This window comes from Lepus europaeus, chromosome 1 (genome assembly GCF_033115175.1).
Source record: "Lepus europaeus isolate LE1 chromosome 1, mLepTim1.pri, whole genome shotgun sequence".
Classification (NCBI taxonomy): domain Eukaryota; kingdom Metazoa; phylum Chordata; class Mammalia; order Lagomorpha; family Leporidae; genus Lepus; species Lepus europaeus.
The window spans coordinates 22,633,192-22,921,549 of record NC_084827.1 but is presented as its reverse complement, the minus strand read 5'-3'; positions in this window follow the sequence as shown (position 1 = coordinate 22,921,549).

Below are 288,358 nucleotides of genomic sequence, written 5' to 3'. Positions count from 1 at the left end.
AATCTATCTGCTAATTCACTGTGTAGATATCCACAACGGTCAGGGCTGAGCCAAACCAAAGCCAGGAGCCAGGAGTTTCATGCAGGGCTCCCTCATAGGTGAAGGAGACCAAACATGTGGGCCATCTTTCACTGCTTTCCCAGGCACATAAGCAGGGAGATGGATTGGAACTGAACAGTTGGGACACAAACCGGTGACCATATGGAATGCCGGCATTACAGTATGGCAGCTTTACCTACTATATCACAATGCTGCACTCCAATTACTTTTATTTAAAGATTGATTTATTTGAAATGCAGAGCAATAAAGAGAGGTCAAGAGGCAGAGTGATAAAAAGAGCTTTTATCTACTGGTTTGCTCCCCAAATGGCCACAACAGCTAGTGCCGGGCCAGGCTCAAGCCAGGAGTGTAGAACTCTATCTGGGTCTCCCATGTTGGTAGCAGGGTCTCAAGAACTTGGGTCATCTTTTGCTGCTTTCCCAGGTGCATTAGCAGGAAGTTGGATCAGAAGTGGCACATGAATCAAATCGTTGCTCATGTGGAATACTGATTTCACTGGTGACAGCTTAGCTCACTGTGACACAGCATCAGCCCTATAAATGTGAAGATCTTGATGGCGTGTGATTATTTGAGTGTGTGAAATGAGTGAATAGGAAAAAGAATGCTAGGATAATCCCTTCGAATATTTGAGTTAGGGAATGTCTGGAAGAGTTATTTTGGATTCAATTTACATGACATTTTATCTGTTATATCTTGGAGCCCTTTGTAAATATTTAGCAAATAATTAGAAAAACTAGTGAAGAGAGGTATAGGAATGGGTGAGAGTGATATCATGAGTACAGGCATCATGTTGAAGAAGTTTCGAGACTATTGCGAAGAGTGATATAGAAAATATCTGAAAGGAAACAAAAGGTTGGCATAACTTCTTTATGAGATATGGATAAAGGGTGATGTGGGCTGATGATTAAAGATCTGTACATGTTGAAATCACCAGCAGAAAGGAAGGCACGGAAAGTAGGTCAGGTAATCAAGAGGGTCAGTCTTGAGAAAACGGCTAAGTGTGGATTTCACAGCATAACAGCTGGATTGCAGCAGGAAAAGCTCTCCCATTTTAATAAGAAAAGGGTCTAGGGAGTCAACAAAAAGTATGTGTTTACAGTTGGAAAGACAGAGAGTGCAGAGTTTGTTATTGTTTCCTTTTATTTTCCAGCAAAGAAATGATATATAGTTAATTTCTGACAATGCCACATAAATCAGGGAGAGTTTTAAAATAACAGATATTCTGTTTGGTTGCTGTTTTGTTTGAATGGTGTAAAACTGAATTCTTTTTTTTAAATATTTATGCATTTATTTGTAAGGTAGAGTTACAGAGGCAGAGACAGAGAAATAGAGAGAGATCTTCCATCTGTTGGTTCACTCCCCAAATGGCCTCAATGGCTGGAGCTTGGCTGATCTGAATCCAGGAGCCTGGAGCTTCTCCCAGGTCTCCTACATGGGTGCAGGGGACCAAAGACTTGGGTCATCTTCTACTGTTCTCCCAGGCCATAGCAGAAAGCTGTATTGGAAGTGGAGTAGCCAGAACTTGAACAGGTGCCCATATGGGATGCTGGTACTGCAGGTGGCAGCTTTATCTACTACACCACAGTGCCAGTCCCTAAAATTGAATTCTTAACACTGATAGGAGGAAGGTAGAGATGTCTGCACTTAACTATTTCTTTTTTTTATGGTGTATTTATTTACTTGAAAGTCAGAGTTACACAGAGAGGGGGAGAGGCAGAGAGAGTGAGAGAGAAAGAGAGAGGGCGAGCTCTTCCATCTGCTGGTTCACTCCCCAGGTGGCTGCAACAGCCAGAGCTATGCCCCTTGGGCGATCTTCCACTGCTTTCCCAGACTGCAGCAGAGAGCTAGATTGGGAGGAGCAGCCGAGACTAGAGTATCCTTTTAATTTTAAAAGCAAATATTTTTTTAAAAATTAAATAAAAATGAGTGAAAGCACTTGGCATTAAAAATCCTCTAGGAATAAATTTTACAAAACTCTTGTAAAACCACTGTACAGAAACTATAAAACATTTCCTCAGAAAATATTAATATTTATAGCAGAGAGTTTTATCATGTTCCTGGACAGGGAGACTCAGCATTTCTATGTCTGTGTCTTCCAGTTTACTATGGATCCAATGCCTTTCAAATCATAACCACAGAGAGTTTCTTTTTTGGTAGAAATGTACAAATTGATTCTCAAGTATACATGTAATGTGAATCAATAGGCTTTGTATACACAGACAATGCATGGCTGGGAAAGAACTTGTAAGATTAGTTCCATTCACAATAGCTACAAAACAATTAAACACCTTGGAATAAATTTCACCAAGGAGGTGCAAGCTCTCTGCAATGAAAATTTAAAAAATTAAAGAATGAAGTAGAATAAAGCATAAAAAATGAAGAAATCTTCTGAGTTCCTGGACTGGAAAAATTAATATCCAAGTGTCCATACTATCTAAAGCAATTTACAGAGTCAATACAATCCCAAGCAAAATACAAATGACATCCTTCTCAGATCTACAAACAACAATGCTAAAATACAGATACATAAAATACAAACACAAGAGAGCCTAAATAGCTAAAACAATCTTGACAAACAAAAACAAAGCTGGAGGCATCACAAACGCAGATTTCGTGATATATTACACAGCAGTTATAATCAAAACAGCCTGATACTGGCACAAAAATTGACATGTAGATAAATGAAACACAATAGAAACTCCAAGAATTAATGCACACATCTACAACAACTAATCTTTGACAAATGAGCTAAAATCGATCCCTAGAGAAAGGACAGTCTCTCCAACAAATGGTGCTGGAAAATTGGATATCCTCCTGCAGAAGAACCAAACAAGACCCCTACCCTATACCTTAATCAAAAATCAAATCAAAATGGATGAAGGATCTAAAATCTAAGATCTGATACCATCAAATTAATAAAGGAGATCATTGGGGGAACTCTGTAAGACATTGGCATAGGCAAAGACTTTTTGGAAAAGCCCCCAGAAGCACATGCAATCAAAGTCAAAGTAGATAAATGGAATTACACAAAGCTAAGAAGTTTCTGCACTGCAAAGAAAGAATTCAGTAAAGTGAAGAGGTCACTGACAGAATGAAAGAAAGTATTTGCAAACTTTGCAAATGATAAAGAATTAGTATGCAGAATCTATAGAGCTCAAAAAGTTCAACAATAACAAAACAAACAACCCAGTTAAGAAATGGGCAAAAGACTTGAACAGGAATTTTTCAAAAATGGAAATTCAAATGGCCAAAATACAGATGAAAAAACGTTCAGAATTATGTCATCAGGGAAATGCAAAACCATGTTCTGTCCTGACATAGCACTGATTGTTAGCATTTGTGGAATGAAAAAGCAAGTAAAAGATTTTTTTGTTTGTCTCTCTGGCTCTCTGCATTTCAAGTAAAATGGAAACAAATAATTTTTTTAAAAAGCTAAATATAAGCAAAGAAAGGTTTTTTAGATCAGAACAATGCCAAAAATGAAAAACTGGACTTGGGCAATCTGAACATTTGCACTCAGCAAAAGACACTGTATTTGTCAGGGAATGACGAAGAAGAAGCTGTACTCTAAGCTGCCCTGCAAGAGGAAATGGCCTAAACGCAGACCATTGTTAACAACTATGTAATCCTTCTACTAGGACTATGGGGCCTAGGAGGGTTGTGTTGCTATGACTACAAGACCCTGGGAGGGTAGCGCAGGGGAAGGGTTGCCCTTCAAAAACTGTATATAAGTGGACCCTCAGATGCTGTAAAGAAGAGGTTGCTCAGCCTCTCTCCCCGGTCCGTAGTGCATTGTGCCCACAGGAGTTTGGTTGAGCAGTCTCTCCTTGTAGATGCCATAATAAAGGTGTGTACCTGAGTCTTCTCAGTCTCCTTTATTGAATCCGTTGTTGGCTTCCTGGCCAGTTGCTGATGATCGGGAAGCCGACAGTTGGCGCCCGAACATGGACCTGACTGAGGCAGTGGAAGGAGATGTGTCCTTGAGAAGACTACAGAAGGGTGAGTAGCAGTGGTTGAAAAAGACCACAATGGGTGAGACATCCCAGTCTAAAGAGTATAGGAAGGCACTAGAGCATATGGGAAATGTAAAAGTCTTTCCAGGACAGGCCGGCGCCGTGGCTCAACAGGCTAATCCTCTGCCTTGCGGCGCCGGCACACCGGGTTCTAGTCCTGGTTTGGGCACTGGATTCTATCCCGGTTGCCCCTCTTCCAGGCCAGCTCCCTGCTGTGGCCAGGGAAGGCAGTGGAGGATGGCCCAAGTGCTTGGGCCCTGCACCCGCATGGGAGACCAGGAGAAGCACCTGGCTCCTAGCTTCGGATCAGCAAGATGCACCGGCCGCAGCGGCCATTGGAGGGTGAACCAACGGCAAAGGAAGACCTTTCTCTCTGTCTCTCTCCCTCACTATCCACTCTGCCTGTCAAAAAAAAAAAAAAAAAAAAAAAAAAAAAAAAAAGTCTTTCCAGGACAAACACAGAAAGGAAAAAGAGTAAAATGCTATGCATCAGGTAATGTAACATGAGCTTGTAAGCTGGCAGCAGCTTGTACAGAATGTGATCTCTCTAGTCTTAGGACAGTAGAAGACATAGATAAGATGTTAAAGGACTTCCTTCTAAAGGGAGAAGGTAATATTGGAAAGGATTATAAGTGCACAGCTGAGACCCTTAAGGTGCTTGTCTGCTGTGGGAAAGAGCTATGCCCTAGGAACACTGAGGAAGCCTGTAGTCTATATAACATGATTGCAGACTTTCGAGACAGACTTTCGCAGCATGAGCCTTTGCCCACTACGACTGAAGAAAGAATGAAAGAGCAGGTAGCCTATCCTGTAGTAGTGCGAGCTGGAAACATAGAATATGAACCATTGGGCCCTAGCACAATTTCAGCTTGGGTAAAGCAGGTACAGGAACATAGCTTAACAGGAACCCCTACCATTACATATTTTGGGGTAGTCTCAGTAAATCCTACATTGGTAGATAAAAATATGCTTCTAAATGTGATACCAGGGGCAGCATCAGAGAAGCAATTATTTCTAGAAAAAATAAGGGAAAAGGCAGCACAGTGGGATGAACAACACCCACCCCTGCCAGCCGGTGCAGCCGGACCAGCACCATTAACATCTATCCAAATAAGGGGAATAGGCATGACACCACAGGAAGCAGCTGACCCTGTATTTAATAATGCCTGAGCCCTATACAGTCAGTAGATAATGGAGGCAATGCAAGAAACCCAGAGGGTAGTTATTAGGGCTCCAAAAGCAGTTAGCATAAGGCAAGGACCGAAAGAACCTTATTCTGATTTTATTGACAGGCTATATTCCCAAATTGACTTAGAGGTACCTAGAGAAGATTTAAGGGAGTACTTAAAGGGCACCATGAGCATTCAAAATGCCAATGATGAATGCAAGAAACTGCTTAGAAATTTAAGACCGAAGACTCCTTAGAGGATAAATTGTATGCTTGTCAAGAGTTTGGGTCCACAGCCTATAAGATGGCAATGCTGGCAGAAGCAACAAAGGTGGGAAATGAAAAGGGAAGCTCTAATAATTGTGTCAAGATGATACAGGAAGGTACATGGGGGCCCTCCATGAAGAGTCCCTTTGAGGGACTCCAAAAAGAACAAAAGGCGGGAGAATTGCAGGAACAGCTGCAGGAAATAAAAGAGAAACTACCTGAATGGGAGCCAGGTAATGTTTACACAGGTAAGAAAGAATCATGGCCTCTTATAAAATTAAGATTCATACTCTTAATAATGCTAGTGATATTACCAGTAGTGCACTCTCAAATGGTGAGCTTAGTTGAAGTCCCTCCAGCCTATAAGGTTCCTAGCATGAGAGAAGTACCGTGGACTTGTGAGTCGAAGGTACCAAATAGAGGATGTGAACTTCCAGGGACTCTTCCCAATATACGGTACCATAGGAATAAAACCATTCAATGGGCCGCACACGTAATGGAGTTCACCAAATTGTGGGCACAGAAAATAACAGACTTAATTGAAAGTTCATGTAAGACAGAAAAAAATAGGATGTTCAAATTTCACATACAGAAGTAACTCAGATAATATTACTATGACCTGTGATGGTACAATAAAGACATTAAAGGAACCTCTAAATATCCTAGTAAGAGAAACAATTAGCATACAGGCTGATCAGGGATCCCTGGATTGTGAAGAGAGCTCTTGTACAGAAGTAGGTTGTTGTACGGAAGAAACCATCTACCACAAATGTACCCTAGAACCAGCACCTTTAAGGTTGTGTGTGTGACCCCCTAATGCTATTATTAAGTGCTTAAATATAACCTATAAAGATGAAGGCCAGCTATGGAAGGCGGTAAATTGCTCCCAGTGGGAATCAAAGGCTTACATGGATAAATGCCCATCTTAGAACCTACATTAGCTTTCATAAGGACAGACAGATGGCCAGTATTAGATCATTTATGAATAATAAAGACACTAAAAATAACTCTGAATGGCAACAATATGAAGGAGGAGAGCTTTATAACTATGATTGTGGCCCTCAGTTAAACATAAGCAAGGTAGTTGTTAACATTACCTGTAAGTATGATATACCAAAAGAGTTTGGATGAATTTTAATGGATATAATAAACAGTACAATTACACAAGAATCAGTCAGGTAAACTGTACATTTTCAGTCAGAAATAACATTATCATGGGCTGAGGAAGAGGAATGGGGATGGGACTGAAGCAAGAACAAAATTAGCTTTATTTGTATTAATGGTAGCATTAGTAGTTATATAATGTGCCCGATAGGTAACATAAATAATCATACTATACAATGTTATTGGCAAGCAGGATACGAAGTCCTCAGCAAACACTTTATTAAAATTGTAGAATCACTAAACAATACAAAATGGGCTTGTCAGGCCCTAGGGCCTTTTTACATTAGAGAGAAGGAGGCAGTAGATTCAGAAGGGCCTCATGTTGGGGCGAGAGTTTCATATCTATACCCAAAAGGCCAGGAATGACATGGGATTACAGGATAAGAACATTCTTCTTGGAGTATATGGTGGTGCACACCCAGGTTTCTCTTATATGCCAGTCAACACAACTGACCTGGTTCCACTGAGACAAAAACGAGACTTTGGAATCACAGCAGCCATAATAGCAACAGTAGTCGCAGCAGCCGGGGTCCGGGAGCTGTAACAGGAGCGCTGGCTCTTGGCGCCACCCAAATGCAGGGGGCAGCCTTGGAGTCCATTCTGCAGGTAATGCAGGATGAGCAGGCTCAGCTAGAGCTCCATACAGAGTTGCTAAAGGCACATTCTTGAGGGTTCCAAATTCTCGAAGCACGGATACGTCAGATGGAACAACTACTGACAGTGTTAAAATCGGAAAGTGAATTAAAATGCGAAAAGGTGTATCCATGACTGTGCGTCACCAATATTACATGGGTGAATCTCTCAATCCCTAATTCCACGCAACTGGCAGAGATGTTTGCAAACTCCTCCCTGACTTGGCAAGATTGGGTTAGTAAAACCTCTTCCTTAGAATATAATATCATCCAAAATATGATAAATTTAACTGCTGCCATAGCCAGAGCTAAGCTTAATATATATAGGGTATTGGCCGGCGCCGTGGCTTAACAGGCTAATCCTCCGCCTTGCGGCGCCGGCACACCGGGTTCTAGTCCCGGTTGGGGCGCTGGATTCTATCCCGGTTGCCCCTCTTCCAGGCCAGCTCTCTGCTATGTCCCGGGAAGGCAGTGGAGGATGGCCCAAGTGCTTGGTCCCTGCACCCGCATGGGAGACCAGGAGAAGCACCTGGCTCCTGGCTTCGGATCAGCGAGATGCGCCGGCCGCAGTGGCCATTGGAGGGTGAACCAACGGCAAAAAGGAAGACCTTTCTTTCTGTCTCTCTCTCTCACTATCCACTCTGCCTGTCAAAAAAACAAAGAAACAAAACAACAACAACAAAAAAACCCCAAATATATATAGGGTACAAACAGTGGAAAATATGATCACATCAATCACTTAGTAAATGGTTGCCCACATGGTCTTGGATAAGATCAGCTATTATTATCCTGGCAACTATAATATGTTTACCTGTTCTCCAGTGTCTTTTCTCAACTGGAAGGAATTTGGCGAAGGGCTACCTTGTCTTCGAGGAAGCAACAGTCCCAGCAATGGAGGAAGAAAGTGACAGCAGAAACGACGAGGACACAAAGGGACATTTTGGGAGAACATATGAACCTTAGTTAAAGGCATCTGACCCCTTGGTCCAGCAGCTCAGCATGTTCTACAATGTAAACAGCTCTAAAATAAAAAGAAAGGGTGGACTGTCAGGAAATTATGAAGGAGAAGCAGCTGCACTCTAAGCTTCCCTGAAAGAGGAAATGGCCTAACCACAGACCATTGTTAACAACTATGTAACCCTTCTACAAGGACTAGGGGCCCTAGGAGGGTGGCGTTGCTATGACTACAAGACCCTGGGAGTGAGGCCCAGGGGCAGGGTTGCTCTTCAAAAACTGTATATAAGTGGACCCTCAGACACTGTGAAGCAGAGGTTGCTCAACCTCTCTCCCCGGCCCATAGTGCCTTGTGCCAGTGGGGATTCTCCTGGTCTGTAGCGCCTTATGCCCGCAGGAGTTTGGCTGAGCAGTCTCTCCCTCTAGACGCCATAATAAAGTCTTCTCAGTCTCCTTTGTTGAACCTGTCATTGGATTCCTGGCCAGTTGCTGATGATTGGGAAGCCAACAGTGCTGATCAAGTCTTTCCATAAAACAGAAGCTTTGGCACAAACATAGTTACATGTACTTATTTGCATACCTATGTGTAAGCATATACACATATATACTTACAAGGGATTTATTACAATAAATTTGTTTACTGATGTTTGGGGCTGGAAAATTGAAAATCTGTAGAGTTGATGTCCCAGACTGAGTACACAGTCCCTCAGGCAGCCTTCTCTTCCTCTGGGGAGAGTCTGCCATTTTGTTGTATTTAGACCTTCATCTGAATGGATGAGATCTACTCACATTACACTTTACTGCTTAACTCTGTGTACTGATCTAAATTTTATTATGATAAATTACTTCCACAGAAACACCCAAAATAATTTTGGTGCATTGTATGGAACTGGCACACAGTTACAGCAATGCATCTCACAGATGTCTGCTAAGTGGAGAAAGCTAGATTTTATTAGAAAATTAATTAGAATAACATAATGTAACCTTAACAAATAAATAAAAATATTTAGAACATGGTTAACTCAGTAAAAGGGGAATTGAATTAGAGGGATCATGAGGCAAACTTTGGTATGAAATAAATATATTGTCTGTTAGTATAAGTGGAAATAAAATGTGTATCCAGTTATCAAAATTGAATTATTAATTCAATTTTGTCAAATATCTATATCATTATTTGCATAGAAATTTCACTAAAAGAAATGAGAACTGGGGAGCCACTGGGTTGTAAAATTTAAATGCAACAAAATTGGTAGGTGGTTAATATTTATTAAAGGTGAATAACAGGTGCACTGGGCTTCATTATGGTCTGACTTTCAAATAAATAAATAAACTCTGAATTTCAAATAAATAAATACATTTAAAAAATAATATTTAGGAGATCATTTAGGAACACAGGAATATGAAATCCCAAAAGACACGGGCAGGAATCCTAGAGACACAGAGAGGCTGGCTGTCCTTATCACACAGTATTCCTGATCTGCCTACAGAGAAGGTTGGTGAAATGTCACTGAGAAGTTCATCTAAGGCCCATTTCTGTCCACTGATTAAAATCTGATGTATGGGTCATGGCATATGAGCCAGAGAAAGAAAAAAATTAGCCTGCAAGAGACTCATTGACAGAGCAAGCCTACTGGAATATTTGGTCTGTGGTTGCAAATCACCCATTGATGGAGTGAAGATGACTGAGAAATTTGGAAATAAAATGATATTGCTGTAAGAAAGTAAGGTAACAGATTTTATTATCTTGGATAAACAGGTAAACAAGGAATTGAAAAAAAACTAAGGCTTATATCTAACCATAAATACAAAACTGTGTTCCAAATAAAAATACACATGATTTTTAAAAATACCCTATTTTTCAACCATTCCACCATTTGACCACAAACATGAATATGGAGTCATTTAAATATGTTTTAAACAAAATCTAAGGAGGGAAATTCCCATCAGATAGCTACTATCAAAATATATAGCAGTGAAGAAACATTTCTATGGATGATATTACATTGGCAGATCATAAATCATCTGCAAATGTTGCTGTCAGTCTGTGGAAAGTTTAACTTATTTTGCTTTTCAGAGAATAGATGCAATGCGTACAGGATGACAGAATTTGGCCCCCAGTACTATTTAGCCTGTTTCTGTGTGGTCAGTAATTCAGAGCGTCACAATTGAAATAGTCCTGGCAGAGGCAGGAAATCCTATGGTTATGAAAATCAAATGAAACACAAAAATCCCATTTTCCTTGCATTTTAAGGTACTGCAGAAGATGAAATAGAAAATGTTTAACCAGCACTAATTAACTCCAATATGCAGAAGAAAGATTACTAATCCTTATGAAGTGTGTCTGTGTGTAGAAATACCACATGTATTTTCTCATTTAACCCTTAAAATAACCCTGTTAGGTTGTCTTTATCATCCTTACGTTGATGACATGTTTTCAAAGATTCAGAAATCTTAAATGATTTTATAAAGAATAAACTATTAGTAAGTGACAGAACTGGGATATAAATTAAGTTTTTCATATTCCAAAATCCATGCAGGTTGCTTCAGAGGGGATCAGAATGGAAATCCTAAATATTACTGGTGAGAGCAAATTTAAGTGCACTGCTTAGGATGAGAAGAATTCTCGTGGGAATTTAAAAGTTCATTTGAATTTCATAACTTTTACCTTTGCTCCCCTATATGTACTTGTAATTCTAGTCCCATGTATCTCTTATTTCATCTGAAGATTTTCTATAGTCCTTGTGTCTTCAAGTGACTTTTACAGGCCTCTTTTGGTATGAGGAAATGGGAAATCAAAAGTAGATTTACCTTTATCTGATTTGCTTGGTGGTTTGTCCGAAAAATGGAAGACCATGACCTAGAAAGATTGTTGATTACGGTTTGTTTAGGAAACAACACACACAAATTACAGATCAAAGGGCTGGGCATTTTGCGCAGGGGTTAAAGCTTCATTTGGGATGCCCTACATCCTATGTTAGAATGCATAGATTCGAGTCCTGCCTGTACTTTCCATTCTACCTCTCTGCTTATATGCACCTTAATAGGCATTAGTTGATGACTCAAGTATTTGGATACTTGCCACCAATGTGGGAGACCTGGATTGAGTTCCTGGCTCCTGGCCTCAGCCTGGCTCAACTTTGGCTATTTCAAGCATGAGGGAGTGAACCAGCAGATGGGAAATTATCTCTCTCCTCCTCCTGCTCTCTCTCTCTCTTCCTTTCAAATGATAAATAAATGCACACAACAGTTTATACAAAGTGTAATAGCACATAGATCAGAACTAGGAAGAACTTCTGCTGCTTCAGAACCTGTTCTGTCAGTATCTTATGAACACATGTACTTGACTCAGAGTGTAACTGAGACATGATGGGCTGTCCTGTGTAAGAGGGCGCTCACTCTGCTCTTCTTTCAATATAATATGTGGGTTTTCATAAAAGTGGTCTTGCAAAGTAGAGGGGAATTTTAAGTAGTAATGTTGCTTTTCACAGGTGCAACTTGGTACGTCAACTGCAAACCTATAGGTTTCTCTGAAAATCTGACTTCACATAAATCTTTCCACCTCTGGTGGACAGAAAAAATTGAATCCCATTTCTTAATTTCCATGCACCCAGAGAGCCACGGGAGCAATTCACTGGACAATTATACATGTCTCCAAAATGTAAGTAATTTTGCTCTCTCGTTATGTATAATGATGTATACATGTATTTCATTATGTATAATGATGTATACATCTATTATGTATAATGGGTGCTGGGTGTTGAGAAGAATATCTATGAAGATAAGTCATGAATGTGTGCCAAAATTGGAGAGTACTTCAATTCATCTGTAAATTTCAAGAACAGTGCTTGGGTGCCAAGGTCCACCCACAGCTCCAGACCAGTCTCTGTTACTGAAGACATTTGGGGAGTGAACACACAGATGAGAGTTCTTTCTTTGTTTCCCTCTATTAAAAAAAAAAAAAAAAGAAAGAAAAACATCAAAATCCCCCATCTGTAATCCTCTCATTAAATAGACTCCTATTGTTTTAACAGGAGGTATAACATTAAAACATGGTCATAAGCTTATTAAATACACTTAAAGTTAAATATGTTAATGCTTCTATATTCATATATACAAAATCATAAACATAAACATAAATATGACACAACTTTTTATTTATTTATTTATTTATTTTTTATTTTTTTGACAGGCAGAGTGGACAGTGAGAGAGAGAGACAGAGAGAAAGGTCTTCCTTTGCCTTTGGTTCACCCTCCAATGGCCGCCGCGGCTGGCATGCTGCGACCGGCGCACAAGCCAGGTGCTTCTCCTGGTCCCACATGGGGTGCAGGACCCAAGCACTTGGGCCATCCTCCACTGCACTCCCGGGCCACAGCAGAGAGCTGGCGTGGAAGAGGGGCAACTGGGACAGAATCCGGCACCCCGACCGGGACTAGAACCCAGTGTGCCGGCGCCACAAGGCGGAGGATTAGCCTGTTGAGCCGCGGCGCTGGCATACATGTCACAACTTTTAACATTTAATAACTAGTTTAATTGTCTGTTTATCTTACCTAACAATTTTCTCAACATTATTTCTATATTTTAATTAAATAGATATTCTTGTTCATTTATCTAAGTCTTCACTTGTAATTGTTATATAGTTTTTCATTTTCTATAATTTGTCATTCCATTTTGTCATTCCATTTGTCTTTTAATTCAACTTGTTTCTAACTGACATGATTAAAATTGTGGTAGAAGCCTTCCCAAGGCCAGAAGAAAAAGGGAGGCATCTGTCCTGGAAATGAAATGTGATTGTTATCTACTTGCCTATGAATGCCTTTCAACTGTCATTATTATCTGTTTATATGTAATCATTTCAGGTTCTGCTTGCTAGTACAGAGCAATGATGTTAACCATTGCCAGTGTAAGGCTCAGTATGTGGGTATAAAGAAAACATCGTCAATCACTATGTACACACACATGCAGTATTGTATCAATTCTTGTAACTGCCATGCAACATGAGAATATCCAATCAAATGTATGTATGTAGCCACAAAATGGAGATAAAGAGGCTAAAACCACCCCATGAGAGACCAGGAGAAGCACCTGGCTCCTGCCTTGGGAGCAGCGCAGTGCGCCGGCCATAGTGCGCTGGCCATGGCGGCCATTGGAGGGTGAACCAATGGCAAAGGAAGACCTTTCTCTCTGTCTCTGTCTCTCTTACTGTCCACTCTGCCTGTCAAAAATAAAATTAAAAAAAGAGTAAAAAAAAAAACATATATAAGGAAATACCTTCTCTTTGATAGGGGTTTATATTTTTGGATTAAAATATCCCACCTAGGTCTTACACCAGCATAAATAATAAAAGACTACTACCTGTTAAAAGGCCTTGGTGTCATATCTCTGTAGGCAAATCCTATTGCACAATACATAGAATTCTCTTTTCCCTTTGGAGAAAAGTACATCCTTTTTTGGTTGCCACTTCTTTCCACTGGGGTCTCACCTACAGGAATTCTTTATGTAGAAAATTTTTTGCAAAGTGTCTTGGCTTTCCATGCCTGAAATGCTCCCCTGGGCTTTTCAGTGGGAACAGAATGTACTAAGGGCTAATTATGAGGTCAGAGTGCTACTTAAAATGATTGTTATTCTTTGAGTCAGCTGTATTCACTGCTTCCCATGTTGGAGCATTCACTCCTTTTTAATTCTATTATTATTCTGAACACTTATCCCTATTTATATGATCACTTTAACATTTCATTCTATCTATATGGTCATTTTACCACTTAATCCTATCCTTATGATCTATATAACACATAAGCTGCTGTTTTTACCAGTCAGCTTGAGGGAATTTGGTGTCCTATAGCAAGTTTATAAACCTTACCCTTAGAAGTAAATCTGTAGGAATGTATGCAGAACTATACTGTTTTGCAGTTACAAACTTCATACATTTCTCAATTACAACTTTAGGATCTTGGTAATTCTTCCCACCATGCCTGTCACCCCACCTGTACCCCCTCCCCTCTTCTTTTAGAATATCAATTTTATACCTATTGTCCTAGAATCTTGGAAGAAGAAAAAGGTCCCTCGAGAAGTTGTAATGGAGGATTTGGTTTTCTTCTGTGAACTGCTTGCCTATTAGGTTATACATATTTTTCAAATAGATTTGCAAGCATCCTTATTTCTTCCAGAAACAAGTAATTTTTCTATCATATTTATTTCAATAAATTCACTCAGTTTTCTGAAACGATACATTTTCTTTTTTAAAAATTTTATTTAATTAATATAAATTTCCAAAGTACAACTTTTGGATTATAATGGCTTTTCCCCCCATAACCTCCCTCCCTCCTGCAACCATCCCATCTCCTGCTCCCTCTCCCATCCCATTCTTCATCAAGATTCATTTTCAATTATCTTTACATACAGAAGATCAATTTAGTATATACTAAGTAAAGATTTCAACAGTTTGTACCCACATAGGAACACGAAGTATAAAGTACAGTTAGAGTAGTAGTTTTACCATTAATTCACATAGTACAAAACATTAAGGACAGAGGTCCTACATGGGGAGTAAGTACAGACTGACTCCTGTTGTTGATTTAACAATTGACACTCTTATTTATGACGTCAGTAATCACCTGAAGCTTTTGTCATGAGCTGCCAAGGCTATGGAATCCTCTTGAGTTCACCAATTCTGATCTTATTTAGACAAGGCCATGGTGAAAGTGGAAGTTCTCTCCTCCCTTCAGAGTAAGGTACCTCCATCTTTGATGGCCTATTCTTTCCGCTGGGATCTCACTAACAGAGATCTTTGATTTAGGTCATATTTTTTTGCCACAGTATCTTGGCTTCCCATGCCTGAAATACTCTCATGGGCTTTTTAGCCAGATATGAATGCCCTAATGGCTGACTCTGAGGCCTGAGTGCTGTTTAGGACATTTGCCATTCTATGAGTCTGCTGTGTATCCTGCTTCCCATGTGGGATTGTTCTCTCCTTTTTAATTCTATCAGTTAGTATTAGCAGACACTAGACTTGTTTATGTGATCCCCTTGACACTTAATTGTGTGTTGATTAAAGAGTTCAACAAATGGTGTTAAGCAGAACAAAAAAATACTAAAAGGAATAAAATAGTAAGTTGTTCATCAGCAGTCAGGACAAGGGCTGATAAAGTCATTGTTTCTCATAGTCTCCATTACACTTCAACAGGTTTCCTTTTAAGTGCTCAGTTAGTTGTCATTGATCAGGGAGAACATATGATATTTGTCCCTTTGGGACTGGCTTTTTTCACTCAGCATGATGATTTCCAGATTCCTCCATTTTGTTAGAAATGACCAGGTTTCATTTTTTTTTTTTTACTTCTGTATAGTATTCTACAGAGTACATATCCCATAATTTCTTTATCTAGTCTTCTGTTGGTGGGCATTTAGGTAGATTCCAAGTCTTAGCTATTGTGAATTGAGCTGCAATAAACATTGAGGTGCAGACAGCGCTTTTATTTGCCAATTTAATTTCCTTTGGGTAAATTCCAAGGAGTGGTATGTCTGGGTTGTATGGTAGGGTTATATTCAGGTTTCTGAGGAATCTCCAAACTGACTTCCATAGTGGCTTTACCAGTTTGCATTCCCACCAACAGTGGGTTAGTTTCCCTTTTTCACATCTCTGCCAGCATCTGTTGTTGGTAGATTTCTGTATGTAAGCCATTCTAACTGGGGTGAAGTGAAACCTCATTGTGGTTTTGATTTGCATTTCCCTGATGGCTAGTGATCCTGAACAATTTTTCAATTTTTCATGTGTCTTTTTGCCATTTGGATTTCCTCTTTTTTTTTTTTTTTTTGACAGGCAGAGTGGACAATAAGAGAGACAGAGACAGAGAGAAAGGTCTTTCTTTGCCGTTGGTTTACCCTCCAATGGCCGCCGTGGCCAGCGCGCTGTGGCTGGAGCACTGTGCTGATCCCAAGGTGGGAGCCAGGTGCTTCTCCTGGTCTCCCATGCGGGCGCAGGGCATAAGGACTTGGGCCATGCATTTCCTCTTTTGAAAATGTCTATTGAGGTCCTTGGCCTATCTCTTAAGTGGGTTGTTTGTTTTGTTTGGTGGAATTTCCTGATCTCTTTGTAGATTCTGTTTATTAATCAATTAATTGCATAGTTTGCAAATATTTTTTCCCATTCTGTTGGTTTCCTCTTCACTTTTCTGAGTGTTTCTTTTGCAGTACAGAAACTTCTCAATTAGATGCAATCCCAAATGTTAATTTTGGTTTTGACTGCCTGTGCCTCTGTGGTCTTTTCCAAGAAGTCTTTGCTGTGCCTATATCTTGCAGGGTGTCTCCAATGTTCTCTAATAATTTGATGGTGTCAGGTCATAGATTTAGATCTTTAATCCATGTTGAGTGGATTTTTGTGTAAGGTGTAAGGTAGGGGTCTTGCTTCATGCTTCTGCACGTCGAAATCCAGTTTTCCCAGCACGATTTGTTGAATAGAATGTCCTTGCTCCAGGAATTAGTTTTAGATCCTTGATCAATTATAAGTTGGCTGTAGATGTTTGGATTGATTTCTGGTGTTTCTTTTTTTGTTCCATTGGTCTATCCATCGTTTCTGTACCAGTACCATGCTGTTTTGATAACAACTGTCCTGTAGTATGTCCTGAAGTCTTATATTGTGATGCCTCCAGTTTTGTTTTTGTTGTACAAGATTGCTTTAGCTATTCAAGGTCTCCTGTGTCTCCATATGAATTTCAGCATCATTTTTTCCAGATTTGAGAATAATGTCTTTGGTATTTTGATTGGTATCACATTGAATCTATAAACTGCTTTTGGGAGAATGGACATTTTGATAATATTTATTCTTCCAATCCATGAGCATGGAAGATTTTTCCATTTTTTTCCTCTTCTATTTCTTTCTTTAAGCTTTTGTAATTATCACTGTATAGATCTTTAATGTACTTAGTTAAGTTTATTCCAAGGTATTTGATTGATTTGTAGCTATTGTGAATGGAATTGATCTTAGAAGTTCTTTCTCAGCCATGGCATTGCCTGTGTATACAAAGACTGTTGATTTTTGTGCATTGATTTTATAACCTACCACTCTGCCAAACTCTTCTATGAGTTCCAATAGTCTCTTAGTAGAGTTCTTTGGGTCCCCTAAATAAAGAATCATATCATCTGCAAAGAGGGATAGTTTGAGTTCTTCCTTCCCAATTTGTATCCCTTTAATTTCATTTTCTTGCCTAATGGCTCTGGCTAAAACTTCCAGAACTATATTGAATAGCAGTGGTGAGCGTAGGCATCCCTGTCTGGTACCAGATCTCATTGGAAATGTTTCTAAGTTTTCCCCATTCAATAGCATGCTTGCCATGGGTTTTCATAAATTGCTTTGATTGTATTGAGAGGAATGTTCCTTCTATACCAAATTTGCTTAGAGTTATCAAATGCTTTCTCTGCATCTATTGAGATAATCATATGGTTTTTCTTCTGCAGTTTGTTAATGTGATGTGTCACATTGACTGATTTGTGAACGTTGAACCATCCTTGCATACCAGGGATAAATCCCATTTGGTCTGGGTGGATGAGCTTTCTGATGTGTTGTTGCATTCTATTGGCCAGAATTTTATTGAGGATTTTTGCATCTATGTTCATCAGGGAAATTGGTCTGTATTCTCTTTCTCTGCTGCATCTTTTTCAGGCTTAGGGATTAAGGTGATGCTGGCTTCATAGAAAGAATTTGGGATGATTCTCTCTTTTTCAATTGTTCTGAATAGTTTGAGAAGAATTGGAGTTATTTTTTTCTCTCCTCTAGTTAGGCTGGTGTACCTTCCTCCAAGGGGCTTGAAGCCTCATTCCCTCTAGGCTCTTCCTGCTGCTTTTCTGCCATTGTCTCAGGCTACTGCGGTTTCACCTCACCTTTCTTTCCAGCGCTGATGTGGAGGAGAAAATTCTTGGCAGCTGGGCTCCCAAGCCATGTGCGCATATGTCCTCTGCGTAGATCCACCGTGCCCCTCTAATTCCAGAAGAGTTCTCTCTGCAGTTTTTTCCCTAACCTTTCCCTGAGGCTTCATTATCTCCACTTTTATTAAACTATCTTTTCCTGGACTATCAGTGAGCTCCCTCCCTATTCTGCCATCTTGGAGCCCCTAAGAAGATATATTTTCAAAAATGAACCTATAAGTATCAAATTTTTCATTTATGAATTTTTTGAAGATACCATATAATTTTTGTTACTTGAAAGAAATACTTATTTTGAAACAACACATTTTGTTTAATTACTTTGAGTGTTGATACAAGATCACTCTGAAGAAATATTTTTCTATATTTGAGTACTATCTAAATTTCCAGCAAAAATGTTTAAAGCACATAAAATTTATAAAGAATTAACTAATTAATATGAAATTAAGGATGGATTAAAGAAGGGGGTAGATTGCACTAAAATATTTTGCAACTGGAGACTATATTATGAAACATTAGTAAATTAGTGCCAGTTTCATATCCCAGCTGCTTCACTTCCAATATTCCAATCCAGTTCCCTGCTAATATCATAGGAAAAGCAGAAGAATGCCTAAATGTTTCTTTCATGTCACCCACATGAAAGACTTGGATGAAGCTCCCGGCTCCTACTTAAGTCTGGCCTAGCACTGGCTGTTGGGGCTATGTGGGGAGTGAACTAGCAGATGAAGATCTCTATCTCTATTTCTCTCTCATTTCTCTGTAACTCTTTGAAGTACAACAGTTTAAGGAAAAGTTCAATTACTATTTGAGTATTTTCACTAAAGGAGGGATGAATATCGAATAATCCCCACATAATTATGTTTCAAATATATCTTACTTTTTAATTATAAGTTAACAAATTCTAGTTGTATTTCTTTATGGGTATAAAGAGATGTTATTATATATGATCAGGATATGGAATAAACAGATTGAGCTAATTAGCATATCCATTACTTCAAATATTTGTCCCTTTTTCTCAGGAGAACATCAAAATTTATTTATTATCTTACTAATTTTAAATGTAAAATACATTACTATTTACTATATTTTTGGTACAATGTATCTCAAAGAAAAGGAAAACATACTTCTCCTGTCTAACAGAAACTTTGTGGACATATTGAGAATCACAGCTTTCGAAAAATTATGATTGTCTATGCTGGAAGGCATAGGACCTCAAAATTCACAGAATCAGAAGATGGGCAAGTGAGAAAGGAAACCATTCATTGATTCAGTTTGCTCCCAATGCAGTACTAGTTTTTCCAAATATCATATAAACTTTACTTGAGTTGTTTATGAAGTAATTTTTCTTTCTTTCTTTTTTTTTGACAGGCAGAGTTAGACAGTGAGAGAAAGAGACAGAGAGAAAGGTCTTCCTTCTGTTGCTTCACCCCCCAAGTGAACAGGAGCCAGGTGCTTCTCCTGGTCTCCCATGTGGGTGCAGGGACCAAGCACTTTGCCATGCTCCACTGCCTTCCCGGGCTATAGCAGAGAGCTGGAGTGGAAGAGGAGCAACTGGGACAGAATCCGGCGCTCCGACTGGGACTAGAACCCGGGGTGCTGGCGGCGCAGGCAGAGGATTAGCCAAGTGAGCCACGGCACCGGCCCTATGAAGTAATTTTTCTTACAAGAAATTTAAATCTACTTAATTATAATGTACAAATATATCAACAAGAAACATTTATTTAAAAGAACATTTTTTATATATTTGTTGGCCGTTTGTGTATCATTTTTGAGAAATATCTTTTAGGCTTATTGTCCACTATTCAAATTGGATTTTATGTTTTGTTCCTAGAATTGATTTCAATATAAATTTTGAGTATTAATACCCTATCACATTATGATTTGCTAATAATTTTCTTCAAGGTTTTAGATTGTCTCTGCATTCTATTAATAGTTTAGTTCATTGTATGGAGGCTTTTATTTTAATGTGATCCTATTTGCATATTTTTGCTTTTCTAGCATGTGCTTTTAAGGCAGATCTAAAGAATCATTGCCCAGACCAAACTCTTGTATATTTCCTCCTATGTTTTCTTCCTGCAGTTTTATAATTTCAGATCTTATTTTCAAGTCCATAAAATATTTTTGGTAGAGTTCTGTAAGTAGTGAGAACCAAGGTCCAATTTAATTTTTCTCCATATGAAAATACATTTTTCCCAATAGCATTTATTTAAGAGACTGTCCTTTTCCTAATGTGCATACTTGGTTGCTTTTTTTTTTTTAAATCATTCCACCACAAATTCTTGAGTCTATTTCTGGACTCCCTATTGTGTTTGATTTGTGTTTGTTGAACTTCCCTTGCATCTTAGGGATAAATCCCATTTGATCATGGCGAATAATCCTTTTAATGTGTTATTGAATTTAATGTGTTGTCAAATTTGCTAGTATTTTCTTCCTTTAGCACTTTGAATATATCATCTCTCCTGACCTGTGAGGCTTTCAGTGAGAAATACAACAATAATTATAATAGAATCATTTTGCATATAATATGTTTATCTCTGGCTGCTCTCAGAATTTTTGTCCTTGATTTTTGACAGTTGGTTATTATGTGTCTTTATGAATTCGTGTTTGGGTTAAATTTTTCTGGAGAATTCTGTGCTTCCTTTAACTGAAAGTCAGCATACCATAAAGAAAGTTTTCACCTATTGTTTCTTTATGTAGTATTTTAAAATTATTTATTGATTTATTTGAGAGGAAAAGAGAGGAGAAGAGAGAGAGAGAGAGAGAGAAAGAGATTAAAAGATATTGAGAGTTGACAGAGCTCCCACGTGTAAGCCACTCACGAAGCACCCTCTGTGTGCAGTACTGAACCAAACTGAAGCTGAACTGAACTCAGTCCAGATCTCCCACATGAGTGGAAGAAAACAAACCATGTGCTGCCTCCCAAGGAAGCTATAATCAGGAGCTAGTGACAGATATACCACCCAAGTACTCTGATATGGGGTGCCTGCAATCCACAACATTAATTGCCAAGGCAAACACTTGCTTCTAAATATTTTTGTATTGCTTTGTTGAATTGGCATCTTTCTGTGCATACATTAGGTCTCTTAGTATCCTAAAATTCCTAGACACTTTCTGTATTCCCTTTCATTCTTTTATTTCTTTTCTCTCCTCTAATCAAGTAATTTCGTTCTTTGTGCTCATTGATTCTATCATACTCCTAATCAATCTTGCTGTTAAATTTCATCATATTTTTCAGTTCAGTCTTTATATTCTTCATTTTTAAGAATTTAATTTGATTTTTAAGATCATTTCTATTTTCTTCAAACTTTTTGCTTTGTGTACATTTTTTAAAATGCTACTTAACTATTTTATCTTTGTATTCTTAAAGAGAGTATTTCCGAATTCATTGTTATTTCATAAATCTTCCTTTTTTTTTTTAATTTTTGACAGGCAGAGTGGACAGCGAGAGAGAGAAACAGAGAGAAAGGTCTTTCCTTTGCCGTTGGTTCACCCTCCAATGGCCGCCGCGGTAGGCGCGCTGCGGCAGGCACACCGCACTGATCCGATGGCAGGAGCCAGGTGCTTCTCCTGGTCTCCCATGGGGTGCAGGGCCCAAGGACTTGGGCCATCCTCCACTGCACTCCCGGGCCACAGCAGAGAGCTGGCCTGGAAGAGGGGCAACCGGGACAGGATCGGTGCCCCGACCGGGTCTAGTACCCGGTGTGCTGGCGCCGCAAGGCAGAGGATTAGCCTAGTGAGCCGCGGCGCCAGCCCAATCTTCCTTTCTTTCTTTCTTTCTTTTTTTTTTTTTTTTTTTTTTGACAGGCAGAGTGGACAGCGAGAGAGAAAGACAGAGAAAGGTCTTCCCTTTGCCGTTGGTTCACCCTCCAATGGCCGCCGCGGTTGGCACGCTGCGACCGGCACATCACACTGATCCGATGGCAGGAGCCAGGTGACTATCCTGGTCTCCCATGGGGTGCAGGGCCCAAGCACTTGGGCCATCCTCCACTGCACTCCCGGGCCATAGCAGAGAGCTGGACTGGAAGAGGGGCAACCAGGACAGAAACCGGTGCCCCAACCGGGACTAGAACCCAGTGTGCCGGTGCCGCAAGGCGGAGGATTAGCCTAGTGAGCCGCGGTGCCAGCCCAATCTTCCTTTCTTTATGTTAGAGATTTCTTCGTTTCTTTTGGAGGCATCATGGAGTCTGCTTAACCTTTTTATCTTTACAATGTTTTCTGCACATTTCAGGAGATTGATCTTTTCTGGTTTTTACAAGTGTTGTTTGCCAGAAGACTTTAACTATGTAATCTAGTCTGTGATCCTAGATGTACCAGCTGGTAGTCACTGAAAGCAGGTATGTCTTGCTTTCAGGTTCTGTAGATGAGTTGAGTGGTGCCTTTGCTCTAAGTTCAAACAGGAAAGCTGGATAGGTTCTGCTATACTGAAAGATCATGGACTTCTTCAGGCTGAAATAATGGATGGGCAGTGCAATCCCTTCTGACTGGATTGTGCCACAAGGTGTAGTCCCTGGCCAGATGGTACCACCAGTTGGGTCAACATTTGGATAGGGTTATGGGAGAGCCCTGAGGTTAGATGGAGTTACTGATCTGGATGGAGAGATTCTGCAGGTATAATCAGTAAAAATATAGGATTCTGGTTTTTCTCCTTTCCTAGGTGGAGTTTTTGGTGGACAAAAAGGCTAGGTGTGACATAAGTATGTCCTATTTGCTGAGATTCACTGCCATGTTTGCTCATTATCCTCCCTGGGTGAGTTTGCGGGTTGGGCTTTGAGGTCACATGGAGAGTTATTCAATTAGAAATGCCATGCTAGTCCCCATTTCTTGCCAAAATTAACTGCACTAGTCATCTCTATTTCTGGGCAGGGCCACAAAGGAGCATCCAAATGTAGTCCTGGAGACTGGCCACCTATGGATTCAATACAGAACGACTGTCCCTTTGTTGGTTACCAGCTCTGACTTGCAGATGGGCTATGCTGTTAGCTAGTATCTCTGCCCTGGCACCACCACTGGCAGGAACTGAGTTACCGTCAAGGTGTTCTTGATGGTTGTTTTGTGTTCTGCCCCCTACTTTGTTACTACATGACCCTGGGTAGTCCATCCAGGTCGCGTCCTCTTGCATTTTCTTTCAGGTGAGACTGAAGTGGCACTCCTGAGGAAAATCCCAGAATGCTGAGGAAGCTGGATGCCTACCACTGGCTTCTTTTTCTCTGTGTAGAAATTGTCCCTAGGAATCCTCTCTCTGCGTCACTATGCCAGCTTAGAGGAGGGAACAGGCAATGTGATCCAAGTAAGCCCATTTCCTAGTAACTCGGTGAACCACACAGGTGCCTCAGGCTTTCTTTTTAATTTGGGGAATTTTCACCAAAGTGTTCCCTGTGGATGTTTACTAGTTGAATTTCCTGTGGTGAGTAATATAGAGAGAACAGATTTCATGTATTTCATAGGTACAATTCTTTGTTTTTTTTTAAAAAAAATTATTTATTTATTTATCTGAAAGGCATAGTTACAGAGACAGAGGCAGAGAGGTTTTCCATTTGCCAGTTCACTATACAAATAGCTCCAATGGCTGGAGCTGAGCCAGTCTGTGACTAGAAGCCAGGAACTTCATCTGGGTGTCCCACATGGAAGCAGGGTCCTAAGCAATTGTGCCAGCCTCACCTGCATTTCCAGGCACATTAGCAGTCAGCTGTATTGGAAGTGGAGGAGCTGGGGTGCTGGCATTGCAGGTAGCAGCTTTACTCTCTATGCCATAGTACCCCCCCCCCCCCCCCCGCTTAGGTACAATTCTAAGAAGATAATCTTACGTCCCTCCTTTCCTCCTCTCTCCCTCAATCTACCTCCTTCCTTCCTTTCTTTTGTTTCTTTAACTTTTGTAAAAGCATAATTTCAGTCTATGTTATAATCACAGGTTTAATGCACCACTAACCATGATATTCAATATAAACAAGGAGATAAAAACAATTAAATCACAAAATGTCTGATTCATTCCTATGTTTTTTATTTTTTGTATTCTATATTAACTATTACATATAAGAGAAAATACGGCATTTGTCTTTTGGGAACTGGTTTACTTCACTGAGCATAATGATTCCCAGTTGCATCCATTTTGTTGCAAAAGACAGTGTTCATTCTTTTTATGGCTGAGTAGTATTCCACTGTATGCTTATATATGTACATATATACATATATATGCACATTTTCTTTGTCCAGTCATCCTATTCCAGCACCTTACATATAAAAATCCTCTTTCTAATATATTGTGATTATTATTATTATTTACATCAATGTGAACATAGGAAAATAATATCTTAGAGATTTCCTGAAGTGATTAATAGGTTTTCTAAGTGATTAATAGGTTTCCATTTAAGTTTTTATGCCCATTTTTATTTAATTCAGCACTCTCCTATCAATTCTTCAATTTGTCTATGTCCATATTTTAAATTAGCATCCCAAAATGAAGCTTTGCTTCAGTGGTTGGACAATTTCATTTGATTTCCTAAGATTTTCGTATCATTCATAGTTGTCAGTATTTTGGGTATTATCTCAGCTGAACTGGTAACAAATTGAAAAGTTTATTCAAAGCTTCCAATTCTCCTCAGTTGCTTGGACTTTTTATTTGCTGATTATAAGAAAATTTTAAAACATTGCGTGCAGGATGGAATTGGTATGACATGTTTTTGTAATGTCCATTTGAAGCAAGAGAACCAATTTTCAAAATTAGAATGCATTTCTTGAAAATAATGGCAAACTTTGGCATCATTATCAAGTATTAGAACAATTAGTTCTCATGGCTTCTATTATTTTTTCTTGTCAACACTACTGTGGTTTTATGTATTCCAAATGGTACTAAAAACAGGAAATCATTATCAGATACAGATGAAGCATTAACTGTAAAATGATCTGTGCAAATGTGGGCATTGTGATGCATTGCTTTGGGCTTCCTCTTGCAGTGCCCACATCCCATATTAGTGTACCAGTTGGAGTGCAGGTTACTACACTTCTGATCCAGCTCCTTGCTAATGTACCTGAGAAGCAGCTGATGGTGATTCAAGTAATTGATCTCCTGCCAAGTACATGGAGACATGGAGTTCCCAGCTCCTGGGTTTGGCCAGGCCCAGACCTGGCTGTTGTGGCCATTTGGGGAGTCAAGCAGGAAGTAAATGACCTCTCTCAATTTCTCTCTCTCTCTCTCTCTCTCTCTCTCTCTCTCTCTGGATCTCTTGCTCTCTCTCTCTCTCTCTCTCTCGGCATCTCTACCCCCTCTGTTTACAAACAAATTTAAAGAATAATGAACTATTAATGGCACTGCAAAGAATGAGAATAAAAATGTAGAAATTGAGCATTATTTTTAAGTTGGGAATTTTGTATACTGAGGACTGATATAAGCAAGCCCAACTGTAGTAATAAATGAGATCCACTGATTGCCGAAAAAAGGGCTTAGTCTGAGTAACAAAAATCAAACATTGCAAAAGTAAAGCGATTTTCTAAGCTTATTTGAAAATCAAGGTAAATTTTACAAATGGCAGCTAAGATGGATGAATTCTGTTAAAACAAAAAGAAAGACAACACTGAAACAGAGTCACAGAGGAGCATGTCTGATATCTGTTCTATTTTATATATCAAAGAGGTACCCCCATCTCCAAACCACTATTAATCAAAACATTAGAATCAACTTTTTTCATGAAATTGTATAATTGACTCTGTGTAACTGTTAAGCTTTATTTACTACCTACATTTGAGTACAGTGAATAAGTATGTGATAATAGACTCTTCAAATCCTTTTTCTGCATGTGAATTTTGGTAAAAGAATCAGATAAAATCAGAGTAGAACGTTAGATAATTAAGATCAAAATTGTATACAAGAGGGACAGGTTGTCAGATATGCTGAAAGAGAAAACCACAAAAGGATCACAAGAAACATTCAGCTTTTTTATTTATTTGTCTAAGAAAAATGTCTATTCCAAAGTAGTGTGACATTAATACTGAAAGATCATTCTCCTTCTCTCTTCTCCTCTCCCCCTCACTTCTCTTTTCTTCTTCTCTTCCTCTTTCTTCCCCTCCTTTTTTTTTTTTTTTTAACAGGCAGAGTGGACAGTGAGAGAGAGAGAGAGACAGAGAGAAAGGTCTTCCTTTGCCGTTGGTTCACCCTCTAATGGCCGCCGCGGTAGCGCGCTGCGGCCGGCGCATCGCGCTGTTCCGATGGCAGGAGCCAGGTGCTTATCCTGGTCTCCCAAGGGGTGCAGAGCCCAAACACTTGGGCCATCCTCCACTGCACTCCCTGGCCACAGCAGAGAGCTGGCCTGGAAGAGGGGCAACCGGGACAGGATCGGTGCCCCAACCGGGACTAGAACCTGGTGTGCCGGCGCCGCAAGGCGGAGGATTAGCCTGTTGAGCCACGGCGCCGGTCTCCCCTCCTTCTGTTCCTCCTCTTCCTCCTCCTCCTCCTTCTTCTTCTTTCTCTTCCTCTTCTTCATTATCTATCTATCTATCTATCTATGTATCTATCTATCTTCTATCAATCATCTATCTACCTATCTCTCCCTAAAATAGATCATTCAATTGAAAATTGACTAAAATTCTAATCAGAGTGTCCAGCTGAGGAGATTCTGAGAAGTACAGCGATATGAGAGAGGGTGAGATTCAGTCTGTTCCTTTTTTTCTCTAGTGTAAAATAATGAACAATCTACTGATATCACAGTGATATGATGCTATTAACAGATTGTTTCTTTGGGATAATGGGGATGTAAGGCAGTAGTGACATCTATAGCATCAAATAAATGTCCATGTCATCAACAGTGTTTTTAGAGTATTTATTTGAAAGACAGAGTTACAGAGAGCCAGAGAGAGAGAGAGAGAGAGAGAGAGAGACTATTCCATCTGCTGGTTCACTCCTCAAATAGTTACAACAGCCAGCACTGGGCCGATCCGAAGCCAGGAATCTTGAGCTTCTTCCAGGTCTCACATGTTGGGGCATGGGCCCAAGGACTTGCGTCCTCCTCTACAGCTTTCCCAGGCACTTTAGCAGAGAGCTAGATTGGAAGTGGAGCAGGTGAGACATGAACCAGCACTCGTATGGGATGCTGGCCCTGCAGGCAGCAGTTCTACCAGCTATGCCACAATAATGGTCCCCATAAATGGCATTCTGTTAGGATATATTATTTGGTGAATTGGCCACAGACAGCTGATTGGTTAATTTCCCCTATTTTTCATTGTCATCAGAAATAACACAAAGTACTTACATATGATTTCCTTCTTTTGCATTCAAGTGTGTGTGTTGTAGTCATAATATATCTATGAAGTATTTCTAGACTATAAACTCAGCTAGCTGACTGTTCTGAGTTATAATTGCCAGAATCCTGCTCATGTTAATTAAAGCACTACAGCTAATGTATCATATATCAAAATCAGATTAGACTCCATGGTGTAAAATTATGTCAAGATATAAACATAAGGTGTTTTTAAAAGATTTGAGGTTATATTTGGCAGCAACTGTACTGGAGGGAAAAGCAATATCTGCATGGTAAATTGTAGGATAATTTATTAACTGAATGTTGAAATCTGGATCACAGGGAAAGGTCTTAAATCTCCAGAAAGTTTAGGATTACAACCATCAGAACAACATGTGAAAAAATATTTGATTCAAGGTGCATATAATCACTAATTAGCTTTCATGTGCAAATGCAGCACTACAAATTCATAAAACTAATTAGCTACCCCATGATTCAATAATATTTTTGTGTTTATTAAGGCCTTAGGATTCCATTGATTATAAATGAATAGTTATTACTGATTGATGATCATTTTACAGAACAGATTCATACAAGCTCATTTATATTAAACTTGTTAAATCTCAAGCTAAAGTTATCATTGCTAAAATATTTTTATAGAAAACCAAATAGTTCTTATAGTTTTTATGAATTTGGAGGCATTACAACTCAATAGCAATACTTAAATATCTAATTTGCAGAGCATTTAAGAATCAATGTGTTGTGACTGGCACTGTGATGTGGTGGCCTAAGCCTCCTCCTGTGGCAACCACATCCCATATTGGAATGTGTTTGTGCCCTGGATGCTCCTCTTCCAATCCAGCTCTCTGCTATGGCCTGGGAAGGTAGTAGAGGACAGCTCAAGTGCTTGGGCCCCTGCACCCATGAGGGAGACCCTGAAGAAGCTCTCGGCTCCTGGCTTTGGATCAGCTCTGGCCATTGCAGCCATTTGAGGATTGAACCAGTGAATAGAATACCTTTCTCTCTGTATTACCCTCTCTGCCTGTGACTCTACTTTTCAAATAAATAAGTAAAATTAAAAAAAAAATCATTGTGTTGTGGCCAACACTGAGGCACAGTGGGTTAAGCCAAGACCTGCAGTGCCAGCGTCTCATATGGGCACTAGTTCGAATCCCAGCTACTCCACTTCTGATCCAGCTCCCTCCTAATGGACTGGGAAAGCAGTAGAAGGTGGCGCAACTTCTTGGGCCCCTACACCTTGCATGGGAGACTCAGAAAAAGCTCCTGACTCCTGGCTTTGGCTTGTCCCAACCCTGGCCATTGAGGTCATTTGGGGAGTGAACCAGTGGTTGGAAGAACTCTCTCTCTGTCTTTCCTTCTCTTTGTGTGTATAACTCATTTATTTATTTCAAATAAATAAGTACAATTTTTTAGGGTTCATATGTGGAATCAGCAGTGCACTACTTAAAAGCATGTCCATCATGATCTTCCTTTGGTCAAAGCAAGAGAACTGAGTGAAGAGTGGAGGAGTATCTATGAATGCATGCATATGTGATTATCGAATGTGGCATTTGTGAGGATGGAGAAAATGGAAGAGGAGGGAAGAAGGAAACATAAAATAAAAGGACGGGAGCATAGTGTGAAGATGAGCAGAGGAGAGGAGAGGGGAGGGGAGAGGAGGAAAAGGGAGGCGAGAGGAGGGCAGGGGAAGAGAGCGGAGGATGATTAAGAAGACAAGGTGGTTTGGAACAAATTAGTTAATGGTTTGTTTTTCTTGACTTGGATGGGTAAATTAATTTCTAAAGTCTGAATCAATTATGATGCTTTCAACTACAACTAAAAGAAAAAAAAAACTTAACTACAATAGTTAATTGACTTATTTTTTCCTCACAACTAGACTCACAGAGAAAGTATGATACCATGACTAGTTAATTTGATGACTCAATGATGTCCTCAAGGATCCCAGTTCTTCAGTATTTAATGTCTTTTCCTTAGTATGAGGTCATCTTGATTCAGTATAAATGCCACATTCCCAGGCCTCCTTTCCTAATGTAGTCACCTTCACAGAGAAATGAAGTACTCATTACGTTTCTACTTGAAAAGCAAAGACACTCTTTCAGAAGTACTGTAGTAATCTTTCCTTCAAGACTCATTGGCTACAATTATACCACACACATACTCAGACTAATGACAGATAAGGAGAACTGGATTTCCATACAGCTTTCACTAGCCAATACCCAACCATTTGGCAAATGAACAAATGATTGACCAAATGGTCGAAAAGAGGTTGTGTAAAATCTTGAATCATCAAGAAGGGAGAGTGGCTGGATTAACACTCCAATCTGGTGTCAATCCTTTCAAACTTTTAGACTGATATAAAATATATAGAATAATGTAAAATGACATTTTTAGGAAAACCTCATATTTGCTCAGAAAGTTATCGACTATTCATAGCTTGCTAATGTTTCTTCTGTACTTTCTTTTTTTCTAAAACAAATGATTTATTTACTTGAAAGGTAGAGTTAGAGAGAGGGGTGGTGAGGAAGAGATCCTCCATCTGATGGTTCATTCCCTAGATGGGTGCAATGGCTGGGACTGGGCCAGGTCAAAGCCGGGATCCAGAGCTTCATCTGGGGCTCCTATGAGTGTGATGGGGCCCAAGTACTTGAGCTGGATTGGAAGTAGAGCTGCTAGTACATGAACCAGTGCTCATATGGGATGCTAACACTGCAGGCAGCAGCTTAACCCACTATGCCACAAAGCCAGTCCCCAGAACTTTCTTAATTATACTATACAGAGAGATATAGGAAACCAGCTTGTTGTGTGAACTTTGAATACACAATTTCTATGCATCCATCTGTGAGAGTAATCTTTGCAAAAGATCTGCTGCTGATGCTCTGGCAAAACTATAATGATTATGTAGGAAAGAGGAAAAAGTCACACTTTGACAATTTGAGTGTGTAGTGATTGAATATACTGATAGGGTACATGGACAAAAGATGAAATGCCGCCTGCAATGCTGGCATCCCATATGGGCGCTGGTTCAAGTTCCAGCTGCTCCACTTCCGATCCAACTCTCCGCTAAGGCCTGGGAAAACAGTGGAAGATAGCCCAAGTCTTTGGGCCTCTGCACCCACGTGGGAGACCCAGAGGAGGCTCCTGGCTTCAGATGGATCCAGCTCTGGCTGTTGTGGCCATTTGGGGAATGAACAAGTGGATGGAAGACCCTCTCTCTCTCTCTCTCTCTCTCTCTCTCTCTCTCTCTCTCTCTCTCTGCTTCTGCCTCTCAGTAACACTGCCTTTCAAATAAATAAATATTTTTTTAAAAAAATGCTCCATGTACTGTTTATAGTTAAACGATGGTTTGAAAACTCACATACACGTGCACACACACACAGCCTTTATCATCCTGCTCAATAAGTGTTATGCCTGTCTTGTCCCTTTATATCTGGGATGACTTTAGTGATTCATTTGTCACCAAAATAATTCAGAATAATTTATGTCTCATGACTTCCATATCTAGGATATAAAAGGCATTATGACTTTAAGTTTCTGCTAGGATTGTATATGCTTGGAGCTTGGAGCCACCATATAAGTCCAAATATAGAGGCTGCCATGTTGTGAGGAAATCAGGTGTTCCAGTAAAGAGCCCCAGCTGAAATGCCAGCCAGGAGCCAGAATCAACTGTCAGCTGTGTGACTAAGCCAAAGTGGCTATCAACTGGGAATCAATGTGGGACTTCCGATCGGAACAGCTATGTGGCAGTCCATGTGCCCAGTCTCCTCATAGCATAGTAGCCTCAAGATAGTTCACCATATTACCTAGAGCTTCAGTACTTTAAAGAAAATTTTTGCAGTCATGATAGAACATTCAAATGGTTACAATCCCAACTGCAATCTGACTGCAGCCATAGTAAACTCCCTTACGTAGTGATTTTTAGCTGAATCATTTTGAAATTAATGTCTAACCCACAAAATTTGTGGTAGTTTGCTCTTCATCAATTGCAACTGGACTAATGACATTCTCAAATGCATCACCTTGTTTCATTCTAAAAATGAATTTAACAGATACTTAAGAAATATTTTAATTACATTTTATATATCATGTGTTGAGAATCACAGAGTTCAAGAAATTTTCCATCAGTCACACTCCAAGGATGTGAATATGCTCTAGAAACCAGATTTTGTGATATATGTACATATTCGTATTACATTGTATCATATTGTTTCTCTGTGAGACAGACTGAAAATGTTTCAAAGCAGCACTCTTCTATTCAGCAAATATGCCGAGCACTATGATAGGTATTGGCAATATAAAAATGAAATGATTCGATTTTTCTTCCTCCAGGCATTTATAGTCTAATGGGAAGACTGCAATTTAATCCAACATGTACAACACAACTTAATAGTTCTTATGATATTTTGCATAAGACACAAAATAATTATAGGAATAGTATAAAGGTTGGATTAAAAGTAAAATGTGTGTATCGTGCTATCAGAAGAGGTGTTTACCAGTGGTACAAAGAATAGAAAGAAATAATATCCATTGGAACCTAATTAAAATATCTGAATTAAGACATTGGAAGTAGATGTGATGAGAAGTTGAGATATGATAGCTTAAGGCTGATGTGATAATTAACTGAGCATGGTGCATGTTGTAGATTCCACACAAGGAAAAAAAAAAAAAACAAGAACAATTCGAGTAAGTGAAAATCGCCTAATGGCAAAAATATAACAATCTGTGAAAAAAGAAAAATGAATGGAATGTACCTTTATGAAGCACCAAACACAGCATATATACTAGCCTATGCACCTTGGAAAGCTATCATTCAATTCTCACAATAACCCTGAACATTTAGTCTAGTGTTCCTTTACTTGAAGATGATTAAGCTAAAACTGAAAAAAAAAAAAAAAAACTTGAGTTTTCATTTCTAATACTTGAAAGTAGAGTTGAAATAGAGGGAAATTTTATGTGGGATATTGAGTTAAAGAAAATACAGAGAGAAGTGACGGGGACTTTATGCTACGCTTGTTAGAAATAGCCTGGGAGGGGAGGCTTGACCTTGAGTATGAGCACTCAGATTTTATTGGGTAAAAGCAGGGATCCACTATAAAATTCTGGGTCAAGGTATGTGTGAGGGCTGGCACTGTGATGCAGCAGGTTAATGCCCTGGCCTGAAGCGCTGGCATCCCATATGGGCACCAGTTCTAGTCCCAGCTGCTCCTCTTCCAATCCAGCTCTCTGATATGGCCTGGGAAGGCTTGGGAGAAGCTCCTGGCTCCTGGCTTCGGATTGGCGCAACTCTGGCCATTGCGGCCATCTGGGGAGTGAACCATCGGATGGAAGACCTCTCTCTCTCTCTCTCTCTGCCTCTCCTCTCTCTGTGTAACTCTGACTTTCAAATAAATCTTTTAAAAAAAAAAGATATGTGCAAAAGAACATTTCAGAGATAGTGATGTGGGTGGGATGAAGTGGGGCTAGGATAAGACATAAATCACTAAGTAAAAACAAGGAGACAAACAAGAAAAAAACAAGAGGCTATGAAATATGTATAGTCTCAGATAACCTGTTATCTAGCTTCTTTTCAAACATCCCTCCCTTCCTTGGGGCAGATAAATAAATAAATAAATAAATAAATAAATAAATAACAAGGAAGAGGAAAATCTTGAGATATTTCACAGGCTCTCATATAATTGTTAGCAAATAATTTGTGTCAGTTGTCTTCCTATATATGAGTCAACTAAACAGCAAAGGAAATTGAGAAAAACATTTTAACTCCAAATCTATCAGCATAGACTGATATCAAATTCTCTTTGTTAATTTCAGAAGGTAAAAATCTCATAAATTCAAATGCTAAAGAATATAGAACTCCTTCATTGTCTTTAAATCAATTTAATTTAGACTACAAACTGCCAGCATGACGGGCTGATGAAAAGAACACTAGGAATGCAGACTCGCTTAGTGCTTAGAAAAAAATCAGTAATGATATTTAACCTTCAAACCACCGCAATTCCAGCATTTCCACGAAATCCTGCTGCCAGGTCCCAAATGCTGCCAGAAAGTTCTGCATAAACTGAGAACAACACTCATATCTGTCCAATAACACCCTTCCCTCCCTACAGTGGACTTTATCTCTTGGCTATTGTGTTTCCCACCATCTATCAGCTGGGTTCATTTTGCTTCCTTTCTGTCCAGTCTCATAATAACTTCCTCTCACCCAACCCCACCATCCTTCTCGCCCTTCCAGTCAGTCTCTCAGCCCTTTCTATAATGTCTAGCACAAGAGATGACTGGTTCCAGCTTTACTGAGTTGCCCCTAAGATCCTTTCTTGAGATCTGTAACAAAATCTACTCTGAGAGCAAGGAGTGTAGCAGGTTTCTTTCTTTTTCTTTTTGCCAGATTTCTTAAATCAAAGAGTAAAAATTAGCTTAAAAACATTAGAAAATTCACATCTCAATTAAGAAAGAAGGCTATAGACATTTATTTTCATATTATGGAATACTCTTTAAATGCCATGAAGAATTTCTAAACAGGGTCAGTGACATGTGAGCCAGTTACTTCTTGGAATCAAGTTTATCCACTGGAAATAACAATATTTCAGAGGCACATGTGTATAATATGTTATGTTTACACTGACGCCATCATGCTAGCAGGAGCCTTCTCATTTTCACAGGTGTTCACTTTTTAGAAGGTGGCCTGAGTGTCAGATCTACAGTGCCTCTCTGTGGGCCCAGGTTAGACTCCCTATTTCACTGACATAGTTTTTTGCACTGGGAAAAAGCTGAGCTGCAACATATCAGATTTCTGTATAGAATATTTAAGACCCATTTTGTGGTTCTGTTATTTTTCTTTTCCTCCTACTGCAGTCCAATAAAACACTGGCAATGCAAACACCTCATAAAAATAACATTATTTTAATATTAAACAAATGTATCATTCTCAAAGAAGGTGGAATAGTTTCTCTATTGGTGTTTAGGACATGCTAAAAAATAAGTTTGAATATCTCTTTTTCATTCCTACTCTTATGGCGGCCGATGGATTATTGAGGCCCAATGGATTAGAAGGATGGTGACTATCCTGTTTACAAGACATTCAAAGTTATTGTGGCGAAGTCATTCTATTAGAAATAAGGCAGCTAGAGAACTGAGTAGGGATTTTTTTTTTTTAAGGTTTACTTATTTATTTGAAAGGCAGAGTTACAGAGAGGCAAAGGCAGAAGCAGAGAAAGGTCTTCCATCTGCTGGTTCGCTCTCAAATGACTGAAACGGCAGGAGCTGGGCTGATCCGAAGCCAGGAACTTCTCTGGGGTCTCCAGCATGGGTACAGGGGTTCAAGTAATTGAGCCATATGCCACTGCTTTCCCAGACCATAGCAGAGAGCTGGATAGGAAATGGAGCAGCCAAGACTCGAACCTGCACCCAATGGGATGCCGGCACTGCAGGCAGCAGCTTTACCTGCTATGCCAGAGTGCTGGCCCTGGGGATTTATTTTTGAGTGGTGTGTTTACACCAAGCTTGCCAGAGAGACAGCTCCTCACTGGCATGAGTTGGTTGGGAACAGAGCCTGGAATGGAAGGGAGATTAAGTACCAAGGGGAAGCTAGAGTAGCCAGGATCTGTGACCAAGTTCTGCTTCCTCTCATTCCTGATTAAGAAACATCCATCAAGACACCAGAAAGATCAACTGCAAGATAAAAATCAATAGGAACATTTCCCCAAACGGTCTGCTTGAACACTTACACTTCCACCCTCATTTTTAAATGTTTTTCTTTTGCTTTTAGGATTGTCTTATTTGAGAAAGAAGCTAAGAGATGTTGAGAACTGTGATTGTAACAGTATAGGACTGCAGTTAAGGTAATGAACCATGGAAGCTCGCTGTGTATGTTTAAATCCACATCATTATAGAACTTGGAGGTGCTTGGTGACCACTGTACAGTACAGTATCTTCACCTGTCAAAAGATATATTGCCCTTCCAAAGGATTATTCTAAACACTCATATTAAATGAGCCACTGTAATTGAACCGCTTAGGATAGCTCCTGGTATACTGTAAGCATTTAGTGCTATCATTCATTTTTAATTAAAATATAACATGGCCATGATTTAGATGGTGTATATTTTTATAGCTGAGAGAACTGAAAAACAGAACAGTTAGCCAATTTCCTTAGAGTTATTCAATTAATAAAATGTTAATTGCAGGATATAAATGTGCTTTTCTTAAAACACCTAAATGCATATTGAGTGGGAGGGGCAATGGGCGGCTCTTAAATGAAAGGGGAGTAAAGCATTGATAAATGGTGGGATTTATTGAGCTGAGATGAATTTTGGAGTAAATATTTAAGATGACGATTCAAATAATAACAACGAAAATAGTGAGGGAGAGGATCAACAATTTCGGAAAACTGAAACTTTCTCCCCTTCAACACCTAATGGTTTTTATTTGTACATATTTATGGGAAAAACATAATTTTTTTTTTGACAGGCAGAGTTAGACAGTGAGAGAGAGAGAAAGACAAAGAGAAAAGTCTTCTTTCTGTTGGTTCACTCCCCAAATGGCCGCTACGGCCAGCGCGCTGTGTTGATCTGAAAGCTGGAGCCAGGCGCTCCCTCCTGGTTTCCCATGCGGGTGCAGGGCCCAGGCACTTGGGCCATCCTCCACTGCCTTCCCAGGCCACAGCAGAGAGCTGGACTGGAAGAAGAGCAACCGGGACAGAATCTGGAGCCCCAATCGGGACTAGAATCCGGGGTGCCGGCACCGCAGGCGGAGCATTAGCCAAGTGAGCTGTGGCGCAGGCCTGATATTTCAATAAATGTAAACAATGTGTACTACTCAGATCACAATGATAAGTCAGACATAGAGAAATACCACATATTCTAGCTCACATGTGGAAGCTAAAGAAAATTAATTTGAATATAGAATAGTGATTACTAGAGTTCAGGAATGTTTGGGGAGAGGGTATAGAGAAAGATTGGATAACATATACCCAAATCCAGTTAGATATTACAATTGCTTTAAAAAAAAGTCATACTAGTTTATTTAAAAACGTACCCAGTTGTGCTCCCAGAGGGGACCTTCCCACTGGCATTTTTGAACTATGACTCTCAAGAAGCCCCCAATTTTCAAGTCAAGTTTAGCCATTTGTTCCCTGTGTTTTGGTTTGGTGTATGTGATTCAGAACTCTGTTTAGTTTTTTTTTTTTTTTTTCATTCATTGTAAGAGAATATACATGGTATAGAGACTATTAATGGCTGAGCTTCCACAAGTGACCATACATCTCCAGACATAACCTTTCCCAAACTATGACTGTTATCAAATGTGTGTGTGTAGGCAATAGAAAAATACCAAAATAACTAAGTATTTGAAAATAACATGACTATTATCACAAACAATGTTGTGATAATTGATTAAGGTATCCTGCTGAGATGAACAAAAATATTAAAGAGCCACGTTTTATTTTAACTATTGTCTGAGACCTCTGGGAAAGCAACATTTTAGAGGGTTTAATTTTAGTGATCATACAGCCGGGGTTTCATACTTGTGAAAGGGCCAGTTAGCAATGTGCTTACACAGATTATAAAAGGCCTGGAGGAGGAATTCTTCCTCTTCATTGTTCACATTCATTCTCTTATATGCTGGATTTTTTATTAAATCTCTGATGCTGTCACCAGAATTCATTCTAGCACAGTCTTCTCCATCATTAAACACCCAGTAGGTAAAATGTCATTAATGAAAATAACTTCAAGGAAAGACCGTACTTGATGCATCCCAATGGCCTCTGTCTTTGGAATTGCACCCAGCAGTTTCCCTGACAGCTCTCTTACAATTTGCACACTTGGGTTCTTGACAATGCCACAGATTTATTCATGCACATACTGAGGGATGGCTCACATCCCAGCATTTTTTAATTATTTTACTTTACCCCCTGTTTCCTTGGGTCATTTGTGTTGTGTTCTCTCAGTGTGCTCAGGACCCTGAATGCTGCAAATGTAGCCTACTTCTTGTCATTGACTCTTGGAATCTAAGTAGCTGAATGATAACTTGCCAATAGCTAAGGCTCAATAAGAGGCTAGAAGTGACGACAGTTTGGAGGGCAGAAGGGGGATTTTCTTTTCCTCTGGTTTGTGGAATGACTGGGGTCATCCAGCCACATCACATTATGTTGCAGGGTGTCCTCTAGAAAGAAGGTTAGGGGCCGGCAACCTGGCTCACTTGGTTAATCCTCTGCCTGCAGCGCTGGCATCCCCTGTGGGCATCGGTTCTAGTCCCGGCTGCTCCTCTTCTAGTCCAGCTCTCTGCTGTGGCCCAGAAGGGCAGTGGAGGATTGCCCAAGTGCTTGGGCCCCTGCACCCACATAGGAGACCAGGAAGAGGCACCTGGCTCCTGGCTTCGGATCAGTGCAGCTCCGGCCATTGTGGCCATCTGGGGAGTGAACCAACGGAGGGAAGACCTTTCTCTCTGTCTCTCTCTCTCTCACTCTTTGTAACTCTACCTGTCAAATAAATAAATAAAAATAAAAAAAGAAAGAAGGTTAATAAATATGCACTCTCTCTCCCTGAAAAAAAAAAAAAAGAGGCAGTGATTAACTGAGTTAATGATTATGAAGCTCTTTGAGCTGCTTGTAAAAATTCTGGATACAAGTTAAAGATGTACCAGAAGTTTTTGCTTCTACAACTTCCAAAAGAAAGCAGAAGCATCATTAAGACACATTTTCAGTACTTTGTTACACATTTACTCTTTTATGGTGTGTATCTAGAGATAATTATTGTATAATAGTGGATGAAATAGTTCTTCTTATTAGAATATCAAATATTTATGAGTATTTGAGTAAAGATTTTCATCTCAAGGTACTAAACGCATTCTAAACACAATATAAACTTAAGTGATTTGAGGCGGATGTTTCGCTCAGTAGTTAAGGTACATGCATCCTATATTGGAATGCCGCTTGCTCTGCTTCTGATCTAACTTCCCGAGAATTCACGCTCTGGGAGGCAGCAGGTGAAGGTCCAAGTACTGAGGTCTCTGTTACCCATGTGAGAGACCTGAACTGAGTTCCAGACTCCTGGTTTCTGCTTGGTTACAGTATGACTGGGTGGGCATTTAAAGAGTGAAATCCGTGGATGGAAGATTTTTGTCTATTGGTCACTCTGCCTTTCAAATAAATAAAAATAACTTAAATTATATTTTAGTGAAATAATAAGAAAACTTTTTTAAAGATTCATTTATTTATTTGAAAGAGTTACACAGAGAGAAGGAGAAGCAGAGAGAAAGGAGGAGAGGGGTCTTCCATCTGCTGGTTCACTCCCCAGTTGGCCGCAACTGCTGGAGCTAGCCAGGGTCTTCTTCCAAGTCTCCCATGTCAGTGCAGGGGCCCAAGGACTTGGGTCATCTTCTGCTGCTTTCCCAGGCCATAGCAGAGAGCTGAATCAGAAGTGGAGCAGCTGGGACTCGAACCGGCACCCATAAGGGATGCCGGCACCTCAGGCAGCTCTACCCGCTACACCACAGTGAAGGTCCCAGAAAAAATTTTTAAAACTGAGTGATTAAAAGTGAAATCCATTAAATAAAAGCAAGATTTCTATTGTAGCTCAGTTTTTTTTAAACCACTGCTTGCAACATTAGCATCCCACATCCAAATACAAATTTGAATACTGACTGCTCCACTTCTTTTCTAACTTCCTGCTAATATCCCTGGGAAGGCAGCAGATGATGGCCCTACCTGCTTGGGCCCCTGCCACTCAAATGGGAGACCTGAGTGTAGTTTCTAACTCCTGGCTTCAACCTGGCCATAAACTGGATGTTGGGGAGTGGATCAGAGGGTGAATATTGCTCTCTATCTCTTACACTCGCTCTACCTTTCAAATAAGTAACTAGCTAAGTAAATAAATGAACACAAAAATATTTTCTAAAATGTAAATGGAAAGTTTATAGTAGATGAAGTAGAAAATAATAAAGTGCTAATATCTTTTATTTATATTTTAAAAAGTTATAGAAAATCAGGTTAAAATGTAAATGTATGTAAAAATTTTTAAAACATTCAGATATACTAGTAATCAAATAAATGCAAAGAAAATAATAACATCGTGCAATTTTTCAATTTTTCTAGCTGATAAAATGTATTTGAAAAGTTTATTTATTTGTATTACTTGAAAGGCAGAGAGAGAGAGAGAGACAGAGAGATAGTTCATTCCCTAGATGACCACAACACCCAGGGGCTGGTGAGGCAGAAGCCAGGAGCAAGAACTCCATCTGGGTTTCCCACGTGGATGGCAGGGACTCTGGTACTTGAGTCTTCCCCTGATGCATGTGCAGTAGCAGGAAGCTCGATCAGAAGCAAAAATGGGGCTCTAACACAGGCACTCAGGAGATGCAAGTATTCCAAGCTGCAGTTTAACCTGCGGCACAACAATACCTATCCCTGTAAAATTTCAAATGTAGCTAGGGTCTGGCGATGTGGCGATGTGGCGTAGTGCGTTAAGCCACCACCTGCACTGCCGGCATCGCATATGGGTGCTGGTTTAAGACCTGGCTGCTTCACTTCCTGTCTAGCTCTGTGCTATGGCCTGGGAAAGCAGTAGAAGCTGGCCCAAGTGCTAGGGGCCCTGCACCCGCATGGGAGACCCCGAGGGAGCTCCTCCCTCCCGGCTTTGGATCCACGCAGCTCCGGCTGTTGCAGCCAATTGGGAAGTGAACTAACAGATGGAAGACCTCTTTCTCTCTCTGCCTCTCCTTCTCTCTGTGTGTAACTCTGACTTTCAAATTAAAAAAATGGCTAATAGCAAGTATTTTTGCGACTTTAGACAATATGTTGAAAACTCCTTTTGAGTCATTATCAAAACAAAAATAAAAAAAAAAAGGAAACCGAAAAAAAGCAAGGAAAGAAAAAGTCTGTTCAGGAATACTATTTTTGTAATTTTTTTCAAAATAAATATTAAATAAATTCACAAAATGCAGAAACAGGTCATATATTATGTTTACCACATGTCTTTTGTTAAGGAATAATTAAATTAATGTGTACATCTACAAAAATATAGCAGCAACAACTAAATGAAGATAGATGAACCGATAAGTTGATAGCTATAGAAATGTTGAATATTCATGTTGAACTATGTATACACACATACACATACATACACACATGCACATGTACACAACTAATTTGTCTCTAAATAAAGCACATTTCATGTTAAACCAAAAGAGGAAAAATGACCATAGCAGTCAATAAATAAACTTGCAAACATCAACATTAAAATAATAAGAAATACAAGGTACATGTTAACCATTAGGATTTCAAATGTCGGAACAAAGAGTGAGAAAATCTACCCTTCTTACCCTTCTCCAAATCAAAATTATCGTTAAAATAACTTCTAAAAAGAACCTTTCAAAGTCTGTAAGAAGGTAGGCTATAATATAGTTGATAGATGATCTTATGAAATGGATGAAGGAAGATATTGATACAGGTTCACCACAGATACTTTTCTACGTGGGGGTAACACTGGTTCACAATACACTGCAAAGTAGAAAAGTCCACCTTGCCAGCTACAAATCTCTATTCTCATTTCAGTTATTTTTTTTTTAATTTTGAAAAACTCATGAGAAACTCTCTAAGGTCCATTATCAGGAAAATATAAACTGTAATCCAACCCAAGAATGCTTGTAAGTCATCTTTACAAACATTTGCAGCTACACTTTCAGATTCAGGGAACCTGGTGAGAGGTATTCGAAAATCTCTGCCAACACACAGTGAGTTAGCAGCACTCCATGCTGCTGCCCCATGTGAAGTGATTTCTGGGGAAGCTGCCACAGTGTTTGCAGGCCATGAGCCGTGGCTCAGTTCCAAACGATTCCATCCATCCAGGGACAACAGGGATGCAGCCAGCTTACCCTGCCACTCTGGAGTGAGGGCTGTTGTGATGTTGGAGGTTTGCTATGGTTTGTATCCTGCTAATGCTATTCTCCATAGGGGTCTTTTCTCTGACAGATTCTTGCATGTTAGCATTAACAGGGTATGATGTCCATAACTAGGGATGGAGCCTCCATCCCCCTTCTGTGTCAGCTCAGACAGACAGGATGAGTCCACGGACTACAGCTTAGGGACCTTTTAGAGACTTTTTTTTTTTTTTTTTTTTCTGCTCAACCACACACCTGGCAGCATTTCCTGGAATAGGTTGCTTTTTGCAGAAAGAACCACTACATACTTGAGATGGTTATCTCTATATGCTTAGGAGCCCCATGCAATAACCCTGTCATCGTAATTTCCTGATTTGGGGCTATAAAAACAAGAGAGAGCCAAGAATTGCGCTTGACGCTTAGGACAGGAGTCCTGTCAAGTCTGCATGTGTAATAAAATGTGTGCCTTTACTCCCTAAAGTCTCGAGTGCCTCTTGGTTTCTTCGATCTCGGGCCCGTAACAGTAGGAAAATGCTATTTTGTAAAGCTATTTTAACCTACTTTTCCTGCTCTACTTTCAAATCTGCTGGAGTATTTAGAGGTTTTAGTTGTAGATAAAATGCCCTGTAGTCCATCCACTTTGTTCAAGCTTTAGCTTGACATCTATGAAGCTAACATCTATGAAGATCTATGAAGATCTATGTTGCCTCTACTCTTCAAATGATTTACATGTTAATGCATTAAACCTCACAATAGCCCTATGAGGGTGAGGTCACCACTTTCACCCCCATTTTAATTAAGAGAGAGGAAAATGTTCTGGAGGCTTTGTAGTTTCAAGAGGATCAATCCAAGTGGTCTCACCCCACAGCTGGAACTCAGTCCTTTTGTGACCACTGTTAGATTCACTGACATCGAGGATACCCGCAGCCTGGCTGCCCAAGCCTTCCCTGCTTTTCATGAGTATTTCTGCTGCCAAATTTTTTTAAATTTAATTTTAATTAATGTTTAACAGATTCAATGTGATTTGCAGATGCAATTCTAAAAACATAATAATATTTCCTTCCCCCTACTTCCTTCCCTCTTCCCCTACCCCTCGTTCCCTCCCACACACCTTCCTTCTCCCCCTCACTTTTTAGTTATTGGGATAACATATTTTAAATTTATATTATAGGAAAAAAGTCTTAGTACTTTACCAAATGAGAAATTTCACAAGTAAAATTTTAAAAAATCCTACTTTAATGGGAATATAGACAATAATTAGAAATAATCATTGAATGGAAAATTGAGCATTTCGCCCAAGTACAATAAAGTGTAAAATAATCAGAGGTGATTAAAACAATAGTACTATAACATTCTCAACCACTGGTTTCACAAATGTAGGAAACAAAGTTTTACAAAACTGTATTTGCAGCAATACTGATACACACAGATATTTATTTCTTTTTTCTTTCTTCTCTGTTTTTTGTTTGTTTATTTTTTTGAATTTTAGCTCCCATGTTTAAGGATTGAGCTCATTTTTTTTGGAAAACCTAGATTCAAATAAAATAATAAAATGTTCAGATTGCATAAGGAAAAATTAAAACTTCTTCTCACACACCCCCATCCCGCTCCTGTGATGTACACATTAATGAACATCAGCTCTGTTATGCTTGCATGTGGTTCCAAGTTCACATTGCTTCATTCATTTAGGAATCACCATCCAAATTACATAACTGTGCTTTGTTTTTTAAAAAACAAAAATGAAATCTTGTTTTAATGACAAACGTGATTGTAAATGGGACCTCACTATATATTACACTATTATTTGTATTTTTCACTGATAACACCCACACAGTGGATATCTCTGTTATCAGGGAATAAGCCCTACCTGTTCCATATTTATTATGCAAGCAATATAAGCTAATCATTTTCTCCTTTTTGATTTATCTTCATATTTGATCTTTTTAATTATGTTTTCTTTAATTGTTTTTAAGATAATTTCATTTATTTGAAAGCCAGAGTTACAGAAAGAGAGGGGGAGAGAGAGGGAGAGAGCAAGAATGAATCTTCCATCCACTGGTTCACTGTTCACTCCCCAAATGGCTCCAAAGACTGGGTCTGGGTCAGGCTGAAGCCAGGAGCCAGGAGCTTCCTCTGGTTCTCTCAAGTGTATGCAGGGGCTCAGGCCCTTGGCCCATCCTCTGCTGCTTTCCTGGGTGCATTAGCAGGGAGCTGGACTGGAAGTGGAGCAGTTAGAACCCAAAATCAGCTCCAATAGAGGAGGTTGCATGGCAGGCAGCAGCTTTATTTGCTAAGTCACAATGCCAGCCCTTGTTTTCTTTAATCATTTTAATTCTTAATCTCCAACTCATTGCATGTGATTGGATCTCCATTAACAAGTGCTTACTAAGCCTGTTCTGTATACATTTTCAAAGTAGAGGAAGATGTGCATGTGTGTTCCTGCTGCCTGGGAAGTGACATCCCCGGTATTGTCAGGCAAAGCTTCCGCTTGACCTCTCAGGACATTATCTAGATTTTAGCAGTGATATTCTCATTTTGTTTTAACTTGCTGCAAACTGTTCATTTGAAAGTCGTGTTTTATTTTATTTTTTTAAATCAGAACATCTTTGTGCAGTGTAATTTTATGTCACTGGGAGTATTTATTAATTTTTCATAAAAGTTTTTATTTTCTCCCTGCAGGTTATAATTCAAAAAGGAGTCGCTGATTTTTCATATTTTCAGCTGCCTCTTCCTCCCATGGGTTAATACCTCCTGCAATGACTGGATTCAACATAGCTTTTCTTTAATTGCACCGTAACTTGCCTTCTTTTATCGGCTTTCTAAGGCAAGCTTATAGGATCACTTGGGTAAAGGTAAACCGGAGATGAGCTGACACAGGGCAGCACCTGCCGGTGATAAGACCTGTTTCTGAAGTGCTTCTCAGTAGCTGCATTTCCAGCCTACTCATCTTCCTGGAGTGTTCAGGGCACGGAGTGTGACCTTCTCTTCTGATAGTATTTCCCCAGTCCTTGCCAAATGCCACAGGTCGAATTCCTTCACTCACACTCTCCTCTGGAGATTTTGGTTGAAGTTGTGGCTCCTAGTGCGTGCTTCAGTTGTTCTTTGAACCCTGATGAACAGGATGCAAAGAGAGTATTTTCGGCATTTATGAGTTCTGTAACTCCCATATTCCATTGTAAGTCACCGAAATCTCCAATATGTGATATGATTGATATGAATAATTTTCATATAATACATCCACTGGTTATGGTTTAGTGCTTTCCTGAATTATATATAATTCAACGATTTTACTTTAACACTTACAAAAAGCATCACTGAACCAGGCTTCCTGGCTCACACACAGGAGTCATATCTTTAATAACACAATTTTCAAAAATGTACCTCTGAATACTTGTGAAGGCAACCTCGGCCTCGCATGTGTACAGTTAGGGGGAGATGCCAACTGATACTACAAGCACATGTCATTTTAATACAAATACACAGAAATATGTTGGCTTTTTAAATTTATTTTTTGAAGACCTCACACCAGTTAGATAATAAAATGTGCAGAACCCGGTTGGGTTATAGAAACTGAGAGCAAAATGTCATCTCATGATGAATGAGAAAAAATCAGCTGAAACTTCCTTTAGGGTTTTGTTCTGGCAGGAGCGCGTACAACTAAATGTTGTGTGTTCCTAAAAGGGGCATTTTCTTCTATGGTAGATAGCATCATTCTTCTTGTGCTTCTGTATTTTCAGTGACCATTGTATTCCACACTACCTAAAAGTTACAACAAAATACGCTAACATCACAGACCAAAATTTTGTTTTTTTAGCTTTTTTTAATGTTGGAATTTGTAGGCTATTTATTCAGAGAAACAAACTCCTATCATCCAGGGAATCAGAGGTTTACAATTTTATAATTAAATTTATGTCATCAACTTTGAATAAACCTGTTAAGTTAGTATATGAATATGAAACACACGCTAAATTTTACTTTGAGTTTTTTCTTGTCTTAAAAACCACAGTGAGATACCATGGCACCACTGTCAGAACGACGAAAATCCAAAACAGGGAGTAACAAATGCTGGCAAGGCTGTGGAGACAGCAGAACAGTTACATGCTGCTGGTGGGAATATAAATTAGTGTGCCACGTGGAAAAGTGTGGAGATGTCTCAAAAAAACAGAAATAGACTTGCCGTATAATCCAGCAATCTCACTACTGGGTATATACCCAGAACACTTGAACACAGGTGTCGAAGAGATACCTGCAAGACCAGGTTTATAGCCACATTGTTCACAATAGCCAAAATTTGAAATCAACCAAGATGTCCATCATCAGATGGGTGAATAAATAAGTGGTATATATACATAATGGAATATTATTCAGCTATTAAAACAATGGAATTCTTCCATTTGCAGCAAAATGGCCTCAGTGGAAGAACATCATGTTCAGCGAAATAAGCTGAAGCCAGAAAGACAAATGCCACGTGTTCTCCCTAATATGTGGAAATTAGAATTTTAAAAAGAAAAGAGAAATATTTGTGTGTATCATATTACTGCAGATACAATTTTTCAAAATTTTGTTTTATATCTTTGTCATATTCCTTGTTAAGAATGTTATATAGCTATAGTTTTAATGATCTGTGATTACTTTAAAATTTACTGAATATAGATGAATTGGGTATTTTTCCATTCAGTTATTGTTTATTGCTATTGTCTATATTCCCAGCAAACTGTAGTCTTTTTTTCTTTTTTATTTGTTAAACTTCTCATTCAGTGAAGTATCAAGCCTTTTACTGTAATGTAAATTTAAAATATGTTATCTCAAAAACAAAAAAAAAAAAAAGGGAGAAGAAAAGAGAGTAGAAGGGAGAAAAGGGGAGGGAGTGAGTTGCATCATAATCTTTGAGTTGTATCTACAAATCACACTGACTCTCAAAACATGAACTAAAAATTAAAAACAAAAATCAAAAAATTATGATTTTAAAGATTGAAAGAAACAATAAACTTTAAAGAGTAGGTATGCAAAGTAGGTAATGTAATATAGATGATGACAACATGTCAAAAAATTTTGCTTTTGCTTCTACCTGAGTGCATTTGCAAATCAAGAGAGGAAGTCTTGGAGAAATGTATCATGTGTTTGAATCATTTACTTTTGTCAGTCACTTGGAAAAAATTGTTTTTTATGTATATATGGATAAATGGGTGGATTTAATTAACTTGAAAGGCAGAGAGGCAGAGAGATAGACAGAGAAGTTGAGATAGAGACCTCCCATTTCAGAATATAGTCACTGTGTACCCTCTCCAGCAGGCTGAGCTGAAGTCAGGAGTCAGAATATCAGCACAGATGTTCCACATCGGTGGCAGGGACTCAATCCACATCTCCCAAATGGACAGGGTGGACTGAACCACTTGAGCCATTACCTGTTGCCTCCCAGGGTACACGGTAACAGGAAGCTAGAATAGGGAGCAGAGATGGAAACAAAACCCAGGCTCTTGCATAGAGGATGCAGGTGTCCTCAATGTAATTTTCACCACTATATGAAAAGCCCACCCCGGAAGGACTTCTTTCACATGTGGATGTTTACATAACATTTCCAGTTGTTGGTGATTACGGTCCTACTGTGAAGTTTTGTATAACATTCATTCTTCTATTGCAATAGTCTCTTTATTATAAAATACTACAAGCAATCCATTCTAGATTTGGGCTTTTAGCTTGATATGAAATAATACTAAGCCATTATCATGAATAGTGATTATTTTTATTGAGGTATGATTGACATAAAAATTATATATTTAATATCAACAAATTCATGTGTATGAAGGCAAGTATACATTTGTGAAACCATGACTACAATTTATGCAATGAATAAATCCATCACCTCCAGAATTCTACATTTGTTTTATATTGTTTAATACACCAATATTTATATTTTGTACTTGAATATTCAAATAAGCATGAATATGAGCCATTTCACCCCAACAGAATATAAGGAATTACACATTCACATGCAAGCACACATCACAGCAAAACAAAACCAAAACTGTTAAGAGAAATTTGAAATCTAAATCTCACTTTGCTCCATGTTATTTTTCTTCACACTCTTAACTGATGTTTCTGGTTCATCTACCAAATGGAAAATTATTTACATCCTACACATGCTGTAGAAAATACAAACTATTCCACACACCATAAAATATATTTGCAACAAATGCTTTTCACACCCTCCTGAGAGGCTACCTGTCTTTTAACATAGTAATTGAATCACCCTAAACTGAAATGATTATATTTGGACAGTTGAGAATGATTAGCTTGGCCTGAAGCTACCGGTTAACCACAAATCTTTCCTAGCATTTCGCCTTTTGATTTAAAAATTGTGCTCTATCAGTTCTATCAATATTCCTTCATTTTAGAAACCACATAATCATCTGAGTTTATGGCTGTAACTGTTCCCAGCTGTGTTGTAGGAATATGTTAAATGAGAATGTGAAATATAAAAACAAATCTCATCATGTTCAGCGCCATCAAATAAACTAGTACTAAAATAAATTAGATGTGTATCAGATGTGGACAACAAAGAAATGCATGTAGAGAGTGAATGCAAATCATGGCTACCATAATTTCTATTATTTCACTTTAATTGTTATAGGCTGCAGATGAAGACACATTAGATACTTTGGTTAAGGAACTCAAAGTTTTGCCTTGCAAATAGCTAACAGGCATGCTCAGTGAGAGATTTATTCTTCAAAAAGTTTGTGGAACAAAAGGAATTAAAAGAAATTTAATTGGACCCCAAAATTTTGAAATCTATGCAGTGTTTTCATGAAGTGCATTTTCCACAAACTTTTTGAAGGTCCCTCGTATGCATGGGTTTCAAAAACTTTTGCACCAAAAATCTTTTCATTCAGTTTTTCATTAACTGCTTGAAGTATTCTCATATGTCTGTGTGTGTCTGTCTGGAGAGTAACAAGATTTAACATAATATCATAATATGCTATAGTATATTATAGAAATGACTACATTTCAGTGGATAAAAAATAAAGTAAGATTTTTTGAATAGAGAAAACCTTGAACTATTGCTAGTCAGCTCTCTGTAATAAGCAACTTTCCACAAAAATCCAAATGCACAGTGATTTTTTTACTTCCTAGTTGTTGAATTCTTTATTTCATGGAGGTTAAGCATGTGATTATAAAATAAACTGAAAGTATGTATTGTAAAAATTAACAGAAAAAATAAGGAAATAAGGAAAAGGGAGGTTGGAGTGTGGACAGAAGGGAGTGTAGGGTGAGAAGTATCATTGTGCTCTTAAATCTGTATATATGAAATGAGGGGCTGGCCTGAAGCACTGGCATCCCATATGGGCACCAGTTCTGGTCCGGGCTGCTCCTCTTCTGATCCAGCTCTCTGCTATGGCCTGGGAACGTGGTGGAAGATGCCCCAAGTCCTTGGCCCCTGCTCCTGCATGGGAGACCCAGAAGAAGCTCCTGGCTTTGGATTGGCACAGCTCCGGCCATTGCAGCCATCTGGGGAGTGAATGAGTGGATGGAGGACCTCTCTCTGTCTCTACTTCTCTCTATGAGTCTGTGTTTAAAAAAAATGAAATTTTTTGATTTATATAAATAATTTTTTAAATGAAAGTGCAAAATATACAAAATGCTCATGGAAAATGCACATTTTGAGAAATCTGCCCGTGGAATTCAAAAATTTTTGCACCGACATAAATTTATCTTATAACTACATTTTCTGCTAACATTTAGAAGTGTCATCCTATACCTTAAAACTATTACTTCTTGAAGGTCCAACATAATCCTAATAATGATTGAAAGCATCAGGAAAACTTATTTTGAAATCTACATAAATAAGTAAAACATCAATTTGTCATAATACTGTAATATGAAATTATATAGAGAAAAAAATCTACATTTGGATATGGGCATTTTTTAAAGATTTATTTATTTAGTTGAAAGTCAGTTACACAGAGAGAGGAGAGGCAGAGAGAGAGAGAGAGGTCTTCCATCTGATGGTTCACTCCCTAATTGGCCGCGGCAGCGAAAGCTGTGCTGATCAGAAGCTAGGAGCCTCTTCCAGGTCTCCCACATGGGTCCAGGGGCCCAAGCACTCGGGCCATCTTCTACTGCTTTCCCAGGCCATGGCAGAGAGCTGGATTGGAAATGGAGCAGCTGGGCCTTGAACTGGCACCCATATGGGTTGCCGGCACTGCAGGCAGTGGCTTTGCCTGCTATGCCACAGCACCAGCCCCTGGAGATGGGCATTTGGCCTTGCAGTTCAGATGCCAAATAGGATTTCCACATCTCCTAGAGCTCACAGTTCCTGGGTTCAAGCTCCTGCTGTGCTCCTGATTCCAGAATGCACATCCTGTGAGGCAGCAGGCAATGGCTCAGGTGCCTGACTCCCTGCCACCCATGTGAGAGGCCTGGATTGAGTTCCTGGCCCCGGTGTAAGCCTGGCTCAGCTCTGGCTGTTGGGAAGTAAACTAACAGAGGGGAGATATGTCTGTTTCTCTGAATCTCTGTTTATCTATCTGTGTATGTCTCTCTGCCTTTTAAATAGACAAAAAACCATTTAATAAAATCTACATCAGGACCGATATTTCTATGCTCAGCTTATTTTGACACACCTAAACATAACATGTCTCTTTGTTCTTTAGATTTTTATTTATTTATTTGAAAATCAGAGTTACAGAGAGAGTGGGAGGGACAGAGAATCTTTCATCATTCCCCAAATGGCCACAACGGCCAGGGCTGGGCCAGGCCAAAGCCAGATGCCAGGAGCTTCCTCCTGGTTTCCCAAAAGCGCTTGGGCCATCTTCTACTGCTTTCCTAGGCCACAGAAAAGAGCTGGACTGGAAGTGGAGCAATCAGGACTCGCACTGGCGCCCATATGGGATGCCGGCACTGCAGGCACTGGCTTTACTCGCTACGCCACGCTCCATTATTATTTTTAAATAACTTCTAACTAAAAGACCCAGTAACAACTCATTATTGCTTGTTTGCTTTCTTTGCAGAATTCACATAAGCAGACTCATGATTACAGTTAGCAGGGCATAACTTCTCATCAGCAAGCCAGGATGGACTGTCAGTGAAGTGACAAACGGACAGGTCTCTTCCATTTGGACTCTCAGAGTCAGTGCATTTTATGTGCAGACAGATTATCCCCTTCCACTTGAAGAAAACAGCAGCAGGGAGGCAAACCACTCTGAGAACAGTCTAGAGTTAGCATGGCATATAGGGTGGGAAAACCGGCAAAGTCAAATCCCCCTGTTCTGACATACTGAAGAAATTCCCTGAATTCAATCTCTTGTGTTGGTCTCAGAGAGCAGCAGGATCTTCTCACTGCCCTCAGAGAATGGTCCCATTTCTTGAGCCACCATCACCAGGCGAAGCGCCATACAATCCTGCACAGAAGTGGCCCTCTGTTGCAATCTCCTTTGGGTCTACTCAGGGAGTAAAGCAGACCTTAATGTGTCTCCTGCAAATACCCTTCCAATCTGGCCTTTAGCTGTCTTTTCAAGGAATTGAAAAAAGTTAAAATCTTGAGCTAATTTTACTAAACTTTTATTATTCCACAAAAAGAAGTCTAAGAAACATTTTACATAATACGTCCTTGTTTTATGGACTAAACCTACCAAAAGTTATTTTATATTACACCATTGCAAATTCAGAAAGTATTGTGCACATGCATACATACAGAAATAAACCTGTTTTTCTTACAGTTAGGATACACTGTCAAATACTGAAGACTTCAATCAAGACCTTCTAGACCAGGAATTACTGTGTTTATTTAGATATTTTATAGCTTTCAAAGTTAAGTAGATAATTACCATGGCCTTATGGAACATTGAGGGGAGGTAAGAACCCCATTTAGGGCCAGAATTGGGGCACAGCAGGATAATCTACTTCCTGCAACACCAGCATCCCATATGAGTGCCACTTTGAGTCCCAGCTGATTCGCTTCCAATTCACCTCCCTGCCAATGTATCTGGGAAAGCAGCAGAACATGTCCCAACTGCTTTGATGCTTACCACCTGGAGAGACCAGGCTGGACTTCCTGGTATCTGGCATCTTCTTCACCCAGCCCCTACCCACTGGGGAGTGAACCAGCAGATGGAACACCACTTTCCCTTTCACTCTCCCACCCTCTCCACCTCCAGCTCTGTAACAGCTTTTAAAATGAATAAATAAATAAATAGATCTTCCAAAAAATTTTAAAAAGATATCCCATTCAATTTTCTGCTTGCTGACTATGATTTTTCTCCACCCAAAGCTTCCCAACATCTCAGAACCCAGAATTCTTTCTCCATCATCAGGAGCGATGCTTCATGTATCAGCTGCAGCGTCATTTCATGTCTATGCTTAAAGTCTTTAGAAATATAAAAACTATTTCTGGGGCCGCAGCTGTGGCGTAGCAGGTAAAGCTGCCTCCTGCTGTGCCAGCATCTCAGTTCGAGTCCGAGCTGCTCCATTTCTGAACCAGCTCTCTCTCTGCCATGGCCTGGGAAAGCAGTAGAAGATGGCCACGTGGGCAGGCCCCTGCACCTGCACGGAAGACCTGGAAAAAACTCCTGGCTCCCAGCTTCAAATAGACCCACCTCTGGCCTTTGCAGCTATTTGGAGAGTGAACAGTGTATGGAAGAGCTTCCTCTCTGTCTCTCCCTCTCTCTATCTGTAACTCTACCTCACAGATAAATAAATCTTTTAAAAATGAAATAAAAATATTCCTGACATATCTAGAACATTATTTGTGCTGCTCCTGATTCAACTAGAGTCAAAATCCAGGATCAAGTTGAATATAATATAAAAATTGACTTGAGGATGGAATGAAATTCAAAGAAATGTATATAGATAACTTAGAAAAAACAGATCTATAGAAAGAAATATACAGAGAGACAAGATTTCTAATTGGAAACACTGTTAGAGTTACTAATGAAAAAGTTGTTTCTGAAAGAGAGATTACTTGATAAAAAGGAAAGATATGTTAAACTAATTAAGAGAAAATGAGAGACTATCACATTTTAAAATAGTCCCAAACATATGAGATTAAAATGATTTTGAAAAGTGGGGAGAAATTATAATGATTTTTAAATTTTCAAACCAAAGTATAGTTTAATGAGAAAGGAGATCTTACGAAATTGTTTTTATTCAAAGACTAAATCAACTTGCAGATTATTTTCAAAAGTTATGAGAACTTAAAATATTGTTAATCATGTCCTCAACATTGGTGTTATATTGAAGAAATACAATTTGGGGGCCAATGCTGTGGAATAGTAGGTAGGGGCGCTCCCTGCAGTGTCAGCATCCCATATGGGTGCCCGTTAGTGTCCCAGCTGCTCCACTTCTGAGCCAGGTCTCTGCTGTGGCCTGGAAAAGCAGTGGAAAATGGCCCAAATCCTTGGGACCCTGTGTGGGAAGACCTGGCTCCTCACTTCAGATAGGTGCAACTCTGGCAGTTGCATCCAATTGGAGAGTGAATTAGTGGATAGAAGACTTTCTCTCTCTCTCTCTCTCCGTCTCTCTCTCTCTCTCTCTCTCTCTCTCTGCCTCTCCTTCTCTCTCTGTGTAACTCTGACTTTCAAATAAATAAATAAATCTTTTTAAAAAGAAGAAGAAATACAATTCATTAGATGCTTTTTAAATTGTTTATACTTTGATGTCTACAGAGAGGATAACATTTTACTGTTTATTTTTATTTGTTTGAATTGAGAGAGAGAGAGATTCCAACCACAGGTTCACTCCCCAAATGCTTGCAACCACCAATGCTCAGCCATGCAGAAGCCAGGAGTCTGGAAATCCATCAGGGTCTCCTACATGAATTGCATGAACCCAAGTATTTGACCATCATGTGTATCATCTCTGTGCTGTGCATTAGCTGAAAGCTGGGTCAGAAGCAGAGAGGAGTTCCAATCCCAAGCACTCTGATCCTATCCCAAGAAATAATGTAATTTGCTGAGCCATGGCATGCACCCCAGATAATATAATATTTTATTTGAATATTATGGAAATATTACATTTAGTTTTAATTTCAAGATAACTTTGCAAATAAATAATTAAGCATGCATAAACATTCAAAAAGGGAACACACACACATATGGCAATTTTGAGGGACACACAGAGCTGCTGTGGTTCTGCTTAACCACCCTGAAATGATAAAAGCCCTCACGTTTCCCTGGAGTTGTTCCATGCTCCTTCCAACCTGGCCTACTCTGTTTCTCCTTGGCTAAGGCACTCCTGATTGCACTTCCATAATTTGGCTCCTCTTTTCTTTCACATCCACTGAATCTTTTCTCCAGATGTAGAGTTATCCTCTCCAGCTCACATCCTACAATTTGTATGTACTTTAAATTCAATCTAGATTCAGAAAAACAAATTTTCCAGAGAATATGAACTTGGTCCACATAGGGAAGGAAGATATTCAGATTATCATGGTCTTTTGGGCAATCTTTATAACATGAAATCGCTCTCTCTCTCTCTCTGTGTATATATATATATATATATATATATATATATATATATATATGCAAAACAATCTACTTTAGGTGAATCCTCTGATTCTGGATGTTATTGGAACATTACAACATGATTCAAATTCCTAGCTTGGAGTTTAAATGTAGGTGCTAAATTTTCAAAAACAATCCCATGGCACTTTCACAATCAGCAATATTAAGTTGATGTTTATGAAAAGACAGGAGGTTGCTCCAGAGTAAATGAGATTCTTTTTGAAGAGAATTGTCAGACTGATTTATGGATCTCCAGTACCCTTGTGGGAAAGCTAGGTGATGTGTTTCAAGAGAGTAAATGTCCTCAAGTGTGAGAGCCATCTACTTGGAGTGCAGAACATATCAATCCATGAAAAAAGGATTGCTGATCTGTTAAAAAAAAAAAGAAGCAAGATACCATTTTGAAAAGTGATATAACACTATTTAAATTTCTTTCTAATTTTAGCAGACTTAAATTATATATATTTTTGGAGCACTAGTAAGGCTAAACATGTTTATACTTTCAATCATTTAACATTCCTTTATGGTGAAAATATCCAAATTATTATCTTCTATTTTTTTAAATAGAGAAATATGCAGTAAATCAACATTTATCTATAGTAACCAACTTGTGCAACATAATCCCTAAACTTCTTTCTCCTATCTAGTTATACCCCAATACCTGTCAATCAACCTTTCCCTAAACCTCACCTCTCAAGTCCCTACCCAGCCTCTGATAACCACCATTATATTTTTTTCTTCTGTGAAGTTACCTATTTTTTAGACTCCACATACAAGTGAGACAATTTAATATTTGCATTTTTTTTACTTTATTCCTTTTGGTTAAAAAGCTCTCAAAATTACACCAAGTCTCCAGAATTTAGCAGGCACCAAGTTCCCATTTCTGAATCTTATCTGGGAAAATCAATGAGAATTTGGCTAAATCTCTTTGTGATAGCCAAGAAATATCACAGAAGTAATGGAGGCACCCTGGACAAGCAGTGGTAGCGCATAGACATGAGTGAGGGCAAGGTAGTTAGGGCCGCTTTGGGACACCTGTTCTCCCTGTAGTGGAGAGGCTGCGTCAGTGGAAGCCATCACAAATGGAACCACGTGAGCTGGGAGACTCAGCAGAATAAAAGTTCACTAAGACTTCTTTCCTGTGGAGGAATCCATGATCTCCTAGGGAACACAGGGAGGAAAAAACACAAATGAAGATGGAAATGAAATGAACACAGTCTCACCAGTTTCTCAATTGCAGACTCCTCGGACAAGTCTGAGCTAAGTGATGAAGAAGCAGAAACTTTCTGTCCGTGGAAACTTGCAGGGTAGATTTAGATCACTGGGCTGAATACAGGATAAAAGAAGTATTCTAATCCAATTCTTCCTGGACTGTTGGATGAAATTACCCATTAAACATTGGGGACTGTGTCATACCACAGCCCCCTTGAAACAGAACATCCATGTGCTAAACCCAGAAACTTCACATGTTGTTTTTACGGTGCTTCTCTACCAAAATTTGAGAATTGTTATATGAAAGGATGAGGGGAAAAAGGAACATAGAAAAAATGTCAATTTGAGATTTAAAAAAGAGGAAATACTGTTCTAAATTATCTTTAACCATCCCCTTATATCTTTTCCATATATTTCCTTTTATTTCTGTGCTCCACGCAAAACAGTGTCTTAGCAATAATTTTCATACTGAAAAGGAACAGAAAGGTTAATGTCAGGATATTTGGAATTGTTCACTTTCTTTTGTCTACTACCAAATTAAGGCTCTTGTTTTATCTAATCACTAAAAGAGCAGTAATTTGCTTAATTTGCTATCCTTAATTGCATTGAATATTAATAATTTAATTATCAACTAAATTACTTGCAATTTAGGTTGGCAATTTGAAAGACAACTAGTTGTGGCAATGCCACAGTTCAGCAATTTTGGCTCTGCATAATTGAAGTATGTGTCCTATCTTATTTGAAATCACATACTCTAAAATCTTTCACTCTCCAGTGTGGTATGAGCTTAATTATGTTCCCCTAAAAGATGTGTGAAAATCCTAACTCCTAGGACTTCCACATTCCAACAGGATGTGATTTTAATAAAAAAAAAAAAAAAGTTTGCTGCAGATGAGACCATAATGTAGTAGGGTGGCCCAAATTGACTAACATCACGGCAAAAGGGGCAGAAGAGACACAAGGACACAAGGAGAAAACGTGTCCGTATGACAACAGGGGAGTATGTGAGAGGGATGCTTTGGCAGATCACAGATTGCATGGACTTGATAGCAAAAGCCAGAAGCTGGAAGTGGAAAGATTCCCTCCCACAACCTTGAGAGAGAAGGTGACCCTGTCCTCACTTAGCTAGGAATTTCCAACCCCCAACACTGTGAGACAACACATCTCTTTTGTTTTCAACTACTCAGTTTGTGGTACTGTATCATGACAAGGAAAGGAATGTGCCTTACATTATGCCAATAATAATAAAGGACATAACAGGGATATTTCAATAAAAAAAGGAAATTGAAAACCTTAAATATAAAACTTTATTTTCATAAAAGGAAAGTGAATTTTTAATATTTTAATTTACATAAATATTTATCATAGATATTAGCACAGCAAGTAGCAGACAGCTATATATTCTGGAAATTATGGTAAGCTTATTAAATATAAATTTTAACTTTTGTAAGTAAGCTCAGGATAGATAGCTATAGTAGGGAAAAACTATAAAACATTTTGTAAACAATGAGAAGAAAAAAATTCCAACATTGTAATTCAAGTTAATTGAGAGAAGATACATTAAAGTTTTTTTTTTTTTAAAGATTTGTGTATTTTGAAAGAGTCACATAGAGAGAAAAAGAAGAAATCTTCCATCTGCTAGCTCACTTGTCACATGGCTAAAATTGTCAGGACTGGGCCAGGTCAAAGCCAGGAGCCAGGACTGCCATCTGGGTTACAGGGGTCCAATCACCTAGGCTATCTGTCATTGCCTTTCCCAGGCCATTAGCAGGGAGCTGGATTGGAAGTGGAGCACCCAGGATAAGAACTGGCACATCTTTTTTTTTTCTTTTTTTTTTTTTTTCAGGCAGAGTGGACAATGAGAGAGACAGAGAGAAAGGTCTTCATTTGCCATTGGTTCACCCTCCAATGGCTGCCGAGGCCGGCGCGCTGCAGCCGGCACACCACGCTGATCTGAAGTCAGGAGCCAGGTGCTTATCCTAGTCTCCCATGGGGTGCAGGCCCCAAGCACTTGGGCCATCCTCCACTGCACTCCCGGGCCACAGCAGAGAGCTGGCCTGGAAGAGGGGCAACCGGGACAGAATCTGGCGCCCTGACCGGGACTAGAACCCTGTGTGCTGGCGGCACTAGGTGGAGGATTAGCCTGTTGAGCCACGGCACCAGTCATCCATGCAAATCTTAAAATATCTTCTTAACAATGACTTAACTTACCTCTTTATTACAATGCCATAAAAATAGCTCTACACAAAAGGAAGTTCATCCGCGAATCCTTAGAAAATGAACGTTTAGTGTCTGTCCTTCAGGAGGCCATAAAAGTAATGAAATGACTAAACTGATGATAGAGGAATGTGGAATAAAGTGAAGAAAAATAAATTTTTCAAATTTAAACTGCAGCTCACACAAATTAAGGTAAAATTAATGGACCAAAGCAAAAGGGAGTATGAGATCTACAAGAGAAAACAATTTGCATTTTGCTTTTGTGTAATATAAAAAATTTTCAGCTCTGTGACGAAAGTTTAAAATTTTAATCCTATAATACTGTAAAGGTGTTAGCCATGAGTTAGGATCATTAACAACATTTTAGGTATGGGAGATGTTAAATAAACTCCTAATCATGCATTGTGATATAAATACTCCCCATACTTCTGAATTTATTGTAGCAAAAATAAGGAAACAAACAAAACACAAGAAAGAGAAAAAAGTTAAATTCAGTAGAGTTGAACTAATCTGTGATTGAAGCAATAAGAAGACAATGGTTGAAGTGAAATGGACACTTTGAGAAACAGTGAGTTGATCAGCCCTTGTCCTGACTGTTGATGTACAATTTAATACTTTATCTCTTTTAGTATTTTTTTTGTTCTAGTTAATACTATTGGTTGAACTCTGTAATTAACACACAATTATTCTTAGGTGTTTAAATTTAACTGAAAAGTGATCCCTGTTAAATACGAGAGTGGGAATAAGAGAGGGAGGAGATGTACAATTGGGGACATGCTCAATCGGACTTGCCCCAAATGGTGGAGTTAGAAATGTGCCAGGGGATTCCAATTCAATCCCATCAAGGTGGCATGTACCAATGCCATCTCACTAGTCCAAGTGATCAATTTCAGTTCACAATTGATCATAATGATAGGTCTAAGAGTCAAAGGGATCACACAAACAAGACAAGTGTCTGCTAATACTAAATGATAGAATAAAAAAGGGAGAGAAGGATCCAACATGGGAAGTGGGATACACAGCAGACTCATAAAATGGCAGATGTCCCAAACAGCACTCTGGCCTCAGAATCAGCCCTTAAGGCATTCAGATCTGGCTGAAGAGCCCATGAGAGTATTTCAGGCATGGAAAGCCAAGACACTCTGACAAAAAAACAAACAAACAAACAAAAAACCTAAATGAAAGATCTCTGGTAGTGAGTGAGATCCCAGTGGAAAGAACAGGGCCATCAAAGAAGGAGGTACCTTTCTCTGAAGGGAGGAGTGAACTTCCACTTTGACTATGACCTTGTCTGAATAAGATAAAAGTCGGCGAACTCAACAGGCTTCCATAGCCTTGGCAACTCATGACTAGAGCCTAGGGAGATTACTGGCGCCATAAACAAGAGTGTCACATTGTTAAGTCAGCATCAGGAGTCACTGTGTACTTACTCCTCATGTGGGATCTCTGTCCTTAATGTGTTGTTCAGTGTGAAGTAATGCTATAACTAGTACTCAAACAGTATTTTACACTTTATGTTCTGTGTGGGTGCAAACTGATGAAATCTTTACTTAATATATACTAAATCGATCTTCTGTATATATAAAGAAAATTGAAAATGAATCTTGATGTGAATGGAATGGGAAAGGGAGCGGGAGATGGGAGGGGTGTGAATGGGAGGAATGTTATGGCGGGAGAAAAGCCATTGTAATCCATAAAGTGCACTTTGGAAATTTATATTTACTAAATACAAGTTAAAAAAAGAAGACAATGGGTGAAAGTTTCATGTGAGCTATAAAGCAATCTCTCAGAACTAGAATAGCAATTAGTGAGCAGCTAATGCAAATTGAAATACAGAAAATTATGTTCAGCCAATACTGCATTAAGGACTTGGAAGACTTTTATGACAATATTTTTAAACTAAAATTTTTAAACTAAAATGCTTTCTATAAATCCTAAGAAAATTTTCAATCAAAACTAAAAAGTCACAGTAAAAATTAATACAATTTGGAATATTTTATAGTTTGTTAGAAAAAAATCAATCTGGTGTTACTCTCTGAAAAATTCTCTCTAAAACATCACACCTTCAAGGCCGTTATGATTTATATAATGCAACCACATTATTTTGTATTTTTCAGTGGATACAAATTACACAATTCAAAGCAATTAGGATATTTTGGGTTAATATCCTTTAAGATTAAGGATGATTTCTGCAGTGGGCCCATTTTCAATTGTTTCCCTATTTACCAATAGATAGGGAATTCATATGACATAACTAAAAAGCTGAGAAGAAAACTGCAGAGAGGACTTAAAAATACTTCATTAATCTCCCAGGGATAGAGGAAATACAATGTGGAGTTCAGGGATAGCAAGGTAAGTAGGACTTGAGGAATCTGGATTTCTAAAATAAATGAAGCGCAGAGAAATAAACCTCTTACATTGCATGCCTTCTCTGCTTGAGTCATTTACCCAGACATGAATGCTGCTGGATAGAAAGAGACAAAATTGTGCAGAAAGTTTCAGATGAGCAGAGAATGGAATATTGGACTTCCAAGGGTGACGAGGCTTTGTCAGCATCACAACCACTTTACTTGATCTAGGCATGGGTAGAGCCTCGAATTAGGAGCAAATCAGAAATAGGCCTCTTAACACTGCCCCGAATCAGCCCAATTTCTGATTATAATCTGCATCAACATTTTATTTGAAGCTATAAACTGAAATAAATTATTTTCATGTATAGATAAGATTATCTAGACACTTTTGAAAATGTCAAAGTATCTGCTATTCAATGAAAAGTTTCCATGTTTAAAAGAAACAGGGACAAAAATAAAAAGTGGAAAAAGCATATCCAAATACAAACTTTAAAGCAAAATTGTAATTATTAAAACTTTAATATTTTTACACAAAACTCTAATTGATAAAATACACAGTGTTAATTGTAGCAATAAAAATACAGTAGTTTTAAGAGCTCAATAGATGGGTTTAATACCCGAGAGAACAGAGTCAAAGTAAACAGCAAACTTAAAGATGAACCTGTAGGAAGTACCCACTGTATGGCAAGAGAGTTATACAAATGAAAAATACAGAAAGCAGGACAATAGATGGGTGCCATTTAAAATTCTATTATAACTATGGTTTTCTAAGAACCCTAGACAGAACGGGACAGAAGCAATATCGGAAGAGATATTGCAGTAAAATTTACAAAATGTGTTGAAAATACATTGAGGAAGATTAGATCCATGAAAAACTAAAAACTCCCATAGCATAAAAATCAATGAAAACTTGCATTAGGACTTGCAGTTAAGTATATATTATGGTTTCACTAAAGAATAGCATGTTGTGTTTATTCTTTTGTTGTTTTTATTTTGTCATATACAATAACATCCAGGTTTTCTCTTTAAAGTTTCCAAGTTGAGAAAAAATTTCCAGTTAATTGTGTAACTGTCAACCTAATAAAAGCATTGTCTTGACATCTAAAAGAGAGCCCAAATAAAATGTAATTGCATTTTCAAAGGTCTGAAATAAAATAACTGCTAACCTTGACATTTAAACCTATTAACCATGTTCTTCAAAAATGAGGAAAAAGTTAAGATATTTTTAAATAGGTGAAAACTGAAGATATATACAGCCAAAGTGGCTTTTGTACAGATCAAGAGAAAAGAATAGAAAATTCAGATAGAGAATTTCATGTATGTAGGTTTGGTTTACAACCAATGTGTCACTGCAGTCCAGAGAAGAAAAAAGGTGATACTGAATTAATTATCTATCTTTTTTTTTTTTTTGACAGGCAGAGTGGACAGTGAGAGAGAGAGAGAGACAGAGAGAAAGGTCTTCCTTTTGCCGTTGGTTCACCCTCCAATGGCCGCCGCGGTAGTGCGCTGCGGCCGGCGCACCGCGCTGTTCCGATGGCAGGAGCCAGGTGCTTCTCCTGGTCTTCCATGGGGTGCAGGGCCCAAGGACTTGGGCCATCCTCCACTGCACTCCCTGGCCACAGCAGAGAGCTGGCCTGGAAGAGGGGCAACCGGGACAGGATCGGTGCCCCGACTGGGACTAGAACCCGGTGTGCTGGCGCCGCAAGGCAGAGGATTAGCCTGTTGAGCCACGGCACCGGCCTAATTATCTATCTTTTAAAAAATAATCTTGACCTATAATGCTTAAAAATAAAATTTCTAAATTCCAGATGCTTTAAAGATATAAATAATAAAGAAATAAAAACTTATAGACGTCAATGTAGAACAAATTCCTTTGTGATAGGTGTCTTAAAGAAGTTACCAAAGTCATCCACCATTGAGAAAATGTATGAGAAATAGGACTACATTAAGTAGTTCTCTGTTAATTAAAAGACAATCCTAAAAACTGTATTGGCAAATGAAATATGGATGAAGTGTGTGTCACACATGGGTAATAAACAGTATATTTTATATACTAATAAACCTTAGAGATGAATAAGAAAATAAGATGAGATGATAAGAATATGACAAAGCTATTGAATAAGGGTGCCACACAAAAGGAAGGATAACTGATCAAAAAGATGCTCAGTCTCATACTAAACAGAAAATTGAAACAAAGCTCTAATATGCTACTATGCACAAAATGGAATAGATAAAATGAAGAAAATGTACATGACTAGAATAAAGACTGGTAATAGCTAATGTTATGGATGTGAAGCAAGTGCAGTTCTCAGATAAAGATAGATATAGATATAGATATAGATATATAGATATAGATATATGGCTATACTGCTGCCAGGCCGGTATATTAGTCAGCCTTTTGGAACAAAATATCTCAAGCAACCTACATTTATGATGGGAAAATTGTTATTTTGACCCATGCTATTGGAGACTCATAGTCCAAGAGACTGTAGTCTATATTGGATCAGCCTTTTATGTACTTCCTGACAAGGAGTAGAGCACCATAGGGCAAAAGACAAGGAGTGCACCTCTGTGAATGTCTATGTGGTATTTTATAAAGCCTCCTGGCTTTATAAATCCTGGCGTTCCACCCTAATGACCCAACTCAACACCACAGCTGGATGACTTCCTCAGTACTTGGTATCATCAACATGAGACTTTGGGAACCAAAGCCTAGGGTTAAGGGGGACACATATTGAAACCACAGCAGTCATAATTTGTCCTTTTGGAAACTAAAAGTCTAGGCATCCATTAAAATATTGAAATTTAAGTTTAAAAGATTAAAATATTGATAGTTTTGGTTTCTTCTTCTCTCTTTGGCTTGAAGACACATCTGCTCCCTGCATCCTAACATGGTCCATGGTTTGTATCTTAATCTTCTCTATTTGTGAGAGTGCCAGTCATATTAAATTAAGGCCTGTCCTGATGACCACAGTTTAAATCAGTTATTTCTTTAAAGATCCTATCTCCAAATACAATTACGTTTTAAGGCACTGGAGGTTAAAACTCAATATATAAATTGGAAGGGGACATAACTCAGTTCATATTACTATTAATGAAAATTATACTAACACGACAAGAAGCTATTATTCATCATAAAAATAAGAAATATGGGAAAAACAAAAATAGAGGATCCAGCACCGTGGTGTAGCGGGTAAAGCCGCCATCTGTTGTGCCAGTATCCCATATGGGAAGCAGTTTGAGAGCCAGCTGCTCTACTTCCAATCCAGCTCTCTGCTATGACCTGGGAAAGCAGTAGAAGATGGCCCTAGTTCTGGGGCCCCTGCACCAACATGGGAGACCTGGAAGAGGCTTCTGGCTCCTGGCTTCAGATGTGTGCAGCTCCAGCCCTTGCAGTGAAATGGGGAGTGAACCAGAGAATGGAAGACCTCTCTCTCTGCCTCTCCTTCTCTTTCTGTGTGGCTCTTTCAAATAAAAAAAAAAATCTTAAAAGAAAAGAAAAACAAAAATAAGAAATATGCCTTTCACAAGATAAAACCATACATTGACCAATACATAAAATGATAATTTTTTTTCATTGCTACTTTTTAAATATTCATTTATTTGAAAAGCAGAGATACAGAGAGAGCAGGAAAGATTGAGTGATCTATCTGGTGGTTCATTCCCCAAATTGCCATCTGGGTCTTCTACATGTGTGGCAGGTGACCAGGCACTGGGGTCATCTTCCAGCGCTTTCCCAGGCACACTAGCATGGGACTGTACTTGAAGCTAGGGATGCAACCAGCACTCATATGGGATGTTGGCATTGCAGGTGGCTTCTTAATTTGCTGTGCCACAACACTGGCCCCTAAGCCTTATTTTAAAACACAGCATAATTTGGGGGTCATTATCCTCCTCTTTTTCATTCAAATGAGAGAGAGAGGTAGCTTGAGAAGCAGAAAGAGTAAAAAAACTGCTAAAGAGAAGAAAATGAATAAGGCCATTTAAAATAGTTATTTGAGCATGCAGTATGATATGTTCATTACGGAGCACAAATTTCCAACAATTGTGTGTTTGTGTGTACATCTCTACAAACACATACAGTCTGGATGATTATATATGTAAATTGAAAATACAAATGTGTAGATGTGATTTTACACAGATATGTGTATTATGTATCTGAATATAGAATATATATAATAAATGTATGATGTGTTTGAGTACAGGATAACACATAGAATTATATAAACACTTAAGATACATGAATGTTTATTGTAGTATAATTTGAAATTTTTTAAAAATTGATATTTTGCTTCTTTAATTTCTATTTTTATACTTTTCAACCCAGAAGGATATCTTATAATAAGAAACAAAAACTGGCAAAAATATTTACAATACTGTCCTCTCATTCCTTTAGAGATTACTGAAATATAACAAATGATTTTCAATCATGATGGGGATTTAGCAAAGGAATTTACATGCTGATTGAAATGAAATACCACGGATTTCCAGAGAGGAAAACTATGAGACCTTGAAAATTTCCTTGTGCGCATTGCTGGGTGTGATAGCCATAGGTCTTCCGCATTTCTAATAGAAGCTCCAGCACACAGCTGTGGAGCAAATGAGAAGCAGGCCTCCTGGGAAGTTGAGAAAGAAAGCCCCGAGGAATAAAACTCTCAGATGTTCGAGTTGGGCCTTTGGGGCAGAAGAGGAATGATAAATCAACCTAACCAAAAATCATAGAAAATGTGAAAAGTAATATACCCATAATCACTTTTTGTAGAAAGCAATGAGTAGAATTAAAAGAAAAGCATTTGCAAGGAAAAGGAAACAAATAAAAGACAGGTAGATAATACATATTGGAATCTTTAGAACCACTACTTTTGTAGTTACTTTTTCATGAATGATACAGAACCATGTAGTATAAAAACATGTGTTGCACCTAGACCCTCAAAATTAACACATGCTGATAAATTAATGAATATATCTCTAAAATTTATCTCAATGTAAAAATAGAAAACAAAGGTTATTTATATTAACAAGTATTTTGTCACCTTGTATGTGCCAGGCATTGTACCAAATATTTTACATATAGTATTTCTTGTGATCTTTCGAATTACCCTATGTGACTATGTGATTAATACTACTATTCTCCCAGGTTTTTTTTTTTTTTTTGACAGGCAGAGTTAGACAGTGAGAGAGAGAGAGACTAGAGAAAGATCTTCCTCCTGTTGGTTCACCCCCAAAATGGCCACTACGGCCAGCGCACTGCACAGATCCGCAGATCTGAAGCCAAGAGCCGGGTGCTTCCTCCTGGTCTCCTATGCAGGTGCAGGGCCCAAGCACTTGGACCATCCTCCACTGCCTTCCCGGGCCACCACAGAGAGCAGGACTGGAAGAAGAGCAACCAGGACAGAATTTGGTGCCCCAACCGGGACTAGAACCTGGGGTGCCAGCACCGCAGGCAGAGGATTAGCCAAGTGAGCAGCAGCGCCGGCTATTCTCTCAGTTTTATTGATGAATGAACTAAACTGCAGAAAAGTTAGAGAAATTCACTGTATCACACAGTCACAAAGTGGTAGAAAATATTTGAATCTGAGCATCAGGTACCAGATGGTTCTTCCTTAGCTATTAGGGCAGGTAGTTAATTAATTAATTAATTAAACATTAAAAATTGTTATGTGCCAGACACATTTCAACCCTAGGAATACTGCAATGAATAAAACAGGCAGAGTTCTCTATGTTCATGTAATCCATGGATTAGTGGAAAAATAGAAATCATGTTTGACATATATTGGGAAATCTAAAAAAAAAAAGGAATCAAACACTGAAAGGTGAAAGAGACTGTTTCATTCGTATATACATAAAAATAAAATACCCATACAAAATATCACTAAGAAAGTGAAATTGAATAAAGACTTTTATATGAATTTTTTAAAGGGAGGCAGAGTTTTAAATTGAAAGGAGCTCTGGAGCCAGAGGACATCACAATGGGAAATTCTCTGAGTTTGCTCCTAGCATGTTTCCAGGGTGGCGAGATAATCAGTGTGGTTTTGACAGTAAGAATAATAGCAAACAGGCACAGGCATTTAGCACAGCAATTAAGCTATATTTTGGGGTGCACACTTCACATCAGAGAGCCTAGTGAGTCCTGGCTCCACTTCTGACCCAGCTCCCAGCTAATGCTCACCCTGGGAGGCAGCAGGTGATGCCTCAAGTACCTGGGTCTTTCCACCCTTGTGGGAGATCTGTATAAAGTTATAGGCACCTGGCTATGCTCTGGCCCAGACCTAGCTCTTGTGGACATTTGAGGCATGACCTGTAGATGGAAGATCTCTGTCTTCGTCTCTCCTTCTCCTCTTGCTCTCTCTTTTTGTCAGTCTGCCTTTAAAGTAATTAAGAATAATATACTACTGTAATTTCGATGATATGTGGTTATTTTTAAAATTTACTATATGTGAATGAAACTGACATTTTAATTTGATAGTTGTTATAGTCCTTGCTAATATTCCTGCTGAACTATTGTGTTTTTACTTTACTTGTTAAACTCTTTATTCAATGGAGCATTAAGCCTTTGATTACAATGTGAGTTGGAAATATGTTATTTCAAAGAATAAAAATGAGAAAAAGAGAAAGAGAAGTTTCATTTTATTCTCAGAATTGGATCTATGAAGTATATTAAATCTGTTCTCTTGATATTCAAATAAAATACATGGACAAAGAAACATTAATAAATAAATTTTTTTATTTAATAAATAATTTTTTTTAAAAAGAAAAAATGAGGGAAGATAGTATAATATGATGTAAGAATAGATAATGTTTGGTCCTGAGAATTTGGTCTTTACTATGATTAGGATAGGAAGTCATGCTGGAAGATTTTGATTGGAGAAGTGGCACGTTCTAAAATCCATTTTTAATAAGAACATTCTGGTTAACTAATTTTACTGCATTTTTGAAGTCTTCATAGTTATCAATATATTGAGACATTCTCAAATTAATTGAGTGTATATGTTTTTTTTTCGTTTTTGTTTTTGTTTTTTTTTTTTTTTTTTTTTTTTTGACAGGCATAGTGGACAGTGAGAGAGAGAGACAGAGAGAAAGGTCTTCCTTTGCCGTTGGTTCACCCTCCAATGGCCGCCGTGGCTGGCGCACTGTGGCAGGCACATCGCGCTGATCCGATGACAGGAGCCAGGTGCTTCTGGTCTCCCATGGGGTGCAGGGCCCAAGCACTTGGGCCATCCTCCACTGCACTCCCGGGCCATAGCAGAGAGCTGGCCTGGAAGAGGGGCAACCGGGACAGAATCTGGCGCCCAGACCGGGACTAGAACCTGGTGTGCCGGCGCCGCAAGGCGGAGGATTAGCCTATTGAGCCGCGGCGCCGGCCGATATGTTTTTCTTGAAAACCATTCTAAGATAAGAAGAGCATGCATTCTCACTTTCTAGCATATTTAATTGCTCTGTTATCATTGAACATCTTATCTGGTTGTTTATTCAAGATGGGGTATGATGCAGTCAAATATATTCCAGTGACTGTCTTCATTGTATCGTATATTTAATAAAAAATAGCTGAATATCTCAAAATTGTAATATTAATTTATTCTATGACTTAAACTATGAAAAGACTATAATTCTGTCATTTATTTCTCTTTAAGAAAAATCAAAATTTTAAAAGAGCAAAATACATTATATTATTTAGTAGTACATATTCTTGAAGTTTGAACAACATAATGTGCAAGTAAAAAAGTTTAACAATAAAATGTTCAATCATTTTATTTAACATCATGTCTGGAAGCAGGAGACACAATGCTGATAAATGTTGTAAAGCTCTAGGTCAAATTTTGTATTTTTTGACTCTTGTGATTAAAGGAAAAAGGCACAAAAGCTCCTAGAATGCATCATGTATTTGAGTATAACATAGCATACATATCTGATTGGAAAGGTCCTATCTTTAACCTGGGGCAAGTAATTTGTACAGAGGTCTCTCGAAAGGATCCCTGAATGACCTGAAACAAAATCCTCATGAACGCACCTCTAGAACAAATACTGGAATAGGCGGATGGAAGGAAATGAATAAGCTAGACCAAATTTCTCTCTAGGTCAGGAAATCTTAAACTTTCTAAAGAAACCTGCAGCCGATTCCTCAAGTGTGCACCAGGTGAGAGTGAAGTAGGACTGTACGGAGAGGACTGGCCTTTCAATCAGAACTAACACAAACCCAACATTCAGCACAGTCGATGAGTTGAAATTTGACTGGATTTACTCACAATGTGGCCATGTACATTGTGTATATATATATATGTATATATATATGTATATATATATGTATATATATGTGTGTATATATATGTATATATGTATATGTATATATATGTATATGTGTGTATATATATATATATATATATATATAGATTCATTCAGTAACTTGACAGAAAGCCACTTCAGCACCATGACCTGGAAAAAGGCTGTGAAAATGGGGTGAAGTGAAATCCTTCTATTACCTCTTCCTACCAAAACAGTATGATAAGCATTTTCACATAGCAATTCATGTTATGTGTTTGGAGAAAAGCTTTCAAGTGTGCTCCAACATTGTCTTGAGAAGGAAAGTGGGAAATATTTTTTTAGTGTTTAGTGAACTATACTGCTTTATATGTTTGTAGGCATACATAACTAAAATTAATTAAAAATATAACAAAGATAATTGAGATAAAACTAAAACAGTACTCAGAATGATATGTATAGGATTACATGCTTACAATATGAAAGGAAAGGTCTCAAATAAATAGCGTAAATTTGTATTTTACAAAATACAGAAAATTTTAAAAATCTGAATAAACATAAGAAGTATTAGAGATAAACCACAGCATAATGAAATTGAATACAGAGACAATGGAGAAAATAAAATGAAAAACTTCTTGCTTGAAATGAAAAAAACAATTAATGAATCTTTAGCAAAACTACTGAGACAGGAGAGAGGAAACACAAAATAACAACTATCAGAAATAAAAAAAAGACATAATTGTTATTTACAGACATTTAAATAATAAAATGTAAAATTCTAGTTCCAGAAATCTGGTAATATAGATAAAATTAACCTGTTCCTTGAAAGACAAAATCTACCAAAGGTCACAAAATAAAACATATTTATGAGGTGAATTAGCCAACAAATATTAAAGGGATTGAATTCATAAATATCCCTACAAAAAGATTGTGAAACCCATATTGTTTTACTAGTGAATTTTCCCAAACACTTAAAGAAGAAATAATACCAATTGTCTACATCTTTCAGAAAATGAAACACTTTCTAAATCCTTTTGTCAAGCCAAATAACCATGATACCAAATTTGATAAAGACAATATGAGAGAGGAAATTTATAAAACAATATCTTTTATGGACATAGATATAAAAATCTTAAAACAAAATATAAGCAATGCAAGAATACTGTACATCATGATCAGTAGGATTAATTATATTTATGTGAAGAGGTTGGTTCAGCATGTGAAAATTAGTTAAGGGCACAGAGTTTTGTTGTAGTGGGTAAAGCTGCCTATCTAAGATGCTGGCATCCCATATGGCTGCTGGTTCTTGTCCAAGTTGCTCCACTTCTGATCCAGCTCTCTGCTAATGGCCTGGGAAAAGCAATGGAGGATGGCCCAAGTGCTTGGGCCCTGGCTATCTCTGTGGGAGACCTGGAAGAAGCTCCTGGCTCCTGGCTCCTGGCTCCTGGCTTCAGATTGGCCCAACCCTGGCTATTGCGGTGATAGAAGATCTCTGTGTATCCCTTCTCTCTCTGTAACTCTGACTTTCAAATAAATAAATAAATCTTTAAAAAGATAATTAGATAATATAATTCATTGTATCAATGAAATAAATAATGATGAAACTAAAACACCTTCATGATCCAAATCTCTGAGTGACAAAGAACAAAGAATTTTCAAATTGGTAAAAAGATTATGCAAAAACTTGAAGCAAATCCGTGGTTCCATGTTACAAGACTGAATGGCGGCCAGCGCTGTGGCTCACTAGGTTAATCTTCCACATGCGGCGCCAGCACACCGGGTTCCAGTCCCAATAGGGGCGCCGGATTCTGTCCGGTTGCCCCTCTTCCAGGCCAGCTCTCTGCTGTGGCCAGGGAGTGCAGTGGATGATGGCCCAAGTGCTTGGGCCCTGCACCCCATGGGAGATCAGGAGAAGCACCTGGATCCTGCCTTTGGATCAGCATGGTGCACCGGCCACAGCGTGCCAGCCGCGGCGGCCATTGGAGGGTGAACCAACGGCAAAGGAAGACCTTTCTCTCTGTCTCTCTCTCTCACTGTCCACTCTGCCTGTCAAAAAAAAAAAAAAAAAAAAAAAAAAAAAAGACGGAATGGCAAGACAGGAAGAATAAGATGGTTGCTGAGAGAAATACTCGATTGATCATCTCCCCACAGATATGCAATTTAGACAGCCAGTCATTCATCACATCACCCTCACAGAGGTAAGGAAGACAGGTGAGAGACCAGAGTGCCTCGTTTGCACATAATAAGAAAAAAAGCACTGAAGAGAGCAGAAAGAGTTGTCCTTCTCATCCCTTCCTCCACCTGCAAGCAAAATAACTTGGAGAACTCCTTGTCCTCCACATAGAGGAGGGAGAGGGAATCAAATCTAGATCTCAAACTTGAAATCTACTTCCCAGTTCTCCAAAGTGAAATCCAAACCCAAGTACTGCTTCCACCTCCCCTCCCCCAATCTTAGACAGAAAATGGAGTCATCTATTGTAATACAGGAAAATAACCATGGGACTTTGCCTTGGAGGTCAAGGCCATGGCTGCTGCCATGAGACCAGCCCCACATAAAGTGCAGCAGCCTTAAGCCACTAGACCCACCCCAACACCAGGAGGAAATGCATACCCAGTGATCTGAACTCACATTTCAGTCCACATCACATCAGCTGCATGTGGGACTGGATGCAACCCAAAGACTGCAAAGAGTGCCGTGGCTATATGACCCAGGTACAACTGAGCTTACTGTCAGCCTGGATGGCCAGAGGACTGGGTCCACCTGGAAGACAGGATGGAGCGAGACTCCAGAAGCCAGGTGGTAGGGCAGGAAAGTGAGCAAAGGATTGCGTCTTGGAACTCAGTGACAAATTATATTTGATCAAGGATCTAAAACTAATTCCTGGAGCAAGGACAGTCTGTTCAACAAATGGCGCTGAGAAAACTGGTTTCCACATGCAGAAACATGAAGCAAGACCCCCACCTTACACCTAACACAAAAATCCACTCAACATGGATTAAAGATCTAAACCTACGACCCAACACCATCAAATTATTAGAGAACATCAGAGAAACCCTGCAAGATATAGGCACAGCAACGACTTCTTGGAAAAGACCCCCAAGGCACAGGCATCAAAGCCAAAATTAACTATTGGGGTTACATCAAATTGAGAAGTCTCTGTACTGCAAAATAAAAACTCAGGAAAGTGAAGAGGCAACCATAGGAATGGGAAAAATATTTGCAAATTATGCAATAGATAAAGGATTAATAATAAGAATCTACAAAGAGATCAAGAAAATCCACAACAACAAAACAAACAACCCACTTATGATATGGGCCAAGGACCTCATTAGACATTTTTCAAAAGAGGAAATCCAAATGGCCAACAGACACATGGAAAATTGTTCAGGATCACTAGCCATCAGGGAAATGCAAATCAAAACCACAATGAGGTTTCACCTCACCCCGGTTAGAATGGCTCCCATACAGAAATCTACCAACAACAGCAGCTGGCGAGGATGTGGGGGAAAAAGGGGCACTAACCCACTGTTGGTGGGAATGCAAACTGGTAAAGCCACTATGGAAGTCAGTCTGGAGATTCCTCAGAAAACTCAATATAACCCTACCATACAGCCATCCCACTCCTTGGAATTTACCCAAATGAAATTAAATTGGCAAATAAAAGAGCTGTCTGCACCTCATTGTTTATTTCAGCTCAAATCACAATAGCTAAGACTTCGAATCTACCTAAATGCCCATCAACAGAAGACTGGACATATAGTCTATAGAATACTATACAGCAGCAAAAAACAACGAAATCCGGTCATTTGCAACAAAATGGAGGAATCTGGAACACATTATGCTGAGTGAAATAAGCCAGTTCCAAAGGGACAAATATCATATGTTCTCCCTGATCGGCGACAACTAACTGAACACCTTAAAGGAAACCTGTTGAAGTGAAATGGAGACTATGAGAAACAATGACTTGATCAGCCCTTTATCTGACTGCTGAGGAACATCTTACTATTTTATTCCTTTTAGTATTTTTTTTTGTTCTACTTAATACCATTGGTTCAACTCTTTAATTAACACACAATTATTCTTAGGAGTTTAAATTTAACTGAAAAGTGATCCCTGTTAAATATAAGATTGGGAATAAGAGAGGGAGGAGATATACAATTTGGCACATGCTTACTCGGACTTACCCCTAATGGTAGAGTTAGAAACATGCCAGGAGATTCCAATTCAATCCCATCAGGGTAGCATGTACCAATGCCATCTCACTAGTCAAATTGATCAGTTCCAGTTCATAATCGATCATAATGATAGGATTAAATGTCAAAGGGATCACATAAACAAGACTAATGTCTGCTATTAATAACTGATAGAATTAAAAAGGAGAGTATAATCCTACATGCGAAGTGGGATACACAGCAGACTCTTAGAATAGCAGATGTTCTAAATAGCACTCTGGCCTCAGAATCAGCCCTTAAGGCATTCAGATCTGGCTGAAGAGCCCATGAGAGTATTTTAGGCATGGAAAGCCAAGACACTTTGGGGAAAAAAAAAGTGACCTAAATGAAAGATCTCTGTTTGTGAGATCCCAGCAGAAAGTATGGGCCATCAAAGAAGAAGGTACCTTTTTCTAAAGGGAGGAGAGAACTTCCACTTTGACTATGGCCTTGTCTAAATAAGATCGGAATTGTTGAACTCAAGAGGCTTCCATAGTGTTGGCAGCTCATGACAAGATCCTTGGGTGAATACTGATGTCATAAATAAGAGTGTCAATTGTTAAATTAACAACAGGAGTCACTGTGCACTTATTCCCCATGTAGGATCTCTGTCCTTAATGTTTTGTACTATGTGAATTAATGCTAAAACTACTACTGAAAGAGTATTCTATACTTTGTGTGTCTGTGTGGGTGCAAACTGTTGAAATCTTTACTTAGTATATACTAAGTAGATCTTCTGTATGTAAAGATAACTGAAAATCCATCTTGATGAAGAATGGGATGGGAGAATTAGTAGGAGATGAGATGGTTGTGGGTGGGAGGGAGGTTATGGGGGGAAAAAGCCACTATAATCCAAAACTTGTACTATTAAATAAAAGTTAAAAATAAATAAATAAATAAAAATGAAAAAATCTGGTACATACACACAATGGAATACTATTCAGCCACAGTAAAGTATGAAACCCTAACAATTAAAATGACATGGATAGACCTAGAGGTCTTAATGCTAATTGTAAAAGCATAGAAAAACACATACTGCATGATTTTCTTTATATGTGGAATCTAAAAGCAGCTGGTTTCATAAAATTTGAGCCAATATTGGTATTTATTACCACAGGCTGGGGAGAGAGTGGAGGAGAGACAGGAATGGGAAAATTTTTGATGAACAGGTATTATTAAATTGTACTTTGATACAAGAAAGAAATTCTGGGCATCTATCGCATGCTAGGGTGACTACAGATAATAATAATTTACTCTGTATTTATTTTTGAAAAGCTAGAAATGGGATTTTGAATGTCTTCACTATAAAGAAATGGTGAATATTTGAGAAGAGAGGAGTATTTACCCTAATTTGAATATTACATATTATGTACTTGTATCAACATATCACAATGTATCTCATAAATATGTACAATTTTATGAATCAATTAAAACATTTTTTTGACAGGCAGACTGGACAGTGAGAGAGAGACAGAGAGAAAGGTCTTCCTTTGCCATTGGTTCACCCTCCAATGGCAGCCGCGGCCGGCGCACTGTGCTGATCCAAAGCCAGGAGCCAGATGCTTCTTCTGGTCTCCCATGCGGGTGCAGGGCCCAAGCACTTGAGCCATCCTCCACTGCCTTCCTGGGCCACAGCAGAGAGCTGGCCTGGAAGAGGGGCAACTGGGACAGAATCCGGCACTCCCACCGGGACTAGAACCCAATGTGCCGGCACCGCAGGCGGAGGATTAGCCTATTGAGCCAGGGCGCCAGCCCAAAACATTTTAAAACGTAAAAAAGAACTGAATGCTTTAGCTGTGGTATTGAGAACAATCAAGAATATCTGTTATCAGTCTTCATATCCAGCATAGGACTGAATATTCTGCCCAGTACTATAAGACAAGAAGAGAAACAAAAAATAATAAAAGGCGTGTATACCGATTTGAAAGAAAGAAATGAAACTGCTTGTATTTGCAGAAGACAGGGTGGTTTACACACAAAAGAAATCCTAAATAAACAGATAGTATGAATAATATGAATTCTTGAAACAAATGAGTGACTTATGCAAGGTCTAAAGATATAAGACAAGACATAGAAAATCAAATTTATCACTACATACTGTCAGTGAACACTGTGGACATCTTAGTTAAGAGCAACGTACTTGAAACAACTGTTCCAAAACAATTAAATAATCATGTATAAACTTACAAAACATGCAATTAGTATATGTTGAAGACTACTAAATTCTGATGAAAGAAATCAAAGACTGAAGTATGTGGAATGAGGTAATTTCATGAACTAGAAGATTCAATATAGTAAACTGGCATTTCTGTCCAAATTAATCTATAGGTTTAATGCAATGCCTTCAAAATATCAGCATAGTCTTTTGTAGACATTCAAACTTACTCTAAAATTTATAAAGGCCAGAAGCTGGGAAACCCACATCTGTATCAGAGTGTCTGGTTTCCTGTCCCACCTTTGCTTGCTTTCTGTCTTCCTCCTGGTACACACCTGGGAGACAATAGACAATGGAATGGGTATTTCAGTTCATGCCAGTATCTGTTTCTGTTACTCTGCCTTTCAACTAGATGTAAGTAAATGAAATATTAAATATTTTTAAACAAGAAAAAGAATGTCTGAATATGTATGTATATATGTGTGTATTTGGGGGAAATGTTTTGTGTTTTACTTTTAGGGGAAGTGTTTTGTGTTTTCATACTTTATCTTTAGGTCCATCACTGATTTTGATTTAATTTTTGCATTTTTTGTTGTTTCATTATTTATTTATTTATATTTGCTTTCTTATTAGTAGAGGATTAAGCTTGTGATTAGAAAGTACATTAAAATATGTTATCAGAAAAATTAAAAGTAAAAGAAAGGAACAAAGAGAGAAGGAGTGAGAAGGGAGAGGGTGGGGAGAGTTATTATTTTCTTAGAAGTGTGTGAACTACATGAAATCTGTTCTTTTCATATTAACGAAAAATTTACAAAGACATACTAAAATGGATATATAAATTGACCATAGAAATATTGGATATAGACATGGTTGAAAGAAAGGATTTAGCAAATAAATGTCAGTAGATCTGTGTTTAGCAACTGAGTTTATTATGAAATCATCAAGCAAAACCAAAATAAAAATGTGTAGATTTGGACAAAATTAAACTCAGTACGGAACACATTTAGCTCAAGGTACCTAGGTTGCATCCAATTGTAAGTGCTTAATGATAGCTAACATTTATAGAGCATCTGTGTGCTCACCACTGTGCTATTCTCTTCATGGTGGCCTTTATTTCTTGCAGCTTTACTGTGTTTCTCCTGGGCATAGAATACTGTGACATGCTCTTGTGCATGGCTTGGATGGCTGAAAAAGTCAGCACTATCAGTTTCCCTATGGTACAGATGAGCAAATTGAGTCTCAGAAAACTTACGTAAGTAGAAAGTGTCAGAGAAGAAATTCAAACCCAAAGGTGCAAAGCTTCAAATTTCATGCTGTCAACCACTTTCCCTTATTCACGCCTTGAATCAGCACCAAGCAAATTGACAGAAGTCAGGTATGAGAATGACAGGTGTGAGTGAACCACCCCCACTCTGGCCCTGACAGTGTAAGCTACAGAAGGAAGTCCAGGACCGAACCACTGCCAACCCCAGAATGCGCACTGTGGGAAGCAAACGGACTTGTTAAGGAAGCTGAGAAAGAGCTTGAAAGCAGGTATTGTGAGGTCAGGGTCGCTGGGTGGCACCCTATCAGACCCCTGGTGACCCTGGAGTGTTGTCTGCAGTGGCCAGATGGCATGGTGAAGGGGAAACTGAGGACGTGCACTGCTCTTCTAAGAAACTACATTGTGCAGGTGTTCCATATGGGTGCCGGGTTCTGTCTTGGTTGCTCCTCTTCCAGTCCAACTCTCTGCTGTGCAGTGGAGGATGGTCCAAGTGGTTGGGCCCTGCACCCGCATGGGAGACCAGTAGAAGCACTTGGTTCCTGGCTTCGGATCAGTTCAGCTCTGGCTGTGGTGGCCATTTGGGCAGTGAATCAACGGAAGGAAGACCTTTCTCTCTGTCTCTCTCTCACTAACTCTGTCAAAAAAAAAAAAAAAAAGAAGGAAAAAAAAAAGAAAGAAAGAAAGGAAAAAAAAAAGAAAGAAAGAAAGGAAAAAAAAAAAAACTATAGTGTGAGGGAGGGACAGCTAGAATCAAACAAGAAATTCTTACTCAAACTCCTGGTGGCTTCAGCATATTTAAGAGAAAGATGTTGAAATTACAAGAGGGGGCAAAATTTTTGGAGCAAGTCTTCAGAGAAAAGAAGAATGTTATTCTACTGAGTTTATTTTTTAATAAATATTTCTCAGTTCTTTTCAGATTTTGGGGCTAGTATACACTATGAGCTATTTAAGAATAGGACATGTAATTGCCTTACATTGTCACACAACTCCCACAGCTCCAGTGCAGAGTTCCACATATGCTCACTGAGGACACAGCACAATATGTTCTAATTACTATTCATATGATTCTAATTCTGAAAAACTTGGGGAAAAAACCTAAAAAGCAAAAGGATGTTAAAAGTAAAATTTATAGAGAAAAGTATAAAATTACAATATGGATTATGAATAATGACATTTGAATAACAGAAATAAAGTATGAAATAAGAATTTAGGCCAGAGTTGCGGCTCACTAGGCTAATCCTCCACCTTGCAGCGCCGGCACACCAGGTTCTAGTCCCGGTCAGGGCGCCGGATTCTGTCCCGGTTGCCTCTCTTCCAGGCCAGCTCTCTGCTGTGGCCCGGTAAGGCAGTGGAGGATGGCCCAAGTGCTTGGCCCTGCACCCCACGGGAGACGAGGAGAAGCACGTGGCTCCTGCCTTCGGATTAGCGTGGTGTGCCAGCCACAGCGCGCCAGCCAGCAGCCATTGGAAGGTGAACCAACAGCAAAGGAAGACCTTTCTCTCTGTCTCTCTCTCACTATCCACTCTGCCTATCAAAAAATAAAAATAAAAAAAAATAAAAGAAATAAGAATTTCACAAATGAGTAATCACTGTGTCCATGTTAAGTCTGCCATCCTTGTATAGTTAATAGGAACCAAGACATTAGTGCCAGAAGAGAGAGAGATGGATAAATAGAATAAAACAGGAAACCCAGAAATTGATACATCCAAATATGCTGTACTGATTTTTGACAAAAGAGCAAAAACCAATTCAGTTAAGGAATGATTACATGGGATTTTGTCCTAGTGATTACAATTCCAGTTAGATCACCACACACCATAGCAGAGTACTTCCATTCAATACCAAACTCTGGTTCTAAACCTGAGCTTCCTGCTGGGAGAAATCAGTGATAGATCGAGAAACTGGACTCCTGCTAAGCACCATGGGAGACCCGGAACGAGTTTCCAGTTCCTTGTTTCAGTCTAGCCCAAGTCTCACTCTTATGGGCATTTGGGAAGTGAACTCAATGGTTGCAACAATCGGGGGCTGGTCCAGGCCAAATCTAGGAGCCAGGAATTCATCAGGGTCTTCCACACAGGTGGCAGGGGGCCAGGTACTTGGCTCATCTGCTGCTGCTTTCCCAGGAAGCTGGATTGGAAGCACAGCTGCCAGGACTTCAACGTGTACTTCAGTATGGAATTCTGGCTCTGGTGGTGGTAGCTCAACCCAGGCTACCCCAACGCTGCCTCTTCAAGAAACTTTTATATTTTATAAAGATGTGTACTGCTAGGTATTTGATACATCATCAATGTGCAAAACTAAGGTCCTAAATTATCAAATGCCATATTAGATGCTTTAGGAACTTCTTAGAGGTAACACTGGAACTTTAGCTGACTATAAATGAAACAAAAAATATTTTTAGGCACAATAATATTAACAACATGATAATTGATGAGAAATTCTTGAGAGTACTATACGGTGAATAATCCAAAAATATACACAATAAATTAAATAATGTGAATGTGTTAAATGTGTTCTTCACAAAGTAGGACAGAAATGTTAAAGGTGCATAAAAAGAAAGTAAGATTAAATCCAATTTATTTAAAACTAGTTTTTTTTTCAATACTTATAACTGTGTCTTTATGTCAAAAATATACAAGGGATCTTCAAAAACTCATGGAATAGAGGGATTATGAAAAAAAATCATAGCTTTAAGAAGGTTTTTGTATAATAAATTATTTTAGTTCTAACATTCCATGGACATTTTGAAATATCCTCATATACCATGGATATATCCATGCAAATAATTTTTGACAATCATGTATATATCATAAATTTGGCACTCTGTATTTTAACTTCTTTCCTTCTGAATTTTCCTCCTTACTTTGTTGAGAAGGTCAGAACCTCATGCCAACATTATGCCCCTGACAGCCATCGTGGTGTGTAGTGTCAAGTTGTGAAAATAATTGTTCTTGCTGCCTTTCCTATTGGCAGACTCCCTGGAAACCTGTGGTGGCAGACTTTAAATGGCCCTTGGGCCTGTCATGCACTTTATTATTTAGAAGTCTGGATTAAGGGCTGTTCTTTTTTTGTTTCCTTCACTCACTTTCTTTTCACTCATTATTTTGTAAAAAGAAAAAATAATAAAATGAAATTTCTATCCGTAGAGGAACATGCAAATCACTTTCATTGAGAAGGCCTTCCTCACTATGCATATACTTAAATGCCCAAATGCCGTCTACTAACCAAAAGGATCTCAACTTACCTTCCTCAAAGAAATCATCATCCTTTGAGCTGCATTTATAGTGACACAATAATATTTCTTGTAATGTAGTTAGTTTTTACTACTTTCTTGAAATAGTTCAGTGTATTCCTTAATTTGTGCCAATTTATTCCTGTGTGTTCAATCACTATGTTGCTTCAAAGAGGGTGAACATAGAGAAGGCATTTAGCCTAGTAGTTAAAACTCACATTACAGATCGCAGTGCCTGGGTTTGATCCCTAAATCTGGCTCTTAGTTCCAGCTTCCTGTCAATGTCAACACTGGGAGGCATAGTGATGCCCACTCCCATGGCCACTCACATGGGAGACCTGGATTGTGTTCCAGTCCCTTTGCCCCAGCTCCAGACCTGTTGCCACCAGTGTCCAGGAAGTGAACCATTGGATGGGAGCTCTCTCTATGCTTGTCAGTCAGTCTCTCTCTCTCTCTCTCTCTCTCTCTCTCTCTCTCTCTACCCCTCAGGTTAAAACAAACAAACCAATGAAACTAAAAAGAGAATAAATACATTTGAATTATTTTTTAATATTTATTTGAAAGTCAGGGTTACAGAGAGAGGGGAGAGAGAGAAAGAGGGAATTTTCTGTGCACTGGTTCATTCCCAAGGTGGCCCCAATGGTCAGGGCTGAGCCAGGACAAAGCCAGGAGCCAGAAGCTTCATCTGGGTCTCCTACATAGATAGCAGGAGCCCAAGTCCTTGGGCCATCTTCCAGTGGTTTCCCAGGCTATCAGCAGGTGACTAGATCGAAACTGGAGCAGCACGGACATGAACCTGTGCACATATGGACTGCTGGTGTCATAGTGGCAGCTTTATCCACTACACCACAATGCAAGCCCTACATTTGAGTTTTGGATAATCTTTTCATGAGCAATATTATCTAGGGTTAGGTGAAACGGATTAATTATACAAATTATAATAAATACATATCATTTGCTGAAAATTAACTTGCATGAAAGTGGCATAATATGCACTGAAATGGGAATATGTGAAATTTAATATAAGTTTAATCGATGATTCTGAGTGTTAAAGTTTTATTGAATTAGTTTCCATATGCTCAGATACTTATTAAATTATAGAAACTTATTTCACAAGGAGAATATGAAAATGGAAGTACTTCATGGAAATTTAAATAGTTGAGGTAATTTTATTTTAATTTCTTGAATGTGCTTCAACTTTTAATGTTGTCCTGAGTTAGAGATATTTCTTTTCCTTTTTTCTTCACGCCAACAAGCACATATGCTAGAGAAATCCACATAGGTGAATAGAACTGCTGAATATGCATCACCCCTCATTAAAATAATAAAATTATGAGGATGGGAGGAATAAAGAGAGAGAGAGGGAGAGCGAGAGCGAGAGCGAGAGAGAGAGACAGAGAATGTTTCATCTGCTAGTTTACTCTCTAAATGTCTACAATAGCTAGGGCTGGGCCAGGCTGAAGCTTGGAGTCCTGAACTCCATTCAGATCTCCTGTGTGGGTGTCAAAGATCCATCTATTTGGATCATCACCAGCTGCCTCCAGGGTGCACGTGAGTACAGTGCTGGAAATTGGAGCTGAGCTGAGCTCGAATTTTGGCACTCTAATGTAGGATGTGGGCATTCTGAGTACTGTTTTAACCACAGAACCAAACACCCCTATTTCATTAATGTGCAAATAATAATTATGTCTACTTATAGGGTACAATGTGAGGTTTAGGTACATATAGAATGGTCAAGTCTGACTAGCTAACATACCAATCAACTCAAATCCTTGGCATTTATTTGTAGTGGGAACATCAAAAATCCACTTTGAATTTTGAAAAAAAAATAATATATATGTTTAAATATATAATAAAATTATACACACACACACACACACACACACACATATATATATATATATATATATATATATATATATATATATAGCTGGTAAAAGCCACCCTCTGAGACACTGACATTCCATATGGGCATTAGTTCTTTTTTTTTTATTAAACTTTTATTTAATGAATATAAATTTCCAAAGTACAGCTTATGAGTTACAATGGCTTCCCCCTCCCAAAACTTTCCTCCCACCCACAACCCTCCCCCCTCCCGCTCCCTCTCCCCTTCCTATCACATCATGATTCATTTTCAATTCTCTTTGTATACAAAAGATCAGTTTAGTATATATTAGGTAACGATTTCAACAGTTTGCCCCCATATAGCAACACAAAGTGAAAAGAAAAGAAAAAAAATACTGTTGGAGTACTAGTTATAGCATTAAATAAGGGTGTACAGCACATTAAAGACAGAGATCCTACATAATATATTTTTTTAAAATTAATTAATTTTCTATGCCATTTCCAATTTAACACCAGGTTTTTTTTTTTTTTTTTTTTCATTTCATATGGGCATTAGTTCTTGTACTGGCTGCTCCCTTCCCAATACAGCTCCCTGCTAATGACCTGGAAAAAGCACCAGAAGATAGCCCAAATGTTGGGACCCTTGCCACACATATGGGAGTCTCAGAGGAAGTGCCTAGCTCCTGGCCCAGTCCTGGCCTTCGCAGTTATGTGGGAAGTGAGCCAGTAAATGGAAGATCTTTCCTCTTTCTATCTCTAAATAAATAAATAAATACACTCATACATATCTTTTTATTGGTAACTATTTATCGCAGCTTGTCCAGGAAATCTGGATCTCTCACTCAAAACTCAACAATTTTCAGTGCTAAAACTGGAGCAATAGCAAGCATATGTACACCTGCATAACTTTATTTCAATATATGTTTACATTTATATTGGATAAGTATATAGAAATGAAGTGGAAAGGAATTGTGGACAGTATGTGTTCAATACTTTAGGAGATTTTAAACTATTTTCCCAAAGTAGTTGTATGATTGAAAAAGAATATTTTTAATCAAGAGGCACAAAGAAAGTGACAGAGAGTGCTCCTGATGCATATGTACTACCCTATTCTCTGCTTCAGCCAGGCTAAGCTGGCCCAAAGTTGGGAATCCAAACATTCAACCCAGCTTTCCTATGTGGGTGGCAGGGAGTCAATTGCTCGAACTGTCACACCTTGCCTCCAGGATCTGCACTGGTAGGAAGCTGGAATCTGGAGCCAGAGGCAGGGATCAAAGGTAGGCACTCAGAATGCAACATGAATATGTGAAGTACTAGGCCAAACGCCCATTGCCATTGGACCATTAAATTCCTACCATCCACGTATTAGAGTTCTAATGGCATCACATCTGTTAAAAAACTTGAAACTGATACATCTCATAGTTATAGCCTTTCTTTCTATTAAATATGTAATTGTCATCTGGGACACTCACATCCCAGGATTCCTTGGTTTGGCTTCTGGCTGCACCGCTGCCTCCAGCTTCCTGCTCATTAGTGGACTCTGGGAAGTCCTAGGTGATGGCTAAACTACTTGTCCCTGCCAACCACACGTAGGCAGCTCTGAATTCACTTCGAGGCTCCTGGCTATAGCCTGGCCCAGCCCTAGCTATTGCAGATATCTAGAGGGCAAAGCAATGGTTGGGAGATCTCTTACTTTCTCTCTGCCTTTCAAATAAATGTAAAAAATATGTTTAAAGTACCAAGTGGAATGGAATTGTGATTTTGATTTGCATTCTTTTGTGGCAGATCATGTTAAGCAACTTTTCATGTGCTTATTTTCTATACTTGCTATTGTGTATCCAAATATTTATGCTCTTAATAGGCTTTATCCTCTTCATATCTGATTTGCAAGACTACTTTTCTAAATTATATTGATATAAAGAGAACAGATTTCATGTATTTCACAGGAAGAATTTTTTATATATTCTGGTACAATTACTTTTGTCCCATAGATGTATTGAAACTCTATTCTCCTATTTGAAGGTTTGCATTTTTGTTTCCTTTAAAGGTGTATTTTAGGCATAACTTGCTTCTGTTTTGATAGACTCCAATTTATCAATTTGTCTAATATGATTTATATTTTTTGTGTCTTATCTAATAAATCTTTGCCTAATCAAGATAAAAAGATGTTCTTTTATGTTTTCTTCTGGAAGTTTTATAGTTTTAGCTGTTAAGTTTGGACTTATGATCCATTTCAAATTATTTTTGGTGTATGTATTAATTTTTCTCCCAAAAGTAAAACTAAACATAGCATAATTTTTTGTAAAATTTAGCCATTAAATTGCCTAGTCATCTTTGTTGAAAATTATTTGAAGTATATGGATTATTCTGTCTCTGGATCCTATTCTATCCCACTAACCTATCCATCTGTTCTATCATGAGTTGCATACTGCTTTGATGAGTATATCCATCATACTCATACATTTTATACTATACCTTAAAATTGGACAGTGTAAGCAATCAGCAATGTGCTTTTTTTACAAAACCTTTGTGACTCTTTTCAGACATCCTTATTTCCATAAAATTTTAGAATAAGTTTATTTATTTAAAAAAAACAGCTGGAGTAATTCTAATAGCTGTTGCTTTGAATTTGTCAGTTACCCCTACAAGAATGTTGAATATTAAGATGGTTTATTTTTTCTCAAACAATAAATTGCATATGCTCAGTTTTAGCTTTCAATTTAGTTAAGAATGTTCTGTAGTCTTCAGTGAAGTGATTTACAAGGCTTTTTTTAATTTATTTTTAAGTATTTTATTTCTTTTACTGTGAATGTAATTTTAATATTGCATTATTCAGCTTCCTAAGAAATCTATAGTAACTTTTTAAAATATACATATATATAAATATGTGCCGGCGCCGCGGCTCACTAGGCTAATCCTCCGCCTTGCGGCGCCGGCACACCGGGTTCTAATCCCGGTCGGGGCACCGGATCCTATCCCGGTTGCCCCTCTTCCAGGCCAGCTCTCTGCTGTGGCCAGGGAGTGCAGTGGAGGATGGCCCAAGTGCTTGGGCCCTGCACCCCGTGGGAGACCAGGAGAAGCCCCTGGCTTCTGTCATCGGATCGGCGCGGTGCGCCGGCCGCAGCGCGCCAACCGCGGCGGCCATTGGAGGGTGAACCAAGGGCAAAAGGAAGACCTTTCTCTCTGTCTCTCTCTCTCACTGTCCACTCTGCCTGTAAAAAAAATATATATATATATATATACATATATATAAATATGAATTATTTATATTATTTATTTCAAAGGCAGAATGATAGAGATAGATCTTCCATTTGCTGGTTAACACCCTAAATGTCTATAGTAGCCAGTGCTGGGCCAGGCTGAGTCAGGAACTCCATTCAGATCTCCCACATGTGTGGCAAGAATGAAAGTACTTGGGTCCTAATCCACTGATTTTCCAGGAGCATCATCAGGGAGTCAGGATATGAGTTGAGCAGTTAGGAATTGAACTAGCACTCCAATCTGGGATGCAGGCAACCCAGCAGTGGCTTAACCTGCTACTCCACAGTTTCTACCCTTTGACATACTTTTATATTAATTATATAATCTGTGTCTTTTCAGAATTAATTTTGATTTTTATTTTATTAAAATCATAAGTCATCACTTTTTAAAATTTTCTAAAGATTGTTCAAAATTTCTTTTAGAGGCAGAGTTTTGGACAGAGAGAGGGAGAGACATAGAGAAAAGTCTTTCATATGCTGGTTCACTCCCCAAATGGCCACAACTGCCAGAGCTTGGCCAATCCAAAACTAGGAGCCAGGAGCTTCTTCCAGGTCTCCCACATTGGTACAGGGGCCAAAACACTTGGACCTTCTTCCAGTGTTTTCCCAGGCCATAAAGAGAGAGCTGGATTGGGAGAGCAGCTGGCACCCATACGGGTCACCAGCATCACAGGTGGAGGCTTAGTCTACTATGCCACAGAGCCTCAATATAACTTATTTTTTCAAGATTTAATTACACAGCAGACTCATAGAATGGCAGATGTCCTAAACAGCACTCATAGAATGGCAGATGTCCTAAACAGCACTCTGGCCTCAGAATCAGCCCTTAAGGCATTCGGATCCTTCTGAAGAGCCCATGAGAGTATTTCAGGCATGGAAAGCCAAGACACTCTGGCAAAAAAACAAACAAACAAACAAACAAACAAACCTAAATGAAAGATCTCTGCATGTGAGATCCCAGTAGAAAGAACAGGCCATCAAAGAAGGAGGTAACTTTCTCTGAAGGGAGGAGAGAACTTCCAATTTGACTATGACCTTGTCTAAATAAGATCAAAGTCAGCGAACTCAAGAGGCTTCCATAGCCTTGGCAACTCATGACTAGAGTCCAGGAAGATTTCTGACGCCATAAACAAGAATGTCAAATTCTTAAGTCAACAACAGGAGTCACTGTGTACTTACTCCTCATGTGGGATCTCTGTCCTTAATATGTTGTCCAATGTAAATTAATGCTATAATTAGTACTGAAGAAGTATTTTACACTTTGTGTAAACTGATGAAATCTTTACTTAATATATACTAAATCGGTCTTTTGTATATAAACATAATTGAAAATGAATCTTGATATGAATGGAATGGGAAAGGGAGCAGGGGATGGGAGGGATGCAGGTGGGAGGGAAGTTATGGGGGGGGGAAGCCATTGTAGTCCACAAACTGTACTTTGGAAAATTATATTTACTAAATAAAAGTTTAAAAAAATTAAAGAAAGAAAAGTAAAAATGCTGAGGAAGCCCAAGTTTGAGTTGGGAAAACTCATGAAGCTTTAGTGTGACAGTAGTAGTTCTGGAGAAGCCACTGGGAATGAGAAAGGTGCTGAAGATGAATGAATTAATGGGCATGAACCACCAATCCAAAAATCTGTTTAAAATTTGGATTTTAATAGTGACACGTAAAAAGTCCTATTTGTGGGAAAAAGTTGCACTGTATCCCATAAAAAAGTACAAGTGGTACGTGTTAATGAAAATGTTAAAGGTTTAAAAATTAATAAAAAAGATTTATTTATTTGAAAAGTAGAATTATAGAGACAGGAAGAGACATAGAGAGGTTTCCCATCCCATGGTTTTTCCCAAAATGGCCTTGATAACCAAGTGTGAGCAAAACGGAAGCTAGGAGACAGGAACTTCATCTGGGTCTCCTTCAAGGGTAGCAGCATCTCAAGCACTTCGGTATTCATATGCTGCCTTCCCTGAAGCATTAGCAAAGAACTGGGTCAGAAGCAGAGTACCTACGACTCAAACCTGTGCTCCAACATGGGATGCCAGCATCATAAGCTGAGGCTTAAACTTCGGGGCCATGTTCTGTCCCTGACTTGCTTTTTCGCATGCTTGTCACTATATAGTAGTTAAATTGAATTTTCCTTATGGGTACTTGGCATTTCTATATGCTATAAATACTCTCAAGTTTATTTTTCATGTTTTGCTTTTAAGATTTTAGATGAATCAGGGCATTATTTTGTCTACATCTTGTTTGTCCATAGTTCTGAGATAAAACAAAGCCTTCTGAATACTCCAGTCAATATCCCATGAAATAAGATGAACTCCACTTTAGCTATGGGAAAAAGACTTTGTTCTTGGTAATCAATGAATTGATTTTTTTCCCCAGTTAATCCATTTGGGTCATTTTAATTAACCAATTATCTGAAATTATATTTCCATCATAAAGTCGTCTAACAGTTTGGTTGGATGAAACATGGATAAAAAGATGGAAATATCTGAACTCCCTTGAGATTTAAAAGCTTAGAAAGATTGAAAGGCTAGAGTGGACTTGTCATTTAAGTCCTATTCACCCACACTAGGAAATTCCAGAATAAATACCTTTTATGAACACATTACAAAATAAACTTTTGAAGAGAGTTCCAAGATTCTAGAAGAGCTCCATGATGGTTATTTTCTGTATGTGAGACCTCACAGTGGGACAGCCACTCAAATGTATTGAGAATAATTAGATCCCTGGATGCCAGGTACAAGTGGTTGCACTCAAGCACCAAAGGCAAAGTGGACTGGTAGTGGACAACAAAGTTTAAGCAGCAATCAGAACAATTTCACCTGAGCAGGATACTCATGATGGCTAAATAATAAAGATGTTCACAAGAGTGAAAAAGATAGGGAGCCTACTAGATCCTTACAGTAGCTGCAGAAGCAGAAAGTTCCTAGGTCAAATAAACAGATGCCTGAATGGAAATATAAAGAAAAGGAACACAGTCTAGAAATCAATGGGTCAAAATGGGGATGGTACCAGTCACAATTGCCTCTAATGTTCTTCTAGAAGCATGTTTGATTGCTTTTCCAGTGACTTAATGCTCTGGTAGCCTAGAAGTCTTATATTCACAGAGAGAAGGCTTCCATTAGAAGATACACCAATGAATCCCTTGGTAAGGAAGTTAAAAGATTACCACCAGGCACTTTGGGCTACTCATGCATCTGAGTCAACAGGTAAAGAAAGTCTGGCTTGGGTTAGTGATCTGTAATTCCAAGGGGAAATTTCCTCACAGTGAAAGTAAGGTAGACTGTGTCTAGAATATAAGAAATCCTTTAAGGTGCCACTTACTATTTCCATAACCTGTATTTAGAATGCTCCAACATGGAAAACAGTCCACACAGCAGACTCATAGAATGCCAATCATTTTAAGTAGCATTCTGACCTCAGAATCAGCCCTTAAGGCATCCTGGTGTAGCTGAAAAGCCCATGGGAGCATTTAAGGCATGAAAAACCAAGACACTGTGGCAAAAAATGTTCTTGTAAAGGATCTATGTGGGTGACACCCCGCAGAAAGAAGTGGTCATCAAAGAAGGATGTACATTTCTCTGAAGGGAGGAGAGAACTTCTACTTTGCTTAAGGTCTAGTCTAAATACTGACAGAGTTTGTGGATTCAAAAGGCTTCCATAGCCTAGGCAGCTCATGTCAACAGCCTTGGGTGGTCACTGATGTCATATATAAGAGTGTTAATTATTAAATTAGCAACAGGAGTCACTGTACACTAGCTTCACATGTGGGACCTCTATCCTCAAGGAGTAGTATTATGGAAGTTAACTGTAAAACTTGTTCTTTCTGTGTGTATGTGTGTGTGTGTGTGTATGTAAATTGCTAAAATCTTTACTTAGTATAGAGTTGGTCTTCTGTGTATAAAATTAATTGAAAATGAATCTTAATGGAGAATGAGACTGGGAATGGGAGAGGGTGGAGGAGGAGGGGTGGGAGTGTGGGTGGGAGGCCGGGTATGGTGGAAAGAATAACTATATTCTTAAAGTTGTACTTAGGGAATTTGTATTCCTTAAACAAAAGGTTTCTTTGGGAAAAAAATAAGATTAATGGAAAAACACAATTCTGTGCATTCCTTACTCCAGATACCTAGAAAGACATTATTTCTGGAATTGCCAGTGAAGGTGCTTCCAGAATAGGTTAGCATTTGAATCAGTAGACCGAGTAAATGAGTTTGCCTGCACTAATGTGGAAGTGGATCACTAAATCCACTATGAGCCCAGAATGAACAGAAAGGTAGACAAAGGGAAAATTCACTCTCTGTTCTTGAGCTAGATCTATCTTTTCCTACTCTTGGATATTGGCAGTCCTATTTCTTGGGCATTTGGATCTGGTCTAGACTAACGAACATTGTTTCCCAGATCAGATTGTATTATACCAATGGCTTTCCTGATTGTTCAGATTACAGAGAGCAGATGAGAGGTTTCCTTGGCCTCCAAAACTTTATGAACCAATTCCTAAAACTACAGAAAGACACATAGGTATATATACATACATGCTATTCTCTGGGAAATCCTTACTAATCCAGATGAACTAGCAAAATCACGGTACAATATTATATTCAGCTCTTTACTACAAGAATACTGTCAAGCTGTCAAGATACAGAACATTTCTATCTTCACAAGGATTTCTCAGAACTCCCATTTATAGCTACTTCATTTGCCTCCTATTCTCCTCCCTTGCCTTAATTTTTTTTTGCTTGTTTTTGCCTTCATTCTTAACTGCTGACATCCACTCATTTGTTTATATATATGTATGTACATATATACATACATATATATCCTTAATCTCAACAATGATATACAAATGTTCCTTAACTTATGATGGGGGTCCTGTTCTTACAAACTGAAAACATTGTAAGTTGAAAATGCATTTAAAAAAAGTAGTCTACCCAAAATCAAAGACTAGCAACACAATATACTAAAAAGTATCAGTTGTTTAGCTCCAATCATCAAATGGTTGACTGGGAGCTGCAGATAGCTGTGCACATGGGGGTTCCTGAAGTTGATAAACAAGATGAGGTGGAAGATTCATTCTCCTTCTCCTATACCTGACTCTATTTTACATCTTTCTGTTCATCCGTATCCTTTGAAATATCCTTTATTATTAATTGGTAAATGTAAGTAAAGTGTTTCCCTGAGTTCTATGAGTTGCAGTGGCAAATAGATTGAGCATGAGGAGAGGTTTGTGAGAATCCTGGTTTATATTGGGAAGCTCAGAAGAACAGGTCACAACCTAAGACTTGTGACTGGCATCTGAACTGGTGGATTGTCTTGTGTAACTGAGCTCTCAACCTTTGAGACTTGATATAAGCAGGGAGACAGTTTCAGAATTTAAATGAAGTAACATAACATGCTTTTTTTCCTCAAGCACTTAAAAAATAAGACAGGTATCTAACACGTTTTTATGATGAAAGCATTCATTAAAATAGGAATGTGAAGAACTTCTTCAATCTAACAAAGTATATCTTTGAAAACCCCACAGTTAACATCAGACCTGGTGCAGAAGGATAATGCATTCATCCTCAGATCAGGAGGAAGAACCAGATGTCCATTCTTGCCTCTTATAGCAAACATTGTGCTGGAGGTTCTAACCAGGACAACTAGGCAAGATTAAAAAACAATAAAGAATAGAGAGTAGATTGAAAAGGAAGAAGTAAAACTATCCCCATTCACAGATGATATAATTTTTATATAAAAATCCTGAGATCACAAAAATAAAACCATAGAACTTTCTTCTGAAAATTACAAAAATTGTTAAAACTGAAAATATTTAAATTAGTGGGAAGACATTTGATGACTCAATATTGTAAAGATGACAATTCTCCCCAATTTGGTTGACAGATTCAACACAATACCTGCTAAATGACTTTTTTTTTTTTCAGTACTTGCAATCTGGTGTTAAAGTTCTTGTTCAAGGGCCATAAAATTGCCAAAACAATTTGAGGAGCACAAATAAACTAGAGATTGACTGCTAATGGTGATGGGGTCATTTGGGGGGTAATAAAAATGTTATGGAATTAGATGGTGATGATGGCTACACAAAGCTGCAAATATGACCATGCACAGCCTTAGAGAAATCATCAAAGAATTCTGCTGATAGGAAAAAAAAAGTTAATTCCACAAATACACAATGATACTTCCAATTAAATTTTGTTTTCTTTAATAAAATCTTTAGTGAGATATAATTAATTGAGTGTATTTGCCTATTTTAATAGTTATTCCTTGCCTTTGCTGAGCAAATCTTCATGGTATTGAAGTACCTGATTTTTAAATAAATCATCCCTTGAAAAGGAGCATGGGACTAATTTCTACTTTGGGGCTTTTACAAATAAAACTGCTAAGGAAACTTTGTTCAAGTTTTGGAAACACAATTTTGCATATCTCTGGTATAAAATCCTAGAGTTAGAATTACTGGATTACATAGAAATTTCACACTAAATTGTTTAAAAAACTCCCTTCTTCTAAGAAAGGATATGCTATTTTAAAAAAAATTACAACAACAATATATAAGATATCCATTTTATCCACAATATTTGCCATTCTTTTTCCATGGATGGCCTGCATTTGGGTGGCCACTATTTTCTGCTTCATCCATTCTGATAAGTGAGCAGTGACTTACTAATGTGAGTTTAACTGGCATTTTCCTGTTGAGTAAATTGAACTTCTTTCCAATTATATAATATGGTCCATGGTATACACTATTTGAGAAATGTCTGTTTTTGTTTTTGAACATTTTCTAATTGGATTGGTTCACTGTTGACTTTTCAGAGTTATTTATATAGTTATACATATATGGCATATATATATATATATAGTAGTCCTTTGTTAGACATTTTGTTAATAAATATTCTCTAACAATTAATAGCTTATAAAGGGTTTTTTTTTTTTTCAGAGGAAAGAGAATGCATTTGGGAAAAGTTCAACTTTAAATACTTTCTTTCAGGGATTAGGTTTTTATGTTAACTCTAAGACCTCTGCCTAGCTCTATAATTCAAATATTATTTTATAGGATTTTTTTAAATGTGTTATACTTTCATATTTTACATGTAGTTTTGAAAATTTGAGGTTGAGCTTGAAGGTTTGTTTGCTTCTTTGGTTTGATTTATTTTTTAATATCATTAAGTCACTTTTTAAATTGTGTTTTGTTAAAAATTAGTTAAGCATATCTATGTGGATCTGTTTTTAAGTTTTTTTTTTCTTCTACCAACACTGACACCATTTAACTCTTGATTACTGTGGCTATGTAATAAATCATAAAATTAAGTAGAGTGATATTTACAACATTGTTCTTTGTCACATTTATCTCATTCTACCTTTATTGACTTTTCATATAAATTCATAAACAACTTACTTATATATGCAAAAAATCAACCTGTGATTTGGGTTGTAACCATTTTAAACTTGTACTTCTCCATTTATTTAGATTTCTTTTGTTTGATTTCAGAACTTTTAATTTTGGAATAAAATCTTCCAAAATTGTGTTAGGTCAGCATATAAATATTTTAATTTTTGAGATTTTAGTATTAATATTTTTTTCATTTATTAAACTTTTATTTAATGAATATAAATTTCCAAAGTACAGCTTATGGGTTACAATGGCTTCCCCCCCCATAACTCCCCTCCCGCCCGCAACCCTCCCCTTTCCCGCTCCCTCTCCCCTTCCCTTCACATCAAGATTCATTTTCAATTCTCTTTATATACAGAAGATCAGTTTAGCATATATTAGGTAAAGATTTCAACAGTTTGCCCCATATAGCAACACAAAGTGAAAAAACTACCTTTGGAGTACTAGTTATAAGTATTAATATTATAATATTAATTTTGGTGCTCACTTGTTCATTGTTAGTGTATAGAGCCACAATTAATTTTTTGTATATCAGTCCTGTATCCTATCCCCTTGGTAAACTCACTTAGTAAACTTAGGCGGTTGTTTTTTTCTAAAAGATGGAATGCTCTATGTGGATGATCGTGTCCTCTGCAAATAAGAATAATTCTACTTATTTTTAAGATCTGTGTGTTATGGTTTCTTTTTCTTCTTTGCTTCACTAGATAATGGGGCTTGCAGTGCTATGCATCCTTGTGTTGATCCCAGTCCTAGGGAGAAAGCATTAAGTTTTCTAGTATATCTATCTCTATCTCTATATCTATATCTATATCTGTATCTATATCTATATCTATATCTATAGATTTTGTGTAGATGGTATTTTTCAACTTGACAAAGTCCTCCTTTTTTATAATCTGTGATTTTCTATCGTAAATGTGTGTTTACTTTTGTCAAATGTTATCTTGCTGTTATGTTCTATGGTCACTTGACATAACATGTATTCTATTATTGGGAGAGTCATTGTATAAATATTGTATAAATCTTATTTGATAATGTTTTTGAGTTCCTCTTTATCTCAGTGAATTTTCTATTTTTTTATAAATTGTCAAAAAAATGATAGACATTGAAATCACTGAATTTTCACTTATGTTCTGTCAGTTTTTGTTTCAGGTATTTGTCAGTTCTGATGTTTTGTGCATAAACATTAGGGACTGCTATGTCTCCATGCCAGGCTGAAGTTTTTATCATTATGTAAGTTCCTTCTTTGACTCTGGTAACATTCTTTGCTGTGAAGCCTAAAATATCCAATATCACTGGATATAAAATGTTGGGTCAAAAGTTACTTTCTTTCAGCACTGGAAATAGGTCACTTCCTTCTGACCAATGGTTTTGATGACAAACATGTTACCAAGTAAATGATTATTCTCTTATAGGGAAAGTGTTTTTGTCTCTCTCACTGTTCTTCATCTTTAATTTGTATAAGCTAGCCCGTAATGGGTCTTCTTGCATATTTCATTAGGCTAGACTGAGATTCACTTAGCTCCTTGAATCAACAGGTTTATAACATTTGCAAAATTTGGATTTTACAAGCCATTATATATGTGTGTTAGCTGCATTAAAATTTATTTACTTTTGGCTGGCGCCGCGGCTCACTAGGTTAATCCTCCGCCTTGCGGCGCCGGCACACCAGGTTCTAGTCCCGGTCAGGGCGCAGGATTCTGTCCCGATTGCTCCTCTTCCAGGCCAGCTCTCTGCTGTGGCCCGGGAGTACAGTGGAGGATGGCCCAAGTCCTTGGGGCCTGCACCCCATGGGAGACCAGGAGAAGCACCTGGCTCCTGCTATTGGATCAGCGCGGTGCGCTGGCCGCAGCACACCAGCCGCGGCGGCCATTGGAGGGTGGACCAACGGCAAAGGAAGACCTTTCTGTCTCTCTCTCACTATCCACTCTGCCTGTCAAAAAAAAAAATTATTTACTTTTAATCACCATATAATAAGTGTACATATCCATTGCCTCAGGCAGTTATCATTTTTTTGTGTTGGGAGTATTTCAATATGTCTTTTTTTAAAGTTTCATTTATTATTTTGAAAGAGAGAATGACAGAGAGACAAAGAGAGGCAAAGAAGAAAAGACAGAAATCTTCCATTCATTCATGCACTCCTTAAATGCTGCAATAGCTGGGACTGGGCCAGACTTAAATTTGGCACCAGGATCACCAGCTGGGTCTGTCACATGGAAGAGTACTTGAGATTCAAGTGCTTCGATCAGCATCTACCACCTCCTAGCTGCATTATAAGGAAACTGGATCAGAATCAGAAGTGGGATCATTCAGGCATCCCAGTGATGACTTAACTCCTGCACCAAAACATGTGCTCTTGTTATTTCTTTTCATCTTTCATTTTTTCTTCTGATATTCTGAAAAATATAAGTTAAATCTCTAATCAATCATTTCACAGATCCTAAGGTTCTATTCAATTTGTTTTTAGTCCATTTTATACTATTGAGATTACATGATTTCTAATAGTCTATCTTCAATTTTCTGTATTTCTTCTGCCCGCTCCCAATATTCTGAAAGGTCTAAACATTGACTTTTTCATTCCAGTTTTTGTATTTTTGAGTTCTGAAATATCTACTTGATTCTTTATTGCTTCTGTATTTTGATGGTATATCCTTTTTTTTTTTTTTTTTTTTTTTGCTGAGACTTTTTGTTTTACTTGTTTCAAATGTATTTATATATCAATCAGGAAGAATTTTTAGAACGACTTTTCTAAAGTTTGTTCTTGATACAATAGCAGAAGGATGTAGAAATATTTCTTTCCTGTTCCACATGACCCTCAATCACAGCATGGGGGTGGTGGCCTCATAATTACTTGGAAGGTGGTGAAAATCCTGACTCATATCTCCGTTTCTTTTGATCTCATTCCATCAGGGTGGGGGCAGGGAACCATACTAGTGCTGCTAAAACAGAGTCCCACTGATTGGGTGGCTTAATAGAAATCTGTTTTCTCACATTTCTGGCAGTTGAAGGCCCAAAATTAGGTGCCAGCAGGGTTGGTTTTTTGGAGACCTCTCTGCTTGTTTTACAGAATGCTGCTTTCGCATGATGTCCCCAAGTGTCCTGTCCTCTGTGTGTCCCTGCGTCTCTTCCTTGTTCTCTTTTTCCTCTTCTTCCTCCTCTTCTGCTCCTCCTCCTCCTCATTCTCCTCCTTTAAATAATGAAACTAGTCTAACTTTTATTAGATAAGGAAACGACATTTGTGACCTTTTTACTTATACTCAGATAACGACACTGCCTCTCTGAACTCTTTGATAGCTCTTAATTTCTACTCATATTGGAAAAAGGCACCTGTTTGTGATCTTAATTACTTCTTTACAGGTCTTCTCTCCAAATGCATTCACAATAAGCATTAAGGTTTGAAACTCTGAACTTGGGAGGGACAGAATTCAGTCTGTTCCCTTCTTACTGTCAGTGGAGGTGGAATCCAGGATCCCTATGTGATCTCCAGTGACATCATGGAGTGATGAGTTGGTTGATGATGATGTCTTACTGTGTCCCAAAGACAGATGAAAGTCCCAGCTCTCTATTCAATTTTTTTTCATTGTTACCCCATAATTTTTTTTTTGCATCTCATTATTTCCTGGTACAAAGTCTAGAATCCTCCTGTAAACTCTCCTAGAATGGGAGATGGTAGAGTCACTGTTTCTCTGTGATATTTGGCTAAAGTGGAGCAGCTATTGTCTAAAAGTTTTCCGTTTGGCAGAGTTGTCATTTCCTGGCCTTTAGCTACTCAGAGCAGGTTTTTGTTTGCTTGTTCATGCCTGGCAGATAAGAGATATTTCTAGGATGCCTGTGTCTTTAATTCTGGGATATATATGAGGCACAAAGAAAACCCAGTAAAGTCACGACTATGACATTTCCTGAATTCTGATGTCCTTAGCTAGTCTGTCTTTTCTCTACTTTTCAAATTCTTTTTATTTGTATATAATCCACAAGTTTTAATTGTTAAAGATAAATAAAATATTAAATAAGCAGTAGCTTAAAGTATATTTTTTTCATTTTTCCTGAAAATATAAACTTCGTTTACTTCTAAATATGCTAAAGCTACCCATTGATTTTGTTAGATCTGATTTTTAATATTGTTATTGTCAAAAGACTTTATATCATATGATTAGTGGGATTTCTAAAGACTTTTTTTCTGGCTTTAAGCATATTCTTTTTTTTAATGTTTTTTTTTTTTTAAAAAAAGATTCATTTATGTTTAAGCCAGTTGATTGACCATGGGTGGTGACTTTTAATTAGGGCTCTTCCAACTATGCATTAGATAAAATTTTAACTGGTTTGTTGAAAATATCCATATTTTTATAATATTTAAATTTTTTTCTTTCTAATTATTGCAGAGCTGTATTACAATATCATTGTTAGATCAAGGTGAATTTATTTCTCCTGAAAATGTTGTTCTTTAATTTATCTTTATAGATTTCAAACTGTTGTTTTCAGGTTAATGCAACGTTTAGTTTTTATCATTACTTTAAAAATATTCCTTTTCTTATTTAATAGTATATCATAGCATTAATTTCATTAATATTTTTGTCTGAATTTGTAGTTTTTCTGTTAGTAATTCAATTTTTATAAATGTTTTGGATAATATTTGTTATATGTTTACTCAATCTTTTATTCTTGGTTTTTATTCAATTTTAGTATATCACTCATATTTGTTCATGCTATTTGAGTCCATATATTTTAAAATCAAGTAAATCCATGTAGAGAAGATTTCATAAACTCATTTATACCATGTTTATTGTGTTTTCTATTTGCTATAGAGTTTATAAAATTAATTGCATTAACTTTATAGTTTCTAATTTCTAAACTTCCACTCACTTCATAATGTATTTTATTGGGCAGATTTCCTTTTTTTATTTTTGACAGAAAACTTTTTAATTTTTTAAATGTATTATTTTATTTATTTGAGAGATGGGGGGTGGTGGAGGAGAGAGAGACAGACAGAGAGACATAGAGATGCTGCAATTCATTGATTCACTCCTCAAATGCCTGCAATGGCTGGGACAGGGACAGGCTAAAGCTGCAAGCCAGTACTCTACATACTTCCAATGTGAGTGGCAGGTACTCAACTACTTGAGCCATCACTACTGCTTCCCAAGAGTGTGCTAGCAGGAAGCTGGAATAGGTGGTAGAGCTTCGACTCTAACTCAGGCTCTCTGATATGGGATAGGAGCATTCTAACTGGTGTTTTAACTATTAAACCAAACACCCACTCCTTCTTTTGTTTTAAATTGTTAACTCCAAATTCTACCACTAAATAGTATTCTTAAATTAACCTAGGTTATGGATATGTATCTTACTTAGAAAGTAGACAAGAGCCTGGGTACACGAAAATAATGTCTCCCATATTCCATGTTACAGGTTTTTTTTTTTTTTTTTTAGTTAAACAAAAAAAGCATTTTATAGTCTTCATTTTTACATGGAATAGTAATTTACTTACATAAACATGCTTCACTAATTTATTCTTCAGACTACTTTTATGTCAGCTACTAATGCACTATTTTAATACGCAACCCAGCTCAGATACTTTGTCGTCCAGGAATCCAGATAGGCTTGGTTCCAGAAGGCACTGACTCTCAGGCCTCTGCTGAATTTACAACTAGAATGAAAATATCTCAAAGCACTATGAAAGAGGGGTTAGCATGGTGGCGCAGTGGGTTTAGCTGCTACCTCTGACCTTGGTATCCAATATCAGAGCTCTGGTTAGAATCCTGGCTGCTCTGCTTCCAATATAGCTCTTTGCTAACCTGTCTGGGAAAGCAGTCTGTGTGGGAGACCTGGATGAAGTTCCAGGCTCCTGGTTTTGGCCCAGCTGTTTTGGCCTTTTGATGAGTGAACCAGTGAATGGAAGATCTCTTTCTCTGTCTCCTCCTTTCTCTCTGCTGCTCTGCTTTTCAAATAAATAAAATCTTTTTTTTAAATTAATTTAAAAAACCAATCTTACATCTTGAGCTGCATCTCCAAACACATTTGTTCTAGTCTAGTCTCTGTTTCGGTATCCTCATTGGTGTATCTTGTTTTTGAGTTTGGCTTTGTGTTCTAACCATGTCTGTAATATTTTTTTTCTGCCATTGATCTATGATTGATAGACTTTTCTTCTGAAATCACAATACCAGCAAGAGAAATTTGATAATTTTATTATTACTAAGGCACTGTTTTCCTTTAACCAATGTTTCTTCAATTACCTGGCGATCTTGTTAAAATTCAGTAGATCTGAGTGGAGTTAGGATTCTTACTTCTAACAAGCTCCCAGGTGATACCCTGCAGCTGGTCCATGGTCTACACTTTGAATAACAATGCTTTAAACATCCACACTGTTTTCTCAGAGTGATGAGATCAGCAATTACAAAATTGTGCTTGCTTTGTCCAAATTTGATCAAAAGCTCATTAAAAACTCCTCATTTCCCTGCTTTGAAATCAGCGTCCATAGGAAAAAGTGGGCTTCTGTTCATTTAAGAACTGGTATACGTGAGGAAGGTAGCTAGCAAGGAGGAGCTGAGGTTGCCAGCCCCACCCAGTAATTCTGCTTGTGCTACAACCACCCCTGCTGCACCCAGACCCCTCCCGCACCTACAGTGCTGCAGAAAGACTTCAGCCTCTGTGAAATCAATGCTGAGCATGGGAACTAGACAAAATTATCAACCACAGCTGGTAGTGCAATCCTCATGATTTCCTTTAGCTCTTATAATGTCAGCATAATAAAATTACCATGGTTGACACGTCCACTTCCATCACGACCCCGATGTCACAATACTTACAAGATCTCCAAAATGGGCAAGAATATGGGTGATTCTCAAGCATGGCCCAAAAGTCTATCTCTTTGTAATAGTCCATGAAGTCTTACCCCACCGTCACATATGAGCCCAGATCATAGGATGCACCTGCACTTCATTGAGTGTAGCTGTCTTTGGATTGTGCCCATACTCTATTTTTTAAAATTTTATTTATTTATTTGAAAGGGAGAGTTACAGAGAGACATGGAGAGAGAGAGAGAGAGATCTTCTATCTGCTAGTTCACTCCCCAAATGACCCCATGGCCAGGGACAGGGTCAGCCCAGAGCCAGGAGCCTAGAATCATCTTCCACAGCTTTCCCAGGTGTACTAGCAGAGCGCTATATCAGAAGTAGAGTATTCATGACTCAAACTAGTTCTTACAAGGGAAGTCAGTGTGGCAGGCAGTGATTGACCCAATGTGCCACAATGCTGCCCACATATCCATCTACACTCACCCTGTACCCCTTCTTGAGTATGTGTTTTCATTTCGCATTCAAATAAAGCTTGCTTCTTTGATGATCTTTACATACATCCCATCCTGTAATTCCTTCTTGTACCTGAGACAAGAACCTGGACTGAGCTACCCCCTACAAACCGATGACAGGTACATTTCCATCTCTGTTCTTCGCAATTTAAACCAAATCAACTCCACTAAGTGGGGAGATGCATCATCTTATTATTTAAAACCTGTCTATATACATTCTTTGATAATTAATTGGAAATTGGGATTTGGATAAAAACTGGGTAAGGGGATTTGTTGTGGCATAGTCAATAAAGCCACAACCTTAGACACTGGCATCCTATATGGGTGCTGGTTCATGTCTCAGCTGCTCCACCTCCCATCCAGCCAGCTAATGGCCTGGGAAAGGCAGCAGAAAATGGCCCAAGTGTTTGGGCTCCTACCATTGACATGGGAGACACAGATAAAGCTCCTGGTTCCTGGATCATCCTTTGTCAACGCATCCAACTGGGGAGTGAACCAGCAGATGGAAGATCTCTTCCTCTGTGTCTCTCCGTCTCTCTATATATAACTCTTACTTTTAAGTAAATAAATGAATCTTTAAAAGAATTAAGTAAAATATTGTCCATATGACCAGCACATGCCCCCTAATAAAGCACTGTTTTTTAATTTTCCAGTGGTCTACTTCACAAAATATCTTAAATACAGTTTATTTATTTATACTTGCAACAGAAATTTGTATACAAAGTAACTAATTGCAAGATTTTTTGGATTTTGATTCATATATCTTTTCTAACCATGTAATACTGAGATCAATGTCTTCCATTCATACAAAACCACTAAAATTGTTCATATTTTGGGTTGGGTATTTGGCCTAGTGGTTAAGACATCACATGAGATGCCTGCATTTTATATCAGAGAACCCAGATCCAAGTCCTACTTTCCTTCCAGTTGCAGCTTCTTGCTAATGTAGATGTTGGAGCAGCAGTTGATGGCTCAGGTAGTTGGATTGCTGTCACCATAGAGGAGACCCGGATTGAATTCTTCATTCATGGCAGTGACTTAACTTTGTCCTGATTTGGAGTTGTATTTTGGGAGTGAATCAGTGGCTAGGAGATTTCTGTGTCTCTCAAGAAAATAAAAGTTTTTAAAATTATATTTTAAAGCAAAAGCCACCTGTTCTCTTATAAATGCCAGAGAATATGGTTTTTCAGTCACAAACATTTGCTGATATTTTACCCAGCCCTCAAATAAACCACAGCTGTGCTATTTTTAAACTTGTCTTATTTATGTAGTAGGGTCATAAACATATTCTTATTAAAATAACTGTATTTTAATTCTTAAAATGAGTGGCAAACAGAAAGAAAACAGGAAAGTTGTGACTGCTTACATTTCTTGCATACTGCTTCCTAGAAAAAAAGGTTGCTGATATGCCAGTAGATAGTAAGCTTATATCTTAAGTTTATAGTAGAAAATAAAATATATTTAGTTCCTATGACAACAATTTTTAGTACACTCTATTTCCTTTAAAAAAAAAAAAGACTGATTTTTCCTAAGGAGTAATATCTTATATAACAAAATGCCCTTGAAGGATTCCACCAATGTCGTTTATAGACAAACAAGTCTTCCTTCAGCATTAGTCATACTGTGACATTGAAAACACTTTGTCTTATATAAACATATTCATTGTATTCATTAAAGTAAAATTCCATTCCCTCTTATTCTCAGCTCCATATGTCCCTACTCCACTACCAAACCAATGATGCAGCACAAGATTCTTGCCCCAAATACACATTTGCTTTTTTTGGATCCTTTCTTGTACTATGTCATAGGACAGCTGGTCAAGAACAGTTACCTTCTGTGGCTGCAATTTATCTCTTGGAGATGTTGCCTCCTATTTTTATACAAAAGAATATTATTTTACTTCCAACTTCTAAAATAATGATATAAATATGATAAAATACTTAGGGATACTGTAAGAATTAAATAATATTGCTGGAAGAGACAATTGGACAACACTAAAAATGAGCTTGCCTTCTATTCAGAATCTGTGTTTGTAAGCAATCATTCCTTAAGATATGAGGTTGAAAATTCCACTTACCACTTTTTTAAAGTAGAGGTATTTAATTGTAAATATTACACACCTGATTCACTCATAGTGCATTTGAATTTCACTGTTTATGCATAAGAAGAAATGCATTAGTGAGAAGTAAAAGGGATTAAGGCAAAGTTGTTATTTGTGAACTGATGAAATTTTTAATTTAAATTACTTAAATATCTAATAAAGTGTATTTTAGAATTATTCTAGTGTGTTTCTTGGTATATTTGGTAGCAATATATAATGGGTAATGGAATATTTTTGTTAAAAGTAATTTGATATGCATGAATCAAAATATGCATTTTTCTATTGCCACCTTGGAAGTAAATTTCTTTGAAACTCACAGATCTATTGTGCTAATAAAGTGTACTTATACTACATTTGTGACTTTCCAAAACCTAGATCTAAATGAAAATTTTATTAGGGAGAATGCTGAATGAAATTAGACAACATGAATCCCAAATTAAAAACATTTATGTTTTATGTACAACAAAATCTATATTTATTTTTCAAAGCTTGATATTTAAAAATTTGTGCTATTTTATTATTCCATTTACTGTTTATGGGACTACAGGAACAGTTGATCACTACAGTTCATATTAAGTGGGCCAACTGAAGGATGTTTACCAGCCTTTTAAACTATAGGGCACTTAAGAATGCCTGGAGCTTTGTCTTTTCATAATTCTTTATCTAAGTGGTCTATTTTAAAAAGAGATACAAAATCCATTGCTACACTTGGCATAGCTTGCAAAACCTAGTTTAATGAAAAGAGAAGAGAAAGAGGTAAAGATAGTGAAAGATCACATATAAGCAAAATTTTGTAAACCCTGAAACAAACTGAGTGTGGGAAATCTATGTTCAAACACCCTGAGGAATAAGCCTTTGTTGATTTATGACCACACAGCACACAATCAAAACAACTGACACAAGTAAATAAGACTAGGAGTTGCTGCACACCACTATTTCTTAGGAAGAAGCATGATTAGAGCACTAAAAGCAATTTAACATGTTGCACCATAAAAATTAAATTTGAATCAGAATGTATCAGAGTTGGCAGCACTACAAACTCATTCCTCTTGTTGGATGGTAAGGAATTGGGCAACTTCTGTGGAAATTCTTGTACAAGAGAATCCTAAAAGTGTAGCTGGGCAACATCCACAAACTTTCTAATATTTTCCAAGAATAAGTATAGGCCAGCGCCATGGCTCAATAGGCTAATCCTCCACCTGTGGTGCCGGTACACCAGGTTCTAGTCCTGGTCAGGGCGCAGGATTCTGTCCCGATTGCTCCTCTTCCAGTCCAGCTCTCTGCTGTGGCCAGGGAGTACAGTGGAGGATGGCCCAAGTCCTTGGGCCCTGAACCCGCGTGGAGACCAGGAAAGCACCTGGCTCCTGGGTTCGGATCAGCAGTGCACTGGCCACAGCACGCAGGCCGCAGCGGCCTTTGGGGGGTGAACCAATGGAAAAAGGAAGACCTTCTTCTTTGTCTCTCTCTCTCACTGTCCACTCTGCCTGTCAAAAAAGAAGAAGAAGAAGAAGAAGAAGATGAAGAAGAAGAAGAAGAAGAAGAAGAAGAAGAAGAAGAAGAAGAAGAAGAAGAAGTATATGCAAGAATAAGCAAGGCTTCATGAAAAACAATTTTTCCAGACATTAGATATGGAACTCAGAAATACAATAATCAAATTACCAAATACCAGGCTTCCTTCCTAGCTAGTTGCTTAGGAGAAAAGTAATATGGAAAATATTGGGAAAGTGAGAAAAAGAAAAAGAGATGAGAAAGGCATGAAGGCTAGCATTTTTTCTCCACAATAATGGAAAAGTAAAATTATTAAAGCCATAGGTAGAGGGATGCAACTCTACTCTCAAGTCATCAACTTCAGCAGAAGGAGGGTTAAAATATAGTTCTGAAGATACATATCAACTTCCATAAGTAGCTTATAGACTTATCTTCTTCATAAATGCATATTTTAGTGATATTTCTAGCTTAGAAATTTTTAATATCTTTCATTCTAGAGTACAATTTCCAACATGGTAGCTACTAGCAATATATGACTTTTCAACACTTCAAATGTAGCTAGTTTGAACTGAAGTGCATTGTAAGTGTAAAATATATTCTTCATTTAAAAGATTTAGTATAAAAAGAAAAACTATCTTAAAATTTTATGTCAAGCAAAAGGTAAAATTATGATTAATATACTGGTTTAAATAAGAAACATTATTAAAATTAATGTTACTATTTCTTTTAAATACTAGAATGTTTAATAGAATGTTTAAAATTATACATGTGGCTAACATTTCCAGGGCAGGTTATATTTGTATTGGACAGTGCTATAGTTGTGACCAAGAGTCCTGGTGAGATCAGCACACACAAAAAGTTGGAATACATACTCAAAGTCTTTTCTGATAAAATTCAATTCCTGTTTGTAGACCTCATCATGTATTCATAGACATATATTTGCATTCATCTCTCAGGCCAGGGACAATTCCGTTTTCCCACGTCACTTTGATTTCTAAAAGATGACTATTTAGTACTTCCTTATGTAAGTAACAAGTTATTAAGCACTGAGATACTACAGTACAAAATGAAATTGTGTGGCCAGCAATGTGGCTTAATGAATTAAGCTGCCACCTGTGACACCAGAATCACATATTGGCACTGGTTCATGTCTCAACTGCTCCACTTTTGATCCAGTGTCCTGCTAATGTGCCTGGGAAGCAAATATAAGAAGGTCCAGTACTTGAGCCCCCTCACCCACATCAGAGCTGTGGTTGAAGCTCCTGTCTCCTAACTGACCTGGCTCAGCTTTGACCAATGGGGCCATCTCTCTCTCTCTCTCTCCCCCCCCCCCCCTCTCTCTCTCTCTTCCTCTCTCTCTCTCTTCCTCTCTCTCTCTCTTCCCAATGCTACCTTTCAAATAAATAAATAAATCTTAAAAGAGAAAATAAACATACAAATGTCTTCCACTCAATGAGTGTGTATTTTGGAGGTGGAAACTAAGCAATGTTAACTACATAACTCAACTGAATTTGGTGCTAGAAAGAAACACAGGGTCTTAGCTCTTGATGTGGGGTGTACTTAACTTAGCCAATATTTTTTTCTGCTATCAAGTCCAGGATACTATATATTTTTTTATTTGACACATAGAGTTAGACTGTGAGAGAGAGAGACAGAGAGAAAGGTCTTCCTTCCATTGGTTCACCCCCCAAATGGCCGCTACAGCCAGAACTGTGCCGATCCGAAGCCAGGAGCCAGGTGCTTCCTCATGGTCTCCCATGCGGATGCAGGGGCCCGAGCACTTGGGCCATCCTCCACTGCCCTCCTGGGCCACAGCAGAGAGCTGGAGTGGAAGAGCAGTGTAACGACAAATTTTTAGGATGGAGAGGCTTGTATCTAGGTTCGGCTCTGGTAAACAAGTAACTTGTCTGCCAGATGACCTTCTCCTGCTCCTTAGGAGCCTGGCTAGTTCCCAAGGAGGAGGATAAAAGAATGTTTCTGATAAACATGTGGGCATGCTTCGTGTCTCGGCTCTCTGGCCAAGATCCGAGATGGGATGCACTGCTTGCCTAAAATCTTGGCAATGAGCCACCTTTGTCCTTGGGGGCTTTAAGAGGGAGCCAGAGCAAGCCTCTGCTGCTGTTCCATCCCAGGGGAACACACAGTCATCCTGAACATTGAACATGGCCGTGATGATTACTGATGATGTTTGGTTCTCAGTATGGATCCTTTTCCAGTGCTGTGTGAAGATTGCCTAGTGATAAATTGCCGGGTTGAGTCCCCTACTCTTGGGGACACCCCCATCCCGTTCTTTCTCTCTCTCTCTCCCATGCTTTTTAAAATTTGCTACTTAAATAAACTACTTGTTTCTTTATACTACAAGGTTTGCAGAGTTTTTCTTGTAGATCAAACTAAAAGCAACTAAGTCTGTGCACAGCAGACAGCTAAAAAATAATTTGCTGTCACAAGGAGCCACTGGGACTAGAACCCAGCGCTTATATGGGATGCCGGCGCCGCAGGGTGAGGATTAACCAAGTGAGCCACGGCGCCAGCCCAGGATACTATATTTTTAAGGAAGTCAGAATTCAAATAATTTTGAAAATTATCAGAAAACTCTTTGGCTAGAGTCTTTTTGTTTTCTTTTTTGGTAAATTTAGCAGGTCATTTTTTGGTAATGTTAAAGAAAACTTGAAGAATAATATAACAAACAGTTATGGCCAAGCAGTTAGTGGTTTTAATGATTTTCAAAATATTTTTATATGATTCTTACCTGAGAAAATCTCTGTGAAGGATGTGATTTTCAGAAGAGCAAAATAATCCTTAGTAATAAAGAATATTGCAACCTAAAGCATCTGATCTTTAAAAGAATGGTTTGATAATATAAAATAAGTAATGTATGTGGCATATAATTTATATAAAGTATTTCATTAATCAACTTAATAATTCTATATTTCATATATTTTTCTTATTTTATACATTAAACATTTGAGGTTTACTGAGTTAAGAATTTACTTATGGTTATACAACCCATAACTTGTAACAAAGTTTGCTATAACTACTATAAAAAGCAAAGTGTTTAAGCTTAAAAAAGGATTTTGATAACATTTTTGTGATTTTTTACATTTATTTTTATTTTATTTGGAAGAAAGGCACACAGACAGCGCGAACTCTTTCATCTGCTGACTCACTTCCCAAATGCTTGCAACAGTTAAAGACAGGAAAAAGCAGAAGCCAGGAACGTGGGACTCACTTGTGACAAGGACCACAACACTTACTCCTAGGATGTGCACTAATAGGAAACTGGAACACAGAAGGAAGCTGTTGCACAAAAAGATAATTATTTTGCAGATTTATCATGGTTAGAATATCCCTGAATTGAATTTTAATGTCTTAGAACCTTTATACAGCTAATGTTTTGTTTGATTTCCTTTTTTAAACATAATGTTGGATTAACCAAGAACTGATGTCATGGATTGAAATGTTATTGAAAAAAACATTGCATGAACCTAATGATGCTATAAATATTAATTTCATTCTTACAAATCAAACCAAATGTTTTATGTTAGCTTTTTTTTCTGTTTTGCCTTGATTGTAAGTGTACATATTTGGCAGGACACTTAAAGCTCAAGAGAGCTAATTGTAGATTGAGAGGATTAAGCCCTCAGGCTGTTTCAGTATGATGACATTACAATTAACTGGCAGTTGGACCAAGCACTTCATTCCAGATTCTGAAATTTTTTGAACTGATTGCAATTGAACATGGTGACCTTGATATTCTTGCAGAGCAATTAGAACTTGTTTAGTAGTTTTAAATTGGTGAACTACTGGTGCTCTGTTTATTATATTAAAAACTTTAGATTGTTGCCTTGTTCTTTACATAATTTTCTAAAGGATAATTTACCTTCTTTTTTTCCCCAAAGAAACTTTTTATTTAAGGAAATCAATTTTAATAAGTACAAAATTAGGAATAGAGTGATTCTTCCTACCATACCAGCCCTCCTACCCACACTCCCACCCCTCCACCTCCTACCTCTCTCATTCCCATTCCCAGTCTCCATTAAGATTCATTTTCAATTAACTTTATACACAGAAGACCACCTCTATACTAAGTAAAGATTTCAACAATTTGCACACAAACACACAAACTGTTTGAGAGTAAGTTTTACAGTTAACTCTCATAATACAACTCCTTAAGGACAGAGATCCCACATGGCAAGTTAGTATGCTGTGACTCCTGTTGCTAATTTAACAATTAACACTCTTATGTATGACATTAGTGCCTACCTGAGGTCCTTGACATGAGCTGCGTGGGCTATGGAAACCTTTTGAAGCCACAAACTCTGTCAGTATTTAGACAAGGTCACAAGCAAAGTGGAGCTTCTTTCCTTCCTTCAGAGAAAAGTACATCCTTCTTTGATGGCCAGTTTGTTCCACTGGGATCTCACCCAAAGAGGTCTTTCATATAGAACATTTTTTTGCTATAGTGTCTTGGCGTTTCGTACCTGAAATTGTTTCCTGGGTTTATCAGCCACACCAGGATGCCTTAAAGGCTGATTGATTCTGAGGTCAGAGTGTTAATTAAAGTGATTGTAATTTTATGAGTCTGCTGCATGGACTATTTCCCATATTGGCATATTCTCCCCTTTATATCTATTGTTATAACCAGACATTTGATCCTATTTATATGATCCTTTTAACACATAACGCTGTTTATATGTTCACTTTATTATGTAATATGATCACTTTAGCACTTTAGATGATAATTTAACCACCCAGCATAAAAGGACTTGGGATCCCATGGTAAGATTTTAAACTGTACCCTTAGAAGTAAGTCCATAGGAATGTGTGCAGAACTATACAACTTTACAGTTACAAATTTCATCCTCTCTCTCTTATTCTCAATCTTATTTTTTACTGAAATCTATTTTCAATTGACTTCATATATATATGATTAACTCTATGTGACATGTTCAACAATTAGTATGAAGAAAAAAAAAAAACTGTTCCTCAATAGTCAAGACAAGGGCTGTTCAAGTCATTGCTTCACAAAGTCAATTTCACTTCTTTTTATTTTTAGTGTTTTTTTTTAATTTAGTAAATATAAATTTCCAAAGTACAGTTTATGGATTACAATGGCTTCCTCCCCCCCCATAATTTCCCTCACACTCACACCCCTCCCATTTCTCGCTCCCTCTCCCATTCCATTCACATCAAGATTCATATTCAATTATCTTTATATACAGAAGATTTAGTATATATTAAGTAAAGATTTCATCAGTTTACACCCACACAGAAACACAAAGTGTAAAATACTGTTTCAGTACAAGTTATAGCATTACTTCACATTGGACAACACTTTAAGGACAGATTCCACATGAGAAGTAAGTACACAGTGACTCCTGTTGTTGACTTAACAATTGACACTCTTGTTTATGGCGTCAGTAATCTCCCTAGGCTCTAGTCATGAGTTGCCGAGGCTATGGAAGCCTTTTGAGTTCGCCGACTTCGATCTTATTCCAACAGGGTCATAGTCAAAGGGAAGTTCTCTCCTCCCTTCAGAGAAAGGTACCTCACTCTTTGACGGCCCCATTCTTTCTACTGGGATCTCACTCATAGAGATCTTTCATTTAGGTCTTCTTCTTCTTCATTTTTTTCTTATTTTTTGCCAGAGTGTCTTGGCTTTCCATGCCTGTAATGCTCTCATGAGCTCTTCAGCCAGATCCGAATGCCTTAAGGGCTGATTCTGAGGCCAGAGTGATGTTTAGGACATCTGCCGTTCTATGAGTCCACTGTGTATCCTGCTTCCCATGATGGATCGTTCTCTCCCTTTTTGATTCTATCAGTTAGTATTAGCAGACACTAGTCTTGCTTGTGCGATCCCTTTGACTATTAGACCTATCAGTGTGATAAATTGTGAACTGAAATTGATCATTTGGACTAGTGAGATGGCATTGGTACATGCCACCTTGATGGGATTATATTGGAATCCCCAGCCACGTTTCTAACACCACCATTTGTGGCAAGTCAGCTTGAGCATGTCCCAAATTGTGCATCTGCTCCCTCTCCTATTCCCATTGTTATATTTAACAAGGATCAGTTTTCAGTTAAAATTTAAACACCTAAGAATAATTGTGTGTTAATTACAGAGTTCACGCAACAGTACTAGAACAAAACAAAGAAAAAATACTAAAATGGATAAAGTATTACATTGTACATCAACAGTCAGGACAAGAGCTGATCAAGTCAATGTTGCTCATAGTGTCCATTTCACTTCAAAAGGTTTCCCCTTTGGTGCTCAGTTAGTTGTCACTGATCAGGGAAAACAAATGATATTTGTCTCTTTGGGACTGGCTTAATTCACTCAGCATGATGTTTTCCAGATTCCTCATCTTGTTGCAAATGACCAGATTTCATTGTTTTTGACTGCTGTATAGTATTCTACAGAGTGCATGTCCCTTAATTTCTTTATCCAGTCTACTGTTGATGGGCATTTGGGTTGGTTCCAGGTCTTAGCTTTTGTGAATTGAGCTGCAATAAACATTAAGGTGCAGACGGCTTTTTTGTTTGCCAATTTAATTTCCTTTGGGTAAATTCCAAGGAGTGTGATGGCTAGGTTGTATGGTAGGATTATATTCAGGTTTCTGATGAATCTCCAGACTGACTTCCATAGTGACTTAGCCAGTTTGCATTCCCACCAACAGTGTGTTAGTGTCCCTTTTTCCCCACATCCTCTCCAGCATCTGTTGTTGGTAGATTTCTGAATGTGAGCCATTCTCACCGGGGTGAGGTGAAACCTCATTGTGATTTTGATTTGCATTTCTCTGATTTCTAGTGATCTTGAACATTTTCTCATGTGTCTGTTGGCCATTTGGATTTCCTCTTTTGAAAAATGTCTATTGAGGTCCTTGGCCCATCTCTTAAGTGGGTTGTTTGTATTTTTGTTTTGGAGTTTCTTGATTTCTTTGTAGATTCTGGTTATCAACCCTTATCTATTGGGTAGTTTGCAAATATTTTTTCCCAATCTGTCAGTTGCCTCTTCACTCTCCTGACTGCTTCTTTTGAAGTACAGAAACTTCTCAATTTGATGTAATCCCAATAGTTAATTTTGGCTTTGACTGCCTGTGCCTCCGAGGTCTTTTCTAGGAAGTCTTCCTGCTACCTATATCTTGCAGGGTTTCTCTAATGCTTTCCAACAATTTGATGGTGTCAGGTCGTAGATTTAGGTCTTTAATCCATGTAGATTGAATTTCTGTGTAAGGTGAAAGGTAGGGGTCTTGCTTCATGATTCTGCATGTGGAAATCCAATTTTGCAAGCACCATTTATTGAATAGACTGTCATTACTCCAGGGATTGGTTTTAGATCCTTGATCAAATATAAGTTGGCTGTAGATATTTGGATTGATTTCTGGTGTTTTTATTCTGTTCAATTGGTCTATCCATCTGTTTCTGTACCAGTACCACGCTGTTTTGATAAAAACTGCCCTGTAGTATGTCCTGAAATCTGGTATTGTGATGCCTCTGGCTTTGTTTTTTTTTGTACAAGATTGCTTTAGCTATTCGAAGTCTCCTGTGTCTCCATATGAATTTCAGCATCATTTTTTCCAGATCTGAGAAGAATGTCTTTGGTATTTTGATTGGTATTGCATTGAATCTGCAAATTGCTTTTGGGCGAATGGACATTTTGATGATGTTGATTCTTCGAAATCATGAGCATGGAAGATTTTTCCATTTTTTGGTATCCTCCTCTATTTCTTTCTTTAAGGTCTTGTAATTTTCATCGTAGAGATCTTTAATATCCTTGGTTAAGTTTATTCCAAGGTATTTGATTGTTTTTGTAGCTATTGTGAATGGGATTGATCTTAGAAGTTCTTCCTCCGCCGTGGCATTGCCTGTGTATACAAAGGCTGTTGATTTTTGTGTATTGATTTTATATCTTGCTTCTTTTCCAAACTCTTCAATGAGTTCCAATAGTCTCTTAGTAGAGTTCTTTGGATCCCCTAAATAAAGAATCATATCATCTGCAAAGAGGGATAGTTTGAGTTCTTCCTTCCCAATTTGTATCCCTTTAATTTCTTTTTCTTGCCTAATAGCTCTGGCTAAAACTTCCAGAACTCTATTGAATAGCAGTGGTGAGAGTGGGCATCCCTGTCTGGTACCAGATCTCAGCAGAAATGCTTCCAACTTTTCCCCATTCAATAGGATGTTGGCCATGGGTTTTTCATAAATTGCTTTGATTGTATCGAGGAATGTTCCTTCCATACCCAGTTTGCTTAGAGTTTTCATCATGAAAGGGTGTTGTATTTTATCAAATGCTTTCTCTGCATCTATTGAGAGAATCATATGGTTTTTCTTCTGCAGTCTGTTAATGTGGTGTATCACATTGACTGATTTGTGAACACTGAACCATCCCTGTATACCAGAGATAAATCCCACATGGTCTTGGTGGATGATCTTTCTGATGTGTTGTTGCAATCCATTGGCCAGAATTTTATTGAGGATTTTTGCATCTATGTTCATCAGGGATATTGGTCTGTAATTCTCTTTCAATGCCGCATCTTTTTCTGGCTTAGAAATTAAGGTGATGCTGCCTTCATAAAAAGAATTTAGGAGGATTCCCTCTTTTTCAATTGTTCTGAATAGTTTTAGAAGAATTGGAGTTAGTTCTTCTTTAAATGTCTGGTTGAATTCAGCAGTGAATCCATCTCGTCCTGGGCTTTTCTTTGTTGGGAGGGCCTTTATACTGTTTCAATTTCTGTCTCAGTTATGGGTCTGTTTAGGTTTTCTCTGTCTTCCTGGTTCAATTTAGGTAGGTTGCATGTGTCCAGGAATCTACCCATTTCTGATAGGTTTTTCCTGTTTGCTGGCATAGAAGTCCTTGTAGTAATTTCTGATGATTCTTTTTATACTGTGGTGTTTGTTGTTACGTTTCCTTTTTCATCTCTGATTTTCTTAATTTGGGTCTTTATCATTTCGGGGCAACGTAGTGTCTTCCTGTTCTTGTTACCTTGGTTTCTGCATTTGTTTGGTATTGTGGAGATATTCTTTGGTTTCTTTGCTGTGTTTTTTCTCATTATATATGACTCTAGATTAAGTGGGCTGTCTTCTTTTGATGGAGCCTTACAGGCTTGAGATGGGTGAGGCCTGAGAGCTCTGTTTGGTTCCTCAGGATTAAGGGTGTGCCAAAGGTGACACTCCCAGGTTAGGCATGGTAAATCTCTGTCTCTTTCTTTCTTTTTTGATTCAAAAAGGAAGTAATTCAGCACAGCTGAATGGAATTGGAGGTAGTTAGCAAGCGAATGATATACCCACAGGAGCCAGAGATTGGAAGCTCTTTCAAGGACCACACAGGGAATCTGTGCTGCCCTCAGTGTGGGCTCAAATTCTCCTGCAGTCTCCCTCTGGGTTGCCAAGGTTACCAAATTGTAGTGTCTCTGGAGAGTACTCACGTGAATTCTGTGAGTTCTCTCCTCCACTGTCTTTTTTCACAGTCTCAGTTCATTAGCACCACACATTCACTAGGTCCTAATCTCCTGTTATTTCACACACACACACACACACACACACACACCCCAGAGTCAGGTTTTTCTGCTTGGCTCAGGGCCAGTGCAGACCTTAGGTCGCCCTGCTTATGACGTATGTCCAAAATGGTGTCTGATCTTTGTCTTGCTCGCCTTTGAGAGGTGAGCGGAGAGAGAGAAACTCGTGTCCGTATCAGTCACTTGTTTTTTTTTTTCCTCTCTTTTCTAGATAGCCTGGTGAACTTTTCCCCACGGGGTTTCAAGCCTGCTTCCCTCTAGTCTCCTCTTTCTGCTTGCCCGCCAGTGTCTCAGGCTATTGAGGTTCAGCTCACCTCGCATTCCAGTGCTGGTGTGTTGAGTCTGCCACTGGTATCCTGTACTGTGGGCTCCCATGCTCTCCACGCAGGTATACTGTGAATCACTAGTTCCAAAAGAGTTTCCTCTGCTTTTTCTTCTCCTACTCTTCCTTGAACCTGCAGTATCTCCACTTTTATTAAACTGTCTCTTCCCGGACTATCAGTGTGCTCCCTTCCCATCCCACCATCTTGCCACTCTCCTCAGTCAATTTCGCTTCTACAGATTTCCTTTTACATGCTCTATTAGTTATTACAGAAAGAGAGAACATTTGGAATTTTTCACTTTGGGACTGGCTTATTTAAATAAGTATGATGTTTTCCAGATTTATCCATTTTGTTACAAATGATCAAATTTCACTTTTTTTTTTTTTACCACTGTGTAGTATTCCATAGTGTACATTTCCCATAATTTCTTTAGCTAGTCTTTGGTTTATGAGCATTTAGGTTGATTCCATGTCTTATTATTAATTGAGCTGCAATAAACATGAGGGTGCATATAACCCTTATTTGCTGATTTCATTTCCCTTTTATAAATTCCTAGGAGTGAGGTGGCTGGGTCATATGGCAGGTCTATATTCAGATTTCTGAGGTATCTCAGTACTGTCTTCCATAGTGGATTTACCAGTTTACCTTCCCACCAACAGTGGATTAGGGTACCTTTTGCCCCACATCCTCGCCACCATTTGTTTTTGTTGATTTCTGTTAGAAAAACTATTCTAACTGGAGTTAGGTAAAACCTCATTGTGGCTTTGATTTGCATTTCCCTGATGGCTAGTGATCCTCAACATTTTCCCATGTGTCTGTTGCCCATTTGGATTTCCTCTTTTGAAAAATGTCTAAGTCCTTTGCCCATTTCTTAACTAGATTTTTTGTTTTGTTTGTTGAGTTTCTTGATCACTTTATATTCCAGTTATTAATGTTTTATCAATTGCATAATTTGCAAATAATTTCTCCCGTTTGTCAACTGCCTCTTCACTTTCTTGAGTGTTTCTTTTACAGCATAGGAGCTTCTCAATTTAATGTAATTCCATTTTTTGATTTTAGCTTTGACTGTCTGTGCTTCTTGGATCTTTTCCAACAACTCTTTTCCTGTGCCAAATCCTAGCAGGGGTTACCCAATGTTCTCTGATAATTTCATGGTGTCAGGTCATAGAGTTAGGTCTTTATTCCATTTGGAGTAGATTTTTATGTAAGGTGTAAGGTAGGGGTCTTGCTTCATACTTCTGCATGTTAAAATCCAGTTTTCCTAGCATCATTTGTTGAAGAGACTGTCCTCGCTCCAGGAATTGGTTTTAGGTCCTTGGTCAAATATAAGTTGGATGTAGATGCTTGGATGGATTTCTGCCATTTCTTTCTGTTCCATTGGTCTATCCATCTGTTTTTGTACCAGTACCAGGGTTTTTGATTATAACTCTTTGCTGTATGTCTTCAAATTTGGTATTGTTATGCCTCCAGTTTTGTTTTTGTTTTATAAGATTGCTTTCGCTAGTCAAGTACTCCTGTACCTCCGTATGAATTTCAGCATCATTTTTTCCAGATCTGAGAAGAATATCTTTGGTATTTTGGTTGGTATCACATTGACTCTGTAAATTGCTTTCAGAAGAATGGACATTTTGATGACATTGATTCTTCCAATACATGAAAAAGGAAAATTTTTCCATGTTTTACATCTTTTTCTATTTCTTTCTTTAATGTTTTATAATTCTCATCATGGAGATCCTTGATATCCTTGGTTAAATTTATCCCAAGGTGTTGATTTTTTGTAGCTATTGTGAATAGGATTGATCTTAGACAATTTTTCTCAGTATTGGCATTGTCTGTGTATACAAAGGTTGTTGATTTTTGTGCATTGATTTTATATCCTGCTACTTTACCAAACTCTTCTATGAGTTCCAATAGTCTCTTGGTAGAGGTTTTTTCAGCCCCTATATATAGAATCATGTCATCTACATTAGTAGTGGTTTGACCTCCTCCTTCCCAATTTGTATCACTTTAATTTATTTTTTCTTGCCTAATGGCTCTGGCTAAAACTTTAGAAACCTATCGAATATCAATGGTGAGAGTTTGCATCCCTCTCTGGTACTGGATCTCACTGGGAATGCTTGCAACTTTTCTGCATTCAATAGTATGCTGATTGTTTTTCATAAATTGCCTTGATTGTGTTGAAGAATTTCCTTCTATCACAAATTTGTTTAGTTTTCATCATGAAAAGGTGTTGTATTCTATCAAATGCAAATAACCACACGGTTTTTGCTCTTCAATTTGTAAATGTGAAGTATCACATTGATTAATTTGCAAATGTTGAAGCATCCCTGAACACTAGAGATAAATCCCAGTTGGTAGGATGGATGATTTTTCTGATGTGTTGTTGGATTCGATTGGCTAGAATTTTGTTGAAGATTTTTGCATTTATGTTCATCAGGGAAATGGGTCCATAGTTCTATTTCTCTGTTGCATCTTTTTCAGGTTTACGAATTAAGGTGATGCTGGCTTTATAGAAAGAATTTGGAAGGATTCACTTCCTTTATCTTCCTGTGTTTTTATGATATTTTCCAGTGCATTCTCTTATTAATCTGAATTTTCTTGTTGATTTTGATTTCACTTATTATTTGTAAAATTTTACTCATGTGATTATACATAGACTGGGCAATGTGTAAGTGCTTTCTCAACATTTTGATTAATCTATCTTTGTTTTTGCTAGTAGTTCTCCCTTCTGATGTTGAATTGGTACTTATAATGAGATTTTTTTTAAAAAACCTAAATTAAAAGCTCTTTATATTAAGCCAGTCCCAAAGAGACAAATATTATTTGTTTTCCCTGATCGGCGACAACTAACTGAGCACCAAAGGGGAAACATGCTGAAGTGAAATGGACACTATAAACAATGACCTGATCAGCTTTTGTCCTGACTCTAGATGTACAATGTAATACTTTATCCTTTTTAGTATTTGTTGTTGTAGTAGTTGTTCTAGTACTAGTGGTTAAACTCTGTAAATAACACACAATTATTCTCTGGTGTTTAAATTTTAACTGAAAAGTGATCCCTGTTAAATTTAAGAGTGGAAAAAGAGAGGGAGGAGATGCACAGTTTGGGACATGCACAATCAGTCTTGCCCCAAATGAAGGAGTTAGAAATGTGCCAGGGGATTCCAATACAATCCCATCAAGGTGGCATGTACCAATGCCACCTCGCTAGTCCAAGTGATCAATTTCAGTTCACATTCGATGGCTTAGACAGGTCTAAAAATCAAAGGGATCACACAAACAAGACAAGTGTCTGCTACTACTAACTGATAGAATCAAAAAAGGAGAGAAAGATCCAACATGGGAAGTGGGATACACAGCAGACTCATAGAATGGCAGATGTCCTAAACAACACTCCGGCCTCAGAATCAGCCCTTAAGGCATTCAGATCTGGCTGAAGAGCCCATGAGAGTATTGTAGGCATAGAAAGCCAAGATACCATGGAAAAGAAAAAAAGAAGAAGACCTAAATGAAAGATCTCTGTTAGTGAGATCCCAGTGGAAAGAACGGGGCCATCAAAGAAGGAGGTACCTTTCTCTGAAGGGAGGAGAGAACTTCCACTTTGACTGTGACCCTATCGGAACAAGATCAAAGTCAGCGAACTCTAAAGGCTTCCATAGCCCTGGCAACTCATGACTAGAGTCTAGGGAGATTACTGACGCCATGAACAGGAGTGTCAAATTGTTAAGTCAGCAACAGGAGTCACTGTGTACTTACATCCCATGTGGGATCTGTCCTTAATGTATTGTCTAATGTGCAGTGGTGCTATAACTAGTACTGAAACAGTATTTTTACACTTTGTGTTTCTGCGTGGGTACAAACTGATGAGATCTTTACTAATTACTTACTGAGTCGATCTTCTGTATATAAAGATAATTGGAAATGAAAAAAAAAAACAAAACCTGGTGTTAAATTGGAAATGGCATAGAAAATTAATTAATTTAAAAAAATATATATTATGTAGGATCTCTGTCTTTAATGTGCTGTATGTACACTGTTATTTAATGCTATAACTAGTACTCCAACAGTATTTTTTTTTCTTTTCTTTTCGCTTTGTGTTGCTATATGGGGGCAAACTGTTGAAATCGTTACCTAATATATACTAAACTGATCTTTTGTATTAAAAAAAAAAAGCTCTTTATATTTTCAGTAAAATAAGAGTGAACATTTCTGTGAAGATTTATCCACAAAATTGGTCCTCAGAACTGGTTGTACATCTGCCTACTTGGGAGAAACAATTTGATCTCCATGTTTAACTGACAAGTGTGATCTGCTTGTTGATTATGCTTCCCTTTTTCAGTGTGGTAGCCTTCCTGGTGAAAAAACACTGGCTAGTAAAAACTAATTAGGAGCAGAGTGGATTTTAATCCACAAGTATCATCTGAAAGGGCCCTTGTTTTCTCTGCCAGTCTGAGGCCTTCCAGTGGCTGAATGAAACAGAACTTAAGCCATCGACTCAAAGTCTGAAGAAACACTGCTCATGTGTTGGATGACCTTCTGTATCTTGTAGCCATTCATTCAGTTTGAAGCATTCTTTCTTTCTTTCTCCCTTTCTTTTCTTCTTTCTTTCTTTCTTTTTTTAGAAAATGAGATGCTAATATTGAGGTGGAATAAGGTCTTAGAGATGTCCCAGCAAGATGCCCTTAATGACATCAATTCTTGCAAGGGTGTGTGGTGAAGAAAAGCAGAAGTGCATTAGACAATACATTTGTACAAATTGTGCATTTGAGGATTGTGGCTATAATAATTGAGGTTTGTAGGGCCCTGGAGGGCCCATCTGTATCTGGTCACAGACAAGGGTCCCAGTTGTGGTGGACTTGGACCTCAACCCAGAGAAAATGACCTGTCTGTGCTTTTATAACTCAAGCTGTAAAAGCTGTAAATGTTGAATATGCACAATCTTTTCTAAGTCAATAATGATTTTAAAAAATCAGCCTGTTTTTTACAAAGGTGTTGAACTCAGACTAGGTTCTGTTCTCCCTTTCTTGTTGCAATTCTCTTGACTAAAGTCTCTCTTATCTGTTTAATGGTCCTGTGCAAATTTGCTGTGGCATTGTACATGGGTTTTCTAGTGTAGGAGCAGAGAGATTTGGGATAGGGCAGAGCGCATGGAGTGGGATGGATTTCACAACTGGAGACCCTGAGGGTGATGCCTGATTTGGGCACTGTCCCAATTTTTTCAAGGACAACAGTGCCCAGATGGTTGTTTCCATGGGTTCTCATTGTTCCTGTCAAGGTAGTTTGAATGAACAGGTTCCTGAAGCATGCACTTCAAGACCACTTCTCTTAGGAAGTTTATCTCCTTTATCATGGAGTTTAGTAAATCAAGCTCTAAGATTTCTTCAGGCCACTGAAAGAAGACATCTGGTAGGAATCTATTCTCTCTTCTACTTGAGAGTCAATAATTTGCTTTGCCATAGGGCATTTATTGGTACCAAGGATTTGCCTAGAGTTAAAGATAGTACATTTCAGCTGGCAGGGTCACCAACTTTTTTTTTTTTCAGTTGCAGCACCACAGGATCCCTTGTAGTGGCTAGAGGACACCTTCATTAGCTCTTTAAGAGCCTCTATTGAATTATTAATTTGCCCCCTTAGGCAAGATCCTGTCGGGTTCCTTTCAGGACTGAAAAGTTTCTGCAAACAATCAGAACACTCCCCAAGACCTGTCAGTATGAAGGCTGGAGTGCCACATGGCATCTGCTGGACTCATCCGTGACATCACTTTGGGACCTATAGCTAGTGTGTGGCATCCACCCATGCTCTTCCAGAGATGACTGTGAGAACTTCAGATTTTTTGCTCTTGCAAAGGGCGTGGTTCTCCATAGACTTCATGATCAATGTGTCAATTTGCCCGGTTACCAAATGTTGAGACAGTAAATTAGAACAATTAGCCAAAGTAAAAATAGCAGTCAAGTCTTCACTGACAGAGAAGGCAATGAGCAAGAGTAAAGGTGTCAGCTCCCAAGTGTTTCATACTCCTCCGTGAATATGACCCAGAGAAAAGACAGATGTCAGGCAGTGTAGACAGGAAGGGGACAAGCTCAACCTACTATCAAGAATCCCTGAATACAAGGCCCTTGCCTTTTTTATAGACCCAGGTAGCTGTTGGGTGTGAGGGGGTAAAGCTTTGAGTGGGAAACAATTTAAAGTGGAGAAATGAATTAGTCAAAATCCTTCTGACGAATGCAGATATATGTGTGAAACTGCATTGGAGTGCAGGCGGGTGTGAGTCCATCATTGCTAGTCCCTCCAGAAAAACTGTAATGCTTGGTGTAGTAAGGGCAGCATTTCCCCAGTAAGCCTGCTAGGAAGGCTCTGGAATTGCCTGTGACAGAGCCTGAGTGATAATCCATAGGATTCTGGCTTAGATCTAGACTCATTTTGTATATATAATATCATATTAATATCCATGTTTCTGTAAAACCATTACCAACACTGACGTGTATATGTAATTTCATCTTAACATTTAATGAATTTACTAAGTTCAAAAATGTTATAAATTCACATTCCAAAAACTTACAAGTTTTGGTTGTAATATTGTGTATAGTATTAAATGTAAACCACTTAAATAAAATTATTACAGGTTGTTAATAATTCTAAAGACATAAAGGAGTTCTTTTTTTTTTTTTAAAGGCAGAGCTAGACAATGAGAGAGAGAGAGAGGCAAAGAGAAAGGTCTTCCTTTTCCATTGGTTCACCCCCCAAGTGGCCGCCATGGCCAGCAGCCAGCGCAGCTGGTCTGAAGCCAGGAGCCAGGTACTTCCTCCTGGTCTCCCATGCAGATGAAGGGCCCAAGCACTTGGGCCATCCTCCACTGCCTTCCTGGGCCACAGCAGAGATCTGGACTGGAAGAGGAGCAACCAGGACAGAATCCGGTGCACCAACTGGGACTAGAACCCAGGGTGCCGGCGCCGCAGGTGGAGGATTAGCCTAGTGAGCCAGGGCACTGGCCAAGACATAAAGGAGTTCTGAGACCAACATTCTTGAGAACAACTGTTTTAGCAGTACTTTAACATTTTCTTTGTTATCTTTATTACCACTTTATTTGTGTTTTACATTTTACATCTGAGGCATTCCTTCTAGGATCATTCTCCTTGTTCCTAAAATGTATCCTTTATAAACTCTTTAAGAAGAGAGCCTTGGAGGCCTGTGCTGTAGAGTAGTAGGCTAAGCCTCTATCTACAGTGCTGGCATCCCATGGGGTGCCGATTCCCTAGCTGCTCCTCTTCAGACCCAGTTCTCCACGATAGCCTAGGAAAGCAGTAGAAGATAATCCAAGTGCTTGGATCCCTGCACCTGTGTAAGAGAACTGAAAGAAGCGCCTGGCTCCTACCTTCAGATCAGCCCAGCTCCAGCTATTGCAGCCATTTGGGGAGTGAACCAACAGAACAGATGGAAGACTTCTCTGTTTCTCCCTCTATCTATAAATCAAATAATATATATATATATATATATATATATATTCTCACAAAAGAAGAGAGCCTTGAGAGTAAATCTTCTTGTTAATTACTTGTATGAGAATATATTTATTATACTCTATTTTTGGAAATAAATTTTGACAGAGTGTATATATATATATATATATATATATATATATGGCAGTACGTTGCCACATTTCCATCTCTGGTATTTGATGATGTTTTGCTAATATTTGCAATTTTCTCCTGTTTGTGAATTTAACCAATGATCTATAAACCTAATCCTTACTTACTAGGTTATAAGTCTTTTGCAACAGCTGGCTGTTTTATTACTTGACAACTGTGTGTCAAAGTTAAAATAATTTTTTAAAATTACTTTTAAGATTTATGTCTTGTTGTAGTATCCTGAACTTGAACATTGGTGCCTTTCTTTTCTTACTTATTCTTTTACATAATTTATACTAACTAATTCTAAAGATCCAACTATATGTATTTGTGAATTATATTATCTTTCATGCTATTAACTCCTCATACATATTTTCCATTTATTTGTTTTTAGATGCCTTGTTCCTAATAACTTTAGTCATGTCTTTTTATTCATTAATTCACTATTCAGCAATATTAAACCTATTACTCATTTTCTCTCATTTCAATTTTGTTAATATATTTACATTCATAAATATTCTTATAAAAATCTTTTTGCTCAATTTTTGTAGATTACTACACCTTTGTGTCATTTTCTTTTTTTTAAGATTTATTTATTTATTTATTTGTGAGTTTTGACCTTTATTTATTTTTTATTTAGTAAATATAAATTTCCAAAGTACAGTTTATGGATTACAATGGCTTCCCCCCCTCATAATTTCCCTCACACTCACACCCCTCCCATCTTCCACTCCCTCACCCCTTCCATTCACATCAAGATTCATTTTCAATTCTCTTTATATGCAAAAGATAGATTTAGTATATATTAAGTAAAGAATTCATCAGTTTACACCCACACAGAAACACAAAGTGTAAAATACTGTTTCAGTACTAGTTATAGCATTATTTCACATTGGACAACACGTTAAGGACAGATCCCACATGAGATATAAGTACACAGTGACTCCTGTGGTTGACTTAACAATTTGATACTCTTGTTTATGGCGTCAGTAATCTCCCTAGGCTCTAGACATGAGTTGTCAAGGCTATGGAAGCCTTTAGGGTTCGCCGACTTTGATCTTATTCCGACAGGGTCATAGTCAAAGTGGAAGTTCTCTCCTCCCTTCAGAGAAAGGTACCTCCTTCTTTGATGGCCCTGTTCTTTGAAAGTCAGAGCCACAGAGAGAGAAGGAAAGGCAGAGAAGGGGGGGGGGTGTCTCCCATCCATTGGTTCACTTCCCAAATGATGGCTAGAGCTGAGCTGATTTGAAGCCAGGAGCCAGGAGTTTCTTCTGGGTCTCCTACACAGGTGCCGGGGCCCAAGGACTTGGGCCATCTTCTACTGCTTTCCCCGACCATAGCAGAGAGCTGGATAGGAAGTGGAGCAGCCAGGTCTTGAACCATTGCCCATATGGGATGCCAGCACCACAGGCGATGACTTTACCCACTTACCCACAGCACCAGCCTCACCTTTGTATCACTTTCAAAATCTCCTTTACATTTTATGTATAGTAAATAAATTATACCTGATTATAATTTCTATTAATCTTTCAACATTTTTCTGTCTGGCACCTAGGAGCACTACAATTGGGACTAGACTAAAATAAAATGTTAGTTTGTGTCCTTTGGACAACACAGGCAGTATTATCCAAAGAATCAGATCCAGGAGCATGTGGGCATCTGATTAGAAATTGTTAAGATATGTGTAGTTAATTTTACCTGTTCTATTCAGAGAAGACGTTGAGATAGGCATCTATTTCCACTTTGTTTTTCTGTAATTTTTCTTTTTTCCACATATTGATGTCTTTTGGGGATCCAACATCACAAAGGGTAAAAGTGTAAAGTCTCTAATATGGCCTTAAAAGTATTGGCAACATTCAAGCCCTGCCTTTTGTACTCCAAGCCAGACATCTGTTACAATCCCAGCTTTATCCTACCAGATACCTCCAGGGAAAATGTCACTGGCAGTTCATCTCGCCTTCTGGAATAAAGTTTCTTGACATTTGTGCCATTGATGTTACTGCCATTTTAATCATGGAATTAAAAGAAAAAGTATTATATTCCTTGATGACACATTTAATGTGCTAGGTTGGGAGAATTTCCTCTGAAAATTCAGTCGGAATTTGCTACCAGTTTCAGCAAGTAATCCTGATACAATTTTACCTTGTTCTGTATACTCTTTTTCAATGAATCACTTTGATTCTAGGATAAATGACAAAGTACTGAGCCTGATGTCTAAGCCTATTTGAGCTTAACCTCATCATATCCCAACTCATGCCCCAAGTATCACAGGGTTCAAAATGTGCATTTGCATTACTTTAATATGCCATAATCTCTCAGCCCTCCAAGACAGGGCTTTGATGGTGCTCTTGTTACTAAACCATTTTTTTTTTTTTTTGGCATTGCTACAGCAGTTGAGATTCAGTTCTTTGTCTCATGGCAATGAAGAATTATGACACAGACAACACAGGGGGTGCGCAAAACAAGAGAAACAGACATTCCTGCTTGCCAGGTGGGGCCCTCCATGGAGAATTCCACCAAGGTCTGGGTATTCAGAGCTTATTTAAGGAGTGCATATCAATTTATCAATTCTTCCACGTTGTTTCAATATGTAAGGGCTTTGGTTTGTTTTGTCTGTGTCTGTTGCATAGAGGACATGGCTCCTGATGAGTTAATAAATATTACCATGTCGACCATTTCAGGGGTGTAAGAGTTGGGACATATTGACCTGAACATTAAGACAGGTTATGCCTCCCTGGTCAGCTGTTAACCACTCAAGACAGGCTGCTTTGTGGTGTGTTCTTGTATGGTGCCAGAGCCTGGTTTCTCATATAGTTACTGGTGGATGTGGCCTAATGTCCATATCAATCTTTTCATTTTCTTCAGGCCATGTCTATTGTCTAATGTCTATAGCAGGTTTCATACAAACACCAAGTTCTTTATTCATACAGAGCCCTTTACTAACTTTCTATTGACACTTCTAACTTCTCACAGCATTTCGTATAATTTCTAAATTTGTGTCTGTTATTTTCTGCTTTTGTATATCAGAAAATCAACTACCATGAAATTTCTTCTAGTTGCTTCTATTTTATTTATTTATTTTTTTTAGTTTGTGACAAAGTGTTTCATTAAATACAGTTATTAGAGAAAAGCAAAATACTTGAACACAATTCATATCAAGACCTAGATATTTATTTAGACAACCTCCATGCTATACCAAGTACATTTGATTGGATTTCATAGTCACCAGTATATAATCAACTTGGGAACATTTGATTTATATGTATATGCATATATATGTCAAATATGTTATTTTATAAGGACAGAAATCTTAAACTTGTTTTAAGAACCCAAAGAAATGATTAGGATTAAATATATGTAAAATATATAAAGGTCAACTGTTCTGTTTTCACTGTTCAATTTAATAGTTTAGTTAATTAAATTTAATTAAATTAATTAAATGATTGCTTTAGGTAACATCTATTTTAATTAATCGGTTGTTTAATTTGAACCAATTTTCTTTTCATCTGGAACTATTCAACTTGAATAAATGCATCAAACAATTGAAATAGTCTGTGTTAACCCATAATCAAGGTACATACATCTTGTCTTTTTTTATTTTTTTAATTCTATTTATTTATTTGAAAGGCAAAGTTACAGAGAGGCAGAGGCAGAGAGAGAGAGAGAAAGAACTCTTTCTTCTGATGGTTCATTCCCCAGATGGCTGTGAAGTAGGCAGGCATACAGGTTAAAATTGATCAGATTTGTGAGCTGGAAGACCACACCTTCTCCATGCCCCTATGTGATTTCACTCCCTACCTGATACCTTCGCCATGCCTCTGTGTGACCTTACACTCTACCTGATACCCCACCACACCCCCATGTGACATCAGGCTCTATCTGACCATACCTGAGTGCCCACCTGGCCACAAGCCACTCCCCTGTGGAAAATATATAAAAAGGCAGGGAGTGTTGCAAAAGCTCTCTCGACGTCTGCGGTGCTGCCGGTGACAAGCGGTGGACAGCAGTTCGAGGTGCTTGCTGCACATGGCTTTGGCCTGTTCTCTGAGTGGTATGGACACTACCCCAGCTCCTAGACTTTCGCTTCCCTCCTACCTGAACTAAAGCTTTCACTTTCCTAGATACGTCTTGCACTAAATAAAAGCTTAAAAGGTACCATGCTGCCTCGTTTATCTGTGCCGGTGTTTAGAATTCTTCTCTAAATATTAGGCAAGAACCCTCTTGGGCTTATTAATATCGGGGATTTAGTAATAAGCCCGTGGTGAAATCGTAAGGCACCCCAAATTCTGGTAGTACATGTGACACCCCGGCTAGCATTTCTATGGAACTTTAAGGGGCCACATTTTAGTGTGAATTTTAGGTACATGAGTAAGGTGCCCAAGGACTTGGGCCATCTTCTACTGCTTTCCCAGGCCACAGCAGAGAGCTGGATCAGAAGTGGAGCAGCTGGAACTCAAACCAGTGCCCATATGGGATGCTGGCTCCACAGGCAGCCCCAGCCCCAGCCCCATCTTGCCTTCTTTCCACAGGTAGCTCTGGCCTCATGCAATGTAAGTTGCTCACTCTTAACCACGTGGAAATACTTCTAAGACAATTCTTAGGTCCCTTGGTTCTATCTGAGAATACTATTTTAATTGGAAAAAAAATATTGCTGAACTTCTTATGTGAAAGCTATTTTTCGTATAAACCAGAAGCAGTTTTTATTTATGGTGTGAAGAAAACTGTAGACTACTGACAACTACAGTGTTCAGACCACACAGTTTATATTAACCCCTGACTGCATTCAGACCCAAAGATATTGTCCATATCCGATAGGTGCTGCTAATTATGATAGCAACTGCAATGCCTGAAACATAACCTTTACAAAAGATAGGGCCATTTAAGATGCAGAAGTAGAATGTGTATTTGGCCCTGGCCTTGTGGAAGTTTCTATATCTGTGTTGGGCCATTGCTGGAACTGTTTTACCAGGCTGGAGCAAATCTTATCCTAGTGTCCTTTCTCTGTTCTCTGAATGTGATTCAATGGAGAAACAAATAGAATTTCCTGGAATTTTATGAAAGGAGACAAAGAAAGTCAAGAATTTAATTTCTTTACTTAGAGAGAGTCTCAAGATAGGCTACTGAAAACATGCAATTATCAAGTGTCTATTTACTGAAATCATACAAAATCTGTCAGAGTTTCATTATCTAAATTCAACAGATTGTAACGTCTCAAAATAACTTGAAATAATAATTGTACAATTTTATAACATAAACCATATTCCTAGAGTAATTTTTACACCCAGCAATCTGTCTTCCAAATAAAGAACACTGTAACAGCTAGAAAACACTCCAAAATTTGTATTTTATGTTTTTCATAAAAATATGAATATTTTACAAAATGAAGAATTCCAAATAATCTAGCATCTAGGGAAATGTCTAAATAATTACAGATTTTCTCCTAAATGTGAGAGTGTTGAGCATCTTTTTCAATTGCCTGTTGCTTAAATACATTCTGATTTTAAGGATTATTGTAGTGATTCCTTAAGTAATGATAATGTTTGCAGATACACAAAAGAATCTCTTATCTGCCTGAGTTGCTTAAAGTTTAATTTGTAATGACAAAACAAAATTAAGTATTATGAATAAGGGATAATCAAATATCAGCTTTAAAAGATATTTTAATTTATCCTAAATTCATCATTATCTTGCTGAATAGATTCTTTCTCTAAAATATTATTAAAACAGGCACTGTCCCTGTGTGTTCTCACAAAATAGTCACTGAATGCTTGTCAGTTCTTAAGCAATGCTGTGCCTCAGGTCCTTTATATTGCTGCATTATCCCTTGTAAAGCATTTGGTACAAAAGATGGTACTTTTTTTTTTTTTTTACATTCTAAGATTCATTACTGAATTTATTTGATTTATCTAGGCTTTTTTATGACACAACTCAAATGTAAGTAAAGAAATTGAAAATAAATAAATGTGTTGTCAGAGACCAGGGTTCTTGCCACTCCTCACCAAATGTCCCATGTCAATGTACCGAGAAGAAGCCTCAGGGAAGCCCTGCAAAAGGCCTTCAGGCTGAACAGGAAGTGAATCCTGCAGGTAAGATGTATTTTCATCTACGAAGGAAAAGAGTAGGGTCCCAGTCATAACAGCTGACATAGCAATACCACTGGGGAGACTCAGAAAGCAATGACTGAGTGAGAACAGGAGTGGAGAAAATTCTGTTAACAACCCCTAAAACGAGATGCAAAGCATCAAATCAAAGAGCGATTTCCATTTCTTGAAAAAGCATAGCTCAACATCAGAGATAAGCAGATCTTCTGAATCATATGGAAGGTCAGATCCCACACCCTGCTGAAGGAAAAGGTATAAACCCAGCCTTAAATCTTAAAAATGAGTGCAAACTGATTATAACTAAAACTTAAATAAAGCCTAGAATTACCATCAGTAAATTCACATACACTCTCATTCTATTAGTCTACATAGGAAAGGGTAAGTCTCTTCATGGGATTAAAAAATATTTACCTCACTCTTTATTATTCTTTTAGACAATAATTACAACATGTAATCAAAACTCATAATGAATATATTCACAATAAGGAAAATTTGTGCCATAGTCAGGAGCAGAAATGATCATTATAAGTAGATCCAGAGATGGCCCAGATACTGGGATTAGCATACCAAATGTGAATTAACCATTATTAAAATGAAAGTTATTTTATGGCAAAGGTGAAAAGATTTAATGAATCAAGAGATGAAAATATTGGCTGAGATCTGGACATTGCATAAAAGAACAAATAGAAGTGGCAGTATAAGAAGAATCAGATATAAATAGTTCATTTATGAACTTAAGAAGATTAGTAAAGAAAAATCCTTGAAGAAAAAGTGTACAAACAGAACTAAGAATAGAAAAGTAGAAGAGTAAACAGAGAATCCAGGGTGATGAAATATTGACAAATTTAATGACTGTGCAATGAATTATCAAAAGGAGAAAAGCAATACAATGAGTAAGAACAAATACATAAAGAGATAATGGCAAAAAAACTTTATAAAATTAATTTTAAAAATCCAGGGTTCCAAGTTCACTGAGTATACAAGTAGGATAAATTAATAAATACAAAATATACATGCACACACATACACACACACTCATACACACATCAGAGACATACTGCTAAGATCTAAAGTCACATTCTTAGAATTATAAATCAGGGGAAAAATGACTTAAAGTAGGAGAAAAATGATACTAATAATGACATTCACAGAGGCATCTTCTGACACAGAATGCTAACAGATTTTATCCAGTAGACTAATACTATAAGAATTTCTGAGAGAAGCCCTTTTAGCTATAGTAACCTTACAGAATTCCAGATCTATAATAAAGAATCCCTGAGTCAGGAAATGGAAAGTAACTGGGAATATGCAAAAGGGGCTCTTGTCCTTAATTTCTTTACAAGACCCTTCCAGGGATGTTCCGGCTGAGATGCCTTTTATGGGTGTTCACTGAAATAGCGACCTTAGGTCACAAGTTGGGGAACATTAGAGGCGACACTGTGGGTCCCATAGGCAGGACTTCCTCTATGCCTGGCGCCCTCAGTCTGGGCAGGCTCTGGTCACTTTTGCATTTCAAGGACCAGAGCTACTAGAACAACAGACCCAAGTTGTGCGGCTCCTTTGATTCTTTTCCACCTCTGTTGCCCTATCCTGAGTTAGGGGACTCCCTTCCATAGCTGTCCAAGCACCGCTTGGAGCCTAAGTAACCTGATCAGTTGGAGATTGGTTGAGACCTTAGCACAAATCTTAAGAGGGAAAACAAACAAGAAAACCCTCGCCATCTAGTCCTTGAGTGCAGTCCAGGTCCTGGAATCCTGACTCTGGCATCACGTGAAATTGGTGCCACAGTGGTTACCCTTGAAAGTGACAAGTCTTTCATTCTGCATTTGGAGTCCTTATGAAATAATCTGGATGGAAAACTTTAAGTGACTCACTGAGAGGTCTTTAAATTGGACCCTAACTTCAATTGAACTAGTGAAGACCACTATCATGATCTCACATGTGCTCTTTCAGAATTTAGGAATAAAGGCACTTCCTTGGTTAGAAGGTATCCCCTTAAAAAATTTGGAACCTTCCCAATTAAAAGTGAATGAAAGGTACTTTGGAATCTTTTACATGACCTATATCCCTGTACTTTTATATAGTGGTATGGGCAAGGGAACTAAAATTTGTTTATTAGTGAAAATAAACATCCAAGCGTATGGCGTATGTAATGTGCTCTGGCAGGTAGCTTGTGAGATTAAGATTCTGCACATGGAGCTTTGGTCATCATTTGATGGATATACCCAAAATGGGCAACTGGAAAAGTCCAAGTGTTGAGATTCATTAGAACTAATAAAACAAAACCTGTATTTCATTCGAATGACCCCGTGTTGAAGTTTATCTACAGAAAATTTAACTCCTATTAACTAGGATGTATTTTTTTGTGTGTGGTAGAGCATTGTTTTCGGAGGCGCAATGTAAGGCTAAAGGAACATGTAAGGTCATTGAGTTCATTTGATGCAGTGGGTATATTGATGCAAACGAGAGAAAATAAGGGTGAAAATAACTAATATGTACCCTCAAGACTTTAAATATCTTTTTGAGACCATAGAGTGCTCCAAAGACTATATCCATCAATAGATATATGATGAAAGCATGGAAAGCACATATGTAGGGAACTAGGCTGTCAAGACACTAGCTGGAGCAGTTTATTCATCTGGAAATTATAGCAAATGAGAAAGAACTGAGTTTGGAAAGCTTTTCCCACTTTCAACTGAAAAAAACTGCTCTTGTTTGGCACACCCTAGGCAGAACATTCTGAAGCTGATTCCACTCATCTATTGGATAAAACAGTGATTGCTATTTTATTCACAGCTGAATAAAATGAAAACTTCAGCTAATTGTGGGTTTGATTAAATTGAATTTGTTTTGCTTTAAATGTCTACTGGAAACTGTAGTTGTATTGCCAGTCAAAATTTAGTTTATCTTTTTTCCAAAAGAAATTTTTATTTAAAGAATACAATTCATGCATTTCATAAGTGCAACTTTAGGAATATAGGAATATTGGAATATATCTGCCTTCCCACCCACACAGCTACACTTCCTGCTCCTCCCTTTCCCATTCCCAGGACCATCATCCACTAAGATCTATTTTCAATCAACTTTATACACAGAAGACCAACTCTATATTAAGTAAACAGTTCAACAATTTGCAGGAAAGAAAAAAAACTGTTCTTCAACAGTTGAGACAAGGGCTGTTGAAAGTCATTGCATTTCGGCAGGTGTCACAACTCACTAGGCTAATCCTCGCCTGTGACGCGGGCACATCTGGTTCTAGTCCCAGTTGGGGTGCTGGATTCTGTCCTGGTTGCCCCCTTCCCGTCCAGCTCTCTGCTGAGGCCCAGGAAGGCAGTGGAGGATGGCCCAGGTGCTTGGGCCCTTCATCCGCATGGGAGACCAGGGGCAAGCACCTGGCTCCTGGCTTTGGATTGGCACAGCGTGCTGGCCATAGCGGCCATTTGGGGGTGAACCAACGGAAAGAAGACCTTTCTCTCTCTCTCTCTCTCTCTCTCTCACTGTCTAACTCTGCCTGTCAAAAAAAAAAAAAAAGTCATTGCCTCTCAAAGTAAATTTCACTTTCTTGTTTTTTTTTTTTTGAGAAACTTAATTAACTTTAAAGAAACACCCAAGAATGATACATATTTTGCAAGCAATTAGACGTAGCTGTAACTTATGAGACACAAGACCTCCATTTAATACTTTATTTTATTTTATTTTTTATCTTTTATTAGGCCCAAGTGATTGGCATAAAAGCAGCATTTTTTTCCAGAGTGGTGCACAGCCACCACATCAGTCCCAAAAGTCCAGGAGGGGCAGAGGGATGACTATTCGTCTTCAGAGCCACCCCTACTGACGTGGGGCAATGAGGCACTCTTCGCTGGCATGGGGTGATGTCTTAAGCCACTGTCTCCTGGGTGGGGAGCTGAGCACATTCCTGTAGTAGCATTTGGTTGACCGCCCAGTTGCCAAGGGCCTTGGTTTGCTCCATCACCAGCTGTAAACACTTAAACAGATACTGTCGTATAGAGATAGGGTGAGAATAAAGCAAATTCCAGCCAAGACTGGGAGAAAAGTCACTCATTAGTGTGGGAGAGGATTATCAGTACACACATGCTGGGAGTATAAACAGCAATCTACCACAGAGAACAAAGAATTTACAGAAATCCTCAGCGTTTAATTTCTGCTCTGCTTTTATACACAGAATAATGACTAGTTATTTTCAGTAATCTTTAACTTTAACTTTGTCCATTTACTTTTTCTGAACAAGGCGGAGCTGCTGCTGCTATGTGTAACTGAGACAGTAGTTGATATTTAATAGGAAACACTGCTCACAGAACTGTACTCCCTACTAGCCAAATTTACCTAATAATGAGTTATCTTGATAGTGGAGAGTAGATACCATATCACTAATTACACAGATGTTAAAATCACAGTTTTAAAGAAGTTAATTTACATTTTGAAGTACACTACTTACGGTAATACTGTTTAAGAGATAGTACTGCTGTCCCCACAGGATATGTACAGAATGTCTGTATACCACTGACTTTAATAAGCAGTAAATTACAAAGGAATGAGGCCCAGGAGTGGGCCAGACAGGGTCCAGAACAAAGGACAGAGTTGCTATTAGAGGAGTCAAGAAAGGTGTTGTAAGTTTTCTGATTGAGAGGAAAAGAGAACCTGAGAGAAGGGGCTTGATAATAACCTGATGGGCTTTAGGCCCTGTAAGTTAAGGGGTGTAGACCTATCTATCTCTTTACATAGGGTACATTTTAAGGGAGGTGTGAACCTCCTTGGGGAAGGCACCTGTTGACTTTTACTACTTACTTGGCCTGGGAGGAGAGCCGGCCAGGTAAAGGTAGGTGGCATCTCCAACAGGAAATTTACAGCTCTGTCTGCAATGTTACTGACCCTACTTGACCATTCTCTCAACAGTGGTGGTCACTTTGGAGGCTGGGCTGAGTGAAAGGCTTTTCAGCTTAGAGCCAATAAGATCTGTGGCTCTGACCTGAAGTCCTTTGACTCCAGGGCAGGTCCATTTTTAGTGATCCAACTCTTGGCTGGCAGAGCTGCCAGGGCTCTTTATAAGCTGACTTCTGCTGAAGCCCAGGCCTCCTATATCAAAAGTCCAGTGGGAGTGGACTGGCCCATTGGGTCTCCCTGAGGGCAGATCACTGTACAGAGCTGCCTGTAATAGGCCTGCCACCCATCTTTACTCTTGCTTTTGATGCCCAGCTCTCTTTTCCTCCTGGTTCTTGTAAAAGCAGACCAGAGAATGCAAGTCAAGGGGGTTCTCAGTCCCACCTCTAATTTTTCTAGAAGTCTATAGCCATAGGCATGTTTCTGATGAATATTTAGCTGGGCTGAGTTACTCTGATTTCTGAACATGGTTTACCTTTAACAGAACTGACTTATGTCCTTACCCAAATAGCTATGCAAGGATACTGCCAGATTGTCACTACAAAATCTTACCGGTTACCAGCCATGCTTAAAAACCTTGCACCGGCCGGCGCCGCGGCTCACTAGGCTAATCCTCCGCCTTGCGGCGCCGGCACACCGGGTTCTAGTCCCGGTCGGGGCACTGATCCTGTCCCGGTTGCCCCTCTTCCAGGCCACCTCTCTGCTGTGGCCAGGGAGTGCAGTGGAGGATGGCCCAAGTGCTTGGGCCCTGCACCCCATGGGAGACCAGGAGAAGCACCTGGCTCCTGCCATCGGAACAGCGCGGTGCGCCGGCCGCAGCGTGCCTACTGCGGCGGCCATTGGAGGGTGAACCAACGGCAAAAAGGAAGACCTTTCTCTCTGTCTCTCTCTACTGTCCACTCTGCCTGTCAAAAAAAAAAAAAAAAAATCTTGCACCACCAGAGGCAAAACAGATATGTTACTCTGTGTGGTGTTGCCTGGAAGTGGCTTTAATTTCCTACACTAGTCTTTAATCCAAATAGTTAAGTAATCTCACAGGAATAATCATATATGGCAATAGGGTCAAAAAGGCAGGGCAGCTCTTCCATGCACAAACATTTCAAGAGTAATATCAAATGAAAACTTAGCAAGCAGATTCAATCATTAGATAACAACTTAGGAAAATACCTACCAGTAGGTCCAATGTCCTTTACAAATTTTAAGAATACATGTACTCAGAAACATCTCTTAAATACCCAATGCAGTATAGATTGTTTAACCAGCAAATTTAAGCACAAGCATATAAAATGTTTTTAGTTTTTCTCTTTTAACAGGTTTACAGAGATTTATGTTACAGGAATTTTCGATCAACTTTAGCTGTTTAAACTTACAGGAAACATTCTGTTACAGATTATAATAAAATCAAGTGCTACAGCAATATGTAACACTTGAGATAACTTTTTTGTATACAGACCATTTAGACCAGCAGAGACATTAGAAAAACATACATAAATGATACAGAGGAGTTGATTAAAGGTTAACTACATTCAGATAGATGCATTTAGTTCCACAGCAAACTACGCAGTCACATATATCAGAACAATAAAGCAGTTTCAGTAATAGCTGTTAAAATCTTTAACCCTTTTTTTGTAAATTACCAATTGATTTGAATTACTTTCTGATCTTAGTAAACTTAGTTAACTATACTTTTTCTCAGTTGGTACCTGTAATACATTATTGGCTTTATCAGTTTAGAGAGTCATCCCAAAGTGCTGAATACGATAGATGTGGCTGGAAAAAGTCCATTGTAACCTATAGGAGGACAATTAAACACAGAACCAACAGCTTTAGTTTTACGAACAGTAAATCTGATATACAAAACTGTGGATGGCAAAAGACCTCAAGTTGTCTTATTTAAAATTACAAACTTGTTAACCAACAAGAGACACTTGTTTACTTTACATAGCATTTTTGAAAGCAACCATAGGATTTTACAAGGCACACTTAACTCTTTTAGGCCTCTAGGGTCCCCTCACAAAGATGACCATTATGTTTAGTAACACTAATTTACCAGACTTTATAATTTTCAGACATTTGTATCAATACTATTTTATATCATGACATAATACAGACCAAATTTGACCATTGTCACAAGGTGATTATTCAAATGTTTGAAAATAAGCACATATTTAAATAATAAAAACTCAGTTGTTTTTAAACAATTAGAATTTAACAGAGGCATCAAGAGAACATAATAGATTACTTTAACTCATTGCTTTAACAGAGAATCAGTAATAGCTTTGTATCTAAAATTTTTTTCTTTATAACTTTTTGTGACTTCCACACACCCTCTTTAACTTACTTGAAAGATTTTATCATTTTTATTTCAGTCTAGAGTAAAATAAGCCATTAGGATGAAGTAATTTTTGCAAACCATGTCCTTTCTTTATTTAAAAAAAAAAAAAACTTCTTTTCTTTTTAACCTTTTTTACTAAGCAGGCATCTATATATTTGTGATGTTTTCCATCTGTGAATTTTCTTGCTTTACATTTTGAAATAACCTATTAAAAATCTCCAAATTAAGACAACATTTCTAAACAAGGTAGCACATCAAATTTCAGCATTAATTACTTTTAAGTGATGTTGAACTATTTTCTATATGGACAATCTATGAAAACATGTTAGCAAATTCAAGTAGTTTTTCTATAGAACATAAGATGTTGAGAGTACCAAAGTTTACATTCAGACACATTTATCTCATTTGTCTTTACCCAATTTGAATTAGCAATTACACCTAAATGACTTAAGATGCTGATATTATATATCTTTATCTGAATTTAATTAAAATTAAATTTGTATTTATCTAAAACAAGGGCTAATTACCTATTACTGTTTTGAGTAGTGACCATCCAGAAATTTGTTAAAACAAATTGCAAAATAAGGTCAGCAAGTTACAAAGCAATATCTTCTGGCTTGTTTGAGATAAAACAGAAGAACCATCAGAAGGGTGGGCTACCCAATTTGTTTCATTAGTAATACAGGGAGAGTAGACTTTGGACCAGACCTGGTTCTAAAATAAAGTTCAAATTATGAAATAAGGCAAGGGAGAGGAGAGTTACCCAGTCCACGCCAGTCTCTAAGGCCAAATTCGAATTTTGCGCCAAAAGCCAATTTCAAATTTTGCACCAGTTTTGTGCACTGCCGCTTTGAGACACACCAACAAAGCCCGGCAATAGACATGCAGTCTCTCCTTACCTTGTGCTGTGGGGCTCCGCTTGGCCTCTGTACAGCTTTCTGGGCGGCCTCCAGGGTCTGGTTTGCTCCAGCATGACATAGAGACTTATTGCCATTGGCATCCACCATTCCTACAGGTCTAAGAGGCAGAGCCACCATGGTATCTGGGTGGGGCTGAAAGACCAAATCTTCAACTCTGGAAATAACACTCAGGTTAAAAGTTCCTTCCCTGGGAGCCGGTGCTGTGGCTCAACAGGCTAATCCTCCGGCGCCGGCACACCAGGTTCTAGTCCCGGTCGGGGCACCGGATTCTGTCCCGGTTGCCCCTCTTCCAGGCCAGCTCTCTGCTGTGGCCAGGGAGTGCAGTGGAGGATGGCCCAAGTGCTTGGGCCCTGCACCTCATGGGAGACCAGGAGAAGCACCTGGCTCCTGCCATCGGATCAGCGCGGTGTGCTGGCCGCAGCGCACCTACCTTGGCGGCCATTGGAGGGTGAACCAACGGCAAAAGGAAGACCTTTCTCTCTGTCTCTCTCTCACTGTCCACTCTGCCTGTCAAAAATAAAAAAAAAAAAGTTCCTTCCCTGGGCTAGCCCACATCAAAAGTGGGCCATTCTGAGGAACAGAAATTAACCCAATTGCAATTGTTCTTTTTAACATTTACATTGTTATCATGAGCCACCTTTTTAACATCTTTCCAATGTGCCAGGGTTAGATCCAGTGGAGAGGGTGGAGTCGCCCCCATGCTCTGTCCAGTTAAGTCAGTCATCAACAGAAATAACACAAGACAAACACCACTTAACAAAAAGATGATCAAACACAGGGCCTGTACAGAGTTAGAGTTCCCGTGGTCTCAGAATCCTCACCCAGACTACGGATTGGATCCTCCTTTCCCAGGTCCCAGACTGAGAGGATTTTGAGATACAGAGTACAAATGGTGATGCCCAAATGGGACTCGAACCCATGTGACACCTGAATGGCACGAGTACTCTGCCCAGCACATCCGCGCGGGAACAACAGTTACTTCTTTGTCCCTACAAATCTAAGTGAGACCCAGTCCCAAAACGCATTCCAGATGCAATGGCAGCTGCACCAACAGGATCAGAATTGAAAGTTAAATACAATTAGACAAAGGACAAATAGACTAACGAACTCACCCAGTCGACTGGTATAAACCTTCGGGGTCAAGGCCGCTGGGGGCTTCTGAGGATCCCGGGATGAGCCCCCAGTTGTTATGCCTAGGTAAGTGGATCCCCAAGAAGCTATCAGCAACCAGATCACACCGAAATGCAAAAGCAAGGTTTTTATTAAAAAGCTACAAGCCCCGACAGGGACCTCATCCAACCAACCGGAGCAGCAGAGGAAGGAGGAAAGGCCCAGGTCTTTGTTCAGGGATGCTTTTAAAGGGAATGTATGTCAGCAAGTGCTTAGGGTGTGGGGCCTTGTGGGATTGGGCAGGGTGGGGGGGAGGTCTCTGTTCGGCTTAAGTTCAGGGAGTTACCTCATTTGGTAATCTCTACTGAGCTGCCCTTGGTCTGCTGAGCTAGCTGTCCTTGGTAAGCTTTGATACCTCCTGAATGCCTGAATGCCTGCTTTTACAAGGACTGGGGTCTGCTATGGGAAACAGCACTGCTTTTTATTGTTTCAAAAGAGAGTCCCTTTGGCTCTTCAAGAACAAGTTTTATCATTAATTAAGAAAGCACCTAAGAAAACAAGCAATGGAGCTGGACACTTAGGTATAACTAAAACTTATGGGACATAGGAATATCCTCCACTTAATACACTAACATGAGATAAATCTTTGAGAACAAGTTTTACTGTTAACTCTCATAATACAACTCATTGAGGACAGAGGTCCTGTGTGGGGAGTTAGGGCAGAGTGACTCACTCTTGTTGATAATTTAACAATTAACACTCTTATGTATGATATCAGTGATCACCCAAATCTCTTGACATAAGCTGCCTAGGCTATGGAAAACTTTTGAATACACAAACTCCATCAGAATTTAGAAAAGGCCATAAGCAAAGTGGAAGTTCTCCCCTCTCTTTAGCAAAAAGTATCTCCTTCTTTGATGACTATTTATTTGCACTGGGGTCTCACCCACAGATGTCCTTCATGTAGGATATTTTTTGCTAGTGACTTGGCTTTCCATGCCTTAAATGCTCTCATGGGCTTTTCAGCCAGACCAGAATATCTTAAGGAAATTTAGTTTACTTTTAAAACTCTTTTTCGCTGGACATTTTATTTTGTATTAATTTAAATATCCCACTTTCAGAGTGGCATCCTCTGAGGGTAGGGGGTGAGGAGAGGGCAGAGTTTGTACATCAGTAAGCTTAGACAATAAGCTTAAATTTAAGCTGTTGGCTTCATCTTTCATTTTGTTGGAATGTACTATCAAGTACTGTACAATGAAATTATTTAAAATTTTAATATAAGTTTTTAGAAATTAAAATATTTTAATAAAAATTTTCTTTCTAAGAATAATGTCATTAAAAGCTATAATAATAGCAATGCAATGTGGCATTTATAGCATACATACAAAACTAAGAAAACAATACAAGCATAAAATTTTAATAGTTTTTTTTTACCATTTATGAAGTTATATAATGTTGTTTGAACTTACAGTATTATAACATAAAAAATACATATTGTAACATATATGGGTACCACTAAAATAACAAAATGAGAAATAGCTAAAATATCAAAAGGGGATTAAAATGACCACAACTCCAATATATATTTAATTGATCCAAAATAAGGTAGTGAATAGGGAGCAAAACACATTGCTAAATATACAATAAATGTCAAAATGGGAAAGTCACTTTGTGAGGCTGTAGGGAAAGCTCGTAAGTCTTCCAGTCCTCATTAGAAAGTACACTCTATGCCCTGATGGTGGCATCTGGGATAGGCCTCCTTCCTTTAAACATCTTAAGTAGAATCTGGTAAAGAAGAGGGGAGGTAAACTACATACAGCTGCAGTATGTGTCTTTGAGTTGATGGCCTTGTGGGATGCATTGTGCTAGCGTAGTGTAGTATTTAATGTTGTGTACTGGGCTGGAGGTGCAAATCACTGAGCAACTAAACACCAGCAGTCCCTCCCATATGTAAAGTCCATATCTCTCACAATTGGACCTTTGGATGGTTTCTTTGGAATTAATGAACCTTACGTGTGAGCACTCCCAGAAGTTGGGCTCCCGTGGCAGGACAACTGGCTTAGTCAGCAGGACATTCCAAAGACTTCCTTTGTGGCAAGGTCAACTGGGGCAGATAGGAACTTCTAAAGTGGGAGAATTGTCAACTAGGGGAAATCTCAGGCCATAGAGTTAATGTGGCTCTAGGTTGCCAGGCTGCAGAACTGTTGGGAAACACCAGTGAGTATGGTGGTGCCCCTAAAACACCCGTGGGTTTGTTAGGAACCCTATATGATCACAGAGAAAAAGTCCTGCTAAAGAACAAAGGCTAAAGTGGCGCTTGCACTGCTATGTGAACGTGAGGCTAGAGTGGCAGGTAAAGCTCACACAGGCTGATAAATGTGCTGCAGAGATGTTAGGAACAGACTAAGGAAAGGAATGATGTGTACAATTTGTCTGGAAGAATTTGAAGAACCCAATGTGGTTGTTTTTACAGGTCAATGAAAGACAGAACATTAAAACCCACCCTTATCATATGGTGAGGAATGCTATTGTTTTGTTCTCCAATGATGGGGGCCACAGAGCAGAGGGCTACCCAATCCATGACTAATTTAGGAGAAACTGATCTATGATTCAGGCTGGTAAAGAAGTCTAGAAGGCAAAGAGATGAACAATACAACTTGGGCCTGATGGGATTGTGAAAACAGCTCACTGTAGCCAAGAGTCCAACCTATCCTTCAAAAAGAAAAGGAAATACCAAATCAGGTGCAAGAGTTAGAGCAGACCCCTTCCAAGCCCTCACTGGAGTTGCAGGATATTCTGAGGTGAGAAGCAAGTGGAGAAAGGGGACTAGCAGTGGAATCTCCTTTAGAAGAGGACTCTTCTCCCTCTTGGCTTCAGCCATATGACTAGGGATAGGGCCTGGGTCCAAAGACTCTGTGCACTGCCTCAGAGGACTAATGACCACATGTTGATATAACTTTCTACTGGGGGCCACACAATATCCAGCAAGTCCTGGCCCTAGTAGATACAGATACCTAGTGTACTTTGATTTTTGGTAATATCACATAGCTTGATAGCTTTTTTGTCAAGAGGATTTTCTATTTCTATTGCTAACCTCTGTTTTGCGTATACTTTCCAAACCTCCTTTCAATTGGTAACTGTCAGGAATGGTCATATCAGACAGCTTCTGGCTGAGTCTGAGGTGATAAGCAGACTGCTGCCTTGCTAAGCCCTGGAAATCTCTTATGGTCAACCTTGCACATCCCACTGTGAAGGGCCCTGACGATACTAGAGAATCCTGGATTGGATTCATGGTCTGAGATGTCAGGACTGAATCAATCAGCAAGGGAAGCCTAGGGAAGCCTGGGAGACAAAGGAATGTGTTCAACACTGAAAGATGACAAGTCCAAACTGATCTACTCTCTCCCTAAGTTATTAAGAGGCTTTTTAAGCCATGAATACCTCTCAATTCACTTCCATGGACTCACCACTAGATTGCCTCCTTAAAGAAAATAGAAAATACCATTAAGAAACTGCTAGCTAAAGATACAAATTCAGGCAAAAGATCATCATGTATGTGTTAACAAGTTAGGTGTTGAGGCTGGCTTTGTGGTGCTGTGGCAGCTAGGCCCATCGCCTGTGATACCAGCATCCCTTATGAGCACAAGTTCATGTCTGGGATGCTCTAGTTCTGATGCAACTCCCTACTTATGTCCTGGGAAAGCAGCGGAAGATGGCCCTAGTGTTAGAGTTCCTGCCACCCTTTTGGGAGACCCAGATGAAGCTCCTGGCTCCTGACTTCTGCATGGCCCCTCACTGGCCATTGTAGCCATCTGGGGGAGTGAACCAGAGGATGAAAGATCCTCTCTCTCTCTCTCTTTCTGTAGCTCTGTCAAATAAATAAGTAAATCTAAAAAAATGTGTTAAAAAGTAAGATGATAGGAGAAAGACTCTGAAGGCTGCCACCTCTTTGCATCTGCCCTTCCTATCACTGCTGCGTGAGAGGCAAAGAAGTGGACACCTGTATCAATGATTATTTGGGGCAGAGCGAGTTCATGAAGGAGTTCCAGGTGCACCCATGTTGTTGACAGATATTGGCATTGTCCACATGGTGCTGGTTTGGGAGGCATACACAATAACAGAGTTAGGGGGTCATGGCAGTTTTAATTGGTATTTCAAAGGAGACTATGAGGCCAGGCAGGGTTGAGCTATAGGACTGTGCCCCCCTCCCAATGTGAAGCACAGTATGGGAAAACTGTAAGAGTGGAGCTGCAGAAGAAACCCCAAAATAGTAAAGGCACCAGAGACAAAAGCTAAAATTAGTGTGGTAAGGCAGGCTGGAAAGACAGCAACAGATAGGAAATTGCTATAACAGCCAAGGTTCCAGAACAAATTATTGCCAATTACTCTGTTCAGGCTGGGGATGGCATCAAAGGCTATTTTTTTTTTGACAGGCAGAGTTAGACAGTGAGAGAGAGAGAGAGAGACAGAGAGAAAGGTCTTCCTTTCCATTGGTTCACCCCCCTAAATGGCCGCCACGGCCAACACGCTATGTCAATCCGAAGCCAGGAGCCAGGTGCTTCCCCCTGGTCTCCCATGTGTGTGCAGGGTCCAAGGACTTGGGCCATCCTTCAATGGAAGGCTACTTTTTTTAAGCTCAGCCCATGTAAGGTGTTTTATGGGAGGTTCTTCCTCACCTTCGACATCCTATGTGATTCAGTTAGCTTCATGTAGAAATCATAGTCATGCAGGGATCCCAGAAATTGCCAATCACTGGTGCAAAGCTCCAGCTCTTCATGTGAAATCTCTACATTCATTAGCAACGGTTTTCGTTCCCTGGCTATGAAGTGATGGCATCCTGACACAGCACGAAGAATTACAGAAGACAGACCTTCCTTCCCCAATCTATCATAAAGATCAAGGGATGACAATTTCTTTTCTTTAATTTGATTTTTTTAAACTTTTATTTAGTAAATATAAATTTCCAAAGTACAGTTTATGGATTACAATGGCTTTCCACCCCATAACTTCCCTCCCACTCGCACCCCTCCCATCACCCGCTCCCTCACCCCTTCCATTCACATCAAGATTCATTTTCAATTATCTTTATATACAGAAGATCGATTTAGTGTATATTAAGGAAAGATTTCATCAGTTTGCACCCACACAGAAACACAAAGTGTAAAATACTGTTTAGTACTAGTTATAGCATTACTTCACATTGGACAACACATTAAGGACAGAGATCCCACATGAGGAGTAAGTACACAGTGACTCCTGTTGTTGACTTAACAATTTGACACTCTTGTTTATGGCGTCAGTAATCTCCCTAGACTCTAGTCATGAGTTGCCAAGGCTATGGAAGCCTTTAGAGTTCGCCAACTTTGATCTTATTCTGACAGGGTCATAGTCAAAGTGGAAGTTCTCTCCTCCCTTCAGAGAAAGGTACCTCCTTCTTTGATGGCCCCGTTCTTTCCACTGGGATCTCACTTGCTGAGATCTTTCATTTAGGTTTTTTTTTTTTTTTTTCTTTGCCAGAGTGTCTTGGCTTTCCATGCCTATAATATTCTCATGGGCTCTTCAGAAAGATCCGAATGCCTTAAGGGCTGATTCTGAGGCCAGAGTGCTCTTTAGGACATCTGCCATTCTATGAGTCTGCTGTGTATCATGCTTCCCATGTTGGATCGTTCTCTCCCTTTTTTATTCTATCAGTTAGTATTAGCAGACACTAGTCTTGTTTATGTGAGCCCTTTGACTCTTAATCCTGTCATTATGATCAATTGTGAACTTAAACTGATCACTTGGACTCGTGAGATGGCATTGGTACATGCCACCTTGCTGGGATTGAATTGGAATCCCCTGGCACATTTCTAACTCCACCATTTGGGGCAAGTCCGATTGAGCATGTCCCAAATTGTACATCTCCTCCCTCTCTTATTCCCACTCTTCTATTTAAAAGGGATCACTTTTCAGTTAAATTTAAACACCTAAGAATAAATGTGTGTTAATTACAGAGCTCAACCAATAGTACTAGAACAAAAGAAAATACTAAAAGGGATAAAGTATTGAATTGTACATCAACAGTCAGGACAAGAAAACATTATGCTGAGTGAATTAAGCCAGTCCCAAAGGGACAAATATCATATGTTCTCCCTGATTGTCGACAACTAAGTGAGCACCAAAGGGGAAACCTGTTGAAGTGAAATGGACACTATGAGAAACAAAGTGATGACAATTTCTGAGAGGGGAAATGATGTGGGAAGGAGACGTCTAGCAAAGAGGAGCTGAGGAGTGCCAGCACTCATGCTGAAGCCCCTCTGTGGCTGTGAATTTGAACTCAGGAAGCCAACACTGACCTTGTGTTACACACAATGATTTGCTCACTCTGGTAGATACTGGATTATTGTAGATGAGGATTTACTGGATTGCTTAAAACCCATAAAAATCACCACTTAAAATCTATGCATTTCTTCTTTTTTTTTTTTTTTGAAAGCCATAGTTAGGCAGTGAGAGATAGAAAGACAGAGAGAAAGGTCTTCCTTTCCACTGGTTCACTCCCCAAATGGCCGCTATGGCCAGCGTGCTGTGCCGATCCGAAGCCAGGAGCCAAGGGCTTCTTCCTGGTCTCCCATGCGGGTGCAGGGCCCAAGGACTTGGGCCATACTCCACTTCACTCCCGGGCCACAGCAGAGAGCTGGCCTGGAAGAGGAGCAACCAGGACAGTATCCGGCGCCCCAACCAGGGCCAGGACCCAGGGTGCCAGCACCACAGGTGGAGGATTAGCCAAGTGAGCCGCCGCGCCGGCCAAATCTATGCATTTCTTTCATCAGTAATGAACAGCGGAACTTGAATATCTAACAAAAATTATTAAAACATATTTATATTTGTACATGCAGTAGATTTTGACTCTGATCCCTGCTCACAGGTTGGATGAAATATCAAGAATAGCCTCTTTGAAAAATCTGTCTTCTTATATGGAACAAAACTGCTTACAACAGAGTGCTGAAATGGTTACTTGAATGCAAATTATTAACTGTTTCTCCCCAACTTATCTCTAAAACAAATATTTCCCATATTTATCTATTATTTGATTAAAACCTATTTAAAAGTACATGTATTTTATATATTCCCAAATGTATAAGACTGGCTTACATCCTTAAAACCAATATTTTTTTCAATTGATATCTAACAGGGATGGGGGAAATGAACTATTTTGGTTATTAATTGCATTGTAATGTGGTTTTCCCAATAGGGTGCCTCTCCTAAGTAGCATTCGACCATCTGCAATCCTTATGCAAGAAATTCTGAAGATGGACATCACAGCAGCTTGAAAACAGGACTCTTCAAACTGAGAGATGTTGTTATTCTTTCCAGTATTCTGGTATTTGTGTAGTAAGGCTATATATATATAATGACTTAACCCCTTGATACTTATGTTCCAGTCTTGATGCTTTGAATCATAATGAATCTAAAATCTGAGTTTTTGATAAAAATGCAAACTATTTTGCTAACAAGTACCTCAGTGGTTTTAAATCTTATCGGCTATTATAATCAGCTAGGGTTAAAAAGAAGAAAAAAAATTCCTTATGTGAGCTCTATCCCAGAACAATTTAATTGTAATCTTAGGAAGTCATGCTAAGCATCAGTAATTTAAAAATCTTACCAGTTGATTTTAATGTGAAGCCAGGATGAAGCATTACTGATAGCAAATGTTGATGGCTATGCACAACATCAGAGAGAGCATGGGAAGCAGACAGGTGGGCACAAAAGCTGCATGTCACTAAATCTTGCACACCTGGGAACAGTGATTAGAGAGCAGAGAGCTGTGATTGACAGCTTGGAAGACTGTAACTCACCTTGAGCTACAGGAAGAACAAAAACTGAAGACAGCTATAGTGGCCCATAATATTATGAACAAAACTGTTTATTAATGAATTTGCTCTTTCGCCCAAAGCAAGATTTAAGGCATAAGGATTGCTTAAAACGGTTGTTCTCATGTTGCATGAGAATCACCTCTCAGAGGGTGTTTTTAACTAGAAGTTAAGACGTCCTTGCCCCACGTCTGAGTGCCTAGACCCAGCTCTGGCTCTTCCTTCTGATTCAGACTCTGGGAGCAGCTGTGATAACTCAGGGAATTGGGTCCACACTGGTCACGAGGCAGACCTGGTTTGTTTTACTGGTTTCTGTCTTTGGCCTGCCATGGCGCTGACTATTGCAGGTGTTTGGGAAGTGAACTAGTGGCTGGGAGCTCTCTGTCACATTCTCTTTTTCTGTGCTTCTCAATTAAATTAAATTCAAAAAAAGATAGAACCAACCTTCATGCAGGTATAAGAGGCATGATAATCTAGAATTTTGGTTGAATTTTTTCTTTGATTAGGCTCATGGATCTGTGTTTTTGATAAAGGTTATTCTTGATATAGTCAGCCCATAGTTTACCCTTAGATAAATGGTCTACAGGATGAAGATGCTCAGCATAGAAGAGAGTGTGTGACCTAAAATCGAAATGGAGGCAATATCAAGAAAAAGGAAGAACTGACAGGTGGAAAAAAAAGAACTGACATACTCTCCATTGGTCATTCCCAGTCTTTTCATGGAAAAAAATCAGATTGTTCAGTAATATTAAAACAAGAAAGCTTCACAAAAATTGTCACCTATAGTAAGTTCGAGGGTGAAGATGATTACATCTAGCATCAGGTGCGGCACTGAGCTGACAATGTTATTTTTAGGTGATATGCAGGTTAGCCGTGTATTGAGGAAAAGTATCTCCTGTTGACAGGTGAGAACCTTGAGTAACCCATCCATTCCGCACTCTGCTGCCATGTGACTTATTTAATGTCTTGATTCAATTTAATGTTTGTTGTTGTTGTTGTTGTTTCCTTTCTATGTCACTAGTGATCAGATATGGATGCAATTGGAATCACTTGTGAAATTTTAAAAATTTCTACATTTCTCTATTTTTATATGGAAGGCAGATAGAGAGGGAGAGAAACAGAGACAGAGTTCTGGTTCACTTCCCAAATGCACACAACAGCCAGGACTGGGCCAAGCCAAACACAGGAACCAGGAACTCAATTCATGTCTCCAATATGGCTAATAAGAACCCAGCGACTTAGACTATTACCTGCTGCTTCCCAGGGTGTGCATTAACAGGAAATTGGAATTAGAAGAAAGGCCAGGCACTGTGATATGGCATGCAGGCATCCCAATCTGTCTTTTAACCACCGTTCTAAATATCTGTCCCACCTGAGGACTTTTTTTTTTTTTTTTAAAGATATTTAGACCTCATGTCTGAGGATATCCCAGGGCAAATCTTGGAAGTTTTATTTTATGAGTTTTTAATTTTTTTAAAAAATTTTTATTTATTTGGGCCAGTGAGAGAGACAAACAGATGGAGAGAAAGAGCTCTGATCTGCTTGTTCACTCTCGAAATGCCTGTAATGTTTAGGACTGGGCCAGGGCCAGTGGGTAGGTGGTAGGAAACCAACTATTTAAGCCATTACTACTACCTCCAATCATCTATAATAGCAGGAAACTTGAATCAGGAACAAGAGCCAAATCTGAATATCTAATCTAATCTAGGCACAGAGGAGTCAGATGCCACCACTGAGAAGCTTTTGAAGTTCTTCAGATTAATATTTACGACACCTGCACCCGCATGGGAGACCAGGAGAAGCACCTGGCTCCTGGCTTCGGATCAGCGTGATGCGCTGGCCGCAGCAGCCATTGGAGGGTGAACCAATGGCAAAAACGAAGACCTTTCTCTCTGTCTCTCCCTCTCACTACCCACTCTGCCTGTCAAAAAAATATTTAGGACAGTAAATTTTGAGAACAACCACTTTAGGTGAAAGTAAATGGGTTTATTAAGATCATTATTCAACTAATTGATAACTATATAGAAAGAACTGTTTTAAAGAATCAGAATTATTTATCTTAGCATTATTTGTTAAATTATTGTAATGTGGATAGTCTGAATCCCAGAGAAGATAAAATTTTCGGAGTAATTTAGGGCAATGCTGTGTGATTAAAGTTGAATGTTGTATCCTGCATCTTTATTTTTCTCTGGCCAAAAAAAGTAGTCCCCCATAGTCAATAGAACATCATATGCTTGTTTCATTTTTTTAACTTTTGTTTATTTATTGGCAAGGTAGAGAGATAGATCGTCCATCTGCTGGTTCACTCCTCAAATGCCAGCATCAGCTGGGGCTGGGGTGGACTGAGACTAAGAACCAGGAACTCAGTCCATACCTTCCGTGTCCTGGGGGCATCACCTGCTGCTTTTCAAGGGGTTTCATTAGCAGGGAGCTAGAATCAGAAACACAGCCAGGATTCAAACCCAGGTACTTCTTCAATATGGGATCTGGGAGTCCCAAGTGGCATCTTAGCAACTGCCCCAAATACCTTCCCTTGTTTGTCCCATTTTTCAGCAAATATATTCATACTAATCTACCTAGCCTACTTTTATAATACATTTAAAATAAAGCCTTTCAAAGCCATTCACAAACCTAAAGTTCTGTGTAAATGATAAATAATAATGTCCCTTTTGTTATGTGCCCTTCTCATTGATCATGCTGCAAGTCTATTAAGATCTTTTCACTCCAGTGCCTATTCACCTGCCAAATATTTTAATGAAAGGCAGTCTAAGGAAGCATAACTACACATCATTCTGTTATTTTATTTTAGGTCTATGGCCATAAAAAATATCTTTCCCCTATAAGATGACAGGCATAATAATGCTATTAATCTAAATTAAAATGCAATATTTTTCTGTTTTTTGCTTTTTTTTCTATACTTTATGACAAAGGTTTCTCTCTTTTTTGTTCTGGTATTCTCAGGAAATCTAGCGAGATTTATGAGTTTCTTTAGTATGACATATAGAAACAAAATCCATAGGCTTGCAAATGGAACAATGTATGCTTTTAAACCTTGGATATGCTAGTATACTACTTTCTGTTTCTTTATGAGTGTTTTAAATAGTGAGATCTGCTAATAGTGAATCTATTAACTACTTTTTGAGGCTTGCATAAGCACAAACAATGTAGCATGGCCCTCAAGAACACATTATTGTGAACTTTCCCTATATTCATAAAGAAATGACTACAGCACAGATAATGATTTGTGAAAACAAATTCAAGGTCATTTCAAAAATGTGTGGGAAAAAGGAATTAAAAGGTAAGTTTATTTTGTTTCAAAAACCTCTGAAATTCATACATCCTAAAGTCATCAGGAAGGTCATGAAATGTATGTATTAGGAAAAAAACTGCAAGGATTTCAATAATTTCTGAACCACAATAAACAGCTTTTAATTCCATTTTCCATGGACTTTTCATGTAATATTTTTTCTATGTTTAAAAACACTATGAATTCTCTTTTCAGATTTCTTATGTTGTGAACACCTACTCAAAACATTGGAGTGACCTAGGCTTGATGTACTCATTTTTTATTTAATTTTCCTATATAAACTTAATTTCTGAAGATGCTTACATTTTCGTTTCTTGCATGAACTTTATTGTGAGTTTCAGATTCATGAATTGAACTTTATAGTTGATCTCAACACTTGGATAATGAATCAACATCTCCAAGTACACACATTAAGACCACCACAAGAGGCTTCATCTGCCTCTAAATTGCAGTTTAGGCTCTGGCCCAGCATGGTCATCACTATGCAAATCTGAATGTATCATTTCAGGATGAGTGTTGTGGTGAAACAATATCCCAGCATCCCATTTCAGAGTATTGGGTTTGAATTTGGTCTACTAAGCTTCTGTTCAGCTTCCAGCTAAAGTGCCTGGGAAGGCTACAGAAGACAGCTCAAATACTTGAGACCCTGCTACTCATGTAGGAAACCAGAATGGTGTTCCTGGCTCTGGCTTCATCCTGGCCTGCCATGGCCATTGTGGTCATTTGTAAATTGAATAAGTAGGTAAAAGATTCTCTTTCTCTATCTCTCTCCCTGTCTGCCTTTAAAATAATTAAGTCAATATTTTAAAAATTAAAATAAATATATCATTTCATTTCTATTAGCATAAAGATAAATATCCTTGTCCACCTCCAAGAACCTGCACTATCTGATTTTTGCCCAATTACTAATTAATATTGCATAGAGCCCCTTGTGATACTTTCTAAATAAATATGATGAATATTGTAATGGTTTATAATCTTCTACTGCAGTGCATGGTGTCAAGCAGGAAATCAATGTGATCAGACATCTTTTGTTTATTTTTTGAGTGACACCTACCACCTATTTCTCTTTTAGCTGCTCCACTTCATTTGGGTCCCCAAAAAACTCGTTATGTCAACATATGACTCAAATTAAACCCCCCAATTCAGATCATTCTGTTGAAAATTAGTAAAAATCCTTCTATGGGTTTATAAAAGTCAAATATCCAAAATACATTGCTTTTTCAGATTACTATTTAAGGATATTTGTAGGAGAGGAAGACACCCTGTTGATGAATATGAACCATTTCTTGGCTCTTGAATGTAACCATTAATCCTGCATAGATATGTATTTAACATGAATTTTTAAGATTATTTTCTGTCCTTAAATGCATTTACCTTCATTAAGAACCTCCTGCTTTCCTCTGAGAAATTTCCTACTGAGCCATAAAGTTCTAGTATTAAAATCACTCTAACTGCTAAATAATAAAAATGATTCAAAGTTTACTAAGTTAAATACTCTAGTAACATAGAAACACATATTGTTCTCCTCATTCTGCTTAACATAGTTTCAGTGAGGTGTGCCTCTTAAATTTTGTTCTTTTAAAGAATGAAGTCCATACACACATGCTGCAATGAGATAAAGCCTGTTGAAGTGAAGTGGACACCATGAGAAAAAATGACTTGATCAGCCCTTGTTCTGACTGTCGAAGAAAAACTTACTACTTTATTCCTTTTAGTATTTTTTTGTTCTACTTAATACCATTAACACACAATTATGCTTAGGTATTTAAATTTAACTGAAAAGTGATCCCTGTTAAATAGAAGAGTGGGAATAAGAGAGGGAGGAGACGTACAGTTCGGCACATGCTTAATCAGACTTGCCCCAAATGGTGGAGTCAGAAATGTGCCAGGGGATTCCAATTCAATCCCAGGAATGTGGCATGTACCAATGCCATCTCACTAGTCAAAGTGATCAGTTTCAGTTCACAATTGATCATAATGATAGGATTAAGAGTCAAAGGGATCACATAAACAAGACTAGTGTCTGCTAATACTAACTGATAGAATCAAAAAGGGAGAGAATGATCCAACATGGTAAGTGGGAGATACAGCAGACTCATAGAATGGCAGATGTCCTAAATAGCACTCTGGCCTCAGAATCAGCCCTTAAGGCATTTGGATCTGCTGGAAGAGCCCATGAGAGTATTATAGGCATGGAAAGCCAAGACACTCTGGAAAAAAAAAATGACCTAAATGAAAGATCTCTGTAAGTGAGATCCCAGCGGAAAGAATGGGCCATCAAAGAAGGAGGTACCTTTCTCTGAAGGGAGTAGTGACCTTCCACTTTGACTATGGTCTTGTCTAAAGAAGATTGGAGTTCGCAAACTCAAGAGGCTTCCATAGCCTTGGCAGCTCATGACAGGTGCCTCAGGCAATTACTGACCCCATAAACAGGAGTGTCAATTGTTAAATCAACAACAGAAGTCACTGTGCACTTACTCCTCACGTAGGATCTCTGTCCTTAATGTGTTGTGCTATGTGAATTAACAGTATAACTAGTACTCAAACAGTACTTTACACTTTGTGTTTCTTTGTAGGTGCAAACTGTTCAAATCTTTACTTAGTTTATACTAAATTGATCTTCTGTATATAAAGATAATTTAAAATGCATCTTGATGAAGAATGATAGGAGAAGGAGTGGGAGATGGGATGATTGCGGGTGGGAGGGTGATTTTGGGGTAAAAAAACCACTATAATCCAAAGTTGTACTTTGGAAATTTATATTTATTAAACAAAAGTTAAAAAAGCAATTGCATAGTACCCAGTAAACATTTGAAGTTATAAATTGTGAAACTGAGAAACAGGGTATCTTGTAGTAATGCTGGGGGTTTAGCTGAAATTTCAAAAAGTTTCTAGAAAAATGGAATTAAGAGATTATTCTATTTTAGTGCAAACATTTTTGGAATCCATTCCCTTTTTTTCCATACAACACATTTTCCATGAAGATCATTCATATTGATATGGATGTGTAACCATTTGTAGCTCTTTGATATTTAACTTCTTGAGTTTTATCTTCTGTACTACACAAAACAATACAGGTACCCTCTTCCCACTACTTGGGTCTTTAGGTAATGCCTATCCCAGGCCGTGGAGATAAAAGTGCTTTGACTCTCTTTTACAAACAAGTGAGGAAGACTTTTGATTATTTGTTTTTCTTTTGTTATTTGCTTGTTTGTTTGAAAATGTCTAATGCCTGGTCTCCTAGATTCAGTATCTAACTATTTGTCTATTTCCCGTTTTCTATCAGGATAGAGCATTTTAACTATAGCTATATGAAGGTTTAAATAAGTCTAAATCAGTAGCCAACGTTTTTTTAAAAGTGTATTTATTTATCGAAATGCACAATGACAGATGAAGTCTTCTACCTCCAGGTTCACTTCCCAGATGCCCTCAACTCCCAGGACTGGGCCAGGCCCAACTCAGGATCCAGGATCTCCATCCACATCTCACTTCGGACAAGCACCGAAGTACTTGAACCATTATTGGCTGCCTCCTGGCGTATAAATTAGCAGGAAGTGGAGGCAAGAATCAAACCCAGACACTTCAGTATGGGATGTGGGTATCCAAAGTAACATCAAGTAATTTGCTGTGACTCAGTGCCTGCTCCAGTGGCCAAATTTTATAAATTTTAAACAGAATTATAGACTTTTTAAATAATGTCTATTTGTATGTTGGAAGTGGTCTACGTGAACATGTTTTATGAGATATAAAAATTATTTTTTCTTGGTCATAGGTAAATTGATAAGGCCATAAATCACTTATGAAACCTTTCAATAATTATTTGGGGATTTTCTTTTGTTGATGTCTTTTCATGAAAAAGCATTGTCAATATTCAAAGTCTTAGATTCATTTTATATAATATATATATATATATATATATATATATATATATATACATTTTACATTTAGGAACTGTTTATGAAAAGAATCATAATTTTCCAAGGGATTGAATATTCCAAACACTATTTAAATTCCCCATGCCTGATTCCAGATGATTTTCTGCTTGACTCTAGCTTAAAGTGGATTCCCCTCACAATTGTTGGATGCAGACTCACAAAACTACTATAAATGAAACACTATTTGAAATAGTCATCTATAAACAGATACATTGGTGTAAGTAGAGGCACAATCAGAAACAATTTTAATATGTGGGAACACAGAATATTGAGAAAAATGTCAATCTTGAGTGACCTCAAGACTTATTTTTTTTTAAAACCAGGAGAATGAAGTCACTTATTTTTCCCATTTTTCTTTCAGTCTTCCACTGAACCAAGATTTTTGTGACCTTCAAAAAACTAGCTTCTTTCATAAATCCAAATCTTATTTCAAAGTTCCACTTTATTACTTCATTTCCTTTCTTTTTCCTGGCAAGTGAGCCAAATTCACAAATCTCCTATTGGAACTTTCTGGAGTCTTATACGAATTGTGATGAATTTAGTTCAGCCCATGTAAGCAGGAATCTTTAACCCTAAAACAAAAGAAAATTGTGAGAAAGTGTACTTTAGTGACGAAACCTAAACATCTTGAAAATATAACATAGATGCAAGAGTCATTTTAAGAATGAAAGTAACTCTTATTTTGGCAATGTGGAATAGGTAATTTTTCACGAGATTTATTATGTCTGTGGAAACGATGAGGGTGTGATTTTAGAAAATAAAACCAATTATTTAAAAATATGCATATAATCTCAATAAGGCACTGGAATACAGAATGGACTTTGCTGAGAATAATATTTAAATAGTTAAACAGCTGACATTGAGTGGATGTGCTCTCTCTGTTTTATAAGTTAGCATGTAAGGAACTCCTTCAATGGGGCATGCGTTTTGATCTTTTAATTTAAGAGGCCATGGTAGTTTCCCTTATTTGTCTGCATTTTTCTTGTATATTACCCTCACACACACTAATTGATTGTCTAGCTTGATGATCTCTGAAACTTAACCAAGTTATCTTGACCTGTCTTCTCTTCCTTTCTCCCTCCTTCCTAAATGCACAAAAATAAAAAATAGAAATAATGAAATAGATTTCTTCTTATGAGCAATGTGCAAATGAAAATAGAAATTTAACCGGAAAGATTGTTTATGTTTTGCTTTTATTGTAGCTATTTTACAAAATTTAAAATAAATAAGTTTTATAAATTTCTATTACTAACATGAAATTCAACTGCCCTTGAAATCATATTCATATTGAGTTGGAAGCCTTTAAAATTCTTTATTAGAAAGGTTAAAACTTTAACCAAAATGTCTCTATATTTAAAAAAATGTTTTTTCTTTTCATATTTTATTCTTTCACATAAGAAAGGAATGGTTTTAATATTGGATATTCACTTAAAGGAAAGATTAAAACACTAATGATCCACAGGACAATTTTCTTTCGGACCCAATCTTTTTCAGAGAAGTTTCCAGAAATTTAGAAAAGAAAAATAACCTCTGTTATAATTTATCAGAGTAACTCGTTAGAGCCTATTTCTCAGAGTGATAAGTCTGGATGTAAGTTAAAAAAAAAATAAAACTTGACTACATTCCCACATAGAGTATAACGTACTTATATGAAGGGTGTTTAAAGGACGCAGATATTTGAATTCACATTCTTGAACAGAGGTAGTTTCTAAGCCTACAGTGACATATTCCAACATCTTGCTGACTTATGTAATTATTGATTTGGTTCATGTTGCCACCTAATTATTGTTTTCACGGAGCACCAGACACTAACAGAAGGACTACCACATTCATTGGCCAGTGGGAGATTCCACTTACAAATAAACATTATATAGATACCAACCATGTGTACAAATATTGCATGATGGTGTCGCTATTCATATCTTACACTCTACAAAGGCAAGTAAATATCTACATGAATATTTATGTGAATTAATTATGTCTCTGAGTCTGCGAATTTTGTAGGCTGAAAGGAAAACCATCACTTCATGAATGGAAAAAAAAACTTGCAAATAATTCATTCAAAACCTTAAAGAAAAAAAATTCAATTTAAATTTTTAAAAATTGACAAATTTAAAAATCAAGCTGGTAATATATTGAAACTAGAGTTCATCTGGGATTTATCTTTGGAGTTGAAGCATGGAAGACTTTGAGAAAGAAAATAAATTTTGGAAAATCCCCTGTTTAAAGGTAATAATGATTTACCTGTAGATCATTCACAATAGAAGAAATAAAAAGAAAAGAATCTGATAAAGGAAAACAAAAGGATTAGCACATTTTTCACAGAGGAAAAATTAGATCCAGGCAAGAAAAGAAAAGCAGGAAAGGAGAAAGACCAGGAAGAGGAGGGATAAGAGGAAGGGAAAGATGAAGAGGAGTCTTTCAAGTGCATCTTTGTTTTTTAAAATGAAAAGCACACTTGATCAGAATTACTTCAAGGTCTTGTTACACCACTGATTGCTAGGCCACCGCCAAAGTTTCTGATTTAGCCATCTTGAATGAAGGAAAATATTCTGAATTTTAAACATTTCTGAGTGACGCTGCTAACACTATTCTAAAAACCACACTTTGAGAAGCTCTGAAACAGCATGTCATGGAAGATAAGCAAGGAAATTTTCAAGAAAATGAGGTAGCCCAAGAATCCAACATCACTGCGTATTCAAGAATAGTGAGTCCTGAGGACTGACAACTAGGTTTTCCTGTTCTAGTATATTTGGTCCCATTCATTCTACAAATGACTTAAAATTTAATAACATTCGACAGCATTAAAGTATCTACGAGAAATGAATACAGTTAACATAGAATCCTTAAATGGGTTAATGGTAGAAAATACTTTAAAAGGACATATAAGGGTTTTTAATTTTTTCTCTTAACACTCCCAAGGTAATAAGCAAAGTGATAAAATTTTCCATACTAATGTGATAGTATGGAGGGAATGTTATCTTTCTAGTGTTAGTAGAAAAATCTCCTGTGAGGAAAGACTGGCTTAATAAGACTCACTACAACTGACACACTAACCTTATAGTTCTTGCAGAGCGAAATACTCTAATAAAGCAAAAAGAATAGTGGGAAGAGGTGCTAGAGAAGAGTGAGAGGTGCGCTCAGTGGCCTGGAACCAGGTGAAGATGCATTAAAAAAGAGACTTCTGGGGGATTTCCATTGAAATTATATGGAAAACATAATCAGACCCCTCTCTGGTACCTCTTCACTGCATAAAATTATAGGTGATATCTGGTTAAAAAATTAAATGAGCTGTGCCTGTAGATCTTGGCACATGTCCAAGAAGACTTATAACTGATTTATACTGATGTACTAATACAATATTGTTTTTTTCTTATTCTATTTCCATATGATAATTTAAACAAGAATTTGAAGACTTATTCACAGTGATTATCACAACTTAAACATTTTATATGGAAATCAGATACCGAACTCCAAGAAAAAAACCCAATATTTTCAATGAAAGGGACCTGATGGTAAGCTCTAATTCACAAGAAAATTCTTTATGTTCTTTGCAAATATCATCCTTTAAAACATCAGATTATTAGCCTTGATCTGTTAATCCTTTTGTAAACACACATGGAAATTTCTTCACTTGAAATGCATTGAAAATATTTAAGATAATTTTTGGTGGTTATGGTTTTGCTTTCATTTCATCTACTCTTTTAGCACATCTTATTCAAATTTCATGTGAAAAATGCATTTGACAAAGCTCAGTGACATTTGTCACTACTCCTCTCATATGGTGATGTTCAGAGCCAGATGTGTTATAGACATTGCTGGTTTAGAATTATCATCTAATGTCTCTTGTGTTACTGTTATCTATTACTTTTTTTCTAATGATAGAAATGCTTCTGGGGAAATCTCTCTGCCTGCACTATCATTACATGTGGTTTAGGGACACTCACACCCACCTTAACAACAAGGACTTAAGGTAACCATGGTATAACCAAACACAGACTCAATCAACTGGCAATAGCAATTGGTTCAGGATAGCGATTTGATCGAGCTGATCAAGTGCAACTTTATTCTGGAGCTCTTTGGAACTTTTGAGAGGAGAGATTCTTTCCTTGAACTTGGAGTTGTGTGGTTAAAAGTCTTAACTGCTGTCGGGGAACCACAACGAGAAAGTCTACCTGAAAATGAGTCTCAACACAGCGGAAAGCAGTCAAAGGACCCCCGTTAATGATGACATCCCTTTAGTCTTTAAAGCACAAATGGACAATGCAGACAGCTCAGCTGTAGAAAAAAAATATATTGCCTACATCTATTAAGTCAATTTTGGTTATTAATGTTTAGTTCTAATTTTAAGTAAGAGTTGTGGAATCAGTATAAAGTGATGAATTCTGGGGTCATAAGGCCACAGTCCTGCTTCTAATTTAAAAATATTCAGGATGGTAAGTTTCAATAGAATTCATTAATCTAACTGGCTATCCCCCCAAAGCGTACTGCATGCCATATTCCCACAGGCTATTGTTAATCAGGATAGTGGAACAGCAGCATCCTCTCCCACTCATCTGATACCTACTTGGAAATGCAGAATGGCTGCCTCCCTCCCCTATACTTACTGAATTAGAGTCTTCATTTTAAGAACATCCGCCATGTATTTGCATGTATATCACAGTTATTTGAGAAGCAATGTCACAGATCTTTTCTCCACTGTGCCCTGCCTGCTTTCATTTGTGGCCTCTCCATTGGTCATTTCCTTTACATCTAGAATATAGTTCTCCCAAATTTCTGCATATACTACACCCTTCATGTCTTACACATTTTTTCTCAACTTTCACTTTTTCAATGAAAGCTAATTTTTTTCCTACCTCTGCCCATGAAAATCTGAATTCCTCAAAGCAAACAGTTTTGGCTGTTCTGTTTTATGAAATACCTCTGATAAAGACTCTCTTTAACCAAACTACAGCCAGGTTCCCCTGTGCCCACTTTTGACTTGGTGTTCAATTTGAATTTCCATGTTCATCCTAACAGAGTCCAGTATGAGGAGAAATCACAGATTCAGAGAACTTTCTCACACTTGATCTCTGAGCACCACCTGTAACAGAGTGAATTCCTCAGTTCCCATCATTCCCCATTTTTGCTGTTTGTGTTATAATCTAATCATATTCTACAAGTTTCAGGAAATGATGCGATTCTCTAAAATCCCAAAGACCTTTCATATATTATAATTTATTTTCTCTTTATCACAACTTTGATACTGTTTGTATTGCCTATACTTGTAGGTTAGGACAGGTTAATTTTTCTATAATAATAAAGTTGGATATACAAAGAAATTGTTTTATAACATGTTTGCTAATTTCCAGCCTTTTTTAAAAAAAGGATGTATTTATTTATTTGAAAGGCAGAGTTATATAAAGATGGAGAGACAGAAAGACAGATCCTCCATTTGCTGGTTCACTCCTTAAATGGTGGCAGTGGCCTGAGCTGGGCCAATCTGAAGCCAGGAGCCAGGAGCTTCTTCAGCACCTCCTACATGGGTGTAGGGGCTCAAATACTTGGGCCATCTTCCACTGCTTTCCAAGATGCATTAACAGGGAGCTGGATTGGAAGTGGAGCAGCTGATACTTAAACCAGCACCCATACAGGATTCAGAGATAACAAAATATGATGATATTGAATTGTATCCCATTGGTGTCTGTCTGAGAAAGAAGCCAGTTACTACTCTTCTTCCTGCCAGAAATAAACCCAGTGACATCTGGAGTCCTGTTCTCATGTAATCCAGAACTACAGACTCTTTCCTTCTTCTAATATACTTGTCTTGGCTCTTCTCTCATCTTCCTGCTTCCCATTTTGTAAAGTGTTGGCAACTACATATTCCTGCTCTGTTACCAGTGAGAACAAGCCAATGTTTCAGTGGCTCTGTAAGTAAACAATGATGGTAATAGCCAGGTTATGAAGAAGGCTGTGTTTCACGTGTGCCATTTAGAGACCCTGTGACACAGACTCAACTGTCTTGTAGCAGACATACCTTCAGACGTGGCTTCCAGAGAGAAACGGAGGATTTGTGTCAGGCAAGAAGACAGACATTCCTTTAACTCACACTTATTTCTTAAATCCAATGATGTGACCTCACCAAATTGCAAAGGATCTAGGATTCACACTGTTCTATTAGGGAACAGAGAACTGAGAGGAGTATTGCTAGAAATCTCCGCCCCAAAAAAGGAGCTTCACCAGAATTCATTTCCATCTTACGGCAGTTATTGAATGATGTCTTCCCAAGTTTCCATGTCACAGAAGATATGATTCCACACAGATGGTCTCCTTTAGAAAAGCATCGCTAATTCTCCAACTTGATTTATACTCTGACATTTTTCACACAATGTTATTTTATTGATTAGGAATTTCTGTTCTTGGTACAAAAATTTTCTACTGTCTCAGAACTACCTCCTTAAAATTTCATCAATTAACTCACAGGAGAAAAAAATGTGTGAGCAATGTTTATTAATACATGTCCACTTATTCCAATTACTTTTTTTAAACTTTTATTTGATGAATATAAATTTCCAAAGTACAGCTTATGGATTCCCCCCCAATAACTTCCCTCCCACCCACAACCCTCCCCTTTCCAGCTCCCTCTCCCCTTCCATTCACATCAAGATTTATTTTCAATTCTCTTTATATACAGAAGATCAGTTTAGTATATATTAAGTAAAGATTTCAACAGTTTGCCCCCACATAGCAACATAAAATGAAAAATACTGTTGGAGTACTAGTTATAGCATTAAATAACAGTGTACAGCACATTAAAGACAGAGATCCTATATGATATTTTTTAAAAATTGGTTAATTTTGTATGCAATTTCCAATTTAACACCAGGTTTCTTTTTTCATTTTCAATTATCTTTATATACAGAAGATCGATTCAGTATATGCTAAGTAAAGATTTCATCAGTTTGCACCCACACAGACACACAAAGTGCAAAAATACTGTTTCAGTACTAGTTATAGCATCACATCACATTGGACAACACATTAAGGACAGATCCCACATGAGACATAAGTACACAGTGAGTCCTGTTGTTGATTTAACAATTTGACACTCTTGTTTATGGCATCAGTAATCTCCCCAGTGCAATTACTTATTAATTTATTAAAATTAGAAGAAAATATGATAATTCCAAATATATTTTCATAAAATAGTTAAGATAATTTTATTATATTTTAGAATAATTTTTATATTTTATCAGACTCAACACTATGCTTTTGTAATTGGTATTTCTCTCACGTATTTATACTATAATCTGCCCCAATAGTCCCTTTGATAAAACTGGAATTAATTTAAAACTGTACTCTTAACCCAAAAACTTTTAAAAATGTTTATGTCTGTCTGTCCCATTGCAACTCAGCAACTGCTACTGTTAGCTTTGATGATGAACAAGTCTGAAATGCAACACACACATGAATCAAGTTGTTCGAATATATTCACTTTGATTATATTGTTATCATGTCTTTATTTCTTCTGATGTATTAGCTTGCAACAAATTAAAAATTAATCTTGGTTTAGTATCTTTAACAGACACATATCCTTATCATTAGCCCTGTGACCTACACATTTTAATTGTGATGAAAAGAAATGTTTTCTATTATTTCCAATATTTCTATTCTTATCACCAATGTTTCCTACTGTAATTATCAATTCCTAAAAAATGTCTGCACATTTCACTCTCTTACTGGATAACTGAGCAAGGGAAGTGGCAATATGTTAATGTGGCCTTTCTGCCATACCTACTGAGTTAATCCATGGGCTAAATTCTATTTTACTGCATTACCGTTCATGGCTTGGTTGACTGCTTTTAGCAAAATGTGAACAGTAAATTAAGAAAAGATAGCTAAGTCTTTTGAAAGTACAGAACTAGTAAAACTTCTATAATTCCTTCACCAAAAGTATAATTAAGTTTGAATTTAATTGTGACAAGCAAGTCATTTCAGTTGGAGTAGAACTGTAAGTACTTATATTTACTTATTAACCTGAAACTCCAGTGACTGAAATTCCAACTACTAAAGAATATGATGAACATAAAGGTTAAGTTTGATTCAGACATTTTGCCCTGTAGTAAGATATGGGTTAGGATGGCAGCATCCCATACAGGAGTATCTCTGTTCAAGTCCTGACCCTGGCTTCTAATTCCAGCTTCTGGCTAAAGTGTATCCTGGACAGCAGGAGATGATGGCTCAGCTGAGACCCCTCTATACATGTGGGAGTCCTGGATTGAGTTCTGAGCTCCTGGCTTCAGCCTAGCCCAGCCTCAGTTATTGCAGGCATTTGGGGTAGGGTTGGAGCCTTTCTCTCTCTCTCTCTGTCTCTCTTTCTCTTCCTCTCCATCCCTACATTAAATTTGCTAAAAATTTTAAATCCTCATTTATTTTAAGAGTCTTAGTATGAAGGTTTTTGGAAACCAGGGAATTTTTGTTTTTGTTTTTTTTTTTTTTTGAATATTTCGTTTTCACATTTGAAGCAATGAATTGTGAGTAACAAATCTGGTTTCAATCCCAAATCCCAGAGCAGTGTGCTTCAGGAAAGTTATGTACTTTTTTATTTTCTAAGATTTCTTTTGTTAAAATTGATCCTTTATTTTTCTTTAAAGATTTATTTTTTTTATTTGTGTGGTAGAGTTACAGAGGCAGAGAGAGATCATCAACCCCCCAAATAGCTACACAGCATAAACTAAGCCTATTGGAAGCCAGGAGCCTGGAGCTCCCTCCAGGTCTCCCAGTGTGGGTTTAGGGGCCTAAGGACTTGGGCCATCTTCTGCTGCTTCCCCGGGCCACAAGAGAGCTGGATCAGAAACGGTGCAGCTGAGACCAGAACTTGCGCCTATATGGGATGCCAGCACTGCAGGCAACGGCTTTACCTGCTGCGCCACAGCACCGTCCCCTAGTTTCTTACCATTTAATGATCAGTATAGATTACATGTAATTTATACGGCTTTTGTGGGGATTAATTTGGGCACATAGTTTTGGTTTTATTGTTTTTTTTTTTAAAGGATAAGTGTAGTTTCTATCACAAAATCGATTTTGGATCCTCTTTCCTTGCCCACCTTGCCTCTGACACTGTGGTTTGGAGTTTATGTTTCAAGGCATTTTGTAGCAACTGCTTCTGTATAACACTCTAGAGGAAAAAAAATACATGGGGTCTATATTTGGACATAAAACAAATGTAGACAAAAGTTTTCATAAGTTGTTTAACCCCAGGAAGAGTCATGTAGTGAAAGAAATCTTACAAACCCAGTGCCAATGAAAAGAGTTATCAGCAGGACTAATTTGATCTTTCCTATTAATTACCCGGATGTATTGGTGTTTACTAGAAATCCTAGTACATACAAATGGTGTGCTCATACAACTGTAAACTTTTGTCAAAACATTTTGATTTTTAGGAATAACTATTATCCATTCATATAATTGATAAAATGTACAAATATTCACTGAATACTGTTGTTGCTGGTAAATAAACACTGCAATGAGATGTTAGGAGACTGAACAATATTGTTGCTAACCTGTGAGCTTCAAACAAGGAGTTCTTGAGAAGCAAAAAAAAAAAAAAAAAAAAAAATTAAAACACACACACACGCACACACACACACACGCACACACACACACAAAGGAAAATAAAACCTCTTATCTTTAGCAAGTAGGTTTTTTTTTTTTTTTCCCAAAAGCCTATTTTGACTCCAAGGACCTATGCATGCACTCTGCACATGGTCTTCAGAGCAATAGGCAAGTGGCAAGCCTTTTTGCTTCTGTAGTTGATGTGTGCATTTGTGAAACAGCCCCTCAATTTCCACCACCATGTATTTAGTAGAATTTAATAACTGACTGCAATAGTCACAGAGTTCATTTAAAATGCTGTGTTTGCTTTACAAATAATTAAAGTTAAATTAAGTTCTTTAGAAATATTTTCATTATAACAAATTGACTAAAATAGTTTAAACAAGTATCCAGGTACTGCATTCATTGAAAAGCTCTAATTCTCTAAAATCAAGTAACTGAATATTTCCTTATTTACTAAAATATAATATTACAAGGACCATATTTTAATTGTGTAGAAAAGTATCAAAGTATAGTATTTGAGATTGCAGAATTTCAAAATTTGTTTTGATAGATAATAATTCAGACTTACTGTATGATTTGGAGTATATGTTTGAAGTCTCTTTTTAAGATTTCTTAACTTCAGAACATCACTATTAAATGCTTTTTGGTAATAAATCAAACTACGTAAGCACTATGTAAGATACATAGACAATTGTGGGAAACATTGTAAGAATTTAACAATCAGTAACATGGACACCCATATAGTATCACTTGTTAATGTTATAACATTATTTTATATTGACAACTTATTTTTCAAACCATTTGAAGGTATACAACACTGTACTGGGTTAGAACTCATTTCTATAAATGTGTAAAGATGCTGATAGTCACTGTACAAAATTATTAAATTCTATGTATCTGTGGACCTCAAATGAGACAGAATTACTTTTTATGTTTGCTCATTTTTTTCAGTATCAAATTTAATTAGAGATAGTAGCTGCTCTCAATTTAGGAAATATTTTGAAGAACTGTATTCATCTTTTCACATATAACGGAAAATACTTCTCATTCATTTAACTTATAATTTTCTATATCCTATATCTTCTACTACTTTGGAAGAATAGATTTAATGACAATGCAAAATCCTTACAATAACACTCAGATACGCACGATTGCCTATTCTAGATTGATGAAATGCAGAGTCTTCTTAGCAAAAAATTCATCCTTTCCCCCACAACCCTGACATTTATTGGACAATTTTCAATTTCTTTCCAGAGAGGTAACTGATATCCCATAGCATAGGTGACCCAACCTGGTGACAAGTTCATTTCTATAGCATTTAGCAGACCTAGAACAGTGACACCTCTTTGTACCTAACACAAGTGGCATTAGCAACAATGGAAGACAGTGACAGTATAAAGTGGTCAGTTCAGCCGATAGTAGTCAACTTCATGATAGAATCTCAAGAGCTCAACAGTCAGAATCTTCCTTTGCTAAACGGTGAATATTAACTGGAATTCTGGATCCAGAAAAGCAATTTATATTCCCATATGTTCCTGAAGTAACAGGAAAGGAAGGGAATTGGTAGTAATTCGTGTTATTATTTCATGTGGCAAATCTGAAGGATTTATTGCTTCCATGATTTTTACCTACAAGATTACATGATAAGAACTATTCATTCTATACTTAGAAGATTGATATCATTTTTGGTAAATTATACAATTCTCAGTTACAGAGGATTGAGAGTAAGGGTTAATTGGAGGAGATGGGGCAGTGTCATGGAGTAGTGGGATAAGCCAATAGCTGTGATTCTACCATTCCATATGAGTGCCAGCTCAACTCCCAGCTGTTCCACTTCCAATCTAGCTCCCTGCAAATGTGCACGGGAAAGCAGCAAAAGGTGGTCCACGTAATTGGGGCCCTGCATTCCATGTGGCAGACCTGGATGGAGTTCCACGCTCCTTGCTTTGGTTGTTGCTATTTGGAGAGTAAACCAGTGTTTGGAAGATCTCGCCCTTTCTTTCAGTAAATGCTTTTCAAATAAATAAATAACTCTTTTTAAAAAAATTGGAAGAGAAATTATTTGTGACTACTATTATTTTATGAGGATTGTGTTAGACAAAATTAAAGGAGCAAATAGTGAGTATAGCAATTCAAAACTTCTTTTTTAACCAGAGGTTAAATTTCAGAAGTAAGAAGACAGTAATTAGATCTTCCTTTTTCAGAGATGGTCTTCGAGTCTTAAGTACAAGGTATGAGTTTATTCAATCAATGATTTTAAGCATGCTATGATATCCCTGGCATTGAGGTAAAGAGAGAATGTACAATAATCTTAAGTTCTTAACTTCAACAACCTCTTAGTTCATGAAAAATATGAGCATTAAAGGAAGTTATAAAGTATGTCAAGTGCTGAAATTGTGACCTATAAAAAGTGGTAAGGGGAGATGGAAATGGATGTGGCTAATAAAGTCGATGAGGAATAGCTTCCTAGAAATAGTGAAATTGGACAAGGGGTGACATTCTTTAGAGAGGAAAAAGAAGGAAAACAGGCATTAAAAACAGAGACACAAAATATATCACTTGTCTAGAAAAAGCTGAGTGTGTCTGGAATTAGGCTATAAATACAATGGGACAACTGTCAAGATAGAATTTGTAAGAATCAGAAGTCAAATTTCCTAAATGTCCAACTACCGTGTAGTGGCATTTATTGTTTGATTTTATTACTGATGGGCCTTTGAGATTTTTAAATGTTTGAAGTAATATTATTTGATTTTTGGAGAATAAATCTCTAACAATATGAAATATGGATATGTGGCAGAGTCAAGAATGGTGTGATTCCCCCATAAATCGAACAAGGAGAGATTGACAACTGGATGTGAGAGGAAAGAAAGTGTAGCATCAAAACTTTTATAATAATCTGTACATGATAATAATGGTCATGGTATGTTGTGAAAGCTAGAGACCAAAAAAGATGTTTCTGAGATCCTTATATGAGTGTTTTATGGGAGAGACTGAAAATAAGCATTTTTTTTCCTAAACAATATGACAAAGAAAATCTATTAAATATTCATATATCTTAAATTGAGAGTATAATATACCCCACATATTTGTTGATTCAGGACAAATCCTAGGCAGAAAAAGAGAATTAAATGCATTCCCACACTAGGGTGCCTGACTTCAGTGTCTGCCTCCAGCTCCTGACTCAAGCTTCTTGCTAGTTCAGACCCTAGAAGGTAATGCTAGTAGCTCCATTAGTTGGGTGCCTACAATCCAAGTGGAAAACTTGGATTGAATTCCTGGATCTCAGATTTGGGTTCAACTCAGCCTGGCTGTTGCAGGCATTTGGAGACTGACCTATTGGATGAACACACATTCTCTACCTCTGTTTCATTCTCTCTCATGCCAATTTTGCCTCAAATAATCTTTATAGAAAGAAAGCCATGATTGAACTCAAACCATTAAATAACAAGGAAATTTATCTTTCATGGCAAATCAGAAAGTAGAGATGCTACATATGCATCGTGTGAGGATCCTAATTCCACTTGGCTGTGATTCTCTTGGTTCGGTTTTCAAAGAGATTGTTCTGGTCTCAGTTGGCTCCCTTCTTCCTCAGATACAATCAATGGCCTTGCCTATGGCATTGTGCTTCCTCGTTTATATCTGTGAAAGAAAGAAGAGGAATCAAGCAGGGAAAACACATCCCAAATCACATGACCAAAGTTCTGTTGTTTGTTGTTATTAAAATATTTATTGATTTGAAATTCAGCATTACTGATATATATAGAGAGAGAGACAGAGAGGGAGATCTTCCATTTGCTGGTTCACTCCCCAGATGGCCACAATGACCAAGACTAGGCCAACTGAAAGCCATGAGCCAGGAGCATCAGTCTATGTGTCCCAAGTGGGTAAAAGGGGCCCAAACACTTGGGCCATCCTCTGCTGTTTTTCCCAGGCCATTAGCAGGGGGCTGGATTGGAAGTGGAGCAGCCAGGACATGAACTGGCATTCATATGTGAGGCCAGTATCTCAGGAGTGGCTTTACTTACTACGCCATAACACCACCCCCCAAAGTTCTGTTATTTAATCTTGTTGAATCATCTCATAGTTGACAGCATTTTCCATGTGTTAATTGATTAATAACTGAACTCAGAAGGGAGTTACATTTGCTCAAGTAAAGTGGAAGAGAAGTTATGAGTATGTTAAGAATAAAGGGGCAAAATTCTTGGTAGGCAACTAATAACGCTGATTTAGGTAAGTAAAATCAAAACTTGTTGAAAGGAAATTGGGCAGTATCAACAGGATTGGATATGCAGTGAAGGAGTTCTTTTAGAAACATTTGTAAAGAAAAGGCCGGAGATAGGTGTATGGTGTGTTTTATATGTGTGTGTGGACAGGACAAGAGAAGTATTCTGAAACCTAGAGGAGAAAAAAAATGTTTGATGAGGAGGATGTGACATGCAACTTTGAAGACTTTGAAACCAGAATAACAATTCTGCAATATTTCAAAGTGCTTATTTATAGTTCACCTTTTTAATAACAGAATTCCTCCATGTTCATACAGAACAAGGAAGCATAAAGAAGTGGACTTCTTAGTTTACAGTGAACAAAATCTAATGTTTCTAAAATTTAGCTAATCATTATAATCGTACAGAGCATTTGTTAAAGTATCAGTTCTCGTATCTGGAGATTATGGCCCATCCACTATAGATACGAATCAAGACTTAATAACTGATGCATCCCCTAACTTGGTCAATATTATGACGACATATTTATTGAGTAGTGATCTATGATCTTTTTGACTCTATGAAGAGGGCGAAGATGAACAAAATCTGAACCAATATCAAATACTATTTTATATAAATAATAATCCTACACATATTACATATATATATATATGATCTTAATTCTATAACTGATTCTTATGATCTGGCTAAAGGTAAGTAGGTAGACAATATGGAGTTCAGTGTGCCACTGCATTTTATAGCTAAAAATAGACTCATGAACTAATGAATATTCTTAAGAAGCTTAAAGAAAATAAGCAACATGAATGTTATTTTCATACACAGGATACAGATGTACCTGGAATTCTGTTTGGGCCCCTGAATCAAAGCAGGTATAATCGAGTTGCAAAGTTTACAGGGATGATCAACTAAAATCAAGAAAGTATAGCAGAAAGGAAAAAAAAAAAAAAAAAAAAAAAACAATGGCTGCTCGAGGCAAACAGCTTCTGTCTGAATCAGAGAACTCCAGAAATGTAGTAGGAACATACGAAGTATAACGGCAAAGATATATAGGCTCTTATAATACGAAAGAGGTTAATTTAGGACATCAAACTAAAAGCAATATATCACACAAGGGATATTAAATCAATAAAGCCATTTATTCAGAAGATTAGTATACATTGAAATTATAATTGCAAGAAGAAAGACTAAAGTGTATTTGGAGGAGATTGCTCTACAGTGCAAACAACATTACTAACACTGAGGAACACACTCATTCCCACTTAACACCAAGCTCTATTTTCTTATAGTCCCTGATCTCATTTGCTTATTCCCTCAACATCAGATATATTCCAAAATTTCTCTCCCCTCTCTCCTGGATCGTTTTTTCCCTCTGTATATTTCATTCTCACCATTATTTCACATATAAAAAGCCACTTTTCTAAATATTAACTTTGCAGGGCCAGGGTTGTGGCACAGTGGGTTTAATCAGAGTCTATGATGCTGGCATCCCATATGAGTGCAGGTACAAGTCCTGGCGGCTCCGCTTCTGATCCAGTTTCCTACTAATGTGCTTGGAAAAGCAGAGGGAGATGACCGAGTGCTTGGACCTCTGCCACCCATGTAGGAGACCCAGATAGAGTTACAGACTCCTGGCTTCAGCCTGGCCCAGCCACATCATTACAGCTATTTGGGGAATGACCCAGCAGATGGAAGAGCTATCTCTCTCTTTCCCTCCCTTTAATTCAATATTAAAATACATAAATAACTAAACCTTAAAAAATAAAAATTGACTTCTTTAGGTTGTTATTCCATTCAGCTATACTTCTTAGCAGAAAATTTCTTGAAAATACTATCTAAATTGACCATAGTTATTGATCTCCTTTTATTTATATTTTTTAAATGAATACTTTAAAATATTTATCTATTCTATTTGAAAGGCAAGGAGAGAGAGAGAGAGAGAGAGAAAGAGAGAGAAAGAGAGAGAGAGAGAGAGAGAGTCTACACACTGGGTCACTCCCCAAAGTTCACAATAGCAGAGGCAGAGCTGCACCCAAACTAGGAGCTAAGAACTCAATCTGGATCTACCAAATGTCTTCAATGGCTTATACTGGGCTACAACAAAGCCAGGAACTGGGAACTGAATCCAGGTTTCCCCTATGGGTGGTAGGAACCCAAATACTTGAGCTATTACCTGCATTCTCTCAGGATATGCATTAGCAGGAAGGGTGGAATCAGGAACAGGGCTAGGACTTCAGTGCAGGTACTCTGAGGTGCTGTAAAGGCTTGCAAAGCAGTATCTTATCCACTAGGCCAGCACCCACCCTCATATAAATATTTTACTTAAGTATAACATATAGAAAACTTCATGCATCATGAGTTCTCAAACCAAGGCAATTTCACAAAATTAACATACCATTGTAACTATGACCTGATTAAAAAAAGCAACCGCAAAACAAATGAAAACCCTGTCTCCATCCTTAAAAGCTCATTTTTGCTCAATCTGTCATAATATAGTCTTCTCTTCCTTTAGATAAATTCATATTCCATTGATAAGCATCTCGATGTTTAAGTATCTTACACTTAGAATACTGCAGCAGTCATTTTTTTGAAGATTTTTAAATTTATTTGAAAGGCAGTTGCAGAGGGAGAGGCAAGAGTAGAGAGAGACAGATCTTCTGTCCGATGTTCACTCCCCAAATGGCCACAACAGCCAGGACTAGGCCAAGCTGAAGCCAGGAGCCAGAAGCTTTATCCAGGACTCCCACCTGGGTGCATGGGCTCAACCAGATCCTTGGCTGTTTGTTCCCAGGTGCATTAGCTGGGAGTTGATTCGGAAGTGGAGCAGCCAGGACTTGAGCCAGAGCCCATACGGATTGATCCACTGCACCACAGTGCAGACCCCAAGCAGTTAATTTTTGTATACTTATTTTATGCATGTTACAGGTGTATAGTGCTACCACTGACATTTTCACATGACAAATGTGATAATTGATGAAACTAATGAAATCTAACAAAATCTCACAAGTTTATTGGCCATTTGGGTATCTTCTTTTTTTTTATTTTTTTATATTTTGACAGGCAGAGTGGACAGAGAGAGAGAGAGAGAGAGAGAGAAAGGTCTTCCTTTTTGCCGTTGGTTCACCCTCCAATGGCCGCCGCGGTAGGCGCGCCGCGGTAGGCGCACTGCGGCCGGCGCACCGCGCTGATCCAATGGCAGGAGCCAGGTGCTTCTCCTGGTCTCCCATGGGGTCCAGGGCCCAAGAACTTGGGCCATCCTCCACTGCACTCCCTGGCCACAGCAGAGAGCTGGCCTGGAAGAGGGGCAACCGGGACAGGATTGGTGCCCAGACCGGGACTAGAACCCGGTGTGCCGTATCTTCTTTTTTTAAAAAAAGATTTTGTTTATTTATTTGAGAGGTAGAGTTACAGACAGTGAGGGAAAGACAGAGAGAAAGATCTTCTTTTCGTTGGGACACTTCCCAAATAGCCACAACAGCCAGAGCTACACCGATCCAAAGCCAGGAGTCAGGAGCATCCCAGGCCACAGCAGAGAGCTGGATTGGAAGAGGAGCAGCTGGGACTAGAAATGGCACCCATATGGGATGCCGGCATCACAGGCGGAGGATTAGCCTACTGCACCACAGCTCCGGCCCTGGATATCTTCTTTTGTGACGCATCCAATTGTAAAGACCTAATTTATAAAGACCTCTGCTTTGTTTTCTGTTATCTTAAAGATATTTCTACATATTCTGGATAAAATTTTGTCAATTTTGTGATCGCACATTTCTTCTTCTAATTTGGAATTTGCTTTTGACTCTGTTACTAGTGGATTTGGGTAAATAAAGGTTGTAAATTTAATAGACTCATAGGCCAAATATTTTACTTTCAGCAACCATATAAATAGTTTTCTGTGTTGGAGCCGGTGCTATGGCGTAGCAGGTAAAGCTGCCACCTGTGGTGCTGACATCCTCTATGGGAACTGGTACTGAGTACTGGCTGTTCCGCTTCCGGTCCAGCTCTCTGCTATGGCCTGGGAAAGCTGTGGAAAGTGGTCCAAGTCCTTGGGCTCCTGTACCCACGTGGAGACCCAGAAGGGGCTACTGGATCCTGGCTTTGTATCGGCGCAGCTCCTGCCATTGTGGCCAACTGGGGATAGATGACTCTCTCTCTGCCTCTCCTTCTCTCTCTGTGTAACTCTGACTTTGAAATAAATAAAATAAAATCTTTAAAAAAAAGTCCTGTTATCTTTTTTTTAAATTATTTTTTTTTATTTTTTGACAGGCAGAGTTAGACAGTGAGAGAGAAAGACAGAGAGAAAGGTCTTCCTTTTTCCGTTGGTTCACCCCCCAAGTGGTCGCTAGGGCCGGCGCACTGCGCTGATCCGAAGCCAGGAGCCAGGTGCTTCCTCCTGGTCTCCCATGCAGGTGCAGGGGCCCAAGGACCTGGGCCATCCTCCACTGCCTTCCCGGGCCACAACAGAGAGCTGGACTGGAAGAGGAGCAACCGGGACAGAATCCGGCGCCCCGACCGGGACTAGAACCTGGAGTGCCGGAGCCACAGGCGGAGGATTAGCCTAGTGAGCTGCGGCACCGGCCAAGTCCTGTTATCTTCTAAAATCTTTATTGTTTCTTCCCATGGCTAGCTATAACTCATATAGAACTGATATTTTTCTTGATTGTGAAAGGAGGGACTCAATATTTTTTTTAAAATATTCGTTTATTTATTTGAAAGGCAGAGTTACAGAGAGATAGGAAGTCTTCCCTCTGCTAGTACTCTCCCCGAAGAGCTCCAAAGGCTTCAGTTTTGGCAGAAGCCCAGAGCTCAGTACTACACTGGATCTCCCATGAGGGTATCAGAGGCCAGAGTACTTGGGCATCTTCTGCAGCTTTCCCAGGCACATTAGCAGGGAACCAGTTTGAACCAGTGTTCAAACTCACACTGAGCAAACTGCAGCTTAACACACTGTGCCATAATACCAATCCCAATTTTATTTTGTTTTGTATTGGCTTACACCCAAAATTTAATTAATAATTAAAAAAATGTTAGGCAATGTGTGTTTCTATATTTTAAAATGATTTTAAAATTACTTTATGAGAGAATTTAGTCTCATTTTAATTTTCTAGTCAGATTTTTGGTATCACAGTTTTGATGTTTTTATAAAGGCAATTGAAGTCTACAATTTTGTATTCATCACAGTATTTTATTTTCCATTGATGTTGCTTCTTCATCAGACCTACTCCGATTTAACCTAATCACTGACTGAGATGATTTAAGCTGAGTTTTACATATGAGGCCTGGTGTGTTTTTGATTGTGTATATTCTTTGAGGATTAATAGAAAAATTTAAGGTTACCACAGTTGCTTCCCCTTTGAAAGCCTCAACCTCCAACTTTTGTTCTTCCAGTGCGTGAAACTGTACATTTCTCTCCTCTTTTGAATTCTGCCCTGTGCCTTGGGAATTGGTAGATGAGTCAGCAGGGAAGAGCAGCACCCAACATCAGGCTCAACCTCCAGATTTCCTTTCTCCAGTTACTGGACCCTTGGCATATTAGCGGCTCCGAGAGCTGCTCCAGTGCCTTCAAGCCATGATTTGCAGTGTCACACTTGGTCTGATTTCCTGGGGTTATAAACTGAAGAGCTAATGGATGTAAACTAGTCAGCCCCAGATGTCTTCCTTTATTTGTGGAGTTAACAATGTTTTAATCTTTGCCATCCTATTGAAAGAACATTTTTTTAAGATGTATTTTTTTGAAAGACAGAATTAGAAAGAGGGAGCTACAAAGAGAGATCTTCCATCCACTGGTTTGCTCCCCAAATGGCTGCAATGACTGGGGTAGGGCAGGAATGAAGCCAGCAGCCAGGAACTTCAGGGTCTCTCATGTGGGTGCAGGGCCCAAACACTTGAAGCATCCTCCACTGCTTTACTAGGCACATTAGCAAGGAGCTGGATTGAAAGGGGCGCAACCTGGACAGGAGCTGGCACCCATATGGGATGCTGGCATCACAGGTGGTGGCTTTACCACTGTACCACAGAGCCCAACCTGTTTTGTTTTTGTTTGAAGGTCAATGAGACTTATTTCCCATCTGATCAGCAGTGTGTCCCATAGCTCATCACTTTGTCTTCATTCAACTTTTTTTCTTGTTCACTTCTAAAACCTTACTCAGTTTTCCTTCAAATTCCGAGGCCACTTCTCAGTTTCTCTTTCTGGTTCTTCCTCATAACCCTAACCTCTTCACTCTGGAGTGTAGGATCACTCTTGAAAAGTTTTATAGCGACACTCATGCATAACAATTTCTGTTGTCATCATTAGCCTCTGTTCCACTTGGTTTGATATTCATATTCACCTGGCTTCTTAACAAGTCCATCAACAGACACCTTAATCCTGCCATGTCTCCAACAGACACTGAATCTGCAGCTCCTTCTCACCTGCTTTCACTTCAGCATTCACCTTTTCAGCCTTCACATCACAAATCTTGTAGGTTTTGTCAGCTTTTTAGCCTCTTTTATGTCTGCCTCCCATCTGATTCTTGCACTTCTTTAAAACATATCCACTCCATTCCATCTGGCTACTCTGCTGTTTTTTTCAAAATCATCAGAGCCCTGTAAAGTTTTCACTTGTTGATTCCTTCATCTCAATTGTGTTTTCACCAGATATTAGTATGGTTTGTCCTCTAACTTCCTTTAGGTCTCTTCTTACATGTATCTTACATGAATAAAGCTATCCCCAATCAACTGATAGAAATTAGTCATCCCAATCCACAGCACATCCATTATATTCCTCTAATTTATTTCTCCACAGGGCTAATTACCATCTTATATTTATGAATTTATTCATCCGTTTATTGATTGTCTCCCACTACAAAAATGCAAACTCTATGAGCCCGTGGAATCCATCACTTTAGTCCATTGCTGCATTCCCAACATTTACAACCATGGAAATAATGCATGAATGAATAAAACAGTTGATGAAGAAAACAAAATTAGTAGCGATAAAAGCATTACTAAGCTTTCACATTCACTATTAAGCCACAATTAAAAACTCATTTTTTTCAAGATAGTGTTAGGAAGAAATTTGGCATGAAAATACTGTTTCTGGCATCGTACTATTGTTCTACCATCACTCTACTGTGATTTCCAGTTTATCACATGAGAATGATGACTATGTCTGTGAGAGGGGAAAAGCATCTTGGAGGAGACAAGTTCCATTTAGGGAGAAGCCAGTTTCACTATTTTTCTTCTCTGGTTCTTTTTTCTTTGTCTTCTTCTTTCAGAAGGCGGTTTATTATATTGATATAAACATTAAGGAACAATCTTACATATTTTGTCTACTGCAAACCACTTTATAGACATTAACAGATTTTTTAAAGAAGCTATTATATGCGATGCTGTCACCGGTTAATTATAATCTTTTTGAATAGCTGGTGATTTTATTTCATTACTGTATATTATAGACTCAATATTTATACAAACAGTTATGTTGTTACTATATTTATTAATAAAATATCTGCAACAAAGAAGATTCTTTAATGTAGAATTTAAAAATGACTGCTGGAAATTGTTTTATTTTGTAAGATGCATACTTAAAATACAAATTGTACTATTTTGTTATGCATGGTATTATTTCATGCAGATTTAGTGGTATATAAAGTGGTACATAAAATGGGAGAAAACTTATTTCTCTGAGCAGGAAAAGACAGATCATGCTATGCTGTCACTTCTGGTGGTATTGTAATAGCCTGAGAACATCCCTGACACTCCAGCAAGAAACGAGTGAACAGTGTATTAAAAAGGGAGTGTGGATGCCCTCCAAAACCAAACAATCGGAAATAGTTTTCATCAAACTATGCCGATTGCTTTCAATCTCTAGTAATTGTTGACAGTGTGCATTGCCTACTATAAGATCAAATTTATATCATATAAGTATTTGGATAGAAAGATACATTTGGGAATTTACAGAAAGAAGATATAAAATTGGAGTTAATGGGGTTCAGGACACAAGAACTCAGAACACCACACCTTGGCGTTTGAGGAAACAGCAGAAGCATGAAGGTCTCTAACCTTCTACTGTTCTCCCATGAAGCTGGCTATAATGACTTTCTCTAAAGTCATTTATAAGATCCCATTCCAGGGGATCCTCCCTAGACCCGGATAAATGAACAAAGACACAGTGTCACAAAGAAAAGCGTGAGCCAACAGGCCCCTAAATCCCCTCTCTAGTTTATTACCTTTAGATCCCCACTCTTTTTTCATTCACACTGCTAAATAACTGTCTACTCTTCATCAAATGGAAGCATAAAAATATAATTTTTCCTGTTTCTTTGGGTCTTCATTTCTGAAGGCAGCTATGTCACATAAAATTTATTAAAAGTATGCCTGTGTTTTTCTCTTATTAATCTGTCTGTTATAGGAGTATCAGTCATAAACCTAGTGTTAGATGAAGAAGAAAATCGTATCTCCCCGATAACGTAGAAGGTAAAAGACAGTATTTGGTAAATTTAGTGACGTTATTATGAATTTAGCATGTGCCAGATTCTTAGAGAAAGCCCCTTACTTTTTATCTTTGCCAACATAGTTTGGGTAATGCATTTTTAACCCCATTCTGCATATGAGCATACAGATACTCAACAATGTTATATAATATATATATATATATATATATATATATATACATATTTTTTGGACAGGCAGAGTGGATAGTGAGAGAGAGAGAGACAGAGAGAAAGGTCTTCCTTTTTGCCATTGGTTCACCCTCCAATGGCTGCTGCGGCCGGCGCATCGCGCTGATCTGAAGCCAGGAGCCAGGTGCTTCTCCTGGTCTCCCATGCGGATGCAGGGCCCAAGCACTTGGGCCATTCTCCACTGCCTTCCCAGGCCATAGCAGAGAGCTGGCCTGGAAGAGGGGCAACAGGAATAGAACCTGGCACCCCAACCGGGACTAGAACCAGGTGTGCCGGAGCCTGTTGAGCCACGGCTCCCAGCCATCAATGTTACATAATATGTTAAAGGTCACACACTTTAGGTAATGAAAGGAAAATTCAGACCATATTCTCTATATTCATATGTTATTTTTTCACAATACAAAAGACCAATCTATTGTATTAATCCACTTTTGATTATATTCACATATTAGGTATTGGCCTTTTCCTCCCAAGCATTATATTGCTACACGTTCCTATGCCAAGTGCTTCTATTAAGCGGAATGCATTATTCAACACATGCCCCATAATACCAAACACAGGATTTGGTAGAGAAAGAGTATTTTTAACATGGGCATGTTACAGTGATATTAAGGCATTATATTCAATATGAATCGAAGGTCAAATGTGCAAGATGCAATAAACTAGCAATGAAATGTCTCCCTAAGTAATTTCTAAAAAGTATACTTGTACTAAGATAAAATATTTCAGAAATGAAAAAGATACAACTTTCAAGATACGCTTTATGGTAATAGTTCTTAGAATGAGCTGGAAAAGGCCGATGGAATTTCCCTTTGATTGTGCCTACTTTCCTTCAACCTGTGTACTCCTCTGTCAGAGCATCTTGTTATTCACCTTTGAAAATCATGTCACAAATGATGCAAACAGATGTTCAGGGCATCTTATGAGCTTTGAATACTGAAAAGAATTTTCCTCCTCTATCATTTTCATTTTCATATTAAATAATAATGGCCAGCAAAAAAAACACAATAGTTGCTTATTAGAGATTTTAATATGATTAGAATTCTATTCCTTAATTCTGAAACCGATCACCTAGCTGTAGTGACATATAAACTTAATCCTTTCTTGTGAAAGAAAGTGATACAAAGTGCCAATATGGTCCAGATTAATTTGTTAGGAATCCCACTCCCTTAATGATATTCCTTCTTTAATATAAAAAAAAAGACAGGATCTAACAACACTAAAGCACAAATAATCATTTGCTAAATTCTTTGGTGTTTTAATAGACTGGTTCATTATATAGAATCATGTGAAGAAATAATCACTTCTTGGGAAATCTTCAATGCACAGGATGTAATTAGCAAGTTGGAGATAGGTCTCAACAGCCAGAGAATTTTTTCTTCCTTTTTGGTCTTCCATCTCCCCTGATCTGAAGCATTAGCAAAAATTGTGAGTTTTAACTCTCATAATTTTCTTACAACTTGGTGGGTTAGTTTAAATGTCAGCCTAAATTCTCATATTTTAGGAAATAATAATTAAAAACAATGAAAATTGTGATGATCTCACAACAAAAGACACTTTCAGTATCTACTGTATACTATATGCAGGCTTAGTATTGGTTCCTTAAACATAACATTAAGTTACAGAACAATAACAGTGTTTTAACTCGTCAGATCATTTCTGGACACTTGCACATCTTACACTTTTATAAAATTCCTACACCCGTGTTTGTTCTGTAGTAGATATGAGGTTATATCATAAAATTCAAAGGATGATGAAACGCTAAAGCATAGTTTTCTTTTATAAAATGTGTCATTGTTTTATGTAAGAAGAATTTCTCTATAGAGCAGGATAGCACAAACTCTTTACCATAGGGTTATAAGAGATAGCAGTGCAATGTCTTGGTAGCAGGTGTGGGATGAATCAATGTCGTATAGTACTAATGACAATGAATAAACAAGGAATGATTTGAGTGAGGGAGTCACATAATCTGGCCAAAATTCTATATCACTTTTCTAATATAAATTATTTTTAAAATAATAACGATTCTCAAATTATAATAGCTATGATTTTTGGGACTGTTTTGAAGATGATACACAGCAACATTTAGTTTTGCGTGACAATTCGTTCTTTCATTTATTTTTTAACTTTATATTTTATTCATTATTTTTGAGATAATGTATTTTAAATTTACATCATACAGGGTTAATGCTCCACTAAATAACAAATAAAACATAAAACAAAACAAGACATAGTTCAGCAGGATAATTGGCAAGGGCTATAAACAATAATCAAATAAAAAGTTATTAAACTTCACCCATATAGGGTAAACTTTACAGTAGTCACAAAAATCATTAAAACTATATGGCATATTATTTGTAGCAATTTGAGAAAGATTTAAAACAAAATTTGACAAGAAACTCTATTTGCAGCAAAACTGATACACCCAGGCATTCATTCCTTTGTTTATTTTATTTTATGTTTTTTAAATTGTAGCTTTCATATAGAAGGGAGAACATGTAGTATTTATGTTTCCAAGTTTATCTTATTTCACTCAACATGATGACCTCCAGTTCCAACTATTTTTATGCAAATAATAAAATTTTATTTTTTATTGCTGAATTATATTCCACTTCCCTCTCCCTCTTGTCCCTGGCCATCACCATAACGCTCTTCTTTTATGAGTCTGAGTATTCTAGGTACTTCATTTAAATGAAGTTATGCCTTATTTGTCCTTCAGTTACTGCCTTATTTCACTTAACATAATGTCCTCCAGGTTTATGCGTAATTTTGCAAATGGCAGCTTTTCTTTTAAATGACAGGGTTTCGTTAAGGCTGACTAATATTTCACTTAACCTGATACCAAAGCCGGACAAAGAAACTACATAAAAATATATGCATAGCCATATATTGTGATGAATGTGCATTTATATACTCAACAAAATGTTAGCAAATTCAATACAAGGAAAGACTCAAACACCAGACCATGTGGGATTTATCTCTAGGAAGCACAAATGGTTCAACGTATACTAAATTAATTAATCTAATACACTGCATTAACCGAATGAAGAATAAAAAATACATAATGCTCTAATATAAAAACAATAAGGATTTGATAAACTTCAAAACTTGTTATGATTAAAAACACTCAGAAATCTAAGCATAGAAGAAATTCACACCAATATAATAAAGGTCACAATAGAAAAATGCACAATCAGTACTCTATGACGGAAACTAAAAAGATTCCCTCTAAGATCAGTAATAAATCAAGGGTGCTCACTCTTGATATGTCAATTCAGCATCATACTGGAAATCTCATCCAGAGTGAGTAAGCGAGAGAAAGAAAGAAAAGGAATCTAAAATGAAAAGGAATGAATCAAATTGCATTTGTTTGTTGATGACATGATCTGATTGGTAGAATACCCCAGAGATTTCACAAAAAGTAATTTATTACTGAGAATTACTTCAGTAGAGTTGCAGGATACAAAATCAACATGCAAAATTAGTTGTTTCTTTACCCTAATAGTATACCACAAATAAAGTAATCATATATATTATAGAATTAAAAAGAATAAGATACTTAGGAATAAACTTAACTAGGTGCTTGAAAGACTTGTACACTGAGAATTACAAAGCATTCATGAAAAATTAAAGAAGTCACAAATAATTGGAAAGATACTAATATTGTTAAAATGGCACACTACCCAATGTGATTTACAGATTGAATGCAATCCCTATGAAAATCCAAATGACATATTTTTACAGGACAGAAAAAGAAATTCCAACATTTATGTGAAGCTACAAAGAACCAGAGTAACCAAAGCCAACAGCATAAAGAATGGAGCTGGTGGCATTACATTTTCTGTTTTCAAAATATATTACAAAGCTACAATAATTAAAACAGTATGAGTTTTGCATCAAGACAAACTTTAAGAGCAAGGTAACAGTATAGAAATCTGTAGGGAACCAGACCGGAGGAACCGTGCCCCTAAGATGGCGCCGACTCCCTGCTTCCGGGTTCTTCCTCATCTCAGGGAGTTCCCGCTCTTGCTCGCTCCTTCCCGCCTTAGATTTCCCGCTCTAGCTCGCTCCTTCCCGCCTTGCCACGAGATTGTCCTATCCCCGCGCTTCTAGCCTATCACCTGATTTGTGACGTGTATTGTGCATATAAACCCTTGCTACGCGGGTGTAAGGGAAGTTCCTGCCCAGAAGAGATCGAAGCTGGATCTCCTGCTTGCCGAGCAATAAAGGAACCCCGTGCAAAGTGTTCGGTCTCTGTCTCTTGCTGGACGAGGACGGCGCCGAGCAGCTGGTGGCCCGTACGGGGAGCTTCCTCTACGTTGCCCGGTAAGTAGAAGGTAAGCGAGGTCAGTCTTACCGTCTGGGCCCCGCGAGTGAGGTATATCTCGTGGTTGGAGGGTGGACGCACCCTAAGATAGCGGACGTGTTTCCCCGCTTTAAACTGAAAGAATAGCGGACGTGTTTCCCCGCTTTAAACTGAAAGAATAGCAGACTTGTTCCCCCGCTTTAAACTGAAAATAAGATAGCGGACGTGTCTTCCCGCTTTAAACTGAAAATGGGAAATTCATCTAGCCATTCAATGTTGCTTAATCCGTTAAAAGCATTATTGCGTAGCAAAGGGATTAAGGTTTCTAAGACCACACTTGTCAGGTTCCTTGGAAGTGTTGATTTCTTTGCGCCGTGGCTCACCCACGAGGGCCAAATAACTCTTGAGTCTTGGGAGAAATTAGGAAAGGATCTCCGGCGCACAGTTAACGATCCCCAGGAACCCGATATCGACCCCGTTGTTCTCCCCTTATGGGAACTACTGCGGGCGTGCCTCCAAGAGGAGAGGTCGGTGGGAGCGGACCGCCCGACTCTTACGGCGGTTCGCGAGGCTCTCGAGGAAGTTCGTTCTCAGAGCTCGGACGGCGCCCGGGACCTCATACAATTTAAGGACACGGGATGCCAGACTTCCTCACTGGCCTCAGGCTCCGAATGTGGCTCCGCCTCCTCTGAGTCTGAGGGGGAAGGGGACGGCGATCCTAAATCCCCGCCTCCTACGTATGCGCAGCTGCGGCAAAAGTTAAAAGATGCCTGTTTACGCCCTCTAGTGCCTACGGCTCCTCCTATCGATGTCGTGCCCGCCCATCAGATTAAAGACGCAGCGCCTCCTACTGGCGGTCATGTAGGCGTGCCTCAGCCCCATCTAACACCCGTGCCGCCATGGCCATTAAACGTCCCAAATGTGCCACCTTTTTCAGGCAGACAGTTTCATCAACAAGCCTGGAAACAGTTGCGAACTGGCGCTCCCGCTGCCCCCGCTCAGGCTTACCCTGTTTTGGCTTTGGGCACGCGAGAGGCCCGGCACGAACCATTGGACATGACAGTATTAAAACAACTTAAGGCTGCGGTCCATGACTATGGACCCACAGCCCCATTCACATTGTCACTCCTTGAATCAGTCGGCCAGTCCATTTTAACACCTAGCGACTGGACCCAATTGGCTCGGGCCTGTTTAAGTCCAGGCGGCTTTCTTTTGTGGCAATCTATGAATACAGAGTGCTGTCATGACCAGGCAGATGAAAATGCTGAGGACGGCCACCCTACGTGGAATGCTGATATGCTTTTAGGGCGTGGACCTTATCAGGCTGACCAGACCCAATTCCCTAGACAAGTATACAGGCAAATTTCCAACTGTGCCCAACGTGCGTGGAGGCAGGCGTCCAATCCAAGTGACTCAGCTAGCCACCTCACCAAGATCGTTCAGGGCACGGCCGAACCCTTCGCTGATTTTGTCGCTCGCATACTTGAGGCTGCGTCGCGTATTTTCCCTTCCGAGGTTGACGTTCAGCCACTGGTCAAACAAATTATTTTTGAGCAGGCTAATAAAGAGTGCAAAAACATTCTTCGACAATATAGACATAAATCTCTGGACTCCTGGTTAAAATACTGCAGAGATACCGGTGGGCCACTTACTAATGCGGGCCTAGCTGCGATGCTGGCAAAAGTCAAAGAAAACAGTCCAAAATCTAAATCGACCCGACCCCCCATATCTTCAGGACTTTGCTTCCAATGTCATCAACCGGGTCACAGAAAACGCGATTGCCCCAATCTCAGCCATGGGTATTCCACGGCACAGCCTTCAGGCATAGAGCCTTGTCGCCGTTGCCGCAAGGGCCCTCATAGGGCAGAGGTATGCCGTTCTGCTTTCGATATCGATGGCAACCCACTTACAGGTAGCGCCCAGGGGCCAAAAAACGGCCAGAGGGGGCTCCCCAACCCAGCGAGGAGCCCCCAAAATCAAATCTACTCTCAGGTTCCACCTCCCGTGTCTGCGCTACACCCAGTGCACCCTCAGCCCGTGCCACTCACGGGTCCGCAGGCCTGGACCTCCGCGCCACCTCCCCTCTCCTCTTAACTCCGGAGATGGGGGTACAATTAGTGGAGAGCGACTGCTCCGGTCCTCTGCCCCCGGATTCGGTTGGATTAGTGTTGGGTCGGTCCTCCGCCGCCCTCCGAGGGCTAGCTGTGATCCCCGGGGTAGTTGACTCTGATTTCACTGGTAAAGTAAAGATCATGGTTCAGGCCCCTCAGGGACCTTTAGTAATCAATCCTGGAGACCGTATCGCACAAATGTTATTACTGCCCAGTCTTCACTCTTTAATCCCAGCTAAAAACCACGTTCGCGGCGCTGGTAACTTTGGGTCCTCTGGCATTAATTTTACCGGCTTACATATGCTTTTAAATGAACGTCCCACTTTAGTGTTGCAGATTAATGGCAAGGACATTAAGGGACTTTTAGACACAGGAGCCGACAAATCCATTATAGCAACAAAGGACTGGCCTAGTACATGGCCTACAAATGTGGCGGAACAAACCTTGCAAGGACTTGGTTTTGCTCATTTCCCAAAAATCAGTGCAGCCTTGTTGTCATGGCAGGATAGCGAGGGTCATAGAGGACAGTTTTCTCCATTCATTTTACCTCTACCCATTTCCCTTTGGGGGAGAGACGTCCTGGCCGAAATGGATGTTGCTTTGGTCACCACTTCCCCTGCAGTACGATCTATGCTACAAAATATGGGTTACGTCCCAGGCAAGGGACTCGGTGTCCAGCTCCAGGGCCACCCTTCCCCCATTGAACCAAAACAAAGACCAAGTAAAGTTGGCCTGGGTTTTTCCTAGGGGTCACTGTTTCGCCTCCTAAACCAGTGGAGCCTTTACCCATCTCGTGGCTAACGGACGTACCCGTCTGGGTTCCACAGTGGCCCCTATCTCAGGAGAAACTGGAGGCAGTCAACACTCTGGTCTTGGAGCAGGTCAACGCTGGTCATTTGATCCCATCCACCTCTCCATGGAATACGCCTATTTTTGCCATCCGCAAAAAATTAGGTCAATGGAGACTCTTACATGATCTTAGGGCAGTCAACGCACAGATGCAGCCTATGGGCCCTGTGCAACGTGGTCTTCCTCTGCTTTCGGCACTTCCCAACCAATGGCCTGTTATTGTAATAGATCTTAAGGATTGTTTCTTTTCCATTCCATTGGACAAAAAGGATACCCCACGTTTTGCTTTTACTGTCCCCACCCAGAACCAGGAACAACCGGACAAGCGTTGGGAGTGGACAGTCTTGCCTCAGGGTATGACTAATAGCCCCACCATGTGTCAAGTCTATGTAGCCCAAGTACTAAAACCTCTTAGAGACCGATATTCCGACTGCAGGTGCCTACATTATATGGACGACCTACTGTGTGCAGCCCCCACAGCAGAGAGGCTCCTGGCCTTATACAGTACACTCCAACAAGTGCTGGAAGGGGCAGGGCTGCATATTGCACCTAATAAGGTGCAATTGTCGTCTGTAGTTTCTTATCTTGGGGCTATAGTCGCCCCTACTCAAATTAGACCTCAAAAAATTCAAATAAAAATCAATGCTATCTCCACTCTAAATGACTTACAAAAACTTTTAGGGGATATCAATTGGATTAGGCCCTACCTTAACATTCCTAATGCTGCATTGCAGCCCCTCTTTAATATACTTAAAGGAGACCCGGATCTTGCTTCCCCCCGAACCTTCACCTCTGAGGCCAAACAAGCACTGTCAATTGTCAACGATGCCCTTAGTAAAGCTGCCCTAAAACGTTGGGACCCTGCGGGAGACCTTACTCTTTGGGTCCTCGACACCCTTAAACAGCCCACCGCGGTCCTATGGCAGGATGGGCCTCTCCTCTGGATCCATCCCTCAATGTCATCTACTAGATCTATTAGTTACTATCCCGTGGCAGTGGCGGAGATAACTCTCCTAGCCATTCAGAGGGCTATCCAACATTTTGGACGCGAACCATCCACCATTGTTGTCCCCTATTCCATGGAACAGGTACGTGTGCTAATCGCTTGTACTGATGCTTGGGCGGTTTTAGTCTGCTCCACTTCCGCAACTATTACAAACAGAACACCCTCTGATCCTTTGCTAACCTTTGTTCAGTCTCACCCAGCTATTTTTCCAAAGTCCACATCCCAAAAGCCCTTACAGGGAGCCCCAGTAGTGTATACCGACGGTTCTAAAACAGGAGTCGGTGCATATGTTGTTTCAGGATCTGTGCCAAAAACATTCCAATTCGCTACTAACTCCCCCCAGGTAACTGAACTTCTTATAGTTAACCAAGTCTTCTCTGATTTCCCCGGACCTGTCAATATTGTGTCTGATTCACGCTATGTGGTTAATTCTGTGTCTATCCTTGAGGCCGCAGGACTAGTCAATTCTTCATCCTCCGTAGCGACAGTTTTCCTCACCCTGCAAAAATCTATTTGGAATCGGTCTGCTCCTTTCTTTATTACTCATATTAGAGCTCATTCTTCCTTACCTGGACCCATGACCACAGGCAATGCTATAGCTGATCAAGCCACACGCCCCATTTGGATACTCCAATTTTCTTCCCCAGAAGAGCAGGCTATCCAGTTTCATTCAGAGTTCCATGTAAACGCAAAAACCCTTGCCGCCAAATTCGGTCTTTCTCGTGCTGCCGCTCGCGATATTGTTCGCCATTGTGCCGCATGCCCTACTTTAACCCCTGTGCCTTCGGTGGGGGTTAATCCCCGAGGATTACTACCAGGACATATCTGGCAGATGGATGTCACCCACATATCCGAGTTTGGGACCTTAAAGTATGTTCATGTGTCAGTTGACACCTGTTCCCAAGTAATTTTTGCTTCTCTGGAGACAGGTGAGCGTACCACCCATGTCATTAATCACTGCCTTGCTGCATGGGCAGCCTGGGGCAAACCAAAAACTTTAAAAACAGATAATGGTCCTGCATACACAAGTAAATCATTCCAAGATTTCTGCACCCGTATGCAGGTACAACATAAAACTGGAATCCCTTATAACCCTCAGGGACAGGCCATAATTGAAAGGGCTCATCGAACCCTCAAGGCTTTTCTCTTAAAACAAAAGGAGGGAATTGCCACGGGCAAAACCCCTCGAATGCGCCTCTCCCTTGCACTGTTTACTATAAACTTTTTGAATTTGACAGATCATTCTATGTCCCCCGCTGAGAGACACATGTTAAAGGAGCCATCTTCACGAGGCTATGTCCGTTGGAAAGATGTCCTCACGGGAAAGTGGTACGGCCCGGATCCGGTATTATGCTGGAACCGAGGCGCGGTCTGTGTCTTCCCACAGGAATCTGGAAGAGAACCTCTCTGGATACCGGAAAGATTGGTCAGAAAAACAGCCCCGCCGCCACAAGATACACCTCTATCACCTACGGACGACATCTCCCCCGAGATAACCGAGATTACCACGCTCTCACAGGACGACAAATTGCAACAAAACAACGAGACGTCCCTGTGTACTTCGCTGGGTGAGCTCCTTCATCAACAACAAGTTGGAGAGCGTCAGACATCAGTTCCGCGCGGCAGCGTATGCTGCTCTCCATCACCGTGATCCGGATGCATATGCCATGCTGGCTCGCATGACTTATGACCGGGTCCATACCAGCGATTAAAACCCTCGTCCCCCCATCCCTACTCACGCCTCACATATGGACAATGCCTCCATCAGGCACACACCTTCCTCGAGTTGTCTTGTTCCCCCTCTCATTCATTGGGCTGTATCACCCATCCCTGACGGGGAGCGAAAACTGGGTATGCGAGACCAAAGGTACTGCAGCAGGAGTCCACCCGGGGGTTCCGGGGGTCCTGGGAGAGCATATGCATATGCATGCAGGTTCAATTCCCAGCCTGCCCCAGCAAAAGGGAATAAAAACTGATCCCTAACGGAGACATCAGGGGTTGTGGCCAGGCCCTTGAAGTTCCGTAACTAACGGATCACAAGCACGCTGGGTATGCACCTCTACTCTCTGCCTAGTAAATATTCTCCCGGCCCTCATGAGCCAGGGCCGTCGGGGATGTGATTTGTGCAAAAACAAAAGGAGGGAGATGTAGGGAACCAGACCGGAGGAACCGTGCCCCTAAGATGGCGCCGACTCCCTGCTTCCGGGTTCTTCCTCATCTCAGGGAGTTCCCGCTCTTGCTCGCTCCTTCCCGCCTTAGATTTCCCGCTCTAGCTCGCTCCTTCCCGCCTTGCCACGAGATTGTCCTATCCCCGCGCTTCTAGCCTATCACCTGATTTGTGACGTGTATTGTGCATATAAACCCTTGCTACGCGGGTGTAAGGGAAGTTCCTGCCCAGAAGAGATCGAAGCTGGATCTCCTGCTTGCCGAGCAATAAAGGAACCCCGTGCAAAGTGTTCGGTCTCTGTCTCTTGCTGGACGAGGACGGCGCCGAGCAGAAATCCAGAATCAATACATGCAGTTATTGACAAATGACTTTGACAGCATGCCAGATGGGGAATATCTCTTCAACAAATGATGTTGAGAAATGTAGATAGTCATATGTAAAAGAATAAAATTGGAAACCTATCTTACAGTACACAGTAAAATAAATTCAAAATGGATTAAATATTTAAATATAAGATCTGAAACTCCAGAACGCCTAGAGGAAAACAAATGGAAAAGTTTTTTGACATTGATATTGGAAATGGCTTCATGGAAATGACACCAAAGCACAAGCAACAAGTGCAATACTAGACAATCGGGGCTGCATCAATCCAAAAAGTTTCTACACAGCAAAGGAAACAATCAGCACAGTGAAACTACAGAGTGAGAAAATGTATTTGTAAACCATATGTGTGACAATGGGTGAATGTTGAAACGTTATAAAGGTTGATGCTTTCACTCTTTCTCTTGCTCTCTCCATTACTGGGTGTAAAATCATACGACTGTCTGATTGATTCACTCATTCTCTCTATTTTTCTTTTTATGTAGGGTTCTACTTAATAAAACCCTTTCCATTTACTCCTGTCATTGTATCTATTCCACAGATAACCTGGACAGACACTTTAAGCAAGTGGGGATTTTTTTATGTTTAATTTTTGGAATTTGTTTAGATGATAACTGGAATTAACTTGGAGTAAATTTGAAGCTATAAAAGACAGAAGGACTACAGTCAAAATAACTTCCAAAGAAGGCAAAGAGAATAAGAAGGAAGCTCTTCTGCTGATATTATAAGAGGGAAGCCAACAATGGCAGTTATCAAGGTGAGTATATTTGGTATTTTAATAGCAAAACGTGGAGAAGTTCCTCTAGCTTTCTGTTAGATTGTATCTTTGTTGTAATAACAAATTCTACCCCACCCATTTTTCTTCAGTGTGAATTTGCCACAGCACTGTTAGGGAATCTTTCTCTCCACCCCTTTGAATAGTGGGAGGACTTCTAGTTTCTTGGACCAATGGAACATGGTGGAAATGACTGCATGTCAGTTCTAGGCCAGGTATTTTAGCTTGCACTTCTTCCTGTTGGAATGCCACACTTCATGTGGGAAGTCTCATTATCCTGAGATGACCGTGTCCAAGCCAGTTGCAGAAGCTTGGGAATGAAGATGCAATGCCAAGTGATGAGAGAGGAGAGTCAAGGAATATTAAGGGAAGATGCTAATTTGAATATGGATCTTCTACCTTAGTGCATCCTAAAAGATAACACATGGATAAGAGACAAATCATCCAGCCAGACTTGCTGCATATTATTGTCCTAGAAAATTATGAGCATAATAAAATGGTTACTTGAAGCTACTAGGTTTGGAGGTTGCTTGTCTCAGAGAAATAGTGCAAGACATAGACGTCTACTGTTTGAAACCCAGACAATGACTTCAATCAGGTACTGACACTTAAGTGGAAACTGTTAGGATAAATATTTTGGGTCAAGTAAGGAAAGGAAGGTAGCTAATAGGAGAAACCTAGGTGGTGAGATAAAAACACCTTGAAAATAACAATTGATAACCCTTGGGAAATCAGAATGCTTTGCGAATTATTCATGGCACCAGGAGAGTTAAGCACCAGAGTTATGAAGGTGGATTGATTCAGATATGTTTTATCAGAACAGCAACAGAAGAACAACTGACAAGGCATTCAGTAATGAATAGCAGAGAATCATTGAGAAGTGGAATTTAAGGTGAGCATGAAATGAACAAAGGGGAAGTTAGTAACAAGGAAGAATTTAGATAGGTTGAGGGTCTGAAAGACTCCCAAAAGGCCAAAAAATTAACATTAAAATTGTGAGAGCATAAACTTAATTAAAACAATTGATTTTGTTCAGAGTAAGTACATTTCTATTGAGTCAGTACAAGATCATAAGGACATCTAAGAGAATGGAACTTCAAAGGAATGGAAACTATAGTTAATATAAAAGAAAAAAATTATGGTGAATTATTCAAAGCTCTTGGGGCTATGTAGAATGATGGCAGCACCTGGGGTAGTTATCAAAATCATTAATCATATGCTTACAGTCTCGGGGTGTTGTTAACCTTTTAATCAGTGAATATGACACTACAAATAATTGGCATAGAATGGTATAGACATGGAGGCTTGCAATGTAGTGCAGAGGATTAACCCTCTCCTTGGGTCACTTGCAACCTATATCAGAATGCAGGTTTGATTCCTGGCTACTCTGATTCTGATGTATTTTCTTGATGATCCTCCTAAGAAACAGCAGATGGTGGCCTAAGTACATGGGTTCCAGCCATCCTTGTTGAAGATCTGCATGGAACTTCCAGCTTCAGTGTAGTACTGCTTTGGCCGTTGCATGCATTTGAGGAGTAAATCAGCAGACAGAAGACTGGTCTATCGTCTCTTTCTCTCCCTCTCTGTATGCCATTCTACCTTTCAAATAAATGGATGCAATTGAGGACCATTATGCTTACTGAAATAAGCCAGTCCACAAAAAACAAATGTCATGTGTTTTCTTTGAATTGTGGTGAGCAATATACAGAGTCTATTTTTGATACAGAGTATCAAAAAGTAAGGTATATATGAACAAAACTGACATTTTGAGATTTATAGTCTTTGTCTATACTCTTCAGCAGCAGTAGTTTTTCTACTTACTACTGTTGAATTGTTTATTTAGCCAAGGGTTAAGCTTATTATTATAAAGTGAATTGAAAATATGTTGGACTGGCATTGTGGCATAGTACACTAAGCCTTTGCCTAAGGTGCCAGCTGCTCCTCTTTCAATCTAACTCTCTGCTTATGGCCTGGGAAAACAGTAGAAGGTGGTCAAAGTGCTTAGGCCCCTGCACCCACATGGGAGACCTGGAGGAAGCTCCTGGCTCCTGGCTTTAGCCTGGCCCAGCCCCAGCCAATGAGGACATCTGGGGAGTGAACCAGCAGATGGAAGATCTCTCTCTCTCTCTCTCTCTCTCTCTCTCTGCCTGTAACTCTGTCTCTAAAGTAAATAAAATCTTTTAAAAAATAGTTTAAAAAAGAAAAACAATAAAGGAAGAAGGTAGAGTGGGCCCAAGAAAGGGAGGGAGAGTAGGTTGGGAAGTATCGTTGTACACTTAAAACTATATATATAAAATTTATTGTCATTACATAAGTAAATATTTTTTGAAAATAACAATACAGATAACAACTATTATAAAATTAACTTCCTATGAAAGAAAAGATTATGAATAGGAAAGTCATTAAGTTTTGGACTAGATACTATGAATATCTTATGTTTATGCTTGCATAGGGGAAAAATAGACAGGAAAGAACAGTGTAATGTGTAGAGAATATCATCATTACCTCCAAATCCTGAAGCTTGTGTTTGGAGAGGGAATTGCATTTGACGTGGATATTGAAGACACAATATCCTCAAGGGAGCTTTCCCTTTCATTTAAATCAAGGAATATAAGGGTTATAGCCTAGGAAGTTAGTGAGTTGGATACAAGAAGAATTGAAATTTTAGAGAAGACACGCTGTCACTCCATGTTGAAAAATTCCATAGAAAATTTAAAAATGGCTTTACCTATTAGATTATGACTAAGGATGGGAAACTCTTATGGTATATGTTGTCATTAAAATTTGAAACAACTTTTATGCATCTCCTGGTTGATATAGGTTCATAGGAATCAAGGAGTTACAACCACTGTTCTGGGGCCAGATGCTTGCTGTTTTAAGTGTAGACAGAGAACTGAGTAGTCAAATGGCTGTTGTAAAGATCTGACAGCACCAAAGTCATGATCTTGCAGACTCTGGGAATGATGAGTCAAGTTGGAAGAGTCCTACTGATAAAGAGGTTAATGTTTAGGCTAAAGCAGAAATGTTAATTTCTGGACGTCTTGCAAATGTAGGGCTGTGTGCATAGTTTAATCAGTGTTTTAACCCAGTAGCATTAGCATAACATTTAATAAACTATTCGAAGTAAATAAAAGAAAAAAAATTATTTGTGGAGATTCAGATGAAAATGGCAAGATATTATTTTTGAAAATAATCTCTCAAATAAGTTATATTCATATTTCAGGACATTTAGATTTTCTTCCGCAGGGAGTGGATTTTAGACAATCAAAGCTTTTGTTGAAAACTCTGTTGCTATCAGATTGTGATGAATCAGCTGCTTTTCCATTAGTAGCCTTAAAAGTGATCCAAGTTGAGCAAGATCAATACACAGAAACTCCAGACTTAGCCATTTTAAAGCAAATATTTAACGTCGAACTTTGTGCTAGAGGTTGTCAGGATGCAGCATTCGTTATGGAAGCATGTGAATCAGCAGCTTTCAGATTCCAGGTTCCAAATTAGGCAAATGTCAGAAATGAAATAAAATAAAAATGAAGTATAATCTCATACCTTAAATGAATATTTAAATCATCACTTTGGCAATAACAGCCCCTGGTGACAGAAAGCAGTAACTGTGCATGTAGGATGAGGGGGAAGGCCAAATAAATAATTAGAATCCAGTTTTCTGTTTACATGGATAATAAATTAGAAATGCTCGTGAATGGATGTGCTAACTTCAGGAGAAAAGTCAAGTTTCTTAGGCTGAGTAAGAAGCAAATATACCCATTTTGAACTTTGAGTAGCGTAAGATAAAGTGTAATTTCTCATTATCCTTCTCTTTTCCATTTCCTCCACATTTTCCTATCAGTCATCTTAATTAAGTCCTCCAGTGGAGCTGGGCTATAGGGGATCTTTCGAAGGAATTCAGTGATTTCATTTTTGTTGTTGTTTGTTTTCTTGTTTTGTAATTTTTCCTTTTTTTCTTTATTTAACACTTATTTTGGAGCTCCAACCATTTCTGACTGCTAAGTTGCTAACACAGGAATTATTTTTATTTTTCTGTGTTGAGCATTTCTCTAGTTACTTTGTTTCCATGTGAATAAAACTGGCTTGTCCATTGTTTATTCTATTTTGATTATATGTAATGTAATCATATAATCAAAAAAATAATACATATAATCAAAATTCAATTATATTACATATAATCAAAAAATATGACCAGCATGCTTTCTGCCTTTGTCAGTGGACTTATGGTTTGATGTAAACCATATTCTCCAACTTAAAAATAATTGATCTCGGCCGGCACCACAGCTCACTAGGCTAATTCTCTGCCTGCGGTGCCAGCACCCGGGGTTCTAGTCCCAGCTGGGGTGCCGGATTCTGTCCCGGTTGCTCCTCTTCCAGTCTAGCTCTCTGCTGTGGCCCTGGAGTGCAGTGGAGGATGGCCCAAGTGCTTGGGCCCTGCACCCCATGGGAGACCAGGAAAAGCACCTGGCTCCTAGCTTCGGATCAGCGTGGTGCGCCCACGCCAGCTGTAGTGGCCATTTGGGGAGTGAACCAATGGAAGGAAGACTTTTCTCTCTGTCTCTCTCTCACTGTCTAACTCTGCCTGTCAGAAAAAAAAAAAAATTGATCTCTTTTTCATGGATCTTTGTGTATCTATAAAATGAGGTAAATGCTCTAAAATTGCATATTACATATACATTTATTAAATGTATATGTATAATAATGAAGATTCTGCAAAAATTTTTCTTAAACATTTAAAGTTTTGCAACATAAACATATCATCATAAAATTTAAACTGCATTTATAATATCTCATAACTGATTTTTAAAATCCAAACCTCATACAGAACACAAAACACACATGGATAAATATGTAACATTGTTAACATTTATTTTAAGGAGAAGGCATTGCGGCACATTGGTTTATGTTGCCATTTGGGATGCCTGCATCTGACAGAGTGCCTGGAATTGAGGCACTGCACTTCCAATCCAGCTTCCTGCTAATGCCCTGGAGAAGCAGCAGATAGTGGGTCAAGCACTTTGATTCATGCCACAGATGGAGTTCCTGGCTCCTGATTTCAGCCTGACTCTGCTGTGGCTATTGTGGGCACTTGGGGAAGTAAATCAGCAGATGGAAGATATCCCCTCTTTCTCTTCCTCTCTCTCTCTTACTTGCTTTGCCTTTCAATAACTAAAGTGAATAAATAAACAAAAAGTTATTTTAAGCAATGAGCAAAAGTAGCTTAGGCAAGTTAATAAATATCTGAGTGATCATTCTTGGGATGTTTATCTTAGGAAATTTTTCCTTCTTAATATTGCAAAGCTTTTATTGATCACTTTGAAATCTTACCATATTTGCAGCTAATTTGGCATACCTAGAAGTAAAATATTATCTTCCTAGCCTATATAAGTTGGTTGTTAACTGATTGGTTTGTAATCTGAGTATGGGAATTGACCATGGAGACAGAGACTATTCAAAAGGAACACACTGAACCTCAGAGAAACCTTCTTCTTCTTCTTTTTCTTCTTCTTTTTCTTCTTCTTCTTCTTCTTCTTCTTCTTCTTCTTCTTCTTCTTCTCTTCTTCTTCTTCTTCTTCTTCTTCTTCTCTTCTTCTTCTTCTTCTTCTTCTTCTTCTTCTTCTTCTTCTTCTTCTTCTTCTTCTTTTTCTTCTTCTTCTTCTTCTTCTTCTTCTTCTTCTTCTTCTTCTTCTTCTTCTTCTTCTTCTTCTTCTTCTTCTTCTTCCTCTTCTTCTTTGACAGGCAGAGTGGACAGTGAGAGAGAGACAGAGAGAAAGGTCTTCCTTTGCTGTTGGTTCACCCCCCCCAATGGCTGCTGCAGCCAGAGTGCTGAGGCCAGCGCACCGTGCTGATCCAAAGGCAGGAGCCAGGTGCTTCTGCTGGTCTCCCATGTGGGTGCAGGTAACCTTCTTTTGATAGGTAAACTTCAACTTATGAGTCAGTAACATTTTATTTCTTAGTTTGCTTTCTTTTTCATGGGTTTTATTGTAGATTTTGTGTCCCTAATTTACGGACTTGCTTTATTTCTTTGAAAGACAGAATTACAGAGATAGAGATAGGTAAATAGATATAGAGAGGGACCCCCATTCACTGCTTCACTCCTGAAATGGTTGCAACAGCCAGGATCAGGGCAGCCTGAAACCAGTAGCTGGGACTCCATTTAGGTCTCCAACATGGGTGGCAGGAACCCAAGCACTGGAGTCATTTTTTGCTGCTTTTCCAGATGTATTAGCATGGAGTTGGATCAGAAGTGGATTAGCGGCCGGCGCCGTGGCTCAACAGGCTAATCCTCTGCCTTGTGGCGCCGGCACACCAGGTTCTAGTCCCAGTCGGGGCACTGGATTCTGTCCCGGTTGCCCCTCTTCCAGGCCAGCTCTCTGCTGTGGCCAGGGAGTGCAGTGGAGGATGGCCCAAGTCCTTGGGCCCTGCACCCCATGGGAGACCAGGAGAAGCACCTGGCTCCTGCCATTGGATCAGCGTGGTGCGCCGGCTGCAGCGCGCCTACCGTGGCGGCCATTGGAGGGTGAACCAACGGCAAAGGAAGACCTTTCTTTCTGTCTCTCTCTCTCACTGTCCACTCTGCCTGTCCAAAAATAAATAAATAAATAAATAAAAAGAAGTGGATTAGCTGGGCCTAGAACTAGCATCATATCGGATGTCAGTGTTGCAGGTGGTGGCTTAACCTGCTGCACCACAATTCTGGCCATATAAGTGATCTGTTTTAAAAACCTACCAGATGTTACATAATCCATAATACTTTAACTGGAATATATTGACCAAAACTATCATCATTATCAAAAACATATCCATGTCTCCTTGCATTGTTATAATTCATAATCACCTGTAGTTTTCATCTGGAATATGAGAAATCTGATCCTGAATTTTTTTAGAGGTATCTGGCCAACTCATCACTGTGATATCAACTGCCGAGTCTTTCACTGGTTTAAGTGGGACATCAAACATATTACTCCTTATGAATGGAACAGTTCCTTTATTTTTTTATCTTTTATTTAATGAATATAAATTTCCAAAGTACAGCTTATGGATTACAATGGCTCCCCCCCCATAACTTCCCTCCCACCCGCAACCCTCCCCTTTCCCACTCACTCTCCCCTTCCATTCACATCGAGATTCATTTTCAATTCTCTTTATTTACAGAAAATCATTTTAGTATATATAAAGATTTCAACAGTTTGCCATCACATAGCAACACAAAGTGAAAAAATACTGTTTGAGAACTAGTTATAGCATTAAATAAGAGTGTACAGCACATTAAAGACAGAGATCCTACATGATATTTTTTTAAAAAATTGATTAATTTCTATGTAATTTCCAATTTAACACCAAGTTTTTTTTTTCATTTTCAATTATCTTTATATACAGAAGATCGATTCAGTATATACTAAGTAAAGATTTCATCAGTTTGCACCCACACAGAAACACAAAGTGTAAAAATACTGTTTCAGTACTAGCTATATCATTACTTCACATGCGGTCCCTTTATTTTCTAAGATACATTGACCTATTCATAATTCTCTTCCTTTTTTTCATTCCAGATTATGTAATTTTTAAGTGTTGGTAAGACTTGTTTCAAAGGATTAAAGATGAAAATATTGAGAAGTAAATTATACATAAAATGTCATCTGCAATTGCTTGGAAGGCAGATATTATCCTTAATGTATTTGTATTCTAAAGCAGTAATATAATTGCTGTATCTTAGCATTGTGATTTTGTTGTTTGCTGCGTCTAGCAAAGTATAAGAAAAAAGAAAAGTACTGCTTGCATGTAGAATGAATCAAGCATAGATTTCAGACACATGAGAAATTTAAGGATATAAACCAGTTGCTTATTGAAAACAGCAGAAATAAAATAAGAAAAATTTTGAATAATAGTGATTCAAATAGTGTTATGCTGGGAGGAAAGGGTTAAATAAAAATCTGGCTCTTAAAACCCTCATTTAGGCACTCCACTTGTAATTGGTTTTGTTCCAGTTTTGCTTATGCTGATTGATAAACGTATATGTTTCAGAACTCAATGATGACCGGGCAGGGGACACAACCATTGGTGGTGACTGAGAGTTCTCCAGCTCAAGAAGCAAATTCATTAGATGAGATAGGGAGAGACTTCCGGACCCTGAACAGGCCAGGCCTTCGCCCGGATAAGCAGGAAGTAGCTGCAGAATATTTGATGGATCTATGTCATCCAACATCCTGTTAAGATAAAAGGTCTGGAATAGCTGAGCAGAGGATGATATAGGCAGGCAGATAGGATTGCATTAATCAGATTAGTGAGCTGGAGAACACACTCCCTCCCTGCTCCCTGCATGATCTCACAGCCCTACCTGATCACAGCTATATACGTCCACCTGTTAATCAGACTGTTAACCACTCCCCTTTTGGGAGAGAATAAAAAATGTAGAATGCACTGGGCTCACCCTTGCTCTCCCTCACCCAAGAGGGCACATGGTCTTTGGCTGCTTCTCTCTGTTTATATCTGTGCCCCACACTACCTGCAGCTACTCCTAATCCACACATTCTTCTCCAGCCTGTGGATCCCCTGCACCTGGCCCAGGCCCCTCACCTGCTCCTTGCCTGCTCTGGACCTCCCAGTTTACTCTCTGAACCCCCTTCTCCCTTTTATAAAGCCTTCACCTTCCTGTGTGTTCGCCCTCTCTAAATAAATGTGAAAACCACTAGAAAAATTAACTGAAGCTAAGGAGATAGAAGTAGTCAGTAGAATAGTGCTTACTAGGGGTCCAGAAAGAGATGGGATTGAGAGCTTGGAAAGCGGGAATGAAAAAGCAGTTACACAGGAGTAATAAGCTCTAGTGTTCTGTGGTACAGCAGGGTGAATATACAGTCAATAAGAATTTGCATCTCAAATAAGAGGAAAATGAAGTTTCACAACACCAAGAAATGATAAGCATTTGAGGAAGTTAAAATGCTAATTACCCTGATTTGGTCATTAAATGTTGTATATATATATATATATATATATATATATATATATACCAATATATCAGTCAGTATCCCATAGATACACATATTTATACCATAAATATCTATGTCTGTTTGTCTGCGAATACATCTGACTCTCTGCCTCACGAATAAATAGACAAAAATTATGTTTTGCAAAGATTAACTAACATTTCCCCCCGTGTCAATACTTCGTGATTGAAAGCTTGGAGCCCATCTCTTGTATTTGCTCAGAAAATATATAATAAGCTATTGTGAACTATAGTCACACCATTATGCTGTGTAACACTAGGGATTTATACCTTCTTTCTAATTCTGATTTGGTGCCCATTGTTCAAATTCCCTCTATTTCCCCTTGCCCCTCCTAGCTCAAGTAATTATGGTTTGTTGGGAGATTTCTACCTACCAAAAGAACCCAAGAGAGTAAAACTATGCAAAAACTTAAAAGGAATTTTGGGTTAGCAACCATTTACTGGCAGCAAACAGAGTGAAAAAAACTTTACAGTCCCCAAGGAAGCCATATAGTCTGGTGCTCGCTCAAATAGGGGATGACAAGAATAATGAAAATGGAAGAAACAGATGGCCCCGGGGGCCTTGGAGGACAATAGAATGGGAAGCAATCTTACAGAATAGAATTGGGATCTAATACAGAACATTTCTTAGCTCCAGTGTAAGGAACTCTGCAATGTCTGCTCAGAATGGCTTCAGTTTCATGGCTGCAAGAGACCAGTGACTGTTGTCTTCTATCCATCCCTTTTCAAATATGACTGTTTGGAAAGTGCTGTGTTCAATCTTATACATAGTGTGTGTGACGAAGTCACATACCTAAGACTGACAACAGCTATGTCTGGATCTAGTTGGTATGCATACCCCTGGATCTACACACTTATGGTCTCCCTCAGCACAGACAGCAGTGCTGGGACCGGAAGTAATAGTCTTCTGATTTGTGATTCTAGGACAGAAGGGCCTACCACTCCGTCATACCACAGACCAGGAACCCACTTCACTAAATGCAGTAGACACTGACAACATGTAGTCATAGAGAACTCAAAATAGAGGCAGTGGGAGTGAGGAATTAAATTCTATTAATATTTTAAAGCAGTCAAAAAACTTCATAAGTATGAAATATCTCTATTCTACACAAACATTGTGCATATCATAATGATACTTTGAACGTTAGCCATTATACCATGTAGGGTAATATGGTTTTATTGTCAGCTGCGAATATGATTGTTTGTCATTTCTATCATTTCCCATAATCACATTAAGAAAAGTGACAGATAGCAAACGACTGACTTAATTTGATTAAGTTACACACAGTAATGTGTTTCTTCAACTTTATGAAAAGAGCACAGGTCCAGTGTCCATCTTAACTTATAATGGAATTAAATGCAACACTCATTTTATTTATAACTACATAATTTTAGCAAAAATGTGGTCACATTTTTATAGCTTTATATTTATTATATTTAATTTAATTATTATATATAATTATATTTTAATTTTTAATATTTACAACAAATCCATACTACTGACACAAAATCCAGTGGAGAAACATAAGCTAGTGATGAAACTACAACAGGAAATAGAGAAAAAGACCAGAAGAAAGTGCCTTGCAAATGTCACTATGACTACAAATGAAATCTCAAGCCGTAGAAGGAAATTTCCTTCAAAATAAGAAAAAGATATTTCCTGTAAAGAAATTTCAAAGATTATCAAGTGGGTAATGTCAAGAGATGTTTTCAAGAAACACATAAAGAATTTTCTAATTCTCCTTCCTACACTCAAAAATAATTGATGAAATTAACCACCTGAGCTTAGCATTTAATGGCTAAGAAAAAAAAAATCGTTTCTTGTATGTGAATTTGAAATGTAGCTAAATATAAAATTTTCTGAATTCTTATTTGAAAAAACAAAAATATGTTTTAGTGGAGATATGTAAACCTAAACTATTGTTGATTTAGAATCTAAATTAGGGTGGCTGGGGCTGTGGCGCAGTGGGTTAAGACCCTGGCCTGAAGCGCTGGCATCTCATATGGGCACCGGTTCGAGTTTGGGCTGCTCATCTTATGGTCCAACTCTCTGCTATGGCCTGGGAAGGCAGTAGAAGATGGCCCAAGTCCTTGGGCCTCTGCACCCATGTGGGAGACCCAGAAGAAGCTCCTGACTCCTGGCTTTGGATCGGCTCAACTCTGGCCATTGTGGCCAACTGGGGTGTAAACCAGTGGATGGTAGACCTTTCTCTCTGTCTCTACCTCTCTCTCTATAACTCTGTCTTTAAAATAAATAAAATAAATATTTTTTAAAAAGAAACTAAATTAGGATATTATATTTAACAAAGTTTAAAATATGAAATATTCTCAATAGGCAAATAAGTGGTTTTGTCTAAAAAAAGACATTTCTGACAATGTAAAAGTCAACTAATTCAATTAATTAGGATAATATACATATTTTAACAAATGAATATGCAGTAGATATTACTTATTATTCACTGTGTTATGTAAATTATTTATAAAAATTGTAAGAAAATTAAGGAAATTTGCTTTTCTTTCTTTTTTTTAACTTTTATTTAATGAATATAAATTTCCAAAGTACAGCTCATGGATTAAAATGGCTCCGCCCCACCCATAACTTCCCTCCCACCCACAACCCTCCCCTTTCCCACTCCCTCTCCCTTTCCTTTCACATCAAGATTCATTTTCAATTATCTTTATATACAGAAGATCAGTTTAGCATATATTCAGTAAAGATTTCAACAGTTTGCCCCCACATGGAAACACAAAGTAAAAATACTGTTTGAGTACTAGTTATAGCATTGAATCACAATGTACAGCACATTAAGGACAGAGATCCTACATGAGGAGTAAGTGCACAGTGACTCCTGTTGTTGACTTAACAAATTGAAACTCTTGTTTATGGCATCAGTAATTACCCTAGGCTCTTATCACGAGTTGCCAAGGCTATGGAAGCCTTTTGAGTTCACCGATTGTGAACATATTTAGACAAGGTTGTAGTCAAAGTGGAAGTTCTCTCCTCCCTTCAGAGAAAGGTACTTCCTTCTTTGATGACCTGTTCTTTTCACTGGCTTCTCACTCGTGGAGATCTTTCATTTAGGTTTTTTTTTTTTTTTTTTCCATGCCTGAAATACTCTCATGGGCTCTTCAGCCAGATATGAATGCCTTAAGGGCTGATTCTGAGGTCAGAGTGCTGTTTAGGACATCTGCCATTCTATGAGTCTGCTGTGTATCCCACTTCCCATGTTGGATCGTTCTCTCCCTTTTTTATTCTATCTGTTAGTATTTGCAGCCACTAGTCTTGTTTATGTGATCCCTTTGGCTCTCAGTCCCATCATTATGATCAATTGTGAACAGAAATGAATCTCTTGGACTAGTGAGATGGCATTGATACATGCCACCTTGATGAGGTTGAATTGGAATCCCCTGGTATGTTTCTAACTCTACCGTTTGGGGCAAGTCAGCTTGAGCATGTCCCAAATTGCACATCTCTTCCCTCTCTCTTGCTTTTTTTAAAGATTCATTTTATTTATTTGAACAACAGCATTACAGAGAGAGGTAGAGACAGAGAGAGAGGTCTTCCATCCACTGGTCACTCCCCAGATGGCCGCAATTGTCAGAGCTGCACCAATCCAAAGCCAGGAGCCAGGAGCTTCTTCTGGGTCTCCCACAATGGTGCAGGGTCCCAAAGACTTGGACCATCCTCTACTGCTTTCACAGGCCCTAGCACAGAGCTGGATCGTAAGAGGAGCAGCCGGGACTAGAATCGGCACCCATATGGGATGCCAGTGCTTCAGGCTAGGGCTTGTGCAGGCCCCCGGGAATTGCTTCCTTAACATTAACCATTAACTGTTTTTCAATTTATAATATGAGCTCAATTTTAATAATACAGAGCTAATGCAGGAGGTAGTGAATTTACTTGCCCTGATAATTTTGAAACAGATATGTTTTTGTTTCAGTGTCATAGCAATTCTAAAAAAAAAATGAAACAGTTTCCTTGGCATGAAAATAAATATGTATTAAACAAAGACAAATCTTTGTTATTAGAGGCAGTTGCTTGAAAACATGTTTTTTTTGGAACAGCATGAATGTGTGAATCTACTTTTATACTCATAAATTTTACGAAATCTAATTATAGACCATCTTTTTTGTTTTTTAAAAATATTTATTTGTTTTTGTATTATTTATTTGACAGGCAGATAAAAGAGACAGAAGATAGAGAGAGAGGGGGAGAGAGCTTCTGTCCACTGGTTCATTTCCCAAAGGGTCACAACAGCCAGGTCTGACTCAGACAAAAGTCAGGAACCAGGAACTCTGTGAATCCCACATGGATGGCAGGGGATAAAGTACTTAGGCCATTTTCCTTTCTTTTCCAGGCACATTAGCAGGAAGCTGGACTGGAAGCAAAGCAGCCAGGACTCAAACTAGCACTCTAATATGGCTCCCAAATGGTCTTTTAACCCACTGCATCACAATGTGAATCTCATGTCTATCAACTCTGTGAATTCCATTAAATCTCAATGAGTAGTGAGACCCTAGTGACACATAGTCCACTTTCGTCAGGTCTGACTTTGATCAGTAGATGGAAGAGTTGCAGCAAAATTGTAATCAGCAGTAGAAGTAGCTTACCTCATTACCACCCACAGCATCATCACCCAGGACTCAAGTTACCTGGGGTTGCTGACATGGAGAAGTCCATGACCAGGAGGACCTGAACTTAGACTTGATGCACACAGAATCTCAACCATACCACCCTCTCTCAGATTGTTCCTATTTCATATGCTTTCTGAAAAGAGACATTAAATGCCTCCGAAAAATTCATTTTTATTTATTAATTTTTATATATACAGATTAGGAACATAATGATACTTCCCACCCTACCCTCACTCCAAACAAATTTTAAATTTTTTTAATTGTCTTCATGTATCTCTTAATATTCTCTATGCATATTTAATCATTAATATTAGGGATATATATATATATATATATATATATATATATCGCTTCTCAGCCTTTAAGCTAAGATCAAGTGTAATATTAAATGTATATAAGTCCATCACTATTAAATCCTCTTGGTGAATTGTATTTATTTATAATATTGAAATTACATGGTCCTGTGTTATGATTAGGCTTATCTTTTTTAACTTATGTAATTTAAAAATCACTTTTCTTGGGACTGGCATTGTGGCTTAGCAATTTAATCTACTGCTTGTATTGCTTATAGAAATATTGTTTGGGTCCCAGCAGCTCCAATTGGGATCTAGCTCCCTGTTAATGCACCTGGGAAAGCTGTGGAATGAGTCCAGGTACTTGGGTCCTTGACACCTACTTGGGAAACCTGGAATGAGTTCCTGGCTCCTGGTTTCTGTCTGGCTGCTCTAAGTGTTGCAGATATTTGGGGAGCAACCCAGCAGATGGAAGGCCACTCTCTCCATCTCCCTTTCTTTCTCTGTAACTCTGCCTTTCAAGTAAATAAAATAAATCTTTTTAAAAAAAATTCCTTTTCTGCCAGTGCCATGGCTCACTAGGCTAATCCTCCGCCTAGCGGCACCAGCACACCAGGTTCTAGTTCCGGCCATGGCGCCGGATTCTGTCCTGGTCGCTCTTCTTCCTCTCCATCTCTCTGCTGTGGCCCGCTAGTGCAGTGGAGGATGGACCAAGTGCTTGGGTTCTGCACCCACATGGGAGACTGGGAGGAAGCACCTGGCTCCTGGCTTCGGATCAGTGCAGCGTGCTGGCCGCAGAGGCCATTGGAGGGTGAACCAACGGAAAAGGAAGACCTTTCTCTCTGTCTCTCTCTCTCACTGTCCACTCTTCCTGTCAAAAAAATAAAAAATAAAAATAAACAAAATAAAAAATTACTTTTCTTGATTTCTATTTTATAGTGTTTGCCAATTATATTTTATTTTATCCAGTTTTCCAACTTCCTATGTCATTTTTCTTTGACTGAATTTATTTTTAGAGCATAGAGTTGGTTTTTGTATTAATATGTATCTCAATCAACGTTATCTGACTTTACTGATGCACAATGCTAATATCAGTTATAGTTTGTTTCTATTGATATGTTTGGTTTTGTTGTTGCTTTTTATTTCATATTTTGCATTTAATTTGTTTATTTTTCTTCATTATCTTCAAATGTAGCTTTTTTCTTTTCATGATTCAGTGCTTTCCAGTGCTTTGCTTGTTAGAATTAAATAAAAAAAATGTTGAAAATATCTGGTACTAGTATTTAAATTAATATTAGATACTGAATACTATATGGCTGCATAATTTTTTATTCATAGGCAATTGTTAAGGCATCCATGCATGAGAAAGTTAGCTCTGCAGGTCTGGGTTGCTCGAATTCTGCACATTCCCAAGAAATGTCTGTCTTTAGTACTGGCCCTTGGCCAGCTCCTAGGAGATGAGCTCTGAGCCCTTGGAACTTTCTGTCTGATAAAAGTGTTTTTGTTTGCCTGAGGCTTTGGCCAAGGATGCTCCATTTGGCCAAATAATTTATGCTAATAATGTAATCTATGGTGAATACCTGTTTTTGCATGCCTGGGGCCATGTGGTATCAATTTGATTAGATAGTTTATGTTAACAATGTGACACCTGGTGAGCCCTTATCTCTGGTCTGGGAAATGGTGTAAGTGGGTAGAGTTTGAGTTGCTGAGAGAAGCACTGTCAAGACTGACCTTGCATGTATTATCTGAGTTCCTAGGCTCAGGTTAGTTTCTGTGTCTGGCAACACTTCATATTTGTTTTCACATGCTGTTGTTGGGAGAATTAAGTGCATCTATGTCACTCCACTGGAAGACAACACCTAGAAGAATTTTATAATTCACCTCATGCACATTTCCCTTTGTTGATTTTACTATGTGTCTTTTTCATGTAATAAATAATAACCAAGATTGTAAGAAACTTTGACTCTTGTGTATCCTTCTTGCAGATCATTGATAGTTTGGTATTTTTGGATACTTTGCACAAAACCTTATTCATTAATATTATTGTACAACAACTTATACATAATGCTGGTTTTGATTTGTTTTCTGATCACAGATTTCAGTTCTATTTATAGATCTTCACACTGTATGTCTCAATCCTCTCTACCACACCATCCCAGATGAAGTCATGTTCACTTTGCTAATCATCATCCTCTCTATACATTGCTTGTCCTTAAGAATAAACTAGGTTGCCCCGACCCAATGATCCAATGATCCATATCCTCTTTAATTGGAATATAATATAGTTGAACTGAATTTTCCCTTCCAAATCTTGAAAAATAGAAATTAAAATCCTCTGGGCATCTTAATGAATGCAACAGTTCTGAAAGTTCTGTTATTTGTTTCCAATCAAAGGTTGACTTATTTGCTGAGTAGACAAATACTTAGTGAGCCCCTATTACATGATTCTCAAGAACAACATCCTATACTAGGTAAATCATGTACAATTTTTAATTTCTAGGAACATAAATGTAGTAGAAATTTTAATAGTAGGGATCAATTATGAGAAAAACTACAGACAAATACAAAGGGAGACCTACAGGATATTTAGAATAAAGACATTATTTTCATTAAACACTAATTTTAGGATTTTGTTGGTTTTTAATTTGTATTCCTCTCCACACTTGTGTTTTCAAATTTTAATTTAAAAAAAGAATCATTCCTACTCTAACAGATTAGCATCATGTCCACTACAGTAAAATACACAAATAAGTAATGAATATTTTTTTAAAAGTTGTTTTAAGGCATATTTAAATGGTGTTATCATGGCTGATGTTGTGGTGTAGCGGGCTATGCTGCTGCCTGAGATGCTGGGATCCCATGGAGGCACCAGTTTGTGTATTGGTTCCTCCATTTCTGATCCAGTTTCATATTAATGACTGAGAAAGCAGTTGAAGGTGGCCCATGTGTCTGGGCCCCTTCCACCACATGGGAGACCTGGATGAAGCCCCTGGCTCTTGACTTTGGCCTGACCCAGCCCTGGACATTGTGGCCAGTTGGGTAGTGAACCAGCAGACGGATGATCTCTTTGCTTTCTGCTTTTCTCTTTCTCTCTGTAATTCTGTCTTTCAAATAAATAAATAAATCTTCAAAAAAAAAAAAAAACTAAGTAAAATAAAATGGAGTTATTTTAGAATAATATTTTTAAATCATTTCTAACAAAACTGCTTATATAAATAGGGTCATTAAAGGTCTATACATGTGTAAATAAATAAATATTAAAAAGTCTATACATGCTTTCCTCATTGGCTTCAAAAGATTGTCCCAGTTTCCCACTTTGTTTTTATTTGTTAGTCATGCATTTTACAAACAGTTAAAAGAGCAAAACAGTTACAAATTTATTATTTAGAAATATTGAGAAGTTTACCTACATGCAAGTAAATAATATTTACTTTCTTTGTAAAATGGTAAATAATAATGAAACATTTTGTGGTGAACCTAACTAATCCCATATTTGATTTAATTATTCTTACTTACCTATCTGAATTTCTGGTTGTCTGATAAAATCATGTAAAAGTTTGTGACCCACTAGTCAGTGTCTGATGTTTACAGTGTTCATAAAAATTTAGAGCATTTGGCCGGCGCCGTGGCTCAACAGGCTAATCCTCCGCCTTGTGGCGCCGGCACACCGGGTTCTAGTCCCGGTCGGGGCACCGATCCTGTCCCGGTTGCCCCTCTTCCAGGCCAGCTCTCTGCTGTGGCCAGGGAGTGCAGTGGAGGATGGCCCAAGTGTTTGGGCTCTGCACCCCATGGGAGACCAGGAGAAGCACCTGGCTCCTGCCATCGGAACAGCGCGGTGCGCCGGCCGCAGCGCGCTACCGCGGCGGCCATTGGAGGGTGAACCAACGGCAAAAGGAAGACCTTTCTCTCTGTCTCTCTCTCTCTCACTGTCCACTCTGCCTGTAAAAAAAAAAAAAAAAAAAAAAAAAAATTTAGAGCATTTAATCATACTTTGCAATTCACCGTTACTGACTGATGATCTATATCTTGTGAGCCATAAAAGTTATATCCTAAATAATGTGTGTGGGGGAGTTTTAAAAATTTGTGTGGTATGTGTGAGCTCCAATTCATTTCATAACAACCTTAAAGTTAGCATACTTAGAGTTCACACTTCATCTTAAATTTGAATTAAATGAGATTTAGGGCAATGATTATAAAGGTTCAAGTGCTGTTAAATGATTAAGGTTCAATTTTGACTTCTTCTTCTTTTTTTTTTTTTTGACAGGCAGAGTGGATAGTGAGAGAGAGAGAGACAGAGAGAAAGGTCTTCCTTTTTGCCGTTAGTTCACCCTCCAATGGCCGCTGCGGCCGGCACATCTCGCTGATCCGAAGCCAGGAGCCAGGTGCTTCTCCTGGTCTCCCATGAGGGTGCAGGGCCCAAGGACTTGGGCCATCCTCCACTGCCTTCCCGGGCCATAGCAGAGAGCTGGCCTGGAAGTGGGGCAACCAGGATAGAATCCGGCGCCCCAACCAGGACTAGAACCCGGTGTGCCTGCGCCACAAGGCGGAGGATTAGCCTGTTAAGCAACGGCGCCGGCCTCAATTTTGACTTCTAAACAATATGGCTGACTCTGTCAAATGTCTTGATAAAGAAGAAAGAATTGGAAATTAATTTGATTAATGGGTTGGTTTCATCCAAGTGTAGAGTCAATCATCTGACACAAGGTGTACAGAAATTTATGGGGAACTTTGAATTCATGTGAGGACATTTTGTTAACCAATATATAGTCCTAGACAGTATGTCCCATAGAATGGAACACGGAATAGAAAGGGTAGGAGAACCTGGGGACAGACAGCTAAAGTACGTTTGTTCTGGCTGATGAGGTCAAAATGCTCCATTACTGAGATGTAAGAAAAATTGAATCCATGTTCCAAGAAGGTAGTTTGGCAAGAGATAGTTCTTCAGGTATTATTTCAAACATGCCTTGATTCTAAGTCCAGTGAGAAACTTTTGGGTTAAACTGGACAGAAACCAAAAGATGCACAGCTACAAAGTGGTACTGCATTGTGGTAGAAAGGGTTAAGCTGCCACTTGGAATGCCAACATCTCATATCAGTGTGCCAGTTTGATTCCTGCCTACTCTGTTTCCAATCCAGCTTCTTGCTAATGCAATTAAGAAGGCAGTGGAAGGTGACCCCTGCACCCACATGGGAGACCTGGATTAAGCTCCAGGTTCTTGGTTTCAGCCTAGCCCACATCTGGCTGTTGCAGGAGTTTGGGAGTGAACCATGGATGAATGATCTCTCTCTTTTTTTTCTTTCTTTCTCTCTCTGTTCTCTGTTACTCTTTCAAATCAATAAATAAGTAAATCTTTTAAAAAATAGTTATGGAAACCAATAAGAAAGATGCCATCTAAAGTTATCCAAAACCTACCCTAGGGGAAATAAGTCCACAATCTGTGTTAAGATGCCAACAGAGTAACACGTTTCTCTTGTGCTTTGCTGCCCCTACCCTAAAGCAATATTGCCTGAAAACATGGAAATGAAGGGCCGATGATTGTATGTAATCAGGTGTATCCACATTTGAAAGCTATTATTTCACTTTCTTACTTCACTGACTGTACAAATGATCATCAAAAAAGTTCGTGAAATATATCTACTATAAAAATTATGCATGAATTTCAAATTCTTTTCACCAAACTAAGCTTATCTTTTAATTCCTTTTTTTCCCATGAAATTTTTGAAGACCTGTCATGTTGCTGTCCTGATAATATTATCAAATACAAAAGGTATGTCCTGATAAGTTCAGGAAAAAATGTTTTCTTTAAATTTGAGTACCATTTCCATTAAAAATTTTCCTTTGAGCTCTAAAGCTGTATTTCAATGAAATATGATTAACTTTCAGAAAAATATTTTAGGTTACTTCTACATGTAGTATTTGAGATTTTCCTTTACCAAATTTTCTCTGCACTAAACTATTTTAAACCATGGGCTTTAGTTTTAAAGTTATATATATATATATATATATATATATATATATATATATATATCTGTATATATATGTATATATATATATCTGTATATATATGTATATATATACATTATGAATGTTATTAAAATAAAAATGGTAAAGTAATGGACCCTTTGGGACTAATTTGTTCGATTATATATTATTAAAACTTCCAAAGAAATCAAAACAAAAATTAAATAAAATTAATCATCTTTATGTTTTTATATTTAAAACTATTTTACAACATTATATTAATGTTTTTGAATGGAAGAGTGACAAGGAGAGAGTGGAAGGAGAGAGAGAGAGGGAGAGAGAAGAAGAGAGGGAAGAGAGGGAGAGAGAGAGAGAGAGAGAAAGCTATCTTTCTTCTGTTGGTTTACTCAGAACAGCAGGGGCTGAGCCATACTTGAAGCCAGGAGCCTGGAGCTTGCTTTGGCCCCTCCGTGGAACCAGACTACTTGGGTCTTCATTACCAGAAGTTGGTTGGGAAACAGGAGGATCTCATCCCAGGACTCCAATATGGATTGTTGATGTTACAAGGAATGGCTTATTTAGCTATGACACAATGCCTGCCCCTCCAATGTATTGTTGATGGTGCCTAATAACATTTGTTTTCAAAAATTGAAGACTAATATTTGAGTGAAAAATGCAAAGGCAAGTGATGGTCTGCTTAGCTGAGATGAGGATTTCATGTATTCCTTTTGAATGCAAGGGAAGGTATTGTTATCTGGTTTAGATCAGCTTTCATATGTATTTTATCATCTTCACATATGCATGAAAGCCATGAGTCGTGCCATGAATGTATTTAACCATCCAAAATACACACATTTATTTGATTATTGTAGTTTCTAAAGGCATGAGTATGCAAAAAGAAGTTCTTGTATACTTACTTTTTTTTTTTTTTTTAAAAAAAGGTAACTTGTCTCCACATCGTGAGACAAAATTTGTTTTAGGGAGTGGGGTTCGGTGCAATGGCTAACATGCTACTTGGGATGCCCATATTCTATATAGGAATGCTTGGGCTTGTGTTGCTGCCCCACTCCTGATTCCAGCTTCCTGTTAATGTGCGCTCTGGGAGACAACAGGTTATGACTCAGATACTTGCATCTATGCCACCACATGGGAGAATCAGATTGAGTTCAAGACTGTTTGCTTGGGTCTGGCCACAGTTCAAGCTGTTGCAGACATTTGGAGAGTGAACTATCAGATGAGAGTTCTCCAACGTTCTCTCTTTCTCTGTCTCTCTGCCTCTGAGATGAAAATAAATAAATGCAATTTTTAAAAAGGATTGTTTTAAATCAAATTGGTTTATTCAGGGGTGTATACTGATTTGAAGGTGCAATTTCATTGTTTCTGCTGTTACAGTTGTATTCCAATGATGATAATAAATTGAAGAAAAAGTAGGTAACAGCTATATTAATTTCATTGTTAGCTCAGAACCACTTGTTTATTTAGCAAAATATTTAGTGTATACTATATGTCATAATGATCTGATGCAGAAATGAAACAACTAAACATAGATATAACCTGAAGCCTTCTCTCAAAAGATTTTCAATACTAAGTATAAGAAAGGTAAGGACTGATAGGAGAGTTTATGGTCACAAAGAGTCCCTAAAAAAGTGATTGTGATTTCCATTTTCAGTTTACTAATGGTCTCCTAGAGGACATGTCAATAATTGTTTTTTTTTAACTTTTTTTTATTTTTTGACAGGCAGAGTGGACAGTGAGAGAGAGAGACAGAGAGAAAGGTCTTCCTTTCTGTTGGTTCACCCCCCAAATGGCCGCCATGGCTGGTGCGCAGCACCAATCCAAAGCCAGGAGCCAGGTGCTTCCTCCTTTTCTCCTATGCGGGTGCAGAGCCCAAGCACTTGGGCCATCCTCCACTGCCTTCCCGGGCCACAACAGAGAGCTGGACTGGAAGAGGAGCAACCAGGACAGAACCGGCGCTGCAACCGGGACTATAACCTGGAGTGTCGGCGCTGCAGGTGGAGGATTAGCCTAATGAGCTGTGGTGCCAGCCCATATGTCAATAATTGTATGTAACGTTTTCCCTCCAAATTCATTATACTTGTTTAATTTAATACATGGCCATATATTCTTGCTAAACTTTTCATTTTCCTTCTATGTTTAAGAATTTAAATAACTAAAGATTATATTTACAAAAGCCTAAAAGGCCAGCATTGTGGTAGCAGATTAAGCCACTACCTGTGACTCTGGCATCCCACATGGATGTGGTTCAAGCCTGGCTGCTCCACTTCCAAACCAGCTCCCTGCTGATGGTCTGGGAAAAGCAGGCACAGTTGGCTCAAGGGTTTGGGTTGCTGCCTTTCACGTGGGAGACCCGGATGAAACTCCTGGCTTCAAACAAGCAGATGCAAGGTTGATCTCTCTATATATATTTCCCCCTACCCTGTTTCTCTCTAACTCTTCTCTCTGTCACTATGAGTTTCAAAATAAATAAATAAGTATATTTTTTAAAAAAGCCTAAGGCTCTTTGTTCACTTACTCTCCATTCTTCTCTGCCCATCTGCATGAAAATTGACATTTACAGCCTACATTAAGAAGCTCACTGGATTTTCCTGTTGGAATCCACTGCTGTAAGACACGCAGAAGTTCAGGGCACAGGAACACATGGCAGATATGAAAGGACATGCAGAACATATTCTCCAATTATTGAATAAAGGCAACAGAAATTATGCTTTATATATTTCATGATCATGTCTTTGTTCACTGCTTTGTAATTTCAGCTCGAGCCTTTATTTAGCATAGAAATGCTTTATTAGGAATATTAAAGAAAACACAGACTAGACTTCTGCTTTTCAGAAGCAAAGTTTTCTTTTCTATATTATAAATATGACTTTTTGCCAGTATAATAGGTATTGAGCAAATACTTACTTTTTTAAGGCTTTACCTTTGTTCGTGGAGATTTAAATGAGAAAAATTTGTGCACAGCATTTTAAATGTGCTGTTAATTTCCACTGCTAGAGATTCATATTTTTTTTGCTTCATGAAGCATTTGAACTTTGTTCTTTTGTCCTTAGGCAAATCTATCAAAGTACACAAAATGTTACAAATAAAAACAAAGTTGTAGTAAAGAATATCTTGGAGCATTTTATTGTGATGATCCACAGAACAATTTGCATGTTAAAATTAGCAAAAATAAAAGGAAAGAAAAATTGTAAGCCAAATGCTGAAATTTAATAGTAGCACTGATCAATAATACTAGTATGGTATTACTATATGGAAATTACATTTAAATAGTGATAGTCCCCTTAAGATTCACTGTTCTGTAAAAGAACTGCTAGAATTCTCTAAAGCAATTTTTAGTGACCTATTGACCCAACTCTTTGATTCAAACCTGGTTAAATGTTTCTTGAGTTGATTCTATGTAGGAAACTCTGTGCTAGGCTCTTCATATATATAGCAATAATTGACTTCAACATTGGAAGAGAAATGAAGATGTGTTCAAAGCAGATGGAATGTAATGGAGATAAGCATAGGATGCAATGTAAGTATGAAGGATGGTTATGCAGTCCAGCCTTGGAGCATCACAGGGTCAATGACATAGCAAACTTCAATTGTAAAAGAACAAAAAGAATTATTCAGGCAGAGGGGAGGAAGGTTGGGTGAAAAAAATGTCTAAGCATAAGCAGAGATGGATGAGTTGTCAGAGAGCTTACCTGGGACACTTAAGAGCAGCCAATAGCTTGGTTATAAGAGTTACGGGTTGGGGGCCAGGGCCTGCAGTGCTGACATCCCATATGGGTGCCAGTTCATGTCCTCACTGCTCCAGTTCCGATCCAGTTCTCTGCTATGGTCTTGGAAAGCAGTGGAAGATGGACCAAGTCCTTGGGCCCCTGCACCCACATAGGAGACCTGGAGGAAGCTCCTGGCTCCTGGCTTCAGTTCCAGCCATTGTGACCATTTGGGGAGTGAATCAGTGGATGGAAGATTTTCTCTCTCTCTCTTTCTCCCTCCTTCCCTCCCTCCCTCCCTCTCTGTAACTCTGCTTTTGAATGAATAAACTTTTTTTACAGGTGGGATAAGCTGAAGAAGGAGTGAGTAGTGGCACCACCAGGAAGGCTTCCATTTAAGATTAAGTAAAGATTTTATCTCAAATTTTAGTCTCACAGGAGAACTAAGTTAAGATAATAAGATTTTCATTTCTGAATGATGCATTAGTCAGCTTTTCATACTAAAACAAAATACCTGGGGGATGCTACTTAAGAAGGAAATATGTTTATGTTGGCTCATGGTTTTGGAGGTTTGCAGTCCGAGTTTGAGCAATTTGTTGGTTTAGTCAACTGGCAGATGGCAGAAACTGGCAGAGAGCAGTAGCACAGGCTGTGCAGAGGAAGGATCATGTGGGGAGTCAGGAGGCAGAGATGATGGTCAGGGCCTGGCTCAGGATTACATAACCAGCACTCCCAGGATAATCACCTTTCCAGGGCACGCACTCCGGGTGCTCAGGACCTCCCTAGGCCTACATCTCACTGTCATAATTGGGTTAGGTTCTTACCCTCTTCATACTATTAGCTTAGGGCTTCGTGTTTTAAAGTCTGTATGAGTATCAGAGCCTAATCCTGTTGAAACCATAGATTCAGTGTGAGGAGTTTGTTTCTTAAGTCACCTCTGTCCTTTGATGTCATCATGTTGCTTTCCGACTACTGTGTTCTCATCAATACTCCACGTTTTAGTTCATGATGCCTGTTTTTCCTACCTGCTTTGTCAGCAAGGAAACAGTCTCACTTGGCACTTGTGTAGAGAGGGTGACACCTAATAAGTAAGGCAGTTAGAGATACACATATCAGCTTCCTTTTTTTCCTGTTTCATCATTCTTTTCTGCTAAATCAGGTAGAATGGCAGGGTAATATGGGTCTCTGTATCTATTTTTATACAAATGTTCAGTAAAGGACTATTTGATCCCCTTTGGGAAAGAAATACTTTCATTTTTTAGTTCAGATCAAATGATTTTAAAATCCCTCTCCAGATATGCTTCACTGATTATTTTCTGTACTCTGTTGGCGATCACCAGAAACTGGTATTATAAATTGCTTCACAATGACAGTGCACTTAAGTTTTGGAAAAAAAATATTAAATAAATCCTGTATGGCATTGCTTCTGGTTTCTTTTCTATAGCTAAGCAAATTTCAAGGTCAGAGGGATTTCTCAAGAGCAATCAGAGAAGGTTGGGGAAAATATCTATCCTTAACCTGGAAAAGAGGTGACCAATCTGTAACTATCTAAGACTATACTGTGTCTAACATACAGTCAACATCTAGAGAAAGAAAATCGAGCTTATCTGTAAGTAGGTGAGGTGCTACACAGAATGGGAACATTAGAAGGCTCACTGAAGTATAACTGAACTCCTTGATGATGACAGGAAAACCAACAGTCCAAATGCTAGCATCTGGCCAAGCTGTCTGTCCCTGTGCACTCACATCTGCTGCCTTCTCCATCAGAGGAGTCCTCAAACTTTCACAATTGTTGCTATTCTCATACACACACACACACACACACACCCAATATCTTACCTTTGTAAGAAAAGATCACAGGGTATATTCTGCTGTAAGTTCATCCAACATTGTTCTTAATGGAATTTTTCAGACTCTCTAACTCATTGGATAATTATGTATCCCCCTTTCTTGGGCAAATGCTTTTTTTTCCCTTTCTAACTCAAGTATTACCATCAAAAGCAAGTCATTTTGTCTTAGATTTTTACCAGTTCTTCCTGTTTAATACGCTTTATTTTTGTTAACAGTTTTTTTGAATTTCAACTTGTTTCAATTATAAACCAGTACAAATAGGTATTCTAGAACCCATAATCATCAGCATGTCACAGGCTCCATAATATATGTTAGCAATGTAAGAACTTGGGATGTGTTTCAAAACCTATAACCTGAAACCAGGTAGGGATGTAACCAAAAACATGTAAATAAATACCAAAAAGAATAATCTCTATATAACTATGTGTAAAAAACCTGGATTTTCCATTTTTTTGTATTTAAAATATATTAGCAGAAATTATGCCAAAGAAGCTGAAAACACCACACACATACACACACAAATACACTCACATTGAATGATTTGTCTTCAGACACTTAAAATGAGTGCAATTTTACTACAATCAAATATCTTAAAAATTTTAATTCTTACTTGGAAATCAATTTTAGAGTGAATGTTGTGAAGCTGAATTTCAGAAACACTGGTAATATTTTCCTTTTCAAGCTTGATCCTTTTTTCTGTTGAATGTACCCCTTTGGGCCATATACTTCTCTTATTTTCCTTTTATTATTGATTTCTATTTCAAGTAATGAAGAATAAATATACATACTGTCACAACTCCACACCCCCAATACAAAGGGTGGATAAACTTCTGCTTTACTTCGTGGATGTCAAGTCAATATTTTGGGTCTTAATCACGTCAAGCATTCTCCTGTGATTACTCCCACTCTCTCTTCATCTTGCGTGTGTGGGGAAGTGTGCGCACTCAGTGAGGCTTACAACTAAGGGCTCTATTCCACACAATGCATCCACTCTATCAAGAGCCCAATTCTTATTTTGCTTTGAACCCTCAGGGATCATTGACTTCAAAAGAATATATTATGTTCCAAAGTGGCTCCATACAGCTGTAGAGGAAGGCATAAAATTGGCCCCAAGAGACTAGTTCCTCAATTCAATGTGATGTTGTTCTGCTGCATACATAAATAGCTCTGCCTTTCTCTCCTGTGCTTGCCTGTTTGCCTGTGTATTTGTGATGAAACACAGTTAGACAAAACAGAATTTTGGTATGCTTCTTGCTATTATTCTCAGGTAATGATAGAGAGGATAATATGAGAATCAAACTCACTAATACTTTAAACTGAATCCTATTTTATGATGTATGCTACTTTGAAATACAAACAAGCAGTAAGTCAGATGAAAAGTCAAATATGCTGTGAGAGAATGCTAATTCTCTAGATGTCTTTCACACCAAAAGACTTCCAGATTATCAGTTTACTTATTTCTCTGAGTAAGCATGGTGGAGGTGGCAGATAATAGAAAATCTATCTAAAACAAAAACTTGTTTGAAGAAATAACAAAAGTATATGACCACAGTGCATAAGTGATATTTCATTCTTTCTATAACAGCACAAATGTATATACATCAGATTTAAAAAGCATTACATTTTAAATATATCATGCAATTTTAAAGTTCATCATATTATTTTCAAGGAAATCCAAATTTCTCGATACTGATACATCACTTTAAACTTTCTCTACTTATTTCCATAGGGCATACATACAGATACAACACAGGATACATAGAGATACAGCAAAGTTCTAAGGTCAGATATATTTGTGAGATAGGAGGATAGAAAAGGCCCCACCAACTTCCTTTATTAAGTATTTCACAGAGCTTTCATTGTGATGCACTGTTCTTGAAAAGTAGCTTTATCAGTATTCATCATTCCTAAAATATGCCTGACCACTAAGCTCTGCCAACATCAGCTCTCTTGGAATTAGGTTGATACTTTGCTACATTTTGTGAACTTCTAGTGCACCAGTTTGTATTGAGTAAGAAGGCTTTCATTTGTTTTAGTTTTCTCTTCTTGGTTTTCAATTCCTAGACAATGAGCACTTTCAATAACTGTCAAATACACTCGCCTTTTGAATTATTTGACAGCTTGGGTCTGTGCTGGCAGTTTTTCTGGAATATTATGTTTGGGCATATCTAATGAGGCAAAATGGTGGCAACCTCAACTGTGAATTAAATAGAGCAACACTGGCTCCACTTGTTGAAAGACAGTAGTATTTTCACTGTCATTATGACTAGATGTCAGTAATATTTGCCTATTGCTTTTTCTAATGGCAACATATGAAAGTACTTCAAAAAGTTCATGGAGAAATGGAATTAAAAATACATTTATCTGTGAATAAACAATTTTGAAATCTATGATATGTGTTTTTATGCACTTTTAAAAAATTTTATTTATTTATTTGAAAGAGTTACAGAGTTACAGAGAGAGATAGAGCCAGAGTCATCAGCTGGTTCACTATGCAAATGACTGCAATGGCTGGATGATCTGAAGCCAGGAGTCAAGAGCTTATTCCAGGTCTCTCATGTGAGTTCAAGGACCCAAACACTGGGGCCATCTTTTACTGCATTCTCAGGCCATAGCAGAGAGCTGGATCAGAGGTGGAACAGCCAGGATTCGAATCAGCACTCATATGGTACGCTAGCCCTGCAGGCCAGATCTTTAACCCACTGCACCACAGTGCTGGCCCCTCTATTCACTTTTTGAGGTATCCACATACACTGGTGTCTTATATAATATTATTAGGAAGATGTTGATCTTAATATTTGTTACAAGTAAGCTGATTATATTTTGACATAATATGGATTAGAATATATTTAGGAAAAAATATTATAATAGGGCAAAGTTATCTTTATTTCCAATTTTCTTCAGCCTTTTAATGTAATTTTTATACATAATTTTATTTAATATTTACCAGCATTTTGATAATGACCTGAAGAAATAATAGGATAATAGAATAAACAGTTCTTACAGTATGCCAGATATATTCATAATTAGGAGTGTTTTTTAATTTTATTTAAAAGGTATATAAACTTCATATGTTCAAATTAAGGAAGGCAGTGATTCTTCCCACTAAACCCTCCCTCCCACCTGAACTCCCACCCATTTTCCACCTCTCTCTCTTATTATTCCCACTCTTAATTGTTACAAAGATCTATTTTCAGTTTACTTTATACTCATAAGATTGACTCTATACTAAGAATTCAACAAATAGTACAAAAAACACTGCTCATCAATAGTACAGACAAAAGTTATAAATAATCATTGAATATCAAAATGTCAATTTCAATCCTATACATTACATTTCAGGTACTCTATTAGTTATCACAGATCAGGAAAAAACATGTTGTATTTGTCTTTTTTGGAGTGGCTAATTTCCCTAACTATAACGTTTTGCAATTGCATCCATTTTGTTGCAAAAGACAGGATTTCATTTTTTCTGGTGAGTAGTATTTCATAGCATATATATATATGCCATAATTTCTTTTTTCACTCATCAGTTGATAGACATGTGGGTTGATTGCATATCTTAGCTGCTGTGAATTCATGTGTAATGAATATGGAGCACAGATAACTCTTTCTCTTTTTTTAAGTTTTATTTTTATTTTATTTTTTTTTGACAGGCAGAGTGGACAGTGAGAGAGAGAGACAGAGAGAAAGGTCTTCCTTTGCCGTTGGTTCACCCTCCAATGGCCGCCGCGGCTGGCGCGCTGGGGCCGGTGCACTGCGCTGATCCGATGGCAGGAGCCAGGTGCTTCTCCTGGACTCCCATGCAGGTGCAGGGCCCAAGGACTTGGGCCATCCTCCACTGCACTCCCTGGCCACAGCAGAGAGCTGGCCTGGAAGAGGGGCAACCGGGACAGAATCCGGCGCCCCGACCGGGACTAGAACCCAGTGTGCAGGCGCCGCAAGGTGGAGGATTAGCCTAGTGAGCTGTGGTGCTGGCCGAAGATAACTCTTTCATATGATGATTTCACATCCCTTGTGTTAATTCCCACTCCTGGGAATGCTGGTTTATATGTTAGATCTATTTTCATATACCTGAGGTATCTCCATATATCTTCCACAATTGCTGCACCAGTCTATCTTCCCACCAACAGTGAATCAAGGGAACTTTTCCCCAACATCCTTTTCAGCATTTCTTGTTTGTTAATTTCTCTGAGAGCCACTCTAACTGGAGTGATGTGAAACTTCATTGTGGTTTTGATTTGCATTTCCATGATGGTTAGTGATCCTGAGCACTTTTTCATGTTTTTGTAGGATATTTGAATTTCCTCTCCTGAAAAAATACCTGTTCAAGTCCTTTGTCCACTTCTTAACTCAATTGTTTCTTTTGTTGTTGAGTTTCATGAGCTCTTTATGGATTCTGGATATTAATTCTTTATCAGGCCGGCGCCGTGGCTCAACAGGCTAATCCTCTGCCTAGCGGCGCTGGCACACTGGTTTCTAGTCCTGGTCGGGGTGCCGAATTCTGTCCTGGTTGCCCCTCTTCCAGGACAGCTCTCTGCTATGGCCCGGTAGTGCAGTGGAGGATGGCCCAAGTGCTTGGGCCCTGCACCCCATGGGAGACCAGGAGAAGCACCTGTCTCCTGCCTTTGGATCAGCGCGGTGCGCCGGCTGCAGCGCACTGGCTGCGGTGGCCATTGGGGGATGAACCAACGGCAAAGGAAGACCTTTCTCTCTGTCTCTCTCTCTCACTGTCCACTCTGCCTATCAAAAAATAAATCAAAAAATAAAAATAAAAAATTCTTTATCAATTGCATAGTTTGCAAATATTTTCTCCTATTCTGTTGGTTTCCTCTTCACTTTGCTGAGTGTTTCTCTTGCAGTGCAGAAGCTTCTCAGCTTAATATAATCCCATTAGTCAACTTTGATTTTGACTGCCTGTGCTTTTGGAATATTTTCTAAGAAGTCTGCTTATGCCAATGTCTTGTAGGGTTTCTTCAAAGTTCCTTAGTTATCTGATGGTATCAGGTCTTAGATTTATGTCTGATCCATTTTGAGTGGATTTTTGTGTAAGGTGTAAATTAGGGGTCTTGTTTCATATTCTGCATTTGGAGATTCAGTTTTCCCAGCACCATTTATTTTAATTTTAATTTCTTCTTTTATTTATTTGACAGGTAGAGTTATAGAAAGTGAGAGAAACAAGGAGAAAGGTCTTTCTTCTGTTGGTTCATTCTCCAATTGACTGCTTTGGCTAGTACTGCGTGGATCTGAAGCCAGGAGCCAGGTGCTTCTTCCTGGTATCACATGCGAGTGCAGGGGCCCAAGCACTTGGGCCACCCTCCTCTGCCCTCCCAGGCCACAATAGAGATCTGGACAGGAAAAGGAACAACTGGGACTAGAACCGGTGCCCATATGGGATGCCAGCACCTCAGTTGGAGGATTAACCAAGGGAGCCTTTGCACCGACCCACCAGCATCATTTCTTAAAGAGACTGTTCCTGTTCAAGGAATTGATTTTAGCTCCTTTATCAGTTGGTTGTTTATAAGTTGGTTGTAGATGCATTGATTGTTTTGTGGAGTTCCTATTCTGTTCCATTGTTCTACACATCTGTGTTTGTGCCAGTACCAAGTTGTTTTAATTATTACTGCTAAATAGTATGTGTTGACATCTGGTATTATGAGGCATTCAGCATTTTTTTATTGTGTAAAATTGCTTTAGCTATTTGGGGTCCCTTGTGTTTCCATATGAATTTTAGTATTGTCTTTTGTAATTTATGTACCTATTTCTTCAATGTATTTTACACAAGTTTTTCCTAATTAAAATGTGCAAGTAGACAAGTGGCTTTATATTTCTTTCCTACAAAATCAGTTGTCATAAGATATATCTCTCTCTGTCTCTCCTTCTGTCATGCTGCCTTTCAAATAAATAAAAATAAACACATTTAAAATATGAATGTAATTTATATTAAAATTATATGATCTTATCTAACTAGTACTAGATATGGAAAAATCTGCAATTTTGAGAACAAGTGGTTTTATGAATCCCATGTGCAGAAATTTTTTAAAATTTTTTTCCATTTTCTACACAAAGAGAGAGAGAGGAAGAGAAAATCTTCCATTCACTGGTTCTCTCCCCAAATGGCCACAATGGCTGGAGCTGGGCCAATCCAAAGCCAAGATTCCAGACCTTCATCCAGGACTCCCGTGTGGGTGCTGGAGCTCAAGTACCTGTGAGTTCCTCCTCTGTTTTTCCAGGCCATTACCAGGGAGCAGAATGGAAAGTGAAGTAGTCTGGACTCAAAACAGCTCTAATTTGGGATGCTGGCCCCACTACAGCACAACGCGGGCCCTGGCAGAAACATTATACTTATCTTGAGCAATGCAATCATTTCCATAAGTTTACTAAATTATATCTTATTCCACTATTTCAGGTTAGTAAATTTTGTTAAATAATATTTAATTTCACTTTAAGATAGGCTTACTCTTTATGTAAGAAGTGAAATAAATAAAAAAGCAACCTTTATATTGTTTGTTCTCTTGTACAATTCTCTACATCTCTATTTAATTCCACAACATACTGTTTCACTCAAAAAATAATAAGAAATATGTTTCTGGGTATCGTTCATGGGAACTCATAAATCAAATAATAGTAGGAGATAAAAATTGCATGTAATAGTGCCTAAAGCCACAATTTAAGAAGAAGAGATAAATGATTTACAAATATGCAATACTTTTTTATCTTTTTTGATAATTTCAAAATATGTTCCTGAAGAAATGAGCTATTGCATGAATTTTAGTTTCTGCTTCACAGTTTCATTGGGAAAATAATGATAGTACACAAAAAGGCAATTAAAATTTGTTGAAGGAAATGTATAAATTATAGGAAAATATTTAGACTAGAAATTGGCAAAATTAAATTTTTTAAAAGTTCTTATCTGAGCATTTCATGCAGGTACTGCTATGATACTGTGAATGTTTGCATATATAGTTTGAAGGTTAAGATGAATATTTAACAATGATGCTTATAGTTTGGAATTTTTGAAAAATCTCATTATTTTTCTATCAATAGGAAAAATTCCTGATTAGTGTTATTAGTGGTAGCAATAATCATTTACCATCATTGTTATTATTTTTTGGTCATATAATCTTCCTAAGAACTCCCTAAAAATCAGAGTATGTTTGCAAATATTAGAAACTAAAGTCATAAGTTAATTATAAGTTAATTGTGATTTTTAAAAGAATTCAAATATATTATTAATTATGTGAGTCACTTCACATTTTAGTACCTCTGTCAGGAATAGGCCTATCATGGCTACAGAGTTATACTACTATTTTAAAAGAGCAAAAAGAAATTCAAAGTATAAAATGAGATATTCATATTAATTGCCCCAAAAGTATTACAAACTTGACTTAAATAGCAGAATAAGTGCTTCTAAATTGCATCATTGCATTATAGAGGACTTTAATAATACCACAATAAATTCTAAGTAGCATGCACTTTGGTTATTTTTCCATTTTAAGTACCAAAGCTTTAAATCTGAAAGCTTTTACATCCCAGGGTATATGCCTACATCTATTTTTTATGATCTCTGTCTTGCTTTGCAAATATGTGCTTATGCTTTCATGAATTTCCAGAAACTCATTTGTAAAATAAATTAGAATTTTCTCTTAGAAATATAAAACCATCATGTTTTAGTTAAAGAAGATTAACTGCATGATGTACTCTTTACAAAAGATACTATTTTCTTAAATTCTGCCATACAAAGTAAAAATAAGAAGAAACTTTTTTTGAGAATATCTCAGTTTTCATATTTGTATTTTTATGCAGAAACTCCTAACCAAGAATATCATATCCAGCAAAGCTATCCTTTAGAAATGAAGCAGAAATAAAGTATTTCCCAGACAACCTAAAGCTGATAGAATTCATCACCACCAGAACAGCCTTATAGAAATTCTGAAGAGAATCCTCCCTTAGAAGTAAACATTATGAAAACATGGCACATACCAATTCACTAACAGTGTAGGTACAATCAGTAACCAATCAACAAAGTAGCAAGGTTAGTTCTTATATATCAATACTAACCTTGAATATGGATACATTAAATCCCCACAGGTTGGCTGAATACATTTTTTTAAAAAAAAGCACAAGACCCAACTGTCTTGTGATGTCTACAAATAACTCACATCAGAAGTAAACAACCATGCAGACTGAAAGTGAAGAGTTGGAAAAAGATAAACCAGACCAATGGAAACCAAAAGTGAACAGCAGTAGCTATCCTTATCAGATAAAACAGAGTTTAAATAAAAAACTTTAAAAAGAGACAAAGAAGGAGCTTATACAAAGATAAAAAGATTGATAGAGCAAGAAGACGTAACAATCATAAATAAATATGCACCCAACACAAGACCATCCAGACACATATAGGAAAAGTATTAGACTGATGGATTTCATCAGTCTAGATGAAAGTATTAGAGATGGATTTCAATATAATTATAATAGGGGAGTTCAGCACCTCTCATAATTGATGGACAGATTATATACATATACATATATAAAAATAAATATATATTTGCAAATATATTTATATATAATAAATGTAAATATATTTACATATATTTATAAATATATATTTATATAAATATAAATATACAATTATATATATATATATATAGAGAGAGAGAGAGAGAGAGAGAGAGAGAATTCCAGAATAAAGAAGAGACTAGATTCAAGCCACGATTTTCAGTCAATAAAGGTATAGTTAACATCTGTGTTTCCTCATTATGGTAACAGAAGAAAAATACATGGAAACCCATCTTGTGATCTATAGTAATATCATAGTATTATCTTCACTGAGCTAGAACCTCAACTCAGCAATACCAGGTAAATTTTTCTTGCTTTGCTATGAGATACACACACACACACACACATTTTTATACCTAAGAAATCTTGTGTAAACTCTACCCACATAATCCTTATGATGTTATCTGGTGAAAAACAATATCCCTTTGTTAATTCAGAGTGACTTCTATGATAATGGCAAAAAGAAACTCTTTGGGCCAGGCCGGCGTCCTGGCTAACTTGGCTAATCCTCTGCCTGCGGTGCCGGCACCCCGGGTTCTAGTCCCGGTTGCTCCTCTTCCAGTCCAGCTCTATGCTGTGGCCCGGGAGGGCAGTGGAGGATGGCCCAAGTGATTGGTTCCCTGCACCCGTGTGGGAGACCAGGAGGAAGCACCTGGCTCCTGGCTTCAGATAGGCATAGTGCCGGCCACAGAGGCCATTAGGGGAGTGAACCAATGGAAAGAAGACCTTTCTCTCTGTCTCTCTCTCTCTCTCTCTCACTGTCTAACTCTGCCTGTCAAAATTTAAAAAAAAGAAACTCTTTGCCTAAACCTGAAGATCCTAGAAGGTTTTCATTGGAAATATGAGCACTAAATTCTTTATCAAAACAGTGTATAATGAATTTTCCTGGAGAGAAGTATTCATAACGATTTCAAGCATGTCTATAAATCTCAAAGTCAGGCACCATTTTCCCAGCATTCTAACAGTATTGCATTGATTAAAGCTGTAATAGAGCTTAGTTAAGTACTGAATAAAGTTGGAGATGGTGATAACTGGTTCAAATAAACTGACATTTGAACCAGAGAAAATATAAAGTTGAACTTGAATTACTTAGACTTCTTGAACAATTTAATTATTTTTCCACATGCCATGTTCATTTCTTGACATATTATGTATTTGTATCCATTTATTGTCTGTACTAAAATCAAATTTCTAAGAGAATCACACTTTTTATTGCACAATCTCTAGTGTCTAACAATGTATCTGATACATGGTAGATGGGCAATCAATTATCATTGAGAGAGTGGAGAATCCACTGAAGAAAATTCACTGGAGAATGTAATATGGTAATTAACTCAAGATTCCAAACAGCTTATAAAAATTTGATGGTATAAAAATTCTTTACAATAGACAAAGCACCTGGAGAGCGGCAAGATGGCGGAATAGGAAGGGAGCACAAAGATAGTCCGGGAAGACACAGGTTAATAAAAGTGGAGATACTGCAGGGTCAAGGAAGAGTAGGGGAAGAAATAGCAGAGGAAAATCTTCTGGAACTACTGATTCACAGTGGACCAGCGTGGAGAGTGTGGGAGCCCAAGTTCGGGACACCAGCAGCAGACTCAACACACCAGCGCTGGAACGCGAGGTGAGCCGAACCTCAATAGCCTGGCAGGCAAGCGGAAAGAGAGACTAGAGGGAATGAAGCTTAAAACCCCATGGGGAAAAGTTCAACAGGCTATCTAGAAGAGAGAGAGAGAAAAAAAAAAGTGACCAATATGGACATGAGTTTCTCTCACTCCGCTCACCTCTCAAACGCAAGCAAGACAAAGAGCAGGCGCCATTTTAGACATACGTCATAAGCAGGGCAACCTCAGGTCTGCACCATCCTCAGCCAAGCAGAAAAACCCGACTCGGTGGGGGGGGAGGTTTAAATAACAGGAGATTAGGACCTAGTGAATGTGTGGTGCTAATGAACTGAGACTGTGAAAAAAGAGACGGTGGGGGAGAGAACTCACAGAATTCACGTGAGTGCTCTCTAGAGATGCTACAATTCGGTAACCTTGGCAACCCAGAGGGAGACTGCAGGAGAATTTGAGCCCACACTGAGGGCAGCACAGATTCCCTGTGTGGTCCTTGGGAAAGAGCTTCTGATCTCTGGCTCCTGTGAGTCTATCATTCGCCTGCTAACTACCTCCAATTCCGTTCAGCTGTGCTGAATTACTTCCCTTTTGAATTAAAAAAGAAAAAAAAAAAAGAAAGAAAGAGAGAGAGATTTACCATGCCTAACCTGGGAGTGTCACCTTTGGCACACCCTCAACCCTGAGGAACCAAACAGAGCTCTCAGGCCTCACCCATCTCAAGCATCTAAGGCTCCATAAAAAGCAGACAGTCCACTTAATCTAAAGTCATAGTATAACAAGAAAAAACACCACAGTGAAGGAACCAAAGAAGATCTCCAATATGCCAAACAACAAATGCAAAAACCAAGGTAACAAGAACAAGGAAGACACTATGAAGCCCCCAGATGAAAAAGACACCCCAATTCAAGATTATAAAGATGATGAGATAGAAGAAATGCAAGATACAGATCTCAAAAAATTGATAAGAACATTAAGAAGTTCTCAAAAACAAATTCTTGAACTACAGAAATCCTTAATGAACAAGATAGAAAATCTCTCTTGTGAAAATGAAATATTAAGGATGAATCAAATTAAAATGAAACAACTAGTAGAACAAGAAACTGTGATAGTGATGAGAAATCATAATGAAATGAAGAATTCAAAAGATTAAATGATAAACACATTAGAGAGCCTTAAAAACAGAATGGGTGAAGCAGAAGAGAGAATATCAGACTTAGAAGACAGAGCACAGGAAAGGAAACAGTCAAACCAAAGAAAAGAAGAGGAAATTAGAAATCTAAAAAATATTGTCATGAATCTACAGGATACTATTAAAAACCCCAACATTACCAAAAAATGGAGATATCTTCCATGCTCATGGATTGGGAGAATCAATATCATCAAAATGTCCATTCTCCCAAAAGAAATTTGCAGATTCAATGCAATACCAATAAAAGATACCGAAGACATTCTTCTCAGATCTGGAAAAAAAGATGCTGAAATTCATATGGAGACACAGGAGACCTCGAAGAGCTAAAGCAATCTTGTAGAACAAAAACAATGCCGGAGGCATCACAATACCAGATTTCAGGACAAACTATAGGGTAGTTGTTATCAAAACAACATGGTACTGGTAAAGAAACCGATGGATAGGCCAATGGAACAGAATAGAAACACCAGAAATCAATCCAAACATCTACAGCCAACTTATATTCGACCAAAGATCCAAAACTAATCCCTGGAGTAAGGAAAGTCTATTCAATAAATGGTACTGGGAAAATTGGATTTCCACATGCAGAAGCTTGAAGCAAGACCCCTACCTTTCACCTTACACAAAAATTCACTCAACATGGATTAAAGACTTAAATCTACGACCTGACACCATGAAATTATTAGAGAGCATTGGAGAAACCCTGGAAGATATAGGTACCAGCAAAGACATCCTAGAAAAGACCTCGGAGGCGCAGGCAGTGAAAGCCAAAATTAAGTATTGAGAAGTTTCTGTACTGCAAAAGAAACAGGAGAGTGAAGAGGCAACTGACAGAATGGAAAAAAAAAATTGCAAACTACGCAACAGATAAAGGGTTGATAACCAGAATCTACAATGAAATCAAGAAACTCCACAACATCAAAACAAACAACCCACTTAAGAGATGGGCCAAGGACCTCAATAGACATTTTTAAAAAGAGGAAATCCAAATGGCCAACAGACACATGAAAAAATGTTCAAGATCACTAGCAATCAGAGAAATGCAAATCAAAACCACAATGAGGTTTCATCTCACCCAGGTTAGAATGGCTCACATTCAGAAATCTACCAACAACAGATGCTGGAGAGGATATGGGGAAAAAGGGACACTAACCCACTGTTGGTGGGAATGCAAACTGGTTAAGCCACTATGGAAGTCAGTCTGGAGATTCCTCAGAAACCTGAATAGAACCCTACCATACAACCCAGCCACACCACTCCTTGGAATTTACCCAAAAGAAATTAAATAAGAAATTAAATTGACAAACAAAAAAGCTCTCTGCACCTTAATGATTATTGCAGCTCAATTCACAATAGCTAAGACCTGGAACCAACACAAATGCCCATCAACAGTAGACTGGATAAAGAAATTATGGGACATGTACTCTATAGAATACTATATAGCAGTAAAACAATGAAATCCCGTCATTTGCAACAAGATGGAGGAATCTGGAAAGCATTATGCTGAGTGAATTAAGCCAGTCCCAAAGGGACAAATATCATATGTTCTCCTTGATCAGTGACAACTAACTGCGCACCAAAGGGGAAACCTGTTGAAGTGAAATGGACACTATGAGAAACACTGACTTGATCAGCTCTTGTCCTGACTGTTGATGTACAATGTAATACTTTATCCTTTTTAGTAATTTTTCTCTGTTTTGTTCTAGTAATATTGGTTGAACTCTGTAATTAACACACAATTATTCTTAGGTGTTTAAATTTTAACTGAAAAGTGATCCCTGTTAAATATAAGAGTGGAAAAAGAGAGGGAAGAGATGTACAATTGGGGACATGCTCAATCAGACTTGCCCCAAATGGTGGAGTTAGAAATGTGCCAGGGGATTCCAATACAATCCCATCAAGATGGCATGTACCAATGCCATCTCACTAGTCCAAGTGATCAATTTCAGTTCACAATTGATGGCTCTGATAGGTCTAAGAGTCAAAGGGATCACACAAACAAGACAAGTGTCTACTAATAGTAACTGATAGAATCAAAAAGGGAGAGAAGGATCCAACATGGGAAGCAGGATACACAGCAGACTCATAGAATGGCAGATGTCCGAAACAACACTCTGGCCTCAGAATCAGCTGTTAAGGCATTGGGATATGGCTGAAGATCCCATGAGAGTATTTCAGGCATGGAAAGCCAAGACACTCTAGAAAAAAAAAAAAAAAAACAACAAGACACTCTAGAAAAAAAAAAAAAAAAACCTAAATGAAAGATTTCTGCGAATGAGATCCCAGTGGAAAGAATGGGGCCATCAAAGAAGGAGATACCTTTCTCTGAAGGGAGGAGAGAATTTCACTTTGACTATGACCCTGTCGGAATTAGATCAAAGTTGGCGAACTCAAAAGCCTTCCATAGCCTTGGCAACTCATGACTAGAGTCTAGGGAGATTACTGACGCCATAAACAAGAGTGTCAAATTGTTAAGTCAACAATAGGAGTCACTGTGTACTTACTTCTCATGTGGGATCTTCCGTAATGTGTTGTCCAAAATGAAGTGATGCTATAACTAGTACTGGAACAGTATTTTACACTTTATGTTTCTGTGTAGGTGCAAACTGTTGAAATCTTTACTTAATAAATACTAAATCGATCTTCTGTATACAAAGATAATTGAAAATGAATCTTGATGTGAACGGAATGGGAGAGGGAACAGAAGATGGGAGGGGTGCGAGTGGGAGGGAAATTATGGGGGTGGGGAAGCCATTGTAATCCATAAATTGTACTTTGGAAATTTATATTTACGAAATGCAGAAATTCTTTACAATAGAAGTACCTAAGCCTTATAGCTAAGCAATAATGCCAAAAATAACCAGAGAAAATAAACTACAGAGAAAATTGCATGTAAGGGAGATTCTGACTGTGATGGAGCCTGAACTATTTCTTTGACAGTTCATCTTCAATATGACTATAATCAATATTATTATATCAATTATATCAATATGACTATGTTCTTTTCTTGTATCTGCACACCATCTCCTCATCCAGAATCTAGTCTTTAACATGTTGAATCTAGGATGTTTTATGATTGACCAATAGAATATGCAAGAGTGACATTCTAGGACTGTGGGACTAAGTCATAAGCAAATTTACATCTTGCCACAAGACATATGGGAACACCAGCTCTAGGGAAAGCAAACTGATGTATTAAAGAGTTCAACTATCCTGAGATCACTATGTGATTAGACATACAAGTCACAGGGACAGATGACTATCCGGTCATTATGTGGGGGGCAGTGCTGTGTCACTGCGGGTTAAAGCCCTGGCCTGATGCGCCGGCATCCCACATGGGCACCAGTACTAGTCCTGGCTGCTCCTCTTCCAATCCAGCTCTCTGCTATGGCCTGGGAAAGCAGTAGAAGATGGCCCAAGTCTTTGGGCCCCTGCACCCACGTGGGAGTCCTGGAAGAAGCTCCTGGCTCCTGGCTTTGGATCGGTGCAGCTCCAGCCATTGTGGCCATCTGGGGAGTAATCCAGAGGATGGAAGACCTCTCTCTGTCTCAACCTCTTTCTGTACCTCTTGTATTTCAAATAAATAAAATAAATCTTAAAAAATTACAGCTGTGAAGACATTATGTGAAGAGAAATAAAGGCCAAAAAGTGAGGCACTAATGTTTAAATGATTTAGTGAGTTCAGAATCAGGTTCCCCAGCTCCAGATGTCTAGTTGATCCCATCATGAAATGGAAACAAACCACTCAATCAATATCTTCCAGACTTCCTGAACAACATCACAAGTAAAATAAAATAGCCATTTTAAACCTCTAAATGTTCGTGTAATATGTTACACATCCATAGGTGAATGCATTCCCAACAACATTACTAGATAGCAGAGAAAACAGCACTATGAGTTTGTAGTACCGAAGAGAGAGCATTTCGGGTCAAATTGTGCATCATGAGTGATCTATATTGCAATTTTGGACACAGATTTAACTAAGACTACTCTGGTTCAAAGGGTAAACTACAAAGAAACTTGCGACTGGAGGAGTTTGACTTTTGGGTAGAGAATACATTAGGGACTCCAGTACTGCTTTGACATATATTTTTATCTTATTACCTTATTTTCCTGAATCATTTAGGTATAGTAATCATAAAAGAGACCCATTGACCTGTACTGACTCTGTTTATGTTTTATTTATGACACTAAGGTGTACCTTTTAGCTGGGCTATTTCAATGGGATCTTTCAGTGAATTTTTAATCTTCTTTTTGCCCTCTTTTAAAGCAGAATACAAGTGAGTCTCACAGAGGGCTACACCTAGCAACCAGGTATTTGTCAGGCTGCCACGTGAGTCACTTTTTTCAATGACAAAGCAGGTGGCTGCCCTGGAGGAGAACATAAAAGGAAACTCAGTAATCATGTCCTACTTGAGTTGCCTACACATTGCTGACTCAACAGCTGGCCCTATCCAGAAGAAAACAAAGCAGGAGATAAAATATAAACAAAGGCAAACAAATAAAAATGCAATAAAACCACCGCTAAAAAACACTTTTTAAATGAATGATTTTTAGCATGCATGCTTTAAATGAAAATCTAGAAAACAAATTACAAACAGAAATCTCAACACATTATAGAACATTCTATCTAGTGGTTCCTCTGCAAAACCTGGAAGGGAAATTTGCAATCGCATAATCCTCAAATCCTTTCTAGTTTGCTGAATGGAATATTTAAGCCCTAAGGATGCAAGAAGTTTTAAGCAGAGTCTCAGGCCAAGATCTGAGTCAGGAATTTCTTGGCCACATACATAACATGTGATTTACAGTATTATTTGCATAAAAGAAAATTTAACCTCTGAATAAAACCAGAGTGGATATTGAGTAGAAACACATAATTCTCTTGTTTAACCAAGTGATTGATGAGAAAAGTCCCTGCAGTGGTTTGTGGGTTGTTGTTAGCAACCCCAAGCTTTTTACACACGATGGTTTTCTGTGTCTATGAGACACGCATTATTTTTCAACATGGTGTCAAATTATATGTAAATATTGCAATTTTTGGAACATATATATTTAAAAGTCAGAGAGAGTGACATAAAGAGACATAGAGAGATATCCCACCTGCTAGTTTACCCCCTAAATACCCACAAAAGCTGGAGGTAGGCCAGGCAGAAGCCAGAAATAAAAACTCAGTCAAAGTCTTCCCCATGAAGTGGCAGAGACCCAACTACTTCAACCGTCATTTTCTGTCTTCCAGCAATCTTGTATGGGAAGTGGATCCAGGACACAAACCCAAGAACTCTGATATGAGCTCCAGGATCCCAAGTAACATTTTAATCACTACATCAAATGTTTGTCCCTCTTTTGCAGTATAAAAAGTATCAGGTAAAACCAAGATAAATTCACCAACCCTCAGAACGGTTTAGCAAACTCCATTCTCCAGGACACATTAGATATTTGTTTATGGCTTGTGTGACACTTTATTTAATGCCTATTTTATCCTGCTTAAATATAAACCCCGATGACATAGAGTGGTGCTTTTATTCTCAGTTATCATATCCTAAAGTTTACCATCAAATATGACATCATGAGAACTTAACAAGTTTCCATTGCATGATACTTAAATGTGGACATCCTAAGCATACATCAAAAGGTAAAGGAGCTACTAAAAAAATTTTGCTCATTTTCATGACCAGAATTATTAGAAGTATAATCACAGGAGAAAAGACATAGTTTAAAGCTTAAAATGCATATTATTTGATCTTAATTACTTATGACCGTAGTTGTATATACTCTCATTAAAACTTTAAAATTCAATCCAATAGAGCTTTCAGCAATGATAGAAGTGTTTTATGTTTTCATTGTAGCTATTAGCTTTCCAAGCCTATTGAGCATCTGGAATGTGACTAGTGATGCTGAGAATCTTACTTTTAAGTTTTATTTAATTGTAATCAATTTGTGCAGATATGGAAGGGTAGTGTGCATTATATTGGATGGCACAGCTAACCAGTGCAGAACTATGTGTAGCAAATATCCCTTATTAATCTTGTCCGTGAAGGACAGAAGTCAGTAATCTATGAAGAAAACAGCATGGGAGAAAAAGAAAGTGTTCCTTTTTACTTTGGGAAGAAGCTTTGATGTTTGCTAGAGAGAAAGGGCTGTGCTGCGATGTCTCTTCTGGAGCTAGTTCCTCATCATCTGTAACTTCATGGGCAGGTGGGACAAACAAAGTTGTTTTCCAATGTAAATGGTAACAAATACATTTCTGAGAATGATTACTAATAAATACATTTAAACCCATATTGAGCTATTCAAACACTTATGTTAAATTATTACAAATTAAATTATTACTGATATTGTGGGGCAAATCCTTATCATGTACTGCTGGGTTCTCCTATGTGAGTTTTGGACTATGGAATCCCTGAACATAATTTGAACAGACTCAACATAATTTGAACAGACTCAACACTCAAGTGACGGACAATTATAGCTCTGTACTACAGTTTATTAAAATTCAGAATAGCATATATCTATTCATGTAAAAATATAGCAGAAATAGAATCCACACACTTAAATTGTGATGGATGTCCATCACAATTCCAATGATTCTCCTAGTTACATACTCTCTAGGCAGAGCATAAGAATTAATTGTGGGGCCTATGCAGTGGTGCAGTAGGTTAATCCTCTGCCTGCGGCGCCGGCATCCCATATGGGTTCTGGTTCTAGTCTCAGCTGTTCCTCTTCCAATCCAGCTCTCTGCTATGGCCTGGGAAAGCAGTAGAAGATGGTCAAAGTCCTTGGGTCCATGCACCACTGTGGGAGACCCAAAGAAGCTCCTGGCTCCTGGCTTCAGATCGGCACAGTTCCAGATGTTGCCACCATTTGGGGGGTGAACCAATGGACAGAAGACCTTTCTCTCTGTCTCTCCCTCTCACTGCCTCTTAACTCTACCTCTCAAATAAATAAATAAAATCTTTAAAAATGAATTAATTGTACAATGACAAATAAATAAATGTAATGTCATGCGAAGTATGTGTTTAGAAAGGATTTGTGGTTATGAATCCTGAGTTTTTGTGCCTGAATTTTTATTTCTACTATGAAACAAATAGTTCTTTTAGGTTGTTAGTCATCTTACTTTAATTCTTTAATATTATCATATCAAGTTAAATTATCAGTTTTATTGAAAAGTAAACTATAAACCATTAAAATGCAATTTCTTAGTCCTCTGAATAAGAATCTTCCCTATGATCTAAAAATCAAGCATATCAATCAATTATATTAAAAATTTAATTATTTTAAGCCTGTATCTACATATCTGAAGAATCTCATGTATCTTGGCAAACTCTTTAATGTAAAACCTTTGTTCCTTTAAATTATAAATCAGATTCATTCCGTTAAAAAAAAAAAAAAAAAAACCAGTGGCCGGATCTGTGGCATAGTAGGCTAAGCCTCCCTGCCTGTGAGATGAGCAACCCATATGGGTACCAGTTTGTCCCAGGCACTCCTTTTCTGATATAACTCTTTCTTATGGCCTAGAAAAGCAGTGGAAGATGGCCCCTGCACCTGTGTGGGAGACCTGGAAGAAGCTTCTGGCTCCTGGCTTCAGATTGGCCAGGCTCCAGCCATCACATCCATTTGGGAAGTGAACCGGCAGATGGAAAATCTTTGTCTTTCTCTCCCTCTCTGTATAGATCTCTGCCTTTCAAATAAATAAACAAATCTTTAAATAATAATTTCCATATTCAGGGATCGCAATTTGTAACAGATGTGACCATTTCCTTCAATCTGTAATACAAAAATGATTCATTTATGTTGTTGCTTTAAATAACATTTTATCTCAAAATTTTTAATATTGGGATGCATTCCATCTTGGTCATCATTGATATGTTGGCTCACGATCTTTTCCTAAAGAAAGGGTGATCTATTTCTCAGCCTAAAAGTCTTTTCTGAGTTGGGGGGCACGTTTGTGGCACAAGAGCTTAAGCTGCTGCCTGGAACAGGATCATCAGTTCAAGTCCCAGATGCTCTTATTTCATTCCAGCTCCCTGCTAATGTGCCTGGGAAAGCAATGGAAGATGGGTCAAGTACTTGGGCTCCTACCCTGGATGCTGCAGCATCTGGGGAGTGAGCCAGCAGATCGAAGATTTCTTTCATTCTGTCTCTCCCTCTCAATGTCTCTCTCCCAGAACACCAGCTTTCAAATAAATAAAACAAATATTTTCTAAAAAGAAATCTTTTTGGGGATTTGCATTAACCTCATCAGAGTGTTAGAACAATTTTCCCTATGGTTTAAAGCAAGTATGATGAAGCAATTACATGGGGAACTAATAACTTCTGTTTCCTATGTAGGCTGGGACTAAGTATCTCAATTCCTTAATGAAATTCATTCCCAGTTATCACCTCTTTTTTCTGGATGTGATGCTATGGTGCACCAAACTATTAAGAGGATCCTATCATTCAAAATCAACTAAAAATAAGACAAAATTGTCAGTATCTACCAGTTGTGGAATCCTGAAGGTGACTAAACACAGTAGCAAGTTGAAAAGTACTTATCTGTGGAAAACTGCTCAATTTTGAGTAAATATATTGGAGTGCATTGGGAAGCTTGCCTATGATTCTCTTACTAGTCCCTACTTCTTAACTTTTTTCTTAATCTTTTTTTTTTAATTTATTTGACAGGTAGAGTTATAGACAGTGAGAGAGAGAGAGAGAGAGAGAGAGAGAGAGAGAGAGAGAGAGAGAGAGAAAAGTCTTCCTTCCATTGATTCACACCCCAAATGGCTGGAACGGCTGGTGCTGCACCTATCCAAAAGGCAGGAGCCAGGTACTTCTTCCTGGCCTCCCATGCGAGTTCAGGGGCCCAAGCACTTGGGCCATCCTTTACTGCTCTCCTGGGCCACAGCAGAGAGCCGAACCAGAAGAGGAGCAACCTGGAACTAGAACCCGGCACCCACATGGGATGCTGGCGCCACAGGCAGAGGATTAACCAAGTGAGCCATGGTGCTGGTTCCCCTGCTTCTTAACTTTTGATAATTAGTACTAGAATAAATGGCTCACAAAAATCAGTCGCTTCATTGATGAACGGGACAGACTTGATTTTGTTTGGAAGGCATACACCCATTAGTGTTCACCGAAAAATTGAAAAGTTAGTAGCAAATGAGCAGAGAGAACTGACAATAATTCTAATCTGTTTCTAGTGTGCTTAGAGTAAGCAACAAACTGGCTAAACATGCAGAATTTCAACAGGGAAATGGTGGAAAGGGAAAGAGCCACAGGGAGCTAGAACACCTCTGCACATACCCATGGTTGAGTGGACAGTTACTACACACACAAGGAGAAGAAAGAGGGACCTTAAACTATTCAACACATTCATTAAAAAGACAAAGAAGAGCTAGAGGAAACTGACAGCCCTTTTTACCACTATGAATAAGAATCAAATAAAATGAATACTAGATATAAAAGAAAGAGTTAAACTATGTTATGTCTACTAGCAAACATAGGATATGATGAGACCTTGGATGAGGCAAAGACTTCTTATACATAATGCCAAAAGCCAATCTATAAAAACAAAACAAACAATATGAAAGATTGGGATTCAACAAAATAATAATGTTTTTTTCTTAAACATTACTATGTCAAAGAAATACAAGCTGCAGACTCTAAGAAAATAGTTGCAAATGTTTTACCTGAAAAATGTTGTCTTAGTCTGTTTGAGATGATTTATCAAAATATTATAAATAGGAAGAGGGCTCATAAACAAAACAATTATTTCTCACAGTTCTGGAAGTTCAGAAGTCCAAAATCAAGGCAATGGCATTTTCAAAGTCAATGGGGAGTCACTGTTTGGTTCATGGTCTTCTCACTGTATTCTCACATGGCAGATGGGACAAGGGTCTCTCTAGGACATCTTTCATAAAAGGGCATCAATAACATTAATGAGGGCTCTGCCCTTATTACTCACACATTCCATAAATGCCCCATCACCTAGTATCATTCCTTGATGGTAAGGATTTCAACATATGAATTTTCTCCTATGCTTGCCATTTAGATATAATTCAGTTTTAGCTCTTATATCTAGTACACATTTTATTTTATTTTTATATGTAGTTAAGTAGGGTTGTAAATTCCTTGCAGTTCTTCCATATTCTTCTTTTTAATGATTGTGCTGGGTAATTTAGAGTCTCCTTTTTCTCCTTGTACAGGCAGTTGCTGAACAGATTCTATGTTTCATATCATAATAACACAGTCACAGAAAGTTCATTTATGTAGACTACTACATTAACAATTTAAAAGTAAATTTAAAAATAATCTTATTTATAATAACCTCTAAAGGAACAAAATGCTTACACTTACACAAAGAAGTAAGGGATCTGCACAGAGACCATTAACACTGTAAGTGCATATAAAACACAAATGAGTGAACAGACAAGCTGTGTGATGGGTTGCAGAAATCATTATTAAAATATCCAAAGTATTGGAAGTAAACTAGAGATTCAGTGTAAACCCTATCAGTTGCAATTTCCACCAAAATAGAAAAACAAATTATTATTATTTTTTTGACAGGCAGAGTTAGACAGTGAGAGAGACAGAGAGCAGGTCTTCCTTCTGTTGGTTCACCCCAAAATGGCCCCTATGGCTGGTACACTGGGCCGATCCGAAGCCAGGAGCCAGGTGCTTCCTCCTGGTCTCCCATGCAGGTGCAGGGCCCAAGCACTTGGGCCATTCTCCACTGCCTTCCCAGGCCACAGCAGAAAGCTGAACTGGAAGAGAAGCAACCAGAACATAATTTGGCCCCCCAAGTGGGACTAGAACCCGGTGTGCCAGCGCCACAGGTGGAGGATTAGCCTAGTGAGCCGTGGCACCAGCCAAAAAACAAATTCTAACTTCAAAGAACCTCTAATAGCCAAATCAATCTTTAACAAGATGAGAAATATATAGAGGCATCACACATCCTGATGTCAAAACATATTACAAAGCTACTATGATCACAACAGTGTTATATTGCCATGAAAACATATATATATATATATATATATATATATATATATATATATATATATACAGTGAAGCAAAATAAAGTACCAGATGTAGATCCATGGACTTACAGTCAGTTGATTTTCATCAAGGATTCCAAGAGTAAAATATGGAAAAATGTCAATCTTTTCATTAGATGATACTGGGAAAATGTATATACACATCCAGAATAAAGAAGCTTGACACTTTTCTTACTCTGCATACAATGACCAATTCCTAATGGATTGGAAACATAAACAAAATACATGAAACTCCTCAACTTTCAGTAGAATGTAGAGAAGAATCTTATTGATGTAAATGAAAAACTACCCCCAGAAATATTTTTTTAAGATTTATATATTTATTTTGAAATAGTTTCGTGGTGGGGGGGTGGGGCTTGCATCCATTGATTCACTTTCCAAATGGTTGCAACATCCAGGGCTGAACCAGACTGAAGCTAGGAGCCATGAGCTTCATCTGAGTTTTCCACATGAGTAGCAGGAGCCCAAATACTTGGGTCATCTTCTGATGCTTTTCCCTTTGGAGGGGGCTGGATTGGACTTGGGGCTGCGTGGACATGAAGAGTGCCAAAATGAGATGCTAGTGTCACAGGCGGTGACTTTACCTGCTATGCCACATTGAGAGCCCCAGAAACATTTTTTTTTAATGTTACACAACAAGAAAAATTAGGCTAATAGGATTTCATCAAACTAAGAAGCTTCTTTTCTTGAAAATAAACAACAGAGGGAAACAGCAATCTACAGAATGGGAGAAAATATTTACAAACCATATATCTGATATGGGGTTAGTATGCAAAATGTATAAAGAACTCACACAATTCAATAGCAAAAACAAACAACTTGATTTAAAAATGGCCAATGATAAAAATAACTATTTCTCCAGAGAGAAGAGACAGTGTGAGGAATGGAAAGAGGGAAGGGGAGATGGGAAGTATCATTATGTTCTTAAAACTACATAAATATGAAATACATAAAATATGTTTGCTCCATATAAATAAATAAAACAATCAATTAAAAAAAAACAAATAGAAAAACTTCGAAAAGAAGACATGCAAGTGACCAACAAGTATATGAAAACACCATTAATCATCAGGGGAACACAAATCAAAGTTATGATGATGCATCACCTCACAAAAAAATCATAAAGAAAAGTTCTAAAACATGCATGAGAGAAACATTGGATTGCTTTCAGAGGATGTTCAGTTAGACTTACAGCTGATTTCTCATCAGAAGCTAGGCAAGAATGGTGAGATATATTCCAAATCTTTTTTTTTTTAAGATTTATTTATCAATCTGAAAGTCATAGTTACACAGAAAGAGGAAAGGCAGAGAGAGAGAGAGAGAGAGAGAGAGAGAGAGAAAATTCTTCCATCTGATGGTTCACTCCCCAATTGGCCACAATGGCCAGAGCTGCACCAATCCATAGCCAGGGGCCAGGAGCTTCTTTCGGGTCTCCCATGTGGGTACGGGGACCCAAGGACTTGGGCCATCTTCTACTGCTTTCCAAGGCCACAGCAGAGAGCTAGAGTGGAAGTGGAGCAGCTTGGTCTCAAACTGGCACCCATGTGGGATGTTGGTGCTTCAGACCAGGGCATTAGCCTACTGCACCACAGCACTGGCCCTTATATTTCAAATATTAAGAGAAAAAAAAAACAGTCAACCTAGAGTATTGTACCCTGCAAAGTTCTCATTTTATGAATAAAGGTGAAATAAAGACCTTCATTAACAAACAGAAATTGAAAGGAATTTGTTACCACCTGTCCAGACTTACAAAAGATGCTTAAGGATGTGCCACACACAGAAACACAGAAACATGGTCATCACTATGAAAAAAGGTAAAGAAAGAAAATCTCCCAGTAAAAATACAAAGGAAATTTAAAGTAAACAATAGGAATATTTATGGAAAAATGGTAGGGTCAATTTGTTACTTATTAATAGTCACCTTGAATGTAAATGACCTCAACTCTCCAGTTAAAAGACACAGACTGGCTGAATAGATTAAAAAAAGTCCATCTATTTGCTGCCTGCAAGAAACACATCTCACCAACAAAGGCAGACTGAAAGTGAAAGGATAGAAAAAGGTATTCCATGCTAGTAGAAACCAGAAAAGAGCAGTATAGTCATCCTAATATCAGACAAAATAGACTTTAACTCAAAAACTATTAAAAGAGAAAAAGAAGCACACTATATAATGATTAAGGGATCAATTCAACAGGAAGGTGTTAGTATTATAAATGTATGTACACCTAATTACAGGACACCAGGCTATTTAAAAGAAATGTTAATGGATCTAAAGCATGACATAGACTCTAATACAACAGTAATGGGGGACTTCAATACCCCACTTTTATATTGAATAGATAAACCAGACAGAAAATCAGCAAGGAAATAACAGAGATTGTCAATGTTATAAACCAAATGCACCTAACAGATAACTGCAGAACTTTCAATCTTACAGTTGCAGAATACATATTCATCTCACCAGCATATGGAATTCTCTAGGACTGACCACACGTTAGGTCATAAAGCAAGTCTCAGCAAATCCCTCCCCCCCAAAAAAAAATCAAAATCATATCATGCATCTTCTCTGACAAAATGGAATGACGCTGGAAATCAACAACTCAGGAATATCTAGCACATATAGAAACATATGGAAACTGAAAAACATGTTCCTAAATGAACAATGAGTCACTGAAGAAAAGAAAAGAGAAACAAAATATTTCTGGAAACAAATGATACAACCTGTCAAAACTTAGGAGATACTGCAAAAGCTATGTTAAGAGGAAAGTTCATAAAAATTGGTGCCTACATCAAGAAATTGGAAAGTTACCAAAGTTAGAAAAAACAATAGCAAGTCAAACCCAAAACTAGTAGGAGAAAAGAAAAAATTAACACTAGAGAAGAAATAAACAAAATTGTAACCAAAAAAAAAAAAAAACTATAAAAAACATCAGCAAAACAAAGAGCTGTTATTTTTTGAAAAAATAAAGAAAATTAACATGCCACTGAACCAATTAACCAAAAAGTAAGAGAGAAGACACAAATCAATAAAATTAGAGATAAAAAAGAATTAAAAAGAATAATCAGAAATTGCAACAAAGAGCTGTATGCTAAAAAAAACCAAACAAACAACAACAACAACAACAAAAACAGGGAAACATAATAGAAATGGACAAATTCCTGGACACATAAACCTACCTAAATTGATCCATGAAGGAATAGAAAACCTAAACAGACCAATGACCAAGACAGAAATTGACAGTAGTAAAGACCTTCCCAAAAAAGAAAAGCCCAGGACTGGATGGCTACATTGCTGAATTCTATAAGAAATTTAAAAAAGAACTAACTCCAATTCTTTTCAAGCTATTCTAAACAATTGCAAGGGAGGGAATCCTCCCAAATTCTTTCTATGGAATCAATATCACTTTAATGCCTAAACCAGAAAAAAGATATAACAGAGAAAGAGAACTACATAGTAATTTCCCTGTTAAACACAGATATGAAAATCTTCAACAAAATTCTAGGCAGTTGAATCCAACCCAGACAAAGTGGAATTTATCCCTGGAATGCAGGAATGTTTCAACATTTGCAAATCAATCAATGTGATACATCACATTAACAATTTGAGGAACAAAACCCATATGATTATCCCAATAGATGCAGAAAAAGGCTTTGATAAAATACAAGACCCTTTCATGATGAAAACTCTAAGCAAATTTGGTATAGAAGGAACATTTCTCAACACAATCAAGGTAATTTATGACAAACCAACAGCTGGCATCTTACCGAATGGGGAAAAGTTGAAAGCATTCCTACTGGGATCCAGAACCAGACAAGGATGCCCACTCATACCACTGCTATTCAATATATTTCTGAAAGTCTTACTTAGAGCAATTATGCAAGAGAAACAAAGCAAAGGGATACAAATTGGGAAGGAGCGAGTCAAACTATCCCTATTTGTAGATGATGTGATTCTATATTTAGGAAATCCAAAAAACTCCACTAAGAGGTTACTGGAACATATAGAAGAGTTTGGTGGAGTGGCAGGATATAAAATCAACACACAAGTCAACAGTCTTTGCATACATAGACAATGCTATTCCTAAAAAGAACTTCTAAGATCAATCCTGTTCAAATAACTACAAAAAAAAAAAAATCAAATACCTTGAAATAAGATTAACCAAGGATGTCAAAGATATCTACAATGAGAATTATAAAACATTGTGATTTAATGCTATAACTAGTACTCAAACAGTATGTTTCACTTTGTGTTTCTATGTGGGTGCAAACTGTTGAAATCTTTATACTAGATTGATCTTCTGTATATAAAGAGAATTGAAAATGAATCTTGATGCAAATGGAAGGGGAGAGGGAGCGGGAGAGGGGAGGGTTGCGGGTGGGAGGGAAGTTATGGGAGGGGGAAGCCATTGTAATCCATAAGGTGTACACTGGAAATTTATATTCATTAAATAAAAGTTTTTAAAAAAAACATCAAAAAAGAAATAGAAGAAGATACAAAAAATGGAAAAAATCTTCCATGTTCCTTGATTGGAAGAGTCAGTATCATCAAAATGTCCATACTACTGAAAGCAGTTTACAGTTTCAATGCAATACCAATCAAAATACCAAGAACATTCTGCTTAGATCTAGAAAAAATGATGCTGAAATTCATGTGGAAACACAGAAAACCTTGAATAGCTAAAGCAATCTTATACAACAGAAACAGCTGAATGTATCACAATCCCAGATTTCAAGATATACTACAGATCTGTTATAATCAAAGAGCCTGGTACTGGTATAAAAACAGATGGATATACGAATGTAACAGAATAGAAATTCCAGAAATCAATCCAAACATCTACAACCAACTTATATTTGACAAAGTAGCTAAAATCAATCCCTGGAGCAAGGACACTCTCTTCAACAAATGGTACTGGGAAAACTGAATCTCCACATGCAGAAGTAGGAAGCAAGACCCTTCCTTACACCTTACCCAAAACTCCACTCAAAATGGTTTAAAGACCTAAATCTATAACTTGATACCTTCAAATTATCAGAGAACATTGGCAAAATCCTGCAAGAGATTGGCATAGGCAAAGGGTTCTTGGAACAGACTCCAGAGGCATAGGTATTCAAAGCTACAATTGACAAATGGGATTAAATGAAATTGAAAAGCTCTGTACTGCAAAAGAAACATTCAGCAAAGTGAAGAGGCAATTTACAGAATGGGAGAAAATATTTGCAAATTATGCAATTGATAAAGGATTAATAACCAGAAAATATAAAGAGATGAAGGAATTCAACAACAAGGGGCTGGTGCCTTGGCTCACTTGGTTAATCAGCTGCCTACTGCACCGGCATCCCATATGGGCATCGACGCCTAGTCCCAATTGCTCCTCTTCCAGTCCAACTCTCTGCTGTAGCCTGGGAAGGCAGTGGAGGATGGCCCAAGTACTTGAGTGCCTGCACCCACATGAGAGACCAGGAAGAAGCACCTAGGTCCTGGCTTCGGATAGGTGTAGTTCCAGCTGTAGCGGCCATTTTGGGGGTGAACCAACAGAAGGAAGACCTTTCTCTCTGTCTCTCTATCTCACTGTCTAACTCTATCTGTCAAATAAAAAAAAAAAAAAAAGAAATTCAACAACAAAAAAACAAACAACCCAGTTAAGGTATGGGTAAAGAACTTAAATAGGCATTTTGCAAAAGAGGAAATCCAAATGGCCAACAGACACATGAAAAATGCTCTGGATTATAAGCCTTCTGGGAAATGCAAATCAAGACCACAATGAGGTTTCAACTTACCCCAGTAAGAATGGTTTTCATACAGATATTAACAAATGTGAAGGAGGATGTGGGGGAAAGGTACCGTAATCCATTGTTGGTGGGAATGCAAACTGGTAGAGCCACTATGGAAGACAGTATAGATATACCTCAGAAATCTGAATACAGACCTGACATATGACCCAGACATCCCACTCCTGGGAATTTACCCATGGGAAATGAAATCAGCATGTGAAAGTTATCTGTACATCCATGTTTATTGCAGCTTAATTCACAATAGCTTAGATATGTAATCAACTCAAATGCCTGTCAACTGAAGACTGAATAATGAAATTATGTGATAATGTACACTATGTAATGCTACATAGTTGTAAAAAAAAAAAGAATCTGGTCATTTGTAGCAAAATTGGTGAAACTAGAAAACATCATACTTAGTGAAATAAGACATTGCCAAAAAGACAAATATCGTATGTTCTCCCTTACCTGTGATAAGTAATAGAGCACCTAAAAGGTAATCTATAGAAGTGAAATTGACACTTTGAAAATCAATGACTTTGCACAGCTCTTATCTCTACTGTTGAGAAACAGTTATTTTCACCATACTATTTGTTGGACTCTTAACATAGAGTTAATCATATGTGTACAGAACTAATTGAAAGTAGATCTTAATAAAAATAAGAATAGGAATAGGAGAGGTAGGAGGATGAGGGGTAGGAGAGTAGTTGAGAGGGCGGGTAGAATGGGAAGAATCTCCATATTCCTAAAGTTGTAATTATGAAACATATGAAGTTTGTATTCCTTAAATAAAAGGTTTCTGGGAGAAAATAAAGTTTTGAAACATGTATTTTGAAACCTCTGCAGAGTTTTTCATAACATACTTCTTCTATGAAGCTTTTAAAGACCCCTCATATATATAATTTAAAATATTTTAAAATAAGAGCAAGTTTATATTTTCATTCTATTTTCTATGAAGTTGTATGTATGTCTGCATATAACATATAGATCTATTATCCATCTATCTATTTTTCTGTCTATTTTCTATCTATTTACCTAACTATTTTCTATATAACTATCTAATTGTAATAGTCTGCGTTGAATGCTAAAAATAAGGACATCCTTCCACTTGGGACAACATGAATGAAACTAGAAGGCATTCTAAGGAAAATGAACTGGACATAGAAAAAAAGCACTGTATTATCTCACTTAGATGTTGAAATTAAAAAAAAAAAACATAAAAAAACTAGAATCAGAGACTGTATTGGTGGTTTCCAGACACAGGGGCTAGAGGGAGAATGGAGACAATCATCATCAAAATGTACAAACTTTCAAGAATAAGATGAATAAATTCAAGAGATGATAATGTACAGTATGGTGACTATACAATAGGATATTGTATACTGAAATTCCCAAAATTGTATAGTCAAAAGTGTTCTGACCACACAAAAGAGGTAACTTTGTGTTTTACTTGAAATAATAAATTGATTGTGCTAATCATTTCACATGAATATATGCTTATGAGAACATCATGCTGTACATTTAAATATATAAAATTTTGAACAGTTATACTTAAAAATGCTGGGAAAAATTAAGAAGATGATGACAGTCTAATTTAAAAATGGGAAGAATGTTATTTGACACTTTACTTAAAAAGCTATGCAGATGACCAATAAGCACATGTGAAGGTGTTCAACATCATTAGTCATTAGTCATTTTGTCATTTTGCTCAAGGAGTCATTAGTGAAATTCAAATTAAACCTGGAATGAAATGCTATTAGTCATCCACTAGAACAGTTACCATCAAAAAGCTTTATGATATCAAGTGTTGGCAACAATTTAGAGAAAATTGAATCCTCATGGAGTACTGTTAAGAATCTAAAATACTACAGCTCCTTTGGGCAATTTTTTGAAAATGTTTTAATGTTTACAGAGATGGATATTAGGTACAGTGGGTTTAGCTATTGCTTAGGACACCTACATCCCAAATCTGAGTGCTTTCTACTCCAACTCCTACTTAAGTGCTAGGGAGGCAGTAGATTATGATTCAACTACTTGAGTCCCTAATACCCATGTAGGAGACCTTAATGGAGTTCTAGGTCCCTGACTTCAGTCTAGCCCTGCCCCGGCTAGTGCATGGAGGACTTCTCTCTCTCTGTCTCTCTGCCTCTCCTTCTCTCTCTTTGTAACTCTAACCTTCAAATAAATAAATATTTTTTATAGAAAATCAATACTCAAGTCTTCTGAGGTTACTGATGTGATAACTTAGCATGTTCTGATTTTTAACATTAATTATATGTTATATTAATATGAAATTGGATTGTGTTATAAAAATGTTTAGTGACTAAGTTAATTTTGATATCCTTTTTAGCCTATATTTATAAAACCATTGACACTTACAGTTATGTGATAATGCAAACTGGTAAACCCAATATGGAAGTATGGAAGTCAGTCTGGAGATTCCTCAGAAACCTGAATATAACCCTATCATACAACCCAGCCATCCCACTCCTTGGAATTTACCCAATGGAAATTAAACTGGCAAACAAAAAAGCGGTCTGCACCTTAATGTTTATTACAGCTCAATTCACAATAGTGAAGACCTGGAATCAACCCAAATGCCCACCAACAGTAGACTGGATAAAGAAATTATGGGACATGTACTCTATATAATACTATACAGCAGTAAAAACAATGAAATCTGGTCATTTGCAACAAAATGGAGGAATCTGGAACACATCATGCTGAGTGAAGTAGGCCAGTCCCAAAGAGACAAATATCATATGTTCTCCCTGATCGGTGACAACTAACCAAGCACCACAAAGGACACCTGTTGAAGTGAAATGTACACTATGAGAAACAATGACTTGATCAGCCCTTTTCCTGACTGTTGTACAATTTACTACTTTATCCCTTTTAGTATTTTTTTTGATCTACTTAATACTATTGGTTGAACTCTGTAATTAACACACAGTTATTCTTGGGTGTTTAAAATTAACTGAAAAGTGATCTCTATTAAATATAAGAGTGGGAATAAGAGAGGGAGGAGATGTACAATTTGGGACATGCTCAAGCTGGCTTTCCCCAAAAAGTAGAGTTAGAAATGTGCCAGGGGATTCCATTTCAATCCCTTCAAGGTGGCATGTACCAATGCCATCTCACTAGTCCAAGTGATCAATTTCAGTTCACAATTAATCAAACTAATAGGTCTAAGAGTCAAAGGGATCACAGAAACAAGACTAGTGTCTGCTACTACTAACTGATAGAATAAAAAAGGGAGAGAACAATCCAACATGGGAAGCAGGATACACAGCAGACTCATAGAAGGGCAAATGTCCTAAACAGCACTCTGACCTCAGAATCAGCCCTTAAGGCATTCAGATCTGGCTGAAGAGCCCATGAGAGTATTTCAGGCATAGAAAGCCAAGACAGTGTGGAAATGAAATGACCTAAATGAAAGTTCTCTGCAAATGGGATCCCAGTGGAAAAAAACGGGCCATCAAAGAAGGAGGTACCTTTCTCTGAAGGGTGGAGAGAACTTCCACTTTGACTATGACCTTGTCTAAATAAATTGGAGTCGGTGAACTCAAAAGGCTTCCATAGCCTTGGCAACTCATGACAAGAGCCTAGGGAGATTACTGACACCATAAACAAGAGTGTCAATTTGTTAAGTCTACAAATGGAGTCACTGTGCACTTACTCCTCATGTAGCATCTCTGTCCTTAATGTGTTATCCAATGTGAATTAATGCTATAACTAGTACTCAAACAGTATATTACACTTTATGTTTCTGTGTAGGTTCAAACTTTCGAAATCTTTACTTAGTATATGCTAAATTGATCTTCTGTATATAAAGAGAATTGAAAATGAATCTTGATGTGGTGTGGGAGAGGGGAGGGTTGGGGGTGGGAGGGAAGTTGTGAAGGGGGAGAGCCATTGTAATCCATAATCTGTACTTTGGAAATTTATATTTTAAATAAAAATGTAAAAAAATTAAAAAAATAAAATGAATGTAAAAAAATTAAAGGTAGAACTTCTAGCTTTGATTAAATAATTAAAACATCTATAAAGAATTTTCTTTCTAAAATTTATTTATTTGTTTTATTTTATTTAAAGATACAGACAGCAAGAGAGATCTTCCATCCAGTAGTTCACTTTTCAAATGCCCACAACAGCCCAGGCTGGGCCATACCATAGCCAAGAATCATGAATGCAATTTGGATTTCCATGTAGGTGGTAGGCACAAAACTACTCCATGCTTTACCTCCTGCTTACCATATAGCACATCAGAAAGAAATTGGAATCAGAAATAGAGCCAGGACTCAACCCCAGGAACTCTGACATGGGTGGCAGGTGCTAGAAGTAGTGTACCTGTGACAAACGTCCACTTCTAAAGAGAATTCTATATGTGTATGATTTAACTGACAATTAAAATTAACTCCATTTGTTTCTTTTTAATGGATAAAATCAGTAAAAACATCTGTTTTCTTCAAGTAGTTAGATGTGATAAATTTGTTAACCTAAATTATAAGAGTATTTTAAAAATCAGTTGGTATTTTCCTACAATTCTCCAAATTGTGAGTGTGTGAATTGGTCTTGATTATATACCTGAAGGTATATCAGATCATATGCCTCCCTTACAAGGCCTTTGGTTGCAATGAGATCATCTCATTTTAGCCTGCAAGAGATGCTTTCTGGCCTATTTTGCTGTATCTTCTCCATTTCACTCCATGATAGCTGCACAGTTCTTGCTCATAATTTTCTTCTTGCCTGAGTTATTTGACATAGAATTATGTTCTTTGCTTTACATAATCGCTAAACTAACCCTGAGCATCTATTATAAAATCAAAAGTCCTGTGCTCTTTTAAAAATTTTAAATTATACAAGTTTCTTATATTTTGTATATAGAGAGTTAGGATTATACTTCTCACCCTACCCTCCCTTAACCCACACTCTAAACCTCCTTCCTCCTGCCTCTCCAATTCTCACTCTTAATTTTTACAGTGACCTCCATTCAGTTTACTTAAAGATTGTAAGGTTAATCCTACACTAAGTAAAATAGTTCAACAAATAGTATGAATAAAAAAGCACTGTTCCCCAAAAGAAGTGACAAGGGCTGTATAGAAGCATTGAACCTCAAAATATCGATTTCACTCAATATATTACATTTTGGGTGCTGTATTAGTTATCTCAGATCAGAGAAAGCATATACTATCTGCAGTTTGTTTATATCAATAAGTAAATGGTTTCTGTTTCATTTATCTTGTTGCAAAGGAGAGGATTTCATTTTTTATAGCTGAATAGTACTCCACAGTATATTCTTTACAATAATATCTTTATCCAGTCTTCACTTGATGTACATCTGGGTTGATTCCATATCTTAGCTATTGTGAATTGTGCTACAAAGAATATGGGAGTACAGATAACTGTCATATACACTGATTTATTTTTGTTTGAATAAATTCAACGGATTGGGATGGCTGGATCATATTATAGATCTATATTTAGATTCCTGAGATATCTCTACACTGTCTTCCACTATGAGTGCACCAGTTTACATTCCCATCATATAGTGGATTATGATACTTTTTCCCCAGATCCTTGCTAGTATTTTTGTTTGTTGGCTCCATGAGAGCTATTTTCACTGGTATGAAGTGAAACCTCCTTGTGGTTTTGATTTGCATTTCTCTGAAGGCTAGTTATCCTGAGCATTTTTACATATGTCTGTTAGCCATTTGAAATTCCTCTCTTGAAAAATGCCTGTCCAAGTCATTTGGGCATTTCTTTTTTTCCCCACATTTCATTTTATCTTGGCCCAGCACTCTCATTTCATCTTTACTGTATTGTTTGCTTTGTTGTTGAATTTCCTGAGCTCCTTCTAGATTCTGGATCATAACACTTTATTAATTGCATAGTTTGCAAATTGCAAATATTTTATCCCATTCTGTCAGTTGCTGCTTCACTTTGATGAGTGTTTCTTTTGAAGAGCAGAAGCATCTCAGTTTGATGCCATCCCATCTGTGGACTTTGGTTTTAATTACCTGTGCATCTCAAGTCTTTTCTAAGAAGTCTTTGCCTATGCCAATATCTTGTAGGGCTTCCCCAGTGTTCTCTAGTAACTTGATGGTGTTGGATCATAGATTTAGGTCTTTGATCCATTTTGAATGGATTTTTGTGTAAGGTTCAAGCTAGGTGTCTCATTTCATATTTCCGCATGAGGAGATCTGTTTTCCCAGTGCCATTTATTGAAGATATGTCCTTGCTCCAGAGATTGATTTGAGCTCCTTTGTCAGTTGTAGATGTGAATTGATTTCTGGAATTTCTTTTCTGTTCCAGTGGTCTACATGTCTATTTTGTGACAACACCAGACTTGTTTGATTAAATACCAAGTATTATGTATTGAAATCTTGTGTTGTGATACCTCTGGCTTTGTTTCTGTTGTATACTACTGCTTTAGCTATTCAGGGTCTCCATATGTTTCTATATGAATTTTGCATCTGAATTTTACCTTCATTTTTTTCTAGATCTGTGCAGAATGTCACTGGTATTTGGTTGGAATCATATTGTATCTGGAAATTTCTTTTAGTAGCATGGACATTTTGATGATATTGATTTTTTCAATCCATGAACATGGAAGATGTTTCTATTTGTAAATGTTTTCTTCTATTTTTTTCTGTAATATTTTGTAATTTTCATACTAGAGTTCTTTGACATGTTTGGTAAAATTTATTCCAAAGTATTTAATTATTTTTTAGCTATTTTGAATAGGATTAATCTTAGAAGTTCTTTCTCAGTCAATACATTATCTGTATATACAAAGACTGTTGATTTTTGTGTATTAGTTGTATATTGCCACTTTACCAATGAACTTTTTTTTAAATTTAATTTTATTTTCTTTATTTTTTTTATTTTAAAGGTCTTCATTTCATTGGTTCACCCCTCAATGGCTGCCACTGCCAGAGCTAAACCGATCTGAAGCCAGGAGCCAGGTTTTTCCTCCTGGTCTCCCATGCAGGTACAGGGGCCCAAGCACCTGGGCCATCCTCTGCTGCCTTCCTGGGCTACAGCAGAGAGCTGGACTGGAAGAGGAGCAACCGGGACTAGAACCCAATGCCCATGTGGGATGTAGGCACCACAGGTGGAGGATTAACCAAGTGAGCCATGGCCCTGGCCCCACCAATGAACTTTTATGAGTTCCAGTAATCTCTCAGTAGAGTCTTTTGGAGTCCCTAAATATCGAATCATGCCATATGGAAACAGGACTAGTTTGACTTGCTCTTTTCCTTTTGTATCCTTTTGCTTTCTTATTTTTTTATTAATTAATTAATTTTTTGACAGGCAGAGTGGACAGTGAGAGAGAGAGAGACAGAGAGGAAGGTCTTCCCTTTTCTGTTGGTTCACCCCCCAATGGCCACTGTGGCTGGTGCTCCGTGGCCAGCACGCTGTGGCCAGTGAGCTGTGGCCAGTGCACCACGCCGATCTGAAGCCAGGCAGTTCTCCTTGTCTCCTATGTGGGTGCAGGGCCAAGGACTTGGGCCATCTCCACTGCACTCCTGGGCCACAGCAGAGAGCCAGACTGGAAGAGGTGCAACCGGGACCAGAATCTGGGGTGCCAGCACCACAGGCAGAGGATTAGCCTATTCAGCTGCGGCACCGGCCTCTTTTTGCTTTCTTTTTCTTTCCTAGTTGTTATGGCTAAAAGTTCCAGGACAATATTAAATAGCAATAGTACCAGTGGGCACCCTTGTTTGTTTCCAGATCTTACAGAGACTGCTTCTAGGATTTTCCCATTCAATAGGATGCAGGCTGTGGGTTTATCATAAATTGCCTTGATTCTGTTGAGGACTGTTCCTTCTATATCCAATTTGCTTAAGGTTTTCTTCATCAAAGAATATTATATTTTATGAAGCTTGTTCTGCATCTATTGAGATAATCATATGTTTTCGTTCTCTAGTTAGTTAATGTGATATATCACGTTTATTGATTTACAATGTTGAATCATCTCTGCATACCAGGGATAAATCCCACTTGGTCCAGATAAATCTTTCTGATGTGTTGTTGGATTCAGTTAACCAATATACTGGTCAGGATTTTTTCATTTATGTTCATCAGGGATATTGGTCTGTAATTCTCTTTCTCTGTTGTATCTTCTGATTTAGGAATTAAAGTGATACAGTCTTCGTAAGGAGTTTGAGAGGATTCTATCCCTTTCAATTGTTTTGAATAACTTGAGAACAATTGGATTAGTTCTTTAAATGTCTGGTAGAATTCAGCAGTAAGAACATCTGGTCTTCTTTTAAATTTTTTTAAAATGTTATTTAAATTATACAGTTTCATCTATTTCACATATACAGATTTAGCTACATAGTGGCATTTCTTACCCTACCTTTCCTCCCACTCTCACTCCAATTTTTCCTCCTCACTCTCCCAACCCCACTCTTAATTTTTACAAAGATATACTTTCAATGTACTTAATGATCTTAAAGTTACCCCTACATGAAGTAAAATATTTCACAAATAACATGAGAGGAAAAATCTACTTTTACTCAGTGGAAGAGACAAGGGTTGTAATCAATCATCAAATCTCAAAATGTCCATTTCACTCCAATATATTATCTTTTGGGTACTGTATTAATTATCTCAGATCAGGGAAATCATATTCTATGTCTAGTTTGGTGACTGTCTTATTTCAATAAGTCAATGGTTTCTAGTTTCAACTATCTTATTGCATTTCATTTTTTTTTTTACAGCTGAGTAGTACTCCATAGTAGGTATACTATAATATCTTTATCCAGTCTTCACTTGATGGACATCTGGGTTCATTCCATATCCTAACTATTGTGAATTGTGTTGGAATGAAATTTAGAGTATAGATAACTCTGTTATATGCTGATTTCTTCTGGCCTGGGTAAATTCCAAGGAGTGGGATGGCGGGATCATATTGTAGGTCTATATTCAGATTTCTGAGTTATCTTCATTTTGTCTGCCACAGTAGCTGTACCAGCTTAGTTTCCTACATACAGTGAATTAGGTACCTTTTTCCCCACATCCTTGCTAGTGTTTCTTTTTAGTTGATTTCTGTTTGTCATGGATAAATCCCACTTGGTCTGGGTGAATGATCTTTCTTATGTGTTGTTGGATTTTATTAGCTAGAATTTGATTGAGAATTTTTGCATCTATGTTCATCAGAGATATTGGTCTATCGTTCTCTTTCTCTATTGTATCTTTTTCAGGCTTAGGAATTAAGGTGATGCTAGCTTCATAGAAACTTTCAATTGTTTTGAATAGCTTGTGAAAAATTGGAATTGGTTCTCCTTTAAAAGTCTGGATCCCATTGCAATGAGGGAGCTCTAAGCATGTGGAGATACACAATAATTACCCAGAGATCCAGCTACACTCTGCACCCTCTCATGCAGCACCAGAGTCCCTACAGGCTCAGAATACAAAGCTCCCAGTCACTGTATGCAGAGGTTCTGCTCTGCCCCACCAACCTGTCCAGGCCACAGACAGATGTCCCCCAAGCCAACTGTTCATGGGTGCCCTGCCTAGGTAGCTTGAGCCCCAGAGCTGGTGGTATGCTGGCAGGGTATTGACTCCTCATAGTTTTATGTGAGTGTCCCACTTCCTGTCAATCTTCTTAGGCAGGCTCAAAGTCAATGGGGACTGCAGATTTTCCCTCCACCAGAATCTCTGAATCTTATACATACACTAGAGCACTGACCAAATGTGACCCTCTCTCCACCAATGCCACCAGTACTGCCAAAAAAGATAGCGTCTTGTCTCAGCCAGTTGCTGTGCACACTCACAAAGGCTTCTGCAGCTGCTGCCCAAAGCCCAAAATGGCTCCCACCCTCTTTCAGCCAGGTGCCAGTGCCATTATGGGAAGGATGGGGTGAGAGAAACATGCCTCTTTAATTCCATTGAGTCCCTGGGTACCTGCTAGCCCCTAGGGCTTCAGGCCAGACTCATGCCTTCCTGTCCCTCTAGCTTTATCACCATAGGTTCTTGTAGTCTGGTCTCACCTCTGCCTTCAAGTTGCTGCCCACTCCAGCTATTGGCTGCTGAAATTATGTTTTATCCATGTTTGTGCTATGCATCCGCAATTTCCACACAGGTCCAAGGCATTTCTCTTCCTTCTGTAGAGTTTCCACTGTGGTTTTCTCTCTAATTCTCCCCTTAGAGTGCACTTCTGACATTCCTTTTTTTTTTTTAACTATTTATCCCTAGCCTAACACAGTATATCCATGCTTATTCCACCATCTTGGAATCCTCTGCTCTTCCACATACCATCAAAAGCTGTGCTGAAATAAGGAAAATCCATTCAACATCTATTTCTACTGTTTTTCAAAACACCAAGTTTTAGACTTTCTATATTTGTTCTAAATTCTCCATTACATCAATCATTTTGCTTTTTGTGCTCCTTTTCCTTTTATTATCTGTTAACACAGCAACTTAGTTATGCTTCCAAGTCATTACATCAAAATATTCATGCCCAGTGAAGCAAGTTCATTAGGTACACTGTCTTACATGCAAATTCAAGTAGAGAACAGTTTTGCCAAATATTGTATCACTTAGAATATATAGGTTATCCTTTTTTTCAGATTTTGATATATGTTTTCTTACCAAATGCCCATGTACATATCTTAGCTTTTTGTTGTTCTAGAACCATTCCTATTCACATGTCAAAATCAGTATCAATCAAGGTATGTTACAAAAACAGAAGCTGATGTATATAATCTGAGTTAATATAGAATTAAATTGAAAGAATTAGCACAGAGATCACACAGCTGCAGCACAGATTCAGTGATTCTGCTAGAGTGTTACTGTTGAATATTTTGTTTGGATGGTAGCCATTGTAACTGGAGTGATGTGAAATATCATTGTGGTTTTTATTTTCATTGTCCTGATGGCTAGTGATCCTGAACATTTTTTTCATGTGTCTGTTGGCCATTTGAATTCCATCCATTGAAAAATGGCTGCTCATGTCTTTTGCTCACTTCTTAAATGGAGTGTTTGTTTCATTCTCATTGAGTTTCTTGAACTCTTTTTAGATTCTGGATATTCTTTTTTATCAGTTTCATAGTTTATATTTTCTCCCATTTTCTGTCGGTTACCTCTTTTCCTTGCTCAATGTCTCTTTTGCAGTGCAGAAGCTTTTCAGCTTGATGTAATCCCATTTCACATTGCTTGTGCATCTGGGATCTTTTCCAAGAAGTCTTTGCCTATATCAATGTCTTACAGGGTTTCACCAATGTTCTCTAGTAAATTGGTGATATTGGGTCATAGATTTAGATCTTTGATCCATTTTGAGTGGATTTTTGTTTAAGGAGTAAGGTAGGGGTCTTGTTTCATACTTCTGCATGTGGAGATCCAGATTTCCCAGCACCAGCAGTTGAAGATACTGTCCTTGCTCCAGGGATTGGTTTTAGCTCCTTTATCAAAGACAAGTAGGTTGTAGATGTGTGGATTGATTTCTGGAGTCTCTATTCCATTCCATTGGTCTACACATCTGTTTTTATGCCAGTATCAGGATGTTTTGATTATAACTGCTTGATGTGGAAGTGTTTCCTTTGCAATACAGAAGCTTCTTGGCTTAATGTTTTCCAATTTTTCTATTTTTGCTTTTATTGCCTGTGCTTCTGTGGTCCTCTCCAAAAAGTCTTGGTCTATGTCAATGCCTTTCAGTTTCCCTGATGCTTTCCTCTAATAATTTGATAGTATCACATTGTAGATTTAGATACTTGATCTATTTTGAGTTGATTTTTGTAAAAAGTATGAGGTAGGGATCTTGTCTCATAAATTAGATTCAATTTTCTCAGCTCCATTTGTTGAAGAGCCTGTCCTTTCTCCATGAATTGATTTTAGTTCACTTGTCAAAGATTAGTTGATTTTTAGATGTGTGGATTCATTTCTGGGGTTTCTATTCTATTCCATTGGTCTTCATGTCTACTTTTGTGTCATTAATAGGCTGTTGTAAATATAATTGTCCTATAGTATGTCTTGAAATCTGGTATTATGTAGTTGCTAGCTTTGTTTTTGTTATATAAGATGCATCTGTTTAGGCTTTCTATGTCACCCTGCCTCATTTTGATAGATTGTATGTGTCCAGAAATTATTTATTTCTTCTGGATTTTCCAATTTGTTGACATACAGATATTTGTAGTAATTCCTGATTGTTCTTTTTATTTCTGTGGTATTCAATTTATCATCTCAATTTTCATCTCTGATTTCATTAATTTGAGTCTTGTTCCTTTTCTATTTTTTGTTAGTTGGTCCAGTGGTGTATCAATGATTTTTTTTTCTCAGAAAAACAACTCTTCATAGCACTGACCTTTTGCATTTTTTTGTTTAAATTTTGATTATTTCTTCTCTAATTTTTATTATTTCTTTCCAGCTAATAAGTATTCGCTATTAATTTATTTTGAAAAGGAAGGAAACACACAGACACATAAACACACACACACAGAGAGAGAAGAAGAGAGACAGAGACAGAGAGAGACAGAGAGAGAATATATATAATATATATATATATATATATATATATATATATATATATACATACCACATAGACCTTCCATTCATTGGTTTACTTCCCACAACAGTCAAGACTGGGTCAGGAGCTTGGAACTCAAACTGGGTCTCCTAGATGGGTGACAGGGACCCATGTATTTAAGTCATCAGCTGTTGCCTCCCAGCGTACACATTAACAGGAAGCTGGATCAGAATTGGAGTGGGAACTTGAGCCTAGGTAATACAATATGGAAACATGGGAAGTGGGGGTCCCAAGCAGTGTCTGAACCACCAAAGCAAACATCAGCTTTTACTGTATAAAATTTATTGACAACATTCATTTACATTACATGTATGAAACGATTATGTTTGATGACTGATACCTATATTTTAAAAAGAATGGAAATATTTTACAACAGGTCAGTGGTGGGAAATACCGATATTCATATTATAATGTAACAATATAATGATATTACATTGATATCAACACAAAGACTTTTATTATGTGATTTCCTGCTTTCAGAATTACTGCTTGCTCTGTGATGTGTTGTACTAATCAAAAACTTTATGAAGGACTTCTGCTGTATTTTGAATGCTAAAGTAAAACATTTATCCATAATTGATAAATACATTCTAAGGGCTGAGGCTGCAGCATAGCGAGTAAAGCCATTTTCTGTGTCACCAGCATCCCATATGGGCTCTAGTTCCATTCCAGGCTTCTCTACTTCTGATCCATTCCCCTGCTAATGTGATGGGACAGCAGTAGAAGATGGCCCAGGTCCTTGGGCCCCTGCACCCATGTGGGAGACCTAGAAGAAGCTCTTGGCTCCTGGCTTCTGATAGGCCAAGCTCCAGCCATTGCCGTCATTTGAGGAGTGAACCAGCAGACAGAAGATCTCTCTGTTTCTCTGTTTCTTTCTGTAACTCTGACTTTCAAATAAATACATCTTTCAAAAAATAAAAAGTAAAATAAAATTACAAGTTAAAAAACTACATTCTTAAAGTTCTTTGTTCATTGGTTTTAAACAAAACTCTGCAATGTGGCTATAATAGCATTATCAACATAATTATTTCTTCAGCAATTTTTTTAAATTTTATTTGAAAGGCAGAGAGAAGGAGAGACAGAGACAGGTCCCCCATCTTCAGATTCCCTTCCCAATTTCCTACCATAGTCAGTCCTGTCCAGGCTGAATCCAAGAGCCAGGAATTCCATTCATGTCTCTTATATGGGTGGCAGGGACTTAACTACCTGACCCTTCTCTGTTGCCTATCACAGTGCATATTAGCAGAAACTGGAATCAGAAACAGAGGCAAGACTTGAACCCAGGAAATCTGATGTGAGTTTCCCACACAAACTTTAACTTCTATGTGAAATGCTAGCTGCTGCTTTTTCTTTTGCTTCCCAGAGTATTCATGTGAGCCTTTTGATTAATTTCATGACATTACTGACTTTGGATATGGGTATTTTCTTTTAATTTCTGTTTGAGGTAGATGGAGAAAATAATATTTTCTTTCACTAAAATATATTAAAAGACATTTATGTTCTCAGAGTTAGGAGAGTGTTGTTTGACGAATTTGGAGATAGGATTTATTTTCTTCCTTTAGGCCATGTGGCTCCTATGAAGGGTGGAATCAACAGTGTGGGCTTTGGGTAGATGGCAAGGAGACTGATCAATCAACAGAGTTTAAAATGACAATAGAAGATTTTCCATACTTAAAGAGTATATAAAATACAATAATGTACTTTTTCTGATACAAAAAAGTAAGTTCTTGTATATGTATTTGAATACCAATGTTAAGCCCTTGAGTACATGAGTACATCTCAGTACATTTTAAAATTTTGGTAGCTTACAATGATAATGAGGCTATAACATTTTCTCAAGGTATTAGTATGTTACATTGAACACCATATCTTGCTATACTTTCAGAGAAATCTTCTGCATTGGCAGCTTTGTTTCTGTTTTAGACCTCAATCTTGAATTCACAATGGTGTTTTAATTGTACAAAACAAGAAAATTTGCAAATATGGTTGAGAGAGCATGTGTGATTGATGTGAGTGTGTGTGTTGGGGGGAGAGACAGAGAAGAAATGTGAAAAGGTTTGAAACATGAATATATTCATGGACTATTGCAGTATTTTGCATGACATGACTGGCTAGTCACTATGCATGCTTGGAAACTGTAAGCATACCAATGAAATCTGTCATTTTAAATTCAATCTAAAATTCAAAACATAAAATATCCTCATGGGTACTTTTAGAAATTGCAGAAATAGTTTTTTGAGAGAATTCTATCTTCTCACTTTAGAAGAATCATAAATCATCCTCTGTTTTTTCATGGATGTTGATGTAATTTATCCTGTATAAATCACTATAAACCATAGGCCCTCATTCTTAGGGTGAAAAGACTATATATGCAACAACGATTTAAAATCAAGTTTCACCCCGTGAGTGCCATAGTCTTAGCAGTATTAACGCTGCTCCAAGAATATTCAGCCAAGTGCACTAACTCAGGGCTAGAAGCCAACACACACCAGAAAGCTGAACACAAAGGTTATTTCACAATCAGAAAATAGGGGAAAATCATATTTTTTCACTGTGAAAATTTAAAAGCTTAAGAAAAGACAAGAGGAACATAAAAGCATGTAAGTGGTGGCTGGCATTGTGATGCAGCAGTTTGGGCCACCACTTGTAACACTGGCAATATTCCAAATCAGAGTGCTGGTATAAGTCCTGGCTGCTCTCCTTCTGATCCAGCTTCTTGCTGATGTGTATAGGAGACAGTGGATGATGACTCACGTGCTTGTGTCCATGCCACCTATGTGGGAGACCCACATGGAGTTCTGGAATCCTGGCTAAGTCTGGCTCAGTTCTGACCTTAGTAGCCATTTGGGGAATGAACCAAGCAGATGGAGGTCTCTCTCTCTCTCTCTCTCTCTCTCTCTCTCTCTCTTTCTCTCTGTTCCTTTGACTTTCTAATAAATATTTTTTAATGTATGATAATGAAAGAGTTTCTAAAATTTAAGCAATCACATCTTTCAACATATAAATTAAATAGGACATTAAGTGGGTCTCCATTTTTGTAAACATGTCATTGGTATTTGGTAAGGATACCACTGAATCTTAGATCACTTTGAGTAGTATGAACATTTTAGCAATGTCAAAATTTTCCAATACATGAAGAAAGGAGGTCTTTTTACTTGGTTATCTTTTATTTTTTTATCAATGTTTAATAGCTTTCAGTTGTAAGTCTTTCATTTATGGTTAAGCCCCTGCCCCCTCCCCCCCACCTCACCCCCTGCCCAAGTCCTTTGCTCTTTCTGGTGTTCTTATACATTGCATTATTTAAGTAATTTATTTTGGAAATAGTTTGTTGCTAAACAGCAACATAGAAATTCAACTGATTTTTGCAACATACAGCTTTGCAGGGTTCATTTAGTAACAACAGGTCTTTTTACTGTGAAGAATTTAATGTTTTCCATGTAAAATATCATGTTATATCCAATTAAAATAGAACCACAAAAGACTGCAAATAGCCAAACCAATCTTGTGAAAGTAGAACAAATTTGAAGACAGCACATTTTTTTTTATGTCAAAATATATTACAAAGCTACAGTACTTAAGACAGCATCATACCGGCATACAGATAGATGTGCAGAACAACAGAAAAGAATGGAGACACAGAAATAAATCAGTATATAAATGGCCAACTAATTTTCCATAAGGATGCCAAGAATGCACAATAGAGAAATGATATTCTCATCTGTGATTGCAGCTGAGAAAACTGGATATCCAGAGATAGAAGTGTAAAATTTGGCACAAATCTTGCTCCCCACACAAAAACCAACACAAATTAAAGAATTAAACAAAATACATGGGACAAAAATTCATAAAAAAACACAACGAAAAAATCCTTATTACATTGGTCTTGGTACTGATTTCATAGAGAGAATACCAAAACAATGACAACAAATAAATAAACACTTCAGACTCCATTAAATTAAAAAAAAAACACTTCTGTACAGTGAAGGAAATAAACAACAGAATGATAAGCCAGCCTTTGAAATGGGAGAAAATATATATCAACCATATATCAAATTAGGGGTTGACTGTCTAACGCACCTGGGCCTCATTCCTTTGTAATCATAACCTCTACTCTACCTCCAATGGCTCTACTCCCAACCTGTGTGTACTGATGGTCCTCTTCCCCACTTAATGCTGTATAATTGTTCAGGCCTGGTTAATGCCACTCTTAGTATCATTGGTTACTATCCTCACCCTGTGCTTTATGATCTTGTCTAAATATGATCAGAGTAGGCAAACTTGGAAGGCTTCCATAGCCTTGGCAACTCATGACGAGAGCCTAGGGTGGTTACTGGCACCATAAACTAGAGTGTCAATTTGTTGGGTCAACAACAGGATTCACTGTGCACTTGCTCTTCATGAGGGATCTCTGTCATTAATGTGCTGTACATTGTGATTTAATGCTATAACTAGTACTCAAACAGTATGTTTCACTTTGTGTTTCTATGTGGGTGCAAACTGTTGAAATCTTTACTTAATATATACTAAATTGATCTTCTGTATATAAAGAGAATTGAAAATGAATCTTGATGTGAATGGAAGGGCAGAGGGAGCGGGAGAGGGGAGGGTTGCAGGTGGGAGGGAAGTTATGGGAGGGGGAAGCCATTGTAATCCATAAGCTGTACATTGGAAATTTATATTCATTAAATAAAAGTTTAAAAATTAAGAAAAATATAAAAAAATAAAAAAAAACAAATTAGGGGTTGATTACCAAGGTATGAGGATGATTTCTAAAATATGAATGGTAGTCCTCCAACTCAATAGAATGATTAAAAGATGGACAAGCTGGAGCCATGGCTAAATAGGCTAATCCTCCGCCTGGGGCGCCGGCACACCAGGATCTAGTCCTGGTCGGGGCACCGGATTCTGTCCCTGTTGCTCCTCTTCCAGGCCAGCTCTCTGCTGTGGCCCGGGAGAGCAGTGGAGGATGGCTCAAGTCCTTGGGCCCTGCACCCCATGGGAGACCAGGAGAAGCACCTGGCTCCAAGCTTCAGATCAGAGCAGTGCACCAGTCACAACAGCATTTAGGGGGTGAACCAATGGAAGGAAGACCTTTCTCTCTGTCTCTCTCTATCACTGTCCATAACTCTACCTGTCAAATAAAAATAAAAAAATAAAGGAAATCAGTTACTCAACGAGGTATTGGCACTGCAGACTTTGTTGCAGTATATTCACAGTAGCCAAGAGGTAGAAATAACCTAAATATCTGTTGATGGATGAATAGATGAAGCAAATGGGATATATATAAAAGTAGAGTATTATTCAACTTTTTTAAACTTTTATTTAATAAATATAAATTTCCAAAGTACAGATTTCCGGTGTTTCTATTCTGTTTCATTGGGCTATCCATCTATTTCTGTACCAGTACCATTATTTTGATTATAACTTCCCTGTAGTTTGTCCTGAAATCTGGTATTGTGATGACTCTGGCTTTGTTTCTGTTGTACAAGAGTGCTGTCTCCTGTGTCTCCATATGAATTTCAGCAACATTTTGTACAGATCTAAGAATAATGTCTTTGGTATTTTGATTGGTATTGCACTGAATCTATAAATTGCTTTTGGGAGAATGAACATTTTGATGATGTTGAATCTTCCAATCCATGAGCATGGAAGATTTTTCCATTTTTTGGTATCCTCTTCTATTTCTTTCTTTAAGGTTTTGTAATTCTCATTTTATAGATCTTTGATGTTCTTGGGTAAGTTTATTCCAAGGTATTTGATTGTTTTTGTAGCTATTGTGAATGGGATTGATCTTAGAAGTTCTTCCTCAGCCGTGGCATTACCTGTGTATACAAAGGCTGGTTGTGCACTGATTTTATATCCTGCTACTTTGCCAAACTCTTCTATGAATTCCAATAGTCATTTAGTTGAGTTCTTTGGATCCCCTAAATAAAGAATCATATCATCTGCAAGGAGGGATAGTTTGATTTCTTCCTTCCCAATTTGTATCCCTTCAATTTCTTTTTCTTGTCTAATAGCTCTGACTAAATCTTCCAGAACTATATTGAATAGCAGTGATGAGAGTGGTCATCCCTGTCTGGTACCAGATCTCAGTGGAAGTGCTTCCAACTTTTCCCCATTCAATAGGATGCTGGCCGTGGGTTTTTCATATATTGCTTTGATTGTATTGAGGAATGTTCCTTCCATACCCAGTTTGCTTAGAGTTTTCATCGTGAAAGGGTGTTGTATTTTATCAAATGCTTCCTCTGTGTCTATTGAGAGAATCATATGGTTTTTCTTCTGCAGTCTGTTAATGTGGTGTATCATGTTGATTGTTTTGTGAACAATGAACCATCCCTGCATACCAGGGATAAATCCCACTTGGTCTGGGTGGATGATCTTTCTGATGTGTTGTTGCAATCTATTGGCCAGAATTTTATTGAGGATTTTTGCATCTATGTTCATCAGGGATATTGGTCTGTAACTTTCTTTCAATGCTGCATCTTTTTCCGGCTTAGGAGTTAAGGTGATGCTGGCTTCATAGAAAGAATTTGAGAGGATTCCCTCTTTTTTAATTGTTCTGAATAGTTTGAGGAGAATTGGAGTTAGTTCTCCTTTAATGTCTGGTAGAATTCAGCAGTGAATCCATCTGGTCCTGGGCTTTTCTTTTTTGGAAAAGCCTATATTACTGTTTCAATTTCCATCTCAGTTATGGGTCTATTTAGGTTTTCTATGGCTTCCTGGTTCAATTTAGATAGGTTACATGTGTCTAGGAATCTATCCATTTCTGATAGATTTTCCTGTTTGCTGGCATAGAAGTCCTTGTAGTAATTTCTGATGACTCTTTTTATTTCTGTGGTGTCTGTTGTTACATTGCCTTTTTCATCTCTGATTTTATAGACTTGGGTCTATAAAAAAAGTAGATCTCATGTCTAGTTTAAATTCAAGAGATGGATTCTCCATAAAAGTTTAACAATTTTATCATGAAAACTTTAAATGTACATGGAAGCAATGAATAAAGCATAATAATCTCTTCTACTATTACATTCTAAAAAAAATATTTGTCAAAGGCCAATCTCATTTCATCGATACCCTATCCAAATAGTTCCTTTTCTAGAGATATTGAGAGAAAAGACCTGATAACATAGTTTTCACTGTAAATACTTCAGTATGTATCTCTAAAAAAATTATTGATTATACATTGTACATTGTTTTATTATTATTATTGTTGTTGTTGTTGTGGTTGTTTTCTCGTTGATAAAGAATTGTGGGAAGATACTTGAGAGTGTATAGAGAGTTGTTCCAGATCAAATATTCTCAACAATTTTTTTCATTAATGACCCTTAAGTGAAACACATAGTACTGTGATGGGTATAAAATAATTCTTCTCCAACCGTATTTCTGATAGAGATGTTGGTAATCAATATTTTTGACATTTTAGGTAATTCTGCTGTATGGAAGAGATTTTATTTCATCACAACTATTTATTTATGCAGTGTTTATTGTCTATGTGCAAACAATTGGATTTAATTTTATTCAATTTCCTAACAGTACATTATTTTCATACTTAAATTTTTGAAGAATTAACAAGGGGTAGTCCCTATAAACAAATTCTCTTATTATTTTTCAAATTTGTACCAAAATTATTCTAGCATTATGTGATACTTTCCGTTTCAGCCCCAGGATAATTCAACCAACCATCAAGTTCTGTAGTGGAGAAAGGAATTTAACAATGTATGTTATGTGTATATGTTGGTGTAGTCTACATACCAGATGGAATTATCATTGCTGTTGTAAAATCACTGTTTTCTCTCCTCAGCATACATAATTAATAAGCAAAATAATGCAAATGTGCTTATGGATGCTATCTATATATTTTCCTACTCACTATGCATTTATTTCAGTGCAGTATCTCAGATTTTGTTCTAGTTTCCTTTTCTCTATGTTGAGAAATTATTTTATACATTTCATTATTAGTGTCTTAATTAAACAGAAGCTAATCTCAAAACTGTTTATTCACACTGTTAGATAAAACACAAAAGGAATCCCCTATTACTTAGAATTTAATATTGATAATTTATTTTTTCTTTGTTCTGATGGTGAAATACTGTCAAAATTCATTGCTCAGAAGTTATTTCAGCTATTGAATTCCATCACTCCTCGTTTTCTTGAGGATTTCCTTCCTGAAATTATCCCCTTTAAACCGCAGCACCATTTTTACTTCCTTACTTACTCGTTTCTCTCAGGACACAGATATGACTTATTCTACTCATCTTAAAAATTACAACCTGAAACTTCCTCTTAGTCATTAATCTGCTTTCTTTGCAGCATTAGTTCATTATGTTCACAGATTTTACTTTCCCAATTTATCCATTCTCTCCTCAGATCCTCACTGTGGGGTTTACATCCAGCCACGTGATTGATATAGATACTGCTAAAGTCATCAATGATTGTCTTACATATTTTAAATTTCATTTCCTACTTAAAGCACTTCTCTATGCTTTGCTGGTTACAGTCATCTTGTTTTCCTGGTACTTCATGGTGTCTTTCTACCTACTTTTTGGATCTTATCCATATCAATTAGGAAAGCTTTGCTGTCCCCCCGTTCTGTTGAAAAATCCATTCTTTATGTGATCCCATCCAATTATACCTTTTAGAAAGAAACATATATGTGTGAATATATGTAGGATCATATAAATATATCCCCTTATGGACTCACAAATTTTATTCACTATTCAACCCATTTCTCACTGAGCTTGGGGCCAGTATTGTGGCATAATAGGTAAAGCCACCACCTGTGATGCCAGCATTCTATATGGGTGTTGGTTGGAGTCCTGGCTGCTTCACTTCTGATTTCAGCTTCCTGTTAATGGCTTAGGAAAAGCAGCAGAAGATGGCCCAGGTGTTTGGGCTCCCGCCACTCACTTAGGAGACCCAGCCATTGGGGCCATCTGGAGAGTGAACCAGTAGCTGGAAGATCTTTCTCTTTGTGTGTTTCTTCCTATTTCTCTGTAACTCTGAAATTGAAATGAATACATAAATTTTTAAAATATATATGTTAATATATCTAATTTCTATTTCAACTTACTTGTTTAATAAAATACATGCAATGCTGAAACAAAACTACTCCCTTCCTTAAAAACTCACAAACTCCATTCAAGTTTCTCTACTTTAGTGAATTGTCTAACATTCACTAGTTTCTCAGATCTAAATATTGTAAACCTAAGATTTTCATTCCTCACATCCAATCTACTACAAAACCCTGATGGTTATAATGAAAATGTATTCAATCAAACCACAGATCACAGGTCCACTCCCATAACCCCGATCAAAGCCACAGTGAAGCTCATCATTGCAACATCCTTCTAAAGGGACCCAGTTGCAGTGGCCCCTGTGCCTCCTGCTGTTAACAGAGCAGGAATGGACAGATATCCATTCACAGGCCCTTTGGATGACAGCTTTCCAAATCCGCATGCCTGGGTTGCAGTCCTGACTCCACTCCTGATTCCAGCTTTATGCTAATGCACAGATAATTATTCAAGGGTTGGGTTCCCGCCACCCATATGGGAGAACCAGATTGAGTAATTGGTCCCTGGCTTTGGCCTGGTCCAACCACAGCCATTGTGGATATCTGGGAATAAATCAAAGATTGGAGATCCCTGTCTGTCCCTGTCTCTCTATCTCTCAAAATAAATAAATGTTATTTAAAAAATAAAAGAAACAAAGCAAGAGTGATTTAATATTAATGGTCATACCATTCTCAAGACAGTGCACTAGATATGTAATAACGCTAATACATATGTATTGTATTAAGAAATTCCTGCTCTTTCCAAAAGGGATGCCTGAAAAGGAAAATAGCCAGATATATTTTTCTAACCAATATTTTTTTTCTTTTTCTTTTAATAGTGTTTTGTACAGAATAGCATTCAGGTTTAAGAATTTTTGTTCAAATTCATGACATGTGGCAATTAAAAATGCAAATCTCTCTCAACTGCACTAAGCTTCCTATACAGAAATTCATGTTTAGGCCACAATCATTGAATACAGTTATTGCTATTCTTATTTGTTAATTTATGAAACATAAAAATTTGTTTTTCTTAAAAAGATACCTTAAAAATGAAAATGATAATGATTTCCATTTCCTCTTTGGAGACAAAAAGAGCTAAAGAATGTTACAGAACTCACAAAATAAAAATAATTTGTCTCCCAAATGGTCAGGCAGAATAATCAGCTTTCCTGGTATTTTTCATCAAAATGCAGAAATTGGTAATTATGAAAATCATAGAGTTTCAAAAAATCATAAGATCACACACATAAACTCACATAGGGTTAAACCTGTGTGTGATCTGTATTTGGGTTATATTTATTACCAAAACCAATATCTGTCATATTGTTCTTTGTATAGCAAAGACATCACAGATTTCCACCCTCCTACCAGAGGTTTTATCATCACAAGTGAATGACTTGTGTTTTACCATAGTCAGGAAATGTCCAGTATATTTCCAAAGATGCTAATCTAAAAATATCTATTTGCTTGATTTATTGTAGTTTATTCAAACATATTCACACAGAGATAAAAAAAAAAGGGTGTGTAGGTTTGAAATTTCCACTAGAACTGTGCCAGTAGCTGACGTCACATTCCTTAAGCACATCACAATGTCTGTCCTATCAAAATTTTATATATTTTATAAGGTAGTTTTAAATCCCTTTGTTAATTACTTATTATTTTGTTTCAAAATATTAAGTCAAATTTGTCTGTTCTTCCTAAAAACCTATTTACTCCATTCTTACCTCTGAATGTTACAGATGGCCCTATCAGAAAGCCATTAATCATCTTTTCACACAATGAGTTTCTGTAAATTGAGGCCAACAGGTACATAACTTGATCCAGAAATGTAGGTTTTCTCTCTTTATAGCCTGACAATGGAAGGCATGGAATATGTGAAGCAAGGTGCTTTTTATATCATGGGATAGGATCGTATATAAACTCATGTCTCAGCCACAGTGAATAACTTGACATTAGTGGGGGCAAGAATAGGTAATTTACTCATTCTTACGAAAGAACCTCCTTGTCTTCCAATATCCAGTCATGAAAATGAAAATGAAGATGTTTAAAGGGCAATTGTGTCGTATAAAAAAGTACAGCTACTTTTGCTTTATATCTTAATAATAGTTTTAATAATTTCAAAAAAAGAAGAAATTATACACGTAGTTTTAGAAATAAAGGAAAATAATCTAAAAGGTAATTACTGTTCAATTAATCTAATTTGTAATTCATTTGCCTGATTTTTAAAATTTATTAATGAAAGAAGTAAAGCATTTAAGAAAGCAAAAATAGTTATTAGTTTAATATGACAACTTGTATAAAGCATACAGAGTGTTGCAAACAATGGTGCTTCAAATTCCTAGCTCAGTTGGAGAGGTCCGTTCCCTGGGTCCCTGAGGTTTGTGAGCCAGGCCACGAGCATGCATAAATTGCAGGAGGATGGTGAGGTCTGGGTATTAGATCTGGCAAGGGGGCAGGGCTCTGCTAGCTGGGTGGGAGTCACGTGTGGCTGCAGGATGGGTGTGCATGTTTGCTGCTGTGATCTAAGGAGGACAATGACCTCAGTCTGCTCCCTAAACCTACACTGAGCACAGGCCATTGTGACACTTTGAATGTAGGAATACCACATGGACTCCTGCCACTGGCTGTCATACACTGGTCTCTAACATTGTCTCTATTTGTGTCTGTTGTTCCATGACATAATATGAAGTCTGGAAACTTAATTGCTAAGCATACTTGATTTTCTTTTATGTAAAATTTCTAAATTTTCCATTCTAGGGGAAAGAACAAAAATTAAGTAAACCTAACATATCTGCAAAACATATTTATGCATTATTCAGTGGAAACTCAAAAGCACTTTTTTTGAAGCTCAAAAGCCTTATCAACTTTGCTTCCTGAGAAAGGAATATAAGGCTTCGAAACTGATGGAGCATTTTGAGAGCAGCCTAAACAACAACTTGGGGATTTTAACACTATTGTCATAGCAAGAAATGAAAGGTAGAGTGTTTAGTGAGTAGAGAAGGTGCCGACTGTCAACTTAGAAAGTGCTTCTCCTGTAATATCACTCTTCAATGTAGCATTTCCAAATGAGTTTGGGAGAAAAATCTTCCTAAGAATGTACTTTGGTAATAAGCAAAGTCTATTTTCAATCAATTTTTTTATTTTTCTGAGAAGGGTTGGTTTTTATCCTGCTTCAACGAATTTTTTTTTAATAATGGACTCTATCAATTTGCATTTTTAGATACATGGAGAGAAATACAATAAATTGACACACTTGAGTTTCCAAAGAAATTGCAAACACACAGAGACATCTTTGAAAAAGAAAAGTTAATTTTAATGGTTTATCATGTTCTTTCATATTAGATGTGTTTATTTTAAGTTTGAGGATTCCATTATGAATTTAATATTCTAGTCTCATTTCAGTTCCAATGTGTAAAAGTGTGAAATAGATTTGTCTTGGTCAATGATTAGCTTACTTAATCTTTTTAAATATTATCAATTGCAACATGTTGCTTTTTGCTTTTAAATAAAGTGGTTATCAGTCTGTATGTTTATAATTCATGATGCCAACTTTCCTTATCCTTTCTTCAATTCCACATCAAAGTTGGTATTGACTACATTTTAAATCATTTGTGCCCAAAAATTTCAAAAATTCTGCCATTTGACCACCAGGTTTCTGGCCTTGAATCAGAATTTAAGATGTTCTTTTTTCTGTCTACAGAATGCAGTGAGAAAAGCAATGCAAATTTATGCCTTCCAATGAGAAATGAAGAAGCTAGTTAATATCTGATTTTAATAGTGAGGTTTTAGTACGCAGAAATTTAATACATTTTGAATTCCATACACCAATATGACTCACTCAGGATAGAAGGAATCGTTGCTATGGGGTAAATAGCCACTAGTCCCCCGTGTTTAGAAAAACCTAGAATAAATTCTCATTTCTCTGGGCAACAGAAAATAAGCAACAGTTGTTTCATAGCTCACATCTGTTGACTTTTTCCTCTCCTAGGAAAAAAATCTCTGAGATATAACTCAAGGATTATTGGCATTGTTTGAACCCCAGCCTAAGCAGGCCCACATTGGTCTGGTCTACATGGATGTGCAGGCCCACAATGGATTCGTAGGGAGAAATGTGACTAGCCACATCAAGGAAACTGTAATAGCTCTAACAGTATCACATTTATTGCTCACTTTACCCTTGTGAAGTAATTCAAATATGTGAACCAATAGCATGGTTTAGATGTCACAGGAGATGGTAGATGTCAGAGCTATACTATGACCCCAAGACTTCAGTCTTTCCATTAAACCAGACTGTCCCTTTCAAGTGGAAAGGTCCTGATTTATGGGAAATACACTTAAACTCCCTGATGAAAGGCTCTATGGTATCAGTATTTCAAATATGAGAAATATATGAGATAAACATATGAATCCCTTTGTCACTGAGTTGTTATGCAATAAGCATGTTCGATGTTAGAAAGAGTTCAAGTCTTTAAGTATACATTTTTTCAACTATGTCTACTTTTGCAAATCATTTTGTCTTTGTATCCCTTCCTTCGTCTTCTCCTTGGCAAAACTGTGATGATAAATGAGATATTGTATTTGATGTGATTTTCTAAGTTGAAAGATTATTATATTTATTTGGAATACAAAAGCATAAACAGCCAGGAAATTCTGAAATTTTGGGTACTACAGGAAAATTATGTTAACATTGGCTGTTGACAAAAATATAAGTCCATACAACATTTCTGAAGGCAATCTGGCAAATTTCATTATTTTTAAAGTACAATTCAACCAATCAAGTTGTAGGGATATGTTCTTTAAAAATATTTTTGTGGGTAGGTCCCCCCTCATGCTACATTATTCAAACCAGGGAAAATCACTATTTATAAGATAAAATGACATTTAGCAGCTATTAGAACCAGGCAGATGCATTAGTATTGTTATTGGAAGTAACAATATAATGTTAACAAGACACAAGTTGCTAGGAGTACGTGCAGAGTAAATCAATGTACTTAAAAATAAATACAGGGGTCAGCCCTATGCCATAGCGGGTAAAGCTCCCGGCTGCATGCTGGCATCCCATATGGGCACCATTTTGAGTCCTGGCCACTCCACTTCCAATCCAGCTCTCTGCTATCACCTGGAAAAGCAATAGAAGATGCCCCAAGTCCTTGGGCCCCTGTACCAATGTGGGAGACCTGGAAGAAGCTCCTGGCTCCTGGCTTCAGATTGGTGCAGCTCCGGCCATTGTGGCCTATTGGGGAGTGAACCAGTGGATGGGAGACTCTCTCTCTCTCTCTCTCTCTCTCTCTCACTCAGCCTTTCCTTCTCTTTCTGTGTAACTCTGACTTTCAAATAAATAAATAAATATAAATAAATAAATAAATAAATACTGATGTTTAATATTAAATTTTGGATGTAGATACATTAAACTTTCCACTATAAGTGTTTCAGGAGTTATTTGGGAACTTCACTTTCAACTTCACACATATTTTTACTTCAACTTTCAATTATGTTTTCCTTTTGTAATCAGAAAATCAAGGCGTTTTAAAAGACATCATCTGTGTTATTCTTTTCAGCTTGTTATTGAGAGCATTTTAAATAACAAGCTAGATTTTTTGAACTGTTGGTGGAGAAAATAAGGTAAAGCAATGCTGCAGTTATTTCTGAATACTATCATTTTGTTTACCTTCTAAAGTTTACTGAGAGGGAAAACTACACCTCTGATAAAAATGAATCCTCTGCGCTAGTTGTTTCATGGATATATTTATTTGTATAATTTATAAGATTTGAAATTTTATGGGATTATGAACATCTTTATTATATGTAAATGATTATTAAAGAAGTATTCCCTTATGCAAATACAGTCACTTTTTTGATATCTTCAATTTTATTATCTCAACTTTTGAGATTTTATGCTTGACTATGAAATATGTAAGAGTATTTTAGGACCCTACCTACGGTATATTTTATTTTATAATTTGATAGGGATGTGTGTTTGTGTACGGGAAGAATTTTTTTTCCTTTCTTCTTCATTTTTTCATGAGAAAAACAGTAGTATAAATATAAAGGTTGAAACTAGGCAAACAAAACGTGTTCTCAGAGTTAGAACACCCTCAGGGAAGACTTCACCCATTGCCAACCTAGAAAACATGTGCCCTGCGGCTTTGTAGGAAAATGGACCAACCCACTATAGTCAAATTTTATAATTTTTAAAAAGTGTCTAAACCAGCAATTTTGCAGTTAAACCTAGATTCTAAACTGTTTTTACACACACACACACACACGTCTGAATTTTATGTCAAATTTTGTCACTACAAATATCCACTGCCTACTTAGGAGAGAAAATTTGTTTTAACTCATGGTTTTGGAGGTTCACAGCCTAGGATAAGGTGGCTACATTAATCCGACGTCTGATGTGTGGTGAATTGTCGAACTCATGTACAGGGAGGATCACTTGATGAGCCAGGAGGCATAAAGACATGGAACCTGTTTTCCCTCCATGATCATGTACCTTTCTTTATGTGGTCTTCTTGATTTGATCATAGGACATCTCAATCCAATGTAATTACATTCCAAGGGCCCCAACTTCAGACTTCCCAGTTAAATTATTAGCCATTAAAATAAGTCTTTGGAGTCCATGCTTTCAATACTTAGATCCAAGCTATAGCAATTGTGGATGACAGATAATATTAAAAGTGGGAAGGGAATGAATGAGCCTAGTGGTTAACACATCTTTATCCAAGGTCAGAGTGCCTGGGATTCCTTCCTGATTGTGGCTCCTTACTCCAGCTTCCTTGTAATGCAGAACCCTGGGTAGTAGCAGTTATGGCTCAAATAATTGGATTCCTGCCACCTACATGGGGGATTTGGCTTGAATTCCTTACTCATGACTTTGATCTCTGTCCAGTCCCAGCTGTTGTGGCCAGTTGAGGAGTGAACCATTGAAAGAAATCTCTCTGCATCACTTGTCTGTCTATGTGTCTCTCTCTGTCTTTCTGCCTCTCCAAAATAGTATGCAAACAGTGGGACATTCAAGACAAAGGCTAATCAGCAATCTCATGGAGAGATGATGATGACCCAGATACTAAAGGGAGAAGAGCAAAGAACTGAAAGAACTCCATTGATATGATATCTAATTTTAGCATCAGCATTAATGCGTTAGACTAATTAAATTCAAGTATGAAGGTAAAGAAGACTAAAAAAAAGAATGTAAAATTTTTGACTTTAGAAACTGAATAAGTGGTGTTCTCACTTCATCCACATGAAGAACAATGGAGTGAAGCCAATAGAGGGGATTGAGGAGTAATAACATTTATTTTAGCCTACATAAATTTTAAATGAATGTTAAATGATGATAGCCTCCAAATATATATCTCTGACAAATACTAAAATTGAAGAAAGTTCCCTTAAACTGAATCTGAAAGGACTATCTGCCACTAGCCTACTAAAGGTCATTTAGGAACACATAAACTTTTGAGTATAGCATCCAAACCTGAGTTTGGTAGCATCATTGAGTCTCAGCTTAAAATGGCTTACAAAGCTCTCTATCACTTTTGGAGGCAGCTCAGTGACAAGCATGTTTATTGAATGCTGGGAAAGACACATGTTTTGGTAACTGTCTGACCAGCAGTAACTATGCATGAAGACAAATTCATTCCTACCTGCCAATAAGAGTGTCCTTGAGTGCTTGAGTGTCCTGTTGGGCAGGCTCTGTAGGAGCAAGATCAGAATACATTAGGTCAAGGAACATCTCCATTTTTGAATAACTGAAACCTGCAGATGGCATTTAACTAAGAAAGTAATTGCATTAGTGACATAATAAGGATGAGTTCGAATAGCAGATGAACTTCAAGCAAAAGCTTTCCATATTGACCAGCATGTACCATAGACTTCCAGGAAATCATCAACAAGCCAAGTTAAATTAGAATCAATGGATCAGTGCTGTGGAGTAGCAGATTAAACCACCATCTGCAGCACCAGCATCCCATATGGCCGTTGGTTCGACTTCCGGCTGCTCCCACTTTGGATCCAGCTCCCTGCCAATGTACCTGGGAAAGCAACAGAAGATGGCCCAAGTCCTTGGGCCCCTGCACTCATGTGGGAGATCCTGATAAATCTACTGGTTCCAAGCGTAGGCCTGGTCCAGCCCTGGCTTTTGCAACCATTTGGGAAGTGAGCTAGTGGAAGGAAGATTTCTCTCCTCCCTCTGGCTCCTGTCTCTCCCTCTCTTGCTGTGAATCTGATTTTCAAATAAATAAATTAATTAAAAAAATAGATTTAAGAAGTCAGACTGAGAGTGTAGTATACACTAGTGTAATGCAGATCCGACAGTCATGTGTTTGGTCTAAACATATATTGGACTATTGCTACAAGAGAACAGCCTTCGGCATATCTTCATTATTTTGCAATGTCAACATGAGAAGTGGCGATTTCATTGTAAATTTTTGTGTGCTGCCAGTTTGAAGGTGTGGTATTGAGGTTGATTTCTTCTGAGAGGATTCATTCTGAGAGGAGGAGCGTGGTGGGGGCAAGAGGCGCAGAGTTACCACACAGACCCCAGAAGTCAGGTGAAAGCAGGCCAGAGACAAGCAGCCTGCAGACTTGTTTATTTCAGTTGGTACAACAGCTTATATAGCCAAGACAGCCAATCCAGTCAAGGGGCGGTTTATGCCCTAACCAATCACAGCCTGTTGCCAGGCAGGCTCTGAAGCCATCTGATCACAGCCTGTTGCCAAGCAGGCTCCGTTTGCCATGTGGTTTCCAAAACCATCCAATCACAGCCTGTTGCCAGGTGGGTTTCAAAGCCATTCCTGAGTAATTGACGCTCGCTCGCCAGCACCATCTTGGCATGGCCTTCTCATTCCACCACAGTGTGGTTTAAGCAATTAGGATGTGCGAAGTTCCATGTTCTGAAAGCCAAGAGCTAAGAGAACAGAGTGGGAAGTGAACTGTACAATCCATTCAATATCAAGGACAGACCGTGGACAGGACTTAGGTTACAGGGATGTTGGGCTGGATCAGGATTTAAAATGAAAGAAACTACCACAAAAATGCTTCCAGATGCTGCTCAGAATGGCTGGAGTTAAAATGAACTTCTTTTTTGTTGTTGTTTTTAAGGTTGAATGTAAGAAGATTACAATTAAGGCTGATAGTTGATGTGTTTGTTTTTTGGTAGTAAATTCTCTATACTCATGAATTGATTTGTTTCTGACACTAACAAAATGAGGTGAAACACTAGGAAGATTTTTTTAAGGAATTTGCTATATGGAATGAATTCTAAGAAAATTGCCTCAAATTATTTGTGGAATGAATTGGAATAAAGTCATATTAATTAAATATCTGGACACCTTCAAAAACAGATAGCAGGACACTTGCATAAATGATGTGAAAATAGCAATGATGGATTCAATGGTAAGAAAAATAAAATGAAATCAGGGAGGAAGTAAATGCTATGAGATCCTGCTCACAAATTTGCTCTGAATGTCCTATCAATCACTCTCAGGAGAAAAAAAATCCCCAGTTACATGATTCACAGAGCCCAAAGTTAAGACAAATTAGGAATGTCTGACTATTCTAGCTTCTAAGGCTTGAGTGAACCTTGTCCCGTGAGTCCTCATAAAGACCATATTTTGTGTGGCTGGGACACTATCATCAACACAATCCTATAATAAATAAAACAACTTTCGCAGCAGCATTTTAATAGTACTCTTCTTTTAATCCATTTTAGCAAAGGCTATTTTATGAGCAGTCAGAGCAACACAAGCCATGTAGAGACTTTTGTGATTAATTGACCATATCTAAGGACACATCCTTTTTTTTTTTTTTTTGGGGGGGGCCTGGGCTTTGAATAGAGCTTGAGCATCAGTGAGCAAATACCCAACACTCCATGTGAGATTCCAGCATATTCCAGCAGTTAGCAAATAGTATGTGATGGCTGAGCTGCCCAGTGAAAATTCATGCCTGCACAAGCTGCCTTACCTACATGTAATTTGAAATGTACTACATAAATGCTAAAGTAAATATAAATAATTAATTCCAGCATTAGGAATAAACATTATATTCCCTTTAGAGACTATGGTTCAGTGAGTTTATATGTATATTGCTTTGCACACATTATCTATCATTCAATATGTACTAAAGCAAGCTATTTATAATGAAGTTTATGTAGGAATTGAACTGAATGAGGCAGTGTTTCACCTATAGGAATATTGTAAATATAAATGTAATGAGTGCTCCAGAGACACAACAGCTGGAATTGCTGTAAATTTTCTCTTCTCTGCATTCATTCCACACATACACACACACACACACACACACCTTACAAATTAATGTGAAATCACTAGAGTTCTGTTAATTGCTCATTTTAATATTTCAATGCATATTTATAATGCTTGTAAAGTTGCACCTTGGATTTTACTGTTATTTAACCAGGGCATTGTAATGTATATAAGGAAAACCAACAGGACCAGCACTGTGGCACAGTAGGCACCAGTTGGTGTCCTGGTTGCTCCTCTTCTGATCTAGTTCTGTTATCGCCTGGGAAAGCAGTAGAAGATGGCCCAAGTGCTTGTGCCCCTGAAACCATGTGGGAGACCTAGAAGAAGCTCCTGGCTTTGGATAGGCCCAGCTCCAGCCATTGTGATCATTTGTGGAGTGAAACAGCAGATGGAAGATCTCTCTCTCTCTCTCTCTCTCTCTCTTCCTCTCTCAGTCTGTAACTCTGCTTCTCAAATAAATAAATAAATCTTTTACAAAAAAATGAAAACTAACAGAGACAACTGGCAGTATAACAATCACATTTCTGTATGAAGCCATGTTAAGAAGTCAATGTTTATTGTTGCCTTATCAGGGTAGGCACTTATATAAATTTGCGTCTTCATGGAAAGTATTTAAAACATTTTTGCTGACATAAGATTATCCTAAAACTTATATTAGGAAGTGAAATTTGTGTCAAACAATGCAATTTTCCATTCAGCAGGTACACATATTTAAGATGCTTTTATCTTGAATGGTGAATTAGCGCTAATAGACCAGAATATATACCTTTTAGCTACTTTTTGTGGAGTCTATTTTGTGCTAATCCAAACTCTTCTTTTTTTCTCATGGCTAATGGCACACATTTGTAAACTCCCAAAGTTTAAAGTTATGATCCGTGACCAATGCAATTGAAATTAAAATGGTACCAATTGATGTTGTATGTATTACTACTGGTACCTTAGATTGATTAGCATAAAGCTCTAATCAAGTGATGTAATCAGGCAGAAGGACAAAATATTATTTAAGTACTGCTTCAGCAAAATATTTACTGGATTTCTGGATTTAATTTTGTGAGAATTGTATGATTTCACTTGTGTTGCATTGAAAGCATCTGAATTAGTTAATACTCAATACCCAATGTTCAGCAAATATTTCTATTTAAATATACTAAATGAAAAATTAATGATAAAATACACATTATTCAAATGTTTTGAAAGAAATGCAGGAGCTGTTGCTGTGGCATAGAGTGTAAAGTCACTGCATGCCGTGCCGGCATCTCATATGGGCACCTGTTCTACTCTCAGCTGCTCTACTTGCGATCCTGCTCTCTGCTATGGCATGGGAAAGCAGTAGAAGATGGCCCACGGACTTGGGGCTCCTGCACCCATGTGGGATACTGGAAGGATTCCTGGCTCCTGGCTTCAGATGGGCTCAGCCCTGGTCATTGTGACCATCTGGGGAGTGAACCAGTGGATGGAAGACTTCTGTCTCTCTCGCTCTGAATCTGCCTCTCTGTAACTCTGACTTTCAAGTAAATATATAAATCTTTAAAAGAGAAAAGAAAGAAATAAATGCCATTGTTCTGGTATATGAACTTATTATATTCCTGTTTGTCTTAATTATGCAATACTATGTTATTTTTAGTGTTATTTCAAACATGCTTTTATCTTTTGCAAAGTTGTTCTCTAGAGTTGGTTCCAGATAATGGAAAGAATCTATTGCATTTCTGTATCATAATTTATAAATAAATCATGATTTTCATTAGAAAGAAAAGTGTGATATAACTTTATTTCAATATTTACTTTTGAAATATTGTTTATTGTATGAACTAATACATTCATGTTAAAGTAGCATAAATATCTCTCCCATAATTAATACTCCTTGAAATTTTTATTTCACTTCTTTGAAAGGCAGAGTTACAGAAAGATAGGGAGAGACAAAGAGTGAAATAGAGAGAGATCTTCCATTCACTGCTTCAGTTCCCAAATGACCCTAATAGTTAGGGTTGGGTCAGCCTAAAGCTAGGATCCTGAAACTTCTTCCAGGTCTCCCACATGGGTGCAGGGAGCCAAAAACTTGTTCCATCATCCACTGGTTTCCTAGACACATTAGCAGGGAGATGAATCAAAAGTGAAGCAGCTGGTATTTGAACTAGTGTCCATACGGGATGCTTGCATTTCAGATGGTGGCTTTACATGTTATGCCACAATATCTGTCCCATAATTAATAAATTTTCATCTGGGCTTAGTATTTTATATATGTGAAGGATTCAACAAGAAAAACAAATAGAGTACTTCAAAATCTTTGTGGAAAAATGATATTAAATGATAAATAGGTTTAGATGCAAATTATTTTTTGAAATCCATGAAGGTTTTTATGCATTTTCAAGAACTCTTTGAAGACTTCTTATAAGTCTTATTCAATATATAAATTAAAGTGGATCTATGCTTGGAATAGAAATATTTCTAATCTCTTCATTCTGTCCTTGACACCAGCTTTTCTTGTTACCAACGGAAAAATGGCCACTATAATTTTGTGGGCGATTACCAACATTCAGTTGTAAAAGTCTGCCATTGTCATGGGTCACAGAGGCATGTGAATAAGGCATTACAAAGAATATTTAGATGGAATCCAAGATGGCAGATAGAGAAACATACTGCTTTAGGCTAGGGGAAAATAGAAGCAAAAAAGTGGAGGAAGTGTATTCCCAGGGAAGAGAAGGAAAAAGGGTGCCATGGTTCAGCCTGGAAGGTATAGACATGCAGCAATGAGCGCAGACATAACACACAAACCCCAAAGCCAAGAGCTGGAGGAAATGTGAGCTTGGAGTCTGAGGTGAGAGCAGAGTACAGCAGCTAGTGCCACTGGTGGTGTTACTAGGGGAAGAGTCTGATGGAGCACACCATCTTTGAATACTACTTGGAACCCTAATAGAGACAGGGCACCCACTTAACACAGCATCTCTCTCTCCATTACCCTACAATTACACTCAGGAACCAGCTGAGAAAAGGTACCATATGGAAACCAGAGGCAATTATAAGAGCTCTTGTGCATGCCCCTGGCAGTAGTGGGGAAAAGGCATCATTTTGACAACAGCAACAGCTATGGTGGCTATTGTGCACCCATATGATCCAGAGATTTTACAAAAGTTAAAAATTCGTAGGCCGGCACCGCGGCTCACTAGGCTAATCCTCCACCTTGCAGCGCTGGCACCCCGGGTTCTAGTCCCTGTCAGGGTGCCGGATTCTGTCCCGGTTGCCTCTCTTCCAGCCAGCTCTCTGCTGTGGCCAGGGAGTGTAGTGGAGGATGGCCTAAGTGCTTGGGTCCTGCACCCCATGGGAGACCAGGATAAGCACCTGGATCCTGCCATCGGATCAGCGTGGTGCGCCGGCCGCAGTGCGCCAGCCATGGCAGACATTGGAGGGTGAACCAACGGCAAAAGGAAGACCTTTCTCTCTGTCTCTCTCTCACTGTCCACTCTGCCTGTCAAAAAAAAAAAAAATTCATGTTGCCCACTGACTTTGAGTCTAGCTGGGAGGGTTGACAGGGGGCTGGGCACAGTTATGACTGTGAGGTGCCCCAGACTCTAAACATATCACAGGCTCTGGGGCTCAAACTCACAAGATGTAGCACTGACAGGCAGCTGGCTCTGGGAATGTCTATGTCTCTCCATGGAAGGGACAGGTAGTGTGGCAGAGTTGATCCACTGCACAACATGAGTGTGGGAGCCTTGTGTGCTGAGATTGTGGGAACCCTGTGACTGCATATTGGGCACAAGGTGTGACTGGGTCTCTGGGGAATCACTGTATGCAGTGTCAGAGGCCTATAGCCCCCTGACTGCCTGGGATGGGTCATTGTAGCAGGATCTGTGCTCACATGAGGACTACACAGATCCTTTGTGTGGTTCATCTGTCAGTGCAGTTGGTGCCTACACGAAATAATTGGAAAGGCTTCCAATAAATGAGCTATCAATGTTTCTCAAGGATCTAGAAAAACAACAACAAATTAAACCCGAAATTAGTAGGAAGAAAGAAATAATTGAAGTTAGAGAAGAAATAGACAAAATAGGAAAAAAATACAAAAGGTCGGGAAATGAAGAGCTGTGTTATTCTGAAACAAAAACAAAATTGATAAACCATTGGCAAAACTAACAAAAAAGGGGGAGAAGATGGAAATCAGAGATGAAAAAGGAGACACAACAACAGATACCACAGAAATAAAATGAATCACCAGAAATTACTACAAACAGATACATGTCAACAAATTGGAAATTCTAGAAGAAATGGATAGATTCCAGGACATATATGATCTACTAAATTTGAGTCATGAAGACAAAGAAAACCTAAACAGACCAATAACCAAGGTGGAGGTTGAATCAGTAATAAAGACCCTCCCAACAAATAAAATCCCAGGACTAGATGGCTTTACTGCAGAATCTATCAGATTTTAAAAGAACTAATTCTAATTATTATCAAGCTATTCAAAAGAAATTAAAAGGAAGGAATCCTTCCAAACTCCTTTAATGAAATCAGCATCACCTTAATTCCTAAACAAGAAAAAAAATAACAGAAAAAGAGAATTTAAACACCAATATCCTTGATGAACATAGATGCAAATATCCTCAACAAAATACTAGAAAATTGAATACAGCACATCATATGTGATTCACCGAGACTAAGTGAGATTTATCTCTAAAATGCAGGGGTGGTTCAACAACTAAAAATCAAAAATGTAATGCATCACATTAACAAAGTGAAGAATAAAAACCATAGGATTATCTCAATAGATGCAGAGAAAGCATTTGGTAAAATACAAATTACTTTCTTGATAAAAACCTTAAGAAAAATGGGTATAGAAGGAAATTCCTCAACACAATCAAGACAATATAGGACAAAACCTACAGCCAACATCTTATCGAATTGGGAAAAGTTAGAAGCATTTCCACAATGGCTACAACAGTTTACATTCCCACTAACAACGTATTAAGGTACCATTTTCCTAACATCCTTGGAAGCATTTATTGATTGCTGTTTCTGTATGAGAGACATTCTAACTGGGATGAGATAAAACCTCACTGTGGTTTTTATATGCATTTCTCTGATGGATAATGATCCTGAGCATTTTTTCATGGGTCTGTTGGCTATTTGAATCTTTGCTTTTAAAATATGTCTGTTCAAGTCCTTTCCCCATTTCTAAACTTGATTTTTTGTTGTTGAGTTCTTTTTTTTTTTTTTTTTTTTGACAGGCAGAGTTAGACAGTGAGAGAGACAGAGAGAAAAAAAAGAAAGGTCTTCCTTCCATTGGTTCACCCCCCAAATGGCCACTATGGCCGGCACACTGCACCAATACAAAGCCAGGAGCAGGGTGCTTCTCCTGGTCTCCCAGGAGGGTGCAGGGCTCAAGGACTTGGGCCATCCTCCACTGCCTTCCTAGGCCACAGCACAAAGCTGGACTGGAAGAGGAGCAACCAGGACAGAATCTGGGGCCCCGACCAGGACTAGAACCCGGGGTGCCAGCGCTGCAGGCAGAGGATTAGCCTAGTAAGCCGTGGTGCTGGCCTTTGTTGAGTTCTTGAGCTCTACATTCTGGATATTAATCCTTTATCAGTTTCATAGTTTGCAAATATTTTCTCCCATTCTATCTCTTGCCTCTTCACTTTGCTGAGTGTTTCTTTTGTAGTGTAGAAACTTCTCAGTTTGATGTAATCCTATTTGTTAGGTGGAGGATTAGCCTATTGAGCAGCGGCGCTGGCCTAGTGTGTTGATTTTATATCCTACCACTTTAGTAAACACACATGTGAATTCCAATAGTCTCTCAGTGAAGCCTTTTGGATCCCCTACATTTAGAATCATGTCATCAGCAAATGTAGACATAATTTGACTTCCTCCTTTCAAGTTTGTATCCATTTGATTATTTTTTTTCTTACCTTGGCTCTGGCCAAAACTTTCTGGAATATATTGAATAGCAATGGTGATAATGGGATTCTTGTCTGGTTCCATATCTTAGTGGAAATATTTCCAATTTTTCCCCATTTAATCAGATGCTGACTGTGGGTTTGTAATATATTGTCTTAATTGTATTGAGTTACCTCTTTCAATGTAAATTTTGCTTAAGGTTTTTATCATGAAAGGAATTTGTACTTAATCAAATGCTCATTTATCAAATGATCAAGAACACTGGAGATGTATTATCTAGCAAATTTTAAGTATTGATAACTCCAGTCACCATACTGTATATTAGGTCCCCCAAACGTACCCATTGTAAGCCTGAATATTTGACAAATATCTCCCTTTTACCTTATTCCCTAGGGCATGTAATAGCACAAGCTCAGTGAAGACAGTTACTGGACTGCATTACCTCATGACAGATAGCAATAGTGAGAGTGTATTCAGTAGCAAGCAAATTTCATTCCAGTATTGAGAGCAGAGAATATGGGGGCAGGATGGACTGCTATTTTATTTTTTGGGGGGACTGCTAGTTTTAGAACAACCCTCTCACAAGAACTCAAGAAGTCACATGAGAACTACCTTCTGAGACTATGCCTTTAGTGCCTTAAAGCTCTCATACTTAGGCTCTACCTCTTAAAGACTCAACAGCACTTCTAAACATCATCAGTTGGGAGACCAAGCATAATGGTAGAATGTACCCTTCAAGAGACAATCAAATCACAACCAAACCATAGCCAACTGTGCTCTGGCATTAAAAATTAAATGTCAGGATGATGCAGTTGTTTAAATTTGGGGATATTTGTGGCAGATCATTAGCTCTAGAATCTGGGGACTATGATACTGATAACTACGTAACCCTTGATGACAAAAGCTTCAGGGGAAAAGTGAGTGTAAAGGCTGCAAGAGTCCACAGAAACACGATTGGGTCTAATATCATGGAATCAGTTTTAGCATGGTGAGGTCGAGAGCCATTTACACATGTACAATTGTAGGGGCATGCTGTAGGTATTCGTGTGGATAATAGGCTTAAGGAAGCTCCATACATTTACCCTGCTGTGGAAGCCAGGGATGGCAGAGCATAGGTAGACTTCGCCTCAGGTATCCATGTGGCAAAGAGGATGGCAGTAAGGTTGATTTTATCTGTGTGTAAACACCTAACTATGGGAAAAGCCACAGATGTATATGTAGCATTTCTAACTGGGTCTGGTAATGTTTTTCATTGTTTTTGAATAAAGATCATAAATTTTCAGTTTGAAATAATCTCTATGACTGAATGTGAAAAATTATTTGAAGAATGGTAAGGATACTTATGATATTATTTATTATTTCATTCTTTGCTTAACAAATTAATCTAAACTATTGTGTCTTGTCTCTTAAATCTATGCTTTGTTTTCCTTTTTAAATGTTTATTTATTTGAAAGGCAGAGGAACAGGGGCAGCCAGCCAGACAGAACTTCCATCTGCTGGTTCATTCCCCAAATGCCTATAACTCCCAGGGGTAGGTCAGATCAAAGTCCAGAGCCGGAAAGCCAATCCTGGTAGTTATCTAACTACATGGGCCTTCATCTCCTGCCTTCAGGAGTATATATTACAGGAAACTGGGATTGGAAACAGAATCCAGACTCAAACCCAGGCACTCAAATATGGGATGCAGACATCCCAATCAGCATCTTACCTGCCAGGCAAAATGCCCACCAAATTCTTTGTTTCCTTAATTTGTATGTTATAGCTTCAAAATATCTATATGATATATTTATAATGGCCAATTAGCTATTAGATGTCTTCAGTCTTTCATTTATTTGAACATGTTTCTCTATATTTTATTTTAATATAGACATTTTTATTGCTTTTAAATCCTTTTATGCACACTCCTAGGTTGGATTATTTGTGTTTCTTATTTGTGTTTTTCTCTTGATCATCAATCATATTTCCTTGTTTGTTTTCAAGTTTAGAATTATTATTTTTTGTAACTGGACATTGTGTTAAAAATGCAGGATGTTTGTGATATTTTCTATTGTTGTCTCCCAGAGTGGTTATCCCCTTTTCTCTCATATGCAAATTAAGCTGTCAGATGTGAGTTGGATTTTAGTAAGACTCAGTTTATCTCTGATTCATTCTTTTTCCTTGAATTTATCCTCTCTAGGATTTTGGTGGTATGGTACATATGTGGCTTCACAGCATTGAAGAAATTGGGTGTTCAGCACTTTGGATATTTGAGGTTTTCTCTGCTGATTTTCCAGCTTCCCAGCAATGTAGCTTTCAAATTTGTCTAATGCTTTAACTGGATAACTGTTCATGACATGGACTCCAACCCCTTCTCCCAGGAAGCCGTCATTTGTTTCTCACCATGAAGTTCTGGAAGATTTTCCTTTGCCTTTAGAAGCTATAGCGTAATTCCAAAAAAAAAAACACAATCCCAGTCATACATCTGAGGACTCCCAATTTCCAATGTTTTACCACCAATCCCTCTTCCACAAAACTGTGGTGACATTTTCTTTTTATTCAGGAGAGGCTTTTTATTTAGCCCCAGCCAGATCCCCCATCCAAATACAAAATTAAAATGTGTACTTTGACAGGAAGGGTATGGGCAGCAGTTGGCAGTTTTATACATTCACCTGAGAATTCCTTTCTCTTTTTGGAAATGGTATGGAGTTATTTATTTTTTTTGGTGATTTATCTAGGCCTCTAATGCCTTCTAAAACATCATATTTGAAACATTTCTAGGTTTTGTTAGCTGTTTTAGCCGAGTCATTAACTTTGGCAGAATACAAAAGAAGCTTGAGTTTTAGGGAAAAGAAAAAGTCTTCATAAATAGCAAGTTTAAAGATGTGCACACACACAGCACACAGTCTTAATAAAAGAAAAAAAGAGAGAGAGCAAGCAAGGGAGAGAACAATCTGGGTGAGTCACCTTTGGCATACCCTTAAACTTGAAGAATCAAACAGAGCTCTTTGGCCACACCCATCACAGCCTCTAAGGATCCATCAAAGCAGACAGCCCACTTAGAGGCATAGTATAACGAGAAAAAAAACCACAGCAAAAAAAAAAAAAAAAAAAAAAACATAAATTATCTCCAACAAGCCAAACAACAAACGTAGAAACCAAGGTAACAAGAGCAAGGAAGACACTGTGATGCCCCCAAATGAACAAGACACCCCAATTCAAGATTATGAACATGAAGAGATAGAGGAAATGCAAGAAGTGGATGTCAAAAAAAATAATAAGAACATTAAGAAGTTCTCAAAAACAAATTCTTGAACTACAGAAATCCTTAATGGACAAGATAGAAAATCTGTCGCGTGAAAATGAAACATTAAGGAGGAATCAAAATGAAATGAAACAACTAGTAGAACATGAAACTGTGATAGTGACAAGAAACCATAATGAAATGAAGAACTCAACAGATCAAATGACAAACACATTAGAGAGCCTTAAAAACAGAATGGGAGAAGCAGAGAGAGAATATCAGACTTAGAAGACAGAGAACAGGAAAGGAAGCAGTCAAATCTAAGAAAAGAAGAGGAAATCAGAAATCTAAAAAATACTGTCAGGAATCTACAGGATACTATTAAAAACCCAACATTTGGGTTCTAGGAGTTCCTGAAGGCATGGAGAGGGAGAAAGGATTAGAAGGCCTTTTTAGTAAGATACTAGCAGAAAATTTCCCAGGTTTGGAGAAGGACAGAGACATCCTAGTACAGGAAGCTGATAGAACCCCTAATAAACATGACCAAAAGAGATCCTCACCACGACACGTCGTAATCAAACTCACCACAGTGAAACATAAAGAAAAGATCCTAAAATGTGCAAGAGAGAAACGCCAGATTACTCTCAGAGGATCTCCAATTAGACTCACAGCTGACTTCTCACCAGAAACCCTACAAGCTAGGAGGAAATGGTGAGATATAGCCCAGGTACTAAGAGAGAAAAACTGCCAGCCCAGAATATTATATCCTGCAAAGCTCTCATTTGTGAATGAAGGTGAAAGAAAGACCTTTCACAGCAAACAGAAATTGAAAGAATTTGTTGCCACTCGTCCAGCCCTGCAAAAGATGCTTAAAGATGTGTTACACACAGAAACACAGAAACACGGTCACCAATATGAAAGAAGGTAAAGAAAGGAAACCTCACAGCAAAAGATCACAGGAATCTCAAACCATATATTAGAAAATATCTTTGGCAAATGACAGGGCAAATTTACTCCTTCTCAATAGTCACATTGAAAGTTAATGGCCCGAACTGTCCACTTAAAAGACACCGACTGGCTGATTGGGTTAAGGAACAAAACCCATTTTTGCTGATTACAAGAAACTCATCTTTCCAACAATGAAGCTTACAGACTGAAAGTGAAAGGCTGGAAAAATATATACTATGCCAACAGAAATGAAAAAAGAGCGGGCATAGCCATCCTGATATCGGACAACATAAGCCTTACCACAAAAACTGTTAGGAGAGACAAAGAGGGGCACTATATAATGATTAAGGGATCCATTCAACAGGAAGATAAAATGATTATCAATGTATATGCACCAGATTACAGGGCACCAGTTTATTTAAAAGACTTGTTAAGGGACTTAAAGGGAGACTTAGACCCCAATACAATAGTACTGGGGGACTTCAATACTCCACTCTCAGAGATAGACAGATCAACCAGACAGAAGATCAACAAGGAGACAGTAGATTTAAATGACACTAGAGCCCAAATGGATCTAACAGATATATACAGAACTTTTCATCCTACACATAAAAAAATGACATTCTTCTCAGCAGTACATGGAACCCTCTCTAGGATTGACCACATACTAGGCCATAAAGCAAGTCTCAGCAAATTAAAAAGAATTAGAATCATACCATGCAACTTCTCAGACCACAAAGGAATGAAATTGGAAATTAGCAACTCGGGAATCCCTAGAGTCCGTGCAAACAGATGGATATTGAACAACATGCTCCTGAATGAACAACGGGTCATAGAAGAAATTAAAAGAGAAATCAAAAATTTTCTGGAAGTAAATGAGGATAACAGCACAACATACCAAAACCTATGGGATACAACAAAAGCAGTGTTAAGAGGAAAGTTTATATCAATAGGTTCCTACATCAAGAAATTGGAAAGGCACCAAATAGATGAGCTTTCAAGTCATCTCAAGGATCTAGAAAATCTGCAGCAAACCAAACCCAAACCCAGTAGGAAAGAGAAATAATTAAAATCAGAGAAGAAATCAACAGGATTGAATCCAAAAAAACATTACAAAAAATCAGCCAATGAGCAGTTGGTTTTTTGAAAAAATAAACAAAATTGACACCCCATTGGCCCAACTAACTAAAAAAAGAAGAGAAAAGACCCAACTCAATAGGATCAGAGATGAAAAGGGAAACATAACAATGGACACCACAGAAATAAAAAAGAATCATCAGAAATTACTACAAGGACTTGTATGCCAGTAAACAGGGAAATCTATCAGAAATGGACAGATTCTTGGACACATACAACCTCCCTAAATTGAGCCAGGAAGACATAGAAAACCTAAACAGACCCATAACTGAGACAGAAATTGAAACAATAATAAAGGCTCTCCCAACAAAGAAAAGCCCAGGACCAGATGGATTCACTGCTGAGTTCTACCAGACATTTAGAGAAGAACTAACTCCAATTCTCCTCAAACTATTCAGAACAATCGAAAAAGAGGGAATCTTCCCAAATTCTTTCTATGAAGCCAGCATCACCTTAATTCCTAAGCCAGAAAGAGATGCAGCATTGAAAGAGAATTACAGACCAATATCCCTGATGAATATAGATGCAAAAACACTCAATAAAATTCTGGCCAATAGAATGCAACAACACATCAGAAAGATCATCCACCCAGACCAAGTGGGATTTATCCCTGGTATGCAGGGATGGTTCAACGTTCGCGAAACAATCAACGTGATACACCACATTAACAGACTGCAGAAGAAAAACCATATGATTCTCTCCATAGACGCAGAGAAAGCATTTGATAAAATACAACACCCTTTCATGATGAAAACTCTAAGCAAACTGGGTATGGAAGGAACATTCCTCAATACAATCAAAGCAATATATGAAAAACCCACGGCCAACATCCTATTGAATGGGGAAAAGTTGGAAGCACTTCCACTGAGATCTGGTACCAGACAGGGATGCCCACTCTCACCACTGCTATTCAATAGAGTTCTGGAAGTTTTAGCCAGAGCTATTAGGCAAGAAAAAGAAATTAAAGGGATACAAATTGGGAAGGAAGAACTCAAACTATCCTTCTTTGCAGATGATATGATTCTTTATTTAGGGGACCCAAAGAACTCTACTAAGAGACTGCTGGAACTCATCGAAGAGTTTGGCAAAGTAGCAGGATATAAAATCAATGCACAAAAATCAACAGCCTTTGCATACCCAGGCAATGCCACAGCTGAGGAAGAACTTCTAAGATCAATCCCATTCACAATAGCTAAAAAAACAATCAAATACCTTGGAATATACTTAACAAGGACGTTAAAGATCTCTATGATGAAAACTACAAAACCTTACAGAAAGAAATAGAAGAGGATACCAAAAAATGGAGAAATCTTCCAATAGACATCAAGATGTCTATTTTCCCAAACGCAATTTATACATTCAATGCAATACCAATCAAGATACCGAAGACATTCTTCTCAGATCTGGAAAAAGTGATGTTGAAAATCATATGGAGACACAGAAGACCTCGAATAGCCAAAGCAATCTTGTACAACAAAAACAAAGCCGGAGGCATCACAATACCAGATTTCAGGATATATTACAGGGCAGTTGTTATCAAAACAGCATGGTACTGGTACAGAAACAGATGGATAGCCCAATGAAACAGAATAGAAACCCCAGAAATAAACCCAAACATCTACAGCCAACTTGTATTTAATCAAAGATCCAAAACTAATCCCTGGAATAAGGACAGTCTATTCAATAAATCGTGCTGGGAAAATTGTATTTCCACGTGCAGATGCTTGAATCAAGACCCCTACCTTTCACCTTACATAAAAATCCACTCAACATGGATTAAAGACTTAAATCTATGACCCGAAACCATCAAATTATTAGAGAGCATTGGAGAAACCCTTCAAGATATAGGTAGAGGCAAAGACTTCTTGGAAAAAAAAACCCAGAAGCACAGGCAGTCAAAGCCAAAATTAACATTTGGGATTGCATCAAATTGAGAAGTTTCTGTACTTCAAAGGAACAGTCAGGAAAGTGAAGAGGCAACCGACAGAATGGAAAAAAAATTTGCAAACTTTACTACAGATAAAGGGTTGATAACCAGAATCTACAAAGAAATCAAGAAAATCCACAACAACAGAACAAACAACCCACTGAAGAGATGGGCCAAGGACCTCAAGAGACATTTTTCGTCTTTTTTTTTTTTTTAGTGGGAGGTAAAACAGCAAGGTTTATTAGGAAGGAACATCTGTAAGGACGGATGGGCACCTCTCCAGACAGAGCCTGAGAGACTGGGGGGGGGGAAGAAGGAGGGAGGTTTGAGTGGAGAGGTTACACCTGACCAGGCCAGGCGGGCGGCTCAGCAAATATGCAGAGAGCTGAGCGCGCAGTCCAGTTCAGGCTGGGGGTTTTAAGGAGATGGGTCTTGCTTCCCCACCTCTGCTCCTCTTGGAACAAAAGGGCTTTTTGGATGTAAATAGAAAAACTTCTCTTGAAGGTCTGAAACAAAGGACTTTATGGATGCAAATGTTATCAGACCTGAGGAAGGGAGCAGGGTGTTTGAGATGCAGATACTGGGCTGCACCTGGGAGATTGTGGAAGATTTATCAGGCAAGAAGCAGGAGGGGTGAGGGCCTCCACCTGGCAGGTTATCAGGTAAAAGGGGGCAGGGCAGGCAGGATGTGAAATCTGGGCTTCCCCTGAAACATTGTCAGGATGACTTTGAGATGCAGATGCATATAGATGTCTTCTCTTTAGGCCTGTCACACACACATAAGCTCATAACTGACTTCCTACCTAACATTCCCCCCTCAAGAGGAATACCCAAAATTCTTTTTGGGATTATGTATGGAGTTCCGTCTTCTGTAACTTCTTCAAAGCTGGCATGTGGGCGTCGAGGGAGATTTGGGTATTTCCTCTTGCTATCTGTCTTATGGTATGTGACAGTAGCTCAAGAGACATTTTTCGAAAGAGGAAATCCAAATGGCCAACAGACACATGAAAAAATGTTCATGATCACTAGCCATCAGGGAAATGCAAATCAAAACCACAATGAGGTTTCACCTCACCCCGGTGAGAATGGCTCACATCCAGAAATCTACCAACAACAGATGCTGGCAAGGATGTGGGGAAAAAGGGACACTAACCCACTGTTGGTGGGAATGCAAACTGGTTAAGCCACTATGGAAGTCAGTCTGGAGATTCCTCAGAAACCTGAACATAACCCTACCATACAACCCAGCCATCCCACTCCTTGGAATTTACCCAAAGGAAATTGATTTGGCTAATAAAAAAGCCATCTGCACATTAATGTTTATTGCAGTTCAATTCACAATAGCTAAGACCTGGAACCAACCCAAATGCCCATCAACCGTAGACTGGATAACGAAATTATGGGACATGTACTCCATAGAATACTATACAGCAGCAGAAACAATGAAATCCCGTCATTTGCAACAAGATGGAGGAATCTGGAAAACATCATGCTGAGTGAATTAAGCCAGTCCCAAAGAGACAAATATCATTTGTTTTCCCTGATCGGTGACAACTGAGCACCAAAGGGGAAACCTGTTGAAGTGAAATGGACACTATAAGAAACAATGACCTGATCAGCTCTTGTCTTGAATGTTGATGTACAATGTAATACTTTATCCTTTTTAGTATTTTTTGTTGTTGTTGTTGTCATTGTTGTTCTAGTACTAGTGGTTGAACTCTGTAATTAACACACAATTATTCTTAGGTGTTTAAATTGTAACTGAAAAGTGATCCTTGTTAAATATAAGAGTGGGAAAAAGAGAGGGAGGAGATGCATAATTTGGGACATGCTCAATTGGACATGCCCCAAATGGTGGCGTTAGAAATGTGCCAGGGGATTCCAATACAATCCCTTGATCAAGGTGGCATGTACCAATGCCATCTCACTAGTCCAAGTGATAAATTTCAGTTCACAATTTATGACTTTGATAGGTCTAAGAGTCAAAGGGATCACACAAACAAGACAAGTGTCTGCTACTACTAACTGATAGAATCAAAAAGGGAGAGAAAGATCCAACATGGGAAGCGGGATACACAGCAGACTCATAGAATGGCAGATGTCCTAAACAGTACTCTGGCCTCAGAATCAGCCCTTAAGGCATTCGGAACTGGCTGAAGTGCCCATGAGAGTATTGTAGGCATGGAAATCCAAGACACCATGGAAAAGAAGAAAAAAGAAGAAGACCTAAATGAAAGATCTCTGTGAGTGAGATCCCAGTGGAAAGAACAGGGCTATCAAAGATGGAGGTACCTCTCTCTGAAGGGAGGAGAGAACTTCCACTTTGACTATGACCCTGTCAGAATAAGATCAAACCTGGCGAACTCTAAAGGCTTCCATAGCCTTGGCAACTCATGACTAGAGCCTAGGGAGATTACTGACGCCATAAACAAGAGTGTCAAATTGTTAGGTCAGCAACAGGAGTCACTGTGTACTTACATCTCATGTAGGATCTGTCCTTAATGTGTTGTCTAATGTGCAGTGATGCTATAACTAGTACTGAAACAGTATTTTTACACTTTGTGTTTCTGTGTGGGTGCAAACTGATGAAATCTTTACTAATTATATACAGAATCGATCTTCTGTATATAAAGATAATTGGAAATGGAAAAAAAAACCTGGTGTTAAATTGGAAATGGCATAGAAAATTAATCAATTTTTTAAAAAAAATATCATGTATGATCTCTGTCTTTAATGTGCTGTACACTGTTATTTAATGCTATAACTAGTACTCCAACAGTATTTTTTTCATTTCGTGTTGCTATATGGGGGAAAACTGTTGAAATCTTTACCTAATATATACTAAACTGATCTTCTATATATAAAGATAATTGAAAATGAATCTTGATGTGAATGGAAGGGGAGAGTGAGCAGGAAAGCGGAGGGTTGCGGGAGGGAGGGAAGTTATGGGAGAGGGGAAGGCATTGTGATCCATAAGCTGTACTTTGGAAATTTATATCTGTTAAATAAAAGTTCAATTAAAAATTAAAAGATGTGGATTAAAATAGATGTAAAAGAGAGAGTTCTTTTTTTTTGTTTGTTTGTTTGTTATGGTTGTTTTTTTTTTTAGTTCTAGTATAACCAAGGGGTTTTATAACATTGGGGTTAATCTGTGAACTAACACAAATTATTATTGTATTAATAATGTTCATAGTTGGCCAGCACTGTAACTCACTAGGCTAATCCTCCACCTGCGGTGCCGGTACTCTGGGTTCTAGTCCCGGTTGGGGCGCTGGTTCTGTCCTGGTTGCTCCTCTTCCAGTCCAGCTTTCTGCTGTGGCCTGGGAACACAGTGGAGGATGCCCAAGTGCTTGGGCCCTGTACCCATGTGGGAGAGCAGGAGGAAGCACCTGGCTCCTGGCTTTGCAGCGGTGCAGTGTGCTGGCCATAATGGCCATCTGGGAGGTGAACCAATGGAAAGAAGACCTTTCTCTCTGTCTCTCACTCTCTCACAGTCTAACGCTGCCTATAAAAACAAACAAACAAAAAAAAAACAAACAACAACAACAACAACAAAAACCCACTATGTTCATAGCAAAAGAAAACATAAATAACACAAATCTTTTTGCCTTGGAGGAGAAGATGCTAGCAATAATTGCATGTGGTGATGTCAAGAATATTCAAGTTATCACTAGTGATGAGCTAGGTCAAATGTAGATGGAAAGCAGCATATCAAGCAATTAAAAAACATTGAGATTTTGTTGTTTTGGTAACAATGGCAATTACAAAGATGATGGCTCATTGTAATACTTCCGACAGCCTTTGCAGCTTATGGAAAATTTACATGAAGAAAAGAAAAATCTAAACCTTGAATTTCAAAATAATATTTTAAATGGAAAAACACAGGGTCATTATTTCCCATCTGGAAAAGTTTCTATCTACTTTAGCTTGTGATCAAGTAGAATTGAGTCAACAGTATAGAATCTACTGAGGTATAAAAATAAACAAAGAATTTCTGCAAACTGCTTCATAGTAAAGCGCAGAATACACATTTAAAAAATAGGAAAGGCACACCACAAAATAATATACACAGAATGATATTATTTGTAAGTCTGCCACAAAACACACCAAACATCGGAGTAAGGGGAAGCGTTTATTGGTGGGGAAACCCGACAGTCTGGAGGGAAGGGGCGAAGAAGGAAGAGGGAGAAGAGTGTAAGATAGATGAAGAGAGAGAGAGAGTGAGGGAGAGTGAGGGAGGAGACATCAAGAGACAGAGAGAGAGCCACATGTTTAGGAACAGGTCCTGTTAGGCCTTTGCTGGGGGTGGCAGGAAAGTTGGAGCCGAGAATCCCATTAGGATGGGGGTGGAGCTGACATTGGTGGTTAGGCCATAGGGTCACCTGGCTTCCAGCCAAGGTGGTGGAGGCTAGCGCCAAGGATGGTGTCCAGGGTGTAGATAGTACCATAGATAAGACTGTTCCATTTTGGTAACATTACTTGCTTATAAAAATATGCAAGTGTATTTGTAAAAATAAACAAAGTTAAAAGGAACCAGAATGTAGTAAAATTAATTATCTATGGTGGGCATAACAGGTTTAAAACTGATTGACCAACAAAGGACTCTCTCTGCCTATGCCTTCTGTTTCACATAGTCAACAAATACACATGTCAATACAAATCCAAGATTTTGAGGTGATTTTCCTAATAATGCGCAACTGAAAAGAGAAAGAATGATGTTATGGCAATAATATTTGATGGACAGAGAGAAGACAATCTCAAAAAATAAACAGAGATGATCAAGAAGTCAGTAAGGAAGCAAAAGGACAGGGAGGAGGTTTGAGGGGTATTTGCCATTCAATGCCACAGAGAGGGAAAACAGCAGATACTAGGATGATCACTTTATTTGACAATTAGGAATGAATGGGTTAGAAGTTAGAAAGGAATTAAGAACAGAAAGGCAAATCTCCAAACCAAAGAAACAACTCAAGATGTTTCTGAAATTGTTACTTCATTATTTGCCCAAGGCTTTTGCCAGAAATACTATGTTTGATAAACTGGTTTAATTCAAATTCTTTAATCTTAATGCAAGTAAAGGAGGGCACAGAAAAACAAGTCAAAACAAACAAACAAAAAAGGCAAGCAAGAAAATAAACAAAACTCCCATATGAAAGTTAAATTAAGCTCTACAGCAAGATTTGTTTTATTTTTTCTCTATTTTTCTGTGTTCTAATCTGAGCCCTTTTCAAGAAACCATGTACAAGGCTAGGCTAATTCTCCAAAGACCCTGTACTGGAAATCCTTTCAAGGTTTTCTAGTCATTTTCTTGTGCACTGTGTGCTCTGCCTCTGAGCCCATTGTTTGAAATGTCTATTGCTCTTCAGGTCACAGAGGAGCAAATCTTTCAAAGTGGCCATGCTGGCTTAGCCTGTGGAGAGGAAAGTTGACACAAGAAGTTCAATTACTGTGAATTTAAAACAGAAAAAATGTCTTTCTAAAGTCACAGTTATGTTCAACTAGAATGTAGCCACATCTCAAAAATGGCATTCTTTCTGTTTTAAATTTATAATCATTGCTACCCTGCTGTTCTCCCAGGGGTTCAGCCAGTGTTACCAATTGTGTTGCTCTACTGCGCTGTGACTGGAGTAGTCACGGTGGCTTCATATAAACCTTTCAGAAGTGTATCTGGATCTGCAAATAAAACACTTTGCAAAAATGAACCC